The sequence below is a fragment of the Apodemus sylvaticus genome, chromosome 5, assembly GCF_947179515.1.
Source record: "Apodemus sylvaticus chromosome 5, mApoSyl1.1, whole genome shotgun sequence".
Lineage (NCBI taxonomy): Eukaryota > Metazoa > Chordata > Mammalia > Rodentia > Muridae > Apodemus > Apodemus sylvaticus.
This window is the reverse complement of record NC_067476.1, coordinates 152,135,466-152,372,845: the sequence shown is the minus strand read 5'-3', so window position 1 is coordinate 152,372,845 and position 237,380 is coordinate 152,135,466. Positions and strand designations below refer to the sequence as shown.

At 52.1% G+C, this 237,380-nt stretch overlaps 1 protein-coding gene across 1 annotated transcript; it reads left to right on the top strand.

The window, feature by feature from the left end:
- Positions 1-79,852: 79,852 nt before the first annotated feature.
- On the top strand, positions 79,853-232,574 carry Prex1 (phosphatidylinositol-3,4,5-trisphosphate dependent Rac exchange factor 1). Its single transcript, XM_052184324.1, has 40 exons — positions 79,853-80,164; positions 146,403-146,474; positions 148,796-148,918; positions 156,102-156,206; positions 161,319-161,420; positions 173,329-173,490; positions 176,575-176,708; positions 182,003-182,121; positions 183,528-183,677; positions 185,398-185,545; positions 193,854-193,954; positions 194,975-195,078; positions 195,204-195,253; positions 197,069-197,144; positions 201,103-201,175; positions 203,507-203,652; positions 204,516-204,608; positions 205,071-205,219; positions 206,782-206,867; positions 207,596-207,732; positions 208,215-208,320; positions 210,017-210,204; positions 210,553-210,714; positions 211,759-211,969; positions 212,375-212,651; positions 214,671-214,877; positions 215,968-216,056; positions 217,771-217,853; positions 217,974-218,064; positions 220,085-220,213; positions 221,534-221,575; positions 223,070-223,290; positions 224,618-224,717; positions 225,564-225,707; positions 225,801-225,915; positions 227,395-227,461; positions 228,511-228,683; positions 229,480-229,582; positions 229,806-229,873; positions 231,047-232,574. Exons 1-40 carry the CDS (start codon positions 79,961-79,963, stop codon positions 231,087-231,089), a joined length of 4,953 nt encoding a protein of 1,650 aa, XP_052040284.1. The 5' UTR covers positions 79,853-79,960; the 3' UTR covers positions 231,090-232,574.
- The last annotated feature ends 4,806 nt before the right edge of the window (positions 232,575-237,380 follow it).

Here is a 237,380-nt window from a genome sequence, read left to right as displayed (position 1 = left end):
CCTTCCAGAAGGCTGGGATTACAGGTGTGTGCCACCACCGCCCGGCTAATCCTTACTTTTTTAAAGACAGGATCTCACTGTGTGTCTCAGGTTAGTTTTGAACTCGTGATCCTCAGACACCAACCAATGGGAACATACCATGTAACCCGAGAAGGAAGGACGGACTAGGCAAAGCTTTCTACCTGGTGAACCCATCCGATGGAATTGGTATGTCAGCGGCCAGCGCCATCCCTCTGAGTTCTAGTTTCCTGGTCTTCGGAATGATGCTGCCTGGTTCTGCTGGGGTTGGGTCTTATCAGAATTAAATAAGAGCCTAATTACAAGATGCCAGTGGACAGTGGCCCTCTTCATGTGACTTCTGTGTAGGTAAATCGGTCAAAGAAAGACATTCTGACCCTAACTAGACCCCAGTCTAAAACCAGGGCCAAGAAACAGAAGGCCACCAATCGCCGAGTTTGCCACAGAAACTCATCAATTGTTGGGCCAGCTCAGGAGTTGAAATCCCAGCAATCTTCACCCTGAAACCTTTACCTGGAAAGCCCCCTCCCCCCTTTCCAAGAAACTCCATATAAACCCTGTCTTCGGCTCAGTTCCCTGCTGCTTCTGGCTTAAGCAGAGGCAGCCACCCTCCCCGGGTCTCCCCGTCCCAATAAACCTTATGTGAGGTTTGTTACGTGCATTGGGGAAAACTTCCCAGGCAGAGCAGAGCTGTAACACTTCTGTAGGGGAAGCCTTTCCCTTCAGAGCTGCGACACTCACACTCTACCCTTCCTGCTCGTGGAGCTCTGTTGAAAATACAGAAGAGAAGCCCTTTGGTCCGGTTGCTATGGCGCCAGCATCCTGGCTCTGTGGTCCCTGGGTTTCGTTGATATTCATGGCAGGTCCCTTTTCGTACTTCAGACCCTTTGTGTGCACAGAGTGCGTTCTCCAGCAAAGCGCACCCAGAACCTGTTCTGTTTCTATCCACGCCCTCCCCCCCAGTGCTTGTTTGTAGCTTCATTATCATAACTGTGTCCACACAAGCCATCTCTATGGTGATCAAACCCAACTGAACCCTTGCTTTAGAAATCTACTATGCGCCGGGACGGTGGTGGTGTATGCCTGTAATCCCAGCACTCTGGGAGGCAGAGGCAGGCGGATTTCTGAGTTCGAGGCTAGCCAGGTCTACAGAATGAGTTCCAGGACAGCCAAGGCTACACAGAGAAACCCTGTCTCGGAAAAAAAAACAAAAAAAAAACCCAACCAAACAAACAAAAAAACCCACCAAATCCAAAAAACCAAAAGCCAAAAGCCAAAAGCCAAAAAAAAAAAAAAAAAAAAAAAGAAAGAAAGAAAGAAAGAAAGAAAGAAAGAAAGAAAAAAAAAAGAAAAGAAAGAAAGAAAAAAGAAAAGAAAAGAAAAAAATAGAAGCCTGGCGGTGGTGGCGCACACCTGTAATCCCAGCACTCTGGGAGGCAGAGGCAGGCGGATTTCTGAGTTCGAGGCCAGCCTGGTCTACAAAGTGAGTTCCAGGACAGCCAGAGCTATACAGAGAAACCCTGTGGGGGTGGGAGGGAACAAACAAACAAACAAACAAAAAACCAAATCCGGAAAAAAAAAAATAGAAATCTACTGTGCAAAGGCTCTTACCAGAGCCGGGCTTGCTAAGTCAGGCTGGGTTTAGCTCTTTTAAAACAGCTTCAAACATTTCAATGACTCCCTACTGTGCTAAGGATAAAGACCTAAACATTTATCTGCCCACAGGGCCCTGCAAGGAATTCCTGAATCTATTATTATTATTATTATTATTTTGGTTTTTCGAGACAGGGTTTCTCTGTGTAGCCCTGGCTGTCCAGGAACTCTGCAGACCAGGCTGGCCTCGAACTCAGAAATCCACCTGCCTCTGCCTCCCAAGTGTTGGGATTATAGGCGTGTGCCACCACACCTGGCTCCTGCATCTCTTAAAGACCCTACCCTCACCAGACTGCTGTCTCCTACTCTCTGCAGAGCAGGGACAGAGTGTTTGAGTACTGAGTTCAGTGTAATCAGAGAGCTGGGCCAAGGGCCTAGTATTGCTGGCACAGTGATGCCCAGGGTGGGCATTTGGTAGTATTTACCACTGCAGCGGCAGCAAAGGACATACTAAAACACCAGGAGAATTATGTTAGACATGGGAGGCTCATGTAAGGCTGCCTGAATTTATATCCAGCTGCTTCTCAGTCCTTCCTCTTTGTCCGCTCTCTACCCCACAGGGGTCACCTTCTCAGGAGCTGGCGTTTGCAGTCTGCATGGGGGCGATTCTCCTGCATCCTTAGGTGCTGTGCTGGCCTGTAGATTTTGTGGGCCTCTTTTTGTGGTGCCTGTTTGTTAAGCAGCAACCTTGTGACAGAAGTTGACTATTACAAACAAGTACAAAACAAACGCAAATATGAACAAACACACAAGAATCATACATAATTACACATACAAATACACAAAACACACATAAAAATATAAATATAAAACATAGCACTTGAATGAAAATGCACAAGGTCAGTGGTTGGAGAGACGGCTTAGCGGTTAAGAGCATTGCCTAATCTTCCAGAGGACTCGGATTTGACTTCCAGCTCCTACATGGCAGCTCACAGTCGTCTGTAACTCCAATTTTAGGAAATCCAATGGGTACTGCACATGCAGGCAAAACGACCAAACACAAAAAATAAACATATTTTAATTTAAAAAGAGGCTGAGCAGTGGTGGCACACACCTTTGATCCCAACACTTGAGAGGCAGTCAGGAGGCCCTCTGTGAGTTCAAGGCCAGCCTAGTCTACAAAGCAAGTTTCAGGACAGTCAGGGCTACACAGAGAAACCCTGTCTCAAAAAAAAAAACAAAACAAAAAAAAAAAAAACAAACAGCAAAAAATAAAAATCAACAAACAAAACAAAAACAAAAAACAAGAAAACAAAAACAGGGCTGGAGAGGTGGCTCAGTGGTTAAAAGCACTGACTGCTCTTCCAGAGGTCCTGAGTTCAAACCCAGTAACCACATGGTGGCTCACAACCGTCTGTAATGGGATCTGATGCCCTCTTCTTTTACAGTGTACTTACATATAATAAATAAATAAATCTTAAAAACAAAACAAAACAAAACAAAAGCAACCAGAAAAACCTGTCTCAAAAAAGGGAAAAAAAGCACATAACATATATAAACAAGGCACACAAAATCATATATGGATACACAAATACATACAAATACACACAAACACACATACATGTCAGGAGCCATCAGGGAGAAACTAAAAACTAGCAGGTGATCTTTCTGAGATGGCTCCACCACAGACTGTCAAAGTTAATGACGAATTTGCCTCACTAGGCAAGGCCAAGAAGATGACATTTTAGGAAAGTTTCCTGCTATTACTATACTTTTCCTGTTATTACTAAATTTATGTAACAATCACTAGGCATTAGCCCACCTTTTTTTTTTTTTTTTTTTGGATTTGTTTTTTTCGAGACAGGGTTTCTCTGTGTAGCCCTGGCTGTCCTGGAACTCACTCTGTAGACCAGGCTGGACTCGAACTCAGAAATCCGCCTGCCTCTGTGTCCCAGAGTGCTGGGATTAGAGGCATGCACCACCACCGCCCGGCAATAGATGATTTCTTAATTCTTAATGCTGATCCTATACAAATTTCTAAAATTATATTAGTAAGTATTAACATCTTTTACAATATGGCTGCTATTAAGTCCTCTCTGATAATCAATACTGCAATGAGAACTCTGCCAGTCTTCAAGAGTCACGAGTTAATTGCTTCTGAGATAGCAAACAGACATCTACAACTTAAAGCACATTCCAAGAGGTTATAAAACAATTAACCAAAGGTTATAAAAAGAGAACTAATGATTTACCATAGGTGCAAGGACAGAAGATAAAATATTGATTGGGTTTATCCATATGAAACTTACTAATACTTTAGTCATAAAAAATAAGGTTTTTAACTGCCAATGAACCTATAGAGCTAGTGACAGAAGATGAATGTTAATGGATAAACATGTAAAATTTCTCTATTGTAAACTTCTTATTCGATTTATGATTTGAATTTATGTGTAAACTTGTGATGAACTTTTTACCGTGTGATCATATAGTCTGAGAAATGTATAAGTGCTGAGGACAAAGAGAAACAGGATCCCCTTTTCATAGAGAACTGAAAAATTTTTTTTGAGAGAAGAACCTTTTAGAAGGACTTTCTTAGAGAACTTTAATAGAAAACCTCTTAGAGGACTGGAGAGATGGCTCAGTGGTTAAGAGCACTGACTGCTCTTCTGAAGGTCCTGAGTTCAAATCCCAGCAACCACATGGTGGGTTAAAAACATCTGTAATGAGAGATGCTGCCTTCTTCTGGTGTGTCTGAAGACAGCTACAGTGTTCTTACATATAATAATAAATAAATCTTAAAAAGAAAAGAAAACTTTTTAGAGAGGACTTAGAAATAAAGATTAGAATCACTTTTCAAAGTGTCTCTCTTTTCTTCCTGCAATGTCATGAAGTTAGAGCCTCACAGTACCATCCTGAAAGAACAAAGATAACTTTACTTAATCCCCTGCTGCTTTAGGATAAAGTGCTAAATGCCAGAGACTGCAGTTTCTGGCCTCAGAGGAACTCTGAGGCAGGTCAGCTACAGCAGCAAAGTGACTTCGACTTAAGATAGGTAAATGTTTTATTATTAAACAGCAACCCTAAATATCTCGCAAGACTAAGTCTTGCCCCTGTTGAAGGTTTTCCGGCTCTGCTACCTCAGTGGAGAATCAGAAGAAGAACTTCCAGCCTGGTCCCTGGCACATAAAACAAAAAAGATACACAATCACACAGAAACCCAACACACACAACACAATCACAAACAAGACACACACAAACAGACAAAGGCACCACAAAAATATTCACAAACACACAACACATAGAGAACATAGAACATACAAAGTCAAAACACACACAAACAACACACTCAGAAAAGCACACAAGCACATTCATTGCACACACTAACACATACAAACACACAAAACATTCATATACTCATAAACACAAACATAGATACTCCCAAGAATATACAGAAATATATACAAGCACAAGATTTAATGACCAACACACATAAATATTCACGCAAAGAAACACACACACACCAAACATGTATATAAAAATATATTTATATACATGAATGCACACTTGGTAAGTGGAAGCTATCCAGCTCCCCATGCTGTCCCTTGTCATGGTTTTGGCTTAATGCTTGCATCAAATCACACTGAATCCTGCATGTAAGAATGTAAGACGTGGCCCGGCGGTGGTGGTGCACACCTGTAATCTCAGCACTCTGGGAGGCAGAGGCAGAGGCAGGCGGATTTCTGAGTTCGAGGCCAGCCTGATCTACAGAGTGAGTTCCAGGACAGCCAGGGCTACACAGAGAAACCCTGTCTCGGAAAAAAAAAAAATCCAAAAAAAAAAAAAAAAAAAAGAATGTAAGACACTAGGGGGTCCCTGCCCCCACTTAGCTTTGATTGGTAAATAAAGTTGCCAGTGGCCAATGGCTGGGCAGGGAGACCGAGGCAGGATTCGAAGGCAAGGGGACCGAGGAAGAAGGATAATCACCATTGCCAGGAGAGGAAGAAGATGTAGGTTTGAAAGCTGCAGAAGAGAAAGCACACAATCAGGTCAGAGCTGGGGAAGAGCGGCCCCGGCTCCCCCCGCCTCTGATTGGGTCTAGGGGAGCAAAGATGGAATATGGATTTTAGTAATAACTCAGGAGTTTCAGAGGAGAGGCATTAGCAATGTGGAAGCTGGGAAGTGGTCTAGCTAAGGTGTGTTCAATATAAGGCTGTGTGTGTGTGTGTGTGTGTGTGTGTGTGTGTGTGTCTGTCTGTCTGTCTGTCTGTCTGCCTGCCTGCCTTTCATTTAAGAACCCAGAGCTTTGAGGCAGGTAACAAGGACTGTGCACATCCGGGAGACAGACCGTGCTAACCAACTGTAGCTAGTGTCCCTAGTTCAAGTTAATTATGCAAATTAAACTCAAAGACGGCTCCTACTACTTATATCTGGTATTCCATGAACAGCACCAAAAATGGGGTGAGTGTGAAAATCCCTCCGCTCCGGTCGGTTCAGCAGACGCTTGCTCCTGTCGCTGATGGAGGGAGGAGTTCTGAAATACAACTTAACTGTTTTGTCTCCACCTGTCCTGCTGGAATATGTGTCTGTTACCTAGGTCCAAACTGATTGCTTAGAGATTTCTCTTTAGATGATTTGTCTTTTTCACACACCAAATGTATTTTAAAATTATGTTTTGACCCAGGTGTAGTGATACATGCCTTTAATATCAGCACTCGGAAGGCAGAGGCAGGTGGGTAATCTGTGAGTTTTGAGACCAGCCTGATCTATAGAGGGGGCTCCAGGATAGCTATGGATACACAAAGAGATTCTGTCTCGGAAAACAAAAATTAAGATGTATTTTATTTATATGAGTGTTTTGGCAAATGTATAATTGTTTACCTCATGTATGCCTGGTACCAGTAAAGGTCAAAACAAACAAACAAACAAAAACAAACAAGCAAACAAAAAACAGTCGTGAATTCCCTGGAACTGGAACTGGAGCTATGGACCACTGTGAACCAACATACGGGTGCTGGGAATCAAACCCTAGACCTCTGTAAGAATAGCAAACACTCTTAACCTCTAAGCCATCCATCTCTCCAGCACCTTCTATTTTTTTTTTTTTTTTTTTTGAGATAGGCTTTCTCACTGAACCTAGAGCTTGCTATCTTGGCCAGTCAGTGAGCCCCAGGGATCATGCCGACTCTGCTCACTCCGATCCCCCAGGGCTCCTCTGTGACTGCTCTTTGTGTGGTGGAGAGATCTGGACTCCGGTCCTCATGCTGGGGCAGCTTTTCCTTACCCACCACACCACCTCTCCAGCCCCTTTGCAACAGCTTTTGCTTCTCTCCCGCTCCTGCTCCCTCTCTCTCCCCCCCCCCCCCCCGTCCCTCTCCCCCTTCCCTTTCTTCTCCCCTCCCCCTTCTCTGTGGTCCACTGGATTTGGCCTATAAAGTTGTCAAAGTCTTCTAGATTTAGGCTCCAATGCCACCATTTAACTCTTCAGGTTTGTCAGTCGGGAAAGGCGGGTTACTGAGATTTCCCCAAATTCTCCCTATACCATGGCGCTCCTGCGGGGTTCTAGTATAACTCTTTTCCAACAGCAGAGACAGGAAGAACATTACCAAGGTAGCCTTCTGCTCTCTGCTTTTTATCCTGTCAGGAGACATAGGGGTGAGAGTTTGAGCCACTTCTGGCTGCACCAAGTTTAAGATGCACTTAGTTAAGGTGATGTCTCTCACTGTAATGCAAGCTGTTCTCTGATGTAAATCGCGATACCAGGAGACTGAACACCTTGTGACCCAAAACCCTTTCAAGCCAGTGATTTAGCCGGGCTCCTAACCTCGGGCCTCAGTTTGCTCGTCTAAAAAGTAAGAACGACGCCCCCTCGGCTATTGGTCTTGAGAAACGGTGCTTGGCGCACAATGAACACCCCATAGATGTCAGGAGTACAGGATGGAGACAGGCACACGGGAAAACTATGCCCGCTCCAGCTCTTGGGAAGAGGGGAGGTTCTTAGGCAGTGTGACCACGCCCCTGTCGCGCGCAGGCCTCCTGGGACCCGTAGTGCTGGGCGTGACCGCGAAACTACAAATCCCGGCGACCCCCGCGCCGCCATTCTGCTCCTCAGCGCTCGGGTGGCAGCCCCGGCGTCCGTAGCCGGGACGCAGTCGGTGTCGGTAGCCTAGAGGGAGCAGCTAGTTTCCTCTTGGCAGCCGCGGTGAGGAAGGTTTCGCGGCAAGCAGGAACAGGAGGATGCGGGGGTTTGAGATATGTGTGGGGTGGATGCGGGGTCTCCAGTGTGCAGAGGCTTAATGAGAGGTCTGCCCTCTGCGCGTGGATGCTGTGTCTGCGGTCTGTGCCACGTGAATACGGAATGTGTGGCGAGTGTGCAGTGAGCGCGCAGTGGATGCGGCGTATGGGGCATAGGCGATGTGTGTGATAGGGAGACTTTGCGGATGAAGAGTTTGACGTGTGTGCGGGGTGGAAGCGAGTCTACAGCTATGGATAGAATGAGTGCAGGGTAGATTCGGGGTCTGCCCTGCATGCACGGTGGATACAGTTTCTGCCGTCGGGTATCTCCCCTCGCCATGGTCGCTTTCATTCCCCAATCGTCAGTTTTGCTTCATTCATTGATTCTATTTATTTATTTATTTGGATGTTTTTGAGACAGGGTTTCTCTGTATAGCCCTGGCTGTCCTGGAACTCACTCTGTAGACCAGGCTGGCCTTGAACTCAGAGATTCGCCTGCCTCTGCCTCCCAGAGTGCTGGGATTACAGGTGTGCGCCGCCACCGCCCGGCGATTCTATTTTCAATAGTTTCAATGACTCGAGTCTGCACAGCCTATGAGAGAAGCACAGGCCAGAGCGGCTTCCTAGGCGGCTTGGTGGTAATTTTCTCGTTTGTCCTTTGGGTGGGAAAGCCGATCCTGTTCTGTGCCAGGGCATGCTAAGCGTTCTGGTAACTTCTCAAGGAATAAAAGGCGTCAGTGGTCACGGAAAAGAAGATGCCAGGACTTGGTGAGAGAGCTAAGCAGGTAGAGGCGCTTGCACCAAGCCTGATCACCCGAGTTCCATCGCTGACCGAAGGAGGAGAAATGACAGATGCAAGTTGTCCCTAAGTGTCGCCTCCCCAAGTAGATAAGTAAATGTAATTTAAAATATTTTAAAGTGCAAGCTAGGGGCTGGAGTGATAGCTCAATGGTGGAGAGCACATACTGTTCTTCCAGCGGACCCGAGTTTCTAGCACCCACATTGTGCCGCTCACAATGGCTTGTAAGCTCAGATCCGCAGGATTTGATGCCTCTAACCTCCACAGCCCCTGCGCTCGCATGCACATACCTACACACAATACATACTTTAAGATGACAAAAATAAGGTTTGTTTTTTTTTTTTTAAATCACAAAGCCTCTGAGACGTTCTTTTTTTTTAAAAAAAAAAAAAAGAGTTCAGGTTCACTACACAGGAGGATTGAAGTCAACTGGCGCTGGAGACTCTGTGTTGAAGAAAAAAGCAAGCCGAGTTCCAGCGTTGGTCTCTGCTTCCTGGCTGTAGATGTACTGTAACCAGCCAGCTCCCACTCTGACTGTCACAGGCAGAGCTGATCTTGCTGCTAGCTTTCCTCATTGTGATAGAGTGTACCCTCAAAATAAGCCTCGGGTGACTTTCCCACAGCGATGAAAAATATTAATACAAATTTGTGTTTTTATTCTCCCCTCTCTTTTTGTCTTAATTTATTACAGTTCTTTCTAATTACCTTTATGCATGTATGTCTGCGTGTGGGTGTATTTTTCAAGTGCCTGTGGAGGCCAGAGATGCCAGATCCTCCTTGGACTGGCGTTAGCTGGGACATGCCTGACACGAGTGTGGGGACCTGAACTTAGGTCTTCTGGAAATCAGAACACAGGCTTGACCACAGAGCCATCTCTCCTCCCTTTATAGTTCTGTCCTGAACTAAGTAAAACTTTCAGATAAATGACAGCTACGTTTGGTTAACACGAGTATGTGTTAGGGTTTGGAAATAGAATGTCCCCCGCAGGCTCACGTGTTGTAACACTTAGTCTCCAGTGGGTGGCGCTGTTCTAAGAGGTTGTGGTACTCCTAGGTCTGTGGCCCAACTAATGGAAGTCAGTGTAGTATGGCCAAGCTCTGCTTCCCAATCTTCAAGAATCAGATTGGCCCATTCCCACCATGCTGCTCCACTGCTCCACCCAACTGGGTGCTTCCCCACCATGGTAGATTGTATCCCTGAAACTATGGGCCAAAATAAATCTTTCCTCCCTTCGGTTCTGCTCAGTAATTTGGTCTTAGCCACAAAAACAACTAACACACTAGCCATGCAGTGATGGATGTGTAGTGACTCTAGAAATGGTTTGCTGTTTCCTGAAATTAAAATATAGCTGGCACTATCCCCAGACCCTTCTGTCCTGCAGCCACACTGCAGCCATGAGTCTTGTCACTGAAACACAAGTTACTGTCACAGCACAGGCACCCAGGTCTCTGGTGTTCTGGAAAACCAGGCGGATTCTGGGGAGCGCACCTCAGTTTTCACCCAATCCAGCACCTTTCAGTTTGTTTTTCTCCCTCTTGCCGCCGACCCGGAGTGGAGTTGCCCCTAGGATCTCCCGGGCCCCTGCTTTCCTGAGTAATGTCTCCCCGTGGCAAGGTCTGGTGTCTGGACGCATGCCCGACTTTCCCCCAGCACACAGACTCTCCTTATTCTGCCACGCTGGACAGCAGCCTGCCTGCCTCCCTGGGTGTCCTCCCTGCGTCCTTGCTCAGCTGCCCTCCCACACTGTGAAACGGAATTTTTAAAACATCTTTCAGACGTATTTATTTTTACGTGGTTAACTGGTTTGCCCTTAATTGCGACTGTACACCGTGTCCTAAAGAGGTCAGAAACGGGCATTGGAACTCCAGGAAATGGTCGAGAGCCGCAGGGTGGGTGCTGGGAACAGAACCCAGGTCCTCTGCAAGAACAAGTGTTCCTAACTGCCGAGCCATCTCTTCAGTCCCTGGGACCGTGCTTTTGAAAATGTGTACTTAAGGCAAACCTCAAGTGCAGCGCTGTGCCTTCCAAGGTTCAGAACGTCGTCCCACTCGGGAGCGTGAACGAGGATTTGGGGACTTTCCCCAAGGTAGACCTGTTCTCTATGTAGCCATCAATCACGCTTGTATCAATCTGTCCATTCATCCTTACAGCTCCTAATGGAGTGAGGTAAGTGTAGGCCAAGGCATAAGAGAAGATCCAGAAAAGGAGGCTCAAGACTCAGGCCCAAGGTTACACTTGCGGATATACACTGTCAGAAGCAATGTCGACCTCCGCCGGCCGCTCGCCTTTGGATTGCTAGGAAAGGAAGCTTTTATCTGCTAACTAACTCCTTTTTCTCCACTTCAACGCCATTTTCATCCTGTCCACCAGAGGGCGCAAGTGCCCCAGCAGTACCAGCCGACTTCAAATCTGGTTTTATTCTTAAGAGGGCTGAAGGTTCTGGATTTCTTTTCCATTAGACTCCACCTCAAGAGCCATCTAAGAACCAGAATGAAATCTGACTTCACATCACGTGTGAGGAGAGGTTTGATACTGACCTGTTTAGTGCGCAGAACAAAATATCCCCTGGTACCTAAGCTCGCCCACCTCACTGTCCGGGAGACTGATCCTGCTTGGTATCACTCACTGATCCTTAGGTGAGGAGCCACAAGGCACGATCCTGATACTGCTGTTTTCCCGAGGATGCCCGTCCATCACCAGTGCCCTGTTCACCCACCCTCGCCTCCCCTCCCCCCCCCCCGCCCCGATCCTTGAGATCCCTGGAGAGCAGGAGGTTAATTGCCGCATCTGCATCCCACCCCATATTTCCCAAGAGTCTTGGGGACTGGAGGGAAGGCACAAGTCCCTGGAAGTGTCAACTGTCCCAGTGGGTCTTCCTTTTGTCCTCTCATAGTAACTCCAAAGCCCCACCAATTCCCTCCTTCTCCTGCACTGCAGGTGACTTGAGTTGAAGCCATAGAAACTCCTGGGCCTGGAGTGAGGGCCACACCCCCCTACACACACACACACACACCCACACGCAGGCACACACGCACGCGCATGCACGTGCATGCATGCACGCACGCACGCACACACTGTCTTCATGGATGTCCCAAATTATTGGCAACAGACTTAACTTCCAAAGTACCAAGGCTGGAGGAGCTGCAGGTCCTCTCTGGTCTGCTAAGTTACCTCCCAGACTGTGGGCGTGGAGTTCAACTCTGTGGTGTGAGGCTTTGCTGCTGTTTTCCCGAGGATGCTCCTGCCCAGTACCCCCACAAAGAACTGTCTCCTGCCTCCTGCTCTCTCCAAGTCTTCTTGAAAGCACCTATGCTGGCTTCGGATCCTGCTCAGATCCTAAGAAGGGCCTAAGCATAAGAACTGTTCCCTGCATCTCAGATTCCTTAGATCTGGGATGTCACCCCTCCCCCCACTCTCCATAGACCGTGATCCATGAAGATGTCCCTTTGTCCTGGGTTAGTTTCCCCCCTTCATGGTACTTTGGGGAAAACAGTCATGTGGCTAAACTTTTATTAATGCCATTTCATGCTTAATTTCCCATTGGTGACCGGATACTGATGTTATGTAAAGGATCCTATTTTCAAGGCCGTAGATGTGACTCAATTGGTGGGGTCCTTGACTAGCATGCAGAAAGACCTGAGCTTGGCCCCCCAAAATGGAATAAAACTCGGCATGGCAGCACAGGCCCAGAATCCCAGCACTGGGGAAGTAGAAGCAGGAGGGTTGGCTTCAAGGTCATCCCCCAGCTCCAGAAAGCTTGAGACCAGCCTGAGATACAGGAGACTCTGTCTGGGAAAGGTTCTGTTTGAACATTTTTTTTTCCATCTTTTGAGACAGGTCTCCTGTAGTCCTGACTTTCCTCAAGATATGTGTCCAAGGCTGGCCACGAACTCCAGATCCTTTGCCTGTAGCTCCCAAATGCTGGGATTATAAGCATGGCCCCTCCACACCCCAGGCCCCACTCTTTCAAATTCATTCATTGTGAAATACTGCCAGGCAGTGGTGGTGCACGCCTGTAATCCCAGCACTCTGGGAGGCAGAGGCAGGCGGATTTCTGAGTTCCAGGCCAGCCTGGTCTACAGAGTGAATTCCAGGACAGCCAGGGCTATACAGAGGAACCTTGTCTCGAAGAAAAAAAAAAAAAACAAATCTAAAGAAAAAAAGATAGTGTAAATATTTTCTCTTCTTTCTTTCTTCCTTTCTTTCTTTCTTTCTTTCTTTCTTTCTCTCTCTCTTTTCTTTTCTTTTTTTGAGGCAGGGTCTTACTATGTCTTGGAACCCGTGATTCATGATGTTAGACCAGGCTAGCTTCTCTTGGAACTCACAATGTAGACCAGGCTAGCCTCAAGCCCACAGAGATTCACCTGACTCCGACTCCCAAGTACTGGAATTAAAGTGTGCATCGTTATGCCCAGACAGTACAAATATTTCTGCTTATTCTCCAGGTTTATTTTTCCCTAAGCCTTGACTCGCCAATATAAAAAGGGCACCATCTGTAAGTTGGCCATCCAGGCATGCATTTTATTATTAAGAATTGCTACTAAGGCCGGGCAGTGGTGGTGCACGTCTCTAATCCCAGCACTCTGGGAGGCAGAGGCAGGTGGATTTCTGAGTTCGAGGCCAGCCTGGTCTACAGAGTGAGTTCCAGGACAGCCAGGGCTATACAGAGAAACCCTGTCTTGAAAAAACAAAAACAAACAAACAAACACACAAAAAAGAATTGTTACTGACTTTGAGACATCCAAAAGGCTAGAGACTATTGCCCTTTGATGTCTGCTAGCACGAATCCCAAAGAAAAGCTGACACTAGAAAACCTGGGATTGGGGCTAGAGAGACGGCTCAGCAGTTAAGGGCACTGGCTGTTCTTCCAGAGGTTCAAATCCCAGCACCCACATGGCATCTCACAACTGTCTGTAATTCCAGTTTCAAGAGATCTGACACCCTCACACAGACACATATACATGCAGGCAACATACCAACAGAAATAAAATAAAAATAAAATCCTTATTTTAAAAAAATACCCACTGGATTGCCATATGATACAGCAGTCTTCCTCCTGACTATTTACCCAAGAGATCTGAGAGCTTGATACAGACTCAAACACAAACGCTTCATGCAGGGCTATTTATTCCAATCAGAGAAACGGTGCTAAGGCCCACATGCCCACTAGGAGATATGATAAATGGGTGATTAGAATGCAGTGCCGCTGAGAGCTGGGCCATCATCTGTCCATTAATTAGGGATGAAGAGAGGCCCGAGAGAGAGCCCAGGAGTGCTGGCCTGCAGAGGCCTATGCACTGCTCTTACAGACAACCGACCCACCTTTGGCTCCTGGCACCCACACTGGCCTGCTCCGAACCACTTGTAACTCCAGCTGCAGGGTACCAGACGCCCTCTTCTGGACTCTGTGAGCATCTGCACCCACTCATGCACTGATACTTCCCCCACATAATTTACAAATAAAACGCATCGTAACAAAAGGTGACAAGAATTATGCCACGCTGTAACAGACCAGCCTTGAGATTGCCTTGCCAAGGGAAGGGAGTGAGCCGCAGCCAGATGCTGTCTGATGGTACTGGCGTTAGATGCCCAGAGGCACAGACCGTCAGAGGTCGGAACCTGAAGGCAGTGCTTGCTGTCCAGAGCTGGGGTGGGTTTTCCTTTCAGGGGTTGCTGCTGCTGCTGTTTCTAGACCAATGTCATGAGGACAACTCTGCAACCCTGTAAATAACCGAGAGCCGTTGACTTGTATATAGTGTGTGTACCATCACACGTGTGTGTGTGTGTGTGTGTGTGTGTATGCTAGACTGCACATGTGTGGGGAGGCCAGAGGTTGATTCCAGAATCATTGAGACATCCTTTCTCAAAGGAAAGTAAGTTGAAGAGTGGCCAACAAAGACACCCAAAGTTCACTCTGTCTTTGGAGTGTGAATAGATGTATACACCCATATACATACCAGATAATAATAATAATAATAATAATAATAATAATAATAGGGGCTGGAGAGATGGCTCAGCAGTTAAGAACACTGACTGGTCTTCTAACGGTCCTGAGTTCAGTTCCCAGCAACCACACGGGGGCTCACAGCCATTTGTAATGGGATCCGATACACTCTTCTGGTGTGTGTCTGAAGACAGCTACAGTGTACAGATATAATAATAATAATAACAACAACAACAGTAACAAAGCCAAACAATCCAAAAGTCCCTAAGAGGCAAACCCTGCTGTTCGTGGGTTCTGAAATCTTTTGCCTGCTCCTGTAATGCGCCCTTACTGCCAGGCTGACCTGGCTGAGCTGACTCCCTCCCTGGGTTACTGCAAAGCCCTGGCCTACTGGCTAACGAGACCCTGGGGCCCGGCGGAGGGGAGAAGGTGGCTGCTCTTCTAAGAAGTGCCCTGGGGACCTGGAGGACTTGGGCTTTGGGGGTTGGTAAAGTGACTGTGAGAGCTGCCCTATGCGGGTGCTGGGAACAACACCAGGGTCCTCTGCAAAAGCAGTAAGTGCTCTTAATGGCTGAGCCCTCCCTCCATCCCTGGTGAGTGTTAAAAAGGCTGGGGAGAGGGCCGGGATCTTCGGCCTAACGGATGTGGAGTGTTGTGGAGATGGAGCTGTTGAAGAGATGGAGGTGTGACTAGGAAACTATCGTGGCAAGAACAGCGTGAACGCCCAGCGTGATAGAAAATACAGCGGGCTTTTCATAAAAAGAAAGTGAGCCTATCTTGCAGGACGCAGTAGTCGGCTCAGGAACAGGACCACAAGCCAAGCGGACCCTCAAGCACCCAGCCTGGGACTCCCTCTGGATTGGCCAAGACAGTTGCTGCTGCTGGCTTCATCTCTTGTTGCTGGGGGCGGGGGCGGGGGTGGTGGTGTGGTGGGTGTGTGTGGTGGGTGTGGTTGGAGGTGTGGTGGGGGTTGGAGGGGCGGGAGTGGGGGGATGGGGGAATGGAGTTGGGGGTGGGCATCGCCTTTGAGTGAAGCGCTGGTTGGTGAGCAGAGAAAGAGCTTACGGTGAAAATTTGAGGACCGAGTTTGGGTCGCTGGCAACCTGTGAAAGCTGCCATAGGGCTGCATACTTACAATCTCAGCACTGGGAGGCCGGGCTAGGGGGCTTCCGGGACTCGCCGGCCTGCCGGGCTAGCCAGCCGGTGCGCTCTGTATCCACGGAGAGACGCTGCCTGAAAGAACAAGATGGAGAGTGATAAAGGATACACACACGGGTGACCTCTGTCATACACAGGTAAATGCATGGGCGTGTGCAAGACCGTGGGGGGAGGGGAGGGGAGAGAGGGAGGGAGGGAGAGGGAGAGAGTGGGAAAGAGGGGAGAGAGGGAGGGAGAGAGGGGGGAGGGGGAAGGGGAGAAGGAGAATATAAAGTTCACACAGAGCAGAGAGCTACAGGCACACATCCTGACAGAAGATCAGATCTGGGGTCCTTGGTCAACTCAGCCCTGCTTGAACTTTAAAAATCAACAACAGCAACAAAACAACAACAACAACAAACCCCACTAATTCTTTTTTGCTTCTTACAGCATCGTGTTAGTTTCCTGTCACTTGCAGTTAGAAGTCCTGGCATTCCCGTACTGGCTGCTGTGTTCCATGTGTTGCCAAGAGCCGCGGCGTCCTAGGAAGTCAAACTCTAATTAACCGATAGTAGGTATCCAATCAGAGACGCAAAACCCCGCAGAGTGTAATTCAGGGACTGCCCCACAGATGGCAGAAGTGAGGCAATAAACCAGCCAGGTGAACGGTGGGAGGAACCGGCTGTCCTGGGGCGGGGCAGGAGGAGGTGAGGTGTGGGGCCCAAGAGAAGCAGCAAAGCAGAGTTAACCTGGAAGCCGGAACTTTCAGGAGCCCAAGGGAGGGGACAGGTAGCTGAATGTAGTGCCAGAGCTGTGACACATCATCTACTGAAGATCTCTCTCTCTCTCTCTCTCTCTCTCTCACACACACACACACACATGTTCCTATCTGGACATGTGCAGATGCACAACGCCCATATGCATATGCACGCACACACGGGACACACGTGCGTGCAATGCACACACATGGGTGCATGAAGAGGCATTTTTAAAAGGTTTATTTATTTTTACATGCGTTGTTTTTTGCCTGCGTGTATGTAGCTGTCTTTGGCTACTTTGTAGGTTCTTCTTTCTTCCAGTCTTTCAACCCCCTAACACTAGATAAGGGAGAAAAATGGATAGAGGAGAAAAAGAAAGATCCCTGAATAGAGTAAGGGGTCAGTGACATTGTCATTAGATTACTTCCTGCTGATTGGGGATGTTGAGTTCCTTGGGGTAAGTTTGATCTTTGCTAGCAGGATATCCAGTTTCTTCTTTGTACATGACTACTTGACAAACCATGACCAACAACAACCAACAATAACGAACAATAACGACAAACCCACCCTGCCTCTCCAGGCCCAAGCACTTACATTCTCTCCGAAAAGTTCCCAGAATTCCAAATGTCACCCAATCACAGAAACTGTCTGCAGCTGGCAGAATCACATCCCTGCCACAGCCCGACGCCGCCGACAGCCCGACGCCACCGACAGCTCGAATCAGCCCCGCAGCCCCACACCTTGGATTTAAATAAAAGCACATTCCTATGTCTGTTTTGTTTTATTTTAAAGAAACCAAATTTCAGGCTGGAGAGATGGCTCAGTGGTTAAGAATGCTGACTGCTCTTCCAGAGGTTCTGAGTTCAATTCCCAGCAACCACATGGTGGCTCACAACCATCTGTAATGGGATCTGATGCCCTCTTCTGGTGGGTCTGAAGACAGCTACAGTGTACTCATATAAATATAATAAATAAATTAATTAAAAAAAAGAACCAGGCAGTGGTGGCACACGCCTTTAATCCCAGCACTTGGGAGGCAGAGGCAGGCAGATTTCTGAGTTCGAGGCCAGCCTGGTCTACAGAGTGAGTTCCAGGATAGCCAGGGCTACATAGAGAAACCCTGTCTCAAAAAACAAAAAACAAAACAAAAAAAAAAAACTTAAAGAAAGAAAGAAAGAAAGAAACCAAATTTCTCACTATACATGCATGTGTGTGTGTGGGGGGGTGCCAGATCCCCTGGAACTGGAGTTATTGAAGGTAGTGAGCTTCCGTGTGGCCATATGGGTGCTGGAAATTGAACCTGGGTACTCTAGAAGAACAGCTGGGGCTCTTAACTACTGAGTTTTCCCTCTTGTCCCCCCCACTTTTTTTGTTTTGTTTTGTTTTTCTGAGACAGGGTTTCTCTGTGTAGCCCTGACTGTCCTGGAACTCTGTAGATCAGGCTAGCCTCGAACTCAGAAATCCGCCTGCCTCTGCCTCCCAAGTGCTGGGATTAAAGGCATGTGCCACCTCCTCCCGGCGTTCCCCCACTTAAAAAAAAAAGATGTGTGTATGTATTTAAGTATGTGTGTATGTAGGAATGATGTATGTGGGTGTTTTGTGTGCATGTGCATCTGCACATCATAAGAGGGAACTGGCACCCATAGGACTTCGGTTATAGATGGTGGTGAGCCACCGTGTGAGTGTTGGGACTAGAACTCAGGACTTCTGGGAGAGCAGCAGAGCTCTTAACCTCTGAGTCATCTCTCCAGCCCTGAGTTTAAGTTTTTAATGGGGTGAGAGAAGAGGTAAACACCCACATTCCCCTTTTCTCTTACTTCGTTCTACCACTGACTAAGAACCCTCAAAACCCGGGAGCTAGCTTCCACCGAAGAGGTCTCCTCTCAGTCTTCTGTAAGCTATGGGGAGCTACTGGTCAAATTCAGATCTGGAGAGGGTCTCCTCATGAGGGTAAGTATGTCGGTGTCGGCGCTGGCATTGCCCACACGGGATGGGCCATAGGGCCGGACCAGCTGATGCAGACACATCGACAGCCATTAGCACACAGTGAATGCGCAATAAATGTGCCACAAAGGAGGCCAGTCCCCACGGCTGCCATCATCGCAGCATCGCTGGCATTATGGACCCACACTGAATGTGAGGCTTAATTAGATTGAGAGCCTAAGTTTTGTTTTTAATATAAGTACACGGTCAGATCCCATTACTATTTGTAATGGGATCTGACCACCATGTGGTTGCTGGGAATTGAACTTAGGACCTCTGGAAGAGCAGCCAGTGCTCTTAACCGCTGACCCATCTCTCCAGACCTGAGCTCAAGTTCTTAACAGGGTGAGAACTTCCCTCCAGAACTGCTTTTGGTTGTCACGAATGGGGGCAGGGTGCTGCTGACATCTACAGACACCATGGATGTGGGGGCCAAATGCTTCAATCCAGGACACCCCCAGACAGCACCGGAAGGGAACTTGTCTGGCTTCTAAAGTGTCCACAGTGACATGGGGAGTGCTTTGGATACGTGCCCCAAACCTAAAAAACTTAAAGAGAGTGAGCCACCCAGGATGCCCTGTCACAGACCACATTCCCCCCAAGGCCTGTCCCCTCCACTGTTCATGCGTTTCTGAGAGTCCCCCTCCCCTGTCACAGCTGCCACTGGCCACACTCGTCACTTCCTCTTCTCTTCAAGTCCCTTTCAATTCCCCACTGATTTCTTCTGGGAAGGCTTTCTTTCTGTTTCTAGAATGGCGGGCTCATGCCAGGCCTTCAGCAGGGGGCTGAGCGTAAGTCCACATCATCCCATCGTCCCTGCAATGACCCTGCAAGGGTTTGCAGAGATGGAGACAGGTCAAGGCTCAGGGAGGCAGAATGAATTCCCAGTCACACAGCAGAGGGATGCTGAAGTTAGGACTCAAATCCAGGCTGCAGGAGGCTGTATCCCACCTTCCAGAAACCTTACCACCTCTGAAATACTTCCAGAAGATGCAGAAGCAGGAAAATGGCCGACCCCATATCCTTTACTGGCCATAGGACAAAATAACAAGACTCACACCCTAGACCAGCTCAGGTTCAGACTCTGGGACTGCTTGGGAAAAAGGGATCCCTGCTGAAGGAGGCTGTGATTGGAGCTGAGGGAGATTAGAGGAACCGCCCTGGTCTCTACATTAAGGGACGACTTGCCTGTGAGGTGCAGCTTGTGGATACTGAAGAGAGAGAAAGAGACCTTGCTGTCTGTCAGTGCTACCCTGGGATGTAGGACTTGGCATCCATGAGAAAGATGCTTACATTCTCCCAGAGGCAAGGGCAGCTTGGGAGAACACTAGCTCAGCCCCAGAGCCACTGGAACAGTAGACTGCAGGAAGGGAGCAAACTCTTACCTGGCGGGCCTGTTCTGCTCAGGCCTGCAGTGGAGGCTGTGCGTACTTCCCTCCCAGGGGATATGTGGGTGGCAGTTCCAGGATGGCTACCCAGTCTACGCAGAACAGAGTTGGCAGTAGAAGGTCCCAGAGCAAAGAGAAGTCCTCAAAGTCATTCCTCCCTTGGCCGGGGGCACAGTGCCTGCCACCCGGAGTGAGTCTGGGAGAGTTCGGGCAGAAGCAACCTGAGCTGTCGGTTCGCCAGCTTCAACGGTAAATCGTTTACACAGCACAGTGGGATTCATTATAATTGACCTTTTCCTTCTCTGGTCCAAATTCCTAGTGCAGATTTACCATAAAAAATCACAAACACATTCTGGCTGCTTGTCCTTTGTGGCTGGCTTATCTGTCAGTTCTCTCCTTGGGGGTGTCTAGGGCGTCCTCAGTTTATTGCCTTTGCAAAGTCTCTAAAAGCAGGGCATAAATGGATATGTTTCCCTAGGTGACAGGAGGTGAAATAACCCAAAGGAGGGTCAGGTGTTTGGATCCAGTCTTGGCTACATTGCAAGTTCGAGATCAACCCAATATACATGAGACCCTGCTCGTTCAGTTGTTTGGTGGGTTTTGTATTTGTATTTGTTTTTGTTTTGAGACAGGATCTGACTATGTAGCCTTGGCAGGCCGGGAACTCAATACATAGACCAGATCTCATAGAGATCTGTCTTCCTCTGCCTTCTGAATGCTGGGATTAAAAATGTGTGCTACCATGCTTGGCTGAGATCTTATCTTTAAAAAGAGACAGGGCTAGAGAGGCAGCTCAGTAGCTAAGAGCACTGGCTGCTCTTACAGAAGACCTGGATTCAGTTCCTAAGACATGGTGGCTTGAAACTGTAAACTTCAGTCCCAAGGGATCTGACACCCTCTTCCTACCTTCACAAGTATCAGACACACAAAGATGCAGATGCAGGTAAAACACCCATAGGCATAAGGTAGACCTCAAAAATTGTCTTTTAAAAAGTAGGCAAGAAAGAGAAAATGAGGTGGGGGAGGGGATATTGCAACCGAGGGGATTGCAATTTTAATTTCATAAAACCGAAAATTTCCCTCCGAACGACGGAGCGTGTGATTTTGTTTCCTGCTGCCGCTGGCGCGTGATAACGTGAACTTCCACAGTGTGGATTTCGCAACCTTTGAGGCTGAGGTGTCTCATGTGCCCTCAGCCATCTGCTTTTCCTCTCAGCGAGCTGCCTGGCTTTCTCCTCACATCCTGCCCCCATCCGGCACTTTGGGTTTTTGTTACTGGAACCCTCCCTCAGCTTTGGCTTTCAACCCAGTGGTAGCCACTGGCCCAGAATGCACCAGGCCCTTTGTTCAATCCCCACCTCCACGTCCCTTCAAAGAGTCTTCTGTAGTTCTTTATATATTTTGGGCACTAATCCTTTGTCTGTATAAGATGCTGATTATTTCTCCAGTCCTGTCACTTTGTGATGCAGTTTTCTGGGTTTTTCTCGTTGCTGTATGGGACATATTTATAAAAAATTGTTTTTTTGGATTTGGTTTTTTCGAGACAGGGTTTCTCTGTGTAGCCCTGGCTGTCCTGGAGCTCACTCTTTAGACGCGGCTGGCCTAGAACTCAGAAATCCACCTGCCTCTGCCTCCCAAGTGCTGGGATTGCAGGCGTGTGCCATCACCGCCCAGTTTATAAAACTTTTTGAGGAAGCAGCTATGGATAGAACCTGGTGCCCTGCCACCGAGCTCCTTCCCCAGCCCTATTGATAAAGCCCCAACCACTACCACCCCTGCTTCTCAGACAATATTTGATATGGCCTAGCCTGGGCTGGATATCACTAAGTAGCTGAGGTTGGCCCTGAACTCCCCATTCCCCAGCTTCCTCTCATCACTTGTTGGGAGACCACAGATGTGTGCCACTGTACCTGGTTCTGCGAGGTGTGGGGACTGGACTTAAGCTTTCTTCATGCATGCTAGGCAAAGCAATCAGTGCACTGAGCCACCCCCAAGCTCTATTAAGTCGATTCCTAACAGCAGTCACCAGCACATAGTTAGCGTTGGACTACAGCAGCAGTGACAGCGTGTGTTGAGCCTTTTGCATGCAAAGGCCTGGGTGAGCGGCCAGATTTCAGGAACTGGTACAAACTGTGAGGACCTGTCAGCAGCTCCGGGATAGATGATGTTTGTGAAGCCACGCATACCGTAGGACTTGAGATGGGTACAACGATACACCCGAGGAAAACACTAGCATTTTAAATTGAGACTGTAGAATGCTTTCCACATGTCCTGCCTCTGAGAAGAACTAAAAAAAAAATGGGATAATGGAGACATAAAAGGGCTCACTTTTCCGCACACAGGCGATCAGTAGCGGAGCTGGGACGTGAGCTCAGGACATGTGCTCTAAACTCTATGCTGTCTGTCCTGTGACTTTGGGCAAGTCACCTGCCTTCTCTCTTTGTTTTTCTAGCTCCTATTTCTTCCTTGATGTTTCTCAAGGATGGCAATTTCTGCTATACCTGTCACCAACGCTTGGGGTTTTTGTTTGTTTGTTTGTTTGTTTGTTTGTTTTGACAAAGTCTAATGTGGCCCAGTCTGGCATTTAACGCACTGTGTAACAATGGTGACACCAACCCTCCTGGTCCTCCTGCTTCGAGAGCTGATGACAGGTGAATGTTGCCACATCTGGCGTTCAGCCGTATCTCATTTCTTGTCTACTCAGAGGTTACTGTGCATCCACTTCTGGCCTCAGAGGCTCACTGTGAGGCTTCAGTGAGATCCTCCGCACCTAAAGGATTTTGTAAACTGTAGGGTGCTGTGCACAGGGAGGAAGGAAGACGCCATCATCAACTGCATGGCTCTTGGGTTACAACCCGGCCCTGACGTCTCTTAGCTGAAAAACTTCTGGGATGCTGCCATGGCCTATCTGTGCCTCAGTTCTCTCACCTATAAAATGATCTGAAGACAGATCTTCCATGAACTTCTGGAAAGTTCTGTGTTTAAAAGATGTGCCTCTTATCTCTAGCCTTTATCTGTCTGAATGTGCACTAACCTTTGTGTGGTCCAGCAAAGCCTGGGGTACGGCCCATGGGTCAGCACCCGGGTCTGGCCCGAAATCCTGACCCAAAGTCTGCTTGTCCCTTTGAGGGTTGCCTCATCTGGGCCTAGCTTCCTGGGAAGTTCTGTGGCACAGCCTGAGGAGACAGGCTATAGGTCACACAGGCATTTCTGCACATGCTTCTGGGGCCAGAGCCAGCTAAACAGCGGCTAGGTGGGGGTTGTTGACTTAAAAAAGACAGGTCCTGAGTCGGGTGAAACAGGCTTCCCTTTTCTTGTACTGAGCAAGTGGCTTGGCTTCAGAGGGAAGGAAGTGAGAGGCCCTGTCTTTGGGTGACCAGTGTCTGGAGGCAGGGCCAAGCAGAAACACTGCCACACACACTGTCACATACCTGGGCAGACTTTAGAGGTTTCTAGAACTTCATCCAGCATGCATATTTTCAGTAGCTGATTTTCTCAGGACTCATAGCAAGCCTGAGTAATCAATACAGAAGATTATACAGGAAGTGCCACTCCACTGCTGGAGTCTGAAACTCAGTGAGACCCACAGCACCACAAGGGTCCCACAATGACACAATGTAGTCACTGAAAGTCTGCGTGCAGATGCAGGGCCATTTTGCACATTGTATCCTTTTTGTTACAATGTAGGCAGCTACAGGTAGAGAGATGACACATCTGTGAAGAGCACAGGCTGCTGTTCCAGAGGACCTGGGTTCAGTTCCCAGCACCGATAAGGTGGCTTGCAACCTCCCAGAACCCCAATTCCAGGCTACCTGACATTGTCTTCTGGTCTCCTCAGGCATTGCATGCATGTGGTGCACAGATGTGCACGAAGGCCCAACACCCAGATATATAACAGCAAAATAAATGAGTATATATTTTTAAAAATGTAGGCAGCTTCCTAGATGTCCCTGCATGGGGACCATATGAATCTCCTCTGAATTGTCCCAATTTTAATGTGCATGCTGCCAAAGTGAGCACTGGGGTTGTGCCTGCGATTAGTTCCAGCAAATGTCACCACTGGGAGTGTGAGTGGCCACATGTGGTCATCTCTCCACTTCCGCATCCTCCAGACTGCCCGGCTCTCTCTTTTTTGGGAAAAGTAGTAAACATCAAGTCAAAGAAGATAATCATTAGCTGAGTGCAATGGTATAGGTATGCGTCATTTTGTAAGAAGCTTCTTGAAGGGCAGTGGTGGCTTACACCTTTAATCCCAGCACTTGGGAAGCAGAGGCAGGCAAAAAGAACTCTGCGGGTTTGGAGCCAACCTGGTCTACAGATTGAGTTCTAGGACACCCAAGACTACACAGAGAAACCCTGTGTTGAAAAAGCAAAGGCAAAATCAAAAAAAAAAAAAAAAAAAAAAAAGAAGAAGAAGAAGAAGAAGCTTCCAAAAGGGTTCCTTCAGTGGCTTTAAGGTTCTGTGTCCCACCTGCAAGGAAGAGCATTCCAGTGGCTCCAGCAGCATTCAGTGGTGTCAGATGTCATCCCATGACAAAGGCCTTCCCACACCTGTCACTTTCTTCCTGCTCACACATTCCTTAAGTGGTAAGTATTTCTTCTAGAAATATTTACCATGCACATGTGAGGAGACAGAGCTAGTGCTTCAGGGCCTGGAGAGCCAGCAATGACGTGGTGCCGTGCCTCTCTGCGAGCTGTATCCATTCCTGACACTGAGGATCTCCGGCAGCCATGATGAAGATGGATAAAGTCAGCCTCCTCACAGTGATGTCTGAGTTTTATGCTGTCATATTTTCAGGGAGCCAAAGCCAGGCTTTGTGGGTGCTACAGCCGTGCACCACCACTGAGCGCCCCTTGAGCCCCTTCTCATCTCCTTCTGTGTTATTCACTCCCCTGAAGGCGCAGCAGGTCTCTGCAGCGCACAGAGCGCCTGACCATAGGGGACCTGAAGTGGGAGGGGCTTACTCTGATCCTCCGCGGCTCCACCCACCGACAACCTGAAGGGGGCAAGGCTTTTTCTGAGCCCTGTGGCTCCACCCATGGACAACCCGAAGGGGCGGGGCTTACTCTGACCCCTGTGGCCCCACCCACAGTTGTAGGAGTATATGCTGTGTGAGGTTTTTACGTGAGCTAGACCAGAAGCGGGGTCTAGCTTCTAATCCTATAGCCCAGTTCTATTGCCTGGACCTTATGCTAAAAAAGTTCTTCGACCTCACAAAACAGTGCCACCAGCTGGGGACCAAATATTCAAACACATGAGCCTGTGTGTGTGTGTGTGTGTGTGTGTGTGTGTGTGAGAGAGAGACATGAGTGCAGGTGTCTGTGGAGGCCAAGAGAGGGCATCAGATTCCCTGGAACTGGAGTGACAGGCATTTGTGAGCTGCCCCGTGTCAGTACTGAGACCAGAACTCAGGTCCTCTGTAAGAGCAGTGACTGCTCCTAGCTGCTGAGCCATCTCTCCAGCCCCATCTCCAGGGTGTAGACGAGATAACACAGAGAGATGGACCTGAGATCCAGCTCAGGGGCGCTGACTACAGAGACCTTTTGCCTGGGTATGGCCAGGGCGGCAGGGCTTTACTTGTGCTGTTCCAGCAAAAGGATCAATGAAAAACACCCAGATCTTTGGGTGATAATTGATGTGGTCATTCCACATCTGGCTGCTCAGAATCTTTGTGCATAGGAATGTGTCACAGCTGGCTTGTGGGAAATCCCAGCATCTAAAGAGGCTTTATAACGAACAAACAAATAAAAAACCCAGCAAGTACTTTTCAAAACATTTCGCTCCCATGCAGAAACCTATGGGATTTATACACAAATGATTCTATTTAGCAAATGTTCAGGGAAGTTGTACAGTTGGTCTTTTTGTTTGTTTGTTTGGTTTTCTTTTTCAAGACGGGGTTTCTCTGTGTAGCCCTGGCTGCCCTGGAAGTCACTCTGTAGATCAGGCTGGCCTCGAATGCAGAAATCCTCCTGCCTCTGCTGAGTGATGGGATTAAAGGCGTGCACCACTGCTTCAGATGGTCAAAGTTGTGCACTTTAAAAAACAAAAATGAAGCTGTGGGTGGTGGTCCAGACCTTTAATCCCAGGACTTGAGAGGTAGAGGCAGGTGATCTCTGGGAGCTCAAGGCCAGCCTGGTCTACAGAGTGAGTTCAGGTTAACTAGGACTACGTGGAGAGACTCTGTCTTAAAAAGACACACACACCATCAATCTCTGCCCTATCATGGACTCTGCCCCCCCCCACTTTGTCTCTCTGTTTTTGTCTCTCTGTCTCTGTCTCTCTGTCTCTCTCTGTCTCTGTCTCTCTCTCTCACACACACAGGAGACTTGCCAATGAAGGTTGTGATGTCACTACTCACTGTAGCCCCCACTTAGAAACCACCCACACACCCATTACCTGCCGGCTAAACAGTAAAAATAAGTGTGATGTGGGCCACTTCGGTGTGGGCGACAGACAGGAGGCACTGACCTAAGCCAGAAGGCAATACCTTGAAGGCAAGATGTTAAGGAAGGAGGCGGCAGAACTCTACAGAGAGAAAGATGCTTGGGTGGGTTGAGATGACACAGGGGACACCAGGGTTGGGGAGGTGCCCAGCTGAGTGTGGGGGAGCGTGAGGGCCAGAGAGCTCCTGGGCACACAGGAGTACAGGAATGTTCTAAAAATGGGTTGTGGGGACGGTCGCACAGCAGCGAGGAGCCGTCGCGTGGTGCCCTTTGAAAGGCTGAACTTAATGGTATGTGTGGTATCTCAAGATAGAAGTTAAAAATACATCAATAAATAAGAAAAGCAGGTTTTTAAAAGGCCTAAACCATGAGGGCGTAATTACGACAGAAACTGCCTGTCAATTGAACTCAAAGCAGGGTTTATGAAAAGGAACATTATAAAAGCAAAGAAATGACTGCACGGTTGAACTTTTTTTATCGTAAAAAACAAATTCAATATACAGCAAACTTGAGGCAGGGACAAGGTCAGCCTGCTTCCTTCCTCCAATCTAGAGGCCGCCGCTGCCCGTCTGTGTTAGCTGCAATCCCTCCCACTCGCTCGAGCTCAATTTTTGAAGTAAATCCCAGCATAGCATCAGCCCATAATTGCAGACATCTTCGTGAATGTCTGTCGCGCAATGGTGACATGTCTTCTTTGGTGAGCCTCCTTTAAGGCGCTTTCCTTCCCAACGCCTGCTTTGGGGAAAGGATACATCTATCTTCCCCGAGTAATAGATATTCTTTTTCTTTTTCTTTCTTTTCTTTTCTTTCTTTCTCTTCCTTCCTTCCTTCCTTCCTTCCTTCCTTCCTTCCTTCCTTCCTTCCTTCCTTCCTTCCTTTCTTTCTTTCTTTCTTTCTTTCTTTCTTTCTTTCTTTCTTTCTTTCTTTCTTTCTTTCTTTCTTTCTTTTTCTGAGACAGGGTTTCTCTGTATAGCTCTGGATGTCCTGAAACTCACTCTGTAGACCAGGCTGGCCTCCAACTCAGAAATCCATCTGCCTCTGCCTCCCACGTGCTGGGATTAAAGGCATGCACCACCACTTTCTGGCCATGGATTTTCATATACAGACACACACACACACACACACACACACACACAGACACACACACACACACACACATAACTTGGCATTTTGTCCTTAAATGTCCCTAGGGCAGACAGTTTTGTGAACCAGCTGAGATCCTGGCTTCATCTCAATTTTACCTTTTGCAGATAAGACTATATTCTGAGCAATTATGCATGCACACCACACATACATGGAAGTTTGGGGCTAAAACATCCAAGAAGGTCCTTTAGAAAATCAGTATGGTGAGGAATTTTGTTTGTGTGTGTGTGTGTGTGTTTGTGTGTATGTGTGTGTGTGTGAGTGTTTGTGTGTTTGTGTGTGTGAGTGTTTGTGTGTTTGTGTGTGTGAGTGTTTGTGTGTGTGAGTGTTTGTGTGTTTGTGTGTGTGTTTGTGTGTATGTTTGTGTGTGTGTGTTTGTGTGTGAGTGTGTGTGTGTTGTGTGTTTTCCTACCTGAAAATTAGCTGCATTTGAGGACCTGTGGAATGTGAGGTAAACTTTAATGGTGGCTGTCACCTTCTGAGAACAATGGAAGGACTTAACCAGGCCCCCAGTTTTGGGGCACCGTGGGTTTCCTCCTTCTAGGCTTAATTTATTCAAGAGAAAAAGGCACATCTGTGATGTTGAAGCTGCTGTGACTTCTGGACTCTCTTAGCAACAGCTGAACACAATACCTCCCAACTTGCCTATTTTAACTTCTCCCACACATTGATTTCCTTCTCTCTCTCTCTCTCTCTCTCTCTCTCTCTCCTTCTCTCTCTCTCTCTCTTTCTCTCTCCCCCATCTCTATATAATTTATAATCCATTTAAGTCCTTTATAGACTTAGAGTTAAAATAAATAATTTATTGAACAACTACATTACACAATTGAGCCCTTGGCTTCTCCTTTCAAAGACTGACGGCAGAGTACACTTCCAGACTGAGAGTCACAGTGTGCCCCGAGAGTCTCAAAACTGAAGTTTGAAGGAGAAAGGAAATCCCTCCCTTATTACCCCAAGATGGGCACCACATGGGAATTCAATTTGCAACAGAGAGGTTTTAAAATTCGAAAAGCTGAACAAAGGCACACCACATGTCCCGTCCTGGACGAGGGCAGCCAGCCAATGGGCAGCAGAACAGACTGTCAAATCCCCGCTCAGAGTGTCTGGGTGACTGTGACTTTGACAACAGGAGCCTCGGGCGGGGCTGGACATGTGAGGACTTGGCCCCACCACCCTTGTGTGTGATCAGGACTCTGGCATCTTCAAGGGTCAGCAATGGTCACAGTGAATAGGGATTCGTGACCAGCAGGAGCAGAGGCAGGGGAGTGGTTGCTAGTTCAGCGTTTCTATGTAAATCATTCATGCTGAGGAACTAAGAGCTAGAACTAGGGACGATTTCAAACACACTCTTCCTGGGGCCGGGGACGCGGCTGAGTCAGAAACACACTGCCGTTCAGCCACATAAAGACACGTGCCTGCAGTCCCAGTGCTTGGGAGGCAGACGGGGCATCCCTGGAGCCCACTCACTGGACACAAAGTCTGTCAGAATCAGAGAGCTCCAGGTTCAGTGAGAGAGCATTCCTGCCTCAGAAGATAAGGTGGGGAGCAGCTGAGGCAGGGGGATCAGACTCTGGTTTCCACACACATTGTGCACTTAAACACACACACACACACACAGCCTCACACACACACAGCCTCACACACACACACATACACACACAGCCTCACACACATACATACACACACACACACACAGCCTCACACACACACATACACACACAGCCTCACACAAACACACATACACACACAGCCTCACACACAAACACACATACACACAACCTCACACACACAACTTCACACAAACACACATACACACACAGCCTCACATACACAGCCTCACACAAACACACATACACACATATCCTCATATACATATATACATTACATATACACACACACAGTCTCACACACATAGCCTCATACAAACACATACACATATACATCCTCATACACATACATACATACACACACAGTCTTGCACAAACACACATACACACATATACACACACAGCCTCACACACACACAGCCTCACACACACAAGCCTCATACAAACACACATACACACACACCCTCACACAAACACATACATTCTTACACACACATATCTATACACACACACATACACACATACATATCTGCACACACATATACAAACACACACACATACAAACCCACATAAACACATACAAACACACACATCTGTACAGACACACATCTGCACACACACACACACTCCTCCCCACACATCCACACACATTCTCACACACATATACATATTTGCATGCACACACATCTTCACACACACACACATACCACCATACATACACATATACAAGCACACATATACACATATCCACACACACACACACACACACATACAAACACACACATACATATCCGCACAGATACATCCACACACATACATCCATACAAATACACACACACAAATACACTCACACAAATACATACACACACACACACACACAGAGGTAATGTCGGAGGCTTCTGGTGGGACCTGTGCTAACACTTAGGCATTTCCTTGTACATCTTGACATCTTGGAGGGTAGGGAGGTAGACGGTGTTGAGAACACGGCTGAGTCAAGTGTCAGACAGAACCAGTCATCACAGAGCATTCAGTATTCAAATAACCTGCGTGGTCGCACTGTCGCCAAGTGAGAATCAGCCCCAACCACACAAAGGCCCAACCTTTTTTTGTTTTTCAAAAGTAAACATTCTAAAAGTGGAAACAGATTTGAGTCTGTGTGTGGAAGATGAAATCATAAAATATTAATAATAATGACTTCCATTTGGGGGAGTGCTTCCGGCTAAACACTTCACAGTTCGTGGTCTCACATGACCCTTGTAGCCCTGCACAGGGTTCTTCTGGTTACAGAAGACTGAAACCCATCTCAAAGTGGTTTGAGCGAAGAAGGGACCCTACCAAGACAGAGACCGGGGGGCCGTGAAATGGCTCTGTGGGCGAAGGGGCTTGCCCTCAAGCCTGGTGACTTGAGTTTGATCCCTGGGACCCACAGGGTAGGAGGAGAGAACTGACTTCTACAAGCTGTCCTCTGACTCCCTGACATGTGCACTGTGACATGTGTGTATGCACACACACACACACACACACATAAATGAATGCAATGAAAATTTAACACAGGCAAAGGTCCAGTGGGATTTAGGTACAGCTGAATCCGGGGTCCCTGAAGCTGTCCAGAGAGGTCTCTTTCTTTGTCCCTGGCTCTGGCTCTGGTCCCCCTCCCTCTCCCCTTCCCCCAGGGGTTTCTCTCCACGTGGCTCACGCCTTTCATTACCTCCCAGCACTTTCAGCACAGACACCTTTTTATTTAGTTGCTCATAGTAATTTTGAGACATGGTCTCATGTAGTCCAGGCTAGCCTCAAATCTGCCAAGGATAGCCTTGGACTTCTTTGCCCCCTGCATGATGCTCAGTCTGCATGGTGCGGAGCTGGATCCAGCCCCTCTACACACTCACACACATCCCTGGACCCCGAGCTTGTATTTTCCTAATAATCCCAGCTCAGGCCTCCCCGGAGCCACACACACACACACACACACACACACACACACACACACCATTCAGAACTCTTCTTTCTGTGTGCTCTCATTGGTCAGGCATGGTCACATGCCCATCTCGGGCTCTGAGGTGGGTTGACACTTCCTGGAGGGCTAGGTGGACAGGGAGGTTTTGCTCAGGTGTTAGAAAACCTGAGAATTCTGGGAATGTGGGCAGACAGGTGAGAGAGACATTCCCGTTTTATTAGGGAAGAAGCGGAGGCTCCAGCGTTTCCTGGTGATGTGTGGATCTGTGAGAACCACGGGCTGAGGGGAGTGAAGAGAGCGTCAGGATGTGGGAGGCCAGGTCACTCAGGCGCCACTGATAGGACGGACCCTCAAAGCCTCAGGGAGCACTTTGGCTCAAAGAGGGAGTCAAGGGGCAGAGCAGAACAGTGAAGTTGGTCTAATGTGAGCTTTAAAGAGTTCTAAACCAAGTATGGCGGACATGATTGGAAACAGCGGCAGGAGGATCAGGAGTTTGAGACCAGCTTGGGCTCCGTGGGGAGTTCAAGGGCAGATTAGATTACAGGAGACTGTCTGTCTCAAAGCGCGAGGGCTGAGGAGATGGCTTAGCAGTTAAAGCACCTGCTGCACAAGCCGGGGGACTGGAGTTCACACCCCAAGCAATGCCAGTGGGCGTGGCGGTTTCCCGTGGAAAGCAAAGATTTCCCCAGCAATCCGCCTAGCAAGACCATTGGAATCAGTGAGCTCTGTGTTCGATTGAGAGGCCCTTTCTCCATGAGTATGTCTAAAGGCTGGAGGATGACTCCCAAATCAACCTTTGGCCTCAATTTATGCACACACGTGCATGAATATGCAAACACAAAGACACGCATACACATCAAAATAAGAAAGGCAGACTGGAGGAAGGAAGGAAATAAGCCCCCAAAGGTTAGTTTAGCTCCCTGTTGCTTGATCATAAAACGCTCTACTCTGGCCTCTAAGCTTCCGTGTTTATTCTAGTAGCAAGAGAGACAACACGAACCCACTCATTGGCTGCTTTTCCCACCAGGGGTTGGTACATGGCCACATTGCTCCAACTATGACCAGGACAAGCCCTGCCCCAAAACCATGGGGGAGAAAAAGAAACTCCATCTGCTGTTCCTGCTAAAAGACCCCGCCACCAACAGCCTTTAGGAAAGAGACTCTGTCTGGGTGAGAGGCTGACATTACCAGCAGGAGGGAAGAAGTACAACTTTGACCCCTGGATGCTGTCATGTGCGAAGTCCCCCAGTCCTGCACTTCTCAGTTTTGTGAGTCAACACGCTGTATTGACTTTGTATATGAGTGTACGGTATATGCATATGCATGTTTTTGTGCATAGTCAATATGCTTTTGTGCATGCATGTGTACAAGTACATGCAGATTATCCACAGCCGCTACCTATGATTGTCTCGTGCTCTAGGAGGGGTGTGATTTTGCCAGCTGCAGATAGTTTATGTTTGGGACTCTGGAGACAGGTATAAATGGGAGAGCCCCTAGAGAGCCGGTGGTAGCTGCTGCTATCAGTTTCTGTTGGTGCATTTGCTATTGATTGCTGGATTGCTGGATTGCTGGATTGCTGGATTGCTGGATTGCTGAATTGCTGAATTGCTGAACTGCTGGATTGCTGGATTGCTGGATTGCTGGATTGCTGGATTGCTGAACTGCTGGATTGTAGCCATCCAGGAGCCATGGAGAACTGGGTCTACCTGAAAGGGGGGCTGGAAATGAAAAAGGACAGGTATGAGAGAAGGATGAAGCCAAGACAAAGTTTCTGATCAAGGCTCAAATTTTAATATTCAGCACTGCCTTTGTATAGGGAGAGCCCACAGACCCATCCTTTGTTTCAACTGGATTGTGTCGCCAAGCAAGCTCAGCTGGCAGTCTGCTCCTGTACCAAATTGCAGGTACAGCAACCCCAGGTGTGGTCCTTAGGGTCCAACTGTGGCAGGCACTTAAGGTCTGTTTAGCCTACTCAAGGCTGAAGAAAGGGCACATTGGGTGACTGGGTGGCTGGATGGCTGGGTGACTGGATGGCTGGGTGACTGGGTGTCTGGGTGTCTGGGTGTCTGGGCTGCTGGGTGTCTGGGTGACTGGGTGACTGGGTGGCTGGATGGCTGGGTGTCTGGGTGACTGGGTGACTGGGTGTCTGGGCTGCTGGGTGTCTGGGCTGCTGGGTGTCTGGGCTGCTGGGTGTCTGGGCTGCTGGGTGTCTGGGTGTCTGAGTGTCTGGGTGTCTGGGTGTCTGGGTGTCTGGGTGTCTGGGCGGCTGAGTGTCTGGGCGTCTGGGTGTCTGGGCGGCTGGGTGGCTGGGTGGCTGGATGGCTGGGTGGCTGGATGGCTGGGTGGCTGGATGGCTGGGTGTCTGGGTGTCTGGGTGTCTGAGTGTCTGAGTGTCTGGGTGTCTAGATGGAGATATTTTGACCACAAAGACTGGACTTGCCCCAGGAAACTCAATGCTCCTGGTCAGCAGGAAGTAGTCTACGCTCCCTTTCCCCTCTAACCTTCTTGCTTTCCTACCTAATGTTGGGGAGTTGGAATGGATTAGGGTAGAATAAGGGTTGAAAGGGTGGTGGATATAAGAACCCAATAAAGTAGCCCCAAAAGTAGACCAACAAAGGCAGAGAGCAGCAGGGAGGGCGACACAGAGCTCTGACCTCTGGCCTCTACATTGATGTGCACATATGTGCATCTGCACAGGTATGCACAGAAGTATATGCACCGGTAGAAGGATCTCCATGAGCCTGTAATTCCAGTGCTGCAAGGGGTGGATACAGGAAGATCCCCGGAGCTCACTGACCATTCCTGTCCACCAGTCTTACGAACCAGTAAGCTCCAGTTCAGCAAGAGACCCTGCCGCAGACATGAAGGTGTGCAGTGAGAATGTTTGTTTCCTTAAAAACGTAGTTGTGTTGTGTGAATATATTTTTACTTTAGTCCTGCTCTGCCTCCCCAAGTGCTTTGGTTAAAGGTGTGCACTACCACACCTGGCTCCTGTCACTTTACAAAGAATTCATTTTGAACTTTGTTTTTCTATACAGTGGCGAGACCTCAATAAGTTGATCTGGGCGTTGCGTCCCTTCCTCACTTTCCCTTCCCCCATGTGTAGGCCAGGCTGGCCTCACACGGTTGGCAATCCTCCCACCTTGATGGGATGGCTGAGCATAAGCCTTGCCCAGCTCGTCCAGCTGTCTCCTGCTTGGAGCTGGAGCTGGAGCGGGAGCTGGAGGCTGAGATGGTCCGACACCCCCCCTGGGGGGGGGCTACAGGTCCTTTCTGATAGTGTGTGTGTATGTATGTGTGTATATGTGTGTATACATGTATGTATACATGTGTGTTTATGTGTGTGTATGTATGTATGTGTGTATGTGTGTGCATGTGTGCATGTGTGTATACATATATGTATACATGTGTGTTTATGTATGTGTATGTATGTGTATGTGTATGTGTGTGCATGTGTATGTATGTGTGTATGTATATGTGTGTGCATGTGTTTGCACGAGTGTGTGCACAGGTGTGGCCTAAGGTTGGTATCCGGTGTCATCTTTGATCCCGTTAACATATGGACTGAGGCAGGCTGTCTGGCTGGACACAGAGCTCACTAATCAGGATCTGGCCAGTTTACAGAGTGGTTGAATCTCCGACCCCCTTGTGCTGGATTACAGGAGGATCACCACACTGACCTGGCATGTATGTACCTGGGAGCTGAGGATCCAAACTCCATTCCCCACGCTTTCCCCTGCTGGGCTATCTCCCCACCACAGAGTACAGAGTGTACTCAGTCCATTACAGAGTTGCTTGGTGAGTGCTCCCTAAGCAGTGCTCACCACTTAGCCTGAAGACAAAATAAATGCCGGACAAGATACTGTTAAAAACCCAGTTGGGGATGGTGGGGGGGGAGACCTGCCTGCTTCCCAGTCTGCCTCACACCTACCACCCCTGCTGAGCAGACCCAGGTGACAATTAGCCAGGAGGTGACAAAAGAGAAAACAAGACAGGCTCCATTCCTGTTGATTCCCAGGAGGTAATGGCTTGGTGAGATAAAGCGCCGGAGGCCATGGCCATCTTTCAAGTTGCCTTGAGTTCCAGTCTATCCCCTGCAGGGCGGATCCCACAGTCTGACCCACTGCTTCTGCCCAGCTGAGAAAATGGTTCCAACCTTAGGCTCCATAGCAACCAGTGAAGGGTATTCTGCCTCGGGGTAAGGGATAAGATTACATCGCCCCATCTGCCATTTCTACCTCCAGAAAGGTGTGTTTGTGTGGGGAGAGAAGGAAGAGTCCCTAGTGACTCATTTCAGTCCTCTGAGGTGAGAAGGCACAGGAGGTGACTAGGGCTTCTGCATCTGAACTTGCTGATGCAGTTCCCTGTCTGAAGGAGGAGCACTACCTCAGTGCTCCAGGCTCCTCCCCCATCGCCCTCTATACCTTCCTCACTCTTGCTCAGCCAGGTCTTTCCCCAAGATTTAGTTTACCCGTGGCCTGGTAATGGCTTCCAAATCCCCATCTTCCTTCCCCTTCGCTAACCTGCGTCCCGATGCGGACCTATGCAGACTGTCTGCTTTCCTCTGCTTTGTGCTGTTGTTATAGGCTCGCTGGGAAGGCAATCGCTCCAGCGCTGAACTCTATCTCCAGCCCAAACCTCGACTTCTAGTTTTTGTTGCTTCCTTTGAGACTGGTCTGGAACTTCGAGCAGGCCTCTTGCTTCAGCCTTCTGAAAGGTTTAGGATGGACATTCAAGAGGGACGCTGAGATATCTTGGATGTGTTAGCCTCAAGTCACGAGGAATTGAGGCAGGCTCCTAGCCATAGGGCATAGCTTGACCCTCCCCCGTTAATCCTCACCCCTCCCTCACGCCTGCCTTACTGGTCTATATCATCTGGAGAAACAATATACTCTCTTCCCCCCGCCCCAACCCATGTCAAAAAACAACTCATTCTGCTCCCAGTCAAACCACAAAAAAGCAGTTGTACTTCCTGGTAGCACCCTATTATATATACATACGTGGCCTCCAGCTCCACGAAATGCCACAATCCTGAAGAGAGATGGAGTCTGTCTGTCTGGTCTCATTTTTCTTCCAAAATGGATTGTTGAGGAGTAAGGAGTTTACTAGAAGAAGTGTTAATGCTGTGGACAAACAGACAGAAAGACAATAGCATGGTGGGACTCCAGAGGAGGGTTCAGGCTCCAGCACCAGAGACAGCAGCACAGCAGGCTCTAAAGAGTGGAATTGGAGGCTTTGGCAGAAGTGGGGTCTGTTCTTGTACCTTTTGGGGTGTGAGTGTGTGGGGGATCACAGCACGAGATGAAGCCAGGGTCTCTGATTCCCAGGCAGGAGTGGGGGGAGGGGCGGTGATCGTGGGGGGAGGGGCGGTGATCGTGGCAGGAGGTGGAGAGTGGGTTTGGAGCTGCTTGTGTGGTTATCAATACCTCTTTGATGTAAGTCACTCTCCAGGTGAGAGGTCCTGGCTCAGGAAAGCCTATTAGCTGGGGACTCAGAGACGGCCACTCAGCTGGGTGTCTGTGGAAGGGGAGGGGCGGCTGCACGTGCTGTGTCCCAAGCACAGCTGAATACTAACTTCACCTTCTCTATGCCTTCCAAGCTCTGGGAGGACAGAAGTGAACCACCATGCATACCCAGCTGTTGAATTCCCCAGTTGCGCACCTGAGCAGGCTCAGATGCGTCCAGAGTCTGCACATGATTGACAGCGAGGCTGCCCTGGTCCAGCCCCAGAACTGGTTGCTGCTCTGATGCATGGTTGGCCCTGGGAGCTTCAGCAAGCTGGGCTCAGGTGCTCTTCCTCAACTTGTCATCTCTCTGTGCGCACATGAATCAGAGGCCTTCTTCTCCGATCTAGTCATTAACGAGACCATCTTTGCTAAAGTAGACAGGTTGGCTGGAGTCATCGACTTCCAGAGACCCAAGGATCCAAATCATTTATTAAATGACTGGTCTGGGAAACTGAACTCGCTGATGTCTCTGGGTAACAGAATGACACGCCTCATAGCCAAAGAGATGATGCATGATCAATGATGAGGGTCTGGATGCTTTTAGAAGACACAAAATTGGAGGTCATTAAAAAAGAAAGACTGTTTTTTGTTGGTACTCTGTCTGGACTCCACCTACATAGTTACCTAGCAACAGCCAGGTAGGCCTGGCCCACTATAAAGGGGACTGCTTGCCCACTCCTCTCTCTGTCTCTCTGTCTCTCTGTCTCTCTGTCTCTGTCTCTCTCTCTCTCTCTGTCTCTCTCTCTCTCTCTCCTCCCCCTGTCTCCCCATTTCCTTCCCCAATCCTCCCAACCCCCCCACCCCCTCACCCCCTACCCCCTTCCTACCCCCCCACCCTGCCATGTGGTCATGGCCGGCCTCTACTCTCTCCCTCTCTCTGCCTCCACTACCCTCTTAACTCCCCTCCCCATGCCCTAAATAAACTCTATTCTATGCTATACCATTGTGTGGCTGGTCCCTCAGGGGAAGGGATGCCTTGACCTGGCCCTGCTGAGGCATCCCTTCCCCCACACCTCACCACACCCTATGGTACATAGTCTTATATTTCTTTATCTTTTTATAATCACAATAGTTTTCATGGTGTATGTTATTTTTTTCTTACTCCCCAACCTTTTTTCCCTAAAATTTTAAGATAGTAAATGTGTTTAAGCCCCCTCTGCCTTTTCCACGCCCAGGTTTCATGCTAACTCTGCTTTGAAATCGGTGCAAAGCATTTCTCCAGTCTGAAGACAGAGAGGTGTGTCTCAGCTTTCCTCGGGTGTGTTCGTACTAATTGTTTCTGTTCACCTGACAGCCACATGACAGTAATAAAAACAGGGTGCGTGTGTCAGTTCCCAAATTGCCCCTGCTTGGAGGGGTGGTGATTAGTAAGTGTTGATGATTGTGTCATAAAGCTATTGATGACTTACTAGTGAGAGAGAGAGAGAGAGAGAGAGAGAGAGAGAGAGAAGCAAAAAAGATGTGTATGTGTTTAATGTGGCCATGTTTGGAAAGGGAGCAAACAGAGAGGTCTAGGGACCCCACCCCCCACCCCAAGTCCCTCTTCTGGTTTGACATCAAATTTTTGGTTTAAGCCAAGAGCAGAAGGTTTCATAACAGATCATCCTGCTCAAGGCCTGGCCCCTCCCACCGCTGACCCACCATTGTCTCCTCTGCAGGGTGGTTTGACAAACTGTCAGAACTGTGTGGAATCTCTTCCTGGGAGGGAGACAAGCCCCCCTCTAGCAGACACAAACCTTCAGCCTTCCTCCCCACCCCCACGTAGGTTCCTGAGGCAACTGATATTCTTTGGGGTCCACTGTGTTCCCAGTTCCCTAGCACAAGTCCCTGTCACAGGACGGCTTCTCCCCTGTGGAGCAGGACCCGCCTTTTACCTTTCTTTCTCTTTTCTTTCTGTTTTAGAGTTTCACATAGCTCAGGCTAGCCTCAAATGTGCTATATAGCTGAGGACAACTTTGGTCTCCTAATCTTCCCGCACCCACCTCCCAGGCACTGGGATTACAGCTGTACAACCGTAACCAAACCCCGGTGACCTCGCCCTGCTGTGTACGAGTGAAGCTGCCTCCCTGTGGCCACATAAATGTGCCACGCCCCTGGGCATCAGCTGTGGTTAGCATTCTGCCTTTGCCCTCTTAACTGGCCGCCCAACAGCCCTGGAGCTCAAGCCCTGACCAGCTCCCTGGCTCCTCCCCCCTCGCCATGCTCCTCCTGGCCCTGCTGCTGTCCTGTTGTCCCGCTGTCCCGCTGTCCCTTGCTGTGATGCTCAGCTCTCTGCCCCAGCCTGGAAGGTCTCTCACAAGTGTCCCTTGTGTTGACCTCATTTGTCATCTACTTCACACTCAGCCTCAGGTTCTGTCCCCTGCTCACGAGGAGGTCCTCCCTGATGTGTCCTCCACCCCACCCCAAGTCTAGATGGAACCCCAGTTGTGACCGACCCCTGCCACAGTTCCTGGTGAGCGTGGCATTTGGCATCTTCTTCCACATCCACCACTTTCCAAGACCATGGGTTCCCCAGAGCCTGTGCAGGGGACACAGCTATGCCTGAGCCTCTCCTGGGTCCCCAGCTTCAAAAAACAGATAACGCTACTTCCTGCCGCGGGCCACACTCTAACCATCACCCCTGCTTTGTCATCGGCTGCCACAAGGGATTTCTGATTTCTTCAGCTTTTTTTGTTTTTGTTTTTGTTTTTGTTGTTTTTGTTTTTGTTTTTGTTTTTGTTTTTTTGAGACAGGGTTTCTCTGTGTAGCCCTGGCTGTCCTGGAACTCACTCTGTAGACCAGGCTGGCCTCGAACTCAGAAATCTGGATCAGAAATCCACCTGACTCTGCCTCCCAGAGTGCTAGGATTACAGGCATGTGCCACCACTGCCCGGTGACTCCTGATTTCTTTCCAAGGTTTTCTTTTCTTTTTTTTTTTTCTAAGACTTATTTATTTGTATATGTAAGTACACTGTTGCTGTCTTCAGACACAACAGAAGAGGGTGTCAGATCTCATTACGGATGGTTGTGAGCCACCATGTGGTTGCTGGGATTTGAACTCAGGACCTTCAGAAGAACAGTCAGTGCTCTTAACTGCTGAGCCATCTCACCAGCCCTTTCCAAGGTTTTCTATCTCCAGAGTTGTCTCCTTTTGTGATTTCTTCATTGTTTCTACTTCCATTTTTAGATCCTGGATGGTTTTGTTCAGTTCCTTCACTTGTTTGTTTGTATTTTCCTTAATTCTTTAAGGGATTTTTGTGTTTCCTCTTTAAGGGCTTCTACCTGTTGGCCCAGGCTCTTCTGTATTTCTTTAAGGGAGTTATTTATGTCCTTCTTGAAGTCCTCTATCAGCATCATGAGATGCGATTTTAAATCCAACTCTTGCTTTTCCAGTGTGTAGGAGAATTGGGTTCTGATGTTGCCAAGTAGCCTTGGTTTCTGTTGGTAGGGTTCTTGTGCTTGCCTTTCACCATCTGGTTATCTCTGGTGTTAGTTGGTCTTGCTGTCTCTGGCTGGAGCTTGTCCATCCTGTGGGGCTGTAAGCCTGTGTCCATACTCCTGGGAGACCAACTCTCTTCTGGCAGGGTCTGTGCACAGAAGGCTGTAGAGCCACCTGGCTCCCTGGCGAAAATGGCGGCCAGAAGACTCTGTTCCAGCAGGTCCACTGATCATATGCCCTGTGTGCTCCTAGCTGTTCCTTCTTCGGCATTGAGAATGACCAAGTGTGTCTTTCCCTCTCAGTCAGGTCTCTCAGATCACCTAGCAAAAGTCTGGCCATAGTAAACACACTCCTTCACCCCCCCTTTTCTGGGGTCCTGAAGAACGCATAGGGAGACATATGATGGTTTGAATGGGAATGTCCCTCAGCAACTCCTGTCTTTATCCCTGTGAGTAGTACTGTTTGGGGAAGCTGTAGAACCTTTTAGAGGTAAGGCCTGATTGACAGATGGACAGCCAAAGGACTTGGGGTATGGCTAGGGGATCAAAAACCAGCTGATTGTCCAGACCCCTAAGCAGGTCCTGGCCAGCCCCATACGAATAACTAGCAGCATACAACTCTGCCCCTCTGCTGTGACGCACTATATCGTCCTTAACTGTGAACGTGAATGAACACATCCTCAAGTTCTGTGCTTCTGTGCAGGGTTTGGAGGTGTTTGGTCACACTGAATAGATTAATGAATAAAGGCTGGAGACATGTTCTGTGATGCAGGAAGTCTCATTCTAACTCTAAGTATTTTTGGGAAAGGCCTGAGTTCGAATTCTGTTTAGCTACTAAAGAGGTAGGCAAATGTTTTCATTCTAGATCCTTCATGGATGAGGGAGGCGCACCACTGATAGAATGAACATTAACACCTGTTATGAAGGGCGAGCGTGTGATAGGAGCTCACCAGGTAACAGCCTCAGTGTTCAGGAAACTTTAGTAGAGCAAACCCTGAACTGTAACAGAGCCCTGGGGTGGGGCTGGGTAGTCTATCCAGTTCACCATAGTTCCCAGCATTCTTTGGGGTCCCCTGCCTCCTGGCACCCAGTGTTTGTTGCCATGACCATTTTGCTTTTGCCACATTTTTCCTGAGAGCAGAGGAACACACTGTGTCATTACCAGAGTTCTTAGGATCAGAGCCTGGGTCGCTACCTGCCCTTAACCAGTCAGTTAAAGAGGGAAGTGGTAGTGAAAGGCAGAGAAAGAAGGTTTATTCAGTGTGGCACATTAGGAAAGAAACAAATAAAGAAATCTAGTGGCCCACCCCCCACCCCCAACAAATCCAGCTTTGGGGTTCCAATGTGAGGTTTAGATTTAAGTAACGGGCAACGACTTTTGCAATTTCTTGGAGTTCAGTGTCTCCATAGACCAATAGCCAAGGCCAGTAGACACTTGTCCCATAGCACAGAGTGTCTCTTGAGGGTGTCTTCACTCCAATGAGTGTGGTTACACTGTCACATGTGCCTCTAGCCACTCAGTACAGCAATGTAGCTGAGAAGCTTCCTATCGACCCTGCACACCAGAGTGTTCACACAATGCCACAGCTTTTTGTGAAGATGTCAGACTCTGCTCGTGTGGGTAGAGACGGAGCCCCAGATCTCGTTCCCACAGGGTCCAGCTTGGCCTTGCTGACCATACTGGATGCGCTCAAATCTGAAGCAGGAGTGGGCGGGAGCTTGACACTGTCTGCCTCTAGCAGTCCTGATCAGCTTTTGCTCTAGGTGGCTGGGTTGCATCAGACAAACCCCTTTCCCTCTCTGAGGCTCTGTTTAAGGGAGTGGTTTGAAGTCCCTCGGCTCTGGGGACCACTTTTCCCTTACTCTTGCAGAGAGTTCTCTGGGCAGAGTTGCTGTGGGCAGGGGCTGGGGGTGGGGAGCAGAGCCCAGCATTCTTGGTGGGCTGCGTGGGTGTCAGTGGGAGCTCCCTTTCTTTTCTTTTCTTTTTTTTTTTAACTTTCCTTTTTCCTTATTTTTTCTTTTTTAACCAGAAGTTATTTTAAACCTAAGTAGGGGAGCTGCTGCTAAAAGCCACCGCCTCGGGTCTCACGTGTCACACCTCTTATGGAGAGAGCAGGCAGTTCTCAAATCCTGCTTTTTCCTTTCCCCAGCCCCAGGAGAGCTCCCCCCTCATCCATTCATCCATCCCTCCATCTTCCCATCCCTCCATCCCTTCTTCCCGCCTTTCCTCCTTCCTTCCCTCCCTCCTTCCTTCTTCCCTCCATCCCTCCCTCCCCTCCCTTCCCGCCCCCCCATTGCTTGCACAGGACAGACAGAGCCCCCTGTATATGTAGCTTTGGCACCTATAAGGGCTGCAGCCACACACCTGGGCATGCACTCGCCTGGGGTGCACCTGCCCGTGCTGATAGTGAGGGGTTTTAACTCTGTAGACCTGGGAGCCACCCAGTCCCTGCGTGTATGACCATCATGAGCCGTGCAGCCTTGCTCAGAAATCACAGCCAGAAAATTGCCTGGATGGGCTGGAGAGATGGCTCAGCAGTTAAGAGCACTGACTGCTCTTCCAGAGGTCCTGAGTTCAAATCCCAGCAACCACATGGTGGCTCACAGCCATCTGTAACAAGATCTGACTCCCTCTTCTGGTGTGTCTGAAGACAGCTACATGTACTCATATAAATAAAATAAATGAAATAAATCTTTAAAAAAAAGGGGGGGGGCTGGCGAGATGGCTCAGCGGTTAAGAGCACTGACTGCTCTTCCAAAGGTCCTGAGTTCAAATCCCAGCAACCACATGGTGGCTCACAACCATCTGTAATGAGATATGATGCCCTCTTCTGGACTCTCTGAAGACAGCTACAGTGTACTTACATATAATAAATAAATCTTTAAAAAAAAAAAAAAAGAAAGAAAATTGCCTCGCAACAACTCACCTGGCATATCACATTCTGGTTTCGCCCTGATCCCTTAGCATAAATAATATGCTTTTTAAGACCAGTTTTTTTTTAAGATTTATTTATTATTTAACTGTAAGTACACTGTAGCCTGGTTTCAGTTATGGATGGTTGTGAGCCCCCATGTGGTTGCTGGGATTTGAACTCAGGACCTTTAGAAGAGCAGTCAGTGCTCTTAACTGCTGAGCCATTTCACCAGTCCCTAAAAACTGGTTTTTAATTGTGTGTGTTTTGTGTGTGTGTGTGTGTGTGTGGTGGGGGTATATGTGTGTGCATATGCATATAGAGATCAAAGGTCAAAGTTGAGAGTATCTTCTAGTGCTCTCTAGCTTAGGTTTTTTTGTGTGTTAGTTTGTTTTTTGTTTTTTTGAGACAGGGTTTCTCTGTGTAGCCCTGGCTGTCCTGGAACACTCTGTAGACCAAGATGGCCTTGAACTCAGAAATCCTCCTGCCTCTGCCTCCCAAGTTCTGGGATTACAGGCGTGGGACACCACTGCCCGGCTCTAGCTTAATTTTTGAGACAGCTTTTTTCCCTGAACCAGAGCCCACTAGGTTAGACAAGCCAGCCAGCCTGTGAGTTTGGGGATCCTGGCTCAGTGTCTCTGTTGCAGGAACTCCATACTCTTACCTCACCCACAACTGTGACACTGGAGGGAGCCAAGAAGAAAATGAAACAAGGCTTCTCAGAGTCTTAGAAAGCAAAGGCCGGCCACCAGCCGGGTAAGAAGCTGTGAACTCAGGTCTGAAATGACTGTCCGACTTTACAGCAGGGCCTACGCACAGCCCAGCGATCTAGATGCAAATCCTGCTTCTTCCTCTTCCAAACTTAGCGACCTCACTTCCCAGAACTCAGTTTTTCCTCATCTGTAAAAGTAGAGTCTAAAGATGGACTCACTCCCTAGCAGCCTCAGTGGACAGAGTTCTTACAAGTAAGCCTGGTGCCACAAGCCCACAATAAACAACAGCGGTTACTTCATCCTTTGTGGGACTCAAGGAGCAACGAGGTTTTCATTTGTCCAAACTCTCCCAGGAAATAGTTCTCAGAAATGCCCGGGGCTATGCTTGAATGCAGTGGCCTCTCTGTGAGCAGTCACGGGAGAAATGTATGTGTGTATGTATATGGATGGATGTGTGTATGTATGTATGTATGTATGTATGTATGTATGGAAGGAAGGATGGAGGGAGGGATAGAGGATGAATGGATGGATGAAAGGAAGAAGTCTCACACACACCTCCTCAGCCTTAGTTGAAGCATTTGAGAAGTGGGAAATATTGATTCTGTGCTCTGTGACCATCTGTGTTTTCCTAATCTATAGTGACCTGATGTCCTTACTTCTTGTATCTAGAAGAGAAAGTGATTAAAAAAAAAAAAAGATAAATCCTAGCAGGGCGTGGCAGTACATGCCTTTAATCCCAGCACTCTGGAAGCAGAGGCAGGCAGATCTCTGAGTTTGAGGCCAGCCAAGAGCTACACGGAGAAACCTTGTTTCAAAAACACAGAAAAACAATAAGAACAAGACACCCTAATTGTAAAGGCGCAAGTTTGGAAGCACCTAAGATTCCCTGCATTAAGGCGGGAGAAACATAAATCCTGATTTAGGGCTTCAGTGAGACGGGCTGTTGAATTTCTGGACATCAATTTCTGACATCCTGTCAGTCGGGAGTCTGCGGGGAGGAAGGATGAGTAGATAAGAGGTGGGGATGTTTAGGGCAGGAAACTGTCCTGCATAACAGCTCACCGGTGACAGCCACAGGCTGTGTAAACACAAGCAAGGACAGACTGAGGTAAGAGCTCACTGGTGGTCAGAGGGACCCAGGGGCTGCCAGAAGCTCCCCCAGGGGACTGGGAGTGCTTTCAATTTTTCTGGAAATCTAAATGGACCCTGAAAATGGCCTGTGAGCTGAGAATGGAGACATGGGCTTGGCCTTGAGGCTTGTACTAACTTTTAAAAACACTCACAATAGAGAGAGTTCTCCAATTTCTTCCCTGTGTGCTTTGATTTAGGAAGAATGAGCCAGGTATGCTATAGGACTGCCTAGGACAGCATACAGAACTCTGTGTGTGTGTGTGTGTGTGTGTGTGTGTGTGTGTGTGTGTGTGTGTGTGTGTGTCCACCTTTATTCTCTCCTCTCTAAAGTGGGCTTACAACAGTGCCTGCCTTTTTGGGTTGAGGTAAACGTTAAATGAAGTAGTATGGCTGTCACATAGTAAATGCTTAGGAAAAGTCATCTACAGTGACCACCAAATTAGAGTAAAGAGGGAGAGGAGGGCACAAATGCCAGCCTTTGTCTTTCCTGTTTAGTGCTTAGGAAGCATTCTAAGGCCTGAGTAAAAACAATTTTTAAAATGAAGAAATGTTGTGTGTTCTGAGTGTGCACATGTTTCTGTGTGCAAGCACATGGAGCCCAGAGGTCAATGTTAGGTGTCATTCTTGGTCATTCTCCGCCTTATGTATCTTGAGACAAGGTCTCTCACAGAACCTGGAGCTCACCTATTGGCTACCCTAGCTGGCCAGTGAGCGCCAGGGAACATTTTGTGCTCACCTCTCCAGAGCTGGGATTACATGGGCGCTGGGCATTGAACTCGGATCTTCCTGCTGTATGCCATGACTTATCAACTGAGCCGCTTTCCCAGCCCCAGTAAATATATTTTTGGTTTTACCTTTTTCTTTTCTGTCTTGAGGTGGGGCTGAAGGGAGACCATTGTCGGGAAGTCCCCAGGACAAGACACAGGAGTCGGTCAGAGCTCCCCCTTCCCCGGGAATTCCAGTAAACTTACACAAGAGAGTCATATTGTGGGGTATTAGTGGGGAATCTCCCTGATTGGAGTAGTCTGTAAAGTCTACAAGACTGAAGCCTGAAGAAAGTGCCCTTACTAAAATCCCCAGGTGTTTCCAAAGAAATCTCCACCCAGGAGACCCTAACTGAACTGTCACTGAAGTCAGTGATGTCATTTTGTCCAACCCAGGAAAACTCAGCCACATACAAAGCCCTGGCAAGGGAGTGGTCAGGCACTGGCCTCACCCAGATCAGGGACCTTGATGCATAGTAGCGGTAGCTCAACCTTCCAATAGGATGCTCCCCGGTTTTAAGTCTAGAGGCAGCTGCCTGAGACATGCCAGAGGCTAGGTGGTGCTGACTCCTCCGCTGGCTCTAAAGATGGGGAGCTGAGGCCTATGGAGACAGTGTGACTGTGGACGGTCTCCGAAGTCTGGGTTAGTCTTAGCTCTGAGAGAGCTTAGCCATCAACAGTGCTGGCTGCTCTCTCAGAGGTTCAGTTCCAGCACCCACATGGTGGCTCTCAACTGGACGTAAACTCCAGTTCCAGGGCATCTGATGCCCTCATCCGGCCCCTGCCTCCAAGGCACTTCACGTGATGCATACACCAACAAACAGGCACATACACATAAATACGATACAAAATACATAATATAATAAAATACATAGATATAATGGAAAAAATACTCTGTTTCCAACCTCCAATCCCTTTTGAGCACATGTACACACACACACACACACACACACACACACACACACACACCTGTCATCCTCACTGAACTCTCCCAGAGGTCTGCTCTAAGTGTGGGAGTGTGAGCACAAGATGGAGCCAGGTGTGACTGCAGGGACCTCAGCCAGGTCCTGTCAGAAAGGGAGATTTGCTCTTCAGACCTGGAAGAGGCATTATGACCCCTTTTTGTTTTTTAATTTTAAACAACGCTGCTCACCCTTTTGTCAGTATTTTTATTTGTTTATATGTGGGGGCATGTGTGTGGTATGTATGTGGCATGTGTGTGCTTGTGTGAACATGCGTGTACATGCATGGAGGCCAGAGTCTACGCTGTGTGGTTTTTTTTTTTTTTTTTTTGGATTTGTTTCCCCCCCCCCCCCCCCATAGGGTTTCTCTGTGTAGCCTGGGCTGTCCTGAAACTCACTCTGTAGACCAGGCTGGCCTTGAACTCAGATATCCGCCTGCCTCTGCCTCCCAGAATGCTGGGATTACAGGCGTGCGCCACCACCCACCTTGCGTTTTGATACAGGGTCTTGCACTGAATCGAGACCTCTCTGATTCTACCAGGCTGCCTGATCAGAACCCAGCAGCCCCGCCTGCCTCTGCCTCCCCGGCACTGGGATTAAAGGCGCCCACTTCTGCCCTCACCTTTTAGGGAGCCCTGGCCCCCAGCTAGCATCCTCACGCTTGCATGACAAGCGCTTTGGCCGCTAAGCTGTCTCCCAGTCTTGCCATTTTAAAGTTAGCATCCAATGACATTAAGTGTTGGGCAGCGATGCCCAGTGCCCTCTTCCCGTCATCCACTTCTGGAATACCTCATCCAAACACAAATTCTACTTATTAACTCCAAGCCCTGGTCGATAGTCTCCAACGAGTCTGCCTGGCACCCACTGCTGTGACGGAATTCATTTAGCACTATGCTTACCAGGCTCATCCACACTGTAGCCTGTGGGAGGAGTCCCTTTCATTTTCAAGGGTGTCTAATATTCCCTCTTATGTACAATATTTTGTTGATGAACCCTTGGGTGGCTTCTACCCTTTGCCTCTGAATACTAGGTTTCAAATCTTTGCTCAGACGCCTGCTCTCAGTTCCCATGAGTATGCAAATTCCAGGGTGTGTGTGTGTGTGTGTGTGCATGTGTGTTATGTATGTGCATGTGTGTTATGTATGTGCATGTGTGAGTGTGTTGTGTGTATGCCTGCCTTGCTGAATCAGCTCTATTTTTACATTTCTGAGGCCCTCTCTTGCTGTTTGGCTCCGCAGCTGCATGGCCTTGCCCCACCCCCACCCCATCCCCCTCCAGCAGGCGCAGGAGGGTTCCTGTTCCTCCACTCTGTGCTCTCTGGGGTTTTCTTGAGGTAGTGTTCCCCTTGTGTTCTCAGAGATAGAATCCAGGGCTTCCCGGATGGCAGGCTAGTGTGATGCTGAGCCGCCCGCCCCCTGTGCTGGCTTTTGTGGCAGCTAACCTAACGGGTGGGAGTGAGGCAAGTACTTTGGGATCTTCAGGATGCAGGTCCTAGAGTTTGGGGGTGTGAGACATGGCTTGTACTGAAACCTGCCGGCAGGAAAAGTGCACATTGGTTTTGGTTTTATTTCTACCATAAGTCTGCGAAAATTCATTTAAAAAAAATCACATGTCACGTTTCCTAATTTTTATTCTGGTCTGGCCTAGAGAGTTAAGTTACAGCTGTACTTGATACTGTGGCAGGGGCACACAGTAGGTGCTCAATAAATGTGCATATCAGGGCAGCTTCAGTTGCTCGAGTCTAAGAAAGATCATACCAAGGAAGGTGATGGGAAGTGGTGGGTTCTGGGAATGGAGCCATGCATGGTTCTGGGAACAGAACCAAGGGCTTCCCAAACCCTGGCGAGCACCTACCTCCAAGCTACATCATCAGCCACGACCTCAGTGCTGTTCCCCTGAGTGTGGTGGGAGACGCAGACATAACTGCTGGTGCCCATACTGTAGAGAGTGTGAACTCTCAGAAGCCAAGGTGAAGAGGCTGCAGGGGCGTGAGGCGAGTGAGGAGGGGAACAGATTTGTGAAAGTCAGCACTGAGTCACACAATAACCCAGGCATGACAGGAAGAGTCACAAACCACCAAGCCAAAAGCAGGAATTTGGCAGAGGAAGTACCACGGTGTGCAGATGCCAGGGCAGCCATAGAGGAACAAGTTTCAGTGCTGAAGAATAATATTGGACTTTCAGCTGCGGGCCCTGGACGCGAGTGCCACCACTAGGCCTTCAGGCCTATCTGGTCTTGTAGCCTGAGGCACCCCCTGGCCTGCCGTGCTCCAGCTGTGTTCCAGGTGTGCTCCAGCCCTGCCACCCTTGGTTTTCTGTTTCTCCAGGCCCAAGCTACTCCCTACCACAGGACCTTTGCACTGAAACCATCTTGTAGCCTGGCTGTTAGTATGGCTGCCAACCATGTGTCAAGTGCGTGTCAGGGCCCTTCTCTGACCTCCTCTAAGTTCTTCCAAATCTCTGTTTTATTCACAGCTCTGAAATGGACTTGTTTGTTCTATTACCCCACACCTATGTTACCCCACATCTCTCTGTCCTTCTCTCTCTCCCTGTTTCTCTCTCTCCCTTTTTTCTTTTTTTTTTTCTTTTTTTTCAGACTGGGTCTTCTGTAGCCCAGGTTAACCTCAATTCCAACTTGCTATGTGTCCGAGACTGGCCTTGAACTGAATTCCCTTGTCTGTCTCCTATATTGAACTGAGTAGACTCAAGAAAGTTAGGTGGGTGTGGGGCCCACAGCTCCTGTTGAATTTGACCTACAACGTGTCTCCCTCACAGCCCTCTGGGCAAACAGCCTCACCTGCTTCATGCCCTAGGGAAATGGAAGGTTCTTAAGGACAGAGACTTTTTTCCACTGGAAAGGGAGTGGGTCATAGCCTGGGTCTGGTTCTGAGCTGAATTGCTTTGTGTTGCTTTTTCCAGCCCTCAAACAAGAGGGTGAAAATGCACAGGTCCTCTCAGCCTCAGGTATTTAGACTGAGATGGATTCACTTGCCAGAAGGAAGGAGAAACCACATTGTCCCAAAATGTCCCTAGCACAGGCTGGCCAGCACACCCATTACTGACACCCCTCTGGGCTGAGCCCAGTCCTCCCCCTCCCCCTCCCTCCATCCTGAGAGGGCAGAGAGCGGACAGCAAGCCTCTGTCTTCACTTCAGATTGGAAAAGAGAAAAGTGAGGAGCAAGGCCTTGTCTGTCTGTCCCTCCGTGCTTGGTTTCCCAAGTAGCTCCCTGGTTTCCATCTCAGAACCTTTACAAGACACACCCATCAACCTAGGATATTCTCTCCCAGTGTCCTCACACATCCAAGTTCTCTTCTCAAACCTCTCCAGGAGGCCTCTCCCACTCATCTGTTCCTACACACAGAGAGAAGATATACATATATATTTCTAATAATTTTGTATTATGTTTCAATTTTTAGCTTTATTTTAGTTTTTATTGGTTGGTTGATTGTTTTTTGACACAGGGTCTCTCTGTGTAGCCCTGGCTGTCCTGAAACTCACAACTCACTCTGTAGACCAGGCTGGCCTTGAACTCACAGAGACCCCTCTGCCTCTGCCTCCTAAGTGCTGGGATTAAAGGTGAGCACCATCTCTGACAAGCCTTATTTTTATTTTTTTATTTGTATGAGTGTTCTGTCTGCATGTATGTATATATGCCACATGGGTACGATGCCAACAGAAGCCAGGGAGGGCATCTGATCATTTGGAACTGGAGTCACAGACGCTTGGAAGAACAACCAGTGCTCCGAACCTCAGAGCAATCTCTCTGGAACCTATTTTTCAAACAGGGTCTTGGATAGCCCAGGCTCACTCAAACTCATTATTTAGCCAAGGATGGCCTAGAATAACTATTTATCCTCCCTGTTCCACATCCCTAAAGCAGGCTGCACACGTACTACCATGCCTAGTTTATATGATGCTAAGGATGAGCCCCCTAACCCCCTCACCTCCTCCACTCCCTACCCCACCTCTCCCCGTCCCCCTCCCCAGGTTCACATGTGCTGGGCAAACACTCTGCTGACTGCATTATTTGGGACAGGGTCTCCTGTAGCCCAGGCTGGCCTTAACTTGCTATGTAGCTGAGCGTGACCTTGAACTCCCGATTTTCTGGCTTCCGCCTCCCATGGGTTGAGGTCACAGACACTCACCACCAAGCCTGGCTCCGTAGTGACAGACTTTTCCCTGGCATTTCAGTGGCAAGCGCTCTTCCTCAGGGATCCGTCTTCCCCAGCTTCCTGCTTCTCTGCCTCCTTCCTACCGCGCCAGCTCTGGAAGATGACAACTTTGGTCTGCTGTTTTGTCATCCGTGCTGTCCCCAGTCCCCTGCAGGCACCTGGCAGTTCCCAAGGGACACAGAAGTGAAAGTGACTTTGAAACACACTTTTCCTTTATCCCTCCTGCCACTAGGTGTGCCCAGGGCCATGAGGACAGGAATGTCTCTTCTCTGAGGCTCTCAGTGGAAACCAGGTTGCTTAAAGCAGACCCGACGTGGGTTTCTTGTTAAGGGCAGCTGCAGACTGTGTCCAAAGCGCTCCCTGCCTTCTCTCGGAAACAGCAGGAAATGGATGATGGGAGCCAACCACTGAGAAGAGATGTCCGGAGGCTGAGTGGCTCAGTGGGTAGAGTGGCTGCCGTGCAAGTGAGGACCTGAACCCCAGCACCTGCGTAACGGGTCAGGCACAGCGAGCGGTACACAGCGGCACACGCCTGTACATCCCAGCAGAGACAGGAGGACTCAGGGCCTCACTGATCCGGCCAGTTCAGCAGAATTCATGAGCAGCAGGTTCAGTAAGCACCCTGTCTCAAAAAATGAGGTGGAGAGTGATAAGAGACCCTTGGGGTCAGCTTCCAGCCTCCACAAAAGCGTACGCAGTGGGATTCAAAAGGAGTGGGTCGAGGAGGAGGGGGAGGAGGAGCATCTGGGGGGGGAGAGGAGGAGGGATGAATTTTATTCCTTGTATCAAACTGGGAAATCTCATTATCCACCTCATTTAACAGAACTGGTAAGCAATGGACGCATGTAATCTTCCAAGGCCTGGGACTTCTGTGGTGGTGTCCTTTCAAAGGATGAAGCCCCTGGGGCTGAGAGGTGGGAAGGGGTTTAGGGGGTAGGGTCTGTCTAATCTTGAGCTGTGTGACCTCAGGTGAGGGGACATTGCAGCTGTCCACCTGTACAATGTTAGTATGGGGAACGGTCATGGAGCTGAGCTGCTGAGGCGGTGAAGATGGAGGTCACCGTGTGTAGTACCCAGCATATACTGCTGATGTTAGTGGAGTGTGTCTCTCTGGCACTCCTTATACACAAGCCTGCATATGCCCCGTGGGCTTCCTGGAGGAAGAGGTGTGATTGCATCTGGTGGCCTTTCCTCCCCACCTCCAACCCCCTGTTCAGCGCAGCCCCACGCCCAGGTCATGTGCCGGTGACTCAGTCTGGCAGCTGAGCAGACGGGAGCCTGGAGGAGTTTGGCATTGCTGTGCTTCTCCAAGCAGCTGCCTCAGGCAAAGGTCAAGGCGTTGGGTTTCTACCTTCTACCCTTATCCTGGGGTGTTCAGGGCCATGGGAGCCTGGGCTAGGGCCGCCCCACCTCCACTCACCCTTGTAGAGCTCTCTTATGTCCTGGGCAGATGGTGAAAGTTTCTGTCACTCAGAGCTGCGCTAGTTGGTTGAAGCGGGGCTCATGAGATTCCTGGGCTTGGGCTCGCCCTGCTGATGTGATCATGGAGGGGCTGCAGGGCCAAGCCTGTGTGCACCGCAAACACAAGCACAGGACAGACTGCCCTCGGCTTTCATGCACGGACTGTGCACAAAGGGAGACGACCTGACCTGGGCAGCGACCTTCCCAGTGACGTGGCAATGGCTAATTCTGGTCTTTTCTTTTCTTTTAAAAAAGATTTATTTATTTATTTTATGTATGTGAATACACTGTAGCTATAGAGATGGTTGTGAGCCATCATATGGTTGCTGGAAATTGAACTGAGGACCTCTGGAAGAGCTGCCAGTGCTCTTAACGGCTGAGCCATCTCTCCAGCCCTCTTTTCTTTTTTCTTTCTTTCCTTCTTTCTTTTTCTTCCATTTGTTCATTCTCTCTTTCTCTCTCCCCCCCCCCCTTTTTTGTTTTTTTTGAGACAGGGTTTCTCTGTGTAGCCCTGGCTGTCCTGAAACTCACTCTGTAGACCAGGCTGGCCTCGAACTCAGAAATCCGCCTGCCTCTGCCTCCCGAGTGCTGGGTTTACAGGTGTGCGCCACCACCGCTGGCACAATGCTTATTTCTCACCCGACCATTATTAGATGGTCCTGGTGTGGAGCTCAGTGATGAGGTGCTGGCCCGTGGTGCCAATACTTGGAAGGTGGAGGCAGGAGGATCAGGAATTCAAGGCCAGCCTCTAGGCTATTTGTATATCCTTCTAATTAAATTAATTACTCATTTTTTTTGGGGGGGGGATTTTTTGGCTTTTTCGAATCAGGGTTTCTCTGTATAGCCCTAGCTGTCCTGGAACTCACTCTGTAGACCAGGCTGGCCTTGAACTCAGAAATCTGCCTGCCTCTGCCTCCCAGAGTGCTGGGATTACAGGCGTGCGCCACCACCGCCTGGCAATAATTCATCGTTATATGTGTATGTATAGGTGTGTGTGTCTACACAAGAGAGAGAAAGAGAAAGAGAGAGGAGGGGAGAGAGAGGGGGGAGAGAGAAGAGAAAGAGAGAGGAGGGGAGAAAGAGGGGGGAGAGAGAGGAGAAAGAGAGAGGAGGAGAGAGAGAGAGAGGGAGAGAGAGGGAGAGAGAGAGAGAGAGAGAGAGAGATAGAGATAGAGAGAGAGAGAGAGAGAGAGATGTAGTGCAGCAGACTGGCCTTCAGTTTAATCTAGAGTCCTGGAGCACTGGGATTACAGGTTTGCATTACCACGCCTGGTTTGTGGTGTGCAGGGCTCTGTGACTGCTAGACAAGCACTCTGACAAAGAGCGTCATCCCAGACCCCTCAGTGGTTTTTAAATAGGTGTGTTAGAATTCAAAATCCAAATCAGGCCTGGCAGTGGTGGCGCACGCCTGTAATCCCCGCACTCTGGGAAGCAGAGGCAGGGGGATTTCTGAGTTCGAGGCCAGCCTGGTCTACAGAGTGAGTTCCAGGACAGCCAGGGCTATACAAAGAAACCCTGATTCGAAAAACCAAATAAATAAATAAATAAATAAATAAATAAATAAATAAATAAATAAATAAAATCCAAATCAGTACAGTGTCTGCCTTTCTCCTGGCCACTCACATGAGGTACTCAGTGGTCTCCGTCCTCTGTGAGGCGACTCTGTTCTCCAAGTCCATGGGACCATGACTGTCCCTCCCCTACCAATGCATAGGTAGTGACCCACACCACTCACTGCTCTCTTTCTCATTTTTGTTGTTGTGGTTTTTATTCCCCCCTCCCCCCTCCACTTAATAATATGTCTTGGAGATCATTCCATCCTGGTACAGAAACAGAGGCCTGGATGCTCTTCGAGGCTGTGTAAGATGGTGAATTTGTAGGGACACGTGTCATTTTGACTAGTCCCCCTATGAATGGACACTTAGGTTATTTCCAGTACTTGAAATTATAGACTATGGTGGAATGAATCATGGGGTGTTGTGGTGGGGGTGGAGTCTAGAACGTGGCTGCTCAGAATGGTCCAGAACTAGCATCAGGGAAAGCTACCAGAACCTCTGTGCAACGGCTGTACCCATTTCCCAGATCTGCTGGGTGGGATAGCTTTTCTCTCTTTCTCGAGGCAGGGTCTCAGGTAACTCAGACTGGCTTTCAGTGTGCTAGAGAGCTGAGGGTGCCCTTGAACTCCTGATCCTCCTCCTGCCTTTACCTCCCGAATGCTAGGCTTAGGTGTGCCCAGCAGCATGCCCAGCTTATGCAGTGCTAGGCTATGGAGTTCCAGGGCCTCATGCATGCTAGGCAAATGCTCTCCCAACCTAGAGACATTCCTGGTCCCTGGGATCCACACATTAAAACGATGGCCAGGGGGCCTGTGTGCACACTGAAGTTGAAGACGCAACTGTCTGAAAGACAAACCAAGAGCTAGGTGTGTATATGTATGATTTTGGCAGGGGAGACTGCTAGGACTCCAGAATCGCTCTGTCTCTGTCTCTCTGTCTGTCTGTCTGTCTGTCTCTCTCTCTCTCTCTCTCTCTGCTTTCTGGCTTCCACCATGTAAGCCTCTTTGTACATATACTCCTGACACTATGATCTCTGGCCTTGGGGGGGCAGCTGACAATTAGGCTGAGGTCATGCCTGCAGCGCTGGAGCCTGGGTCTTACCTGTTCTCTCTAAGATCTTTTTAGCGTTCAGAAGGGTGACCCCACACAACCTGGCGCAGTCTACAGTCAGGAGATCTTGGGGAATCAAAGCTCCCATTTCATACATGAGAAAATCATGCCCAGAGTGGATAACAGGTGGCCTTCAGCATTTAAATATTTAAAACAGTCATATCAATATTCATGACTAGTCAGCAACCTTCTCAAAGCAATTCTATGACCCTAAGGGACAGGAGGACAACTGTGGTTGCAAGGGGCAGCCAGTACCTACTCTAGGGCAATGATTTTGTGACTGGTCTAAGTTGGTTCAGGGGAAGCAGGTGATGGTCACAGTGGAGGTAGGGCCAGAAAAGATGCTGGTTTGGTTTTGGTTCAGTTCAGGCAGGGAGCAGGGATTTAGACCTGGGCTCATTCACCACATGTTTCATGTAAGGAGTCATGCGTCAGATATTTTGTATGTTGCAGGCCCATGGTCTCTGTTTCAAATGCCCACTTGGACCCTTTTAGCACAAAGACAGGCCCAGATGGTAGGTAAGCGAGAGATCATGTGCCAATAAAACTTTATTTATGGACACTGAAATTTGAATTTCATATTGTGTTCTCTTGTCACAGAACTCTTCTGAATTTTCCTCTGAGCCATCTGAAAATGCAAAAACCAGTCTTAGCTCACAAGCTGCCTAAAACGAGTAACTGGGCTGTGTTTGGCTGGTGACCAAAGTTTGGGACCCCAGAAGAAGGGGGTGTGGAGTAGACAGGCAGGGGGTGCAGTTGGGAGGTGGCAAGGCAGGATGTGGGGATCAAAACCTCGGCCTCCACTCCAGCCCCAGCCCAGTTCCTACCGACCCTGGAGATGTCTCCCTTGGAATAAGAGTTGCTCCTAACTCTGGGAAGAGCTTTTTATCCTTAAAAACAAATCGTCAGGGCTGGGGGATGGCTCTGTCAATCAAGTGCTCCCTGAGTGGTCATGAGTACAACAATGTGATCCTGGAAACCCACAAAACTCACTGGGGAGCCAGAAATAGACAGATTCATGGGGCTTAATGGCAAGATAAGGTGACAGACCTGCAAGATGGCTCTGCAGGTAAAGGTGCCTGAGGACCTGAGTTCAACCCCTGGATAGGAAGACATTTGACCTCTGGCCCCCAAACATAAACACACACACACACATGCATACACCAACACACACACACACATGCATACACTTGTATGCACTAACACACATTTGCCCCCACTATCCCCTTCACAGATACCTGCACAGTAGCACACACTCACATACACTAACACATACCTACACACGTGCATGCACAGACTAAGCTGTAGAACAGTATTGTCTAGTATTCTTTCCCAGGTGTTTGTAGGGTGGACACTGTCCCCAGCACCAGGGTTGTCACAGTGAATGGAATACACAAATTTCCTCCCTAGTCACACTAACATCAGAGGCAGGTAATGGAGGTAGGTATCATCATCATGATGAAGAGAACATGATGGGGGACAGTTTTCCATCTGTGTGAATGGCCCCTCCCAATCACACTATGTTTCTGCAGGGACCTGGGGATCCTGGGTACTGGGTGATTATGCAAAAACAGTAGTTTTTAACCTATGGGCCATGATCTCTTTGGGGTCACCTAAGACCATCAGAAAACACAGATATTTACATTACAATTCATAATATCAAAATTACAGTTATGAAGTAACAATGAAAATAATTTTATCATTGAGGGTCACCACAATGCAAGGAACTGTATTACAGGGTTGCAGCATTAGGAAGGTTAAGAACTTCACTTCTAAGGATCTGCTCAAAGGAAATGAAAATCTAGCTAGCTGTGTTGGCACATGCCTTTAATCCCAGGATTCGGGAGGCAGAGACAAAGGGCAGAGGCAGAGAGGCAAGTGGATGTCTGAGTTCAAGGCCAGCCTGGTCTACATAGTGAGTTCATAGTGAGCCACGGACCGAATAGCACAACTCTGTCTCATAACAAACAAACAATAAATAGAAATAAATAGGAAGAAAGACAAAAAATACCCTCCTTAGAAATAAAGTCACTGTCTAGAGAAAAAAAAAATACCCTCCTTGTTCTAACTCATCTGTGAATACCTGAATACTTGTAAATTATATTTTACGAGTATCTGTCCCAGCCCACAGTGGAAACAAACTAAAAGATCATCCCAGGGCAAATGGTTGACACTTTGATACAGTGGAATATAACTCAGCAGGAAAGAGTACCGAGCCCTAGAGCTTCAGAAAGACACACACATCCCTAATCGGAGTGAAAGAAACCAGATGGCAGAAAGTGAGCGCTGGGCCATGTGATTCCAATTATGTGACAGGCAGGACTAATCGACAGTGACAGATATCAGAGGATGGATGCTTGTGGGGATTTAGGCAGGGCTGGAAGGAGACCCCTGGAGAATTTCTGGGGCAGTGACCACAGTCTAATCTTGCTGGGAGGGGTGCAAACAGATCCAGAATCCCACAGTACTCTAACCACATGCTTCAGATTTGCCCCTTCTACTGCAAGTAAGCCTTACCCCAGCAATCAGCCACTGCAACCTGCAAGGCAGGCAGAGGCAGCCTGGGCAGGGGCAGCCCGGGCAGAAGCAGCTGGGGCAGAGGCAGCCCGTGCACACACAGCCCAGGCAGAGAGGCAGCCAGGGCAGAGGCAGCTGTGACAGGCTGTGCATGCTGCCGGCTTGGATCAGAAAACAGGTGATTTTCATTTTCTTCTCTCTGCCCCTCTGGGTTTTAGAAGGATTCAGAAACTGTTCACTTAAGACTCCAGAGACCAGGGAGAAAGCTTCTGATGTCACAAGGCCCATGTGTTCATGGAAAAGAACCCTCGGCTGGGCTGCTTTTCTGCATCTTTTGTTTAGTCTTTGCAGAGACAGCTTTGTCTCTGTCTCTCTGTCTCTCTGTCTCTCTCTGTCTCTCTGTCTCTGTCTCTGTCTCTCTCTCTCTCTTCTGTTTTTTGTTTGTTTTGAGACAGGGTTTTTCTGTGTAGCCCTGGCTGTCCTGGAACTTGCTCTGTAGACCAGGCTGGCTTTGAACTCAGAGATCTGCTTGCTTCTGCCTCCTGAGTGTTGGGATTAAAGGCCTGCGCCACCACTGCCCAGGTTTGGGTTCTTTTAAAGAAAGAAAGGAAGAAACTAGTGAGTGGGTGGGATCACTGGCTGCTCTTCCAGAGGACCTGAGTTTGGTTTTGGAGCCCATGCAGAGGATTCCACACCCTCCTCTGGCCTCATAGGGCATTTGCACACATGTGGCAAATGGCAAATACACACACACACACACACACACACACACACATACATTCACACATATAGATACACACATACACACATGCACACAAGTTAAAATAAAATAAGTTTTTAATGAAGGCACAAGAAGCTATGCAGGTGGTTCGTGTCTGTAGCCACAGCTCTTGAGAGCCTGAAGCAGGATTGCCATGAGTTCAAGCCAGAGTGCCCTTGAATGTCTTGGGATACAGAGAGAGACTGCCTTTAGAATTTAAAAAGGAAGACAGAAAGGAAAACAAGACCACAGTGGTTAAGAGCAGGACTTCTTCCAGAGCAGTGGTTCTCAACCTGTGGGTTGCGACCCCTTTGCCAGACCTCTATCTCCAAAAGTGTGTACATTACAATTTGTAACAGCAAAATTACAGTCATGAAGTAGCAACAGAAAGAATTCTATGATTAGGGGTCACCACAGCACGAGGAACTGGGTTAAAGGGCCACAGCATGAGGAAGGTTGAGAACCTGGCTCTACAGGATCCAAGAGCAGTTTCCAGCATTAAACACAGCAGCTCACTGCGGCCTGTAACTTCTGTTCTAGGGGATCAGACACTCTTCTCTGGACTTTACAGGCACTGCACACATTGTACACGCATGCACACACAAATAAAGTAAAAACAAAAAAACAAAAAACAGAAGGAGGAGGAGTGCTTGGTGACAGAATACTGTATTACAATATTCTGTAATACAGAATATTGGTGAATGGTCACAATTTTCATCTCACACACATACACATATACACAGAGATACACACATACATACATATACTCATACATACACGCACACATATACACACATATACACACATAAACACATACACATATACACTCATACATATGCACATATATACACACATGCATACACACATATACACACATACACACATATACAATACATATGCACACATATATACACACACATATATACACATACACACATAAACATATATACACACATACACAATACATATGCACATATATATACACACATATATATACACACATACATACATAAACATATATACACACATACACACTCATACATATACACATATATACATACATATACACATGTATACATACATATACACATACATACACACATAAACATTCACACACATACACACTCATACATATACACATATATATACATACATACATACATGTGTACACATAAACAATTACACACATAAAAACACACATATACACATACACACTCATATATATACACACATACATACATACACATACACACATATATACACACACACACACATATAGACACACATACACACACATACACACACATATAGACACACATACACACACACACACACACACAGTGAGGAAGAGGGAGGACCCTCTCACCCCTTTTGCTTGCTTGTTTTCTGCAGCTCTGGGGATCAATCCAGGGTCCTGCTAGTCAAGCCAGAGCTTCGCCCCTAAGCTGCAGCCCAGCCCTTTCCACCACTGGACAAAGCCGACTCCTTCATGAAGTCCTCCCTGATTTGTCTCTGAGACCTCTGCCAGGCTCGTCCCCAGTCCTAGAAGACAGGACACTCACTTTTCTTGGGTCCCCTACTGTCATACCGCTGCCAGGTCCCCTGGGCTGATGAGGAACTGAGAGGTGACCTCACAGCCCCTGTAGGGCAGGAAGGCACCGTGGGGACTTTCAGAAAACCCTGCCACCCTGAAAAAGGTCAGGCGCTTTGTTTTTCTCACAGGACCGTGGGGTTCTACCTGTTTGGCCCAGAACTGCACAGGAGGCCTGGAGGGCCTGCAGGGGCCTGGAGTTTCTAAGTGTGGGCTGCAGAGTGGCCCAGGGCAGGGAGCTGGCCAGTGCTGGACCCAGGCTCCAAACTGTGGGCACAGGAAGACAGAAGCCACTTTGAGAACCTTATGCCCAGAAGGAGGAATCAGAAGCGACAAAATGTCTGCCCCCAGCCCCCACCAACACCAACCACTGTGTTCATTTCCGTTTATTTGTGTGGTTTTTTGATTTTTGTTTTGGTTTTTTTCAAGACAGGGTTTCTCTGTGTAGCCCTGGCTATCCTGGAACTCACTCTGTAGACCAGGCTGGCCTCAAACTCAGAAATCTGCCTGACTCTGCCTCCCAAAGTGCTGGGAAGGATTAAAGGTGTGCACCACCACCGCCCAGCTTTGTGTGTTTGTTTTTGAGGCAATCTCACTACACAGCCTGATACACCTGCCTTTATGCCTCCCTCTACCTTCCCAGTGCTTGGATTAAGGCCATGTGCCACCACGCCCGGCTTGCTGGGATGACAGACACATGCCACCAGGTCTAGCCTTTCCTTTCTACAGCCCGCCTCCAGGTTGGAGAGATCTCACTGAAAGGCCCAGTTACTGTCCACCGCATGGAGACAGTAAGGGCACTGGGGTCCCGGGTGCCCTTTGTAGTGTGTTCCTGGCAGGGCATGAGATTGGAGAGTGGCTGGAGGAGCCTCCCTGTGTGCCTTGCTTTTACCTTGTCAATATCTGCACGAGTGTCCCCCTCCCCGCTGACCCCTGGAGGCTCACGGTCCAGTCCCTCTCCTCCAGGGAAAGGAGGGTGGGGTGGCGGGAGTTAGGTGACTTGCACATGAAACGACCCTAGCCAGACCTGCATCTACGTGGTCCTGAAGCCGGATGTTTCCTTAAGATGGGTCAATATGCCCCTCTCTGCTGGCCCTGGCTTGAGTTGCATCCAAAAGCATCTCATCCTTAGGATGTTAGACTATTACAGGCGCTAAGCAGTAAGATAGTTGAGGGCTCTGGCTATGGACTATGGACAAGGCTGACCCTGGCTGTATCTTCCAGAGGATGATGGGCAGAGGTGGGAGGCCACCATCCACTCATTCATCCGACACACATTTGTTAAACACTCCGTTGGTTGGTATCCCATTCCTGTAACAAAGTAATAGAGACAGAGAGTTTATCAGCAACAGACGTTGCTGCTGTCTAGAGAGGACTTTCCTGCCGTGTCATCCCAGGGCTCAGGAGAGCAAGAGCTGTGTGAGTTCGTGTGTGGGTTTATGTGGAGGCTTAAGGTTAGTGTTTCCTGCCTCATTTCTTTATCTGTCTGTATGTGATGGTTTGTATGTGCTTGGCCCAGGGAGTGGCACTATTAGGAGGTGTGGCCCTTGTTGGAGTAGGTGCGTCACTGTGAGTGTGGGCTTTACGACCCTACTGCTAGCTGCTTGGAAGTCAGTATTCTGTTAGCAGTTTTCAGAAGAAGATGTAGAACTCTCAGCTTCTCCTGCACCATGCCTGCCTGGATGCTGCCATGTTCCCACCTTAATGATAATGGACTGAACCTCTGAACCTGTAAGCCAGCCCCAACTAAATGTTGTTTTTATATGAGCTGCCTTGGTCATGGTGTCTGTTCACAGCAGTGAAACCCCAGCTGAGACATTATGTGTGCTTCTATCACATGTGGGTAGAAGCCAGGAGAGGTCAGAAGAGGCAATGGATCCCCTGGAGCTGGCATTGCAGGTGGGTGTGGCATTGCAGGTGGGCTGATATTGCAGGTGGGTGTGGCATTGCAGGTAGGCTGGCATTGCAGGTGGGTGTGGCATTGCAGTTGGGCTGGCATTGCTGGTGGGTGTGGCATTGCAGGTGGGCTGATATTGCAGGTGGGTGTGGCTTTGCCATTGGGCTGGCATTGCAGTTGGGCTGGCATTGCAGGTGGGTGTGGCATTGCAGATGGGTGTGTCATTGCAGGTGGGTGTGTCATTTCAGGTAGGTGTGGCATTGCAGGTGGATGTGTCATTGCAGGTGGGTGTGTCATTTCAGGTAGGTGTGGCATTGCAGGTAGGTGTGTCATTGCAGGTGGGTGTGGCCTTCCTGCCCTGGATGCTGGGATCTAAGCTCAGGTCTTCTGTAAGATCAGCAAGTGCTCTGACCCTCATAGCTGTCCCCCAGGCCCTACCACCTTATTATGTTTTGCGACAACATCTCTCCTTGCACTGGGAGCTCACTGATCCAGCCAGGTTAGCTGGTTAGCAAGCTCCAGGGGTCCCCGTGTCTCCACTCACAGAACTCTGGGGTTACAAACGTGCATGGCCACACCCGGATTTTTACATGGGCGTCAGGGATCCCATAGTCAGGGCCTCAGGCACGTCTTCCCTGAGCGTCTCTCCATCCATTTTGCTTTTATTTGTTTATTTGGTTTATTTGTATTTTGGAGACAAAGTAGCTTTGAACTCCTTATGCAGTTAAGGATGACCTTGGATGCCAGAGTCTCCTGCCTTCACTTCCTGGGTGCTGGAATTACAGGCCTGTGCTACCACAGGCCATTGAACTCTTATGACAAATCCAGTCTGTGGTCTAAGTCCCTCCCACAAGAACATCATTAGTCCCGGCATGAGCACAGAATCTTCTGGAACTGACCTCCTCTTACAGACATCGCCAACGCCCTAGGGATAAAGATTCTAGCACAAGGCCTTTGGGGGACACACACAAAGTCGACAGGTCCCTTCAGTGCAGAACAGGCCAGGTTCTGTGCTGGGGCTCCAACATAGCAGTAGCCGGAAGCCCCTGCTGCATTTACTCAGTGGAGTAAATGCCCAGGAGACATCTGCTCCATTACCATGACAATCAACGTCCCCATTTACACACCAGGAACACAGGCCCCTAGACATGAAGTCATACAGCCAGCCAGAGGCCAAGAGCTGATCTGACTTCTGATTTCATAATTTCCAAGTCAGCTGTGTCTGCCACATCAGGCTGGGGAGAGAAAACACGGCCACGTGGAAATGACCTCACATTCCTCCTGCTCCTCCTCGTAGTGAGCAAGGAGTTGGTTGAAAAGAGTCAGCTTGGATTGTGTCTGCAGAATGCTCCAGCAGTACACACCGGGACAGCTGTGTGCCCTGCAGAGGGGAGAGCTGATTCACAGGTCACAACAGTTTCCGAGCTGGCCTTCAGGATCAGATTAATGAAGGGCTTTCTGAAGGGAGGGGCCAGTGGCAGGCATTCAAAGGAAGGACACTGTGGATTTTGAAAGCGTAGTGGCTGCGTGGCTGCTTGCGTCGCTGTATATCCCCACATCCTCTGCCACACACAAACTTTCCTTCTCCTTTCTTTATTGGATGCTGGCGGCATAGAGAAGGAAGTCTGGCTAGCAATTCTTGACAGCGTTTGTAGTTGCAGCTGAAATCATTAGCCCCTGCCAGCAGCACCGGGACCTCCAGGTCCACACGCAAGAGATACACACACCCAAGGATGTAGTCAAAAACACGCTCGGCAAGAGCGGTGACTCACAAATGAAAATGCCGGGAGCTAGGGCTGGAGTCATCACTCGCAGCTTGCCTTTGGGAACTCAGCCCCCCTGTGGCTGTCCTTCTTCATTAGGTTGGGGAATTTGGAAAGCAAAGCCTTCTGCTGACGTCTGCTGGGGTTGGGGGTTGGGGTTGGGAGGAGAGCGGGTGGTCTCCACGGAGCACTGTGGCTTGTTGTTGGGGTTGTGCACAGGTTGATATCTGCTAGGATGTTCACTGGGACCACTTCTAAATGAGATCTGTTCATTCACTCTCTCATTCATTCATTCATTCATTCATTCACTCTTTGATGGATTAAAGTGTGTTGGGCTCTGTGTGGTTACTCCCTGTGTAAATAAGAAAAAACATGTTAACTAGGAGCCAAGACCAGAAAAATATGGTCTCCATAAAGATTTAGAGAGAGGGAGATCTCTCTCTCTCTCTCTCTCCCTCCCTCCCTCTCTCTCTCTCTTCCCTTCCTCCCTCCCTCCCTCCCTCCCTTCCTTCTTCCCTCCCTCTTGTCCTCCCTCTTCTCTGCTTACAGCTTAGCAACCACAGCTGGGACATTGTTTTTGTGAATAAAGCTTTATTGGAAACCTGCCATGCTCATTCATTTCCAATCGTCCTCGAGACAACAGAGCTTAGTTGTGGAGGTGAAACAGCAGATCCATGACACAAGAACTGTCTGGGGAGGGAGGAGAGGATGGGGGTCGTGGAGGGGAAACTGGGAAGGGGGATAACATTTGAAATGTAAATAAATAAATTAACAAGATAAAAAAGAGAAGAAAAAAGAATTGTCTGTTGTCTGCTGTTTATGGAAGTCAGTGACCTCCAATCCGCCATAAAAGAAATCGAACCTTTATGGGTAAGAATGCTCGCCACTAAGAGCACTGCTCTTGGAAATGGCTTCAGCGGGGTCTCTCACCAGCCACTGGTCCACACAAGACAACCTGAAAGTCAGAACCCTCTGGTCGGTCTCTGTCTCCAGAGCTTCCTGAGTATGCCAGGCTTTGGTCCATACACACAGAGGGCTATCGCCTGTGGATGGACGGAAGGTAGTTGTTCACTGATACACAGGGGAAACAGACACAAGGGGGCTGGATGGGGAAGCTGATCTGAAGACCGGGAGACATTGCTCCCAGCTCTGGGGAGTGGAAGTGCAAGCACAGCTGTCTGCTCGAGGGTGACCTGCCCTGACCCACTAAAACCAGGTAAAGCATAGTGTAAACTGGTTGGCTTGCTCTCTGCAGTGAGATCCTTTCAGACCCGTCCGTCCGTTGTAGCTCCACCCGCAGGATCCAAGGTCATCCTGGAGGTCACCAAAGGGGCTAGATGAAGAGTATATGGGAAGGCTTCAGGGCTTTAGCCTAGAGGGTCAGGCACACGGACCACCACTGGGCTTCCAGGAACTTAAAAGCCAGTCCTGTGGCTCTGTCCACCTGCCTAGCACTCTGGGAAATGTAGTCTTTTGGTGTGCTAGAAGAGAAAATGGCCTGTGGTCTGTACCTGGTGTTTCAGGCCCGGGACAGAGCCCTAAATGATGCTCACAGACAGGAACATAAGTGACAGACACACAAGAGAGAAGATACTACGGGAGAAAAAGGAAGAGACTGCGGGTGCTGCATCTTTGACATAAAAGCAGAAACACACGAAATGGTACAGCCCTAGGTCTTTCTCGCTTTTGTATTTCCCCTCATGTCTGTTTGAACACACATATATCTAAACAAATGTATGGCAGATGGGCAGAAAGAACACGCTTTAAATACACCCAAGTGGGTGTCTGAGGGGGAGTCGGGACTCTGAGGAGTGGAGACGGGAGAAGGCAAAAATAAGACGTGAAAATCAAACCAAGCCAAAGCTATACAGTCCGAGCTGCGGTGGTGGGCGGGGGCATGGCAGGGCTTCAGCAGACACCCAGCCAAAGACACGGGAGAAGCCGGGTGGCGCCCATGGCTTTAATCCGAGCACTAGGGAGGCAGAGGCAGATGGAGCTCTTGAGTTCGAGATCAGCCTGGTCTGCAGGGTGAGCTTCAGGGCAGCCAGGGCTACACAGAGAAACCCCGTCTCAAAAAAACAAATCCTGCCAGGCAGTGGTGGCACAAGCCTTTAATCCCAGCACTTGGGAGGCAGAGGCAGGCAGATTTCTGAGTTCGAGGCCATGCTGGTCTACAGACTGAGTTCTAGGACAGTCAGGGCTACACAGAGAAACCCTGTCTCAAAAAACTAAAACAAAACAAAAAAACAAAAACAAAAACAAAAAAGAAACCCAAATCCAAACAAGAGAGGCAGGGGAGAGGGCTAGCTCAGAATACAGGAAGTCCTAGGTTCAATGGGGGTGGGGGTGGGGCGGGGGTGGGGTGGTGGGGAGAGCAATAAGATGGAATCAAAGTTACATCCATCGTGGAAATTTTGAGAAATGTATAAAGAAGAAACCAATACCCATAATCCACTCTACAGATGTGACTGCTCCTTTTTTAAAACAAAACAAGTTTAGTGTGTGCGTGTGTGTGTGTGTGTGTGTGTGTGTGTTGCGTGCCCACCATAGCACACATGGAGGTCAGAGGACAAAGTGCAGGAGTCAGTTATCTCCTACCGTGTGGGACCTGGGGACAGAACGCAGATCATCAGACTTGGCAGCAAATGCCCTTCCTTGCCTGCTGGGTCCTCCCCTCCCCCCACCCCACCCTCCCACCCCCACCCCTACCCCCACCCCCGCTCTGTCTATTTTTATAGAGCCCCTCACTGTCTTTTCTGCGTGGATATATGGTGTGTACAGACCAGTCCACACATAATTTATTGATTACATACGGTTTTCATTCTCCTCCCATTTTCCCACGTCTCACAACCGTTTTTCCCATTCCACTGAGTATTCTTTGAGCAGATGGTTCAGTGGCTGAATGGTTTCCAGGCTGAGACGTACTATACTGTGTTTAACTGTTTGCAGACTTGCGGGAATTGCAGGTTCTTTCTGGGGTGGGTCAGCAGAGGTGATACCTTGGTGAATGGCTTTGGGCAGCAGTTTGCCTGGACGGACAGTTATTCCTGAAGTTTATAGATAGCCAGATTGAAAATAATTGGGTCAAAGGGCATGAATCCAAGGGTTATGCATTTATTTTTAAGGCTTTGAGGATATTTTTAAGTTGGGAGAGAAACCTTTTTACACACACACACACACACACACACAAAGAGAGAGAGAGAGGGGGAGAGAGAGGGGGGGGTTCTTAGGTTGGCCTTGAACTCACAGAGATCCCCCTGCCTCTACCTCCCAAATTCTGAGATTAAAGCATGTACTACCATACCTGGCTGAGAAACCTTCCTTGAAAGAAAAATTCTTAAATAGTAAATGTGGGGCAGGCAAAATGGCTCAGTGGGTAAAGGAGCTTGCGGCTAAACCTGACCACCTGTGCTTGATCTCTGGGTCCATGTGTGGAAGGAGAGAAGTGACTCTCCACGGCTGTCCCCTGACCTCCACACGCATGCTGCACCATCACCCTCTCCCAAATAAATGTCAACGTAGAAAACAAAAACTGTAAATATAAGAGATTATTATAAAGCGAGTTCGCATGAAGCTCGCATACACGCTCCAGTCCTAGTTCGTCTCAGAGGCTCGTCTGACTCTCAGCCCTTTCCTGGCCCAGAGGAAACCCCAGAGAAAAGGTACGGACGAGCTCTTTCTTGCCCGTTCTCATCGATGGCTTTGCCATTTGTCTTAGTCACTTAGCTCTTGCCGTGATAAAATACGGAGACCGAAGCGACTTAAAGGAGGAGTGTTTGTTCTGGCTCGCGGGTGGGTGTGTATTTCCCCACGGAGCGGAAGTCGGGCTGGCGCGAGCAGGAAGTAGCCTGTCACAGTGGGTCTGCAATCTGCTTCCAGAGATGAGCGCACGCAGGTCTCTCTCCATTTTACACAGTTCTGGATCCCGTGCCCAAGGAATGATCCCACCCGCGATCAAGTGGAGTCTTCGAAAATATGTTGACAAAAACCAAATAACCCCCCACAGTCACGCCCAGAGGCCCACCAAGTTAATTGTTAACATTGTCAACACCATCGATGTGCGTGCCCTTGACTGCTACAGTCTTACCACCTGTCCGTCTCAACTCTGTACATGAATTCACATGTCACATGTTGTTTTTTTTCTGTTTTTCTTTTTCTTTTATGCTTTATTTTGGGCCACCAGGATGGCTCATTGATTCCCTGTGACTGATTGATTGGAAAAAAAGAGAACAAACACCCACAAGCCCTCTAGTGTTAAGTATACATGTGTGCACACACACTTCATCTGGGCCCTCTCACCCCGATCAATAGCTTTTGCCATCACTTACCGTGACAGTGTCTCCCCCAGGTCTCAGAAGCGAGTTTTAAATCGACATCTGTAAACAGTCAAGCCTCACTGTCAGCATGACCGGATTCAAAGCAGCCCAGCATACTAGAGAGGTCCACATCGGACCTGTCTGTGAAGATGTTTCCACAGAGGGATGATTGGAGCTGCCCTCAGTGTGGGCGTCACTATCTTAGGGGCCAAGAAACTGGCCCAAGTACAAAGGGTTGAGAAAAGGGAGCCAGCACGAGGCAGGAAAGGAGAAAGGGGGCTCTGCCCCAGCCAGCAATCCCGTCATGGCTTCCCGATCTCCACCTGTGTGAGCAGAGCCTCCTGCGTGGTACCCCATGCCTACCCTGCTGTGAGGGACCAAATCTCTTCAGACGCAAGTAAATCCTTCCTCACCTAAATGCTTTCTGATCAGGTATTTTTGTCAAAGCAGCACAAAAGTAACTAGTACAGAAAACTGGCATCGAGGTGTAGTGCTGCTGCGGAATGTCCTGGCCAACCGCTTCCCGGGCTTTGGAACTGGTTTGGAAAAGAATGTGAAACAATTTAGAACTGTGGGCAAGAGAGATTCTGGAGTCCTGTTAGCAGTTTAATGGGCCTGCCTTTCTGTCCTGACAGCTTGACAGGAATGAGGGACGGAATAGATGGTGGTGCTCATGTGGCCTCAGAGGGAAACACACCCAGTAGGAAGCCATCTAGAGACCATCCTTATAGGTAGTCCAACAAAGAATCTGGGTATGTTCTGCTCACATCCTTAGAACCTGAGTCAGCTTTTGTTAAAATGTAACGGACCAGGGCTAGAGAGATGGCTCAGTGGTTAAGAGCACTGATTGCTCTTCTGGAGGTCCTGAGTTCAAATCCCAGCAACCACATGGTGGCTCACAACCATCCGTAATGGGATCAGATGCCCTCTTTTGGGGTGTCTGAAGACAGCTACAGTGTACTTACATATAACAAATAAATCTTAAAAAAAAAAACGTATGGTAGAGGAGAAGTCAAGACTGACAAAGCAGCCAGGGTGTGGTGTGGTTAAAGCTTACTGGCTTTTAGTCAGACTGAGGGAAAAAAGGAGAGAAGAAAGAAAGAAAGAAAGAAAGAAAGAAAGAAAGAAAGAAAGAAAGAACAGTAGCAAAGTTGAGAAAACAGGACCTGGAATTGCAGTTGTTAAAGAGTGGTGCATTTAAAGGGGGGGGGGGCTTCAAATGCTGTATGGGTGCCTCGAGGTGACACTTGGATCATCTGAAAGGCCAGGCACAGCAACACAGATTCATTTGAATGGGGAGTCCTGGAGAAGAGAGCCATGATCCAGGGAAGAAAAAGATGCTTTCCCACGTCCAGCCGCAAAAGTCACCGCAGCTCTATAAACGGGGTCAGGCTACATCTTCAGCTGACAGCAGCATCTTTGTGAAGTCTGTTGTGCACACATGCAAAATGCAAGCATTCCAGGCCCAGGGAGGTTGGCAGAAGGTTCTGGAAAGTCACCAAGGCCAAGCAGTGCATGACAGGACCAGTATTCCTGCAGGGATGTCCCCGTGGCCTTTGTATGAAGCCATGAAGATGGGAGATGTTAGAGACATGGAGGAAAACTACAGGCAGAGTAGAGCCAGCTGGAGAGAGAGAGGCTTCGTCTTCTACAGGCGGCAAAGCTGGGAAAGGCAAGCTCTTCAAGCCCAGTGATTCCCTAGTGAGCCCAAGGTGTCAGGCGTGGAGCTATAGGGCATCTGGGGTTTGTTCTCATGGGCTCCAGGCTTTGAGCCGATTTTTCCTGGGTGCGCCCCCAGCACTTCATTTTGGAATGGGGATGTTTACCCTGTGACACTGTATATTGGACATTCGTGACATGGCTTTTAATTTTTACAGGGGCTAACAGTTAAGAGTGTGTCTTGAGGAGCTGGAGAGATGGCTTAGTGGTTAAGAACACTGCTGTTCTAGAGGTCCTGAGTTCAATTCCCAACAACCACATGGTGGTGGCTCACAACCATTTGTAATGGGATCTGATGACCTCTTCTGGTGTGTCTGAAGACAGTGACAGTGTACTCATATTTATATTATATACATAATATAAATTACATAATATAAATAAATCTGAGAGAGAGGAGAGAGAGAGAGAGAGAGAGAGAGAGAGAGAGAGAGAGAGAGAGACTTGAGGCTCAGAGGTTGGGGCTGTTAAAGACCATAGGACTTTTGAAGTTGGACTGAATTTCTTTTGAATGATGAGATTCTGGCCATGACCCTGTGGGAGGATTACAGTGGAAACTTATGGTCTAAAAATTATATGCTGGGCTGATAAAATAACTCAGTGAACAAAGCACTTGCTGTGCAAATTCACTGACTTAAAGTAGGTTTACCTGAACCTACGTGGAAATAGGGAACTGACTCCTTGTTCTTTGGCTCCCACATGTATACCATGGCAAGCTTGTGCTCACACTCATCACACACACAGGTGTGCACACACGCACGCTGATAGTAAGGATGATAACAAAAGTGATGTGTGTTGAGTATTGAGTTTTCAGGGAATGGACTTGGGAAGGTTGCTCTTCACTGTCAATCTGACTGTGTCACAAATGAATGTCAGTGAGGTAAGCCTTCGGATGTGCCGTTAAGGATGTTTCCAGAGTGGGTCACTTGACAAAAGAATTCTCATGCTCAAGATATGCTGCAGCATCCCACGAGATGCGGCCCTGGACCAGAGAAAACGAGAAAGCCAGCTGAGCCCAGCCTCTGCTCTCTCTGCCTCCTTCCTAATCTGCCCAGGTGTGAGCAAGCGGCCTCGTGCTCTGCCACCCGTTCACCTCGGTGCCACCATGATGAATTGTGGCCTTAGAACTGTGAGCCAAAACTAAAACTGTCCCTCCCTACGCTGCTTCTGGTCAGGCATTTGGTCACAGCAATGCGGAAAGTTAATTTTTGTTTTGTTTTTTTGAGAGAGACAGGGTTTCTCTGTATACCTCTGACTGTACTGGAACTCTCTCTGGAGACTAGGCTAGCCTCAAATTCACAGAGATCTACTTGCCTCTCCTCCTGAGTGCTAGGGCTAAAGGCTCGTGCCACCACTGCCAGGCAAGGAAAGCTGACTATTACAACATCTAAGATGTCCAAAGCTAAATCCCCCAGCATCTTCTCCACCTAAGCTGCCCTAGCTGAGGTAAACTTCTCTATTCCCACCTTAATCCTCCTTAGAGTCGTAGTGACTCCTTCACCCCAGGTCCTCAGCCAATCCTGTCCATCCTTGGAGCACTCCGAGGATCGAACATCCTATTCTGTCCCCTCTTCGGTCACTCTGGTCCACACTGCGTCTTGCCTGGACTATCGCAGTGCCCTTCTCCCAGGTCATCCTCTCCTGTCTCAGCCTCCATTAGTCTATACCCATAGGGAGGGGGGGACACACCCTGTGAACTTTTGTCACATCTAACTCTCTGCTGTTGAGACCTTCTGTGGATTCCACCTCTCTCAGAGGAGAAGTCGATGCCTCGTTCCCTCAGTTGTAAATGCGTGTCTGCAAGTACAGTGTCTACTTGGGCATGTATGGAGGCCAAAGATGGATAGAACTATGTCTTTATTGTTCTCCACTTTACCTTTTGGGAAGGGGTCTTTCATTGAATCTGGAGCTGAGATTTCAACTGGTTGGCCTGGCCAGTCAGTCCCTGAGATCTGCCTGTCTTTACTTCCCAACATTGGGTTGCAGGTATGCACTGCCGAGTCTGGCTTTTACACGGGTGCTGGGGATATGAACTCAGGTCCTCGTATTTACTCAGCAAGCACTTCACCAACCGAGACATCTTCCCAATCCCAGGTGTCCAGATCTTTAAGATCATGCAATGCTCACACCTGGTCCCCTCTCTTTACACAGCTCCTCCTACCGTGATCCTTCCTTCAGTTCCCTGAACACAAGGACCAGCCTCCAGGCTCCATCCCTGCTGCTCCTGCAGCTGGGCCACAGGCAGCATCTGCTCCAGCTTCCCTGGCCTTTTCAGAGGTAAGGATGTAGGTGCTAGCTGGCACCTCACTTCTGATGTTCATTGTTCTTAATGCCAAATAATCAGGGTGAGGTTTCTCTCAAGCTAGAATCCAAAGTTGGTACTTCATTCATTCATTCATTCATTCACTCATTCATTCAATCAATCATCCATCATCCATCATCCATCCATTCATTCAATCATCCATTCATCCCTCCATCCATCCTTCCATTTCTCCATCCATCCATCCATTCATTTACTCAGTCATTCAGTCATTCAGCCATTCAATCAATCATCTATCCATCCATCCATCCATCCATCCACCCACCCATCCACCCATCTGGCTAATATTCACTTGCTGGTAATGTTTGTATACAGAGGTCACAGCTTCCACAAGTCCCTGGCAGCATCTAGGAGGTGAGAGGTGGCATGGTATGGATTTGGGTTCAGACATTGGCATGGCTGAGTTCTGGGCCTGGAGGGAGACACATGAGAGGCTTCTGGTTTCTTTCTTTGGGGACCATATCATCTTTTCTAGAATTTTCTTTTCTTGCCGGTTGGTTTGAGGTATTTTGTTGGCCATCTTGATACCCATGGCTACCGGAGGCTTGGGTCCTCACATCTGAGTCACCTATGTCTGTCTTAGGATGCTCATAGCAAGGCTGAAACATAAACTTCTGCTTAGTTTTATTTATTTATTTATCTTTTAGACAGGGTCTCACATTGCTTTGCACTTGTTAGGTAGTAGGGACAATGCCTGAGCTTCCTATCTCCCTTTACCAAGCACAGGCCCATACCAGCATGTCATATATATATATATATATATACTTTTTTTTTTGAGACAGTCTTACTGTATACCCAGGGTCTTGGACTCAGGGCAATTCCCTTGCTTCAGCATCCTGAACACTGGGATTAAAGGCATGTGCCATCATACCCAGAAGCAGCTTCTATTTGAAAAGAAAAAGTTATTATTTGTGACTTTGCAAGCTTGCATCCCAACTGACCCAGTGACCCAGTTCAAGTTTCTTCAGAGCCTTTTTTCTCACCTGTGTAACAGGGTGACAATAACCACAGGGCAGGGAGGCAAATCTGATGCATTCTTAGTAATGCCTGTTGCATAACCAAGAACAGAAACATTGGTGTTGGGGGCTGGGGTCCCAGCGTGAAGAAGGGGCTGGGGACAATCTTACCACAGCCAAAAAAGGAGGGGGGAAAAAGCTAATTATGTCCTTAAGGAACTCCATTTTCTTTTCAACAAAGGCTCCAGGAACAGGGTTTGCCTTTGGAAATTTGGGAGGCAGCTGCTACAGAGTAAGTGGCATTTGGAGAGGGTGTGGCTGTTTGTGTGGAGAAAATTGTTGGCCCTTGTCAAAGTTGCCACGGGGCATTGCTGGGAATCTGGGTTTGGACTTGGAAGTTCTAATTTTCAAGCTTTAGATACAGGAATCAAACTGGGGGAGGGGAGGGGGGAGGAGCCAGACTTGCAAACGTGTGCCCCTACATCTGCGGAAGCCATCGGCTGGCCCATTGCAGAATCCAAGCTGTACACAGGTCAGCCAGCTGCTGGGGAAAGTGGTGTGCTGGGGAATCACATGCCTGTGGGACGGCTGCATTCTCTAAGAGAAGGAGAGAGGTAGGCTCTGTAGACAGAGAGCCTGCTTAGCACGCTCAGAGCCTTAGGTTCTAGCCCCAGCACTGCATGAATGAGGTGTGGTCATGCCTATACTCCTAGCACCTAGGAAGTGGAGGCAGAAGGATCAGAAGTTTAAGGGTCATCCTTAGGTACATAGTGAGTTTGAGGCTAGCCTAGGGTATATGAGACCTTGTTTTGGAAACAAAAAGAGGGGGAGGGTGGAGAGGATGACGGACTGTGAGTGGCCATATGGTTCAAACTGGTGTGTTATTAATAACTGTGCTGATACAGCAGACCTGGCCTGGGGTTGACTCCTGCAAAGCCTAGACCAAGCTCATCCAGGGACAGAGGAATCGGCTTCTCTAAGGGAGCATTGATTGGGGGAGGGAACAGTCGGCAACTCAAGTGCTATACCTAGAGGCCAAGGCTACTGCACTGGATTAGCTTAAGTCATGAAGGCATTTAATTTTTTTGTTTTTGTTTTTGATAATATGAGAGCTCCAGAGACTCCACTTCTGTAGTTCGTTAACTCAGGAAGTCAGTTTAAGGGTCATCCTGAGGTACATAGTGAGTTTGAGGCTAGCCTGGGGTATGTGAGACTTATATAAGGGGGTAAGAGGTACTTTCCCATCTGTCATTTTGCATCTGACCACTGCACATTCAGCAGTGACCTTCCTCATGGTCTCCAGAGGGCTGCCAGGCCTCCAGGTATCATGGCCTCACCCAACTAGAATAGTTCAGAGTCAAGGGAGGACCAGGCAGCACACTTTGATATACTAAGCATTTTAATCTATGCAATAATTCTGTGATGTAAGAATCTCCTATTGACCCAAAATGGAACCTTGAAGCTCATTAAGACATTTGCACAAAGTCATACACTTGGGGAGTGGTAATGCTAGGGTTTGAACCCAGGTAGCTGCTGGTCTCTAGAGCAAGCATCTCCAATGGCTAGAAAGGAAGGCGGGTATGATTGGATGTGCTAAGCACCTCCTCCCCCTTCCCCGACCCGTGTTTGCACTAGCAGGATTTGACAGATCACGGAGCCCAGACTTAATCTGGTATCTATGGTTGTTGTGTGACACACCTTTTCCTGGTGAGATGCGACTTGTCTACTCACTCCAGCTGGAAAAAACAAAATCACAGATACCACTAAAGGTCAGCTCAGTGAACCAATGGGCTTCATTGGCCTTTTACAGGAATATGGGGGAGGAGTTACTTACAGGAGCAGAAATGACTCAAAGACAGCTGCATCATCAAAGCCCATCCCAACCTGAATGACAGCTCACAAAAGCTGGGAACCTGGAGCACACTGAGGAGAAACTCAGCAGCTTGGAGGGTGTCCTTTCCTGGTGTCATCTCTTCTGGGCTGCTCGTCTGGTCTCAAGACTGTAGCTTTTCTCCTCTGAGGGCTTTCTTTGAAGCTCGGCTTCTGTTACTCTCTGAGGGATTCCCAGCTTTTACTGCTTACTGTGGCAGGGAGAGTCCAGTGAATCAGGTCAGTTTCAGGGACTTCCTGAAGCTACGTTGAAGTGCTTCTTTGCAGGATAGAATGTTTCAATTTCAAGGAGACTGTTACAATGATGCTCCTTCCCTCAGAGATGTAAAGAGCTTTGGACAGACCCTGTGTTCATCAATAGCCGGCTTCTTCGGAGCAGTTTCTACCGAGACAGTGGGAGTATCCTAGCTAGGATCTGGGACAGAATCAAGCTTTAGTCAGAAGCAGCGAAGCTGAGCCTGTGTGTTCAGCACCCTCCTGAGGGCTGCAGCTATCTGTCCGGTTTCCAGGTCAGGGAAGACTCTCTTCTCTTCAGCAAACTGTTCCGTGATGAATGGGAAAGAGCCCCAACTTATTCTGCACATGGTCAGGCTTAGAAAATGACCAGCCCTAACTCAGAAACCAGTGGTTTCCTCCTCACCCATTTGGGATGGGGCAAAAGGATCAGCCCTGGCTTTGTTTTCTTCCTTAAAATTTATCATCACTATCACCATCATCACCATCATCACCATCACCAACATCCCCAATAAGATGTGTGTGTGTGTGTGTGTGTGTGAGAGAGAGAGAGAGAGAGAGAGAGAGAGAGAGAGAACATGTGCTTGTGGAGACCAGGTCAGTATTTGGTTCCTTTCCTTCTACCTTTATGTGGGTTTGGGGGATCAAACTCGGGTAGCTAGGCTTGGTGGCAAGAGCCTCTTGAGCTGTCTCCTTAGCTCTTGTTATTTTTGTTGTTTTGTTTTGTTTTTCAGGATGTTTAGTGGTTTGGATACCTTTTGGAGCTAGATTTTTCTATCCTAAGAAAGAATATCTGACGTTAAATCTTTGCCTTATTTTTATTTTTTATTTATTTTTTTATTTTTTGAGACAGGGTTTCTCTGTACAGCCCTTTTATAAACTGCCTCGGTCGTAGTATTTTTTGTTTTGTTTTGTTTTGTTTTTTTGTTTTCTGAGACAGGGTTTCTCTGTGTAGCCCTGGCTGTCCTGGAACTCACTCTGTAGACCAGGCTGGCCTCAAACTCAGAAATCTGTCTGCCTCTGTCTCTCCGTGCTGGGATTAAAGGCGAAGGCGTTCGCCACCATCACCTGGCTTTTTTGTTTTGTTTTGTTTTGACTTGAGCCAAACTGAATGTTCTTTCAGACAGCTGTGGGAGAGGGTCTGCAGACACTTGTAGTACTTGGTGAGGGAATAAGCTGCCTGCTCTCAGCACCTGCTGTCAGCATCTCCTCTGGCACAGGCAACGCGTGTGTGACAGGCACACAGTGGTACTTCCCAGACCTGGTGAGGTGCATGGCAACAGTCTAAAATTGTCCCCGACAAAGAATTTCCCTGTCAGAGTATCACCTCCCTTCTCTCTAAGCTGGGAGCTCTTTCACGCTCCTCCCCTCAGTTCTACCTTTAAGAATGCTCCCAGCCACAGCCTGCAACAGGTCCTGCCTCTTTATGAATCCTGGAGGGGAGGGTACAAGAGGTCACAGCTGAACCAGGCAGAAGTTGGCCTCTCCAGCTGACTGACAAGACTCAAGTGACATGTGACAAACTTTTCCAGGGGAGATGAAACAGACTCATGTAATCACCGCAGCCAGGGAGCCCAATGTATGGATAACACCAAGTCTAACATGATAAACCAATGTATTTTATTGATGTTACTTACAGGAATATGGGGGAGGGTTTACTCACAGGAGCATAAATGACTCAAAGATAACGACATCGTCAGGTGTCCACCCCGGTGTGGGTGACAGCTCACGAAGCTAGGAACCTAGAGCATGCTTGCACAGCTGCAGGCAGCTCGACAGGCAGGAGACTGTCCTTTCCAGGTGCCTCAGCTGGGCTAACCCTCTTCCAGCAGCTGGGCTGGCTTCTAATTCTTCTGGGTGATCGGTCTGGTCTCAGAGTTTTCTTTGTAGCTCAACTTCCTTCGGTCGGCAGGGACTCTTAGCCTTTATTGCTTACTCCAGGCAGGGCGGGGCCTAGTGCGACCGCTCAGCTTCGGGGAGTTCTTGAAGCTACTTTTTGGTTGTTTACCTCCCCGCTTAAGGAGCGTCCCTGCGGGATGGAACTTTTCGATCTCGGGATCTCGGAGGAACTGTTACACAACACTTAGCTACCTTTGGCTTAGCAAGCCGCTCTCAGCCAGTAGGAGTTAATCTGAGCGTCCCACCAGGCAGGGTACAGAGGGCGGCCCCCACTGATCCCGCCAGCCATGGACAAAGAAGTTGTCGCCATCAGGAGGTTTTGGACAGGCCTACAGGCCCTCAGCTGTGTATTCCTCGCTTGCCTCTGGGAAGCAGAAAGCGCCATGATTGTTGATTTGTGACCCTCTCCTTGCTCTGGACATCTGGCCGCTGCCAAGCCCCAGTAGATGCATACCGGGCTCTCGCTACCACTGAATGAAAGGGCAGGAACTTACTATTACTTCCATTCACCCTCCTGTCCCTGTAGCTCACTCCTGTCAATCTTCTTCAGGCTCGGCAGTTCCTCCAGGGCCAGGTGCTTAGTAGGTGCTTGTTGCATGCACCTTAGGGTCCCTTAGACTTGATAACAGAACCCCACGTGTTGGGGGGGGGGACATGAAACAGGCCTCTCCTAAGTCAATGAGCCTTGGTCTTGCTCAGGGACTACTGGGGGAGTGGCCACGTGACCCTGCTCTGACCTGCTGGGTCTTAACTTTTATCCTTTCAATAAGAGAGGCACAGAAGAGACAGGGTCCCCCTTGTCCTCTTTCTGCCACAGGACAGTTGTATGAGAGGAGGCAATGTATCTTCTCAGCAGCCATCTTGTGACTAAGAAGGCCCAGCCTCATGACAGAGACAGCAAGGTCAGAGGTGCTCTGATGACGTTACTGCATTTTAAGTCAGCCTTAGGAACCAAGCTCCAGGCCTCTTCCGTGAAAATGATGTCCTGAGTTTTTAAGCTCTTGCTGGTCTGTGTTTCCTTCTCTTTATGTCAAATCCATCCTAATAGACACAGACACCTTGATCATCAGCCTGTGAGTTCAGTGAGTAAAGGTTGGTACTTACTGGGTACTTATTGCATGCTCAAAGTCTTACAACACTCGGTTGAAGAAAGTACTACTACTCAAAGGGGAAAAGCCTGCATGGAACTAGATGTGGTGATGCACAACTGTAACCCTAGCACTCTGGGGACTGGGGCAGGAAGATCAGGAGTTCAGGGCTATCCTGGGCTACATAAATACAACAGCAACAAAAAGCCCCACAAGAAATTCAGACCTGTTGTGCTAGGCAGTGTCACTGTCCCAGGTGGGAGACACAGAGATGTTTTCCAGAAGACTGAGGGGGTGGGAGATGATGTGAGGGGGCCCATCCACAGATGTGGAAGTGCTCAGTCATTCTTTCTGATAGTGTGTGTCAGTTCTTGATTGGAGGGTGGAACCCGGGTGTAAATATGAGGTTAACCTCCGGCCTGAGAAGGAGACTGAGACTCACTGAGTACTACCTACACCAGCTAGCTGTGGTGTGTGTGTGTGTGTGTGTGTGTGTGTGAGGTTCTCTGGATACATTAGGAGGCAGTGATGGCTCACAATTGTGAAAAGGGTGCTGCTGCTCCTGGAACCCCCGGGGTACCGTGTGCTGCTATGCCCTACAGTGGAGAACCAACCTGACCCCAGACGTCACTAATTCTGGGTTTGCTCCCTCAGACTCTCATCTTACAGATTCAAAAACAATGGAGCTTCAGAAAGGTGAAGTGTCTTGGCCAAGGTCACCCAGTTAGCTGGATTTGGCTGGCACATGACTGCCACCAGCTAGTGAGTTATGATTTCAAGACAGGGTGCACTGAAGCCCGAAGAGGCTAACGGCTTTTCAGAGACACTCAGTCCATGACCGACACCTGGTGGGCTCACTCACCACTTTACATCCACAGACCCAGGATTCCTTGCTCATGCCAAAGGCCACAGCAAATGTCACAGTGCCCAAGCCACCAAAGGAACAGTGTCATGGGTAGCAGCAGGTACCACAGTCTTTCCTATCCTTGCACAAAAGACAGTTTTACTCCAAGGCCCCAGAGAACTATTCTAGGCATCTCGAAGGGAAGGAAATAGGTGATAATGCTCCTGTCCCAGAGATGATGACATCCAGAGAGGCTATTTTATGAAACAGGGACTGACTCCATAGGAGACAATAGATCTGCGGTGGGGCAGGTAGGGATTGAACATGCAGTTTAGAAACCACATCAAGAGGGCAGGTGACAAAGGCAGGAATAATTAAGAACAGAGATAAGGCTTCCTAGGGAGTTAAAATCACTTTCCAGGGACTATGGCCCAGCTTTATGCTGGTCCCTAAAAGTTAGGTGTTATTGTTCTTCCCATTGTACTGTGAGGCAAACCAAGGAGCATTAGGTGGGGTGGGGATGCCAACCAAGGTCACCAATGAGGGGCTGAACCCCGGAAGCTGACTCGGGGTCCCAGTGCCTCTTGAGGGTCCACACTCTCCTGTAAAAGGGAGGGGGTGAGCACATTAGCTGCATGTTTGCAGATCAAGGTCACACAGAGCAGCCTGCCGGCTGGTAGCATTATTTCCATTTTGGCCTTATCTCGGGTGGGTACCAGGGTTGCTTCCTGCAGCAGTGGGTTGTCCGAGTGGGCACCTTTGTTTAGGAATGGGGAGCGCTGGGACAGTAGGCTCCAACAGAAAGAGAAACAGAAGTAAGGAAAAAGAATCATCCAGAGTTCTTCCAAGGTCGCCGCAAGCCCAGAGCTTGAGCCGCCGTGTCGGTGGGGGCGTCTGGCGATGCGCGTGGTGGTCGCTGATCCGGCTCCAACAGATTACCCACGGGGCACTCCCTACGCGTGGATGGCGCGAGCTGCTCTTGCAGAACTGCTGAATGGGTCTTGGCCTACAGACTCAGCAGAGCCACGACCTGAGGGGAGTCCGGGGTGACTCGTCTTTAGCCCCGAACTCTGAGTGTGCGGCGAGCACACGAACTGTCTCTTGGCCGACGCTCCCTGGCAGCTGGGAGGAGGCTCCGCCCAATTCCCGCCCAGTCCCACCAGCCTCCGCCCCAGCTCTGTCCATTCTCCATTAGTCCCCGCCCAGTTTCCTCATGAGGTCCCGCCCCCATCCCTTCCATTTTCTACAAGGCCCCCCCTCCCACTAGCAGATTGACCCCTCCTCCTTATTCGCCCAACTCCCCGCCCTCTCCACTAAGACCCTGCCCCTCTTCTCCACGGCCCCGCCCAGGTCCCACCTCCGCTCCGCCCGCCCCGGGCCCGCTGAGCGGCGCCTGTCCGGGATGCCGAGCCCGGACGCCTGAGCGCGACCTCGGCGCGGGAAGTTCGGGCGCCGCGCGGCGATGGAGGCACCCGGCAGCGGTAGTGGCGACGGCGGCGGAGACCCAGGCGGGGACAGTGCGCATCCCGATGCTCGCGGCCCCGTCTCCGGGCCGTGCGCGGCCGCCCGCGACTCGGAGCGCCAGCTGCGCCTCCGTCTGTGCGTACTCAACGAGATCCTGGGCACCGAGCGCGACTACGTGGGCACCTTGCGTTTCCTGCAGTCGGTGAGCTCCCGCCACCTGTGGCCGGCCGGCCCGCGTTGCGCTTTTGTCTGTGGTTCCCCGCCTTGTGCATAGTTTGAAAATGGTTACATCCGCGCGGCCGCTGCCCGGGGGCCGCCCCGTTGGGGGCCGGTGTAGGGAGAAGCCCGGACAGGGGCTCCTTAGCTGCACCGGGGACCTTGGGCTCCGTAGCCTTGCCCCAGCTCGAATTGCACAGCCACAGGCTTAGAATGCAAAACAGCGTCCGAGTGCGTCCCTGTACCACGCACCTTACACTGGTATCAGCAGGCTGTGCCGTTAGCGGGCTCATCAGAACGGCGGTTACATTTTTTGATCCTTAAGTCCAGGGAAGAGTCCGTCCCAGAGAGCTTGAGTCCCTTGCTCTGGATTGTACTGTAGGCAGCGTAGGGTTGGATGCTGGGCGGTGACCCAGGGCAGCCCCGCGGGGGCTTTAAACTCCGGTGCGTAGTTGCCCTGCTGTCTCCAGTGAGAATGAGGAAGGGGCCACTTCCCTACCCTCCTAGGAAGTGAGAAAACTGGAGAGGGCGGGAAGGGCTGGTCTCGGAGACCTGAGGGCTTTAATCTCCGTGCCTCCTGCTGGGGCCGCTTTAACTCCCTTCTTGGGTTGGAGGAAGTCTTAGCCCTGCTTCAGGAAGGCGTGTGTGTGTGTGTGTGTGTGTGTGTGTGTGTTTCAGAGCCCCCCGCCCCCCCCCCCCGCCCCCCGTCCCCGAATCACACTAGCGTTCTCTCCATCTGGGAGAAGGAAACAGTCAGTGGCTTAAGGATGCAGGGGAGTCTGTATGAGGTCGGGGGTGGGGGTTCCCACTCAGGGCGGAGGGAGTACGAAGGGGGGGGGGACGCTGTGTAGAGGCATTGAAAGCCGTTTGGCCCAAGGATCTTTCTGGAAAGGCCTGTGAGAATAAGACAGGGTTGGCTTTCTTTCCCATCTCTTCCTCTCTCACAGTTGAGAAGGGAAGGGGGAGAGAAAGAGAGAGAGAGAGAGAGAGAGAGAGAGAGAGAGAGAGAGAGAGAGAGAGAGAGAATGAATATTGGTATCGGCCAGGGCTTGAAGCTGGCAGTTTCTAAGTGAAGGAGGCAGCCACTCTGGCATTGCTGAGCAGTGACAGATTCTAGGGAACTCCTCACTTCCCCCTCGCAGTGGCTGAGCTCCTCAGCCTTAAGAAGAAACAGGAAATGTAAACCAGTTTTTATATTAATTGGGGGAAAAAAACAATACCTCCCCACCTCATGTGAGCCCCTGGCTGTTGTGCTAGCTTAACTTGCGGGTTTTAAATTTTCCCCACGGAGAGTCCGGGGATGCTAGGATAATGGAAATTGATTGGAGTCCACATTCTTAGAGTTAAAGAAACAGGGGAAATAAAAGTTTTCTCTGTCTTTCAAGTCATCCCCAGGACACCTGTCGTTTGTGGGCAGCCATTGTTGTGAATGGGGCATCCTGAGATGAGCCAGACACTGAGGTGTCTTGGGACACTCCTGCTTCCTATGCTGGCCTCAGTTTCCCCACCTGTACAAGAGCAGGGAACCCCAGGTTGCTTTTCTGCGCTGACCTTATTTGTGTCCCCAAGCCTGAGCCAGAAGGAGAGGACTGATTGTGTAACTTGAGTAGTGCGCCTTGCCCTGTGAGCCCAGGAGGCCACCTCTGGCCTCTGGGGAATGGCCCTCAGGCAACCCGAGGCCACTTAGTCCTGGAAGCTTGGCGGAGAGCCGCTCGCTCATCTGACTGCTGGGCTTTCCTGCAGGCAGCAGGGTGCAGAGGGGCTGGCAGCTCTCCTGGGATTCTCCCCACCCCAACTTGTCAGCTTTTGTACACCCTGGCTTGAGGGGGTTCCCTGGTCTCCTGGCTCTCTGGGAGGAGCTACTGTAGCTTACAGTGGCAAAATGAGGTCTTTAAAAAGTCCAGAGAGCCTGGCAGTGGTGGTGCACACCTTTAATCCCAGCACTTGGGAGGCAGAGGCAGGTGGATTTCTGAGTTTGAGGCCAGCCTGGTCTACAGAGTGAGTTCCAGGACAGCCAGAGCTACACAGAGAAACCCTGTCTTGGGAAAAAAAAAGTCCAGAGCTTGAGCTGGTGAGATGTCTCAGAGTGTTCAAGGCACTTGGCACCTGACTGTGGCATACATACCCCACCGCAAATAAATAAATAATACATGAATAAGCAAACAGGTAAATAATATAGTACAAGGTCCAGAGCTCCAAATTCAGAGTTAGACTGTGTGGTGTGAGGCCTATAGCTCGCTCTGTGATTTAAGGCAAGCTGGCTTGACATCTTTGGGCCCTTATTCCCTTGTAAAGTGGGAGAGGAGACTAGATTTTGTTCTGTGGGTTTTATAGGGTTGTGTAACTTATCTAGAGAACTCTGAGCAGTGCTTGCAGGCAGCTGGCTATGCAAATATCAACTGGAGTTATGCGTTATGTGATGTGATAATTACCAGGTGAATAGGGTAGTAGGTTGAGCTTCCACAGAGGAAGCAGAGGGGCTGCCCTGAGGAAGTGAGGTCTGAGTCTTCACTAAGAGAAAGCCTGGGGACTTCCATTGACTTTCCTGTTGACCTCCAAATTCCAGCTGCAGAAACCAAAGAGTCTGTTCTGTTCCCCTCCTGGGGTTTTGGGGCTCCTTCAATGTGTCCACACTGGAAGGCGAAAAGGCGGGATGTTTTGTGGCAATGTTGGCACAGTCTTAGGTCATTGTAGAGATTATTGACCGTGCAGGGGATGGTGTAGTGTGTGTGTGTGTGTGTGTGGCAGGGTGTTGATCGGGAACCTTGGGTCTCAACTTTGAGATCCTGGGCTGTCTTGGGCAGTGCCAGTGGGGACAATAACACGGCAGGTGCCATTATGTAAGAGTCAACCTTTGTCATTTACTGTCCAGTCACTTAACCTCTCCTCAAGAAGGGTACTATTGATATCCCACTGACAGATGAAGAAACTGAGGCAGCAGGTTGGAGTGAGCTCCCCGTAACTCATGTCCTCTTTGCTTTGGGTTTATAGGTGGTGGATGTGAGGCCAGGCTTTCTCCCATAGACCAACTTGTCCCCATGCCTCAGTTTCCACAGCTGTATTGTGGGTGCAGCGTAGCATCTCTTTGACACAGGTATCATGGAACTTGAATGAGCCTGAAGTTAATGCCTACTACCTGACACACAGGGCAAGGATTGGTAGACAGGATGTCCCTTAGAGCTAGATTGACTGAGCCTTTCACCCCCTGTTCCTTGGTTGGGTTGGTTAGAATCCTGGCAAGAAAGCAGATACTGCATGGTGGGCAGAGAGCCCTGGGGTGGGGTAGGGTAGGTTGGGGTAGGGTAGGGTGGGGTGGGGCCCGTCAGCCTTGCCCTGAAGACTCCTCTTGGCTGAGGACAGAGACCTGGTCATTTCCAGGCATCCGGTGGGTCTTCTCAGAACCACCCCAGCTGGGGTCCTTAAAGGGATTGTGGGCACAAAGCTCCCAGAATGCATCTCGTGGTTCTGCTTTTGGGGGGAGGAGACTATAAAGATTTTTTCTCTGGCGCCTGCTCACCAAAACAAGAAACTGTGGTTTGCAGAGTCACTCCTTGTTTTGTTTTGTTTTTGCTTTTTTTTTTTTTTTTTTTTTTTTTAAGGCTCCTGTGTTCCTAGCCCTACCCTAGGGAGAGGGGCTTGGGCTGGGCATACAGGGCACACTTGGGGCTCTGCAGTCCTCCAGTCAGAAAGTCAGAATGAGTACCTAGCGGCTTTAGGCTTTATTTTCCTGTGTTTTTTGTTGTTTGGAAAAGCAGGGCTGGAGAAGTGTGGGCACAGCAGCTCTGCCTTGGAATGTAAACAGTAATCACCGGGGCGGGGAGGCAGCTCACTGGACAAAGCACTTGTCTTGCAAGTATGAGGACCAGAGTTCAGATCTCTGCCACCTAAAAGCTAGGGAGGTGTGGCTGTCGTCTGTCTGTTTTTTAATCTCTGCACTTGGTATGTGGAGATGGGACCCCTAGGGCAATGTGACCAGCCAGGGGGAAAGCTGGGGGTTCAGTCAGAGACCCTGCCTCAGTGTAGAAGGGGGAGGAGAGACCACGGGGGACAGCTGGCATCAACTTTGGCTCTCCTGATTCATGTGCACATATGTGTGTGCACATATACACATGTATACCTACACATGTGAACATGTGCATGCACAGCACAGAGAGCTTGGACCAGAAGCCAATGAAAACCTTCAAAAATTCATTACATCATTTGTGTGTGTGTGTGTGTATACATATATGCTTCCTGCGAGTGCATGAGGTCAGGGAACTGTACCGTGTGAATCCCAGGGATCAGACTCATGGAAGTTTATCCTTGCCCACTGAACCACCTTGCCATTTCCTCAGTTTCAATTTATTTGTTTTTGAGAGTAGATCTCTCCTGTAGCCCGAGCTGACTGTGCAGCCTAGGATGACGTTGTGTTACGTGACAACCAAACTTTTCCTGGGAAGAGGAATCTTCTCACTCAAATTAGGGATCCCACAACAGACCAAAGTACAGATACCACCACAGCCCAGCTAGGTGAACTAGTGGGCTTTACTGGGGTCCCTTATATGGGCTAGGGGTTGGCTACTCATGGGAGCAGAAATGACTCAGTGACAGCTGTGTTATCAAAGCCCACCCAGCACAGGTGACAGCTCACAAAGCTAGGATCCTGGAGCACACACCACAACCTGCAGGCAGCTCACCAGGCTGGAGAGTGTCCCTTCCAGGTAGCTCATCGGGCATGAAGGGATCTGGTGAGGCTGCTCAGCTTCAGGGAGCTCTGTGAAGCTCCCTGCAGGATGGAGAGTTTTAATCTTGGAGGAGACTGTTACACAACACCCTACCACTTCCTCCTGCTCTTACATACTTCCTGCCCCCTCCTCCCCGGTGATCCCTAAGCCTTGGAAGGAGTGACTATAGATGTCCACCTATGACTAAGAAATAGGCCACCGTGCAACAGTGACAGTCACTCATTCTCAGAAGCTTCACCTGTGGTTATGAATTGAGGCTGACAAATGATTTATGGGCGTAAACACATAACGTTTGATGGGCATGACACATCCGTCTAGTGACTTAGCACCTCCCCAGCTGCAGGGTTTCGTCCTGGCTTACCGGACCAGATGTAAACTCTTTCTGGTGGCGTAGGCTTTAAATCCAACTGGTGAGCCACTGAACCACTACTGCACAAGCCGGCTCAGCTTACCTCGCATGTCAGGATTTCAGCATGTAAGGTCCATAACCTGGCAGGAATATTGGTGACAGTTTTCCACCAGCACCCTGCAGGCCATCTCTGGTATCATAAAGGTCAGGCTGGCAGTTTCCAGTTCAGCCTAGTTTCTCCATGCCCCACAGCCACAGCATGTATGCACACATGCATGCACAAGTAGTGTCTTCAGCAATAGGGTCTTACCGTGTAATTGGCATATGACCAGCGACAGTGGCAATAGCCTTCACGGTTTGTGGAGCCTCTGGGGCTTCCCTGGCCAACAATTCACAGGGAGGTAGCACCCTCCCAACCCCCCACTAGGTTTGCACTCAGCAGCCTTTTGGCCTTTCAATTCACCCAGCTCCAGGAGGGTTGCAGGGTAGGCGGAAGTGCCATTGGCTTTCCAAATCTGCAAAGCACTCAGCATTATGTCATCTCTATGACAAGAACCTCTTGCAGGTAATGGATGGGGACAAGGTGACATCCCAAGCCACTGTCGCATAACAAATCATGGCGTTACATAGCCTGCACGAATCCCCCAGAATCTGTTGTGGTCTGTTCTCAGGAGGCATCAGGTCATCCTAGAGGTTCACAATGGAGGTAATACAACCTAACATTAGCAAGGCCTAAGATAGCTCAGGAAGGGCCCGTTAATTTGCATCAGTTGCTTCCTGCACAGATCAAGATTGGTTACAAAGCATGGAGAGGAGGCGCTAACTTCATTAGCTCCCAGTGATCCTTAGTCATTCTCTCTGCCATATCCTGGCGCTCTCCCACAGAGCCTCCTTCATTTCTCCACACCTGAGGAACTCAGTGGGCCTGACTTAATTTGCTGAGACCTACTCAGGGCCAAGGGAGGGGAATGAGGCTCTGCTCTCTCCAGCTGCACCCGCTGGGTTCTGGGATCAGAGTGTCCCGTCCCCCCGCCAGTTGACAGTGTGGATGTAGCTGTATCTGTTGCTACTCCATCCACCGTACCTGATTGTTGGCAGGAATTCCTGACTGGGGAAGCCATCTCCACCCCTAGTATAACCTTTTGCTGGAGGTAAACACACCCCCCTTAGTGTTGGAATAATGACCCACGCAGGGTGAGGTGAGACTGACTCTCTTCACCTGATTTGTTCTGGAACAGCTTCTGTGAAGTGCTCCCAGGCTTTAACGCCGTCCAGAAACCCTTTAGCACACAGTTTGCCTTTCTGTCAGCTCTTCCTTAGAATGCCAGCTTGATACACACAGATCTCACCACAGTTACCCAGCAAGCCAGACAGACCTTTTTACTGTCTCCCCCAGGATGCTCTCTCTCTCTCTTTCTCTCTTGACAGACTCTTTGCACTCTGGTCTGAGTCACTGAGATTTGCTCAAGCCTTTCCTACTTTATAAAGATCTTGTCCCACCTACCGACTCAGCAGACACCAAAGGTCCAAAGCAACTTTGAAGTCCCTGTTAGATCAGCTACAAACAAACAAACAAGCAAATAAGCAAGCAAACAAACAAACAACAAAAACCTCTTTGGCAAACATAGTTCTATTTGGCCCAGTGAACTCCGGTTCAAACACAGTTCCTCTTATTCCTTTCCTAGTTCCCCTAATAGTGCCTGCCCTGCCCCCCCCCCCCCCCCACGGTCCTCCAGCTCCTGATCTCTGTGGGGACCGCAGATGGAGATAACCACGTGCTCCTAATGGCTCTGATAAGCCAGTCTGTGAGAGACTGGTTTCCCTCACACTGTCTCAGACTATGCAGCCCTTGTCTTAAGGAGCGATGGCAAGTCACATTACTCAGGTTTTTTGCTGCCTCCACAGCAGCCAGACTTGGTCCCATCTGCTCCCACGTCCCACAGCCTCACAAGCCTGAGCCCTAACAAGCTCTTTCACTGATGGTTTAAAAGGCTTCCCTAATTCTGGCAGTTTAAACGCTGAATATCGTCTGATCACACTAGTTTCTTCCATCGCACCGTGGTTAATGTCCCTATGTGCATGCTGTATTGCAGATTTTTCCTCCTTTTCTACTGGAGGTTGGACTTGAGGGATATCTTTTACCATCTCTCTCATCCACTGGTTTACCTAATAGTTGCCAAATCAGGCTAACTTGGCTAGCCTCGTCTCCCTCCCTCTCTTGTTGCGGTTGCCCCTTTACACAAACCAGCTCCTTCTAGGAGCCATCTCAGCTTCCCCATGTCTAACCACACACAACAGAGGCCAGGCAACCTCCACTACCGCTTGCTGACTGCCTCGACTTGTGTGCACCCATTTCAAAGATGGCAAGACTCTTCCAAACCCTTAACTGTGTTCAGTTCCTGTTTACACAGTGGATCCTGCTCATCAAGCGGGCATGCCATCCTCTACCACACAGACCAAGACTGCCGTCCTGGGGTTCCTCCCACAGACACTCCTAATCCTGATGGCTCAGCCTCAGTTGCGTGTCTTACTACCAAACCACGCAACTGCCGCTGTAGCCCAGAGGCACACTAACACACTCCATACAGGGAAGGACAACTCTGTTGTGGAGTTCCCTCTGTGGATGCTCTCTCCTCGGGCTTCTCAGCCTCGGTTGCATTCCTTGATATCCATAGCCAGGACCACGCACTCACGCCTCCCCGTCTCATCTTTGCTTCTGCTGTGTCCCTGTTTGGGTGCCAATCATGTTGTATGGCAAAACCTTTTCCTGGGGAGACAGAATACATTCATCTACTTGTTCCAGATAGGAGACCCAAGTAGACCAAAGTACAGACACCAACAAAGTCCATCTTAGTGAACCATGAGTTTTATTGGGTTATTGACAGGAATATGGGTGAGGGGTGACTCACAGGAGCAGAAATGACTCAATGACAGCTGCATCACTAAAGCACCCACCCAGCACGGGTGACAGCTCACAAAGCTGTAAACCTGGAGCTCGCTGCACAGCCTGCAGGCAGCTCAACAGGTTGGAGAGTGTCCTTTCCAGATGACTCAGTTGGTCTAAACTTCTTCCAGGCAGCTTCCATGGTCGCTGCTTCTTGTAGGCAGCTGGTCTGCTCTGAGTCCTCTTTGTGGCTAGGCTCTGCTAACTCCGGCAGGGCGGGGCCTAGTGAGTCTGCTTAGCTTCAGGGAGTTCTTGAACTGCTTTGTTGTTGTTTACTTACCTGATTAAGGAGCTCCCTGCAGGATGGAGTGTCTTCATCTTGGAGGAGAGTGTTAAACAGTTTCTGGTCCTTCATCTCCTCTTCTCAGTGCTGAGATTACAGACACGTGCAATCACAACCCATTTATATATTGCTGGGAATTGAACTTGGGACTTCTTGTATGTCAGGTGAGTATTGTACCAGCTGAGATACTGACTAGCTTATGGTGTTGAGGATGGGACCCAAGGCCTTGCACATGCTAAGCAAGCTTTCTACCACTAAATCATATCCTTGACCCCGGTGAGAACCTCTTGGTGATGACATCTCAGATGTCTGGGGTTTGGTGGCCCCATTATTGTGTTTGTGGCAAGCAGAACCCCGGACAGATGGGAACGTGGGCACTGATTTCATTTCTCCGCGCGCAGGTATTTATGGGACGCCTGCTTCCCCTTCTAGACTGGGAGCCAGGCCCTGGGAACGCAGCCACCGAGAGAGCACACGCGGCTCTTGTCCTGTGAATGAACGGCTTTTCCTCAGACACAGGAAGGTCATTCACCAGTATTTTCCCACTCGTCCTGACAGCCATGGATCCTGTCACTCCAAGAGAGATGGATGGTGCGGTGTCCCTGGCCTGGGAGACCTCAGGGCAGGAGTACTAGAGAGTACTCCCTTGATTAGGCCAAGGAGCCAGGTTCTGCTGGCTGTTCCTCTCTCAGACTCTTCCCTCAAAAGGATGTCTTTGTAGCAGGCAGCTCCAGCCATCATCAAATTGCTTTCCTGGAAAATAGCTCTCTGGGTAGAATCCAGACAGAGCGGTGTTACCCTAATATAGTATGTGTATTACAGAATGTGTCCCCTGACCTCCCTACCTAACTACTGAGACAGGGTACAGCGGGCCCTCACCCTTGTCTTCAGATGGTTCTGACGGCTAGAGAGCGAGCCATGGGTCACGGGCTGAGTCTTTTGTTTCTAGGTGAGAAGCTGTGATCCCCGTGAAGGGCACTGGCCCTGCAATTAGACGGGGTCCTGTCCCCAGAGCCCTGGGGACTGTCACCCTAGAATCCAAGGTCCCAGAGGTGGGTCCTGGAGGAGCCAGCTGCTGTCAGGGCAGCCTGAGCTGCAGTTTTACACCGTGGGGTTACTCTCTGCAGTGTGGGGTAATTGTCACCGTCATCTGTTGCCAGCGAGATGCCAGGAACAGCCTCTGCCCAGTGAGCCTGACTATCAGGAAAGTCTCAGAAGTCGCCAGATGTCCCGTGAGGGGTGGTGCAAGGGAGCAGAGCCTTCTGATAAGAACCCCTGGGCTGGGCCCTCTCTGGCCTCCAGCTTTGGGTTCCAACTTTTGGGTGTTCACACACACGAGTAGCAGTATGGGAACCCACTACACATGTCTAAGCGTGTTCCAGGAAGGACCCGGGGTGTTGTGTTTCCCACCCAGCAGTATGGCCCCTGTGTTCTCTCTTCCCTTATGGGTAAAAGCACCAACTCAGCAAGGTTCTGCTGGCTGTTCCTCTCTCAGACTCTTCCCTCAAAAGGATGTCTTTGTAGGCTGTTTGGAGCCACCCGGGATCCCTCCCTGTAGCGCCCACGGTGGTCTGATCTGGGAAAGGCTCTTTTCACTGGTGGCTGCAGGTCACTGTTGTCCCTGGGAGTTGGGGAGGAGGGACCTTTAGCCTCCCCGTGCCTGAGCATGGGAAGTTTCATGAGCTTTCGTTATTCTTTCAGAGGGCTCCTCCTTCGACCTGTGGTCAGGCGCTCAATCCGTGTTCTTCCGTGGTCTGGTTCCTTCCCCAGTGTGGACCTGACAGTGCTCTCTTGACTCTGGGCGGAGGAGGCCAGGGTGTTGTAGACCGGTGGCTGTCAGCCTCTGGGGCCTGGGTGTCTTCTGTCTGGAGAACAGAGCAGAGTGCTTCCACCGAGAGCTTTTATTCATGAATCCACTTCCCGTTTGGACGGTGGACACAAGTACATTCTAGGTCCTAAGTGCCATGCTGTGCCTTGGTGTGTGTCTGGGTGTGAACAGGCCATTATGTCACAGAGTCCTCAAATACCACAGAAAGAGCCCTTGAAAATGACAAGTTGTTGTAGTAATGACACGAGGCCCTACTGTGTGCTGGCCATTACACAGTTATCTCTGATCCTTTGCAGAGTCCTGTAGATATCACCATATATTATTATTATTATTATTATTATTATTATTATTATTAATTTTCTCCCATGACAGTGTTTCTCTGTATAGCCCTGGCCAACCTGAGCCAGGCTGGCCTTGAGCTCAGAGACCCACCAGCCTCTGCCTCTCCAGTGCTGGGATTAAAGGCATGGGCCACCATCACCTGACTCAACCATACCTCTTTTGCATATAGGGAAAGTAAGGACCAGAGAGGTCTAGGAATGTGCTCAAGTCTGCAGCAGGGATGATGACACATGGAATGAATGTAGGTAACAGGTTTGGTGACAGCTGCTCAAGTGGAGTGGCCAAGGGAGCGTCTGTGGAGGTGGGAAAGCGTCAAGACAGGCAGTGACCCTGGTTCTGGAAAGACTCAGTGAAACAGTATTTGGCAAAACCAGAACGGGGAAGTGGGAAGGGGTGGGTGGGAGGACAGGGGAAGAGAAGGGGGCTTATGGGACTTTCGGGGAGTGGGGGGGCTAGAAAAGGGAAATCATTTGAAATGTAAATAAATTATATCGAATAAAAAAAAAAAAAGAAAGAAAAAAAAAGACAGGCAGTGAGAGGTGCGTGTGCAAAGGCCCTGGGGCAGGATGGTACCTGGCTGGTTGAACAGATAGATGCTAGAGTGTTTAGAGGGGAGAAGATAGGATGAGGTTGCTGTGGTTGGCTGGGGCCAGGTGGCTCAGGCTTCTCCCCATCCCCTACCCCAACCCCCACCCCGTGTGTGTGTGTGTGTGTGTGTGTGTGTGAGAGAGAGAGAGAGAGAGAGAGAGAGAGAGAGAGAGAGACAGACTTCGGGTCCACGGGGGATGTGGAGAGCCAGTGATAATGTTCAGCAGGACAGGTGGAAGGTGGTTTGTGTAGAGATCGCTGAGGCCTCCTGCCCCCTTTGTAGGTAGGTGTCTATCTAGGAGGCAGGTGACCCACCTCAGCTCCTCCGGGCTGACCCCTGCTGCTCTGTGCTCCAGGGTGGTTCTCCAGGCAAGGTCCCAGCTTCCTTGTGGGTCTGGCTAGGTCACAGGGAGGGGTAGTTTGGAGGCAGGGAGGGGAGGAGTTTGGACTGTTTGTAGCCCGGGTGTAGGTGTAGATGAGGTTTCCTGGTGGCTCGCCTTCTGAGCCTCTAAGCCAGAGGCTGATACACTTGAGGTGAGGGCCCAGGCTTTCCTGTGACAGAGGAAGAAGAAGACAGCCTTGTTTTCTGCTCAGGAAGTTCATTGCCTGATTAAAACCAAACCAAACCAACAACAACAAGAACAACAACAACAAAGAAAACGGTCTAATGGCACCTCAGCCCCACCCTGAGCTCAGTCTTCCTGCCGTCAGAGCTGAGCCCTTTATGTGTGTTCTGAACACTGACACACACCCACCTGTGCTGGTGTTCAGATCCACTGCAGAGGGAGGGGCTCTGGGGACAGGAGGCTCCGCCAGGGCCTCAGCCATCTTCTCAGCATCCACACCGAGATCTCTCTCATCCTCCTGCAGGGGCTGCTGCGTGGCCTCAGCATGCCCCGCCCTTCTCAAGCAGTTCTCTTTAATTGAGATGTGATTTATGCGTCATTGACCCTCACCCTTCCCAAGTGTGCAGCGCGTGGCTTTGAGTTTATTGGTGATGTTGGGCCATTTCCGTCTTAGCCCTGACACCCCTCATTTGTCCTTTCTCTAACGCACCGAGTGTGCACCACCTTCGGAGCCTTTCTGCTTGCTCTCTGTGGAATACTCTCCTCCTAGGTACTCCTCCCCCTTCCCCTCCCCCTCCCCCTCCCCCCAGCTCACTTGCTCAAGCTATTTCTTCCCCTAGTCTTGTCTGATCTCTCGCCATCCTACCTCACCACTTCCTGTTTCTTCTTTCCCCAGTGTGATTTTCCCAGTAGCTGACACTGCTGGTGTTTTACTTAAGGAGTGATGTCTTTACCTTCCCCCAGGATGTCAGCTGGACCAGGGCGGGAGTATTCCTGCTTCAATCACTCCCTTCTCTGGCTTCAAGACCGCCACCTGGCGCAGAGTAGATGCTCATTAAAGATTTGTTGAATGGACAGCCTAGCCGTTGTGTATACGTGCCCTCACCGTTACGTAATATGACGGGTTTGGATTATGTAACTGCTAGTATTTTTGTGTAGACTTTGGGAACCTGAGATTAGAACAATCTAGTGTTTTCTAATGTAGCTGAAGTTATGTTGGGCGGGTGTGGGCATGAGGGGATTTGGTGCAGCAGAAATTCTACTGTATAGCATCCTACGTAAGAACCCAGGGTTTGGGCCCGTCTGTCATAGTCAGGATATCAGGGTAAACGTTCATCTCTGCCTCTGGGGCTGTGTGGACTAGGGCAAGGAGCCATCCTTTTCTGGGCCTTGGTTTTCTTGCCTGTCAAATAGTTTGGGATGCTTAGTTCTCTGTCTCGAGGTGGCTCTTTTCTCTGGATTGTTTTCTGTCCCCCTTCTCTTTGCACAAAGACAGAGGCTTGAGGACAGCAGGACCCATCCTAAGCAGGTGGGCTCTGCACTCTGGGCACGGAGAGCAGGCACCTGTCTGGCATGGCTGCCAATAAAATGAAAAGCTATTCCTCAGTTGCTGCTGCAAGGGAACCCCAAGACTGAAAGGAGGAGTCTTTTTCTCAAGCATGCAGCAAAACTGTTCCCCTTCCCACGCTGTGCCACCCAAAGTGTCAAAGAAATAAGAGGCTGCTATTGTGGGCGGGGCCTCTGTTGTGGGCGGGACCTCTGTTGTGGGCGGGGCCTCTGTTGTGGGCGGGGCGGGTGCCCTGCTTCTTGCTTCCTGCAGCTGAGGTCACTGGTCAGGTCCCACAGATGTACTGTTAATGAGTTATAGTAAAGTTCAGTGGTTTTAAGCCACACCTGTGTATTTCCTAGGGTTTCCGTGGATCGTAGGTCCCGTGCAGCATACTGAAGCTGCAGTACAGGTCACAACCAGGGTTGGCATGCCACCTGAGGGCGGGGAAGGAGGGGCTTAGCTCCGTCCTCCTTCCTTTGCTACTTTGTGAGGGGATGGGGTGAACGCAGGGTTTGCAGGTGACAGGCAAGTGTTCTACTATTGAACTCAGCCATACCCCTACTGGCAGAATCTAGGCCCATGGTCTACCACTGACTTATATTTCCAGCTCTAGCACTGAGTCACACATGCATGTGTGCACGCATGCACCTATGTGCAAATGCCTGCAGGAACCCTAGTGGACTCTAGTCAAGGGCTTTACCAGTGAGCCAGTCCCCAGCTCCTCACTGAGGGATTTTGGGCAAGTACTGTACTGCTGAGCCACACCCCTAGGCTATTACTGGAGGATTCTAGGCTAGATCTCTACTGCTATGCCATACCCCCAGGCTGTGCTCTGTGGTAGACTTCTGTGGGAAGAATTCATGTTCCTATTTTATAGGCCTGAGCTTCCCCTTTCAATGCTGGATGCAGTGAACATTATAGCACTTTCTTCCTCTGAATAGCCTGGTGTCTCTGCCATGGCACAAAATATTCAGTATCTTAAATATTGGCTGATTGGGTTGTAGGATTATAGAGATGAGCCTGTAGCCCAGCCCATGGTACCCTTCCCCTGGGGACTTTAGGATCAGCCTAGAGGGTGGTAGGATGGCTGTCTGATTGTCCTCTCATCCCCAGATGCCCATCTGTTCTCCTCTGTGGATTGACAGGAGCTGAGGACGTCATTCGGGTCACATTGGTGTCTCAATGTTGGGGTTTTCCAGACAAGTTGTCCTGTTGTGACCGCTGATTGAATCCTGAAGTGCTCAGAGAGAACGCTGGGGACTCTCCACCTTTTTGCACTGGCTTGAAACTTGTACTGTGACCCAGCGTAGGCTCGGAATGATTGACCAACCCTTCCAGGTGCATCCGAAAAGAACGCCTGTCCCACCATGTTAGGCTGATGGTCTGAGGAGGTCATAAGGGTGAGGTGGCATTCTGGGCTACTATAGCCTTCCTGGATTCGGTACCTCCTGCTCCGTTGATCACCCAGAAGGCTGTGGTCGCCACTGCAGGTGGACATGTGCCCTTCAGTTTTCACCATGTGCATTTTGTGGCGTTACAGCTCTGCCTTCCCGAGGAAGCAATGACCCCTCTGTCATCGGGGAACACATCTCTGACCCCTTCTCTGACCCCATCTGCCTGTTTCCATTTCCCTTTGCTTTCTACCCCTTGTTCCAGCATCTCTGTGTCTTTTTATCTCCAGTACATCCCTAACCGGCACCGTACAGGTGGGCCTGCTTTTTCAAATCCATTCCGCAACCTCTGCTTTTTAATCCTACGGTTTAGCTCACGTATGTTCATTTCAATGATTGGCAAAGTCAGTTTTAGATTCAGTGTCTTGCTACATCCTTCTGACTTGGAAAAGAGGCCTCTTCCCCTCCCATACCCACTCTTCTGGAGGTAAGTGGAGGAGGTCGGTTGAATCTTATCTCCTCAGAGTGGCTAAAGCATTATTTGACTCCCCGCCCCCCTCACCCTGCGTCGGCCCCATTAACTTTCTTTCTACTGAAGATCTTGCTCCACCCTGCCTAGCCTGAGTCTTTTTTGGGGTCCCTTCTGCACGGAGCAATGCCACCTGCTCTGCCTCAAGTGTCCCCACCTTGGCTCGAGCAGCTTCAGGTCTCGTCTTGATGTCCTCTTGTCATTTTCTCCACGTGACTGCACTCCAAGGAACCCACAGAGCCAGGAGCCACCTGTCTGCTTGCTCCTCAGAATCTCCAACAAGCCCCTGTCTGCTGTGGCAGGCCATTGGCACACCCCTGGTGTCTGGAACAAAGCAGGCACCCTGTTAGTGTAAGAGGAAGGCGGGTGCAAGGGAATGATTGGGAATGGAACACAGTGAGATAGAGCCTTCCTGCCCCTGCTGTGTGGGGGGTGTGCACCCTGGGTGAGGAGTCACCCTGCCCCTGCTGTGTGGGGTGTGCACCCTGGGTGAGGAGTCACCCTGCCCCTGCTGTGTGGGGGGTGTGCACCCTGGGTGAGGAGTCACCCTGCCCCTGCTGTGTGGGGTGTGCACCCTGGGTGAGGAGTCACCCTGCCCCTGCTGTGTGGGGGGTGTGCACCCCTGGGTGAGGAGTCACCCTGCCCCTGCTGTGTGGGGTGGGCACCCCTGGGTGAGGAGTCACCCTGCCCCTGCTGTGTGGGGGGTGTGCACCCCTGGGTGAGGAGTCACCCATTGGGCTCCTCAGCCCTCACTTTACCACACGCAGGTTTCAGAAGGGTCAAGAGCTCTGTGTGGTCCTGGCCCCCGGCTGAGGTTGGCATCTGTTGTCGGGGTGGCACATAGAGTCAGTCACAAGGGAGTACCACAGCAAAGGGATGCATGGCAGAGGCCTGCTCCCCACACCTGCCCAGCTCGGCTGGCGCACGCGTTATTGTCTATGCACACAGTTATTAGGACTTGAGCCGCGTCCATGGGTCTCCACACAGGGTCTCAGGTTAAGCTTTCGAGTCATTTGCTTCCCTGTTCTCCCCCACCCCAGGCACGCACATCCTTATTCCTGCTTGGGCCCATTTACGAGTGGCTGAGGACTCCATGCTTACGCCAAAGCCCCACAAGCAGGGATATTCATTCCCAGGTCACTGCAGCTTGGTGCACAAAGCCAGGAAGTTTAATCCTGATACTGAGCTGCAGTTAGAACCCTAAATTCCCCCCACTTCCCCGAGTCACCCCTTTCCCCCCGTTTCCCCTGTTCTGGCAGCTTTAATGGCAGCCTGACCCAACCTAGAGCAGATTTCTCAATTGAGGAATTGGCTAGAACAGATTGGCCTGTGGGTGTGTCTGCGGGTACTATGTTGATTGGTAATTGACATAAGGGGGCACAGCCCACTGTGGGCGGCACCATGCCCTAGGCAGGCGCTTCTGAGCTGTGTAGGAAAGGGAGCTGAGGATAACCCTGTCTGCCAGCAGCTAGCAGCATTACCCCCTGCCCCCTCCACCCCATGGTTCCGACTCTGCTTCCTTGGCTGTGAAGTGCACTCCCTGATCAGAGGTGATGGGATAGCAAGCTGGCCTGAATTCAACTTCCTGTCCTTGGTGACAGATGGTGACCTGGAACGTAAGTCACATAAATCCCTTCTCCCCAAAGTTGCTTTTGTCAGTAGGAAAGATGACGCTAGGACCCCTCCCTGCTGCACCCCACTGCACCATCCAGGATGCTCTTTCTCTCTCTCCCTTTGGTGAGGTTTCTCACATTTGCTCTGCTGCTGTCCCTGACTGCCTCTGTGCTCTGGGGACCATTAGCTCCTGTACCTCAGTATCTTCCGCTGTAAAATGGGTCCACTGGTTCTACCTCTTAGGGTCCTTCATATTAGCCACACTGTTTTTTCTTTTTGAGTTTGCCTGTTGATGTCTTAGACGCTGGCTGTATCAGTGGCCCCTGGGGTTTCTCCTCCTGGCCTTGCTAGGGTGACATGGGGACAGCAGCCTGTAACCGAGTGCCAGACCTGGAGCCCGCTCCTTGAATGACCCTCCTGCTCTTAGTCACTGTACTCAGGACTGCCAGGCCTGTCGTAGAATGTTTGGTGAATGAATGTGGGTAGGAGGTCACCGCATTCCCACAGCCAGGGCCCTGGCTCCTCTCCTTTTCTTCTTTCTCTTCCTATGCCTGGTTGGTCATCTATACGCATTGGTGGATCTGCCTCTTCTGTCCTGGGCAAAATTCTGTGTGCTGCCACGAAGCACTCTTTGTCCCCAGGGCCGTTGGTGTCACCTAGTGAAGGACAGGGGACTCTGGATCCTCACCATCCAGTTCAGGTCCTGGCCATTTACTGGCTGTGTGACCAGTGTCAGTTGCTGCTTTACCTGACTCTAATGATGTCTTGGACTGATGGGGGTGGGGCAGGCCAGGGAGGTTCTGCAAGTCTGCCACATAATAAGCATTCTGCATATTAGCTATAAATTATCATAGTAATAAGATCAGATGGCTAACAAAACACTTAATTATGCTAGCATATAATACCATGCTAATCAAGTTTCTATTATTTAGTCAGCCATTCCTTTTATACTGGGCGTGTAGGCAGTTTTCAGCTATTCAAAGTTAGAGGCTATGTGTATCTTTGTTTCAGTGTGCATGCATGTGTGTATGTCTGTGCACATGTGTGCATGTGTAGGCCAGAGGACAACGTTGCTGGGTATCTCAGGTATTTTCCACTTTTTTTTTTTAAAATACAGAGTATCTCCCCTGACCTGGAACTTGCCAGGGTAGGCTAGGCAGACTGTCCAGCCAGTAAGCTCTAGGGGTCCTCCTCTCTGGCTCACAGTACTGGGAGGCAAACTTGGCTACTGCACCTAGGTATCTGTCTGTCTGTCAATCTGTCTGTCTGCCTGCCTACCTGTCCATCCATCTATCCGCCCACCCACCACACCCAGATAGGTATGTATGTTTGTATATATGTTTGTTTATTTGAGACAGGGTCTTTCTATGTAGCCCTGGCTGTCCTGGAAGTCATTATGTAGACCAGGCTGGCCTGGAACTCAGATATCTGCCGGCCTCTGTCTCCCGAGTGCTGGGATTCGTGGTCTGTGCTACTGCCACCTGGCCCCACATTTACCTTTTAAAACATAGCTTTTGGGGACTGAATTCAGGCCCCGGAGAAGGCAAGACAAGCTTGTGACCACTGGGCCACCTCCCCAGCCCATGCCCGCACTTTGTCCCTTTGATAGGACATTCTGGCATAAAGCACGTTGGTGCTAGAACGTAGAATCTTAGAATGAGGCCAGGGCCAGCCAAGGCGGAGGCAGCACGTTATCCATGATCTCAGGAAGGGAAACTGAGGAACAGAGCCGCTCAGTGACTGCCTTGGGATTTCATGGCTGTGAAGAGACAACATGACCAAGGCAACTCTTACAAAGGAGAGCGCTTCCTTGGGGCTGGCTTACAGGTTCAGAGGTTCAGTCCCTTACCACCATGGCGGGGGAGCGTGCTGGCAGACATGGTGCCGGAAAAGGAGTCAAGAGCTCTCCATCTTGAGCCAAAGGCAGCAGAAGGAGACTGTATCACACTGGGCATAGCTTGAGGATAGGAACCTCAAAGCCTGTCCCCACAGTGACTTACTTCCTCGAACAAGGCCACGCCCACTCCAAGAAGGAGTAGTCAAACCCATGAGTCAGTGGAGACCCTTCCTATTCAAATCACCACAGTGACCCAGGGTTACCACAAGAGTTGGTGGCTGAGATGGAACCGGAACTCGTGTTTCCACATGGTGACAGCCAGCTTTAACCCTACTGCCAAGGAGAAGGGGGAAAACCAGGATCGAGTCCTCTCTGGACACAGTAGATGAGCTGTGTGCTGGGGAGGGTAGGCTGTGTTTCTTGTAGGAAGTCACTGTTGGGTTGACACTGTGGGTCAGGTCTCAGTGTTACTGAGGAGCTGTGATCAAGGTAGCATACCCTCCCTCTCCCTCATGCTTGGAACAGAGGCTACAAATTGGTGCTCTTCCGGCCAGATCAGGCCCATAAGTGGGTTCTGTTGGCCTGCACAGTGTTTTAGATTTTCCTTGTTAGTTGTCAACATTGAGTAAGAATCTTTTGGGCCTGACAGTTGGCGGTACAGGCCTTTAATCCAAACACTTAGGAGGCAGAGGCAGGCTGATCTCTGAGTTTGAGGCCAGCCTGGTCTACAGAGTGAGTTCCAGGACAGCCAGGGCTTCACAGAAAAACCCTGTCTCAAAAAGACCTCCCCCCCCCAAAAAAATAAACTTTTGATTAAAAAAATTATTTCTTGCACAAAAATCTGTTTTTATAACTTACATGTCCAGCCGAAGTTCCTACAGGCAGACCTGGCTCAGGCTGTAGTTTGCCGTAGCCCTCCCCTTTCCCTAATGCTTTCCCGACACCAACAACTACATGTCTTTTGGTTGTCAATGCCCTTACCCTGCTTTTGTTTCTAATTGACTAGTTAAGAGGATAAAGGAATATTCCTTCTAACTTGTTTTTGTCTTTTTGTCAGACATATAAGGAATGCACATTCCCGTTATAGGAGAGAGAGGCTGTTTGGAAGGGCCATCCTTTGGTCTCCTCTGCTCCTGCCGGGGCACGGGTGTTTGAAGTGGAGGTGCCTGCCGGCTCTTGGGTGGTCCTTCTGGTCTCTGTGTGGAGAAGAGGGAGAAGGTTGTCTCCAGGGCCCGATTCTGTGGCCCAGCCTCTACTTCCTGAGGTCTGTGGGCAGTCTCTTTTGCAATGTCAGCTGTGATACAGGATACTCTCAGGTCCATCTGTCCGACAGACTGCTCCATGTCCCTTTGGGAGGTCCCGATAGTGAGGAGGCAAGGGGCTCCCCCAGTGTGAGGACAGCTCAGTCAGGTCTTCCTGCCCTTCCGTGTAAGGCTGATGTCCTTGGCTCACCCTAGTCCATGGTTTTGAAACGGTAGTCACCAGCAAGAGCTGTCTGTCTCTCTGTCAGGATTCTGTTGAGGCGAGTGACAGAAAAACCCATCCCAACAGCCTTGGGTAAGAACAAGAACTGGCGGCTATCAAGAAGGCTAAGCAGGGAAAGGCGCTCGCCACCAAGCCTGATGGCTGGTGCTTGATTTCTTGGACCTACATGTTGGAAGGAGAGAATTGATGTACAAGTGTGTACACATGTACACACACACACACACACACACACACACACTTTAAATCCAACTAGAAATATTAAAAACAGGGTGTAGCTGGGTGGTGGTGGTGGTACACACCTTTAATCCCAGCACTTGGGAAGGAGAGTCAGGCAGATTTCTGAGTTCGAGGCCAGCCTGGTCTACAGAGTGAGTTCCAGGACAGCCAGGGCTACACAGAGAAACCCTGTCTTGAAAAACCAAAAAAAAAAAAAAAAAAAAAAAAAACCCAAAAACAAAAAACACAGGGTATAGTGGCTAGCCTGGTGTACATAGTGAGTTCCAGGATAGCCAGGGCTATATAGAACCTGTCTCAACAAACAAACAAACAAACAAACAAACAAACAAACACATACAGCAGCAACAACAATCAGGAACTGATAGGCTTGGGTTACAAAGAGTCTGTCATGTCCTGGGTGGGCTCCGATTGGCTACCACAGGTCCTGTGCCCATGGCTGATCCTTCACTGAAACTCAGGGCAAGACTTCCCTGCACCCATTGGAGATGGGGGCGGGGAGGAGTGGTTCCTAGAAAGAAGTCCCAGAGCATTGGGACCACAGTGGATCGATGCTGGGTGGGTTGTTTCTTCTCTCTGCTGGGGCTTCTTCCCCAGCCTGGAAGTCCTTGCCTCTCCATTGCTTTCTTTTTTTCTTTTTGGTTTTTTCGAGACAGGGTTTCTCTGTGTAGCCCCGGCTGTCCTGGAACTCACTCTGTAGATCAGGCTGGCCTCGAACTCAGAAATCCGCCTGCCTCTGCCTCCCAAGTGCTAGGATTAAAGGCGTGCGCCACCACTGCCCGGCTTCTCTGTTGCTTTCTTGACACCTTCCTGCTTGCTTTAAAAGCCATAGTCACGTTATCTCTTCCCCAACTGTTCCGACTCTTTCCACAGATCTCATAAGAGCACCAGTGGTCACAGATCTGAAGTGCGGTGCTCCAAGCACAGCCCCCCAATCCCCGCCCCAGGAACTAAGTGGGAAGGTGTTTCCGTGTCACCTTATTGTAAGAGAACCTGTCTAGGCTCCCACCAGCTGTGTGACCCAGAGCCCATGCAGCCCGTTTGCATCCAGTGTTACATTCCTGCGTTGGAGGATGAAGTGCGAAGCGGCTTCTAGTGCCCTGGCCCAGCCTGAGCTCACAGCCAGTGTTTGTGGAGTGAACCAGCAAAACCAGCAGGGGCTTGGAGCCCGCCCCAGGTCTGCTGAGGAGTCTGGGCCCTGAGGTCAGCCCCAGTGGGAAGCATCCTGTCCTGCTCTGCCCTCCCTCCCCACACAGGGAGATCTGAATGAACAGAACCCAGAATGTTCCGGCCGTGCTGGCTCCCTTGCCAAGTGACAAAGGCAGCTTTGTCTGGCCCGGGTGTGAAATCATTCCACAGGGGGGGATAGTGCAGGCTCTGGAGTCAGCTTGCCAGGGTGGGTGGGGCTGGGCTAAGGTGTCCCCATCCCATACCGGCTCCTGTAATGGGGTAGCGTGTTCCCCACCCATTTCCGCTTTCATCTGGGCCGGGATGCCTTTTTGCCCCCTTTCCGGGGTGAGGGGAGAGGATAGAACCTAAGTCTTTGAACATGGTAGGCAAGTGCTCACGCACTGAACAATCCCCTCCGAGCAGTGCCCCCTCCCTTTATTTCTTGAGAGAGTCTTTCAGTGTAGCCCAGGCTGGCCTCAAACGAACAGACTCACTGTCTTAGCTTCTTGGGGTTGGGGTTTGCGAGCCAGTACTCCAGACTCCGCTTCTCTTGTGGGCTGCCATTCTGCTGAGGAGACGCGTGTCAACGTCAGCCTTCTGTCCTTTATACTACAGTGTGCACAGCAGCTGTGAAGCCAGGCTGGCATGGCTGCAGGGGACAGGCAGGGGACAGGCGGAGCAGCAGAGTGTTAAAATAGCTTGGCGGTTGTCTTTAAAACATCGCGGCACCCTTGGCTCTGTTCCCTTGGGAATCTCTCGAATAAAATCAAGGGGGAAGAAAGAAGCCTTTGGGTGCGCTGGGGAGATGCTCACCCGGTAAGAGCTGCTTGCTTTGAAAGCACAAGGCCCTGAATTTGAATCCTCTGAATTCATGGAAAAAGCTTCACAGGATTGGAGGTGGGGGCCAGAGCACTGAGGTAGAGGAGAATGATGGAAGATACCAGTGGCCCTGATCTGTCTTCTGCATGCACACTTATTGGTGCACACACACAAATACACACACACACACACACACACACACACACACACACGAAAGATTTTTTCTCAGCTGCTTTTCTAATGACACAGTAAAATAATAAAGAACCAACAGGCAGACCACAGAAGTGGGCATTAGCAAATAACTTGTTTGATCATCAAGCAGTCTTTGCAAAGAATAATCCTGACCTCTGATCTCTCTGTGGATATGACGGCAGCTAGAGCAAGTCAGAAAGGTAGTCCCAGTGTTTAGGGGGAAAACAGCAACAACAACAACAACCACAACAACTAGACAATAATAGACAGAAACTGGGCTTAATGTAATCCCGGCAGGGGAGGCTGAGGCAGGAGGATCAGGCAGACTTTCAAAGTCATTCTCAGCTACATAGCATATTTGAGGCCAGCCTGGGCTACATGGGATTCTATCTTAAATAGAGGAAGAAGAAGGAAAAAAATAGCACAAAAAGGCTCTTTGGGTGGACATGTCAGTCAGCTTTCTGTTGCTGTGACAAAGCATCCGAAAACATCAGTTTTAAAGAAAGATACACTTTGGGTCATAGGTTTTGAGGTCTCATCCAGTCGCCTTTGGTCCTGTGACAAGGCAGTACGTCCACGGCTGTGGGGACTGGTCCCTGAGGCCTGCTCACCTCAGGGCAGAGAGGGAGGGAGGGGCTTGGGCCCCATTATCCTTGAAGTAGTAAGTCTCTGGAGAGCTGGCTTCCTTTCTACAGGCCACACCTCCCAAAGGTTCTGCTACCTCTGAGTAGCACTTAGGATGGCCACCCAGGCTTTTGGCCAGGGGGTGGGGTGGGGTTGGGGGGGGAGGACACTTGAGATCTAACCTACTGTCTGTGATGGCACTGGCTGGTCATTCAGGAGCTGGCGCTTTGGGTATGTGAGCTCAAGGACATGAGACTGTTCTTAGAAAAGAACACTCTAAACAGTAACAGTGTGGAGAAAGTTACTGCAGGGTGCGCACCAGGATGCCGCCACAGGGGGCCTCAGACTGAGAATGAGGAGAGATACTTTGTATACTTTGGTTCATTGCTGTTGGTTATAATTAACAGAGTTTCAAATGAATGTAGAATACATTAATAATAACTCAAGTTGTATCAGTACATGGTGGCACCGCACACAGCCACAGTATATACAATGAGGCAGACTGGGATCCCCCCTCCCCCCCACACTGCTTTTTGCTACACATGCTATGGTAGGTAGTGTGCAGGATGTCCTCTGGGCCCTCTGCGAGCCTCTAGTCTTGTGAGGGTCAGTGACATAGAAGACAATTGCATTATAATTGTTGTGTGCCAAGATGGAGGCTGTCCTCGCCCATTGTTGCCTCTGCCTGGTGCCTTCCGTTGCTCTATGCCAACCCTTCCCTGTGCCTGTCGGATCTCAACACAGCTCAACTCCCTCTTTGGCTCCACTCTGATGGGGTGTTGCTGCCAGGGAAGGTGCCTTCCCTGCCGGTCCTACCTGTGTGTTGATGGGGATTGGTCCATCGGGTTCTCGCATGCGCTCTGAATGTTTCCAAGGAGCTGTTCTGTTCCGACACCTTGCACATGTGTCGGCCCCTGCCACAGCACTCCTTTTCTGTGGAATCTTTGCAAGGTACACTTTGGCCTTGGCATTGCAGATGGTGAGCCCGTGGCCTGGTTGAGAGTGGGTCTTGAGGACCATGGTCCCTTGTCAGAGAACTTTCCAGACTGAAGGCCCAAAGTATGGAAACTCGTTTTTATCTTTCTCCTCATACCCGGCTATGTGACCTGGGAGCAAGGTACATCTGTGTATCTGCCTGCTTGCCTACCTATTTGTCTGTCTGTCCTTCCGTCCCTCTGTCTGTGTATCTGTCATCTATCTTTCTATGTATCTGTCATCTATGTACCCATCTATCAATCTTCTATCTTTCAGATTCTCATGGTAATTGCTGACCGAGCCATCTCTTCAACCCCCGTTTCTCATTTTGAACCTTAACTTTATTCTTCGTAAAGTGGGAACCCCTGTAGCTCCCCGCTCCTCTGATCCTTGACCCACCCGAATCAAGGCAGGTTGTAGCAGCTGTTTAGTGTGCTGCTGGGCGTGTGGTAGGCGACTCAGTAACGATAGGTCTTACTAAGGATAACGGGCCCGGCTTGGAGTTGAGAATAAACAGGACAAATAAGCTAAAAATAACCAGGAAAAAAGAGAGAGAGCCTTTACAGAACCCCCAAAATATAGCCCTGGGATCCATAACATTCTGATGGGCCTTGGTAACCATGGTGATGATGCACAGCTGTGGTTCTTGAGGGAGACCCCCTTTTGCCTGCCAGGGGACCACTGCATTGCCCCACTTTGATGGTGGGGCACCTGGGGACCTCTGACAAGCTTCTGTCAGCTGGACTGGAGTTGAGGAGTTGAACCTGGGGTCCAGTTCTCGTGTCAGATCCGGTGTCAGAAGTGCAGTAGCTGGGGGCTTGCGTGTGTGGAGGAGGAGGATGGAGACAGCCTGTTATGTACAGAGGGAGGGCCTGAGGCTGAGAGGATGTGGAAGCCCCTGGCCTGTGTTTGTCATAGCACTTTATTTTGGATGCACAGCTGCCTCTGGTTACCACAGCACTCCTGTAGAGACACCTTCCCATCCTGCACCGTGTGTCCGGTCTTTGGTAACCCTGGGAAGGGTCTCAGTGGCTCCAGGCAGATAGCAGCTTCTGCCACCTCTGCTGGGGCTAGCGGCTCACTGGTCTCCATGAGCCGCTGTTAGGATTGGGGGAGAGTCACCCTATTGCTTCTCTCTCTGGGGCTGAGTAGGGATGGCTGCAAACCCATTGTCTGTAGAAAGTCACCCTGTGGGAGCAGGGTCCTTGGTACTGCTCTTCCCCAGTGCAGGAGGCTGGGAGTTCTGAAGGTCCACTGACTGGAACTACGGTGACTGCTCCCTCAGGTTCTCCTCGCTGTTGCGTTGTGTGGCTGACGATGTCCTTGGTTGACCTTTGGTCACATTTCATTCCCACGCTGACTTCTGTGCAGACCTGGGCGGCTCTGTCTAGACGACACCAGACTTCTCTGTTTGTCTCTTCAGCGGACCCGAGAGCTCACCATCTCGGCTTGACTGCCTTTCCAGATCATTGCCTGGTGTCCTCTGTCTAATCTTCCTCTCCAGCCTGCCCCAGTCACCAGGATATCCTGCTGTTCCATCTCCACGGCAGCAAGAGTCTGGCCTCTCCTCCACTCCTTTCCTCCTGCCTCAGCCACACCCCATGGTGATGGTCTGAGCCTCTGTTGTCCCCACCAGGAAGATCACCTTCTCCTGGCCTCCTGCTTCCACTCCTGGCCCCAGCACTTGGCTCTCCCCAGGGACCTTCTTAGTTAGCTCACTCCTCTCTGCTCTGAATATAAGCCCCGGCAGCCCCGTAGTGTCACCTCCACTTTGTTTCCACGGCTCTGACTTCATCTGCACACATCTAAACGCTTCCTGCCTCAGGACCTTAGCACATGCTAGGTCTGAAATGCTCCCCAAGTGTCTGCACAGTCTTCACCTTCAGGTCTCTGCCAGGCATCTTACCTGTGGATACCCCACTTCCTGACCTGGGGGTACCCTGCTCCCTGACCTGTCTGACGTGTCAGCTTTTCTGTGTTCTCTCTGTCTGCATTTTCAGTCGCTCCTGGTGGGTGTGTCAGTAGAACGAAAGCTCCTGAAGTTCAGAGGTCTTGTCCTTTCTGTTTCCTGGCTGAGGGAGGAAGATCTTCCTGGTCATTGTCACCTGTCCCCTTCCAAGGTCAGAGGCAACCAAACCATAGGGTGTGTATCTCATCTAGAGGAGAGGCAGTGAACACGCAGGTTATGACATTTGGGGTGTCTAAGGACACCCCAGTGCTTGAACGGGTATCTGAGCAAGGACTGCTTGCAGAAATCCCAACTCAGTCTTTAAATAAAAGAAGGCTTTGTGTGTCTGCTTGACTCACACTTGGGCTTCAGGCACAGCTGGATCAAGGAGCTTCTTTGCCTGCTTCCTGAGTTCCTCCGCGATAGAACCCTTGTGGGGAGGAGCACTGCTCTGACTGGGCCATGGACTTCCTCCCCAAACTCCTCCCAAACAGCTTGTACCAGGAAAGACCTTAAGGGTCAACTTTGAGAAACTGGAAACTGTAGGAGCCGGGGAAGGAGCTTGGAATGGGTAGAGTTGCTGATGGGGGTGGGGCCTGTGGGCTCTGATGACAGGCGCGTTGCCTGTCTCCCACACCTGCCTCATTCTTATAAACACCCCAGTCTTGTTGGGTCCCCTTCCTTTATCACAATGGGGCTCCAGATGGCTTGTCTGTCGCTCCTGTAAGTGTCAGTGCACGTCTCCCTCTCTCTCCCCTTCTGCATATGTTGCCCCTGGGCCTCTTGGATCTCCTTTCAGGGCTCTGAGAGGATGCTCAGGGGCCGCTGGCCAATCCCCTCTCTTTCTGTCAGGTAAAGGAACTGTTGTGTGCAAGTGTGGACTCTTAGGCTTGCTGAGCCTTTCGGTTCCCTGGGATGCTCTGAACCAGCCTGTCCTTCTTAACTTGGGGTCCAGGCTGGGACACCTCAGTTTTACTGTGTGCACTAGTGAGGGTTCTTGACCACCTGTGTGTCTAACAGGCTTTAGGAGATAAGGCAAGACAGGGTGCCACTGGTCTGTGACACACTCCTGTTCTCAGGGAACGCCCTCCATGGTTCTCTCTCTTTCCTCCTCAGCCTGTCAGAGCCTGGGTGACATCTCAGGATGCCTGTCTTCTCTCAGGGCCCTGTCACAAAGAGACCCGGTGATTCAGACACCTGCTCTAAGTGTTTTAACTGCAGCAACCTTCTCTGTCCTGATTTTAAAACTCAAGAGTTCCACACGTTGGGTGGCGGACATAGCTCAGTGGGGTAAGAGTGCTTGCCATGCTAGCCTGGGGACCTGCATATGAATCTCCCTACATCCACATAAAAGCCAGGCATAGCTGCACAAGTCCCCGAAACCCTAGTGCTGTGAGGGGTAGAGACGGAGTCCCTGGAACTCGTCGGCTGGCAGCCTAACTTCAGGTTCAGTGAGAGACCCTGTCTTGACAAGTTTGGATTTGGGTCCAGCCCTAGAAAGCTGTGTGACCCAGAGCAGATTACTTAGCCTCTCTGTGCCTTGGTTTCTCTACCCATAAATGGGGGAGTGACAGGTGTTCTCAGCTCCAGGGGTCACTGTGTGGTTTCTATGAGGGTTTGTGGGATAGTTCTATTCTAGTTGCCCTGGTGACATCCTTTAGTCTTTACTTCCGTTCCTCTGTTGGCTAGATCCCTGAGTCAGGCCGGTTCCTCCACTGCCACATCAAAGTAGCTCCTTCCAGACTCATTTTGTGGCACTTGGCCCCGCCCATGCAGATTAGAGGGAGCTGTCTTGGCTGAAGCTGACTAGCCAGAGCGAGGCCTCAGCAAGTGCGGCTTAGGGCAAGCCCCCACCTCCCCAGAAGGGTTAGAGAAAGCCCCCCTTCCCCACCCCTTTCCACCTCTCTGTAGCTGTTTGGAAGCGCTCCACCCAAGGGAGCCAGGGTCCCCTCTGTACTTGGGTACGTACAGGGAAAGTGTGTCCCTTAGACCAAACAGCTTTTGTTTGAAGCGGGCTGTGTGCAGACACCCAGGCAGGAGAATGTCAGAGCGGCTTCTGCGGTCTGCAGGAGTACAGGGCTCAGGCTTACAGGGCAGAGGAACTCACATCTCTCTGTCATCGCTGTGTGAGATGAGGAGGCTTCCATGCAGCCAGCCCCTGGACTCCTAACTGGGGTACAGGGCTCTTGAGAAATACGGGACATACTATATATGGAACAGAAGTCTCTTTCCACAGGGATGCACCTATTCACTACAGAAGCCGGTCAGGGTCCTGTAAGGAGCTGAGGAGGTTTCCTAGTCAGTCTGAAAACTGAGAGTTCCCATCTCCCTAATCCTGGCAAATGTTTATGCATCACCTGCTGGGAGCCCAAGGACTTTCTGCCCCTGCTGTCCCCAAGTGTGCCTGGGAATCTGTTCTGACCCCTCACTCTCTGCAGGCATCCCCGCCCTCCCTCCGTAGGCCCCTCTTCCGGGCACACGTGGTCAGGCCAGAAAGGCTTGACCCTGAGATGAGACAAGTGACTTGGCCAGCAGCTCAGGGCGAGCAGGACTTCTGGCAGGGTGGGTGGGGGTGGGGAGTAGGGGTGAGGACAGATGCTTATGAGGGCTTTAAGCGGGCAGAAGATGTGCGCGGCAGAAGGGGGGGTCTATCTTGTGCTTCTCTGGGTTCCTTGGGTCAATTAAGGAGGCTGAGTTAGAAAAGCAACAAGAGGCCTAGCATAGGCTAGACCAGGAGGTGTCCTAGTGTCCCAGTGACCAGGAGACCAAGCAGAGCTGGTTGCCTGGGATTGGATGGGAGAGGAAAGGGCGGGGCTGAGGCATCTCAGTGGAGGGGGGGGGGTCACCCAGTGGACTTCCTGAAGAAGATGGAGGGTGTGTGCAGAGGGCGTGAACATCCCAGAGATGGGAAACCCAGGAATCGGGGTGGAGGAGCATCCCTGAAGGTTGGGAGGACGGCTTGGGTGACGTCTCTTCAATCCTGCTAGGCACTGCTCTAAGTGCTGCTTTGAGCTGAACAAGAGGTCGTCCAAGGCTTTGGCTACCTGCAAAGGGAGCCAGGCATTGGCCTGGGGAAGGTGAAGCTGATGGCTGAGCCCTGCTCCTGCTGCCAGGCAGGCTGTAGTTTCTCCCTGGGAGTCACTAGGGTAGCGGCCAGGCATGGGAGGTCAGACCCGAGGCTGCCATCCAGTCACCTTTGAGCAGGGGTGGGGAGGGCAGGGGCCGCCTGCCTGGCTAGGTGAGAGACTGTCTGGGGAAGGCGGCCTCGGGATGCCTGCTTTCTCATCTAGGCAGAGACCCCTGGGAAGGCCACAGAGGGGCTGGGGACAGAGGCCATGCTGTGCTGCTCTCTTTGGGGGGATGGGGCCGGGAGAGGGAGCTAGGTCAGATGTGTGAGCTACTTAATACCCATGAACTTGCAATTAAATGCGGAAGTAGGAGACAAGAAGGGTGGTAAAAGGGAATATTGTCCCCAGCTCCCCGGGGAAATGGCCAGCCTCCAGCATGAATGGGTTTCAGTGTCTTGGGGGGCTGGGGTCCCCCTCCGCCCCACCATTTGGCTCTTTGTCCTGCTGTGTTGGATCCAACCACAAAGGCGGGCTTGACTCTCACTGGTTGCTTTCTTGGGGAGCAGGAGGGGGCTTCACCCCCAGCAGAGAACTCTCTCTGGGAAAGGGAGGTGTGATGGAATGTGGGGACTCCCACATATACAGTCCACCATGGCTGTGATCAACTCGCCAGCTCCCTTTCCATCCACAGCGTTTAAACGTTTGGCTCCTTTAGTTAAGTCTTCTGGGCAAAGCATACAGTGTTCAGTCAGGCTTGTGGGCTCGTGTGCAATATGATGTCTGCGTAACTGGTTCCCATTTCCAGGAAGGAGGGTCACTAGCACCTGCAGGCTGGCCCTTCTCTTTGTTTCTACCCCGTACCCACAATTCTGATTGGTTGTTTCAAGACAGCATCTCATGTAGCCTAGGTTGGCCTTGGGTTCACTAGGTAGCCAGGGATAACCTTGAACACTTGATTCTCCTGCTGGACATTAGTGTCGCCTGGCTTTGGATGTTAAGCTAGGATCCCGTTGCTTATGACCTTTTGCTTCTTGAGAACTTGGCTGCAGGTTCTGGCCGGGGAAGCTACCTATGAACCCTTGACCAAAGACCCGTCCTCTGTCTGGGCAGGTTATCCTTCCTGGTGAGTAGATAGCTTTGGGAGGGATGCACATGGATGTTGAGAAAGGAAGGAGGCCTAGCGGACTGACATTATCAGCCAAATTAACCCCTGGTGATCAGTGGGGTGACAGATGTCTCCAGCAGATCACCACACATCCCATTGTGTCTTTTAAATTAACTTCAAAAGCATCATAGCCATTTTTTTTATGTAAGATATGCGTATATAAAACTAGATAGTGTAGCCAGGCATCTAGCACACCCAGCTAGTCTGGGAGATAGCCCAGAAAAATAAAAGGTGTGTAAATCTGAAGCCCTGAGTTTAGTTCATTAGAAGGGATACACACACACACACACACACACACACTCCCTCAAAAACAAACAAACAAAAACCAACCAAAATCACCCCTAGGTGATATGTATGCTAAGCATGACCCATGTGTAAAAGTTACATAGGTGATTCATATGTGGCAGAGGTAGCCATGTGTCCCTTTATGTGAGTTTAGGTGGCACGTGTATTGCCACTTTGCTATGGAAGATGTCACACAGTGGCCTCTTCTACCAGCAGCACCTGCATGGGTCTCTGCCAGGTCTCAGATGGATGTCCTGTGCATTGTGTAGACTAATCCCCTGTTGTTGGACATTGAGGCTGTGCCCACCAGCGCCATTTAAAGCCATGGTGGGACAGAGATAGGTCAGGTCCCAGCTCTGGGTTGGTCCTGCCGAACCTGTTCCTTTCCTGAGATTCAAAAGTTTCCCCCTTGGATCAGAAAGTTCCCGGCTGGGACCGTCCATGACAGGTTGGCGACTTTCCAGGGTTGGGATTTCTATTTGACAACAATTCATGCTTGCTTTGTTTGTTTATTCTAGCTATGTATGTATGTATGTATGTATGTATGTATGTATGTATGTATGTATGTATCTATCTATCTATCTATCTATCTATCTATCTATTTTTACAGCAGGGTCTCACTAAGTATCCTGGAGCTCAACTATGTAGACCAGGCTGGACCTGAGTTCACAGAGATCCTCCTGCCTCTGCCTCTCAAGTGCTGGGATTAAAGGTGTGCACCACCACGCTCAGCCACATTTCATTGCTTTCACTGACAGACGTGCATGTGTTCTGATAGAAAATGGACTGCAGGTGAGTACCTCCCTAGCCTTCAGACTCTTCCAGTGTGTTCATGGTGCTGACAGTTAAACCAGACGCCTTTCGTGGGCATGCATCTGAGTCAAGGCCACAGACCAGCAGTGACTCAGAGAGTCCCAGAGTCTAGCTCTTCCGTGGGATTTAAGTCTCTAAGGGCTGTGAGTGCCTAGCGTCAGTGCCGGTCGGCTTCCAGGACCGTGTGTGGGATGGTTTTACATTGCTCTGTATAACGCCAGCACACTTCTGTCTTCTGCCTGCCGTCACTCAGTGTGGTCTCTGGAGTTCATTGGCTGGTCCCCTCTTTCTGGACACCCCTTGTGTCAGGGACTGTTCTGACCTTGATTTTACCCACTAGCTGGGACCAACCCCCTCTCTAGTTGTGACAGTCCAAAATATCATGTGTCCTCTGGGGATGCCACCTGTCCCAGGCGGAAGTCTCTTGGTCTGGACTGAGCCACTCTGCAGGTGGCCTTCTTCTCTTCGCCTCTCCACACATGGACAAGCCTGGCAGGACTGTATTCTTATTCTGTAGGTAAGGAGATGGAGGTTCAGGGAGGTTGAGTCATTTTCTCGAGGTCACACAGCAAGTATGTCGTAGAACTGGGTTCTAGCTCTCACTCCCTCTTACTTGTTAGGCACCCACCTAGAACCTAGTTGTAGGTGAGCCGGGCATTTGAGGGTGGTAGGATAGACTCTTACCCGGCTGTCACAGGCCTAACATTCTAGGTGGAGTTGAGGCGGGACACCAGACACCAGATGTTCATTCACATGATGCATCAGATGGCGTGAGGGTCAGGGCATGGGAACATCATAGCTGTGGTGCCACCTGACATTTGATGGTGTTTGACAATGACAGTGGGCGTGGGGGGGTTTCAGTGTGTCAGGGGTGGCACTAAAGAGCTGCCACTGAAATACCCGCGAGGTGCTGCTCATGTTATTTTTCCGTTGCTCATAGGGAAACCGAGGCACAGAGATGTTTATTTATTTGCCAGGAGATCACAGAGCCCAGCGGTTTGAGAGTCCTCTGTCAGGCTGCCTCTAGGCTGGTGGCTCTCAGCCTGTGATCTGGAACCCTTTGGGGGGGTGGGGTGGTCACATCTCAGATCTCCTGCATATCAGGTATTTGCACCACGACTCATAACAGTAGCGGAATGAACAGTTATAGAGGAGCGACGGAATAATGTTATAGTTGAGGTCACTTCAACACGAGGAACTGCATTAAGGGGTCGCAGCATTAGGAAGGTTGAGAACCGCCACTCTAGGCCCCTTGTCCTGTCCTGGGACACTCTGAGAGTCCCCTGCTCAGGCGACTGCTGCGGATTGTTGGCAGCAAGAAGTCAGAGCCAGTGTTTAAATTCTTGTGCCAGTTGCATCCAAGGCTTAGAAACCATTAGGCTTGTAGTCTGTCTTTTAACTGTGTCTTTTAACTCTGGTAATTCATGCTTATTGCATTTTACAAAAGTACCAGTCCCAAACGGATGCGGTATGAAAGAGAGAAGGCTGTTCTCAGGGGAGACGGAGCACACCTGTCTCAGGAGGGGGCGTGTACCTGCGACAGACTGTTGCTAAGTCCTCCCTTTGTGATCTCATGTTGGTCTGAGGATGGTTGTCCTGTCCCCCCTTCCCCCGTCCCCCACTCTATGCTCCTTGCCCCGCCCCCCCCCCCCCCCCCGTCCCCCAGGAGCTGGGACAGCTGAGGAGCTCCACCCACTGAACAGATGGAGAAGTTGAGGCTCAGGCAGGTGAGCAGCATAGGCGGTCCTGGCACCTGGATAGAACTTAACCTGCAGGCCTCCTGAAAGGTTGCAGTCCGGCAACGACCCTGAGCTCCAGTCCGGTAGGGCGAGCCGAGGACCACCGGGACCACCAGCAGCTGGGGCCCCTCTGCCTGGGGCCTCTGCCCCAGCCTCTTCTCAGCCCTTCTCTTTGTCTCTGTGGCCATGGCAACCTGGCTGGCTGCTTGGCACTTCCAGCCCCAGCCCCCAGTCTGGAATGGCTTCCTCCTCCCATGGAGCTGTCCCAGCAGCTCTGGCCTGGGAGCAGCCTCCATCCTCACTGCTGGGGGCTGCCGCTGCCGGGTGGGGTCTCCAGGGAAGGCGGCTGCAGGACTTCCACCCTTCTGGTCTCTTCCTTCCCTCTGAGGTTGCATCTCGGTTTCAGTCTCTGACTTGTCTGTTCCCGTTCCCTTCTCTCCCTCAGCCTCTGGAGCTCTGAGGCTCTGCCAGCCCACACTGGTCTTCCTTACCTGCCTCCCCTCTCTGGGCCTCCCCATCTCTGGCTGGATCCCAATACTTCACATAGGGTCCCTTCGTCTGTGGATGGCCCGGCTGGCTCAGAGACTTGCCTTCAGGACATGCAGGTCCCTTTCTCAGCTCAGAGGCAGGCCCTGTGCCAGAGGGGTCATCTACAGCCCTACACCAGAGCAGGGATCCCCAGCTGCCTTTAAGAGAAGGGGGGGGTCTCTTCTTGCCCCATGGAGTCTTCTGGTGAGTGAGGGGCACTCTGAGCTTTGAAAGGATCCTCTAGTCCAGAAGGATACTTAGCGGGAGAGAATTACCTCCTGGGAATGCCCTGGGCAGACCCTTCTGGGGGAGGTGGGCTGTAGATTCTATGTTCTGACATCTGACCAGGTCACGTGAAAAGCTTAATCTCTTAGGAAAACCTACATGCTTTCTTCCTGTCCTCCACGACAAGGACAGCCCCCACTGTGGGATGCTTAGGTCAATTATGAGTGGCCACAGCTGTTCTGTAGCTACAAATAAGTAATTCGTCCACCTAGGAGGCCACACTTGGAGGGTCTCTGGAGACCTTGGTGGGACGGAGGTTAAGAGGTGCCCCATTGTGGCCTTTGACCCAAGCCTGAGAGAAAGTGACCCGCTGAGCAAAAGTCACGGCCCCAATGCCCGCAGCTGGGCAGGTCAGCTAGCCAGCTGCGGGAAGAAAAATCATAGCTTGGTCTTTTTGAGACAGGGTTTCTCTGTGTAAGCCCTGGAACTCACTCTGTAGACTAGGCTGGCCTTGAACTCACAGAGACCTGCCTGCCTCTGTCTCCCAAGGTGCACCACCACCGCCTGGCTCAAAGCTAGGAAATTTTAATCACTTTGGAAATACATCTAAAACCGTTAGTGGTCCCTCCCATTCTTCTCTTCACTTATGGAAACTATAGAACTATTTTTTTCCTCTATCTGGTTTGAGCATCACATGTTAATGGTATCTCACAAGATGTGGTCCTTGTGTCTGGCTTCTGTCACTTAGCGTAGTATGTTCAGAGGTCATTACCGCAACCATTAGAATTTCATTCCTTTTTCCTGGCTGAGTCATATTCTAGCGAATGGACGTACCACATTTTGTTCATCCATTCACCTGTTGATACTTGGGTCCTACTGTTGGGCTGCTATGAGTGTGTATGGTGTTTTTCGTTGTTCTGAGTACAGGCTTGGGTGAGGTTTGAGGTTTCTTAGGTGGACTGAGTTTGGCCAGTGTATTTGTCAAATGAGACATACTAGCTGTTGATATTACAGAAGAATTGAGCCTTGGGCTGGGCATGGGGAGACCAGGGCTCTCTTTAACTCGGAGTGTTTACTGGATACAGCCACCAGGCCTGTGGGCTGGCCACTGTTATGTAGAAGAGCAAACTGAGGTTTGGAAGCACGCAGAGTCACATGGCCAGGAGGCAGCAGAGGTTAGACCCAAGTGAGGCTTACTGCAAAGCTCACATTCCCGACGGACATGCATCTGAGGCTGCTGTAGAACCAGTGAGTACAATGCAAGGGAATGAGCAGCTGCTTCCTAAGACAGAGCCACAGTGCCCAGCCACGGGGCCCAGCCATGGGGCCCAGCTACTGCTCCCAACACACTTCCCAGCCATGGTTCCGGCCTCAGTTCACAAATCTAGCATTGCAAGAGATTTCCAACAGCCGGACACGTGGACTTTTTTGGTATGAAATCACCCGTTTTGTAAAAAGCTGGCAAATCAGTCACATTTGCAACAAACAATTCAGGAGCCAAACACAACACATCTGTGGTCCACACAGGCTGCCAGCTCATACTCTGCCCTCTGGCGACTTGCTGGCAGGAGGGAGGTGCCCTGCTGCATGAGGCCTTGACTGATCCAGGGACTCCTCTCCTCTGTGGTGCGGCATGGTTCCGGACTGAGCTTGTTCCGGTTCTGTTTTAATGTGAGCCCTCACTGAGGGGGAGAGGTCAGAAGTTATTTTGGGGTTCCCCATCACCTCTTCGGGCCCTAAAATCATGAATGCTTCCTGACGACTTAGCAGCAGTATGATCCTGGGCTACTGACTGCTTGGTGCCTCAGTGTCCCCATCTGTTGTTGGTACCCCTCTGGAGATGCCTGGCATGCAGACATGGTTATCAGTACGCACGTGTACACAGGCCGGGCTCTACCCTCGGGCAGAACCGGTGCCAGGGCGGCCACTCTCCTATGTGCACCGTCGTCATTGTGTTTTCTGCAGAAGTGCGGTTCCCGCGTGCACGTGGTTCTGCACAGTTACAGCCTGCTTGACGGAGGCTGTTGGCTGCACGCGAGTGTGTGATTTATTCATGTGGGTGTTCCTGCTTCACGCCCACTCCCCGTCTCCCCCAGCCCCCCTTCCCCAGTTTCCTTTCCCACATCTCCAGAAATAAACGCAGGGTGGGGTTCTTGGGCTGAGACTGCAGCATCAGGGATGTCCCAGCTGCCGGTGAAGGGACAGGGCAGGCGGTGTGAGGAGGAACTGGGTCCCTGAGCTGGACCGGTGGGGCAGTGTCTGTGTGACCCCACGGTTTGGGTGTGAATCTCAGGTGTGACCCCTGCTTACAGAGTGACTGTAGGACATGCTGGCCCTCCCTCCATCACTGTCTTGACACCAGGCTCCCATTGGATGGAAGGTAATCAGGTCTCCAGGTCCTGCCCAACAGGCCCTGGGGAAGCTTTTCTCTGCTACCCCTGCCTCCATTTTTGGCTGCAGGGCGTGTGGTGGGGATTGAATCCAGGCCCTCACCACACTCCCGTCTCCCTTTTACTTTTTATTTTGAGATAGGATCTCACTAAGTTGCCCAGAACTGGCCCGGAATTCACTCACCCTGGAGTCTGAACTTAGTTTCCTCCTGCCTCAGCATTTGGAGTAGCTGAGGTGACAGGCCCAAGTCTGTGGGCTTGCCTTTGTGTTGCTTCTGAGGAGGTGTGTCTAGCCGAGGAGGCGTGTCTAGCTGAGGGGGCGTGTCTGGCCGAGGGGCGTGTCTAGCCTGGGGCTTTCTCCTGTCCCAGTCTGGCCTCTGCAGTCTGCAGACCTTCTGACCCGTGTTGGTTGTGAGGGCTGTGCTATGTCCTAGCACTGTGTATTTCAGTGCTTATATTTTTCCTCCTGCCTTCTGGCCTTAGGCTTTGTGTCCTGCACACAGGGTCTCTCAGTGAGGAAAAGGCGGAGCTAGGTAGAAGCCCACCCAGATCCCAGGGCCTGTGCTTGTGACCGCAGTCCTGTGCCGCCCTCTTTGCTGTTGGGCTCATTCCGTATGCTTGTGTGCTGGGCCCGTTTCCTCCTCTTTCCCCCACCTTCTTTATTTTGCTGCTTAGCTGCCATCTGATACCCATTCAGCCATCCATCTGTCCACTTGTATGTCCATCTGCCCTCCCACCCATCTATTCACCCACCCACCCATCTATTCACCCACCCACCCACCCATCTATTCACCCACCCACCTACCCACCCACCCACCCATCTATTCACCCACCCTCCCACCCATTTGTATGTCTATCCACTCACCCACCCATGGGCTACTTGTATGTGCGTGTGGAGGTGTGGGGGTGTAAGAGATGTGGGTGACCGGTGGTTGAGAGCAGAGGAGGAGCGCGTGGGGAGTTGAAAAGACTCGCGGTGCTGTGTAGAGGGGGCAGGTAGGTTGTCAGGAGGGGCTGCGCAAAGCCAGGCGGGAGACACAGTTGTGGTTGGGAGGGCACAGTTAGTAAACCTGGTAAGTAAGATTCCCTGGGGTCTGGAATCCAAGCTGAGTGGCTGTTGGATGTCAAGGAGGGACAGGAGTTAAGGGAATGACTCCTACAACCGACCGGTTACACTTGTCCCAGTCTGAGGTTGAGCCCTCTCCTTTCCACCCTGTCCCCACCCTCAGGTTACTGCTTCTTGATCTGAGCCCAGGGCAATAACTCTGAGGTGGAGCCACTGTGCTGCAACAGCTCCAGGCAGGAGGATTCCCCAGTGGCCCCGCCCCCTGCCTGCTGTCCCCGCCCCTGCCTGCTGTCCCCGCCCCTGCCTGCTGGCCTCGCCCCTGCCTTCCTGGAGCTGTGCACTCATGGTGGGTCAACAGATCTGCTTCTGAGCGCTGAGCTTGCTGTGGTCCTGTTTCTCCTGAGCGTCAGAGTTATCTTCTGAGACAGATCCCTGAATGAAGGAGACTGAGTTTAGAATAGCCTTGAGTGGATTAAGAAACCACAGCACTCCCTCTCACTCATTCATTTGTTCATTCATTCATTCACCACTCAGATTTGCTCACTCTTACTTGCTAATCATTCATTCTCACATTCACTCATTTATGCATCTAGGCAGTAATTTGCCCATTCATTCATGCACTCACGCATTGCAGTAATTTGCCCATTCATGCATTTGTTCATTCACTTACCTACTTTTCATTCATTCATTCACCTACTCATTCACGTTCATGCTCACACATTCATTCATGCATTTGCATACTTACTTGCTTACTTATTCATTCTTGAATATGTTTTGAGCACCTGCCTTGAGGGGCTGTGGTCACTAGGTGCTGGGACAGTGACCAAGCTCGAAGGTCCTGAGTGAGAACAGACAACCGACAAGAAGATATACAACAAGGCGATTGCTGGGGAAGAGAGCAGGAGCACAGAGCCGAGTGAGCTGCGCCCTGTGTGGCTGTACAAAGTGATGTTGGAAGAGAGTCTTTAGGAAGACTGAGGCTGTGCAGGGGCCAGGCTGACGTCTGGGGAGGAGAGCATTACAGGAAGCGGGAAGGGATAAAGAAAGACTGGTGTTAGCCATGCTGTGTGACTGAGGGACCATGTGGAGCCTGGTGCTGCTGTGTGGCCAGGGCGATTGTGAAGTCTGAGGGCGCGAACACCGTGTTTCAGACCCAGAGGGCTACACAGAGAAACCCTGTCTCGAAAAAAACCAAAAAAAAAAGGGGGGGGGATTGAAGCATCTGGAGTAGGCAGTGGAGAGGGACGTGGTGTGACAGAGGCTACTCCTGAACTTGACCCTGTCACCATTCTGGCAGGAGAGGTGACATTCTAGACTGAGACACCTCAGTCTCGTGCCAGGATATTTAAACACAAACCCTGAACAATTAAGATCTCCCCAGGACTCTGACACTGGGAGAAGAGACAGGCTGAAGACTGATACTGGCCAGAGGAGACACTTGCCTCTCAGGAGAGTGTTTCTAAGTTGGGACAAAGAAGGGTCAGTGACGGGCAGGGCCACTCCTCTTCCAGCACGGCTGCATTCTGTAGGCCTCTTTCTTGTCCTTTAAACCCAAACCGAATCGACTCTTTCTCATGTTTTCACTCTTTCTTGTATCCTCGGAACGGGTGCCTGAGCCTGCTAGGACGGGTGGAGGCCAGGTTTAGGCCTCATTCTGACAACAGCAGATGGCAGAGAAGCGGTTGGTGAGCAAGAGTTGGGCTATCGAGGTTGAAGCAGGTTGAACAGGGAACAGGGTGTAGGAAGGGATGTCTGGGTTTGAGGCCCCACAAATACCAGCATTGTGGGTGACTGGGGGGGGGGGGCTCATTGGCAGACTAGCCAGGTGAGGTTGTGTGATCCCGGGCAGGCCACTTTACTTCATGGCCTGGAAGCTCTCGATGGCCCTGTGAACATAGGCAGAATCATCATTGTCATCATCAGCATGAGCACCACCATCATCAGCATCAGCGTCAGCATCACTGTTCACAGTATCAGCATCAGCATCATCACCAATATCACCATCACCACCACCACCACCACCACCAGTATGAGCCACGCCATCATCTACACAGCCCTGCTGAGTGGGGCAGAGTGGGTGGAGGGCTGAAGGTGCAGTTCCAGGAAATATGTAGGTGTGGACCCTTACCCATGCTGAATGGGAGGGTGATTGAAGGGTGGGCACAGCTGGACCTCACTTCCTAAAGTCCCCATGGAGTCCTTGACTGGCGACTTTCTGTGTAAGGGACAGATGACAGTCCAGACCAGACAGGCTAAAACAGAGGGGACATGCTATTCCTGAAGCCGGAACTTGAGCCGCAGGTGCCGTTGATCTGGGGCTGCTGCGTGGTTCCAGTGGCAGCATTAGGCATCTCACCTGGAAGAAGGATAGAAGCGGGGGATGAAAGGTGGGGTGGCTTCTGTCATAGCCGGGCTGGGGCTTCTGGGACCTCGGAGTTCTTTGGGTTCAGGCCCTGGGGAAACAGCTGAGAATCCAAAGGACATTTGACGGTAGCTTTCATGATGTTTCTGTGGGTGAACTTGCGTCATAGCCTGACGTGTGTCGTGTGCCTTGAAGAATGCTCTTTGGGCTCAGGGGTTGGGTTCTTGGCTCCCAGACACTTTCCCACGACGACTCAGATACAGGAGGCTGATTGACAGTTCTGTTTGGGCTCTTCTCCTTTGGTGCTGGCTTCAGGTGTGTCTGCCATCAAGCCGTGGAGGTCTGTGAGCCCCCTCCCCCCACAATAAAAACCCTATGGTTTCTACTTTTCTCTGCCTGGATTTTTAAAAAATGGCATCACTAATTTTTGAAAACAAAGAAAACAAACCACAGCCGTATTTCCTGTCCCCAGCATCTGGTGGCCATTTGTCATCTGTGATGTTTGGGGAAAAGATGTGTTTTGATCATTCTTCGAATTTGGACTGTAGAAATGTAGAAATATACCATTAGGGGATGCCCTTGCTGGGCCTTTCTCATTTTTGTTTCTGTTTTTGTTTTTTTGAGACAGGGTTTCTCTGTGTAGCCCTGGCTGTCCTGGACTCACTCTGTAGACCAGGCTGGCCTCGAACTCAGAAATCCGCCTGCCTCTGCCTCCCAAGTGCTGGGATTACAGGCGTGCGCCACCACCGCCCAGCTTGGTCTTTCTCATTTTTAAAGCATTTTGCAAGTAGCTCTCCCCGGGAGCCTCTTGAGGTCTCCGCCCCAGATCCCAGATCTGCCTATAAGATTCCTTCTAATTCCAGAGTTTACAGTTTGTTTTCCTTTGAGATAGTCTCTAGCCCAGGCTGCCTTCAGGCTTGCTCTGTGTGGACCTTGAACCCCAACATTTCAGTTGCATCTGCCTGCTTTAGGCAAGCACTCTTTCTTCTGAGGCAAATCCTCAGCCCCAGCCCCTTCATGAGAAGGTTAGCTTCTCTCAGTCTCCCTCTCAAGGTTTCCCTGTGTAGTCCTGGGTGGCCTGGAACTTGCTTTGTAGACCAGGCTGGCCTCGAACTCACCCTCCTGCCTTTGTCTCCCAAGTGCTGGGATTAAAGGAGTGCCCGCCTGCACCCCTTCCCTCCCCCCACCCCAGACGCCACAGTTTGTTCTCTTGCATAAATTTGTAATCTGGAGCAGCAGGAAGAGGAAGTAGCTGGGGGTGGCAAGGCCTGAGGAGCACAGCGCTGGCCAGCCACCCTCAGGCTCCCTCGCCTCCTCAGTACTTGCCCCCTTTGCATCCCCTGCTTTATTTTCAGACTTTCTTCATGCGTGTGTATGTGTGTGCACAAGCATGAGGGTGAACATACTTGTGTGTGCGTGCACACAGAGGCCAGAGGGTGAAGTTGGTGCCTTCTTCAGCTGTTTTTATTTTATGCTTTGGAGATAGGGTTTTCTCCCTCAACCTTGAGTTTACCAGTTCAGTTGGGCTGGCCCACCAGGGAGCCCCAGGGGTCCCCCTGCTTCTACTTCCCTAGGCTGGGATTACAGGTGTGTACCACATATACGATGCTTGTCTTTTTAACACCGTCTTGAGGATCTGAACTCAGGTTCTGATGCTTGTCTCTCCTTCACTACCAGAGCTGTGAGCTGTTTCCCTAGCATGAGCGCCTTCTCTTTTGGGAAAAAAAAATGTGTGTGTGTGTTAATGTGTGTATTTGTGTGTTTGTGTGTGTATTTGCATGTGTGTGTGTGTTTGCATGTGTGTGTGTGTTTACATGTGTGTGTGTGGTGGTATGTGTGTAAGTGTGTGTGTATTTGTGTGTTTGTGTGTGTGGTGGTGGTGGGTGTGGGTGTGTATTTGTGTGGTGATGTGTAGTGTGGTGTGTGTGGTGTGTGTGTGTGTGTGTGTGTGTGTGTGTGTGTGATGTGCACATGCGCGTGCACAGGCATGTGTACGTCAGAAACCGTTGCAGGGAGTCAGTTCTCTCCTTCCATTCTGTGGGATGGGGTTTGGGTGGGATAGAACTCAGGTTGTCAGGCTTGGCAGCAAGTACCTTTACCTGCTGAGCCATCTTGCCGGCCCTTCAAAAACTTGTGAAATAAAAATCATTACAAAGTGTGGACCAAAATCCCTGGACATACAGACTGGTTTTCACTGGTAATGTTCACAAGGTTCCGAATGGCAGGGGGTGGGGTTTAGGAGCGGGTAGGAATGAGGGGGTCTGTCTCCAGGGTGAACGGGAAGGAAGAATGTGCTCAGACTTCTCAAATGGTGGCACTGCCATCCGTCACCATGGTGAGGAAGGAGGCCATGGGAATGGCCTTCTGCCAGCCCTGTGAAGCTTTTCCTGGGCGTTTCTGGCCCCAGTGAGGCCTCAAAGGTCTTCTGCATCCAGGACTCAGTTACCTGCTGAGCTTTAAGAAGTCTGTGTGGGAGAGGGGTTAGGAAGGGCCGGGGTCAGTGACCTGCTTTCTGCCCCTCACCTGTCCGTCTCCCTGCCTCATCTTCCTCTTCTCTTCTCCTTCACGCCCCAGTCCCTTCCTCCCCAGCCCCTCCTCTCTGCCAGACCTCCATTGTTTGCCACACCCTGGGCCCCAGGTACTGAGAGCTCTGCAGGCGGACTCTGCTTCCAGGGCACTTAGAGCATAGCTTTGGGTGGTCGTTGCTCACTGGTCCTTGCAAAGTGACCCTGACACCTCTAGTGTGGCCCCTGGCCCCTCCCACAGGGAATTTCTTTCAAGGCTCTGTGCCTGGGTCCCCACACGGTCCCTCCCCTTCCTCTGATGGGAGCAGTCCTGTCCCCAGGGCCCCCTAGTCTCAGCTGCCACAGCTCCCACCACCTGCCCTCTCCGGCCTCTCTTCTCTCCTCACAGCCTTCTCTGTCCTCCGAAAGCTTAGAAGTCTTTCCCCTTCTAACCCTTGACCTTTCCCCTTCTAATCCTTGACTCCCGCCTTTTCTGCTGATGCACTAGATGATCTAAAAACTCCGAGGATGAGCCGGGGAGATGGCACACGGGTCAAAGCACTTGCCGTGCAAGTGTGAGGACCTTCGTTCAGAACCCAAGGACCCAATGCCATCTGCATCAGCACTGCCGCTGGGAGATGGGAGGCAGAGGCAGGAGACTCTCTGGAAGCTGCGGGGAGGGCAGCAAACCTGGCATACCTCAAATAGAGTGGCGAGTGAGGACTCACACTCGAGGTTGTGTGCACGCATGCACGCATGAGGTTCACGGTGAGGAGAAGGAGTTGGTTGGTGAACTTGAAAATCAGCAATAAAAGCTGAGGAAAACCAGCCAGCAAGAAAATGAGTTCTTGGCTGAAGAGAGGGAGGCTCAAAAGTCTGTGCCAAATGACCTGGCCTGTGCTCCCTGAAGGACTGGGCGATCGATGGTGGCGAGCTTGGTGCCTGGAGCCAAGCCTTGCAGCACCAAGTGGGCCACCTCGAAGCCAGGTTCTTGGGCAGAGTAGACAGCAGTGCAGTTTTTATGATTGAGTCTAGTGGAGTTTTGCCTGGTGTCGTCCCCCGGACACAGGGATAAGGACAGGGCCAGCATGCTCCTGCCGCCTGCCTTCAGCTGGCCGGTTGCAGGAGACCCTGGGCAAGGAGTTGATTGACAGGCAAAGCAGTCACCACTTTTTAGAAGTATGAACCCTGCTGAGATGGATTTATATATCTTAACATCTAAGTGTAGACTGAGTGGCTTTTGCCAGCACCGCGGTGGCTGCAGGCAGAGAGCTGAGAGCCAACCCCACTCAGCCAAGACTGCTGGGGACAGGTGGCTGAGGGGCCAGGCAGTGAAGAAATAATGCTTCCCGGCTCCGTCCATCCACAGTCAGACTCCTGGCGGATTCCCACTGCCCAAGGCAAGTCAGGGCTTTGTCCTCAGTGGAGGGGCTTCTAGGGAGGGAGGGCTTGAGGTCTGGGTGGAGAGGGTGCAGTGATGCCTTCACCTTGAGGAAGGCTGAGGGCTTAAGTGCAGCCTGCTCTCTGACTGTCATCAGCGGTGTTTAGGAGATTCAGTGCTGATTAGTGTCCCTTGGGGATGCACGATCTCTCCGATAACATTGCATGAGTGCTGGAGGCACCGTAATGTGAAATTGCCCTTCACCGTGCCTTGATAAGAGTTATTTCATAAAGGCTTCTTTTTATCACATCTGTCCATCTGTCCGTCATCTGTCTATCCCTCCATGCCACCATGCCTCCACCCATCCACCCATCCATCCATCCAATCCATTTCTGTCTATCTAGGTGTGTGTGTGTATCGCACATCTTTGGCTTGTGTGTGGGGAGGTCAGAGAATAGCTTCTACCACTGGGTCCAGGGATCAAACTCAGGTTGTGGGTTTGGCACAAGCATCTTTCTCCTCTGGGCCGTCTCACTGGCCCCTAGTGAGGGCTCTGATGGTCACCTCTTCAAGGGCTTTTTATTTTCGTCTTTATTTCTTCCTTGTCAAGAGCAGCAAATGCTCTGAACTGCTGAGCCATCTGTTCGGCCGTCCCAACTGCTTCTGGAAGCGGTGTATAGAGGGTTGGAAAGCCAGGCACATGGGATGAAGCGTTCTCAGCTGGGTACATCATGGCTACCCACTCTTCAGTCCCACACCACCACTCCCCCTGGGTTCTTTCCACCCGTGCCAAGCACCTGCCCGGATTCTGCGCTCATGTGTGGAGGACACGGGTTTGCAAAAGGCAGGGGCAGTGGCTAGCAATCTTGCTTCCTTCCTGCTGTGGTATCTTTAAGGTAACCAGGCTCAGCTGGCTTCTCCAGCAGATGTGATTTTGATTCACCGAAAGCTCTTGGAGTTCTGTCAGCTGGAAGGGGTGGTGCAGGCCGGCGACGCGACGTGTTCTCAGGCTGGCGTTTTTTTCCGTCACCACGATTCGTGGGCAGTCCATTCATGCGGATGTTTTCCACAGACCTGCTGGGAACGTGGACGTGATTTTATTGGCAACGCCTTCCAGAGGCTCTATCCTCAGCTCTGCTGAAGGGATCTGCGAATTCAGCTGCCACTTGTATTCCATGCGAGCCATGGGCTCCTAAAGCGGTTTTACAGCACGTCCCCGTCACCCTTATTAACACAGGAACAAGCTGATAAGTTCTGGTATTTGAGAGCCACCAGGGTAGGTGTGGCTTATGTTTGATAAAGTGTGGGCAGTTTTCACAGGGATACCCGGAGCTCTTACAGAGCCCGAGCTGGTGCCTGTGAGTTGGACTCCGTGGTGAGTGCCAAGAATTGTCTTTCCAGTCACATGCCTGCCCCAGACAGCTCACTGAGAACTGGGTTTGTCACTCTGGGGGAAGGTCTGAGTCAGCCAGAGCCTTTGCTCCAGAGAGAGGCTGAGCCCCTGGAGTTTCTTTTATTCCTGGATGAAGGGTGTTTTTCAAAGTGAGGCAGTGTGGGGAAGGGATGGACTGGTGCATAGAAGAACAGCATGGCAGCCATGTTGCAACAGCCCCGAACATACTAAGGGCCTCCCTAACGCCCTTTCCCCTCTCTCCCTCACTCTGCCTTGTTTTGACACAAGGTCTTGGGTAGGTCCTATGATGGCCTCAGACCTGCCTTTTAGCCAGTCCTCAGAATCCCTTCCTCCCTGGCCTGCCCCTCCCTGCACAGGTAACGCCTTCCCTGCCCTTGCTCACACCAGGGATTTGAAGTCACTCTGGCTGCTTTCTCCCCAGCATCTAGCCATGCACCCACTAGATCCCACTAGATCCCACTAGATCCCGTCAGATTCCACTAGACCCCACTCTCGTCACCAACACCTTTCCTAGACCTCATTTAACAGGGATGCATCGGCCTTGTGTGCTCTTCTGTGCCTTTGGCACTCCCCACCCCCATGAGCCCGCTGCTGGTTTTTGGTCCTGACCCCAGGGCTCTTGGGGTTGCTCCTCTCACCTCCCTCCTGTGATTGGCAGGTACTCCTTCAGGTTTCCCTGCCCCAGTGTGGTACCAGCTCATCCCCAAGGTCCTTAGCAACCAAGGTCAAGGCGACCTGTGCTTGTGGCTTGCTGGATGCCCCTGCATAGAGGGCCCCGCGTGCTCACTTCCCCTAAAGCTGCGTCTCTATATTCGGAAAAGCCCAGAGTGGGGCATTTTAAACAGATTTAACATGTAGACCTCACAAATAGCAAAGATGGCTTTTTTTGGGCTTATGTTTTATGTGTGTGTGTGTGTACGTTATGTCACAGGTGTGGAGTTACTTCCCATAGCAGCTCATGTACAGAGCAACTCTGTCCTCCACAGAGCTTCTGTTGCCTCTGAGGAGCCACGCCCCCAGGTCTGTTACTACTTCCACAGCCTCTCACTCATCTATTTCTTGTGGTCCATAGTTTTGACTTTTCTAGAACATGTCTGCTTCACTGTAGACAGTGTTGTGGGGACACAGAGGAGGCTGTACGGCTCACACGGGGGACTCACATGGTACACAGCCTCCTGACCCTGAGTGGGAAGCACTTGGGCTTCAGGGGTCTGAGAGACTGGTGGTTCACATCCTCGACAACACTTGTATTGTCGGTTTAAGCCATTCTGGCGGACATGTGGAAGTGGCAGGTTGTGGTTTTCCTCAGCCTCTCCCTCACTGATAGTGTTGGATAGCTTTCTGTGGGCCTTCCTTCCACTCACATATCTTCTTTCCAGAGCCGTGTGTTTGAGGCTTTGCGATTTTCTTTATGATTCTCATGTTTCTGTTCATGTACTAGAACCCTGACCTCTAGGCCTGATATGCACAGCCAGCACCGTCTTGAGACCAGAATAGTTGAGGCTGGTGAGCTAGCTCAGCGGACAAAGGTGCTTGTCTTTAAGCCTCGTGACTTGAGTTCTAGCCTCCAACTTCTGCAAGCTCTCCCCTGACCCCCACAGGTGCACTGTTGCCCGCAGCTGTGTCCAAATAAAACTAATCAGTAAGATAAAAAAAGTTACACTAGCAGTGACCCCCCTGCATAAGGCCATCATGAGATCGGAGAGGGTCCTCAGACCCACCCCCAAGATTCTCGCTGCGGTTCCCTCCTCCTCCTCTGCTGCACATGATCTTGGGGTGCTACAATGAACAGAGATGAGAGAGTGGTTGGGATATGGACTCCTGGACTCCAGTTTCTGTGAGTCGCCGTGCAGGCTGGGGTGGGGTTTTTGTATCATGTGGCCGCTCAGGGGGGTCACCTGTGCTCTTGGAAGGGATCCTGATAAGGTCATCGGTTCACCAAGCCGGGCTTGGGACGGGAGGGGTTTCTTTGGTCTGTGGCTGCCTATCTGGAGCGATAGACATTTTTGTGTGAATCCCCAGGAGGAGTCACATGAGAAACTAGTTTAAAGGTTGGTTTGCTCGGTTTCTTTGTTGGGGTTAGGGTGACAGTCTAGGCACAAGCCCCTTGCCAGAATGTCATTTATGCATATTCCCCAAGCTCTGGTCTGTTTGTCCATTGTCTTCTAGGCCTTTTGCAGAACAGAACACAGTTTCTGTGTTGATTTAGTGCTCTGTGCTTTTGAGCGTCACTTATAAGTGATGTTGATGTCACTTTGCTTAACCTCAAGCCACAAAGATATTTTCCCTTTGTTTTCTCCCTCAAGTTTTGTGGTTTTGAAATTTGCATTTAAATGTGTGATTTTGTGTGTGTGTGTGTATGTGTATGTATTGTGTGCTCTATGTGTGTGTGTTCCTGTGTGTATGTATTGAGTGCCGTGTGTTTGTTTGTTGGTGGTGTGGGGTATGTATGCACGTGTGTGCTTTATGTACATGTATTTGGGGGCGTGCCTGCTTGTGTGACACCTAGCGAGGCCAGAGGTCAACTTTGACTATCTTAGTTTATTTCTCTCTACCTTATTTTTTGTTTTTCAGAGAGAATCGCTCACTGAATGTGAACCTTGCCATTTCGGCTAGCTGGTTTGGTCCCGGAGACCCCGGAACCTAACTGTCTGCACAGCACAGTGCTGGGGCAAGGCGTGTGCTCCCAGGCCTGGCTTTTTACCTGAGTGCTGTGCGTCTGAACTCGGGTCCTCACGCTTGTGTAGGGATTGCTTTACTCACTGAGTCACGCCCCTCGCCTGCGTGATCCATCTAGAGTTCTCTGTTTCGTGTGAAGCGTGTCTTTGCAGGAGGCTCACTGCTCTGCACTCCGTGTCTGTTTTCTGGGGTGCTGTTGGCTGACGACTGCCTTTCTCTGCTGACTTCTCTTTGCATCGTTTGCTTTTAGCTGCATCCTGCCCTCGTGCGAGGCTGCTGCCACGTCTGCTCACGTTCACAGACCCACACCCTTCCCCTCCCTCGCACCGGGCGCCGGCGTAATTATTATGACTTCGCAGTCATTCTGAAGATTGGGCCGTGGGAGTCCCAATGTTCTTTCTCCAAATCATTTCAGCTCTTCCGGTATATTTGCCTTCTTCTCTTAGGCATTTTTATAATATCAAGCAGCAAGGGGCTTTGTAGTTGGAAAATCCTCTAAAGAAGCTGCATGTTTGACTTTTCCGATGGAAGCCCAGCTGCCTGCCTGCACTTTTGCCCGGTGATGGACTGGACATGGGTGGCTTCCCTTTATCAGTGCCTGCTGTCCCCACTGGGCCTCCTTCTTGTCCTTAGCATGGCTGGCCTCTTTCTGTCCCCTAATACATGGCTTCCACAGCATTGGCGTCTAAGTCCTGGGACTCTCCGGGTGCCTGGCTGTGGGGTCTGGAATGCAGACAGCCAAGAGGAAGAAGAAGGGGGAGAGGAGCATGATGGGAGATGCCAATGTCAGCCAGGGCTCATCTGTGGTCGTGCTCAGCCCTTGGTAGATGGCCTCTCTGAGAGCACTGAAGTTCCCGTGTCTGTAATTTGGAGGATGTGTGGTGTAAGAATCCAGTCTGAGGCGTGTTTCAGTCTGGTGGTGGAGACAGGCACAAAATCAATTTGATTGCTTGGAAGAGGTCTGAGCAAGGGGACACTGGCAGCTCCTACCCTCCTTTTCCTCCTCTTCTTCCTCTTGGCGGACTGCATTCTAGACCTCGCAGCCAGAGACACTCAGAATCTCAGGACCTCTGGAAGTTGTGTGTGTGTGTTGGGGGGCGGGGGGAGTTAAACCCACGGCCCAATCTTCAGAATGACTGAGCTCTGGACTCTCAGAATCCACAGTCTGCTTGCCAGTGTTATTTTTATACACTACTAGGGAGACTGCACACTGTGTCGGAGGCGTTGTCTCCATTCCAGAGAGGAGGTGTCAGGTGGCCCATGCAGGCCTGTGGCGCACAGCTCTGAGATGAGACCCGCAACTCAGGCAGGTCCCACGCTCTCTCTGTGCCTGGCAGTTCAGGCCCCGCTAGGCTTGTAAGGCCCCTTGTGGGTGATTTTGCCTTGGAATTGAGTCTGTGATCCCCCTTCCCGCACCCTCCAAAAGCCACGTGTGGCCTCTGGGGGCCTCAGCTGCCGTTGCCATGGAGTCCAGCGTCATCCCATCACACCGTTGCTAGGCAGGTGTCTGGTTGCCAGGTGCCACCTCCTCGGACCCCTTGACTGCCAGAAAGCCCGTATGGGGCTGCTGTGGAGTGGGGCCCACACGGGACTCTTAGTAGATGCTGTAGCCAGGGAGACTTTTGAGTGGTGGCGTCTGAGCAGCCCCAAGCCTGGGGTCTAAATGAGTCAGCTCCAGCATTCCTCATTGGACGCCCTGACCAAGGCTGGACAGGTCTCAGGTCTTCATTACATGGATGGAGACAGGGAAGTCTTGTGATGTGAGAGAGGGAGGACTGTGTCCCTGGTTACTGCCAGGGGGCCAGTGGCGCAGCCCACGGTGTGTGTGTGTGTGTGTGTGCTTGCCTTGAACACCAAGGGCTCTGAGGAGGTCTGGGAGCATCTTCCCATGCTCCTTGGTGCAGAGCCCTCCTTCCTTAGGGCTGTCCTGTCCTGCTTAGACTAGACTTCTCTTTCCTTCCCACGTGGTCAGGTGTCTGTCCATCTCTGGCTGCATCCCCGATGCCATCTGCTGCCTCTTAGTTCTGCTTTTGAGCCTTGCTCACGCATGCATACATGCACGCACCATGCACGCGCGCACGCACGCACGCACGCATGCATGGAGCTGGCCCTTGTCACAGAGCTTCTGTCCCTGCTCTCTTGGCCTAACAGCTTGGCCTGGGCTCCCCACTGCTACCCCGGGGTTTCTTCCCTCCTTTGGTCTCTCTGTCTGAGGTCCTTCCTTCCTTCCTGGCCACTGCACTGAAAGCAGCCCCCCTCCCCCTTCCGCTCTTGCCTCTCTTCTGCTCTGTACCAGTCTGTAGAGTGGAGGTTTTTCTGTTCCGCTCAAGTTCCGTTCTCAGGGCTGAGACTACAGTACCACCTTCATAGGTGGTAGCAGGAGGCTGCATACTTGCCTTGAGTCCTACTCTGAGCCCATGGAAAATACCAGCAGGGCAGCCTAGACTGGGACCTAGGCTGGCCTGTCGTGTGAGCTGTTGGCTAAACCACTCCTGGCTCTCCAGCTCTGTGTGAAGCTGGCATGGGAAGAGGTGACACTGGCTTAAATACCCTTTGTCTTGGGCAGGAGCTAAGGCAGAGAGCTAGCAGTTCAGGGTCCCGTAGCATAGAAGAGATTGCTCTGGGATTCGAACCTAGTTCTGTGCTGTTCAGAGCTGTGAACCCTGGAAGCCACCTGCCCTTATCTGAGGGCCTCATCCATAGTGGATAGAGCATGAGAAGTGTCCCGGCAGGGAAGGCAGAGGACACCCCCAAATAGCAGCTATCACCCCGCCCCGCACATGCCCAGCATACCTCTTGGTTTCTTGGCTTCAGCTGCTGGCTGGTTCTTCCACCTTCAGATGCCTGCCTTGAGGGTACCTGTTGGGTCCCCTTGCTCAGACCTCTTCCAAGCATGCTTGCAGCCAAATCGATCTTGTGCAAGCATTTGCTGACAGGGGCCCTGTCTCCACCGCCAGACTGAACATACCTCAGACTGGACTCTCATACCACACGCCCTCCAAACCACAGCCTGCCCTGTTTTTGTAAAAGGGACTCTGGCCTAGCCATGCTGGAGACCAGAGGCCAGCCCTTGTCTTCCTGTCCTCCTGAGTAAATCGCAGGGACTCTGTCTTCAGAATACTAGAACCTGTTTTTCTACCATTGCCTCTCGCTTCCTCTCAGTCTCTTCTCCACACTCAGCCGGGTCCCTCGCCTGCCTAGAACTTCTCTGTGATTCTCCTGGAGGAGAATCAGAGACCCTTGGCTGGCCCCCAGGGTGCTGCACACTGGACTCCTGCTGGGTCTCTGGGTTTATTTCCTCTTCCCAGTGTTCTTGCTCCTGTGATTTAGCCTCACTGTACTTGGAACACGGGTGGGTTGAGGCTGCCTGGCGCCTTTGCACACGCAGCTTGTTCTGTGTCAGGAACACTCTCCCTGGATGTCCACAGTGAATTCTTCAGCTTCATTTAGGTATCAGCATGGACATTCCTGGTTTTGTCTCTCATTGTCCCTGCTTAGCCACATCAGCCTACTTGTTAAGGTTACATTTAGAGTCTCTCTCTCTCAAGTCCTCTGTGGCTTCCACACAGGACTTCTCAAGTCCACTCTAGGTTTCCACACAGTCTCTCACTGATCCTGGAGCTTGCCTCTTCCATTAGCCTGGTTGACCAGCACTGGGGCTACTCAGACTATGACTGAATCCAGCCCTTTGAGTGGGTCCTGGGGATTTGAACTCAGGTCCTTACATTTGCATGGCAGACACTTTACCTACTGAGCCATCAAGCCAGCCTTTAATTATGCTTTTTAAATGGAACAGAGAATGCTGGGCCACGATGGTACACAAATACACATGCATTCACGCCCATGCGCGCACACACAAAGGAATAAAGGAAGGAAGGAAGGAAGGAAAGAAAATATATCTTTCATATAAAGTTGAAATGATTCCAGAATGAGAGCCAGTGTTATGATAAGCCTTAGGTTTATCCTAATGGTATAACAGCAGCACCCACCATTAATTCCAGGACTCAGATGGAAGAGGCAGGGGGATTTCTGTGAGTTCAAGGCCAGCTTGGTCTACATAGTTAGCTCAGGGCCAGCCAGGGCTGCCTGGTGACCCTGTCTGAAAACAAACTAGAAGCAGTAACAACAGCAAACTTAAATCAAAGCAGGGCTCCTGGGGTTCACCTCCCTGGGCCTGCTGTGTGGAGGGCACAAATGATGGGTGCCCGGCAGACAGAGCAGGGCCTTGTGGTGAGCCGATCCCTGAGCTGGCACTAAGATGAGTTGTGTGGGTGACTAGAGTCGGACGGAGAGACCCTGTGATGTGTGCCTGCCGGGCTATGGTTCTGGGTGTGCTCACATAGGGTGGGGGAGGGGGGAGAGAGAGAGAGAGCATGAAGGCTTCAGAGGCATTGGTACACATTGTTGGAGGGAAGCAAGCTGTGGGGTTTGTTTTATGCAACAACAGAGGATCCTGGTTATACCCATTAACTGTGAAGCAAAGGTTTGTGGATATGTGTTGTAAGTGGGAGACTTATAACCAGAGAAACCCCAGCAATCGCCAACACTGGTCTCTCTCTGCAGAGTCCCTGTGTCTGCCTTTACCTCTCTGGCACCCCAACCTTTTCCTTGTTTGCTTCAGACTTCGAGAGCAGATAGACTTCCTATTCCCCTTTTCACAGAGGTGACCCATGAGGAGGGTGGCTTGTCTCTCAACAAAGGGCTCTGAGTCAGAGTCCCCATGGGGGCTGGCTCCAGGCATGGCCTCGGCCTACAGCACTGTATGGGAGTAGGCTGGTGATGCAGGAACCAGGCCCTTCTCTTGAAGCCTCTTCAAGCGGGTGAGTGCTTACGCCTAGTTGCTCAGTGCTGCATGGTATTCATGAACCTCAGTGAGGATCAAGAATCTCTCCAGTGGTGAAAGGCCAGGAGCAGCTCCCCAGGCCCATGGAGAGGCTTTGGCTACTCCACGTTCAGGAACCGGGGCAACAGGTCTTGAATAAAGATTGTAACAGTGTCCGTGTTGTGCAGATGGGGAAACCAAGTCTCAGAGAGAAAGGGTGGGTCACTCCAAATCACTAGCCCTCTATGGGTCTTGGAATTGAGGCTGTGTGTGAGGGAGGCAGGCTCTGGCCTTCTTTCCCTCACTCCTTTCTTCCTCCCTTCATCTCATTCATGTACCTACCCTTTACCTATCTACCTACCCATCCATCAATTTGATCACTTGTCCTTATAGTCAGTCATCCATCTGTCCATCTTTTAATCCATTCATCTGTCCATCCTTCCATTCATCCATCCATCATCCATCCATCCATCCATCATCCATCCATCCATCCACCCATCCATCCTCCATCCATCCATCTATCCCATCCATCCATCATCCATCCATCCACCCATTTACCCATCTACCCATCCATCCATCTACCCATCTACCCATCCATCCGTCTATCCCATCCATCCATCCATCCATCCATCCATCCATCCATCTATCATCTATCTCATCCATCTCATCCATCCATCTGTCCATCCATCCTTCTGTTCATCCCACCCACCCACCCACCCACCCACCCATCAGCTCATCGAATGTATTATGCCAAGTGCTGACTGCCAATTGTAATCAAAATGTGAATGAGGAGCCGGGCAGTGGTGGCACACGCCTGTAGTCCCAGCACTTGGGAGGCAGAGGCAGGTGGATTTCTGAGTTCAAGGCCAGCCTGGTCTACAGAGTGAGTTCCAGGACAGCCAGGGCTACACAGAGAAACCCTGTCTCGAAACAAACAAACAAACAAACAAACAAACAAACAAACAAAAAATGTGAATGAGGAGAGAGTGAACCTGGGCCTTCCTGTGGCTCCTGAAGGGCTGGGCTTGAGGAGCGACCCTTTACTGATCAAGGGACAGTTTCAGCTGTGTGTTAAGCATGTGTTCAGGATGTGGGAGTTGAGGAGGCCATCCCTGTCCAGAGCTGCACTAGGAGTAGGTGACCTACTCAGGGAGACCAGGGGTGCTGCAGGCAGAGAGGGTGTGCTGCGGGCCTTGGAGCACACTGGGCCTGCAGCTGCAAGCAAAGAACGGGGCCATGCACTGTGCATCTCGTGGGAGGGTGGTGAGAGTGGGTTCCTTGGCCTTGCTGCCCACTGTTTGTTTGTTTATTTTTTGAGACAGGTTTTTTTCTGTATAGCCTTGACTGTCCTGGAACTGGCTCTGTAAACCAGCCTGGACTTGGAACTCACAGAGATCTGCTTGCCTCTACCTCCTGAGCACTGGGATTAAAGGCTGCTTGTCCTTATAGTTAGTCATCCATCTGTCCATCTTTCAATCCATTCATCTATCCATCCTTCCATTCATCTATCCATCCATCCGTCTATCCATCATCCATTCATCCATCTATCCCATCCATCCATCTATCCCATCCATCCTCCATCCATCCATCCATCATCCATCCATCCATCCATCCATCCATCTATCCCATCCATCCATCCATCCATCCATCCATCCATCCATCTATCCATCCATCCATCCATCATCCATCCATCCATCCATCCATCTATCCCATCCATCTATCCCATCCATCCATCCATTCCATCCATCCATCCATCCATCCATCTATCCCATCCATCCGTCCGTCCGTCCATCCATCCATCCATCCATCATCCATCCATCCATCCATCCATCCATCTATCCCATCCATCCATCCATCCATCCACCCACCCATCCATCTATCCCATCCATCCATACATCCATCCTCCATCCATACATCCATCCTCCATCTATCCATCCATCCTCCATCCATCTATCCCAACCATCCATCCATCCATCCATCCATCCATCCATCCATCCATCTATCCCATCCATCTATCCCATCCATCCATCCATCCATCCATCCATCCATCTATCCCATCCATCTATCCCATCCATCCATCCATCCATCCATCCATCCATCCATCCATCCCATCCATCCATCTATCCATCATCCATCCATCCATCCATCCTTCCACCCATTTCCCAGCAGCCTCCTTGCTTTTCCTTCCCTGTGACTGGAAGAAGTCACCATCAAGGTCAGGCTTAAAATACGGCGAAGACTTACCATACAGGTCTAGAGGTCAGAAGTCTGAACTGTGCCCTGGGAGCTAAAAGACGAGTTGTCAGGGAGCTGCTTTCCCTGGAGCCTCTGGGGTAGGAGGGGTCCCTGGCCTGCCTTTCCAGCTTTTAGAAGCTTACAGTCCACATCAGCATCTGACCCTTGATCCCAGGCCTGCCTCACTCCTTCAGGTCCTTGAATGACCTTGGGCCCACAGATAGTCCAGGGGCACTCCTATTTCAAGGTCATTTCCTCCATCCCTTAGCTTGGGAGCTCACCATCAGTGTCCCAAGGCGGGTCTCCCCGAGAGCCCCATGCTCCGTTCAGTCTCTGAGCCCCTTGATCTTCCCTGAAAGGTGGCTTTCTCTTCACCTGGTTGAGGAAAGTGAGGCTGGTGTAAACCCTGGGGACAAAGAACCTGTTATAGAGCCTGGGAGGGGGTGTGTGGGGAAGGATGGCTTTTCTGTCACCACCATCAGGAGTCGGGGTGACCGAGACAGGGCCGGAGGGGATGCTGTAGAATGTCACTGCCTGGATGCTGGAGAGCCCAGGGGTTGGAGCTCAGCCTCAGGTTGAAGTCCACTTGTCAGGATGCTTCAGCCCATGGAAACCTCAGTCTTCTTTTCTATACAGTGGGCTGAGGCTGTGACAGGAAGCTGTGGCAGCTTGGCTCACACCCTGAGCTGCAGCAGAGCAATCCATCCATCGCCCACCTGTTCTAGAGGCGGGCTCTGCACCCGGGAGCTTCTGCTGCCTGGGAATCCCTTCCCCAGGGTCACAGCTGCTGCAGTAAAAAGCGAACAGGGGAAACCTCCAGCGTGGGCATGGGCACCACCCCCTCCTGTCCTGTTTGGAGCCACAGTGTTGTCATCCTCTGTCTTGAGCACTGTTTCCTGGTTCTCCACAGTCCCCTGTAGATAAAGTCGGGGCTGGACTAAAGCCTGTCCGGGGACAATTGTTCGGAGAGATGGGGGAAAAAAAAAAGCTAACCCTTGGACCTGGGTGTGGGGGGCTCCCGGAGCAATTGTCTCAGATGTCAAGTGTCAGCACCATTGAGAGCAGCAGCTCCATTGTCCCAAAGTGCAGAAGGAGTGGAACCCAGGAGGCCACCCGCCCTGCCCTGGGCTCTGGGGCCTTGAAGTGGCTGGCGTTGCTTTGTCTTCGCATTCCGGCAGGAAATGCCACCTAAATCAGGCCTGTTCCCAGACATGGCTGGCTGTGAGCTTGCCGCTTTTGCTCCCAGCCACCTGCCACACGGGCTGCTGTGGTGAGCTGGAGGCTGTCAGGGTGCTTTTGTCTGCTCTTGTCTCTATAGACGTCGGGCCTTGGTTTTGTTTTTGACAGCGTGTCGCTGTATTCTGCGTGTTACAGTCCCCTGGACTCAAGGGAAATGTGCTGCTCGTGGGTTTGAGCAGTCAGAGTTTGGTCGTCACCACCTCTGCCAGATGCAAGGATATTTCGTCACCGGAAAAGAAGTCACAGGAACCATTCTATGCCCCTACTTCCCAGAGGAGGGAGCGGAGACAGAGAGAGGGTATTGTTCCTTGTTCCAATTCCTCACAGAAGGAACGCAAGGTCCACAAAGGCTGCTGGGACACACAGCAGGCTGGGGCACAGTTAGTTCTTGAACCCCAGATGTCCACTCCAGTGGCAGTTTTGTTAGCTCCGTCAGCTGGCTGTGGCTGACCCTAGGCAAATACTTAGGCAATATCTGGAGGCAGAGCTGGTTGTCTGGCTAGAGGGAGGAAGCCAGGGAAACTATCAGATGTCCTCCGTAGCCGAGATCTGTCCACCTACATATCACGTCCCACACATGGGTTCCGTCATGTCTCTGCAGAAACTCCAGGCAATCACATGTCAAAGACCTGTGGTGGAGAGCCCCAGTCTTAATCTAACTGGGGCGACCCCTATTATTCACAGGAAAAAGAAACCAAAGGGCTCACAGTAGCTGAAAAAGGGAGGAGCTGGGGTCTGAGTAGGAGGGGCTCCAGAGGAGGTTATAGATCTAGGGGATAACAATGAGGAGACTCCGACAAGAAAAGGTCTGCGCTCCATTAGTGATGTCTATGCTGGTGTGTGGCTTTCTATTAGCTGTGTCTTTGTGTAGGAGCGGTTCTCACACTCAAACCTACACCTGCAGTCAGGCAAGGGAAGGCAGCAGTGAAGGTGTCAGATGGGAAAACTAAGGATGCTCGCCCTGGGGGAGGGTGGTAACCGCCCAGGCCCCAGCTACTTAAAGCCTGTGTGCCCACTATCCCAAAAGAAGCTAGGGTTGGGGCATTCATATTCAAAGGTAGGCACAAAGCCTTCTGCAGGTTCAACTAAAGAGGGTGTGAGTCACCTAGGATGGCTGGGTATCTGTGAGTGGGCCTTGACAGGGGAGGGGTGGGTGGGGCTCTGTGGGGAGAGGTTGCTTCCCCTCTGCGGCCTCCCCTCCCCCTGTTTCCGTGGCTCACAGCAGGTTGTAGCAACTTAGGTTTTGCTTCAAGTTCCTCTTTGGTGGGTCCCAGGGTGGGTGTCTCCCCCATCAGGGTCTGGAAGGGAGATGGGGTGTAGGTATGGGGGTTCAATGATCATACTGAGGGCTTCACCCTAGGCTTTGGTGCTCCCCAATACCCTAAATGGACAAGTCAATAAATTGATAGGCAAACGCAAGTAGCAAGTAGAGTCCCTGGGTGTAACTGCCCACCAGCATGGGTGTGAAGGAGGTGGAGGGGCAGCTGCTTTAGACCGGACGGGCTAGGAAAGCCTAGGGCCTGTGCCCCAGAGTGTTTCCCCCCCAGATACTCGCAGAGCTCCCTATCTGGTACCTGCTCAAGCTCCAGCCCCTCAGACAGCCTGTCTCTCATCTGAGCGGCTCCCGCAGCCAGCCCACTGATTCCAGGAAGTCTTGGTAGTGAGCGGGTCACCTTTACTAAAAGGGCAGCGTTGAGTCAGAGGTGCTGGGTGCTTCCCAAGGTTGGGGGTGGGGACAGTCTGCTCGGCATAGGCGGGGGTGGGGTGGGGGTGGGGGCTGGGGGTGTGTGCCTGGGGTGGCAGGTGGCTTTGTTGATAGTGACAGGCCACACTGTCCTCTGTCACTGTAGAAGACTCGGGTAGCTAAGTTCAGACTAAAAAACACAGACTTCAAAAGGTACTACTATTCCAGGCCTAGCGGTATGGGTGGTTCATCCTGGCTATTTGAGAGGCTGAGGCAGGAGAACTATAATTTCTAAGCCTGTGTGGCCTGTACACAGTAAGTCCGAGGCTAGCCTGGGCAACCTGATGAAACCTTGCTGTATCAGTTACTGTTGCTATAACAGCATACCTTGGTAACAGCATCTTTAAGGAAGGGGCGGTTTACTCTGGCCCATGATTCCAGGGTACAGTCAGTCATGGCGGAGAGGGCGTGGCAGGAGAGGCACCAGGCAGCTGCTCACATTGTATCTGTGATCAGGACACCAACCTCAGCACGCTCTCTCCTTTTCAAGCACTCCGAGACCCCCGCCCGTGGAGTGGTGCCTGCCCCCCAACATTCAGGACGGGTCTTCTTACCCTAACCTAACCTAATCCCTCACTGGGCGTGCTTAGTGACTTGTCTCCTGAGGTGACTCCAGATCTTGTCAAGTTGACAGTGATAGTGTAATGGTCGTTACATGGCCACAGGACAAGAACCGAATGGACAGCCTGGGAAGTAGTTCAGGGGTAGAGCGCTTGTCTAGCCCGGTGATGCCCCTGCTCAGTCTCCAGAACTGCAAAGAGCCTAAGCCCAGACAAGTACCAACAGGATTGGGTGGGTGTGGTCATGCTGGAGGTGTGGCCACGTGGAGGTGTGGCCACGCTGGAGGTGTGGCCATGCTGGGTGTCTAGCTCCTTAATGGCTGCTGACCAATGTCCAAAGCTTTCTCAGGAAGCACGGTGCCTGGAGCCTGTGGACACCCAGCTCCCACTTCCCATAGACCCCTGTCATCTGCAGTTGGGGGTGCGATGGGGCTAGATGCTCTCCGATGGGTCTCAAGTGTTGTATGTGCCTCCACTATGTGTGTCATGTGTGTCACGTGACAGTCTGCGACGTGCTCCCTGCAGGCAGAGCCCTCACTCCTTCCCTGATTCAGGAGGAAACTGAGGCCCGGGGTGGAGGTGAGTCACTCCTCACCCGTCTTCCCCCTCGCCTCAGTGGCAGAGCTAGACCCTTGTGGCCCGCCCTGCACTGCTAGCGATCGTTCCTGGCCCAGCCAGGCCTCTTTCACGCATGCGTGAGGTCCAGGCAGTTTATTGAGCCAAAATACTAGCTGCAACCCCGTGTGTGCTCCCTTGTCCCTGGTCCTTGTCCTGGATAAGGGATTGCCAGTGGCTCTTCTCCAGGTCGTTAAATGGCCTTCTGTGTCATGAACTTGTCATTGCATGGCAGTCCTGGGCTGGGGTGGGGAAGGAGGTGTCACTCTCCCATGACTCACGGGACAGATGGCATGTCATTGGTGGAAGCAAGATTTTTGTGCCATACTTATTTATTTATTTATTTTTATTTTTTATTTTTTTGGTTTTTCGAGACAGGGTTTCTCTGTATAGCCCTGGCTGTCCTGGAACTCACTCTGTAGGCTGTAGACCAGGCTGGTCTCGAACTCAGAAACCTCCCTGCCTCTTGTGCCATGCTTGAGGTTCCTGATCCTCCTGGGATTCAAACCAGGTTTGTGAGCCAGTGGAATATAGCACTGGGGTCTTTGCAGGGCTTACTGGGTGCTCAGGGGGGCCTCCCCATGTCTGGCTGGGGGGGGGGGTTCTGCTGGGAGCAGGCAGTGCAGCCTGTCTGCTGTCTTATAGGGCTGGTTTACTATTGTCAAAGGCATGGTTTATTCTGACTTTGTTGCCAGGGCGCTATTGGCCCATGATCCTCTGCTTCCTCGGGCCCTTGACCAGCAGATCACAGTGGGGATTGAGCCCCACGGGCATCTCACTTCCTTTGTACTTGGTGTGATCTGGGGGTCCCCCCACCTTCCCTCTCAGGTTTCACCATATGTCGAGTGAGGTCACCCCAGCTGAGGTGTGGGTGTCCTTGGGGACAGCAGTCCCTATCCCCCAGCGGTTCAAATTGCCATTGTCTCTCTCCAGGAATGAGTGCAGGGCTCTGCTCTGTTCTGCACCTCCAGGGAGAGCTGTATCGTCCGCGGGCTGTGACTGTGGTTCCAGACAGATGGCGTGGGTCCCCAGGCAGCTGCTGGCTGCTTTGAAAGCCAGGGCCATCTGTGTCCCACAGTTACTCACTTGAGATGCACATTTGGGCAGGGTTCTCCATGTCAGGCCAGACCACCACATCCTAGCCCCGTGGCTCTAAGTGAACGCTTTGCAGCTGGGTACCCTCCGTTCCCCTGTTCTGTAAAATGGGTGCACAGGAGAGGGCCTCTGAGGCCGTGGGGTTCAGAGACATGTTGCTCTTGATGGCACACCCCTGCAGTTCCAGCTTCTTAGGAGGCTGAGGCAGGAGGATCACTTGAGCCCAGGGGTTTGAAGTCAACCCATGTGACAAAGAGAGACCCAAGACCTGCTCTCAAAAAGAAAAGCAAAAGTAAAATCAGAACAAACCAAAACCACACTGGCCTGCCATAGGGTTTCATTTGTGATACTCAGTAGAGCTCCCATCTCTCTCCCTCCCAGGCCTCCTCCTCGCCTAGAGTTTCCTCAGGCCACGCCTTAGGCTAGCACAGTGCAGGCAGAGACAGCCATGAGTGAGCCTGTGCCCTGTGCCTCCCTCAGGTGAGGGAGGAGCTGTGGAGCACAGCCGTGGAGCAAAGCCATGGAGCACCAGTGCTCTGTGCACAGCCTCAGGGTCCAGCAGCCCTGTTGCGGGGCTTGTCACAGAATACGCCCAGCAGGGCGGGAGTGACTGCACTCTTCACTGTGTGTTCAGGGAAGACAGCTCTGAGAGGTGCCCCATGGAGGGCCGGCCGTGCACATCTTAGAGGCCGGACACTTCAGACAGTGAGTGCCACGCCCTGGGGAAGATGGGCTTGAAGGGAACTATGAAGCTGGGGATGAGTGCATGGGGCAGAGGAATCTCATTTTCCCAGGGTCACATGGCCAGGTTAGGCTTCTGTCTGGATTGTGATGGATGCCTCCTCTGAGAAAGCCTCTTTAGGCCCTGCAGCTGTGGCAGACATCTGTCTGTTGGGAACAGATCTAGGGAACCTGAAGACACATGCATGCACTGTGTGTCCCAACAGTCCTTTGGTGGGGGGGCCCTGTCCCTGTCCCTGTTCAGGTGTTTGCTCTGTGGTTTTGGGTTGGGTGACGTGCCGGCTCTTTGTCCCTGGGACTCAGTCTACCTCATTTGTAGAATGGACAGACAGGAAGGCCTCTCTTGTAGTCTGAGGCTTGGTGTGTGAACCATTGAGAGCCTCCTCCTCCTCCTCTTCCCCCTCCTCCTCTGTGTGAAGTCAGGAAGCCTTCTCCCACTGCTTGAGCTTGTCTTAGTCAAGATGTATATTTACCTGATCGCCATTAGTCAGGATTCTGTGTCCCTAATCTCTGTCTAGCCAATTCACCCTGGAGCAGGTCACACACCTGCGTCAGGCAGCCTCTCTGTCCCTAAGGGGACTCACACCGGAGCCTGGCAGATGGAACCACTCTCCCAGAAGAACCTTGGGGATATACTCCCCGAGGCCTCGGTGACAGGTGGACACTTGACCTTGGTACCATGTTGCTGGTGTGGCAGTCAGCCATGCTTGTGATTAGACCAGGAAAGGAGCAGTGGGGGTCCCCAATAAGCTCACAGGACTCATTCAGAAGGAGCAGCGGGGGTCCCCAGTAAGCACCCAGGACTCACTCAGAGAAGTGGCCTTGTGAGGAGTGGGCACACCAGAACTCTTGGGAGTGTGGGGAGAGACAGCCATTTGCACTGTGGAGCAAGTCACCTTGTGGAGCCACCTACACCTCGTGCCATGTGGGGAGGTGGCCCCTTACCTTCTAGGCAATAGGACAAGAGGTGGAGGCTCTAGGAAGCTGGGTCCGGAGCTATGGCGGAGCAGGAGAAATAGGTGTGGCTGGTTAGTGATGTTTGCTGCCGCCGCAGGAGGGCAGGAGATAGACCGCGGGCTTGCTGTCTTGAGCGACCTATTCCACCACCTCCCGCTTCCTTGGAGTGTGGCCTTCTCAGGTCCTTCATCTGTCTGAGGGCCAGCTCCTGCCAGTGATGGCTGACACCTGTTCCCTGTCACATCAAGGAGGCCTCTGGGCCCAGAGATGTCACCTGGCATTGCTTACAGGTGCATATGAGCATGGGCGGGGTAGAAGCCTGCGTGGAATTGAAGAGTGTGGTGTCTGTGTGACAGGTGCTCACTTCTGCAGCAGGTCCATGGAGTTTGTGTTCACACAGTAACGTGGCTAGCACAGGCTCTTCCCTGTGCATGCTGCTGGGACCTCGTGTCTCAGTCACCTGGGACTGTGGTTTAGACCAGGATGTGTATTCCCAGTGCTCCAGGTCCCTGAGCGCAGCTGGTCGGCCTGTTCCACCACTCGTGGCTCCGTGGTTGGCCTTTCAAGAGCCCTTGCCTGGCTAGAGTTTGCCCAAGCTGTGTAGCGATGAGCCTACCATTCCCTGCATCTGTGGTGTATGCCTTAGTTGCTGTTATTACTGGGATGAGGAGGCAGATGGATGCTGAGGGACCGGGTGCTTCAGCCATGGACAGGGCCCCGGGGAGCCAAAGGGAGCATCGTAGGATGGTATTTCGTTTCAGGGACATCTCTAAGGTGCGAACTGCAGTCATCGTGAGTGTTCTGCTGCCAGCAGGCCTTGGGCAGAGTCCCTTAGAGGGTCCCTCAGCAGCCCCTCCAGTACAGAGGATAGATACCGGCACCGCCCACAGGTTGGCAGCCAAGGGGCTGCCTGTGCCTGCGCCCAGAACCCCTGCTGGCCCATTCTTTCCGGGTCACGAGCTGTTCTTGGTGCCCATGCTTGTAGTGTTGGCTTGCGTGCACGTCCTCTGTGGGTGGCCTGAGCCTCTCATTGTCCGTGCACAATAGCAGTAGCCCAGCTCGTGTGAAGAAACCAGGACAGGAAGCTGCATCTAGGTCAGACCAGTGGGACTCAAGCTTCCCGCCTGCTCGGGCGCCTGTGCTGGGTGGGGCTACCTTTGTCTGCCTGTCTGGGTGGCTGGAGACCGACGGACGGATGGACGGACGGACGGGCACCCAGGCCTAGCTGCTGCATCCTCTAGGAAACTTTGCCCCCAACCGTTCCTACCGTGTCCTTTCAAGTCCAACTGTTCCCGGGCTTGAGTTGAGGCTCCTGCCTTCATGCCTCTGTTTGACTGACGGGTGTCTATGGTGGACCAGCTCTGCCCTCCAGCCATGAGAGCACAGGGTCCAACTGTGAGAAGAGATGTGACGTCCCTCCTTACTGACTTGCTGTCACGTTATCCTGTTCCATCGACAAGACACACACACACACACACACACACACACACACGTATACAAATGCATGCACACACACACCAACACACACATACACACTGATATGTGTACACACACACTGACACATACACACTGACACATACCGATATACAGCACATAGGGATATTACACACACACACATACACACACATATATACATACACACACACACCACACACAAAATACCCACTACTTATATACTCACACACATACACAAAGACATGTCCACATACGTACACAAATGCATGCACACACACCAACACACACATATATGCTGATACTAACACACATGCACGCACACACACTGACACAGATATACACACATGTATACATGCGCATATATATATATATGTATATATATATACACACACACCACACCCAAAAATACCCACTACCCCTCCCCCACACTGACAAATACATACTGATGCACACACACTTTCACATATAGACACACACTGATACATCGCACACACACATCCACACATATACACATGGATACATACATACTAAAACACACTCTGATGTCCATATTTGGGGAGAGTAAACTAAGATTCAGAGAAACTGGTTCACTTTCCTGAGGTCACACAGCGGGATAGAGGAAGAGCTGTGGTTTAAACCAATGCCCAGTGGTTTCCAAACCTGACCTCTGTAGAGATTAAGATTACTAGCCTCACTCCTGTTGTACTGTTTAACTCTTAAAAGCTGGTGTATCTTGTTTGAGCTCATTTTTTTTTTAAAATAATTCAAAATGAGGAGGTAATGACCTCAGGGGGCAGGAAGGGCTTCTTGGAAGAGGTGAGTATTGCTTAAGGCCTGACAAAGAAGATGGAGCTGCTTCAGGGCAGAACCGGAGGGGAAGCTTGTCAGCAGGAAGAGCATATGCAAAGGTCCTGGGGCAGGCTTGAGAGTGTGACTCCAGTGTGGAAGGATGGAGTGCCAAACAAACTGACAAACGCCAAGGGTATGCTTGCTGAGACATAAGACTGGTCTAGAGGAGGAGTTTGCTGTGGTTCACAGTTCAAGGGTGTGTGTGTGTGTGTGTGTGTGTGATGGCAGGAGGAGTCTGAGCAGCCCATCGTTGGGGGTAGGTGGGGGGTTGGGCGTGAGAGGAGTGTGAGGACCTGTCACGCTGCCCTTGAGGGGAGGAAGCAGAGAGAGATAAGGCTGGTGCTCAGCTGGCCTCTGCTCGTTACCCAGTCTGGCACCCCAGCCCATGGAGGCGTCCCCCACACCGTGTCAATGTGGTTCCGTGGTGATTTTGAGTCGAGATATATATTTTAAAGCAATATTTTATTAATGTCGGTGTTTTGCTTCCATGCATGTCTATGTGAGGGTGTCAGATCCTCTAGCACTGGAATTACAGACTCTGATCTCTAGGTGGTTGCTGGGAATTGAACTCAGAACCTCTGGAAGAGCAGCCAGTGCTTTTAACCACTGAGCCATCCCTCCAGCCCCTCAAGTCAAGATCTTAAGCTTCAGAGCAGGGAGTCATGAAGAATTAAGCTGAGCCTTGACCTGTCTGTGCATCTTAAGGGATCTTGAGGGGTGAAGAGGCTAAAGCCCCAGGAGGCAGAGGTGTCATTGACCAGGCCGGCTGGGACTCTGAGGGACCGCGGGGAGCTAGGACTGAGAACACCATGGTTGGGGTGCATGCAGGCCTGGTAGATGGGGGGTAATTGATGTCTGTACTCCCTGGAAGCCAGGTGGACCAGTAAACCAAACCAAACCAGGCTCACCAGTAAAGTGATAGCATTGAAAGTCCATCACGACCCATGGTCACAGAGGGACTTGTAGGTGGAAATGAGGGGGCCTGGCTGTGTGCACCAGCCTTGCTGCTGCATGAAGGCCCTGCTTATTTGGGGACACTGTGGGTGTCAGTCCAGGTGACAGAAAAGGATCCGATAGCAGAGTTGAAGGACCAGCAACCCCTCTGCCGTCCGCTTCTGCCTCCCCCACACTAGCCCTCTCCCTGAGACATCTCCTTAGACGAGGGTGGTAGGATGGGGCACACTCAGTCCCCTTGAGGTCCTGGCTGTAACCACATGCGGGAGAAGTTGTTAGCTGATGGCTCCCCTGGGCTGGGACAAGCCCATAGACTCATCTTTTCAAGGGTCTCTATGTGACCACTGCCCAGTTAACCTGGGCCAGGCTTCACGTCCTGAGCCGGAAGTCTTTGTGGGAGACTAGCCTCAGTTTCCCTTAGGTGCTGGCTCAGGTCCCTCTCTTTCCTTCTATGCCCTTTGTGTCCTTAGCCACGTCTACAGCTTCCACAGTAGCTCTCCCTCTGTCCTGATGCCCACTCTGCCCACTCGGTCCCACCCAAGCTCTCCAGCCACCATCATGTCTCCTCAGTGCGTTACACGCCCTCCAGTCTTACACTGGACCCCTGTCATCTGCTCTCTCCTAATAACAGGGTCTCTCTCTAGCACTCTGAAGGACACATCTATGATCCCAGCACCAGGGATGCGGAGGCAGGACTGAGTTTTAGGCTGGCCAAAATATAAGGGAGGATGGAAGGGAGGAAGGAAGGAAAAGTGGACTGGGAGACACGTGAATACTCCCAATTTTGATTTCAAAAGGAGGGGTGGTCTAGAGATCAGCCCAGTGGTAGGGTCTAGCATGCACAAGAGCCTGGAATTTCATCCCAGCACCCCGCAAAACCCATCATCCCACCTGGTGACATTGGCTGGCCATCTTCTCCCCTGGCCCCATATGCAAGGGGACAGGAGAGTGTCTTTGCACTCTGCACCCTTGTGGGTAGGTTTGGAGTGTCCCTGGTGCTGCTGTTCTAATGTGTGAAGGGGAGGGACAGTGAGAACAGCTGTGTGGGCACGTGAATGCACAGATGGCGTGTGGCCATCTGTGGTGCCGGGAGCTGAGGTTCCTGTGAGGGACAGCGCGGGTCAGTGGGCAGGGCTGGGGTATAAAGGAGATGCGTCACGTTCTTGACATTTTATGCTTTTTTTTCTTTTGAGTGATATAAATGCCTTAAAGCTTAAAAGGAAAACCTGGAAAGATGATCATTGTTGCATGGTCTGCGAGGTATTTGGGTGAGGAAGCAGGTCTGAGTGTCTCTTTGGGCTGTAGATTCTTGGGGGACTGGGGCTCCGTGTTGTTAGCGCCACACAGGGTCAGGCATTGTCCATCCTCTGTGGAAGCCTTTAGCTGAGCAGGCTGTTGGGGGGCGGGCAGCCCAGGACAGTAGCCTGTCCGCAGGGGAGCCTTTACATCTTTGCCCTGACTGTGCAACCTCTCAGGTCCTGGCCAGCATTTGAACCCGTGTCCCGCAGGCAGTGTGTCCAGGATGGTAGATATGACTGCTCATCTCTGCTTTCTGTTCTTTCCGTAGGCCTTCCTGCAGCGGATCCGGCAGAATTTGGCCGTCTCTGTGGAGAAGGGCCTCACGGAAGAGAATGTCAAGGTGAGGACTCCTGCTGCCACTGCTGCTGCTGCTGCTGCTGCTGCTGCTGCTGCTGCTGGCCCTACATCTTCTAGGTGGCTCTGAGCTCACTCCTCAGCACTGCCCGCCTCTGGTCCCCAGCCTGCCCTCAGCAGCCCTTGGCACTGCCTGCCTCCCCTAGAAGGGAAGGAGGGTGGGAAGGAGGGAGGGAGGGTTGGAGGGAGGGAGGGAAGCTGTGCCCCAGCCCCATTCTCCAGTTCAGACTCCATGTGGCTATTTGGCCTTCCCTCCTCCTCCCCCGCAGCTTGGTGTCTCTGTCCTGGGAGCCTGATGTCTCCTGCTGCCCGCCTACTCCTCCCATGGGCGTGGGCTATCAAGACAGGCCCACGAGTCACTGGGCCAGCTTCATTCTGGCTGTGGCGCTGGGGAGTCTGGGCGGTATCAATGGGCCGTCTGTGTGCCTCTGAGGCCCATGCTGGCTAGCACTCTGACCTCCTGTTTCTAAAAGCCTTTTACTTTGTGCTCTGATTGGCCCGGTTCAGGGGGAAGTAGATACGAGGGGATAATGTGTATCTGAAGAACCCAGCATTTACCATATATGTGGCCAAGGATGACCCCCTGCCTAATGTCCTGGCTTGTGCCAGTCATGTGCATGTTGACAATTCTAAGCCCTCTCTTTGGCTCTCTTGGAAGGCAGTGCTGCTGCACAGCAGACCCTGGGGGATGGGATGGCCAGGATGGTGAAAGTATGCCTGTTTGCTGGGACCTATGTGCTTCATCATTCATTCATTCATTCATTCACTCGACAGATAATCACTGAACACCTACAGTTTGTTATATTGATTTATTACACACTGTTAGAGCTTAGACGCCCTTATTATCACTTAAGGTTAAGCCTTGTTAGTTTTTAAGAAGTCGCCTATATGTCAGGTCTTAATCTCCATCCAACAAGGCATTGGAGTCCTGAGGGCGTGGTTGTACCACACCTGGGTTCACCCTGAAGACAGGGAGTATCTGTGGCCTGCTCACTGCCCCTCCCAACCAACACCCCCTCCCCTCCCACCTCACCCCTCTAGCTGTGAAACTTCCACTGCTGTGATGGTTTTTGTTTAGTCTTATCTTTTTTTTGTTTGTTTGTTTTTGTTTTTTTTTTTGGTTTTTTCAAGACAGGGTTTCTCTGTATATAGCCCTGGCTGTCCTGGAACTTACTCTGTAGACCAGGCTGGCCTCGAACTCAGAAATCCGCCTGCCTCTGCCTCCCAGAGTGCTGGGATTACAGGCGTGCACTGCTACCGACCGACCCGACCGGCCCACAGTCTTATCTTTTTTAAAGACAGAATTTCTCTGTGTAGCCCTGGCTGTCCTGGAACTCATTCTGTAGACCAGGCTGGCCTCGAACTCAGAGATCCATCTGCCTCTGCCTCCCAAGCACAGGGCGTAAAGGTGTGCGCTGCCTCTCCCAGCCCTGTTTCTGCCTGTTCTTACACTTTATGACAATGAGCTCTTGTGTGTCTGGTGTCTTTTGTCATCCTACATCTGTGGGATTTGTTTGTATTACAGTGTGCAGCCCTGGCCTGTGCTTCTCCCCGACTCTGTAATATTCCACACAGGGACCGCGCCACAGTCTATTCTCCTATGAAGGAATATTCGAGCCATTCCCACTTTGGCCCTGTTGCCATTTTTGAGTATGCTTTTTGAGTGGGCCTTTCTTGTTTCTTTTGAGTGTCCACTCAAGGGACAGACAACATGGCAGCCCTTCCTTAAAATCAGTACAGTGGCCTGGTCTAGAATGTTACCTTCAATATAACCAGGCTCAACCACGCAAGCTGAAGGGCAGAAGGGAAGGAGAACATGGGTGACAAGCAGCCCCCGATGGGGTGGAGGAGGGAGTGGGCTTCTGGGTGTGCTAGGCCTGGCAGGAACTGGGGAGTGGGTTCTGGCCCCCGGCCCTCCCCTTTGACCACTCACCATTGCAGGAGCACGGGCCATGTGAACACTCGTTGGTGTGCATCGCCCTGTGGCTTTATACACCTGAAGCTTCTGGGCGTGGCAGAGTGATGCTCTGCTCTGCAGCTGTCTGGGGTGTCCAACCTTGCTCTTTGAGCCTCCGGTTCTCGGGTAAATCGGGGCCAGGCCTGGCTTCTTCCTTGTGAAGATTGGATCCAGCCCCGGTCTGCCATTGGCCTGCACACCTGCTGCTGATGGGAACGCAGCCAACAGCAGCTGCCTGGCCCAGGGGAACCTCACCCTTGATGCCTGCTCCTGCACCCTGGGGTGCAGCTATTCTGGGCACGGCCCTGCTCCGTGCTCCTGACTGACTCTGGCCTTTTGGTCCACTCTAGATCCTCTTCTCCAACATCGAGGACATCTTGGAAGTCCATAAGGACTTTTTGGCCGCCCTGGAGTACTGCTTACACCCAGAGCCTCAGTCTCAGCACGAACTTGGGAATGTTTTCTTGAAATTTGTAAGTATGGGGCCCGGAGAGATGGGTCTGTGGGTGAGAGTAAGGACCAGGGTTTGAGTATTCAGTCAGCTCTGCCTCTGCCGTGGCCTTTGCGTGGCCCTTCCCGTGGTCTGGTTCTCCCAACCACCTCCCAAGAGTTTGTGGGGCGTGGTCTTGTACACTGATCCCTGGCCACAGTCTGCTAGGCCTCATTCTAGGCTCTTGGTGACTTACTGTGAGCCCCTGAGCCTCGGTAGCCTCTGTTTTTTCCCCCTCGGTGAAGAGTTTGGAAACCTCAGTGAAGAGCTTAGGGCCTCCTCTAAGCTGCTAGAGACCCCCTGGAAACACAGACATGCTTGCTTCTCCCATCTAGAACTCTCATGGCTCCACACATCCCTGCCACTTCCTGGATGTAGCCCCTCATCCAGCCACACCAGTCCCTTTGTTGGTCTAGAAAAGCAGTTCTCAACAGGTAGGTTGTAACCCAAAGAACGACCCTTTCACAGGAGTCACTTAAGACCATCAGGAAACTCAGATTATTTACTTACGATTCATAACAGTAGTAAAATATAAAGTAGCAGCACAAGTTGCCTGGGGGTCACTGCAACATGGGACACTGTAAAGGGTCACGTCCTGTCCTCTTGGCAGGCCTCCCTTTATAATACTGGCCACACCACGGGAGTAGAGAACTGTATGGCTTGATGGTCTGCCCCTAGGCCACAGGTGAGATGGCTTAGCAGATTAAAACACTTGCTGCAGGGCGTGGCCCCTGTCATTTGGTCCCCAGGACCCATGGAGTGGAAGGAGGGACCTGACTTCAGTAAATTGTTTTCTGAGCTCCACATACATGCCGTGGTATTCTCATGCCCAGACAGAGTGACACACATATACGAAGACATAAGAATGTACTTCATATTATTTTCTTTTTTGAGACAGAGTCTCACCGTGTAGCTCTGCCTGGCTGGAATGCACTATGAAGCTCAGGCTGGGTTTGAACTCAGTGATCTGTCCACCTCAGCCTCTTGAGTGCTGGGATTAAAGGTATGGGCCACCACATCCAGCTATAACTACAATTAAAAAAAAATGGAGAAAAGAGATATGAGACTATCCCACTTTCACCTGCCCACTCCGTGGGCAAACAAATGACAGGACATGACAGTATGATACCACGGTTGTCACCACATGTGACATCAGATCTGGAACTAGAAAAATCTATCCAGAGCTTTCCAGGTTACAGATTTATGACGCTCTGAGGCTGAGGCCTCTGCTGCATCTGCCTGCTGGGGTTATTGTGAAATCCTTTAAAATTATTTCATTTCAATACTTGAGTAAACATACTTAGCAAGGTGCATGAGTGTCCTTGCTGGAGGGGACGGTGGACAGCTGCCACTGCAGACAGAAGGTGCTCGGGTGACAGCGTGTGTATCGGGAAAGCTCCCTTTCACGAATCCTACCGGAGAGTCACCTACCTGCCTCAGGCCAAGGCCGCCTGAAGATTCTGTGTGAGGTGCAGGGTCTGTAACCTCAGTGTCTAGGAAGCTGAGGCAGGGGGAATGGGAAGTTCTCGGCCAGCCTGGGCTGCTTAGACTGTGTCTCAGGAGAGAGAGGAGGCAGGATGGAGGAGACACCAGCGTTACCCACACACCTGGCTGAACCCCTTCCTCAGGAGGTGCCAGCAGCCGAGAAAGCAGCCCCCGGGCTGCTCGGGATGAGTCAGTGTTTTTAATTTCAAATCATGTTTTAATTTAAAATGTAGCTCCTTCACCCTCTCTGCCCCCATGCTCAGGGAGGGAGGGGGTGAGTCACCATGGCTTGGGATTTTTACAGTTGCTGGAGGCAGGTGTGCAGGTGGCTTCGGTGGGGGTGGGGCAATCTGAAGAGGTTGATCTAGTGCCACACACCCGTCTAGACCTAAGCTGGTGGCAGCTGGGAGGATGCCAGAATTGGGGTGGCCTTGGGGGCTGTGCACTTGGCAGTGAAGGGGTCCCACTTTGGTGCAGGCCAGGAGCTCTTAGCAGGGATTTGGTTGCCGGTGGGAGGAAACTGCACAGTGTAATTCCTGGTGGTCCCACAGGATCAACACGGTGTCCACTCTAGCCCCAAAGGCCAAATCCTGCTTTGTTCCTTATCCTTACGTCCCTGGGGACCCCAAGCAGCATCGAGGCTGAGGAAGTAGGAATTGACCAGACCAGTCATCCCCTGCCACCTACTCAGTCTTTAGAAGGAGCCCACATCCTCAAGTTAACCACTGTTGATTGAATTTACATAGACAAGCTCCAGGTGGCCCCCTTTTCTGTTCAGGGTGCTGTTTTTCCACACATACCCGCTCCACATATACTAAAACTGCAGGATGGCAAGGGAGGTGCCACACACCTGTCTCCCCAGCGCTGGGAGAGCTGAGGTAGGTGGATTACCTCAAGTGTGAGGCCAGCCTGGACTATGGAGTGAGTGTAAGGCTAGCCTGGGCTAAAGAGTAGGTCCCTGTGTCTCAAAACTTGACAGCGGCCTTTGAAGGTAGTTACTGTCACCGCCTATTTTACAGATGGGGAAACTGAGACCCAGAGAGACTAAGTTATAGTTTGAGTTTGGGTAACTAGTTAGTGTCACAACTGGGATTAGGCCTGAGACATTCTGCCATTGGAATCTGCCATTATCGAAAGTGACAAGGACTCCTGAAATACAGGTAGAAGTCTGAGCTTCAGGCACGGTGCCAGGCCTCATTCAGATGTCCATGCCGATGATATGATGGTGGATATAAGATGTTGGAGTCATCAAGTGACTAGGACCCCTCTGGGGGGCTACTCAGGGTCAGGCTTGGTGGATGTGGCAAACAGGAACCCAGGACGTAAGGGTGGCTTTTCAGGTAAGGGTCATAGTGACTCATGCAGTATTAGGGATGTGCACTGTATCGTGGCCAGCTGTGCATGTGAAGCTGGAGTTTACACGGGCACCCTGAGTGGCCCTCTTCCAGGGTGGAGGTAGGGTTGCCTTGAAGGAAGGTGTTCTGGTTGGGGAAAGGCAGAGTGTACTGGCTGGTTTTGTGTGTCAACGTGACACAGGCTGGAGTTATCACAGAGAAAGGAGCTTCAGTTGAGAAAGTGCCTCCATGAGATCCAGCTGTGGGGCATTTTCTCAATGAGTGATCAAGTAGGGAGGGTCCCATGTGGGTGGTGCCATCTCTGGGCTGGTAGTCCTGGGTTCTATAAGAGAGCAGGCTGAGCAAGCCAGGGGAAGCAAGCCAGTGAGAAACATCTCTCCATGGCCTCTGCATTAGCTCCTGACCTGCTTGAGTTCCAGTCCTGACTTCCTTTGGTGATGAACAGCAATGTGGAAGTGTAAGCTCAATAAACCCTTTCCTCCCCAACTTGCTTCTTGGTCATGATGTTTGTACAGGAATAAAAACCCTGACTAAGACACAGAGGGAAGCCCTTATGCTGCCAAATAGCAAGCTGTGGGGGAGAGATGGAACGACATGGAACCAGGTCCCGTGGGACTTTTAGCCAAGACCAGGACCTTGGGTTTTGTTCTGAGAGTTGTGGCAGCCAAGGGGTGGTAAACCTGAATCATGTGGATGCTTTCTGCTTACAGAATGTGTGAACAGGTGACAGGTTGTGGACCTTTGCGGGTGTAGCTGGCCGTTCCCTATCTTTATGGTCCAGCTGCTTCCTGCCCTTCTCCAGGCCTAGGTCTTCCTGGCTGTGGTTTGGAGCTGATGGTGCCTTCTCTTGGGCATTCTCGTAGCTGTGACAATGTGCACGGCTCCCGCAGTGGCTGGGTCTTTCTCCCAGCTGCTGTATGTCCCCACCTGTGTGGGGAACTCGGTACTTAGAGGCTTCCGAATCTGCAGACCAAGGCACAGGCTGAGGCTGAACATCCTGCTGTGAGGACAGTGGGTGACTGATCTGCTGGGTTTGTGGAGGGGAGCATGGCTGCTGTCTTAGTCAGGGTTCTATTGCTCGAAGAGACCTGTGACCATGGCAACTCTCACAGAGAAAAGCATTCAATTGGGGCTGGCTTACAGTTTCAGATTTAATCTATTCCCATCATGGCGGCAAGCATGGTGGCGTGCAGGCAGACATGGCACTGGAGAAGATGCTGAGAGTTCTACATCCAGATCCCCAGCCTGCAGGAAGAGAGCAACAGATGCTTTTGAAACCTCAGAGTCCATCCCTGGCAACACACTTCCTCCAATAAGGCCACACCTCCTAACCCTTTCAAGTAGTGCCACTCAGTGGTGACTAAATATTTAAATCTTGTGAGCCTGTGGGAGCCACCACAGAGCTACTGGCTACTCCTAGCTGCTCCAGGCAGCAAGTTTTAGGCCTCCCCTTCTGGAAGACTGAGGCAGGGGTGACCTTGTAGACTGTCAGAGGTAGAGTATCCTGCCCTTCCCTCTCTGCACCCGTGGCAGACATTACTAATCAATCACAGTATTCTATCTCTTGAGTCCCTAGGGGTGCCAGCAAGCTCCAGTTTCATTGCCATTGGCTGGGGTTGGCATGTGGGAACCTTGTCTTCTGGACTGGCTCCTTGTGGTATAGGTGGAGGTCGACAGGGAGGTGACACGTCATTATATTTGAGCCTTGTGCTTTGCATTTTCTTCTTAGAATATGACTGGTTGCACCCAGTCAGTGGCTCACAGCCACCTGTAGTTTGAGCTTTAGGGGATCTGGTGCTGTTGTCTGGCCTCTCTGGACACAGTGTGGCTCTCATGTACTACACAGGGAATGAATCACCACACACACTTAAAAATAAGAAATTAAGGCTGGAGAGATGGCTCAGTGGTTAAAAGCACCGACTGCTCTTCCATAGGTCCTGAGATCAAATCCCAGCAACCACATGGTGGCTCACAACTATCTGTAATGGGATCTAATACCCACTTCTGGTGTGTCTGAAGACAGCTACTTACATATAATAAACAAACAAACAAACAAGATTCTCTTAAGAAATAAGAAATTAAAAACAAAGATCAGAGCTGGTCTAGAGGATCTTTATTGTCATGACAAAAGCCGCAATTCAGCTTCTGTAAAGAAAGCACCTTTTTTGGTGCCCGTGAGCGACCTGCCAGGATGTGTGTTGGATTCATGTGTGGCTAGATCCAGGGGCCCTTATGACATTTTTAGGACTGTTTTTCTCTGTCTTTGGTCTTTTTCTCAAATGTTGATTTCATCCTTAAGCAGCAGTGGTGGTAGTGCATAGGTATATTTCGAACAATGGCTGAGGTAGCCTGCATCTCTCGCCCAGAACACCAGGCCTTCTTCAGGGCTCCCGTTGGCCACCGTTGCTAGGACAGGGAGCTCTCTGATTGGCTGCCTACTGGCAACTTTACACAGTGCTGAGAGAATCCCAGATGAAAGCAATTTAAGGGGAAACTTCTGCTTTGGTTCATTGTCAGGGGGCTAGGCCCACCATTGGTAGGAAGTGCATGGTAGATAGGAAACAGAGCTCTGCCTAGGAGGTTATAGGTAGCAAGGCCCACCCCTGGCTACTTGATTCCTCTGGCCAGGCCCTGCCTTTTAAAGGTTCCACAGTCTCCACAAACAGCAGCCGGAGACCAAGCATTTGAACACATGATCCTGTGGGGGACATGACGCATTAAGCCTTCCTGACCCTTGCTTCACAGTGGGCTGCACAGGTTGCAGGTGGAGGCTGGGTCCTGAAATCCATGTGGTTCTGTGCACAGTAGCTGCTTCTAGTGTGTCACTTGACTGTTGTAATGTCCAGAGGGTCGGGGTTCACTTCATGGTATATGGACATGTGCATGCTGTTGGGTAAGTGGGGTGGTTTTTATGTTGGTACTTTCCCAGCAGTGTGTGTGTGTGTGTTGCTTGTTTGGAGGGTACTCAAGTGCCCTGAAGTCATTACCATGTACCAGGCTGTTCTCTCGTCACACAGTTGTCAGGAACCTGTTATGCAAAGAAACCAAAGTTTAGGGGGGCAGAGCTCCCTGGCCAGGGCCACTGCTGCTCAGGCAGTGTGTGCTGGGTGAGACTCCTGGTAATTTTCCAGGGTCCCTCAGAGCTTAGTCTGTGACTTTCTACCCTGGGCATTGATTGCCCCCAGCTGCCATCCTTTGTCCTACGCCATGACCTTGAGAGGGCACTGGGAAGGGGGTACTACAAGATTTTAGGTCCTGGTGAGATGAGGTGTTTTTTTTTCCCCTCTCTGCTTTTTGGGCGCTTGGGTCAGTATGGACCTTGTGAGGTTCTGGTGAAGAGTGACTGTCTACACTCATGAGAGAGCAGTGGCCTTAACCCTGTGCTCGGCCCATACCTGATGTGGCCGTTAGCGCTCGCTGGCCGCGGGCGCTGTTCCTCAGGGTGTGCACTCAGATCCGTGGAGCGGAGCATGAGGGTAGCAGGCTAGGGCTCCTGATGGTTGGAAACCCCGTCCTTCCTTCATTTCCCTTTTCTGTTTCCCTCCCAGGCGCCTGTGGAGGAAATGCTCCCCCTCGTGCTCCTTCTTTTGTTTCCCTCCCCCACCTTCCTCTCTGGCTTCCTCTTTCCTGGACCCTCTGTAGGAAGCATGGGCTGCGGAGCTGCTTTAGACACAGGATGAGAGGCATGCCCTGCAGACCCACCTCTTCCTTCCTTAGTTTCTTGGGGTCTCTGCTCCATCCTCCTTCGGAGGTGTAAGCTCTGCAGGCCTCTGTCCCCAAGGGACCTCCTCAGGACATCCTGGTTTGGGGTTTGGCCGATTCTGGGACCCTTTGGAGTGGGGGAATGCTTAGCTGAGAACTTCCTGCTGAGAGGGCTCTGTTTTGTCCAAGTCTGAAATGTGACTGATGAATAGCGACCTGGTGACCTTCAGGTGGCCTCTGGGCTGGAAGGAATCCAATTTGGGGCTCAGAGTCACCTAGAGGTCAACAGAGGTAGCCTCCTATTGCAACAAGTTCCTGACATTTATTAGCACCATCTTCCTGTGGAGGACACTGTGGTGTGGGGTTCCTGTGGGGACCTCAGAGTCACAGCAGGTGCCCAGGTCCGGGTCCCCTCGCTCAGTGCTTCTCCCCGATCTCAGAAGATCACACAGGCTGCCAGAAACAATGGACCTAGTACTGAAGCCAATTGGAGCTCCTTCTGGACCACTTCATCTTGAGGCCTGAGCCCGTATCCTGTGCATGACCCCTGGGGAGCCCCGCCCGCCTGTGTCGGCCTGCCTCAGCCCGTGTCCTGCATCTCACAGCTCTGCCCTTGTCTTGCAGAAGGACAAGTTCTGTGTGTATGAAGAGTACTGCAGCAATCACGAGAAGGCCCTGCGCCTGCTGGTGGAGCTCAACAAGGTGCCTGCTGTGCGTGCCTTCCTCCTGGTGAGTGCCCGCCTCTGCTCTGCCCACCTCCAGCCCACCTGAGCCGCCCACAGTTCCCATCTGGGGAATCTCCCTGGGCTAGTTACGAAAACGGGCAGTGGGCAGGTTAGAGTCAGTTTCCAATTTCTGGTCTAAAGTACAGGTAAGGGACCAAAGTGCATTCTGGGGAATCGAACGCAGGTTCTCAGGCTGATACCCAAGTCCTTCACCTGCTGAGCCGTCTCGCTTGCCCCGCTTCCCACTTACAGATACAGATCTTATTCTGTAGCCCACACTGTGATAAGTCCCGCCTCAGCGTCCATGGTGTTGGGGTAGCAGATACGTGCCACAATGCTTGGTAGAATGTAGGCTTTATTCCGGTCGGCCTGTGACCAGCTAAAATGTCTAAGAAGACATTAGGGTACTGCCCCATCCTATGTCACCAGTAGATCTGAGGCCTCAGTGATGCCAAATGTCTCTCAGGATCTGTGCTTGAAGAGAGAGCTTGTTGGGGCACCAGTCCTGTACTCTGACCTTTGAGAGTCCCCACACATTTAGCCGGGGATACCCCACTCCGTGCTCCATGCTGCCGGTTTCCCATGGGAATAGAGCTCGGCTCTTGGAGTCGACCAGTTCTGTGGTATGGCTGGGGAGCTTCTAGGCTCTCGGGCATCTAACCTGCACCACGGGGCTCCTCCCACCCTCTGCTTCCTGAGCCATCATCTCCTTCCCGCACAGCCTCCTACCAAGCCTCCTCAGGCCTTTGATGCCAGTGTCACACGGGATTCCCTCACAGGCATGTTCATGCTGCCTCCAGGGCCAGTGAGCATCCGAGGGAGGCGAATCCCAACTCTTTTTCCATTTTTGTCTCCACTCCAGCAGGCTTTCGTGGCCATTCCTCCTTTACTCCTGCCGTCTGGACCTTTGAACTTTGCTCTTTGTTCTTGTGCTAATAAAATAGTTTGGGCAGAACATGGAGACAGGAAGGTTACTCTGCCCTGGCCTCTGTCTGTCAGCAGCAGTCTGTCCGTCTCTAGTTCTCTAGCCCCGGCTGCTCTGGGCCCAACCCTAGACTCTGCAGGGGTCCTGGGGGCCGGAAGAAGCCAGGGAAATGAAGGGGGCATTGTAAGGAAGATTCCCCCACTTCCTTCTCACACAGCCTTTCCGGTGGGCCAGGCTGCCACACTCCGGCAGCAGCTGCTCGGGGGCTGTGTAGACAGGGAGGCACGTGGGGTGTCGTACGTGTACCATCTGTCTCCCTCCTGGCTGGCATCTCACAGCTTCTGGCCACCTGCAAAAGAGCTGTCACGGATGCCGTGGGAGGTGTTATTAGTTTGGGTTCTTTAGAGTCACAGAATGTATGGATAATCTTTATATAGTTAGGGAATTGGTCAATGACTTACAGTCTGTAGTCCAACTCCCCAACAATGGTCAGCAGCAGCTGTGGATGGAAGTCCAAGAATCTAGCAGTTTCTCAGTCCCACGAGGCAAGCAGGCAAGGAAGAGTGAGAGAGAATCTTCCTTCTTCCAGTGTCCTTAGATATCTCCAACAGAGGGTGTGGCCCAGATTATTGGCGTGTGGGTCTCTAGCTGAGGGTGTGGCCCAGATTAAAGGTGTGTGCATCCATGCCTTTAATCCCAAATGATCTTGAACTCAGAGATCTCCTTGCCTTAGCCACTATGCTTCAAGGTCTCCATGCCAAGATCCAGGTCAGAAACTTATATCTCTGAGCCTCCAAATTAGGATCATAGATGAGCCTTCCAATTCTAGACTGTAGTTCATTCCAGATATAGTCAAGTTGACGACCAGGAATAGCCACCACAGTGGTGGGTGACTGTGCTGGGAACAGACAGGCTGGCTCTCCTTTTGAGATGGCTGTTCACTAGTGGAAGGTCTTGGGGACTTTGGCTTTCTGTGTTTCTGTGTCTGTGAAATGGTCGAATTGTGAATCCAGTTGGTGGCTTTGTGTGGAGAGGCTGCCATCTTGAGAGGATCAGTATTGAGTAGGGACAGTAGTGGACACGGCAGATGTCTCTGTCCTCATGGAGGCGGTCCAGGGATCCCTGAAAGGTATCTTATGCAGCCTTAAGTTCCCTGAGTGAGACATGGTGCTGAGGGTAGCAGGGTGCATGCATACCCCTCATCTCATAGCCACTCGTACACAATCCGGGGCACCAGACAGAGTGGTGCTGCCCGCTATGGGCTGGGTCTTTCCACATCAATTAGCATAGCCAAGACAACCCCTCCACAGACATGCCCACAGGCTGTTCTGAGCTAGACAGTCTCCACAGGTGACTGCAGGCTATGCCAAGCTGACAATTAACAGTGTCACAGGACCTCACCGATTGGCCAACTGGAGTAGTTTGTTCTCAGATGGTGAGGGAGGCAGGCCAGCCAAGGGAGTAGGAATGCCCCTTCAGGTGAAAGGCAGGGCGTGCAGGGGAGCCTGGAGGTCAGGGAAGGAGCTTTCCTTTCAAATGAAAGTAAAAAGAGGGCAGGGTAGGGTGGGGGTGGGGGTGGAGGGTGTAGATCAGTTGGCAGAGTGCTTCCCCAGAGTGCATTCACCCCCAGCTCCCTACCTAGCACCACAGAAACAGGACATACTGTTGCATGCCTGCAATCCCAGGACTCAGGAGGTGGAGGCAGGAAGATTAGAAAGTTCAAAGTCATCCTGAGTTCACAGCTTGCCTGCAGTACAAGAGACCCTGTCTCAAAGAAGAAAAGAAGAGCAAGGCAAAGTGTGGGTTTCGGAGCATTGGGCCCGGTGGTGGCCGTGGCCGTCCCGTTTGAATCTGAGGGGCTTCTGGAAAGTCCTCTCGTCCTCAGCTCTCTGTTCTCCTTTGCCTGGAGCTGACATCACCCAGGCAGCTTGTGGTGAGGACAAAGGCCCGAGTGTGCGCAGTGTGGGGTCTGGCATCACCCAGCTGCCGAAGCCAGGACCCCTCGCCTGTGCCAGGGACAGATGCAGAGACTGAGGATGTGAGGGCAGCGACAGCCAGGATCCAGGGTGCAGAATTGTACTTCCCGGAGAACGGAGCCTGTGAGGATGCCCAGAGGGCAGTCGGGCATCCCTGGTCCTAAGACCAACTCTGGGAAACAGGAGTCAGCCGGCACACTCGTTTCTGAGGCTGTGTGCTTGTGTCTTTACCCATGCCGGGATCACGGTAAACCATGCCGGGGATCACGGTAAACCATAGGAGGAAGTCCTATTTCCTGGGGGGCCAGGTTCATTTCATTCTGCAGAGGGGGGAGGCTGAGGGGTTGGTGATGCTGTCTCTGTTCTCGGTACCAAGCCCTCCAACCTCAGAGATGAAATTCCTGCTTCCTGCATCTGCAAGATGAGTCCTCATGTCTGAGTCCCTCAAAAGGGGAGGACATTGCCTGTGACATGTTGCCTACTGTGTTGGCACTGGGTGGACAAGTCTTGAGAGGGACTGGGGAGATGATAAAGGAAGTTAGGACCAGAGTTTGACCCCTGAACCTGTGTGAAAAGCCAGGCGTGGTGGTTCACACCTGCAACCTCAGTGCTGGAAGGTAGAGCAGGCAGATCCCAGAGGGTCTTTGCCAGCCTCGCCTAATTAGTGAGCTCTAGGCTCAGTCAGGTGTGATGGCAGAGGCCCTTAATACTAGCACTTGGGAGGCAGAGGCAGAAGCAGGCAGATCTCTGTAAGTTCAAGGCCAGCCTGGTCTACATAGAATACATGTCCAGAATAGCACATAGTGAGATTCTGTCTCAAAAATAAATAAGTAAATACAACAGAAGACAACAACTTGGCTTTGACCTCTGGCTTCCAGACACATGTGCATGAGCATGCACTCCTGTAACTCTCCCTCCCCCATCTGTGACTTACTAGTTCTGGACACCCCAAACTCCAGTGCCTGAGCCGTGCATTGAAATAGTAACAGTTTCCAGTTCTTTGCTGGTTGGAGGTCAGGCTCTAGCTGTTGTCACATGCTGGGGCAGGAGAAGGCTTTGTGGGGGCCCGGGAAGTGGAGGCAGGGCAGCCTCTGCTGGAGGTTGTGGTTCTGGGTAGATCAGGTTAGCCTGAGTTGGGTGATTATGGCAGCTTGCTAACCACCATAGAGTCCTGGTTCTGGACTTACCGCTTATAGGCATTCCCAGGCCGCCTCCGTAACCTCGTTTTAGAAGTAAGATTCTTAATTCCTAGCCTGTTGGAAACTGGGGTGTCTCTGCTTCATGTTTGTTTTTCCTTCCTACATTGCCATTTTGGGGTGGAGGCACAGCTGAGAGTTCATCCTGGTGCCAGAGGACCAGAGTTTGGGACTCTCAGCTGTGTGTGCTTCTAGGTCCAGGGGATCTTAGGTTCTCTTCTGGCCTCCATGGCATCCACATGGAGTATAGTAATGCAGACAAACATGTATACACACAAAAACAAAACAAATGAAGACAACAACAAAAGCCAGACAACTCTTGGGTTTCTTTTTCACGCCTTTAAAAAGGCTTATGAATGGGGTTGTCCTGTCCATAACTTTCTGTTTTTCTTTCTTGTTCCAGTGGGTTTGGGGATTTATCTGGGTTGCTGTGCATGGCCCTGGTCCTCCAATGCTCCCTGATGTTTGGGATGCTGTTGTATGAATCTGTTGCAAAGCAGTTTAAGCAAAAATACGGATGCTTTCCTTCTCTAGCAGGTGGTTACTTAGGTCTTCTCAGGTTTAGTCAGCCTAAATAAGGTAGTTTGACTGTGCTTCTCTCTCTCTCTCTTCCTCCCCCTCCCCCTCCTCTCCCCCCCTCTGTGTGTGTGTGTGTGAGAGAGAGATTGTGTGTGTGTGTGTGTGTGTCTGTGTGTGTGTGTCTGTGTGTGTGTGTCAGATTTCCCGAGCCAGAATAGTGAAATTGTCTGTAAAATCATCATAGTCAGGGTTTTTGGATCTGCAGTTCTATGGTCCGTCTTAATTGCTGAGGTGCTGTGTGTGTGTGTGTGAGCGTGGGGCTCTCAGAACACAGTGCTCTCAGATAAGTGCTCAGGAGCACTAAGCGACCCTAGGATAGGGGCAGATTCTGGAACTCTGCAGAAGTCTATATGGGGCCGTATGGGTGAGACCAGGCCCCAGGCCCACGCTCCTGTGTCGCTCTTCAATTCTATTAATGCTGGTCTTACGTCCCTTTGCAGAGCTGTATGCTTCTGGGAGGCCGGAAGACCACTGACATCCCTCTGGAGGGCTACCTGCTGTCCCCGATCCAGAGGATCTGCAAGTACCCGCTCCTGCTCAAGGTGAGACTCCCTTGGACCTGCCCCCAGGCAGAAGTGGCGGGCTCCACCAGGCTGCCACTGACAAGAGAAGTGGTTAGTTTTTAGGAGCTATGGTGTCTAGTGGCAGAGCTGGCCCTAGGCCAGGCTGGACCAGCTTCTGCCTCTTTCTCTGCTGTTCTTTCGGCTTCCATAACCAACTTCATCTCTAGCGAGGCAGCAGATGGCTGTAGGCATCTGGACTCACACCTTGTCAAGTTTAAAGTCAGCAGGAGACGATGAGTCTCTCTCTTGGAGTTCTGATGGACAGCCGGAGAGTCACTCCGGCTGTGGCCAGCCATCTGTGGCTAAGGGAATGGTGTATTCCAAATGGTTTGGATTTGAGTCATGTGGTTTGACATTAGCCAGTCACGGGAATCTTTGGCTTAATCCTCTGATCATCTTCCAACCTCCTTAGACCATTGCTTTTCCCTTGAGTTGGTCATCAGCCACTGGGTAATGCTATGCTCTGATTGGCTGAGATGGGCCCCCACATTCTGTTCTACTCCAATGACAGTGTGCAGAGCAGGATGGGGTTCTGATTGGCTGAGATCCGGGTCAGGTGCTCTGCTCCTGAACCAATTACTTTTTACTCAGAGTTGAACCTTAAGCCAGTTACTGAAACCCATATGCCACAGGCCCAAGGAGGGACAGACAGGCTGGCACCAAGACTTGGGCTATTTGGGGAGGGCATGGAATGACTTGGCAAGGCACCCATGCACCTGCTGTCACCTTCTCTGCTAGCCACCTTGGCCTGGCCTTGCCTGAGCAGTCCAGGGCAGAGCTGACCCTTGACAACTTCATCCTCAGCTTCAGAATCGACAGTTGGGCAGGTCCCAAGCATCGTGGATGGCCCTGTCCCCATCTGCTGCTTGGTCCTGCTTTCCCAGCCTTTACAAATGATGGGTGTTGGCTGGTGCCAACCCTGACTCTGTCCCGAGGCCTGTTTGATAGCTGACTCTTGGGCTTCCTGCTGCTAGCCTAAGCCACCTAACCGTTCATGCCTCATTCGCGAACCTGCTCATGGGGACCGCCTCTGTCTTTGTTTCCATGAACTGCAGGGAGGGTAAGGAAGATGCTGGGGGAAATCTTGACTTGTAGTTTGTGCTGGAGAAGGTGAATGACCTTGAGTATCTGAGCTGACAGGATCCTGGAGCTGTCAGTGCTGCTGGGGTCATGATTCTTGTGTGTGTGTTGGGTCATGTATGTGTTGATACCAGAGGCTAACCTTGGGTGTATTCTTTAGGAGCCATTTACCTGTTAGAGCTCTACCTGAGATAGAGCATCTTAGTGGGACCTGGGGCCCTCTCTTGTGCTAGACTGGCTGGCTGTTGAGCTCCAGGAAGCTGGCTTCCTGTCTCTGTTTCTCCAGCATGGCGATGACAACCATGTGTCACCATACCTGGCTTTTATGTGAGTGCTGAGGAGCGAGTTCAGTTCCTTTTGCTTTCGCAGCAGAACTGAGCCATCTCTCCAGCACACCCAGGACACTGTCCTCCCAGAAGAAGTTGTGGGAGTGGGGCTCAGCTCACCCTGTGCCTCCTGCAGCCATGGCCACTTGGACCTCTGAGGGAATCCACAGCAAGCTGGGCTGCATCCTCCTGTGGCTTCAGTGAGTGCCCGGGCCAGGGACAGTCTGGGCTCAGAAGCAGCAGGTTAATCTGGCTGGGGAGCGTGAGCTATCCCTTGGAGGGGGCGCCCCTCAGTCCGCCTTCCCCCCTCCTTTTGTTTTGTGTTCACACTAGTTCCTAGTTCACACTAGTTCCTAGTTCACACTAATTCCTAGTTGGGGAAGAAACCCCAACTCCCCACCCCCAAGGTAAACCAAAGTGAGCAGGAGGATCAGGCACTGCTCGAAAGCCTGGGTGTGCCCTCTCTGGCCCTGTCAAGCACCTCAGCGGGCCTGCGTTAGTGCTGGGCTTGTAGTCCACGGCTGCCTGTGTCAGAGTTGCCTGGGCAGTTTATTAGCTCCAGCTCTTGAGTAAGTTGTGCCGCTCCTTATGCCTCAGTTTCTCCAGCCCTTCTAGGTTTGTTATGAAGTGAGTGCACACTACCTGCGCCACAGTCAGGAGGACAGACAAGGCCTTTGGGACGCAGAGAAGGAAAGTAAATGACTGCCCCCCAGCACATGAGCTGCGGCTGCTGCTCCTGGCCAGTCTCATTCTAGAGACCTTCCCCCGCTTCCCAAGTCGTACATCCATTAAAGAAGCGTGCTCGGGAGTCCAGTTGTCCCCATGCTTGGGGGTGAGGTCTGTAGGCCTTGTCAAGTTCCCTAAATGAGGCCTGAGAACTCCGATGGTTTCATGGCTCAGTGACTAGTCTTACTTTTCTGGGTTCCGAGCCTTGAACATCTGACCCTTGAGGAAAAACCCTTATTTGCAGCCCCAGAGCTGAGCCAAACTGCTAACCCTTTGGTTTCTGGGTCTCGACCAAGCCTGGGGTCATGGGAGCTTGCAGAGAAGCAGGTTCAATGATCTGTGTCAGTGACCCCGGGTGAGAGGACCTGTGTGGTGGCTTCAGAGCTTGGTGGACCTGAGGCCTGCTCCTTTTTCTCTAGAGCTTGGGGTTTTTAGTCCCACAGGGCTCTTGCCCCAGGAAGATGGAGGCAGCTGGGGCCAACCCCTGGCTACCTCTGCAGTAAGCACCCACAGGAAGTGGTGGAGGTCTGGCCTTGCCCTCTTGACAGCTGTGCACACTGCTGCGCTCTCCTCCCGATGCATGCATCGGGAGCCTGGAGACCGCCGGGGACTGAGATTCCTGTGGGGACATGCATGCTCCTTGACAGACAACTGCTCGGTGTCCCCCGCCTTGGCTCCTGCCACTGGAACATTTGTATCAGCAAGCGGCAGGGCTGAGGACCTTTTACACCCTCCTGGGGGGCCTCCTCTGCTCCCAGTTTCCAGGGCATTCTAAAAGATGACCCCATGAGTGCAGTAGCTGACTCCAACCCCAGCCTGTCCCCTCAGCTGTGCAGACGCGTCCCCCACAGATGTCCTCCGTTCTCTGAGGCTCCTTGTTCCCGCTGAACTCCCAGTGGTACAGGCTGCAGGGTTGGGGAGCCTCGGGTGGGGGAGGAGTAGGCACGAGTGAAAGCCTTTTGGGAACAGCCCCAAAAGCTGAACTTGAACACTGCCTAAGAATAGCCGGAACATTCTATTTTGGCTCCTCAGCCCGGGCTCAGGATAGACAGTTGGCATTTTCCAGCTTTATTGAGTTTTCCGTCAATGTTTCCAGGGAGATGATTCAGAGTTGGGGTGACGCCTTGAGATGTAGCAAGCAGGTCCCTAATGGGAACCCGGGGATGATTCTGGACCTTTTGATTGTCTGCTGATAGTACCTGGCCCTTGCTGTGGCACTGTCCTGTCCTGGCTGCTGATAGAGCCTTGGATCGACAGCTGGATTCACAGACTCCAACCTGGGCCTTGAGTCTCCCCCTGGTAGGTCTCTAAGGATCTTGGGGTCACAGATCTTATCCCTACGTGTCTGGCTTTTTTTACTCGGTAAGATGTACTTCGCACAGTGGCCTGGGTTCATACTTCCTTCCCTTTTCATGACTGAGTAGTACTCCCCTGTGAGCTGGACTATGCCCTACTGTCCCCTCATTGGCTGGTGGACATTTAGAAGCAACACTGCTATGACCATCCACAGCTCATAACCCCCTGGACCCCCTATATGCTGGCTCTCATTTCCCCCAGAATGGCTCCCCTCCTATCCTACCTCCTGTCTCCATTCCAAGAATCAACCACTTCATACTGGTGGTTTCTGGGATGAAAACTTGGGTTATCTATGTCCCCCAACTCTCCCTCCTCCATTACAGTTGGGGAAGAAGCCCTGTTGGCTCCTCTGTGGAGTCTGCCCAAGGCTGGCCGCTTGCTATCCTGCCCTCTGCCTTGCTGGAGTCTGCCTCAGCTCCAGCCTCTGCTGTCTGCCTTAGCCCCTGGCCCTCCTACCCTGAAAGCATCTCCCGTGTCCTCACACAGCACCCTCCCTGGGGTGTGCCCAGATCACCCCTTCCGGGGTCCTGCTTCATTCTGCGTCTGTCTTCTCTTAGCCTCGTGACCAGGGAGTCTGCTGTGTTTGCTTCCCCAGTGGGTGCTTGCCGCCCTGATTCTCTGTGTGGATTGGACAGTTTTGGGGGAACGTGCGTTGACAACCAAATGTGCCTGGATTGGAGAGTGCAGAGGGGACTTGTGCAGACACCTGCGTGTGCCACGGGCACACCGGAGGAGTATTCTCTGATGCTGTCATGGTGGAGGCTAGTGTGGGATTTTTATTTCCTTTCAGATCCTGCTAGGTGCCTCTTCGAGACGTGACTGAAGCTCTGTGCCTCAGTTTCCTAGAGTTGATGATGCATTAGTTTTGTTACTGTAAGTGACTGCTGGATAAAGAGTGAAGGGTGGAACCTCTAAGATCCTTCGGTGAACGAGAGCTGTTCTGATTGACACAGGTCTGCTTCAGCCCTGACTAGCCACACACTTGGTTTGGCCTGTGTTTCACTCTCTTTCAGTTGAGTTGTCATTGTCCTTAGGTTTAAGAAGCTTCAAGAAGCACTAGAAAGGCCATGTTTGCAGTCTGACATGATAGCATTACCCCAGCTCAGCTCCTTCTGTTTATTGTGCATATTGATGTGAACTCTGTCCATCTGTCTGTCTGTATATATGTCTCTCTCTACCTCTCTGTCTTTTGTGGGGACGGAACCCAGGGCCTTCCATATCCTAGGTAAGCGTCCGTCATTGAGCTGCACCTCAGCCACTTTGATTTTGACACAGGGTCTCAGTAAAGCTGCCCAGGTTAGCCTTGCTCTCCACTCTCCTCCTTCCTCAGCCTCCTGAGGAGCTGGGCGCTGTCCTGTCCTGTCCTGCCTTCTGTCCATCCCCTTGCTGCTGTTTCTTCCCATCTCTCTCTAGGATGGCTTGCTTGCTGGTGTTGGGGGTCAGTCCCTCGTGTTTCCTGCCCTCCCTTTTTCCTGCTGTAGCTGTCCAAGGAGTGTCCCAAGTATCTGCAGTCTTCTTGTTGTCTCTGGAGCATCATCTCTGTAGAGCCTGGGGTGTCACCCTTGTGGTGGCTTCCTTGGGAGGCTGGCCCTCCAGTCCTCTGACTGGTGGAATGTAGAGGGTTGTGAAGATCTCCTGACCGTGCATTGCAGACCTGGGCCACATATACAGCAGCCCCCACCCCACAACAAATGAGTTAGGGCAGCCTGGATCTTGACACAGTTGGTCCTGCTAAGGGGTAGCTTCCCTGTAGCCCACCAGTGGTCACTGTCAGGTGACAGCCCAGGCCTGCATGGGCAAAGCCAGAGCTAGCCAGAGCTAGCCAGAGCTAGCCACAAGAGGATGGCTCAGGAGGAAACTGGGTAAGGTGAGCTGTGCCTGCACTGAGCAGAGTGTCCCCACTGGACCTGAACAGCCGCACCCCTTGCTCCTGCACCAGTAGGCCTAGGAGTTGCGAGTCTGTCTGATATCCCTCTTTCTGTCTCCTCTTGGAGGCTTGGGTCCCTGGATCCCCACAGGCTAGAATTGCTCAAGATATTTGCATGGAGTTTGCATAGAGTATCTGTGTCAAGGTTTTTTCTGCTGTGGTAGACATATTTTCAAGTTCTTTTAGAAGTTTTCACTTCCTGTTTTCTTGCTTCATTTTTCTTTCTTTGGCATGTGTGTATGATATATGGGTGTGTGTGTGTGTGTGTATGTGTGTTATGTATTTGTGATGTGGATGTATACATGTATGTATTCATGTGCATGTGCATGGAGGCCAGAGGTTAGTATCGAATGTCTTCATCTATTGATTTCCATTTTTATTTTGTAGACCAGGCTGGCCTTGAACTCGGAGATTTGCCTGCCTCTGCCTCCCAAGTGCTAGAAATACAGAATTGCATCACCACGCTGTCTCTGCTTTTGTTACACAAGCGCTGAGGACCTGAGCTTACGTAGGTCCTCACGTTTATAATTGAGCCACTTCCCCAGCCTCTCCTTTTCTTTGGCTAATCCCCCTTGTCTCAGTCACTGTTCTATTGCTGTGAACAGACATCATAGCCAAGGCAAACTGTAAAAGAAAGCATTTAGTCGGGGGCTTGCTCTCAGCTTCTGAGGGTCAGTCAGTTCATCGTCATGGTGGAGAGTGTGGTGGCAAACATGGAGAAGTAGCTGAGAGCTTCACATCCTGATTCAGGGTCGGAGGCAGAGAGGGAAGGGTGAGGGGGCAGGGAAGAGCCTGCAGTGGGCTTTTATAACCTCAAAGCCTGCCCCACTCGGACACATCTCCCCCAGGGCCACACCTCCTAATCCTTCCCAAACAGTTCTGCTCCCTGGCGACTTAAGCATTCAGACACATGAGTCAAATGGGGGCCGTTCTCATTCAAACCACACACCTTTAAGTGCTCTCCACTGCTATCCTAAGCATTATTAGAGGGGACACCGGAACACTGGGCTGCGCCCTCTGAGCTAGGTAGAGGAGCCTGGTGCAGGGGCCTTTGTGAGCAGAGCTTACATAGGAAGGCCCAATCTACACTCAGCCCCAGAAAGTAGGGGTGTTGCTCTGTTTGGTCTAGCCTGCAGTTGGTACCCCTTCCTTTCTAGGCCCCCCTTTTCTCTGTGGAGATGCTGGCACAGCCTCCTGGCCTTGTGCTGACTTCCAGGCATCTGACAAGGCAGTACAAGCAGTGATGGGTTTCGTCTCCCAGTAACGCATCCAGCGTTGTTTTTATGAAACAGTTTAGTGAATACGTCTCACTGGTGACTAAAAACCTATCATCTTATCATTCTTTGTTGTTAGCCATCTCCACACCTGGAAAATCTAACTTATACTTGCTTTTTTCAGAAAAGAGTGGAAAACTGCCAGGACTCCCCTCAGGGCCTGTTTTAGCCCTCCGCCCCACCCCCAAATTATCCACTCCCTGCCCAGGCCAATGTCTCCAGCTGTTCTTCCTGGAAGTTTCCAGTTCAGTGGGCCCTTCCTTCAGGTGGCTTCTCCTGTTAGGCATCAGCAGCCTCAGGATTACATCTTCAGAGAAAAGAGGGCTTATCCCTCTGAACCCCCCAACGTGAGTCCTGGCTGGAGCGCTTGCTGAGTATCTCGGCCTCCCTTCCTGAGGTGGAGGCTGGAAGACCCCGGCTTTGATGTGAACCTACACTGGAAGCCTGGCTGTAGTGGCGTCTCTGGGACCCGTAGCCCAGGAGAGGGTCAGGAATGCGGATTTGGATGGCACGTCTGCCCTCCAGTCTTTCTCTTCATGTTTTCCCATAAGCCCTTGTCGGGCCCCAGGGAGGCTGAGCAGGTCAGCCGTTGCAGACCACACCTGACCTGTCCTTGTTGCCTGGCTAGATCTGGTGTCAGAAGCTCATGTTCCTGCTTATACTCTGTGGCTGTTCTGTGCAGGACCATCCCTACTTTGGGGACAGGATGGAGTCACTCAGAGTTGTACCTGTGGGCACCACCTTGGTACAAGTGATTGCAAGATGTAGAGGCATGAGGTGGCTTGCAGAAGCCCGGGCCCACTGCCCTGTTTCCTTCCTTCCTGGAGCTCCAGGCCACCTGCGAAACCACACGAGCTAGAACGACGCTGGGGAGGTTCACACCCCGGCTTGTGTGGTGGCCCGCTGTCCCCCCCTCACCCAGAGCTGGCCTCATCCAAACAGTTTTTACAAGAGCATAACAGGAGGAGACCTGTAACTAGCATCTACCATGCCCCACTTCCTGTCCGTGGTCTTGGACTAGAGCCTCTATTGATCGTGCCTCAGTTTCCTCATTGGGGTGGCAATGCTTGGCTGTGCTGGTTTCGGTGCTGGTGTGCAGCCAGTGCTCCTAGCTGCTGCTGCTGCTGTTGTGTGATCCCCACCTGAACAACCCTTGTCGTTACTCTGACTGTATAGAGACAGCAAGGACCGAGTTACTGTTACCACGGAAACGAGGTAACCGTGATAAACACTGTGCACGCTCTGCCGAGAAGCTTCTGTTCACTTCTGCTTCTGTTGGTGGGCGTCAGGGGATGCTACCTGGTTTCGCTGTGAGCACATTTTGCCCCAGAGAGGTCAATTCACTTGCAGCAAAGGGTGGATGTGGGCTGTGTCTGTTTCTTGGCAGCAGGGTCTGGGAAGTTGTTTGATAGCTCGATGCACATGAGACCTGAATCTCTTATGGATGCCCCTAGTGATGGGGTGCCCACTGCTTTATAAGTCAGACCTCTCCTCATGGAAAACTCTGGCCATCATAAGGGTGTAATTAACTCCACCCAGCTGCTGTCCCCCCATCTGCTTACTGGACCCTCTGAACTCCAGTGAGGCCCAGTGACCTTTCTGATCATCATTTTCTCAAAGTGTTTAACAAACAGCTCAGAGTTCCTTTCAGAAATACCTCTTGGGGCTCATAAGTTCATACACAACCATGTCATTTTGGATGTGGGTCCCTGAGTTTTCAGGGATGGCAGTCTGTCTCCTTGGTGCCTGGTTCTGTTCTGACTTTACCCAGAGAAACCTGAGTTCAGCTGAGTTCTGAATTGAAAGGGGAATTCTCACCTCTCACCACATAGGTCATAGGCCCCAGGGATCAAACAGGGGTTTGGGTGCAGAAGCAGCCTTCAGTGATGAACCATCCCTCTGCCTGGCTCTCTTCACCAATTTTATTTTTAAAGAAACTATTTTATTTTTTACCTGTGAGTGTGGTTGCCAGAGGGGGCCAGATTCCTGGGGGCTGGAGTCAGAGGTAGTTGAGCCACCTGGTGTGGGGGCTGGGAAGTGAACTCTTGTTCTTTGGAAGAGCAGCAAGTGTTAACTGGCCATCTGGACCCCTCCTCCCTACATCACGCATTTAAAATTACTTATTTACTTATTTACTTATTTACTTATTTACTTATTTACTTATTTACTTATTTACTTATTTACTTATTTACTTATTTATTTATTTATTTATTTATTTATTTATTTGAGTGTGCAACCGCACCCACACCCATGTATGCATGATGTATGTATGGAGGTCAAAAGATGACCCCGGGTGCCTATCATCAGGTAACTTCTGTTTTTTGTTTGAGACATGTCTCTCATTGGTCCTCACCATGTAGATCAGGCTAGCTGGTCTACCCTCTTCTAGGGATCTACCTGTCTCCCCCTCTCGTCTCACCATTTCTGGGCTTATAGGTGAATACCATTATGCCTGGCTTTTTGGGTGGGCTCTGGGGCTCCAAATTCAGGTTCTCACACTTGCAAGGCAAGTACTTTACCGACTGAGGGTCGTCCCTCACCTCCCCACCCCCGGCCCTGGATTGTCTTTTTGTCCTTTGGTTATGGGGTTTTTTGTTTGTTTGTTTTTTGTTTTGTCTAGTTTAGACATGGTTCCACAGTCTCTTCTTCCCACCTTTTGGATGTGTTCTTGGGGACACAACGGCTTTGAATTTCACAAGGTAGTGTCACGATCGTGAGGTTGCTTTACGCGTGAGTGTGTCTGAGAACACATGGCCCGACCTAGGTCACAAGGGCTCCCTTCTCTGTTCCCCTCCCTCAGTTGTACGGTGATGGTTCTTCCATTTGGAATTCAGCCCACAGAGTCAGCTCTTGGTGAGGAAGTGGCCTGGTTTGATGCCGCACTCGAATGCGGGCCGAGGTTTCCCTTTCCCAGGAGTGACCTGCAAGGTTGAAAGTGAGCAAGTCTGTGCGTTGTGGGGTTCTGTCCTCTGCTCAGTTCTCCTCCACCCCCCTCCTCTCTCTGTAAGAGCCTGACTGGAGGGCCCAGAGGAAGCAGCCTGCACGAACGAATGCTGCACCCCTGCTCAGGGGCAGGGGTGGCTCTTGCTTCTTGGAACTTCCTGGAGTGGCGCCAACACCCTTTGTGGCCCGAGACACCCAAGTCTGCACTTCCCCCTGCGCTTGGGCCAGTGGCCAGCCTGGCTGCCCTTTATGCCTAGTTTCTGTTCCCACCTTCGTTGCTGACCTCAGGCAGAAATAGGGGTAGGGGCAGTCAGCTGGGAACGGAACTGAGTCTTTCCTCTGTTTGACTGGCTGCCTGTGGGGGATCCTCTGAGGAGTGGCTGGACTTCCAGCTCAGGCTGCAACGAGGGAGACAGCTGCTGCTGTGAGCAAGCTGCCGGCCATTCTGGCCTCCTGGGACTCTTGCGGGGCTGACTGAAGTGTGCCTGGTGGATCCCTTGCTGTCTGTCCTGAGCAAGCTGGTGGCCCTGAGTTTAGCTCCCAGCCCCTCCTCCCCAGTGGCTTTGGCTGCCACAGTTCCCTTTGTTAGACAGTCTGGGACCTGGGGCCCAGCCAGGGGTCTCAGGGTGATGCTGAGGCTGAGGAGGATGGGCCTGTGTTTATCCCGTTAGCGGCCAGAGCCACCCTGGTACCCAGTGCAGGAGAGGCAGGGGACATTGATTGAACACAGGAAATAGAGAAGTGCACTGTAGCAGGGCCTGGGCTGTCTGGTGGGTGGGGTGTCTGGTTCAGGAAACTTCTCTAATGCTGTCCTGATGCCCTGACTGAGGAAGGCGAGGGCCTGGCACAGGCCCCGCCACCTCGGCATCGTCGCCACCACTGCTGGCCCTTAAGTCTCTTCCACGTCTCACTTACCACACCTAGTGCGTGGCTGGAATCTTTGGGTTGAGCTCAGTCAGTCGTGAGGTGAGTTGGTACAGTGCTTAATTAGCACGCAGGAAGCCCTGACTTCTGCCCTCAGCACTGTATAAACTGATCGCGGTGGCACACGCCTTTAATCCTAGCCTTCGGGACACAGAGGCTGGAGGATCAGGAGTTTAGGGTTCTTCAACTACAGAGTAAGCTTGAGGCTAGCCTGGTCTACACAAGGCCATGTCTCTGGAAAACACTGTCCAGCCTTGATAATGTCCCTGCCTATGTCTGAGATAAGGGTCAGCCGACGGCAGCGCGGCTGGATGCTTTATGCGCTCTGTCCTGTGTCCTCTGAGTGAGAGACCTGTTCGTTTATTTGCCTGTCAGTCAAGGGTGAGCCTTGAACACACACACACAAGGCAAGTGGTTACCACTGAGCCACGCATGAGCCCCGGAGGCAGTCCCCCCTCCATTTCACTAAGAGAACTTGGGCAACCAGTGTCTGTGGCCACCCCTGTGACCTGCCCATCTCCATGTTGTGAGAGCCCTCACTCCAGTCACCTGCCATCCCTTGTCATGCCCTTTGCACCTACCCTTCCGGCTGCCTGCCATGTTGCCCCGCTCCCCCGCCCCCACACATCCCCAGTCTCCCTGATTGATGCTCGTATGTTATCTATTCTGCCTTCTCAGAGCGTTTCTTACTGTTGGCCACCGAGTTTTCTTTGCTTTCTGGCCTCTGTCTGTCTTCTGTATTAGGCCATGATACTCATCAGGCAGAGTGTTTTTGTCTGTGTTCTTGTATATTGACGCTACCTTTAAGGACAGTCAGATGGCACCCACAGAACGAATTAATGACTGAGTGAGGGAACGAATGAATGTCTTAGTTACCTTTTCAGTCGATGGCATGAAACATGTGACAAAATCATCATAAGGGAGGCATAAGGGAGGCAGGGCTTATTGCGGTTCGTGGTTTTCAGGTACCGTCCACCAGGATCAGAGAGGGGCGTGGCTGGTCTCTGTGTCTGTCCTCAGGGAGCAGACAGAAGTAGACGCTGGTGCCCTGCTACCGTTCTCTGTGTTCATTCTTGAAGCCCTGTCTTTGGGATTTCGCTACTCATATTCAAGGCTGGCCTACCCTGTTAGACCTCTCTAGAAGCGCCCTCATAGACACCCAGAGATGTATCTTCTAGGTGACCCCAAATCTAGTTAGTTCTCTGTGAAGACTGACAACTCGTATGAATTGCTTCTTGGCCCTTAAGCACACTGGTTTGGCATGACTCTACCTGTGCCGGGGCCTATGGCCCTGGACTGATCACCCTCCTTTCTGCCCCTTCTCATACTAGGAGTTGGCCAAGAGGACCCCTGGCAAGCACCCCGACCACACCGCGGTTCAGAGTGCCCTGCAGGCCATGAAGACCGTCTGCTCCAACATCAATGAGACCAAGAGGCAGATGGAGAAGCTGGAGGCCCTGGAGCAGCTGCAGTCTCACATTGAAGGCTGGGAGGTGCGTGGTCAGGGCCCTCAGCTGAGGGGGCTGGGCCCCCAGTTGGAGCTGTAGTTCACAGGCTGGTTCCTTCGCTTGGCCTGCCACGTGACTGCTTACGCATGGTTTAGTTGATTTTCAGTGAAACATAAAATCCCAGATTTCACCTTTCTGCTGTCTCACAGTAGCTGCCGCTGAGACTCCTGTTTCCTTTGCTTGTCACTGTGGGCCATGCTAACTCCCCTCAGTAACTGTGTGGTCTCACCCTCCTGCTGCCCACAAGCCTTTGCTGCTTCTTGTGCCAGCATCGAGGGGCAACATTTACATATCTCTCTGTATTAGTTTATTTTCCTGTCACTGTGACAAAATGCCAGATGAAAACCACTGGAAGGAAGGAAGGAAGAATTTGTTGTGGCTTACAGCGGGGGTAGGGTGGGTGCCCCATCTCGGTGGAGAAGAGCAGTAGCTTCACACAACTGGTCCCAGCACACCCACAGGAAGCCGGCAGATAGCTCTCTTCTCCTTTGTACTCAGATGATGATACCACCCGAGTTTAAGGTGATCTTCCCTCTTTGGTAAACACAAGAAACTTAGAAACTTCCTTACAGCCAGAAGTCTAGAAGCTGATTCTAGGTCCTGGCAGGTCGACAGGCTCACGGCTTTCACACCATCCGAGGTATATGTAACTAGCACAGTGTATGCCACTAGCTTTTCTTTATCACACATGTGTGTACGTGTATGCCTGCGTGTGAGCTCGGTGTGCCACGGCAAGTGTGTAGAGGTCGGAGGACGACCGGTAGGAGCCATCTCTTTCCTTCCACTGGTCCACTGGATGTGACCTAGGTGTTGAACCCATGTCATCCGGGTTGGTGGCAAGCCCCCTTACCCACTGAGCCATCTCTTTAGCCTGTGTCCGACTCCCTTTCCTAACCTTCACCTCCTACACTGTTGAAAGTTTCCTGTGTGTCTCTAGAAAGACGACAGAAAATACAGCAGGTAGGAAAGGCCGGCTCAGCTGGAGCGAGATGTTAACAGATGAGATAGAAGGTTCTGGGGACAGACGCTGCTGTCTGACACCCCCACTCCCACCCCACCCACCAGGACCTGGGTGATCCTGGATTTAATGTTCCTTTCTTGTACCCATCCCCTACCTCTGGCTAGAGAGCCCAGCTGCAGAGAAGACTTGGGCTTTGCTCAGAGAGTAGGGGGTGACATGTCCCCTGAACTCTCCCTCACTGGCCATCTTCCCGAGGAGAGCCCTCCAGCTCCCAGAGTCCCTTGCAGGTGGACTTTGGAAGGGGCATTGAGGTTTGGCTTCAGTCAAGGTGGAAGGTGGGAGAGATGAGGTACCCACTTGTGTGAGAGACGGGCTACCACAGGAGGGCCTGGTTTTCTGTGGGTCAGCAGTACAGTCCTCCCCCTCCCCCCCAGATTCCTGAGCTGCTGGCTTCCTCCCTCCAGCTTCCATTAACTGGCCTGAGGAAGGTGGGATGGTATGTTCATCAGGCAAGATGGCCGCTGAGGCAGCCGACCTCGCATCTGGCTTCTTTGGCTGTAGGGGCCACTTGTGGCTTTACCCTACGTGAGTGCCATGTAGCCTGCCTTCCTATTGTGTCACAGGCCGCTGTCCCTAGACACACACTGGCATGTCCTGGTTGCTGTGGGACTGAGGGGGTGACTTTGAGGAGCTCATGGTGTAGTGCAGACCAGGAGGTGTGGCCAGCCAAGCTGGCCTTGCTCCAACGGGGCTGTTTCCTTCCTGTGCCTTGGACATGTCTGTCACCAGCACCCTTCCTTAACCCCGATGCTATCTTGCATCTTTGGAAAGAGATAGGGAGTGGGGAGAGTGGCTAGAGACCTACCTCAAGGTAGTGACTTATCACCGGCTCCTTGGTGTGATTTGGTCATTTGGACCGTGCTTGGTGCCAAAGAAGCCGGGAAATGTAGGTCATCGGCCAGGCAGCCAGTGCCTGTGAAACTCGTTCCCCAAGATGAACTGAGGGGAGCGAGGATCTGGGCTGCTGGAATGAGGGGTTCTGAGATTGCCAGGACTCCACTCAATCCCTGCTCTTCAGCTCTTGCAATCTGTATGACCTTGTCTGACCGGCCTACCTAGGACTCCACACAGACACACTATGTGCTGACCCACTGTGTGCTGACTCTGAGGACTCCTGAGGGCTACTTTCGTGGTCCCTGTCTGTGCTCCTCCTTAACACCTCTCCTGGTCCTCGGCCCCATCTTGTCATCGCTGCCCAGCATACGCGGTCATTAGCCTGTGTGACCCCCATTCCACAGCCCTTCATGATGCCTGAAGCTGTTCCCCGCTGCACCCTCACTGGATCGAGCACTCCCAGAGTCCTGCCCTAACATTCCACACGGCATCTGTCGAGCCCCTCCTGCATCCCGGGGAAGGTTGTTAGGTGCTAGAAATCTGCCCTTCCCGAAGTGCTTATCTTGTGGGGAAGGCTTAATAGGCCAGATTGAAAATAGATCACAGGGCAAGACAGGCCACAGGGCACCCAAATGAAACCCAGTCCCCCACCAGACCAGGCTCAGACCCCTAGGGCCTGCTGTCAGCCACATGAATTGGAGTATCAGCTCCCTGCACTTCTGAGTGTCTCCTGTAAAGGGCACGCAGCCCCTGACGGCTCTGGCCCACACAGCCTTCTGTCACATCACACTGGCTTTCTGTCTGCTGAGAGCTTTGCCTGTGGAGGCCGGTAGGGATTTAGGGGTATGGAGGGCAAGGTGCTGGATGGCTAGTGTTGCCAGTCTGACAGGGTCTAGAATCACCTTGGAGATTCTTGGAATCACAGGTATATCTGTGAGGAATTATTTAGCATCTGGTCTCTAAGGGTTGACTTAGATTCATTCATGTGGAGAGATCCAGTTTAGTTGTGGCGGGGCCACTCCCTGGCTGGGATCTGGACCGTGCAGATGCAGAGAGAGCTAAGAAGCAGTGGACATCCTTGGCTCTGCTTCCTGGTTGTGGATGTGACGCAGCTGGCTGCTTCAGGCCCCTGACTCCCCAGCCGTGATGGACTGGGACCTTGAACTGGGGGCTGAAGTAAAACCCTCATTGCTGCCCATCCATTGCCTCCCCAGGGCTCGAACCTCACAGACATCTGCACCCAGCTCCTCCTTCAGGGCCCTCTGCTGAAGATCTCTGCGGGCAACATCCAAGAGAGAGTCTTCTTCCTCTTCGACAACCTGCTCGTCTACTGCAAGCGGAAATCAAGGTGAGCTGCTGGGACGGGACCCGGCTGTCCAGGAGGCTGGGGAAGGGTCTGGCTGCCCAGGTGATCTGCTGCGCTGGCCCTGGTTACCGTGGTGATAGAAAATGCGAAATGCCCCTTTAGTCAGTGTCCCCCTCTGGGCTTTGCTTTCCCTTCCGAGTATTCATGGAGATATTCTAAGTCAGGTTTTGAAAAGCAGCAAGGAGGTATTTTTGCCGTATATGTTTTAATATTCAGCCCTTGAAGTGGTTCATGTATTAGCATTATGCTTCTGTGGGTTCCAGTCATGTTTTCCTTGTACCCCGGAACACTGCGTCATGCGGGGCAGCTCTCGAAGTTCACCAGCATCCTGAGATCCTAAGGTCCGCAGGGTGCAGTGGGAGGGGGGAAGGCTCTCCGCATTGGGCAAGAGGAGGAACGACCAGCCGGTCAGCATCTTCACATCTCTCGCTGAGCCGCTTGCCCGCCGTGGGGACCAGGAGTGAGGGACAGGTGGCAGGCACCTTGCGTGTGGATGGAAGTGTCGAGTGGGCTGTGGAGCAGGGGGAAGAGGGATGGAGAGATCGCTAGAGGCTTGGATGGTGAATGGATAGTGGGTGCCGAAGGGAGAGGGACCAATCTGGCGCTTGCGGGTATGAAGGAGGAGGGAGGGAGCGGGTGATGAGGAATCCGTTGAGCCTGGGGATGAAGGAGCAGAAGGGATGATTGAATAAAGGAGGGGATGGATGAGGGAGGTGAGGGAGTGGGTGAGTGGCCTCTTGAGCCTGGTTATGTGTGAGTGACGGTGGGAACGGATAGACACGGGAGGCTGGGAAGGATGAAGCGATGGAGTTTGTTGAGCCTTGGGTATGGGAAGGAGTAGAAGGTGTCGACGGGCTGGAGGTGGAGAGGGAATGGGAGGAGGGGGGTGCAGGGATGGCTTGAGGTTAGGAGGTGGTTGACTGGAGTTGGCTGGGGGGTGGGTTGGTGGGTTGGGGGCAGGTATGGCTGTTGAGAGGAACGGGGCCTGAGTATCAGGCGTGTTGGAGGCTGGGTGGATGGCCGGGTGGTCTGCTAATAGGGAGGGTGTGGGGCAGTCAAGGCTTGGTGGAGAGTGGGCAGCTGGACAACATCGGGTTGATGGCTGCCAAGTTCACTGGCTGGTTCTCTAAATGCACAGCTATTGGGAAGAGGGAGTGAGGACATCAGGGAGAGGGGTAATGGGCAGAGGACACTTGTCCTGAGAGAGAAAACAGTCACCTCCCAGAGGCTCCTCCACGACCTTATCTGGCCGAGACTGCGCCCAGAGCATCGTGGCCTCACGGACTAGAGCCTCCCGTTTCACTTCCCATGTCTGCCCCCAGCTTCAAGGCTGGGTAAGAATGCAGGCCACAAGGCATGGGTGGCCATTCCACACGCTCTGCGCAGACTCAGTTTCCCCTTCTGCAACAGGGGTCACATCTGCCCCTCTGTGTTTGGTTCAGAGTTCGGCCACTTCTCAAGGTCTATAACTTCTCCTGCCTGTGCCTCAGTTTCCTTTCTTGTCAAACAGGGGATGCAACTGAATGTACCTCATAGGGTCGTTGTGAAGGAGAAGGTAGTAAAGGCCTGGTGTGTGAGGCCGGGCTGGCTGCTGGGGCCATGCCCAGGGACCCCGCACTCACCCCTGGGTTCTTAGTGCCTCCTGTGGGCAGCCCTAGGGCACAGAGCCCCTGCTACAGTCCCTCCTCCCTGCTCTGGGGGTTGGTCCTTCTTGCTACAGGCTTTAGTTTCCCTTCTTTTCCAGGTGGTCTCCTGCTTATTCTGTGCGGATCTCCACTGCTGTCTTATGTCTCTTGTCCTGCTGAGGACACCCCTAGAGGCCTCCTTTGACAGTCCTAAGACTAATGAAATGTCACCCCCCCCCCCCAGCCCTTCCCGGCCCTGGCTGCTAGAGGCAGGCACTTTGCCCAGAGCTTCCTAGGGTTTGGGAAACAGAATGTCCCTTTAGAACTCTGTGGACAGCTCCCAGCTGCTGGCTGGGCTTGCCCGGCCCCTGGCTTCCGTGCCAGGCCTCTCTTTCTCTGTGTCACCTGCCTTGGGAGGAATAGCAAGGACTTCCACCATCTTGGCTTCTGTGGGGACTCTCTCTAGCCTTCCTGTGGACAGGCTATGCTCTCTAAATGCCACTCCCTTAGTAGTGACACAGGGAGCTGGCCCGAGGGAAAGGGTACACTTGTCTTCCCAGAGGGCCAGGCATGAGGCCAGCGTCCTGCCTCTAGATTAACAGCCAGAAGGTTGAGTGCCCTGTGGGCAGGGTCAGATGTTGGTGGATGGTGCCTGACTGACTGGAGTGGTCACAGGAAGTACCTGATGGGATTAGGCAGCCGCTGGCTCTCTTGGTCCATGTCTGGGATGTGGGTGGAACAGTCACCATCAACAGTGGCACAGAGTCTTTCTTGTTGATTTAGAAGCTGAGGCTTTGGCCACCAAAGGAGGAGGGGGTGTTCTAAAAGTCGACCTTCTCAGTTACAGTAGGGGAAACTGAGTCCCGGAAAGGCTAAGCTTCATACCCTGTTGCTGCCCACTCTGTTCTGAGAGGCCAGAGTTAGCACCAGGCCCTCCCGCTGCTGTGTGACTCTGGGCGAATGCTGTTTTCGTGTCTGTTACTTGGGGCTGAAGCCCTGCTGTCCTGGAAGGCCTGCTTTACAGAGTGGACCAGAGCCATGTCCAGGCACCACTGTGGAGTGGCCGGGACGGTGACGGCTCGCAAGTGAGGCTGTTGCGTTTCCCTTGGATGTTTTGCACACAGATCACGTACGTCTGAGCTCATCTTGTCCTGTCCCAGACTTTTATTCCTCAGTCCGTCCTCATTCCCAGTAGGAGACATTAAAGTCTCTGTCAGTTAGGTTCCTCTGGGAACAGACTTGCTTCTACTGGGTAATTGGATGGTGAGCTGGTAGACTGTGGGTATGTGGGGCACAGTGTGTAGCGAGAGGAACTCTTGGTTCCCCACTGGAGAGATGGCTAACAGAGGGACGGCAGAGTGAAATGGCCCAGCAGAGGCCCCATGGCCCTGCAGGGATGGAGAGTTTGTGGGCCTAGAGACCAGCAGCTCCAGAGAGTTGGCGGCGGGGGCAGCAGTGTGGGAGCATGGTCTGTCACCGCCGCAGTGTGGAGTTCTTTTTTAATATTCGCCACAACACAGTAGGATGTATGTGTATGTACACAGGCACCTGCATGCTCACAGGCAGAAACACACACTGGCGCACACAAGCAGATAACCATGTATAAACTGACACCTATCCATACACACACACACACACACCCATGTGTTCCCACGCACATTTGTCCTGCATATGGATATATACACACGCAGGTGTATCCAACATCTACGTGCTCCTACATATAGGTACACACACACACGTGTTTCCAGAGATCAATGTACCTGCATACACTGGTGTGCGCTCAGATACACACACACAGACACACATGTACATGCAGGCATGCCTGTTCACATATGGAAGCAGGAGGGAGAACTTTGGTGTATATGCTTGTAACTTTATAATGAAGCAGGGTTCAGCCAGTAAGTGTCCGAGGAAGCACAGGGTCCCTTTAGCTCTGACAGTGTGGCCCTCACTCATCACAGCCCACGGAACCCGAGTCTGGAAGTCACTCTCATCCCCCACTGTTCCAACCTCCACCACTTGACACGCACCTGCATCAGGAGCCAGGGTCTCCCCAATACAGCTGCGTTCTCAGGGGCGTCTGGCCACATTTCGGTTCAGCGGTCCTCAGCCTACTCTGCGCATACCCTGTTTGATTTACCCAGCTGCAGTGAGTTTGTCTCAGGTAGGGAAGAGAGGTCTGGTCACAGTCCTAGCTGGCTGTGGGTAAAGAAGGCCCACCCAGTGGCTCAAGGAGGCGCAGAGGGCCCTTGCTCTGACTGGTGCCCTATAACGCCTCTCCCACAGAAGACAAGTTCCCCAAGATTTCCTGTGTTTCCCTGTGGGCCAGCACTGAACAGAGTGCCTGGCACCCACCAACCATTTACCAGCACTTACCGAATATGTGGTCCCTCACATAGGAAGCCCTGGCCAGGTGCTTTTTGTTTGATATCTTAATTTGTTTGGGTGACCATAACAAAATAACATTAACCAGCTATCTTAAGGGACACATTTCTTCAAGTTCTACAACGTGAGAAGCCTAAGGGTATAAGACACCAGGAGACCAGTGCCCAGCAAGGCTTTTTCCATTGAGTCCTGGCATGGTGGAAAGGGTCGAGGTGTCTCTTTGAGGCCTCTTTTGTAAAAGTCTCTAATCCTCTGCATGAGATGCCACCAACCTCTGCTGTCTACCCACCTCTGCTCTCAAGCCTCCTCTCCCTGACTCTTCATATCAGAGTTTAGAGGTCGGCAGATGGTTGTGAAGGACACCACATCCAGGCTGTAGTTGTAACTAAACATGTGGGCAACAGGGTTCCCCCAAAGTGAAGCATGAGGTGGGGTAGGCGTGTGACGGATGTGTGAGTGGATGGATAACACGGATGGGTAGATGGCCGGATGGCCGGGTTAGTTTGGATAGGTGGTTAATGAAATGGGAAGATAGATGAGTGAGTTTGTGGGTAGATGGGTAGAGGAACTGTTTGGATGGGTGGGTAGGTTATAGATAGATATCAGTAGATGGTTGGAGATGGTGGGTGGTTGGGTGAGTCATTGGTGGATGATGGATTATGGATAAATGGAGGGAGGGAGAGAGGGAGAGAGAGAGAGAAACACAGAGAGAGAGAGAAACAGAGACAGAGAGGGAATATGTATGTGTGCATGTGCACGCACGTGATGGTTATGTGATGGTGGATGTATGGATAGTATAGATAGATGGTAGGTAAGTGGATGGCATGTAAGTGGATGGCATGGTGGTGGATGGGATATAGATGGATGGTAAGTGGATTAATGGATGTCAGTACATGGGTAGATGGATGGATGAGTGGGTGGATGAACAATTACCTTCTCCTACTCTGGTTTCAATTTTGGAGGTACCATCTGATAGAAATCCCTCTTGCTAGCCCAGAGGACTAGGTTTCTGTTCTTCCTGTTGGTCTTCCACAAGGTCCCCATTAACTGAAGAATTGATCTGCAAGGTCAACAGAGCTATTAATTTATTTCCAGATGAGGAACTATGACCAGCATAGAAAAGATAGAAAAGACTCACCCAAGTCGCCTGCCTACCAGCAAACACCCATGTGCTTCACCCTAGCCCAGAGCTCCTCCCTGCCCCAGGCTCTCCCCTTTGTGATGCCGTCCTTTGTAGGGGATACTGACTTAACTGTTGTCTTTCAGGGTCACTGGGAGCAAGAAATCTACCAAAAGGACCAAGTCCATCAACGGCTCCCTGTACATCTTCAGGGGTCGGATCAACACTGAGGTCATGGAGGTGGAAAACGTGGAGGACGGGACAGGTGGGCCCCACCCCTCTCCACTAAACCCCTCCCTGCCCGCCCTGGCGCTCTCGGCCATGTGTGTCTCATGTGTTGTTGACTGTAAACTTACCCAAAGCAAAGCACTGGAACTTAGCAAAGTACGGTCCTGGGGCTGAGACCTCAGCACAGTGCAACCCAGCCCTGCGCCCCTGCAGGTGACTTCTGTCCACGTTGGTTTTCCCCCCATTTTATTCTCTTACATGGACGGATGTTTTGCCCACCTTTATGTCTATGTGCGCCATGCATGTGTGTGCGGTGCCTGTGGAGGCCAGAGGAGGGCATTGGATCCCCTGGAACCGGAGCTACAGATGGTTGTGAGCTGCCATGTGGGTGCTGGGAATTGAACCCCAGTCCTTTGGAAGGGCAGCCAGTGCTCTTAACTGCTAAGCCACCTCTCTAGCCCTACTCTGTCTGCGGTAATACGGCCCCTCCCCCCCTGCTTAACTATTAAATATTAAATATTTTTACAGTGTTTGCTATGGTGGTGCAAACCTTTAATCCTCAGCACATGAGGTAGAAGCAGGTTGGTTTCTGTGAGTTTGAGACCAGTCTGGTTTACACAGTGAGTTCTAGGACAGCCAGGGCCATATATAACGAGACACTGACTAAAATCAGTCGTTATCCCCTTAGCTTCCCTTACCAGATAATTTTCTTTAAAATTCTCTGGGTTTTAAACATATGTATTTGAAATGGTTTTAGATGGATGTGCTATATGAACATCCTTTTTTATGCATATAGTTATACGGTCTCATGTCTTGTACCTGGCTCTTGCGCTCAGGGTACTGGCTCTGGGATGCATCGGCCTCAGGTTCAGGGCGTGGCAGGATCCCATATTCCTAGGTACTGTTTGCTTTCAGAGAGGGCTACTTTCCTGAGCTCTGGGCATGCATCTCCTTTGCCACTGTGCTTGTGCCTGTATAAGAGGTCAGGACACCTGTGTCACTGTGCTGTTGGAAGGGGTCTGGGCAGGTCTTCTTTGCCTGTGAGAGAGAAGGCAGGAGGGAGCACTTGTTGGTGGAAGGCAGGAGGGAGCACTTGTTGGGGAAAGACAGGAGGGAGCACTTGTTGGGAGAAGGCAAGAGGGAGCACTTGTTGGGGAAAGGCAAGAGGGAGCACTTGTTGGGGAAAGGCAGGAGGGAGCACTTGTTGGGGGAAGGCAGGAGGGAGCACTTGTTGGGGAAAGGTAGGAGGGAGCACTTGTTGGGGGAAGGGAGGAGGGAGCACTTGTTGGGAAGGCAGGAGGAAGCATTTGTTGGGGGAAGGCAGGAGGGAGCACTTGTTTAGCTCCCCAAGCCTGGTCATGTAGGCAGCCATCATTCTGTGGGTTGTTGAGCATTGCAAGCCTGTCTGTGAACTGATCGCCGTTTGCCTCCTGCCCCTACCAGCCGATTACCACAGCAATGGCTACACTGTCACCAACGGCTGGAAGATCCACAACACAGCCAAAAACAAGTGGTTCGTGTGCATGGCCAAGACGGCAGAGGAGAAACAGAAGTGGCTGGACGCCCTGATCCGAGAGCGGGAGCAGCGAGAGAGTGGGTGCCTACACCGGGCCTGGGCTGCCGCGGAGGGTGGGGGGGGAGGACTGCGGAGGGTGGGGGTGGGAGGACTGTGTATGTCGGGGACTAGGTCCCTTGCAGAAGAGGGTTTTGTTGGGTGGGGACCTCTGTGACTATGTTGAGATCTGGTGTTAGCAGGCCTCAGGTCACCCTGAGCATCTGGAAACAGCTTGTCCTTCCCCCACCCCACCCCACCCACCCCACCCTACCCTGGCTGCTCAGGTGCTTGCCGGAGCTTTTGTTTCCTGTCCCTGAATGGGAATCTGGGACGGTCCTTGGGGTGCCCATTTGGGCATAGCAGAGAGCCCCTTAGGACATGGTTACCAAGGTGGTTCATGGGAAGACAGTGCAGGGGTTGAGGTGGGAGACCAGGGTTGGATGGCCTGTGAGCTGCGTCTGTGCCTTGAGCTACTGTACAGAGCCCCCCAGGCTGGGCACTTGAGGGCCTGGGTGTCCTTGGGACAAGTTACTTCAGTGACCTGAGCCGAGGTAGACTTGCTGTAGATACTGTGACTTCTGCCCCCCAAGGCTGTATGTAGGGCCATCCTTGCAGACTCAATGTGCTGCTACCCCACAGTCACGCCCCTAGTTTGACACAGGAGCAAACTTTGCCTCAGGTTCCCCCATGTACATCTGGCAGGCCTGAAATCCTGGCTGGCCTATGTGTCACAGACGCCTCACATCTGCCATGGTTCTATCGCCCTCTGGGCCTGTGTCGCAGGCTGTCCACCAACCAGTGCTGAGGCACACCCTCGGAGCCACCCCTGAACCCCTCAATGCTGCTCTGTGTTCAGGAAGTCACGGTCCAGGCCACCTGCCTCTCTCCCTGATCCACACTTCCCAAGTCACGGTCCCCAGCTCTGCCTCTGCCTGTTTTCTAGAAAAAGTGGGTCCTTTAGGTAGTAAATATAAGCCAGAATGTATTAGAATGCTAGGAGGCCAGATAGGATCCTAACTTTGGCCTTTCGATGGGCAAGGGCTGAACCTCTGAAACTGCTCAGGGCTGGGGTGGGGTCAGTCCTGGGGGAGGGGCAGGGAGTTGTCCGGACTGGGTGGGACCAAGCTGAACTTTTGTGGTTAGAATCTGGAGCTGTGGTTAGCACAGGGCCTGTGTCATTAAGAGGTGTGTGTGGTCCGAGGAGGCCTTGTCCTTAGAAGTGAGTGCTGTCTAAAGTTCAGCCTCAGGGCTAGGCACCCAGGGCTGGGCTCACACTGTGGTCTGTGGTCGGAGTTTCAGATCAGAATCTGGAGCAGAACATCTTGGGGCAAAATTTTGGTCCCATGTCTTGGATCCAGACAGCATACTTGTTTGTAACATGGGAGTGATTGTGTCTCTTTTCTCAGGAGCATGGGATCTGTGTCGGGGCTGTGAAGCACTCATTTGCTGTTAATTGTCTAGATGGGGCGGGGTTCAGGAAGAGCATGAGTCAGGGTGGGGACCAGCTCATGGCATGGGGGCAGAGCTATGTGTGTGCCCTGTGGATAGGACACGGCTTCGGAGTTCAGCTCTGAATTAAGGTACCACCGGTCTGTGGGTCCCCACTCAGTCTTTCTAAGCAGTCCCTGACAGGTGTGTGTGGCATTGAGGAAGTGCTTCGTGACTATGGTAGGGTGACAGCAGGGGGGGGGCATGAATGCTAGACCCCCCCCCCCCCACTGCCTCCTGTGCCCCCACGGCAATCATGTCTCCACGCAGGCCTGAAGCTGGGGATGGAGCGTGACGCGTATGTCATGATCGCAGAGAAGGGGGAGAAGCTGTATCACATGATGATGAGCAGGAAGGTGAACTTGATCAAGGATCGCCGGCGGAAGCTGAGCACCGTCCCCAAGTGCTTCCTCGGCAAGTGAGTGGCTTCTACGTCCTGGTCCCTGCTGGCCATCTTCCCATCCTGCCCTGCGCCTGCTTTGCCCTGCCCTGCCCCACTCCCTCCTTCTCTTGCTTGGGACCTCCTTACACAGCCTCCTCATGCCTCTCAGGTCTGGGGATCAGGCTCAGCTGAGGGTCGGGGCTGGCAGGGTTCTGCTATAGATCTGCCTGCTGCATTTGCTCCTGACCCACTGTGTCATCTGATTCCCGAAATAAAGTACATAGTAGAAGCTGAGATCGTCCTGACTCAGTGGGCTGGCCACGCCCTGCCCGTGTCTGTTCTGCTCTGCCATGGCCAAGGCAGAGGTGGCTGGGGCTATGTTTAGAAGAAGGTAAGGGAGATGAGATAGGGTCTGAGGCAGGCTGGAGCTCTGTGGCCAGACACTAAGGAGGAAGCTGAGAATAATGTCCGATTGTCCTGGGAGGAGAGGCAAGATTGGTGACCCGTGTAGGGGACAGGTCAGCAGACTGCCCTGCGGAGCACCATGTACACCGAAGAGTCTGAGCCAATAGTGTTGGGGAAGGGACAAGCTGAGGCCTCTGTGGCCTGTGGCCAGCAAAGTGGGGGTCCCTGGGTAGGGAGCAGTTCTCAGAAGCAAGATGACGTGATGGAACCTGTGGAGGGCAGGGGCCAGCATGTCAGGGACTTGAGTTTAGATATATGGAGATAGAAAGCCCTGCTGGGTGTCCGTGTTGCTCATTGAAACCTTTGGAGTTAGGAGATAGCCCAGGCTAGGCCTTGAGGCCTGGCGTTAAACAAGCCAGGGCTGGGTGTTGGGGGAACCAGCATTTTTGGACTCTTTCATCCATTGTCCTTGGGGGCCCTGACAGTCCTGGCTCTGCCTCTCCGGGGCTCTGTGAAAAGGAGAAAGCTGGGCCCAGGAGCCTCGTGGGAGCTGGAGCAGTTGGGAAGGCCCCGGATGTTTCCCTTGTTAATCCTGATTCCACTGTGAAGGCTCCTTTTCTCTCGCAGTGGCCCACCCCACTTTTGCCTAGGGGGATATCGGAGAGCCTTCCTGCCAGCCCTGCTGCCGGATGGGATAACCTGTCTGTGATGAAGGCTTCTGAGGCCTAACTCCTCAGGAAGGATTAGAGGAGATTTCTCTTGCTGCCCATTTGAACCCCAGCCAGCAGCCCAGCTCATGTAACCATGGGGCCCAGAGGAGCCGACTCCCCACTAAGAGGAAGCTTCTTCTTCCCTCTGCTTCCCTCTGCACCTGCCCCGGCTTCCACACCCCTTCCCAGCCAGTGTGCAGCTCCAGGGGCCCCTGGTCCCCTCTGGAAGGAGAATGAATAGGTAGCTGCCCCACAGGTCCTTTAATCTGATCTACGGCATTCACATTTGACTGTGGCTGTTAATCTCACACAACACCATGAAGCAGGCCACTGCTGGTGTCCCCATTTTAAGGGTAAAGGCAGTGGCACAGAGAAGGGAAAGCAGCCACACTGTTGCAGTGAGGTGGGATTCGAACTCAGGACAGGGTGACTCCAGAGCTGGCGTTCTTGCTCACCACCTCAGTCTTGGTTCATTTTAATCTCTCTTCAGCATCTTCAGTTTTCCTCAGTCATTGCTTTCTCCTCCTCTGTCAGCTACTGGATGGTGACAGCCTGGGCTTTGAGTCGCACTGTGGACTGGGCCTTACTCCCCGTACCTTCTTGCTGGATGACTTTGGGCACTGGGTTAATGTCTCTGGGTCTCAATGAATGATGATAAAGGAAGGAGAAAGGCTGGAGGATGCAGTGGGCATGCAGTGGGAGCACAGTGGGGATGCAGTGGGAACACAGTGGGGATGCAGTGAGGATGCAGTGGGAACACAGTGGGGATGCAGTGAGGATGTAGTGGGAGCACAGTGGGGATGCAGTGGGGAAGCAGTGAGGATGCAGTGGGAGCACAGTGGGGATGCAGTGGGAGCACAGTGGGGATGCAGTGGGAACACAGTGGGGATGCAGTGGGAGCACAGTGGGGATGCAGTGGGAGCACAGTGGGGATGAAGTGGGGAAGCAGTGAGGATGCAGTGGGAACACAGTGGGGATGCAGTGGGAGCACAGTGGGGATGCAGTGGGAACACAGTGGGGATGCAGTGGGAACACAGTGGGGATGCAGTGGGAACACAGTGGGGATGCAGTGGCACATAGTACCATGCTGTCCAGAGCACTGAGAACACATGCTGAGGCCTCCATACATGTCATCATGTTATAGGGACAGGTGTGAAGAAGTGGCCAGTTTGTGCCTCACTCAGAAATGAATAGACTTCACATTTCAATGGTAAAATCTGTGTACTGTGAGAGAACATACTCTGTGTGTGTGTGTGTGTGTGTGTGTGTGCGTGCACCTGCCTTCCAGCAGCCTCAGATTAGCTAGACAGAAATTCCTTCCTTCCTTCCTTCCTTCCTTCCTTCCTTCCTTCCTTCCTTCCTTCCTTCCTTCCTTCCTTCCTTCCTTCCTTCCCTCCCTCCCTCCCTCCCTCCCTCCCTCCCTCCCTTCCTCCCTTCCTCCCTCCCTCTCTTCCTCTCTCCCTCCCTCCCTGTTGCCAGCCACCAGCAGGGAACTGAACAGACAGACTTCCTGCCCACAGGGAGATGACTCTTCCTCCGGGCATTGGTCAGTAGACAAGTGCACATATTAATAAAGGACGCCGCTGGGCCTGTGAGCCCCACCAGGCAGTTGTGCCTAGATAAAGGGGAGAGCTGTGGAGCTGCCTCGGCCAGGGCGGGTAAGATAGGCCTCCTATCAGAGGTTACATTTCAACCAAGATCTGAGTGACAAGCAAGTATCGGCCACAAGAAGTCCAGAGGAACAGCACTCCTGGGCATGGCGCGGCAGATGCAAGAGTCTGGTGGCTTCCGTGAGCCATGACACTGAGTGGCAGGAGTCCTCAGTTGGCAGCTGTTGGCACGAGGCCCAGGAGTCAGCTGGACTGCATCTGGCGGCACTGTGTCAGGGGTCGGGTTTAGTACAGGTGTTGAGGGAGGCTCAGTAGGGGACAAGGACGAATTGAGAGAGCTTGGGGCCACTCGGGACAAGGTGTGCCAGTAGGCAAGTTTGGGAAGGTTTCCTGGAAGGCAGAAGCATTTGCTGCTTCCCTTGATAGCAATTATTTAACATCCACACACTGGGGACTCTGAGGGAGAAGGCTTTGCTGCGGCAGCTGTGGGCACAGCTGGGTGAGGCGGCACACACCTGCACTCTTGGCACTCGTGAGGCTGAGGGGTGAGCTGTAAGTAATTGGCCAAGGTAGGCCCAGGCATCATAGCAAGATCCCGTCTCAAAAACTGACTGGTCAACCACCGACGATCCTTAAAGACTTGTCAGGGACTGGGAGATGATGGCTCAGTGGGTAAATAAATGCTTGCTCTGCAAGAAGCAGGATCTGGGCTCAGATCCCCAGCGCCCGTGTGAAAATCTGTAAGCCCAGTCAGTGCTGGGAAGGGGGTGGAGACAGGTTGCCGACCAGCCAGTGTAGCAGCAGTGGCAGCCTTGTGTCACAAAATAAGATGGGGATTAATAGAGGAAGACACCCCAGCATTCACCTTTGGCCTACACACACACACACACACACACACACAGGGCCTGACAGACATCACTAGGGACCTTGGCAGGGACTTGTGCATGGAACTGCCAGGTTGCATCTCAACCCCAGGCCCCAGGCAGGAAACAAGTGGAGAGATGTTCATTCTGGGGAGTGGTCCACGGAGCCTCCGATCAGGTGGCACTCATGAAAGAATGGCAGAGATGTGCCCACATGTCCTCTGTGCCCAGCCTTGGCCTCTTCCTGCAGCAGGCTGAACAGTGTCCATCCAGCAGGCCTGGCGGGAAACAGAAGTCGGCACAGCTTAGCCGTCAGTGGACTCTGCCATTTGATCCCACCCCACCTTGACCCCCAACCTGGCTCAGTGCCTCCCACTGCTGTGGGGACCCAGAGCTACGGTCAGATCCCAGCTCCCTCCCCCACCTGTCACTCAGAGCTGCTGTTCGTGCTCGTGTCCAGCCCGGGACACTCCCTGCTGGCCCTGGAAGCCTGAGGACAGTCTTTAACAACTGGGAGCTTCCCAGGAAGTAGCCCGTGCCCCTCTCTATCTCTTGAAGAGCTGGGCCCACTGGGTTGTGGTGGGCTCTTGGAGCAATGGCTTCCGCTTTGACTGGCGTGGTGCAGTCTCCACCTGGCCAGCATGCCCTGACCAGAGTTTGAGGTTCCCGAGTAAGAGATTAACTTTATCTGGTTTCCCTCCTGGGTTCCAGCTTAAAGTTTCACAGGATTAAAAAGTCCACCCACTAGTTCCAGATGTCCCTAAGCAAACCATTTGCCAGCCACGTCCCGTTGAGCGGTGGCCAGCTGTTTCTCGTTCCCTAGATGAGGACAGCTTTGCTTTAATTGGCCCAACAAGCTGAAGACAGACCCAGCTTGGTTTCCCAGAGGGTAGCAAGTCCCAGTGTGGACACAGTCGCCCCTCAGTTACTCTCCTGAGTCTGTATCCCGCCCCCTGCAGTCACTCTGGGGTACTTCCTGTTCCCTGCTGTGACCACAGGGCCTTGATCCCTACCAGAGGTGGCCCCGGATGGGACCACTGTGATCAGCCTTGCTCTGGTTCTCCAGCCTCGGAGAGTGGTCACACCAACATCTGTTTGCCTTCTGGGGTTGCTGGCAGTTTTTGCCTTGTCGCAAGAGCTGGGACTTGGAGAACAATGGAGCGGGGTGCAGAGGGGCTGGTGAGCGTGTGTGGGGTGGTTAGAGGGACACAACTTGGAATGTTCCAACCCAGGGTGCCAGAAATGTACCTGTTTCCCACATCCCTGGTGGGGGGGTCTCCTGGGCTTTCTGAATGACTCCTAATGCTGCTACCAACATAAGGCCAGGTCCTTCCTCTGCCAGCACTAAAAATAGCGTCCCCTGTTGTAACCGGAGGTGGCACAGCTGGTTCCCATAAAGGGGGCTGGGCACTGCTGCCCACGCTTCTGGGTGCTGCTTGCTCTAGGCTTGCCCTCTTCCGTTGGCTCCAGTGGGCTGAAATCTGGGCTGAGCCCAAGAGGCCCCAGGGGCTGGGACCTCAGAGGCCTGGGACCCTGAGCCAGAACAGCTACCTGTCTCATCTGTGCCCCCAACCTTCCTGCCGACACCAGGACATTCCTTCTTGCCCGGTCCTCGTTTGTTGTGTAGAGGACTCTTGAGTCTCTGTGTCAGGGAAAGGTCAATGAACAAGGTCAACACTATCAGCAAGGGCTCACGTGCTGGCTGGCTGTGTGCTCAGGGATGGGGGCTGATGCACATGCACACACACACACACACACACACACACACACGTACGCGCGCACTGTAAAGCCGTTGCTGCAGAGAGTGCTTGGTACTAAAAGGACGCAGAGTCGGGTGGGCAGGCTGTGTAGAGCCCTCCGTGGCGGTGGTGTGGATCGTTGCCCCTTGGAAGAGATGGCGTGGAAGGGGCCAGGAAAGGACATTTCTAGGAAGGGGGAGCAGCAGTTTCAAGGTCCAGAGGCATGACGGGGTCTAGGGTATTTTTTAAAAAGAAGGGAACAAGGGTGAGTGAGCCAAGGCCGGGAGGGTGGGGCACAGGAGAGAAGACTGTCTAGGAACGACGTTCTAGGCGTGCCGTTGGTAGCTGATGTTGGTACACATTTCTGGGCAGAGGTGTGAGACAGTGGAGACAGAGCTGCACTGCTCTCTGAGTAAGGCCAACGCCTGTTGGAGCACTGTGAGGATGGAGAGGATGTGATGGGAGCACTGTGAGGACGGAGAGGATGTGATGGGAGCATTGTGAGGGTGGAGAGGATGTGATGGGAGCACTGTGAGGATGGAGAGGATGTGATGGGAGCACTGTGAGGATGGAGAGGGTGTGATGGGAGCACTGTGAGGATGGAGAGGGTGTGATGGGAGCAGTGTGAAGGTGGAGAGGGTGTGATGGGAGCAGTGTGAAGGTGGAGAGGGTGTGATGGGAGCAGTGTGAAGGTGGAGAGGGTGTGATGGGAGCAGTGTGAAGGTGGAGAGGGTGTGATGGGAGCAGTGTGAAGGTGGAGAGGATTGTGAGGGCAGAGAGGATGTCATGGGAGCACTGTGAGGACGGAGAGGATGTGATGGGAGCACTGTGAGGATGGAGAGGATGTGATGGGAGCACTGTGAGGATGGAGAGGATGTGATGGGAGCACTGTGAGGATGGAGAGGGTGTGATGGGAGCACTGTGAGGATGGAGAGGGTGTGATGGGAGCACTGTGAGGATGGAGAGGGTGTGATGGGAGCAGTGTGAAGGTGGAGAGGGTGTGATGGGAGCAGTGTGAAGGTGGAGAGGGTGTGATGGGAGCAGTGTGAAGGTGGAGAGGGTGTGATGGGAGCAGTGTGAAGGTGGAGAGGGTGTGATGGGAGCAGTGTGAAGGTGGAGAGGGTGTGATGGGAGCAGTGTGAAGGTGGAGAGGGTGTGATGGGAGCAGTGTGAAGGTGGAGAGGATTGTGAGGGCAGAGAGGATGTCATGGGAGCACTGTGAGGACGGAGAGGATGTGATGGGAGAACTAACTGTGAAGGTGGAGAGGATGTGATGGGAGCACTGTGAGGATAGAGGGTGTGATGGGAGCACTGTGAGGTCAGAGAGGGTGTGATGGGAGCATTGTGAACCGAGGGTGTGATGGGAGCATTGTGAGGACAGAGAGGATGTTGTGGGAGCACTGTGATGTCAGAGAGAGTGTGATGGGAGCACTGTGAACAGAAGGTGTGATGGGAGCACTGTGAGGACAGAGAGGGTATGATGGGAGCATTGTGAACCGAGGGTGTGATGGGAGCATTGTGAGGACAGAGAGGATGTTGTGGGAGCACTGTGAGGACAGAGAGGGTATGGTGGGAGCACTGTGAGAAGAGGATGTGATGGGAGCACTGTGAGGTCAGAGAGGGTGTGATGGGAGCATTGTGAACAGATGGTGTGATGGGATCACTGTGAGGAAAGAGAGGATGTTGTGGGAGCACTGTGATGTCAGAGAGGGTGTGATGGAGCACTGTGAACAGAAGGTGTGATGGGAGCATTGTGAGGACAGAGAGGGTGTGATGGGAGCACTGTGAGGACAGAGAGGGTGTGATGAGAGCACTGTGAGGACAGAGAGGGTATGGTGGGAGCACTGTGAGGACAGAGAGGGTGTGATGGGAGCACTGTGAGGACAGAGAGGGTGTGATGGGAGCACTGTGAGGATGGAGAGGGTATGGTGGGAGCACTTTGAGGACAAACAGACAAGGTGTGATGGAGCACTCTGAGAATGAAAAGGATGTGATTTGAAATACCTGAGCCTTCCTGACTTTCCAGTCAGCTTTCTGAGCTTGGTATGGCCTCCTCCTTATATTGTGAATTCCATTTATACTGCCAGCATACGCGTATACATACATACATACATACATACATACATACATACATATAAACAGACATGCGCACTTAGTATCCACGCATTTAGCAACCCCCCAGCTATCCATGGTGTACCTCCACCATCTACCCAGCATCCCCACTTTAACCTCCGTATCTGCCCATCTCTCCAGTGTTGATCTCCATTATCCACCTGTCTGTTCTTAGTTACCTATGTCCCACATGACCTAGTATGTACCTAGTATGTACCTAGTATGTACCTATCGGCTTATCCCTCCATCCATAGGTCCCATCTACCATCTATTCTCTCTATCCATCATTCATATCCTACCTATTCTTCTGTCCACCTACCCACTTGTCATCCCTGTCTGTCTGTCCATCGTCTATCCATCCATCCATCCATCCATCTATCCATCTGTCCATCCATCCCTCCACCCATCTACCCATCACCTCCCCACTATCTGTTCTTCCATCCATCCCTCCCTCTATCCATCCACCCATCACCTTCCCACTATCTATTCTTTCACCCATCCATCCATCCACCATTCATTTATCTACTAACCATGAACCACTTTTTCACTTTCTATCTATACATCTACCTACCCACTAAGCATCTCCAGCCACCCACCTTCCTGTCGGAGTATCTGTCAATCATTCATCCACACACCTATTCCTCTCTCTTGCAAACGTCCACTGTCCATCTAATCATGCACCTGCCTGCCCACTCATTCATCTGCCTACCATCCACCCACTCCTGGGTGGATGAGGCCATCCAGGAATTGTTAGGCACCAACAAGCCTTATCTTGGTTTCTTGGGCTGTAACTGCTGGTTTTGTGTGCTATGGGAAGACATGCCTGCCATTCCTGGGGTGGGCGGGGCCAGGCCAGCTTGGTTCTGGGGCTGGGGACCATCTCCCTGATCTTCTGTTTCTGGCAGTGAGTTCGTCGCCTGGCTCCTGGAAATTGGTGAGATCAGCAAGACAGAAGAAGGGGTCAACTTGGGCCAAGCCCTGTTGGAGAACGGTATCATCCACCATGGTGAGTGGCAGTGGGTGTGGCGAGGTAGGCGGAATGTCAGGACGCTGCCCTTCCCCCAGAGATCTGCTCCTGCGCTTCCCAGCTGCTGGCCCGGTCCCTCTCACACACACTCAGGACCATGGCTGCCGTATGACACTTCTCTGGGGCGGCAGAACCAGCAAGCGAGGACTCCTCAGAAAAGCGGGTGGCCAGGGAGTGGAATTTTCCATTTGCCCCTTCAGGAAGAGCTAATTTGAGGATGTTTGTCGGATATTTCTTGCAGTGGGGCACTTGCTTGCACAGCCGTGAGTGGGACAGGTGAGGAGTCCTGTCCTCACGGAGCTGACCTTGTGCTTGGAGGGGATGACGGTGGCACAGGGTGCCAGAACTGCACGATCAGCGCTGGCGAGAGGAGGGGTGGCAGTCAGTGTCGTAGGGGGTCAGTTCTGAACAGGGGCTTGGGGAGCTCTCCCCTGGGAGTGAAGGAGGCAGGTGGGCGCTATGGCTTAAGGCAGGGGCAACAACCAAAGCCAAGTGCCCTGGGGCGGGGGAGGATGCTGAGTGCTCTTTAGGGAGCACCAGAGAAGGCGGTGAGCCTGCCTCCTGAGTGGACCAGAGCTTGCTAGGAAGTGAGGTCAGAAGTCTTGGCGCTCAGGAAAGGACTTGGCTGTGGAGCCTGTGTGAGCCCACGAAGCCAGCCAGGAGCCACTGACGTCCAGGTGGGAGGGAAGCGTCTTAGTTTTTAGAGCTTCGGGCTTTGGGCTGTACAGGGTCTGCTTTGGGGTCTGAGTCTCCGGCAGAGTTGAGAGGTGGCTGCCACGATGCCAGCAGTGTGGTCCTTACCCCAGAGCACTCGCTGCTTCCTGTTCTTTCCAAGGACAGGCCAAATCACAGTTCCCACAGATGCCTAGCTAGGTCTCCAGTCTCTGCAGACCAGGCCTGTACAAGCCGTGAGCTTCACATCCCTTGATGTTCTGGGGGACCAAAGGGTATAGACGGAGGGTGGGGCTCCCGGCCTTACCTGCCCCTGGGTCCTTCCAGTCTCTGACAAGCACCAGTTCAAGAATGAGCAGGTGATGTATCGCTTCCGCTACGATGACGGCACCTACAAAGCCCGCAGTGAGCTGGAGGACATCATGTCCAAGGTAGGAAGCCATCTCTCAGCTTGTGGCCCCCATCCAGCCTATGTCCCTGCAGCCTGCCCCGCCCACCCGCCTCTTCCCAGCAGTCCAGAGGGTATGGCTGATTCAGACCCTGCTCTTGCTTGTAGGGCGTGAGACTCTACTGCCGGCTGCACAGCCTGTACGCCCCCGTGATCAAGTAAGTCCCCATGGCCTCCTCCCCTGACAGTAGCAGACCGGCCCCACCCATATCCTGTCCTCTCTGAGCCTCTGTCCCCTTCTCCATCAGACATGGTTAATAACTGGCCTCTTCCATCAGACTGTCAGGAGGAAGTGAGTGAATTTGTGGGAAGTGCCAAAAGAAGTGCTTCTTAAGGGACAGGAGAGCCAGGCTGAGGAGTGGATCTGCCCGCTGGTCCCCAGCTGTGACCCCGGACAGTCACTCAGCCTTTCTGTTCCTCACCAAGTCTTTCTGAGGCAGGTTATAAAGCAGGATGTGCCTCAGGACCTTTGCACTTGCTGCTGCTATGGAATGCTCTCCCTCACATACCTGCTCCCGCTTCCTCCTTCCTTATTTTTCCTGAGATGAGACAAGAGTTCTACCACTGAGTTCCATCCTGCCCTGACCAACCACCTTCCCAAGGAGTTCACCATGCCTCCTGTCAGGGCCGTGCTTTTATCTATCCTGTGTCTGTATTGTCCCTTGCAGAAACCACCTGACCTAAGGTTTTTCAAATGCTCCAACTTATAGAGTCTGCTTACTTACTTATTTTTAATTTAACAAATTTCTACATTTTAATTTCATTGGCTGTTTGAATCTAAATTCAAATGGCTTCCACACACAAATTTGTCCTTGAGCAGAGCAACCCTGGGCCAGTGTTTGTTGAGTGAATATCCTCCTCCAGCCAAATGGGCCTAGCAGCAGGTCAGACCTCCTGGTGCCCCGAGGGTTAAAGTCACAGAAAGCTTGCTCATAGGCTTCTAGAGTCAAAAAACCGAACGGCTTGGTGTCTGCTACGAAGCTTGTGGTTGTGGGTGGAGGAACAGGGACAGGGCGACGTGACGTGTTCTGGGGACTTCATCCAGTCTGTCTGTGGTCTGTGAAGTCAGGCCCTGGGAACCCTTCACCCACAGCACCCACAGCCCTGCCTCCTCAGTCACCCTCCTTCGCTGCCATGCGCCAGTTCTAGGAGGTAGTGACAAAGGACCCAGCCTCCTCCTGGGGCTCTATGGCCTCTGCCTGGGCGCAGCCTCCTCCCGGACCCCTCTGGCTCCTGCCTGTTTCCTAGTGGCCTTCCCTGGGCCTTCCGGCCTGCTGGTATGACTTTTTTTTTTGTGGGTGGTGGCGGGGATATATGCCTAGGGTCCTTGCTTAGGAGAGACAAGTTCTCACAGCCAACCACTCCCAATCCTGAGCGTCCCTCAGCGGCTCCACCCAGGGCCATAGACCTCAGTGACCATCAGACTAAGGCTGAGCTCTTTGCAGTTTGGCTCTTCAGGTCCCACAACCCCTCAGGCCAGCGAGGTGGACCTCACTGAGACCCCCGCTGCACCCTCTGGGCTCTGGCTTTGCTCTGTGCTCAGGGCCCATCCTGCACACAGCTCCGTGTCTTTGAAATGTGCGTGTCAGCACCAAAATAAGGCAGGAGGATGGGCGCCCCTCTCTCACCCCTCCTTAGAGACTCAGGGCTCCTTTGCTGTGGACTGTGGATGCCTGGCCAGGGGAGGTTCTTGCTGTGGGGATGTTTGGCTCTGTGGGGTGCCCATGGTCTCCCCAAGTGTGACACTCCGCCCCGAGACACTGTACATGCAGGCAGAGCTGCCTTTGGAGGCGTGGCTGCGCAGAGGTCCCCTGGGCTGGAGAACTTGCCCGTATGTCAGGAGAGGATCAGCCTCTTCCCCATGTCTGTTAAGGCTCTTCTGGCTGGAACAGGCTCCAGAAACCAACGTGCTCCCCCCTCCCCCGTGTTCCCCCTTTCCCCCCAAAGCTGCTCATTGTCCACCTCTTCCCCAGGGACCGTGACTACCACCTGAAGACCTACAAGTCCGTGGTCCCCGGGAGCAAGCTGGTAGACTGGCTACTGGCACAGGTGAGCATGTGTGTGCATGGCCCAGGCTCTAGCCAGGGCGGCGGCAGGAGGGGTGGGGGCGGCAGCAGCAGCAGCGTAGCTAGGGACAGACCTGGCTCCGTTCCGCTCTCTGCATCTACAGAGTGACAACACAGGGAGCCCCGCAGAAAGGGAATTGCAGTAGCTGCACCTGCACAGCCGCTTTCTGTCACGGAGTGTGGCATCCTTGGATGCTTCCGATGCTCAGTTTCCTACCCAGCCTTCTCCCTTTCTGCCATTCCGCTGTGCAATCTTCTGATTGGTTGCTTCATGGTCCCACCATGGCAGCCACAGCTCCGGCCATTGCACTTGTAACCACAGTTAAAGCAAGCAGTGGGGAGAGCTGAGCCTTTTCCTTTCATGTAAGTCAAGGGAGGGGTTGCCACTCATTTTCTCCTATCCGAGTGGGTCTCCCCAGAGGTGCCATTGATTGGGTGAGCCCTGCCTACATGCTTAAGCCTGTCTGTGTGGAGCAGGCCAGGGGTGCTGAGAGGGACGCCGAGTGTCTCAGGATCCACCCCTGGGTACTTGGAGACAAACTCACATGCTTGGCCGATGAGCGACTCCGAAGGTCAGATGTATCTAGGCTTAGAGAAACCAACCAGCCTTGCTGTGTGAGATCTCAGATCCTGGCGGGTGTGTCATCTTATTTGACCCTCAGGACAAGCTGGGGTGGGGTGGGGGCTATCCCAGTGTTACAGATAGAAGGATGAAGCTTAGGTCTTGTGACTTGTTCAGAGTGTAGGGCCAGGTAGGGAGTGCAGGGAGGGAGTGCGGTGGGGTGGGGGGTGGGGGGACACCACCTTTATGATAACTCAGCTGTGGGATAATGGTGAGCAGAGGTGACACGTGCTCTGACCTTCCTCCTCGCTGCCTCCTGGACCCCAGGGGCAGCACCAGCAACTGGGCCAGAGAAGATGGATGGTTGGGGTTCCCTGAGAGCCCCTTTGCAACAGCTACCAGGGCCCAGCAGATGGTGCTGCTGGGGGCCTGGGCACACAAGTCACAGGGAGAGGCCATATGTACCCTGCAGGGAGGGGCTGTGTATAAATACACCGACTCAGAACCACAGCCCGGGGCCGGTGACCGACTACCCCTAGGAATCTCGGTTTTCCTGTCTGTGATGTGGTATCTGAGGAAAGCCCAACTCAGAAGGCCTCCTGTCATCAGGAAGCCTGGGTCAGCCCTCCTGCCTATGCCTCATTTTCTCCTGCCGTCAAGGAGCCAGTCAGTGGAGAGATGGGGCATGGTAGGTATGGGGGACAGAGGTGTCCCATGTTGTGTATGTGGCCTTCAGTCAGTCACACTCTCCCTGTGAGTTTCCACTGGTCCCCCAGGAAGTCAGGGAGCGAGATGGTGGCAGCTCTCCTGTGCCCCTTTGTGTCAGGCAGAGGGTGGGGGAAGGGGTGCACACATATCCCTCCCAGGGACTTGTGGGGGACACCATGACTTTTGACTGAGAGACAGAAGCAACCAGAGAGGAGTTGGAGAGCTCTGCGCAAACTGCTCCCCTCCCCCTCCTGACCTGTCCTCTGGGTTGCTCAGTCTGTCACCGTGACCTGGGCTTGTGTCCTCAGGAGCCTCCCTGGCCTCTGCCTCTGGGGATAGAACAGACAGGCTTGGCCGGTTCTGAGCTCTTTGCAAACCAAGTAGACTCCAGAGGCTGGCTGGGGTTCTTAGACCAAGCACCCAGCCAAGGCCACTTGGGCTGTCTGTCACCATCTTCCGGCTCTGTGGCTAGAGGCAGCAGCTCTGGATGTGTGGAGTGTCCCTCCCTGTTGCCTCCTCTGTCCTAGCTCCAATCTTGCATTCCCCTGCCTCTAGACTAAGGGTCCTAGGAGTTGTTTTCTTTGTGATCCTCATCTAGTAATGCTTTGAGTGCTGAGGCTCCCCCGTCTCTCCCTAGAGTCCTCAGCCCTCCCTACAGCCCCTGCTAGAATCTTCATCCTACCCCGCAGCCCCTGCTAGTCCTCATCCCAACCTACAGACTCTGCTAGAGTCCTCAGTCCACCCTGCAGCCCCTGCTAGAGTCCTCATCCCAACCTACAGCCCCTGCTAGAGTCCTCAGCCCACCCCACAGCCCCTGCTAGAGTCCTCGGGCCGCCCCACAGCCCCTGCTAGAGTCCTCAGTACACCCGGCAGCCCCTGCTAGAGTCCTCAGTCCACCCCGCAGCCCCTGCTAGAGTCCTCGGGCCGCCCCACAGCCCCTGCTAGAGTCCTCAGCCCAACCTACAGACCCTGCTAGAGTCCTCAGCCCACCCCACAGCCCCTGCTAGAGTCTTCGGGCCGCCCCACAGCCCCTGCTAGAGTCCTCGGGCCGCCCCACAGCCCCTGCTAGAGTCCTCATCCCAACCTACAGACCCTGCTAGAGTCCTCAGCCCACCCCACAGCCCCTGCTAGAGTCCTCGGGCCGCCCCACAGCCCCTGCTAGAGTCCTCATGCCACCCCACAGCCCCTGCTAGAGTCCTCAGTCCACCCCACAGCCCCTGCTAGAGTCCTCGGGCCGCCCCACAGCCCCTGCTAGAGTCCTCTGACTGCCCCACAGCTCCTGCTAAAGTCCCTACACCTGGTCCTCACAGCCACTGGAAAAGCAATCATGTCTCCTTGGCTGGGAGCACCCTCCTCCACCCTCCAGGAAGAGGGCCAGGCCTGGCTGGCCAGGTGTCCAGCAGCCTTTTCCCTTGTGTACTGTCACAGTTGTGTGCAGGGCTGGCTACCTGTGTGTCTGGAAGCCCAGGAGCCTGGCCCTAGCTGCCGTGAGGTGTCTGCCCCCGATTGCAGCCCTTGATCTAGTCAGCAGCTGGGACTGAGTTCGCCAGTCCCACTCTGAGGTCCTAGACTCTCTCTACCTGGCTAGCAGCGAGATTTTTGGGTTCCAAGACGATTGTGGTGGCATACACTGTCCTAGCAGGCTGAGTCAGGGGGATTCCAAAGCTAAAGCCAGCCTCAGCTGCAGATGACTTGGGTTACAAGCTACACAAACATACTGCTTTGGACAAGGGGGAAAGAGGGCAAGGGGACAAGGTGGGAGCCCTACAGCCAGGCCACTAAGAGAGAGCAGACACCAGAAGTCAGCTGCGGTCCCCATCCCTTGAGATCAGCCAGGTCCCTAGTTCTGCTGATAATGTCGTAAAGGCAGAAAAACCAAAGTGAAAGAGGACTGGGCCAGAGCCACATGTCCAGACTTGTGGAACCAGGTGGCCTTCAGGACAGTCAGGCCATCATCTTCTCTTGGGTCAGACCACCACAGCCGCACCGTCACCTCCTCACGTGGCTTTGAACCTGTGGAAGGGGCAGTGGTGTCCTCTTTCCTGAGGTTCGCAGAAGCCCCTGCAGCCTTTCCAATTATTGTGGACTTCACTTCTAACATCAGGGACATGTCTGCAGATAAACAGAGCCAGAGCGATTTGGGATTTGTGAGAGCAGCACAGGGGTTGGTGGCCCAGAGCAACTAGTGCCATCGCCCAAGAGTCTCTGAGGATCCCACTCTGTGCTTTCGACCCTGCCACCATTATCGTGTTGTACCCTGCGGCCGTGCTGTGATTGCAGAAGCACTGGGCATCGCACCTTAGTTCCAGGCAGGGAATCAGGACAAAAGGGACAGTCTGTGGGCACAGGAGGTTTGCCACAGCACTCTCATGGCGGAGGGTTCTGCAGTGTCTCATTGTCCACCTTAACTGCCTCGGTGGTTGTAAAATGGGGGGAGAGTTTCCTTACTAGGGAGGGAACAGGGAAGGGCTGTTGCTAGGCAGCCAGCATGCTCTAATAGAGTCACTCTCTTGTTCGGAGTTTAACCCGAGTGGTCCCTAACCTGTTTGGGGACCTTGGTTCGCAGTATGACAACGCTCTGCCCTCATGAACTTGTGTCCCTCGGTGGTGGCCTGTCTTAGCTGATTCAGTGCTGGCTCTCCTCAGAGCGGCCTCTTCTGTTCCATTGCAGGGGGACTGCCAGACACGGGAGGAGGCGGTGGCGCTCGGCGTGGGCCTGTGCAACAACGGTTTCATGCACCATGGTAAGTGCGGGGCCTCAGGATCTCAAGCCGGCTTTGCGCACATGGTGTCTCCGCACTGAAGGCTTGTGCTTTGGTCTCCCCTGCTCCCAGGAAACATGGTGTCCTCCCATGCTCCCCTCCACTTCCTTTGCGGGTCCCTCTCTCAGAGAAACTATGTGCCTCCATTGAGTGTCTCCTCCCACCCCGTGGGTGGCCACTGTGTGCCCAGCATGGCACCGCATTGTAGCACAGAGGGCTGAATGCAATGGGGGGCTTGGGGCTCAGGGTCTGACATATGTGCATGTGTGATAAGACAGACACAAGACATCTCGTGTGTGCTGACGAGATGGTACTGTGGTAGAAATGCTGAGGCTTGGATCCAGGTACAGGCTGCAGAAGTGTGAGCTGGTGGCAGGGGACTGGTCCTGGTTGTCCCCAGGTCCTCTCCCTGCCCATGTCTCTGCTTTGTTCTAACTTAGATTTAGTGAACTTGCTCTGCATAGAGCCAAACAGCTACCACAACACTGGAACAAAAGGGGCGTGGCTAGGTGCCAATAAAACTTTATTTAGAAAAACTGCCTGGGGGCCATAGCATTCAGAAGTTCCTTTGCTTGTCTGTGTCCATGGCCCAGCTCTGTGCTCCTTCTAGGCTTAACTCCCCTGTGGCCTCCGTTTCTCTGGTTTCTCCAGAGACCTTGCGGTCTTGTCCTCTTTACTGCTCTTCTCAGCTGAAGGGACCGAGCTTGACCACTCATTGGGCCTGTCTCCTTCCCAGAAGCCGTTTGCACCCTCCTGTTACGCGGGCCCTGCTGCCCATCCTCGGCAGGAGCCTCTCATTTGTGGGTGAGGATAATTGTGGTCCATTCAGCCTTGTTCCAGGAAGGCAGCTATCTGGGGAGACTGCACAAGGAGGGGTACTTGGGGGGTCTGATGCCCTCAGGGCCCTTCAGGGGGAGGGGAAATTGCAGGCTGTGTAGCTCCCTCCCCACCTTACCACAAACTCAAATATCTGCTAAAATAGGAAAGGGCCAAACCTTGGGGAGTGGCTGCAGCAAAGAGCAGTGTCGGCGCAGAGTAGAGAAGGGGGTGGCACCTTCTGCCACGTCTGAACCGAGCCTCAGCGTCCTGGGTGCCTTCTGGGAGGGGCTTAGGCAGACAGGGAAACTGAGGCTTGCCGCAGCAGCCCTGGAACCATTCCAGGGACTCAGTGCTCTTGGTCTTCTACTAGAAGGGAAAGCCAAGTGCAAAGGGTTAAAGTATCTATGGAGGGATTTGAACTCAGGTCTGTGTGTACCTCTCAAAGGTGGGCTAGCAGGAGGGGAGGTAGGGCCTCACCTGGCTGGGCTTAGAGTGTCAGTCTGTGTCTCCTTGGACGTCACTGCTCAGAGACAACACCGTGACTCTCTCCAGCTCTGGAGTCTCCTAACCCCATGTTTACAGTGGAGGCTAAATTAGCAGGATGCTCGGAGTCCGGCTGTGCTCTGCTCTGAGGAAGTAGCAGTTGGTGCGTCTGTTTGTTCCAAAGCGGGAATAGCGGTTGCCCAGCTACACGCTCACACACAGGAAGGAAGTTCCCCTGCAGGAGGAAGGATGCCCCCCTTGAATAGAGTGGGGTCTGGAGGAATCTGGACTGGCTTTCTTGTCACAGGCCCTCTCAAGCCTTAGACAGCTGCTAACTCTGGGCATTGATGTTCCTTCCTTCTTCCTTCCTTCCTTCATTTTTTCTTTCTTTCCGTAAGATTTCTTGGTTTTGTGTGTGTGTATGTGTATGTGTGTGAGATCTATGGAGGGCAGAAAGGGCATCAGACCCCTTGGAGCTGGAGTTATAAGTGGTTTCGAACTGCCCAATATAGGTTCTGGGAACGGACCTAGGTGTGTGTGTGTGTGACATGTGAATACGTATGCTCACCCATGCACACATGTGGAGGCCAGAGGTGGACACTGAGTATCTTCCTCAGCCACTTTCCCAGAGCAACTCTCCCCCCCTCCCCAACTGGATAGATCCATCAACCAGCAAGCTCTGAAGATCTGCTGGTCTCTGTCTCCCCAGAGCTGGGGTTGGAGTCACGTGCTGTGCCTGGCATTTATATGGAAGCTGTGGCTTTGAGCGCAGGCCTGCACGGTAGGCGCTGTACGCACCAAGCCTTGTTAGGTTCTGAAAGGAGTCCGATAGCCAGGCTTGCGTGGTGTTCCCACATGTTAGCATCGGCTCACAATTCCGCTTCCTCTGATGCTCTCCCCGCCAAGCTATGCTTGTCCGGGAGCCGCTTCTAGCCTGTGGCTACCGGTTGGCCAAGGCAGCTGAACCGCTGCCATCTGACCACGGCTGTGTGTCTGTGGTGTGGCTTGCAGTTCTGGAGAAGAGCGAATTCAAGGATGAGTCCCAGTACTTCCGCTTCCATGCTGATGAGGAGATGGAGGGCACCGGCGGCGGCAAGAACAAACAGCTTCGCAACGACTTCAAGCTGCTGGAGAACATTCTGGCAAAGCGGCTGCTGGTAGGAGCACAGCAGGGCTGCTCTGCCTCTCTTCCCTGACTCTCCTGTGGCCTGGGAGCTGGGCAGCTTCAGACAGCGGCCAGAGCAGGGCATGCAGCTCTGAGCATGAGTCTTGGGACGGAGTGAGAAGCCATGTCCCTGTGCCAGCCAGGACTACATTCCTCATGAATCACTGGGGTTGCAGGAGCTCCTAACCTTTCATCTACCCTACAGCCATTGCTTCCCTCTGCCTCCAGAGTCACCTTGTACAGCACTGTAGGTCTCAGGAGTTTGTGTCCTCCTCACATCCAGGACCCTTGAGTTTCTGGAGTTGGGGACATTTACAAGCTAGGTCAGGAATGTTGGCATCCTAGCCCACCTAGCCTGACTTCTTAGGTTGGGCTTCTGGTGAGTTGGCTGGAAGAGGTCTGTCTGTAGTCACTCTAACAGCTCTGATCTATGGTAATCTTGGGGACGGACTCTAAAGCCGTCCAGTGTATACCCCACCACACGTGGGTAAGATGCAGCATCTGTCCTGAGCTCTTCCTGCCTGCCCAACTTTGTCTCCTGGGTAATGCTTTCCTCACCGCTGAGCCAGGCTAGTCTCTCACCCTGGGGCTGCCTCAGGGCCTTCCCGCCTCTGCCTGCTGCCTGGAGCTTGGTCCCCATCTATGTGGTTCTCAGAGGTCACCTGCTCTGCTCTTTTACTTTAGCCTGAGCACATTCTTAGTCGAGCTGTAGACTGCCCTCTTCAGTCAGCGGTACACGTGGGGGCAGCTCAGTAGCCTTGTAGATTTGGGGCCCCCGCTGCAGGATCCTACTTGTTGGAGAACAGGGTGGTGTTGCTCCCATCTGGTTGCCATAAGTGCACCTTGGGCTTTCAGATCCCGCCGCAGGAGGATGACTATGGCTTCGATCTTGAGGAGAAGAACAAGGCTGTGGTGGTGAAGTCTGTGCAAAGGGGCTCGCTGGCTGAGGTGAGACCCACCGGTGGACACTCAGGTGGCTTGATACTCCAGCTGGGGGTGTCTCTGTGTCTCTTGAGGTGGGCCAGCTCTGTAGGTTCTGCAGGGTAGCTGGGAATGACTGCCTTCATGGCATGCTCCACCAGCGCCACCTGCTGGGCTTCCGGGGATGTGCAGGGAAAGCAGAAGGCTCCCTGAAGGGTTTCTTGATGTCTCCCAAACCCCAATTTATGGCATCTCATTCCACAATCTTGTTCACATTCTTGTGGTTACGAAGTGGCCACCACACTGACCTCTGTGCTGTCACAACACAGGCTGGCGCTGGCCATTTCTTCCCAAGGGAACTGCCACCCACCCTTGCCTCCTTGGGCTTTCATTTACAGTGCAGAGCCCAGCCTCCTGGTGCTTCTAGAATGTCCCAGCTTCCTTGGTGAAGAGGGAGGAGGCCGGTGACACCTGTGCTTGTCCCTCCAGATGGCTGGCCTGCAGGCGGGGAGGAAGATTTACTCCATCAACGAGGACCTGGTGTTCCTGCGGCCCTTCTCTGAGGTGGAGACCATCCTTAACCAGTCCTTCTGCTCACGCCGCCCGCTGCGCCTCCTGGTGGCCACCAAGGCCAAAGAGTGAGTGTGAGCCTCAGACTGGCCAGGCCGGTCTCCCTGGGCCTGACCCTCCTGGGTGGGCCTGTTACCTTTGTTAGTCTAATGGGCTGTCCCAAGTTCAAGTGACCAGCTCAGGCTTGGGAACACAGTCCCGTCAGGGTGGATTCAGTTCCCACCGTCCATGGATTCTCATGAAGTCCTGGAGGGAACGGGGACAGATATACACTGGGCAGGTGAGCAGTGTGTGCTGAGATGTGTGTGCTGGTCATCAGTCAGGCGGAACCTGAGGTTGGAGAAGGAAGCCAAGGTGTGCAGAGAGACAGTGGCCAGAGGGATGTCACTGGGGATGGAGTGATGGCCCTCAGAGGCAACTTCTAGAGGACGGGGGCTCTAGAGAGATGAAGTATTCACTGCAAAGACCCTGAGGTTGCATTGCTGACGGCATGTCAGAGGGAAGGAGGCAGTGAGGGGTTGGGGCTGAGTTGGAAGAGGAGACATGGGAAAGTCCCCATGAATGAGGAAGACTTCCCTGGGACTGCAGGTGGACACAGATGTGGTTCCGCAGCTGCCCAGCCTGCAGGGTCAGGGTGGGCCGTGTCCAGACATAGGTGCAGTGGACAGACTTCTAGTTTACTTATTATTTATTTATTTTATGTATGAGTGCTCTATCTGCATATATACCTGCATGCCAGATGAGGGCATCAGATACCATTATAGATGGACCTGAGCCACCATGTGGCTCCTGGGAATTGAACTCAGGACCTCTGGAAGAGCATTCGGTGCTCTTAACCGCTGAGCCATCTCTCCAGCCCTGGTATACTTCTATTTTAAGATTAAGTATTTGGTATCATGCTTCCCAGAGACTTGAGGCAAATGTTGGCGGCAAGCTGTGGAGAGTTTTCAGTGATTCTCAACCTGTGGGCGTCGACCCCTTTGGTGGGGGTCAAATGACCCTTTCACAGGATTGGAAAACACAGATATTTGCGTTATGGCCCATACATTACAGTTATGAAGTAGCTTTGAAAATAATCTTATGGTTGGAGGTCACCAGAACATAAGGAGCTGTATTAAAGGGTCACGGCATTGCGGAGGTTGAGAGCCACTGGTTTAGACTCAGTGTCTGTAAGGACAGGAGATTTAGGGACAAGGTCACAGGCAAGGCTTAGCTGCTCGATGCCAGACAGAAGTCACCGGGGTTTATTCTCTGAGGAAAGGCTCTCAGGGTGGCTCTGCCTGCCCGTAGACATGGAAGGGGTCATGCTGTGTGTTGGGGACAAAAGCTTGCCTAGCAGCTCCAGATGAATGACATCTGCCACTCTCTGCAGCTGGCACCCACAACCCCCAAGCCATGCCCCACCCCACCGTGGGATCCGCCCTTCTCTCGGCCCCTGTCTGCTTTGGTGAAGGGCTTGGCTTCTTTACCACATACTTTGGAGACCTGGTTGACCTTTGGAGACCTGTGTTTCCTTTCAGGGCTGATTTCCAAGAAGCCTTGGAGACAGGGCAGGGTGGTGGCAGGAAGGGACTCCTTGAGGACGCACACACCTTTCCTCATGGCCTGTCTCTGCCCCTCTGCCTGCTAGGACCATCAAAGTCCCTGACCACCCAGAGGCCCTGTCCTTCCAGATTCGAGGAACGGCCCCGCCGTGTGTCTTTGCCGTGGGCAGAGGTGAGCTGCAGTCTGGTGTGCGGAGCCTCTTGGGGCGGCATCGCGGGCATGGCGAGCCACATGCCCAGTGCAAGTTTCCATGGCTTCCCAGCGGCCTGTGTGTGAGACTTTGACTAGAGCCTTAGGCAGACCACCTAAAACTAAGAGGGCCAAAATCTGCTGAACACTTTACTAAGGACCAGCCATTCCCCATGCCTAAACTTCCAGGTCTCTCCAGAGTCCTTTGAAGAGATGCACGGTTTCCACACTTCACGGATGAGAACATTAAGGCCCAGAGAGGTGAAGTCGCGTGTTGTAGACTGCAGGGCAGAGATGTAGTTGGAGGCCCCAGAGACTGGGGCCTGCACAGGCCAAGGTCCTCAAGGCCTGCACATCTCTTAGGCTGGAGGCAGCTGGCCATATGTTTCTATTTCTAGACCTGTCCGTCAGCCTCAAGACCCACTGCTTGGGCCTTGTGGTAGAACTGACAGGGATGGACCTGAGCTAGGCAGCTGTATTGTGCCCTGGGTTTTCTGAGTCTGTGCCCTGAGGGTAGCGTTGGTGTCTCTGCCGCCTGGCTTCAGTCCATCACTATGCAGGATAGGGGTCCGAGCCTTTGCCGTGACAGCAGCAGCTCTCTGGTTGGCAGCTGGGAGGGGACACACTCTGGATTCAGCTGTTGGCAGGGGCAGCTGGAACCTGGCTCCTCTGCCTGGCTCTGGCCGTGATCAAGGGCTCCTGTCCCCCAGGCTCTGAAGCCGTGGCTGCCGGGCTCTGCGCGGGCCAATGCATCCTGAAAGTCAACGGCCACAGCGTGGCGAATGATGGCGCCCTGGAGGTCCTTGAGCACTTCCAGGCTTTCCGCAACCACAGGGAGGAGGCCCTGGTGAGCACTTATCAGAAGGTGGGAGGCTGGGCGCCATCTTGGAGGTCCCTTTGGGGCGCTGAGCTGAGCTGGGTGTGAAGGACCCTTTAACAAATGAGAGCATCTTAACTTAAGCGAACACCGTATGCCACGTGCAACAAGTCACCTTGACCATAGAAATCACTTGCAGGGTTGGGGACCTGGGTTCTGGTGGAGGTTACAGTTACCCTTCTGTCCACATCCCGTCTCTTGGCCAGTGTTTTTTTACTGAGTGCCTGTCACACACCGGGCATGTTTCTTGACTTTGGAGATTCAGAGATGAGGATGCTCCTTGTACCTCGGTGTTTTCAAAGCCCCGCTTCAGAGTTGATGTTCCACACTCAGCCCTCAGATCCCAGGGTGACCCTTTGGAGGTCTCTCATGGACAGGCGTCAGGGGACCACCTGTCTTGGCTTATCCCTTCCTCTCTAAGCACTGCGGACTCTGACAGCGGTTCTTTGCAGGGTCTTTACCAGTGGGTCTACCACAGTCCTGAGGATGCCCAACAGGCCCGAGCCAGCCAGGGTGCCCCTGATGAAGACCCCCAGGAAGATGACCAGCCTGACTCAGGTAAGGGACAGGGGGTGGGAGGAGCTTCAGTTTGGGGCGACCGTGAGGTCCTAGGTCTCCATCCCAGCTGGTCCAGCTGTGTTGGCCCCTTGGTGCCTCGACAGCTCAGAGCAGCTTACACTGTAAGAAATGAATCTCACACAGCCCAGAAATGAATCTCGCTGGGCCGTGGTTCTTTCTGGGACTCTAGGCAGAGTCCACTGACTTGGTTGTTTCAGCTTCTAGAAGCTTCTAGAAGCCCTGGCTCCTGGTTTTCTGGCTGGCTGGTGGCTTAGCACAGTTCACCCAAGATCTAGCTCATTATCTCTGTGACTCCGCCTCAGTCTGCCTGCTGTGGTTCCCAGTTACTTTTCCTTATTTTTTTTTTTAAAACAAACTATTTTTATTTCATGTGCATTTGTGTTTTGTCTGTCTGCCTGTCTGTCTGTGTAGGGGTGTCAGATACAGACAGTTGTGAGCTGCCATGTGGTTGCTGGGAATTGAACCCAGGTCCTCTGGAAGAGCAGTCAGTGAGTGCTCTTAACCACTGAGCCATCTCTCCAGCCCCTCCTACTTAATTTTCATTGGCTCAACAAGAGTTGGTTGCTTAGTTACAGCCCAGCTTCACCCAGGAGTGTGACAAACTCCTGGGTTATGGATCAGAAGTGCATGTCTTCTATCAGGACATGCCAGAGACCTTTGGCCTCTCACCAGTCAGCTCACTCCCTCCGCTGGCTGTTGATGGGCACCAGAGCTTAACCTGAGCCTGCCCCAGGTCCACCTTGGATTCTCAGGCCTCTTTAGTCCTTGCTTCCGCCCACGTGACTCCTACCACACACTGTCTACTCAGCGATATTTTTTTCCACAGTCAGAGTCTGACCAGTTCCCACCACCTTAACTGGTACTGGTTTGCTCTCCAACTGGGTTTTTACCAGGATTCTTGCAGCCATGTGCTAACTGTCCTCTCCCTGGTTGATCACCACTCCAAGTCCCACACAGTGTTTCCAGAGCCATCTGGTGGCCTCCTCCCTGCTCAGGGAGAAAAAGAAAACATAACCACAGCCTTCAACGCTGGGGTCCGGCCAGCCCGGCTCCCAGGACCACCTCCCTCCTCCCTGCCCCTTCCCTCGGCTCTGTGTCTGGCTGCTTGTGTCTCTGCCCCAGCTTCACACTTGTGTGCTCTGCCTGGACCACCGCTCTCCTCCCTTCACCCAGATGTCACCTCCTCAGAGGTCACCCTGTGTGCCCTGACTTCAGAATCCTTCCTGGAGATTCTGGCTCCACACAGAAAGGTGTGGGCTCAGCCTACTGAGATCCGAGTAGGGCCGGGCAAGCTGCAGGGCCGGCTCAGTCCGGTTCCTCTCACTTCTCAGCCGCTCAGTTGGTTTTTTACGTGGTGGCCCTGGCAACCTTGAATCCACGGAAGAGAATGTCTCCTCCCCTCTGTGACTCCAATGGGGTCCGGACTGGCAGTTTCCTGCTGTCTGTATAACAGAAGGGGGCAGGTGGGGTCAGCACCTAGTGGGTGAACTCCATCCAGGAGGGGCTCCCCAGTGGGTGGGACCATGGAGCAGCAAACCACGGATGCACACTCTGTTGGTGAGGCCCGCCGTGGCCCTGCCGTGGCCCTGCCGTGACCCACTCAGGGATGCCGACAGCAGCCTAGGCTCAGGGGGACAGTGCTGTTCTCAGTGTGGCTTGCCCTTCTGGCTTCTAGCCCTGCCCCTGCTGTCCCTGGGTCCCCAGCTGAGCCTGCACGAGGACAGCTCTGTGGTCAGCCTGACGCTGGACAACGTGCACTTGGAACATGGGGTGGTTTACGAATACGTGAGCACGGCGGGAGCCAAGTGTCACGTGCTGGAGAAGATCGTGGAGCCCCGAGGCTGCTTCCGCCTGGCTGCCAAGGTCTCACCGCCCCCTCTCTCATCCTTCCCCAGTCACCCCACTCCACCCTGCTCCACACCCAGTCCCGCCCCCAGCCCTGCCCCCTCACACCCTGACCTGCTCCTTCTGCCTCAAGGTCAGGGAATGGATTCCTTTACCCTGGAGCCCTAGCATCTAGTCTTTATGACAGGACTCATCAGCAGCGGAACCAGGGAAGATAGTTAGGGTTCTTTTAGTCTCACTTTACCCTTCTCCAAAATGGGTGTGTCCCAGTCCCAGTCTCTTAGGGTATCTTGGTGTAAAAAGGCTCCCCACAGTCTGTCGCCATGGTACACATGCTCAGAGGTGGTCCTCCCTCCCTCCCCGCAGATCCTTGAGGCCTTTGCTGCAGATGACAACATCTTCGTGCAGAACTGTGGGCGGCTCATGGCCATGAGCAGCGCCATTGTCACCATGTCCCACTACGAGTTTCATAACATCTGTGACACCAAGCTGGAGAGCATCGGCCAGAGGATCGCCTGCTACCAGGAGGTAGGTTCTCGGCGCCCACACTCTGCTTACAGCTCCTCAGCTAAGTTCCCCCTGAGGCCTCCGGGGACTTCAGGCATGGCTGTATCCAGGTGCCTGATCAGACCACGTAGGAATCTGCTTCCCTCTGAGGCTGTGACTTCGCCTGTGGTGACCAGGTGGCCTGTGGATCTATCTCTAGCATCGCTGTCAAGGTGTTAAATAGCACCTAGGGTGACTTTGGCTAAAGCCAGGGACAGGCACTTCTGTATAGCACGTAACAGATGTCCAGGCTGTGGATGCAGGGAAGAAGAGGAGGAGGAGAGGAGAGGAGGAGGAGGAGGGGCAGAGGGAGGAGGAGCAGAAGGAGATAGAGGAAGAGGGTCAGGAGGAGGAGCAGAAGCCATTGTAGATCAAGAGGCCTAGAAAGTACACTAGGCAGAAATGGTGTCTGGACCGTGTGGGGACCTGCTTTCTCACAGGCTCTGCTTACGTCCCTTGCCTTGCCCTGTCCCAAGCATTGTAGAATAAGGAAGTGACCATGTCTAAGCCTCACAACTGAGGGCCAGGAGACATGGTTTTTAAGACATTACTGCAGCTAAAAGAGAGAAAAGACATCCGGGCAGTGGTGACGCGCACCTTTAATCCCAGCACTCGGGAGGCAGAGGCGGGAGGATTTCTGAGTTCGAGGCTAGCCTGGTCTACAGAGTGAGTTCCAAGACAGCCAGGGCTACACAGAGAAACTCTGTCTCAGGAGAGAGAGAGAGAAAGAGAGAGAGAGAGAGAGAGAGAGAGAGAGAGAGAGAGAGAGAGAGAGAGAGAGAGAGAGAGGGAGGAGAGAGAGAGAGAGAGAAGACTCCATATCATTGTTGCTCGGCCCCACAGGCTCTGGTGGGCTGTCCTGGCTAGATGGCTAGAGACACTCAGGGTAACAGCTTTATGTTCAGCCATTACTGTTTTTCTCCGATTTGGGAACGTCGCCGTCGGGTCTACAAAGTGGTTCCAGGGTATTCAAGGACCCGCTGAAGCTAACCCATCCTCCCTTGTCCCCTCCCCGTCCCCTCTCAGTTTGCAGCCCAGCTGAGGAACAGGGTCAGCCCCCCCTTCAAGCAGGCACCCCTGGAGCCCCACCCACTGTGTGGCCTGGACTTCTGCCCCACCAACTGTCACGTCAACCTCATGGAAGTGTCCTACCCCAAGACGACCCCTTCGGTGGGCAGGTCCTTCAGCATCCGCTTCGGACGCAAACCCTCCCTCATCGGCCTTGACCCAGAACAAGGTACCCGCGTGTGTCTGTTAGAACTGGTGTTAGGGCTCACCTTACAGAGGAGGAAACAGAGAAATGCCCCCGAAGGCCACTGTCAAGGCGGGGCTGGTGGCTGCATGGTCATCAGGGACCCAGGACATCTTTAGTTTGAGTCTTGCATCTTCACGGTGCCTTTCGTGGTAGAGTATGGCTGCCAACGTACCTGCTATCACATCTGCACTCTAGGTAGGGGGAAAATACCTCAGTAGTTAAAATGTATTTTTGTCAAATGGCAGCTACCTTCTCGGGTGGCCTGGTGCTCTGCGATGATAGAAAGTCAAGTTGCTGCTTGTATTTCCCTGTCCAGAGGTTCAGGCAGGGTCCCCTCTGTGTGGGTCTGGGCCTGTTTCTGAGTAAAACTCCCATCCTTTGCTTCAGGCCACCTGAACCCCATGGCCTACACCCAGCACTGTATTACCACCATGGCCGCCCCATCCTGGAAGTGCGAACCTGCGGCAGACGGGGACTCCCAAGGCCAGGGTCTCAATGACAGCAGCTACGGGTCAGCCAGCGGTGCCCCAAGCCAGCAAGACCGGGGCCTGAGCTTTCTGCTCAAACAGGAGGACCGTGAGATCCAGGACGCATACCTGCAGCTCTTTACGAAGCTGGATGTGGCCCTCAAGGAGATGAAGCAATATGTCACCCAGATCAACAGGTGAGGCCTGGCCCCACGGCCCTCTCCACTGTCTGGACGCCACTGGTCATAGCGGCCATCCTGAGCGCCTCAGGTCCTGTGCGGCATGCCTGGGCTGTCCCTACCAGGTGCCCGGAGCATCTGCAGCCACAGAAAGTCCCTAATTCTCCAGGGAGGGCCAGCTCTAAGGAAGTGAGGCAGGGAGGCAGTGTCCTCATGAGGCTAAAGCCCGTGAGACTCTCTGTGTTAACGCTAGAGCCAAATGGGCTGCTGACAAGGTGTCCCTGTGACCACAGGGCATTGTGGTGCACGTGGCAGCTGCCAGCTCTGGGCAGAGATAGCGCACTCGCTGCTCAGCCTCAGGAGGGGGGCAGAGGTTTGTTAAACAGCACCTGGGGTGACTTTGGCTAAAGCCAGGGACAGGCAGTTCTGTACAGCACGTAACAGATAAATGTCCAGGCTGTGGATGCAGGGAAGAAAAGGAGGAGGAGGAGAGGAGAGGAGAGGAGGAGGAGGAGCAGGAGGAGCAGGGGCAGAGGGAGGAGGAGCAGAAGGAGATAGAGGAAGAGGGTCAGGAGGAGGAGCAGAAGCCATTGTAGATCAAGAGGCCTGGGAAGTACACTAGCCAGAAATGGTGTCTGGACCGTGTGGGGACCTGCTATCTGAATGCTATCTGGAAAGAACATTTTATAGCCAGTCAGTCAGGACTTGTTCATAGCTTGGTACCATATAATGCTAAAGGGAATGATAATGATATTATTATTATTGTTGTTGTTGTTACTATTACTGTTGTTGTTACTATTGTTGCTGTTGTTGTTACTATTACTGTTGTTGTTGTTGTCCCTTGGTCCAGTGAGAGCCAGGCAGTCACGTTTAAGGAAGGCCCCTACTTTGGCCTGGCGATTCAGGTGGTTGGTCTGTGCTGTGGGGCTCCTGGGCAGACGGGTAGGACGTTTGCAGAGTGCTTGGCCTCTGCTTGCTCAGAGCCATGGCCTCCTCTTCCAGCTGACAGCCCAGGTTGTCTCCAGCCGCTGCCCAGTGTCCCCTAGTGGGCACGTTTATTAAACGTCTTACAGACTTAATGTCCTGTCTGTCACTTACAGGGACAGGTGCTGCCCTGTGTCCTTATGTTTCAGCTCTGTCTTCACAGCTGCCTTCCATGGGGATCCTGGTGTTACCCCATTTTCCAAAGGAGGAATAGAGGCACCAAAGGGAATAACTTGCCTCTAACCTAGGAAATGTCAGTGTGAGAGGGCAAGCAGGGCCCGGTGCAGCCGCCAGGCCGGTGCTGTTAACTGATGCCCGCTGTGCTGTCCACCGGAGGCTGGAATCTGTCCACCACCAGCTTTCCTTTCTAATTAAAGTTTTATTGTAGACATACCTGCTAATGGCGTGCTCCAGAGGCAGAGTTGGTGCCTATAGCTGAGACGCTCTGTCTGCAGACTCTGGGTTTCTTGTTTATAGTTACTTTTTTCATTTTGCTATTTTGAGACAAAGTCTCAAGTAGCTGAGGCTGGCCTAGAACTTGCTATGTAGCTGAGGCTGGCCTTGAACTCTTGATCCTACGCTCCAGTCTCCAGAATGCTTTGACAACAGGTGTGAGCTCCCATGCCTGGTTCGTCTAAGGCAGTGATTCTGCAACCTTTTAATACAGCTCCTCATTTTGTGGTGACGCCAACAATAAAGTTTATAGATATCTGATATGTAGGCTATCTGATGTGTGACCCCAGTGAGAGGGCAGTTTGGTGCATCCAGAAGTCATGACCCACAGGTTAAAAACAGTGGTGTAAGCGTTTATCCTCTGGGCTGACACACATCCCCAGCCTGTGTGAAGTGCTTATAGCTGGCTCCAGCAGGAGGCAGCACTGGGCAGCCGTGGTGTTGCTAGTGGGACTTCCAAGGGGGAAAGACTGCTGGGAAGCTTCCCTTCTCCCTCACTGTGGAGTAAGACGTGAGGAGAAGCCTGCACTTTGGTGAGCCTGTGTGGCGGCGCCCTGCTGGCCTGTGTCCTCACCTAAGGCCTTTGTCTGGCTCTGGCAGGCTGCTGTCCACCATCACAGAGCCCATGTCAGCTGCACCCTGTGACCCGCCCTTGGTGGAGGGGACCTCATCTTCCCCACCGGTCAGTGAGGAGAGCGAAGTGGACAGGGCCGACCACGGCGGCATCAAGAAGGTGTGCTTCAAGGTGTCGGAGGACGAGCAGGAAGACTCAGGTCACGACACCATGAGCTACCGTGACTCCTACAGGTGCGTGCGTGCGTGCGTGCGTGCGTGCGTGCGTGCGTGCGTGCGTGCGTGCGGCCCACAGGAGGCCACCAGACAATTTCTGACCCGTGGGAAAGTCAAGACTGCGGCATTTCCCAAGATGAAGGGCATCAGTCTCTGGGGCTAACAATGTGTGTTTGGTGGGATAATGCTCTTGGAGAACATTCCAGAATGCCTGCTCAGCTCCCTTGCCTGAGCTGAGGCCTTTGAGCCCGGCAGACGGATACCGTTCATTCCATGTTACCCCATATGCTCGCAGACTGGACGAGAGTCTGGGTTCTGTGGCAGAATTCTGTGTGTGGCAGATCCAAGAGTCCGACATTTTCTTGTTTTCCTGCCTTTGAGGATGGGAGTAGTATTTCTGAGATTGTTAAATTTATTTTGAAAAATACCAGCGGGGTGTTAATTAGTAACCAGACAAAACCAGGACTTTCTGTGCCGTGACAGGTCACCCTTATTACCACAGAAAAGTGGGGGTCCCCAGTGGAAAATCACGGGGTCTGACTCAGAGTCTGTCTCAGTCTGTAGTGTGGGCAAAGTCTGAAGCCACAGGATTGGGGGGGTGGCATTGTCAGCCTACCTGGCTTCAGTGACCTCCCTGTGTCCCCAGATCTGCTAGTCCCCATGGCTACCTTCCACAGTGTCTCTACGGCAGGATTTTCTGGCTGCTTCTCACTCTGAGTTCTTGGAACGTTGTCCCAGATCCTCCCTCTCCCTTACATCTTTGGCTCTCTGATTTTTCCTTGTTCAAAAAGCTGTTGGCAAGGAGCTTCCTGTTCCTCATCCTGTTGAGTTCCTTTTGGCCAAGTGCGGTGTGGGCAGGTGTGTTGGAGTTCACAGGAGCTGTGAACGGCTCAGAAACCTGGGTGACAGACACTAGGACACCCAAGTGAAGAAAGTCCCGCCTGTGCTTCTGCGCTGGAGCCCCAGCGGGTTTCCCCAATCAGACACCAAGCCTTGTGCCGCCTCTGGCTGGGTGTCTGCCCAAGGCTAGGAGTTTTGTCTATACCACAGATGCTGGATTCCAGGGCTGGGATAATGGTGACTCAGGGTGTCTTTTGTCCTGTTGCAGCGAGTGTAACAGCAATCGGGACTCTGTCCTGTCCTACACCAGTGTGAGAAGCAACAGTTCGTACCTGGGCAGTGATGAGATGGGCTCAGGTGAGCTCAGGGAGAGGCTGTGGGGGACACGGGGTGGAGAGGCTGTGGGGGGACACGGGGTGGAGAGGCTGTGGGGGACACGGGGTGGAGAGGCTATGGGGGACACGGGGTGGAGAGGCTGTGGGGGACACGGGGTGGAGAGGCTGTGGGGGACACGGGGTGGAGAGGCTGCAATAGGAAGACTGTGACTGTTCTCCTGGAGGTTTTGTTTGTTTGTTTTGGTCTTGTTTTTTGTTTGTTTGGTTTTTTTCTGAGACAGTTTCTCTGTGTAACAGAACCCTGGCTGCCACTTTGTAGACCAAGCTGTCCTTGAACTCACAGGGGTCCCCTGCCTCTGCTTCCTGAGTGCTGCGATTAAGGGTGTGCGCCAACACATCAGTCTCTGTTCTGCTGTATCTTATCATGTTCCTCAGCGTCATGGAATGGGACAAGTTTCCCAGAAAATATTTACTATATATCGAAGACCAGCCAGGTGCTAGGGACACAGCAGCCAGTGAAAGGAAGAGGAGAACCAGCCATTATCACGTATCAGAAACGTGTGCACACGCATGCGCATGCGCACAGACCACACACACACACACACACACACACACACTCACACACACATATGCATGCTTCAGACTAAAATAATAATAACAATAATGATAATGATGACAACAACAACAACAACAACAACAACGACAACGTGCACCATGGGTGTTTCTCAGCGATGCAGCGCTTGCTCACCATGTGCAGGGCACTGGGCCTGCCCCCAGCCCTGCCCCCATCATCACTAAGAATAGGAAACTTCACTTTGTGACCACACAGTACATTACTGAAAACTCCCTCGGTTGTTTGAGGCATCCTGTCCCCCGTGAGTTCCCAGCCTCCGAGGTCTCAAGCTGTTGTGTCTGTTCTCTCTCTTCTGTGTGTTTGTCCAGTAGCGTCTACACTTAAAAAAGTAATCTTTAATTCTACATCCATTAAATGGGAGGGAAATGGAGGTCAGGGCAGGCTTTACAGACTTGTGTAGCCCGTGAGCTGCTTGATGGATGGGAAGGCTGTCTTGGGAGTACTGCGGAGGATGCTTGCCCTGGGAGCACTGTAGAGGGTGCTCACGTGAGGGAGCTGGTGTAGGGAGTAGGCTTGCTGACTCTTGCCCGTAGTCCTGGCACTTGGGAGGATGAGGTAGAAGCATTGCTGAAAATTTGAGGCTATCCTGGGCTACATGCTGAGTTAAGAGGCCAGCCTGGGTGTGCAGAGTGAGATCATCTTGAAACTCAAGAGAGGCCAGCGCAGTGCCTCGGTGTGAGGAGGTGTCCAGGCCGATGACCTGAGGTTGATTTCTTGGATGTTCACGCTGGAGGAGAAAGCAGGCTCCCACAAGCTGTCCTCTGACCCCCACCTGAGCACTGCAGCCACCCCCAGCAAAATAAATAGATGTCATTAAATATTTTTTGAAAGAGAAAGAAAATCCAGGGAAGGAAGGAGTAGCTGGTCAGTGGATCTGTCCCTCTCCCTGGCTGTCACCTGCTGCCCATCCTAAGACTTTGATGCCCGTGTCAAAGCTGAGGTTCACGAGGGTTGAGGGCTCTCTCCAGGGCCTTGGCTAGGGCCTGAGCTCACCACATCCGCATCCCCTGTGGGTCCACGTCTTGGTAGCCATGGCGCTTCCTCCAGAAGGTGTGAGGTGGGGCAGCTGTGGTTGACGGCTGTGGTTCCCTCTTCGTGCTAGGAGATGAGCTTCCCTGTGACATGCGCATCCCATCCGACAAGCAGGACAAACTGCACGGCTGCCTGGAACACCTCTTTAACCAGGTAGGACCTTCCCCGCCCCCACTGTGCCCTGGATCACTCTGACCACGCTGGGGTGTGGGGTGTGGGGTGCGCTGTGGCTGGCGGGCCCTCCCTGCGCTCACGGGAGCTTCTTGTCCGTAGGTGGATTCTATCCACGCCCTGCTCAAGGGGCCTGTGATGAGCAGGGCGTTTGAGGAGACCAGGCATTTCCCCATGGAGCACAGCTGGCAAGGTGAGGGGACTTTGAAGGGCATGGCCACATGCAGGACTCTTCTGCAGGACAGCTCTGGAAGGCCGTGGTTCTGCCAGTTCCAGCCTGTGAGCTGGAGCAGACACTCTTGTGTTTGCTCAGACTGAGTGTGGGATTTCCCCCACACACACACACACACACACACACCCGCCTTGTGGGGTGAGGCAGGAGGACAGCCTGGAACATGATCTCAGTCCTCGTGTTGTCCTCCCTGAGCCTGACACACAGTCTGCACACATTGCCGCATCAATCATTTTAACTTACGGTCAGTTTTATGGCCAATGTAACTTAAAAACTAAACTCTCCCCATCAGAGACTCAGTTTCGTGAGCACACATTAAGCTCTGTGGAGTTGAGAAACCAGCACATGACACCCAGTAATGATAGATCAAAGCCGCAGATATGTCGGAGACGACACCAGGACGTCTCAGGCACATGCGGCTCCGGTGCCTGCTCAGAGCGTCTGTCCGTGAGAGGGCATCCCGAGGGAAGGGCGTGCTAAGGCCTCCCTGGCATCGGACTGAGCGGAGAGGGGAAGATTAGCATCCCCGAGCCTCCCACTCACACATCCGAGCCGTGTAGCTGTGTCCCTCCCGACCCATTCACCCCGCGTCCACCCACCCCCTCCACCCCATTCAGTCACGCACCATCTGTCCTCTTGCTTACCCAGCATTCCCTCACATCCTGCTCATCTGCCCTGCATCCATCTATACATAGACATCTGTCTGTGCATTCACCAGCCCTCCTCCTTCATCATCCGCCCTCCACCCGCCTGCCTACTCGCATATCCACCTATCCATCTACCTGGACGCATGCACCTACCGTCCATCTGTCCGTCCATCTGTCCATCCATCCACCCACCCACCTATCATCCTCTGTCCTCCCTCCATCTCCCCTCCCTCCATCTGTCATCATCTGACCACCTACCTATCTTCTATCCATCCCTACACATTACCTACCCCCTCACCATCCATCTGTCCCTCACCCACCCTCCATCCACCTCTCCCCCCTCCCTGCCTCCCTCCCTCCCTGCACTTGTCTCTGCCCTTCACCCACCTACACACACCCTCCCGCCTATTCATTCTCCACCTACACACCTGCCGTCCATCCACCATTCACCTACCCTCTCACGCCCACATCCACCGTCTACCCACAACTCACAGCTGCTTATCCACCCAACCACCCACCCAACCACCCACCCAACCACCCACCCAACCACCCACCCAACCCCCCACCCAACCACCCATTTGTTCATTTCTGTATCAAGGCACCAGTAAAGTGAAACCAGCTTACTCCAGGCCTGCTCTGGACACTGTGGCCTTGAGATGAGTCTTCTCCAGATCTCTGCGGTCACCCATTGTGTAGAGGAGACCGGGTTCAGATAGGCAGCCATCTTCCCATAGAATGAGACATAGCAGAGAATCAGGAACCCTTGGACAGTCTCAGGGGCGCCACCCAGTGATGGGCCTCTGAAGTCACAGGTGACACGGAAGGCACACCCACGGGAGGTTTCAGAAAGCCAAACAGGGTCCAATGCCTACCTGACCTTTGACCGGTCCTGTCCAGGGCAGATTCATTGACCGACCTTAGATAAATCCCATCTCTTTCCTGCTCCAAGTCCGGGCTGCTGCTTCTGTGTAGGGAAAGGCTAGCGGTCTACCACTCATCTGCTGGCTCAGTTGGTTATGGCTATGAGGAGCCTGTGGCTTCCTTCAGCTTCTAGGAGAACCCGCTGTGATTGATTTGTAATGTCTGCACTGGGCTGGCTGTAGCTATGGGAGACAGGGGTGGAGTGCTGAGGCTGATTAAGGGTGTCTGTTGCGGATGCAGTGCTATGATGCCTCCCTTAGTTTTGCCTTGTACGACCTGCAAATATCCATGAGTCCCGACAGTTACCTTGATATGGGGTTGTGACCTTTGTGGTCTGGTGATGGTGTCTGTTCTTCAGAGCTACCTGCAGCCCTCTCCTCCTCTCACACCCTCTTGCTACTTTGCTGCCCCAGAGTTCAAACAGAAAGAGGAATGCACAGTCCGAGGGCGGAACTTGATCCAAATCAGCATCCAGGAGGACCCTTGGAACCTGCCCACCTCCATCAGGACCCTGGTGGACAACATCCAGCGATATGTGGAAGGTCCGTCCGTGGGTGTCACGCATGTCGGTGGCCTTCGGCTCTGAGTATAGGCCTGCAACAGGCCTAGCGATGTGGCCCTGTCTTCATGTCTAGGGAGGGACAGCAGCGGGGCCATTTCCCAGTGGATGCCCTGACCTGCTGAGGCTCAGGGCTATCTATGTGGCCGGAGGAACCTGGAAGTGGGAGCCATTCCTACTGCGGCTTCCTGTAGTCAGGAGACTGTCACTCTGGCTTCATTCCTTCTCCGCTTCTAAAACTGGATTCCATCCGGGTCTCTGCTTGTCATTGATTGTCACAGATTGGAGCCACTGGTCTGAGTGGTTTGTAATTGATTTGTAATGTCTGCACTGGGCTGGCTGTAGCTATGGGAGACCTGATACCTTAGTGGCGAGCTGCCCCGTGGCCACACTTGTGTGAGGACAGTAGGTTGATACTCATGTCTGCTCGACATATGTCGTTTACTTATTTGAGCCTTTGGGCATCTGAGTCAGGCTCCTGAGGCGGGGGGGGGGGGGGTGCTGGAAGAGGAGGGAGGAATTACAGAGGCGTGGCTATCTCAAGCCAAGCCACCTGGTTCCTAAACAGAAGGAGGTTACAGGAAGGAGTCCGGGACCTGACTGCCATCAAGAAATTCCTTCTTATCTGTTTTCTGCTTCGTATCGGGACTTTCTCGTACCCGCCAGTGGTTAAATGGCACAGAGACTTATTAATACTTATTAAAGCTGAAGGGTATAGCAGGGCAGCCTCTCAGCTACCTCATCTAAATTATCCTGACCCTTGTAGTACCAGGTCCTGCCACAGGGCTAGCTCTCTCCCTCCCCCTTGACCCTGGCACCACTCACGACTCCTCCTCCCAGAGACCTTCCCTCTCACCCTCCTTCCCTTTCCTGCTCAGCTATTGGCTGTCAGTTTTTTTATTAAGCCAATCAGCAAGTGAGGAAGGTGAGTGTTTACAAAATAGAAAAGCCATAGCTCTCTGCGGGTATAGAGCTGACTGTTGAATATACAGAGACACACCTTTACACCAAGAGGAGCCAGGGATACTGGCAAGAGGGCCTCCATCTCTGACGTCCAGGGGCTCTGGAACTTACCCAGCATGCACTGAGCGCAGCTCAAGTACCCCGGCCTCTGAGGGGCAGACCCCGTGTGCCGTGTGCCCGTGTGTGCTGCGTGCCCGTGTGCCGTGTGCCCGTGTGTGCTGCGTGCCCGTGTGCCGTGCGCCCGTGTGTGCTGCGTGCCCGTGTGTGCTGCAGGCACTGGCTCGCTGCAGCTTCTGCCAGCCCTGCTCAGCTGCTTCCTCCTCTCTCCCTCTCCTTTCAGATGGAAAGAACCAGCTGCTGCTGGCTCTGCTGAAATGCACAGGTAGGAATGGGGCTTTGAAGCCCCCCCTCCCCCGGGAGACACAGTGGGTGCCTGGCCACAGGCTGGGGTGGTGCCCCTCTGCTGGCCACCAGCACCTCAGCGGGGCCCTCAGCACCTGCATGGAGGGCGGGGTGGGGGGGCAGACAGCCTTTTCTCCCAGTCTCACCGGGAACTGCTCACGCTTTCCTCTGCGCCCGGGCAGGGGACTCAGGTCCTGGGGACCGTGAGCCCTGCCTGCCTGTTAGGCCTGGTGGGCGTTGGCAGGGAGACGGGCGGAAGCGGAGGGTGAGGAACATGGGCTGTGAGTAAGTGGAGCCTAGCACTGGAATAATAGAGGGTGGAACCGCAGGATGCCTTTATGTGTGTGTATAGGTGTGTGTGTATATGTGTATGCGCCTGGGTAGGTGTGTGTGGGTCTGTGTAGGTGTGTGTAGGTGTGTGTGTATGTGTAGGTGTGTGTGTGTGTAGGTGTGTATATGTGTGTATGTTTATGTGTGTGTGCGATAGGTGTGTGTGTAGGTGTGTGTGTGTATGTTTGTGTATGTGTGTATGTGTGTGCATGTGTGTATATGTGTGTATGCATATATGTATGTGTGTGTGTATGTGTGGGTGTGTGTATGTGTGTGTAGATGTGTGTGTATGTATGTAGGTATATGTGTGTATATGTGTGTGTATGTTTGCGTATGTATGTGCATGTGTGTATATGTGTGTATGCGTATATGTATGTATGTGTGTGTAGATGTGTGTATATGTATGTGTAGATGTGTGTGTATGTGTGTGTAGGTGTATGTGTGTATATGTGTGTATATGTGCATGTATATGTGTGTATGCATATATGTATGTGTGAGTGTAGATGTGTGTGTGTATGTGTAGATGTATGTAGGTGTATGTGTTTGTAGGTGTGTGTAGTTGTATGTGTGTATGTGTGTGTGTAGGTGTATGTGTGTGTAGGTGTATGTGTGTATATGTGTGTAGGTGTATGTGTGTATATGTGTGTGTATGTGTGTATATGCGCATGCACATATACTGTGAGTATGCACATGTGTGTGTGTGGATGTGCCTACTCTTATACAGATTTCCTACTGCCTGGCGTTGGCCAGTCAGGGGCAGAACATGGGGAGGTGAGGCAGGGGGAGAGCATTCTTGGGACTAACCTTGAATATGCAGCTTAGTACTGCTAGTGTTTATGTGTCCAAGGCTGTGAGGTCCCACAGCTCATTGCTGGACACGCGTTGGCCTTGGGGAAAACCACACACTTGTTTCTCCAGGAAGCAGGCACTTGGGCAGCGGGAGAGTGAGAACTGGGGCGGATCTGTCTTCTTTTGAAGAATTTATTATTTTTTTGGAACTGGCTTTTAGCACGTCCAGTCAGAATTCTCCATGGGCCCCGGTGGCGTGCCGGGTCCTGGGTTCGGGCGTTGAGGGTGGAGATGCTGTCAGCACAGCATGACTCACGCAGGGGTTCCCCCCCCCCCCGCCCCGCACCTCCCACAGACACGGAGCTGCAGCTGCGCAGGGACGCTGTCTTCTGTCAGGCCCTGGTGGCCGCCGTGTGCACCTTCTCAGAGCAGCTGCTGGCCGCCCTTGACTACCGCTACAACAACAACGGAGAATACGAGGAGAGCAGCAGAGACGCCAGCCGCAAGTGGCTGGAGCAGGTGGCTGCCACGGGTGTCCTGCTGCACTGGCAGTCTCTGTTGGCACCGTCCACCGTGGTAAGTGGCTGAGGTCATTGGCAGCACAGAGAGACACCGTTGTGGGCACTGTCGGCTCCCGCTCACCCAGGGGTTCACGTGCCTGTGATTCGCTGAGCATTTACTGTTACGTTTTGGAGTTTGTGGATGAACAATAAATAGTCCCTATGCTCAGTGGCATCCCGGGAAAGAGAGACAGACAGACAGACAGAAAAGACCCGTGGTTCTGAGCCGCAAGCAGGTGTCTCGTGACAGTCTGGGCTGGCATCTGAGGAGTCCAGGGAGGGGGAGAATCTCCTTGCATCTCGTGCATGTGCAGAGGGCAGGGGTGCTGGCTCACTGCCCAGCAGCAGCTCCAGTACATCCGGTTCCACGGGCAGCACAGCCCCAGGTCGCCCCCTGCTGGCCACTGATGGGCACTGCTGCCCCTGCCCAGAGATCTGCCTCTGGCCCCATCAGACCTCTCTAATCTCTCAGGATGGACCACCAGATCCAGCTCATTCCCTGATGTCACCGGCACTGAGCTGGCTGCTGGGTCCCAGCTTATTTCCTAGAGACATAGACTGGGAGGAGAGAAAGGCCAAAAGGCCTTGGAGTGTCTCTGGAGGGAGTGGCCAGACTTTCTGAGGAGGTGACTTTTGATCTATGACCTCTGCCAGCCAATATGGAGGCTTGTGCAAAGGCCCTGGGCAGAGGCCTGTGTGGCCAGTGGGGACAGGCAGGGAAAACAAGGTTTGTGGGGTGGTCTGCAAGTAGAAGGTGACTCAGACACAGGACAGGGGACTCACGTAATCTGGGCTTAAGTTTTTTTTTTTTAAGATTTATTTATTATTATATGTAATATGTAGCTGTCTTCAGACACACCAGAAGAGAGCTTCAGATCTCATTATGGATGGTTGTGGGCCACCATGTGGTTGCTGGGATTTGAACTCATGACCTTAGGAAGAGCAGTCAGTGCTCTTAACCGCTGAGCCATTTCTCCAGTCAGTTGGGTGTTGGCCAGGAGGCTGGACGGAGGCAGACCAAGTGTGTCCAGGCAGTCATGGATGGGCCGACCCGAATCTGGACGGCCTTGGGAAAGGGGTACAGAACAGGAGTGGGGGCTAAAGAAAGGAAGTGCGGAGCTCATGGAGTTGGTACTGAGTGTGGCTTTCCTGGGGCCACACAGCAAGGCAGAGCAGAACTGGCATCTCAGGGCAGGTGTGGGATGAACCATGATGTCACGTGTAGGGCCACACCCAAGACATCCCCAGGCCTCCCAGCCTTGTAGGTGAGGAGTGTGGCATCCCCAGGGCAGCCCAGGACAGGGTGGCATCTGAGTCTCCCTCACCACCGCCTCTCCCTGCAGAAGGAGGAACGGACCATGCTGGAGGACATCTGGGTGACGCTGTCGGAACTGGACAATGTCACCTTCTCCTTTAAGCAGCTGGATGAGAATTCTGTGGCCAGTGAGTGAGCCCTCCCTTCCTGCCCTGAGTCGGGCTGCTCCGAGCCACGCTGACTCCCCTCCGCCGCCAGGCTAGCAGCCCAAGTGGACCAATCTCCAGTCTTTCAGGCCTCACAGCCCAACCCAAGTGTCAGAGTCGGCCTTTGGGGAGCACATGGAAAAGGGAGAGGGGTGTATTAGCTACTGCTCTTGTTGCTACAACAAACTACTTGGCGAAACTTCAGCTGACAGCAGCTACCTATGTACAGACTGAGCTGTACTCAGTGAGAACAGTGATCGATTAGTGATGCCTGCCTGGTAGAGGTATGGGCTCTGAGTTACGTTTGTCAGCCATAACTCTTCCTTATGGGTACAGATAAGCTACTGAGCCTGGCTTTTTTTTTTTTTTTTTAACAGCTTTTGCTCTGAGCTGCCAGGCAAGGGAGTCGCAGGACAGGGTCGGGGAGGTTGAAGACACTACGGCCAGCTCTCCTCAGGGGCCAGGGGCGCTGTCAGGGCAAAGAGTAAAGCAGTGGGGTGCCGGGGCCTATGGGAACCAGTGAAAGGGGAGACCATCACAGGCAGGTCTGGAGAACTTGAGGACAGGGGCTTGATGCTGCCCCTCTGAGATATTAGGGTAGGGAAGCCTCAGATGTCAAACATAGAAGTCCCAGCATGCCACCTCGAGGCTGGGAAGACAAGAGGGTCTGAGGCTACCCCTGTGAGTCAGGAGGGCTGGAGGTATAAGGTTAGCCCTCTGGAGTGCCGCTCTGGCCCTTGAGGGAGGTGGCCCTGTGCAGTTTTTGGCACAGCTGTGCCGGGACTGCCCCTGGCCTCCTCGGTGACCCATGCTGCTTTGCTTCCACAGACACCAACGTCTTCTACCACATCGAGGGCAGCAGGCAGGCCCTGAAGGTAGTCTTCTACCTCGATGGCTTCCACTTCTCCAGGCTGCCCTCTCGCCTGGAAGGTGGGGCCAGCCTCAGGCTGCACACCGTGCTGTTCACGAAAGGTGAGCAAGCGGGGCTGAGGGACCTGGGCAGAGGCTAGACCACCGAGCACCCTAGGGCCAGGCACCCACCCTCCCGTGCGCCTCCCCTCACAGCCCTGGAGAATGTGGAAGGGCCGACGCCCCCAGGAAGCCAGGCGGTGGAAGAGCTGCAGCAGGAGATCAACGCACAATCCCTGGAGAAGGCGCAGCAGTACTATAGAAAGCTCAGGTAGCTGCCGTGGGCAGGGTCAGGGCGGGATGAGGGCTCTGGGGTGGGGGTGGGAGCCCACAGGGTGTGAACGCATCATGCAAAGCCACCGACAAGCCAGCACTGCACATGCGGGCCACTGCTAACCCATTGTACAACTGCGTATACTGAGGCCCAAACAGCCTGTCCCAGGCACACAGCCAGATGTGTGGCCCATTCCCCCAGTGCAGGGAAAAACTAGTAGGGAGGGTTGCTTCTGGGTTCTTGGGCCCCTAGCACTTGGTCCTGCTCTGAGGAGAACTTCCAGAGAGAGAGGTGAAGAGGGCAGCGGACAGAACATTGTCCGGAGGGTGAACAGCCAGACCCAGGAAAACAGCTAAGATCTGACACTCCTACTACAGCTACCTACAGCCACACCCTGACCACGCCCGCCAACATGTGGAGGGGGCCGGCCCTCTCTCCCCAGGTCCCCTCTGACCACCATTTTGCAAATTGAAAAAAGAAGCTTTTTGCACATTTCATAGGCTGTACAAGCCGGCACACAACTTACAACTTAATTGTTGTCCTTTGTCTCTCCGGAGTCTGTCTGATTAGCTGCTAATTCAGTCTGCTCAGAGTGCTCATGGAGACTTTCTGTGGGCCCTGCGCTGCCCTGGGGCCCGAGAAGCCATCCTGTTCTTCATGAACACTTATTCTGTCAAGGCTGGGCCGCCAAATCTGGTTTGTTTGTTTGTTTGTTTGTTTGTTTTTCTTTTCCTTTTCCTTTTTCTTTTTCTTTTTTCTTTTTTCTTTTTTTTTTCCTTTTTTTCTTTTTTTTTTGGGGGGGGATTTTTCAATACAGGGTTTCTCTGTGTAGTCCTGGCTGTCCTGGAACTCACTCTGTAGACCAGGCTGGCCTCGAACTCAGAAATCCACCTGCCTCTTGCCTCCCAGAATGCTGGGATTACAGGCGTGCGCCACCACCACCACCCAGCTGGGCCACCAAATCCTTATGTATAAATAAAGTTTTATTCACACTCAGCCAAGACAGTTTCTTTCTGAATTGTTGGTGGGTTTTTTTTTTTTTTTTTCCCTTCTGTGTTTAGAGAACAAGGACTCTCTGGTTAAAAGGGCCAGTGTTTTCTGGTTGGCCCTGTATAGAAGGATTTAGAGGGTGAGAAAGACCACAAGCTGGTAAACCCAGAACAGTTTTATGCCAATTGTTTAATGTTCAGAGAAGAGAAAGCAGGAATGGGGGCTGGAGGGACAGGGCGCTGGGCTCTTGTCCAGGGCGGGAAGGCAGAGGTGGCGGTGAAGCTCAGACAGCCTTTCTCGCTTCCCTGGGGTCACTGGAAGAGCAGGTGACTCAGTGACCTCCTTCTGAGAGTCTGGGGGGGATATAGCGGGGTCGCTGTAGGGGTTGGGACCTGGGGCAGGGGAGGGCCCGCCCAGAGCATGTGTGTGTGTGTGTGTGTGTGTGTGTGTAGAGGTGGGATCCTCAGCCTTGTCTGTTTCCTTCAGGGCGTTCTACCTGGAGCGGTCCAACCTCCCCACAGATGGCGGCACCACAGCCGTGAAGATCGACCAGGTGCACTGCTCTTCCTGGAGCCTTGGGCAGGGTGGGGTCACCACAGGCCGAGTCGACTCCAACCAGAGTGAGGCCCAGAGGCCCCTGCCAACCTGCCAGCTTGTCGTCTCCTTCTAGGACTTCCTGGGTGACACGCTCATGCTGGCCTCTTTTGCTTGGGGCTTTCTGATGAACACTTTCTTTGTCACCTTTCTTGAGCTGAGGCCTCTAAGGATCAGCGTGGTGGATGCTATGATAAGTGTGGCTTCCCGTGGTATCCCGTTGCTTCAGGTTCTTGCTCGGCATTTGGAAATCAGAATTTCTCCATCAGAACTAGAGGAGGCATTGCCATTTTTTGGCCTTTTGGCTAAGAGCAAGTGTCATGTCTCTTCTTGCCAGTTCAGTGCCCCATCGGTCCCCTGAGGATGACAAAACAGAGGCTTCCAGATGCTTGTGAGAGATGGATGCTCTGAGATCTAGTTGTAGCTCCGTTCTTTGTGCCATGGTGACCCTGGGTGGTTTCTGTCCCTCCGCCTCTCACCCACAATGCATCTCTTTGGGTCTCCTGGTTCCCCGGGCCCAGGCAGGCCTTGACCTTGGAATGGGTTGTGAGGAACTGGCCATGGGCCTCAGAGGCTGTGAGCTCTGAGGAGTGTGGGCGCCAGCCATCTTTGGAGATTTTGTAGTGTGTTGGATACAGACCAGAGGATCATAATGGCGCATGGTTGAGGGAGATGGTGTAAGGAATGGCTTGTCACTTTGGTCAAGCCCTTGGACAATGACCACTTGAACTAGTTGTGACAGGTTTAGAGAGGATAAAAGAGGTTACCCACTTAGATCTAGGTGGGGCAGCGCTTGGCAGGGGAAGAGCCAGGTTGGAAGGTCAGAAAATTGAGACGGTAAACATTAAATGCCAATGTACAGGGCAGTGGGGGCTGCTAATGGTTCTTGAGGTCTGCAAAGGATGCTGGGAAGACAGCTGTGTAACAGCTGGATTAGGGTGTTGGAGAAGGCCAGCAGAGGTGTCAGGGCTGCAGGCCCCTCCTGGACATCTGTCACGTTCCTTACAGCTGATACGTCCCATCAACGCCCTGGATGAGCTCTGCCGCCTCATGAAGTCCTTCGTGCACCCCAAAGCCGGCACTGCTGGGGGCTTGGGTGCCGGTCTCATCCCCGTCTCCTCTGAGCTCTGCTATCGCCTGGGGGCGTGTCAGATCACCGTGTGTGGCACCGGCATGCAGCGGTGAGCCTGAGCCGAGGCTGGGTGGGGCAAAGCGGGGCTGCGCAGGCTCTGGGAAGTTAGGGCTCATGCACAGAGATGGGAGGGTCAGGTTCAAATCTGGGTGCCCGTGTTCTGGGCCTTGGTTTACCTGTCTCTGAAATGGAGTGACCAGGGCCAGGGCCAGAGAGCAGGCAGGTCATCTCGCTAGTGTCTACCCAGGGGAACTGCTGTCTCCTTATAACTGTCAGACATTGTGATGCTATCCTGGAGACAGCGTGAAGCTATCCTGGAGTTTTTAGCTGGTGAGAGAGTCCTCTTCTGGGGATACCCAGCCATGTCTGGATACAGGTGTGGTCCTCATGACTGTCGGAGGGAGGGAGGGAGGCTAAAGAGCGGGTGGAGGTCAGAGAAACTGCTGAGTGTCTTACAGCGCAGGCGTGGTAGGGGAGGCCTGGTGCATTACAATTAGGGAAACTGAGGTACAGAGCTCAGGGTGACTGGATGGAGCTGTCGATTTGGTCCATCTTCCAATCTGGTCTCAGGAACTGAAGTAAAGCACACACCTCTGTGCCCTTCTCTGACCCCCTGAGTCATCCCTCAGTCAAGTGTTTGCCACAGCCTCTGCCTGGGGCTGTGGGCTCTCACAGAAAGCGCCAGGCAGCTCCTGGTTCGGGTGCTGCCTTAGGGGTGTGGGTGGTGCACTGAGGAGGCGAGGACCGAATGGGAGGGTCCAGGAGCTTCCCTAACAGACAGTGGGCACCTGGAGAGAGTGGAGGAAGGGAGGCTCTTGTCTCACCTCCCCCTTCACCCACTGCAGGAGCACCCTGAGTGTGTCCTTGGAACAAGCGGCCATCTTGGCACGGAGTCACGGGCTGCTGCCCAAGTGCGTCATGCAGGCCACAGACATCATGCGCAAACAGGTGAGGCCACCCGCAGTGGACAGCATGGCCAGGGACCCTGAGCGTAGCCCCGTAGGATGTGGTTCATCTTAGGCCCGGTGCTCCTCAGCCCCAGACGCCTCCTCAGCCCCAGACGCCTCGCTCAGTCAGTCCCAGCTGTTCACATTTGCTACCCAACCTGGCTCCCTGCTCCCCCCTGTACCCTGAGTTCCAGACCCAGGCCTGACATTGGTTTTCATTCTAGGGCCCCCGAGTGGAGATTCTGGCTAAAAACCTTCGCATCAAGGACCCCATGCCCCAAGGTGCACCACGGTAAGTGGCCACCCACCTTCTCCCAACCCAGTGCTCTCTCCGGGCAGACCCAGGCCTGCTTGGCATCACTTCAAACAGAAGCCTAGTGTCCTGTGGGACTAGGGAGCTTGGCTTGCTACCTGACCGCTGCCCAGCCCCTGAGTGGCGGTTGGACTCCCTCCCGGACCCTGATGGTGACTTTTGTCAGTGCAACCTTTCTGCTACCAGCTTCTGCATCTCCTCAGGGAGTCATGACTCCTCAGTCCCTGCCCACTCTGCTACCGATGGCTGCCCAGGAGTTCTGGGTGGCAGCATTTCTCAGTGACAGTATCCCCTAGCACCTCAGTATATTCCTAATCAGTGCCCTAGTGTCCACGCCTCACATGGCGCTCAGGTCCTTTGGTCTGCCATGTTCTCTCGCTCTCAGCTTGTCTTCACGCTTTTATGGTGCCTGGCCTCTTCAGGAACCGTGTCATCCACCCTCTTGTAAACCCAGTTGACCCCCTCCCCACCCCCCGGAGCATCCCTGTGAGCGAGGCTCTTCTGAGATTCTCATTGGCAGGTGGGTACATAGAGGCCCAGAGATGTTCAGTATCCTGCCCAGGCCACCAGGCTGAGAGAAGAGCTGGCCCCAGACAGGCTAGGCTTAGACATCTTACTCGGAACCATGTCACAGTGTGGCTTTGGTCACCACTTGTGCCCCCCCCCTCCCCTAAAGTCATCCCTCTCCATGGCCGCCTCTCCTTGAAGCCCAACACGCACTCACTCCTTCATGGACAACATTCTGCAGGGCTCCAAGCAGACAGGCGCACAATGCCCTGTGTGCACCCAAATGCACATACCATTTGGAGACACTCTGTCGGCCTCTTGAGGTTCTCAGCCTTCCTAATGCTGCCACCCTGTATTGCTGCTTTGTAACTGTAACTTTGCTACTGTTAGGAATTACAATGTAAATATCCGATATGCAGAATAGCAGATAGTCCTTCCACCAAAGGGGTTGCGACCCTCAGGTTGAGAACCACGGCTCTAGCGGAGCAGGATCTGCCTTTGAGAGGGGACAAGGTGCTAAGGGCAGGTTCAGGGCTTACTACTCTGCATATTCTGGGTGTGAATTACTTGTCCCAGTAAAAGGGGAACTAGCCACGTGGGGTGGCCACACAGTCCCTCCTCATGGTCTCTGTCTCTGCCTGCCAGCCTCTACCGCCTCTGCCAGCCTCCGGTGGATGGAGACCTCTGAATACCGACATGCTCCCTGCTCGGTCGCTGCGATGTGAGAGGATATGGAGAGGCCGCAAGGGCACCGGAGGCTCCTGCCACAGCTGTATCAAGACCTACCCAGCTGACCCTGCCGCCTGGCCACCACCGTCCAGGACAAGCCTCTGTGTGTATTCTCTCTCTGGACTGGCTGATCACCGGCGGCGGGCTGGCAGGTTCTCCATACTTATGCCTAAGGCCTGAGGGCTGCTCTGGCCCCCCCGGAGCTTGTGGATGTAGCTGGAGCCTGGATGCCCGCACTCACCCAGGTCCCCTACACAGGGAAAGGTCACAGGGTCCCAGACCCTGATCCTTACTTGGTCAAGCTGCACTTTGAACCTGGGTTCCTCCCAGACCACATTCCAGGAGACTCTGCCTGCTTCCTGTCCTGGCTGAAGCTTCCGACATGCCTCCCACCCGCTACTAACCGGCTCAGCTGACTCGGGACAGCCAGGCCTCTGCCGGGAGAGGACACGGGGCTGGACATTCGTGGACACTTGTGGCCCTGCTGGCTTCCAATACCCACCACTATTGGAATTTGAGCTGCCGGTCCTGGGCACCAGATTGGCTCTGATGTTAATTTATATGACACAACATCTCTGTGGTTTATGTTTTGTATTTTTTCTTACTGTTTATTGTTAGTGTTGTCGAGAGTTTTCCCCTCCCCCTAAGGTTTGTGTGATTATGTCTTTGACACTTTAAATTTCAGAGAAAAGTATATTGCCTAATGGGACCAACCTAAAGTAGTAACAACAACTTTATTCAGTTCTACTAAAAACAAAACAAAACAAAAAAGGAACTAAATTATTGAAAAAGTTTAAGACATCATCGTTTCCATGTTCAGATCTAAAGTCGTGAGATGTGGCTCACGGGCTCCACCGCTTCCTTCCCCTGCCTCAGCACCCAAGAGTCCGGCCCATGTTGGACTTTGTTGTTTCAATGACTGGACCAGGAAGGTACACTATCTAGTTAGACTTAGGGCTGGGCTGTGAGTCCTTTATTTTGATGTTGTCATCTCAGAACAGGGTGTTTGGGATTTATCAGAGAACCAGAGAGAGAGAGAGAGATAGGAACCTGTTATCCCACCTTCTGAGTAGGGGGGCTGCTCGTGGGGACCGCTGGGCTGTTTGTCTGCTCTCTGACTTCTGGACATCTACAGGGAAGTGCTAGCACGGAGGAGGGAGGGGATGCCATCTCACCGTGGCTGTCTGCCAGGCTGGGGTCAGGGAGTATGGTCTCCTCGGTCCCCTGGGGCCACCTTTCTCTTGGTACCCGGGTCGTCTTTGTTGATGTGCTTTGTTCTTCAAGAGAACCAGGGCCCCTGTTAACCCTGCTGAGGGGAACAGGGAAGCCCCCCCTCCCAGGGCCAGGGCATCATGCCTGGTTTATTTTAAATGTACAGATTCTTTTCATCAAATCCATGATAGATTTTTTTATTATTATTAAAGTCAGTATATAATTCAAATAAGGTGTGGTCTGCTTGTATGGTGGTGAGTGTCACTGTTGCATGGGTTCCAGCTCAGATAATTACGTGGGCGTGGCTTAGATTCTGGCTGTCAGTGTCCCTGAGCCTACAACGCTAACCACTGTGCCTCAGTTCCCTCCTGAGGGATGAGGACCAGCTCCCATGTAACAACTAACAAGTCTTATATTGAATTTCAACCTAGCTGGGCAGTGGTGACGCACGCCTTTAATCCCATCACTTGGGAGGCAGAGGCAGGCGGATTTCTGAGTTCAAGGCCAGCCTGGTCTACAGAGTGAGTTCCAGGACAGCCAGGGCTATATAGAGAAACCCTGTCTCCAAAAACCGGGGAAAAAAAAAAAAGAAAAGAAAAAGAAAAAAAGAAATTCAATCTTATTTTGGATTCTAAGCAATATGGCAACAGGTCTATGCTGTAGGCAAGAGACTCACATACACCAAAATAGATAAGTCTTTTAAAATGCAGTGAGGCCTGGAATCCAGGGTGGCCACAGGCGTGCCCATCGTAACAGTTTCCGTACAGCCAATCAGAGCACTGTGCTGCTCACAGACTGGGCCCAGGCGGGTCCCACGCTGCCTGTGGGCGTTTCATCTGCTTAGACCGAGGTAGACTTCATGAATTGCCAAGATTTGTAGGTCCAGTCCAGCCGTTGCTTCTTGGGCTAAATTTGATATGCAGGCATTGGCCAGCCCTGAGTGACCGACCACCTTCCGTCTCTCCTTTTTCTCTCCCTCTTCTCCTCTTTCTTCCCTCATTCCCCACATACTGGAAAACACCAACACTCCTGTCCGTTTCTCACGAGTCCCTCATAGTCCCCACCTGTCCCTCATCTATTCTAAACGCCATTGGGTCTCTGTGGAAAGGTAGCCTTGCCTCTCAATCCGGTTTCAAACGACTCCATACTGAGTGGAGTCTTCTGGATCATCTGGATTCAAGGTGTGCACCCCTGGAGTTGCCAGGGAGGCTCTGAGGCACCCACAGGAATCTCCTGCAGGGAGAACATCCCCAGAAGTGACGCAGGGAGACCAGAGGCAGGGTGTCTGTGACTTCGAGCCAGTCCTACCTGTTCCTGGATCTGGTGAGAAGGAAGAGCTGGGTCCATAAATCGCACACCTGACCCTCCAGGGGGCAGCTGCCTGTGCTTCCGTCTGACTGAGGGGGAGGGCTTGCCTTATGACTTTTGAGGCTGATGTTCTTGCCTGTCTCCCATCCTGCAGCTCTTTGCTTGCCCAGAGGGCTGTCGCCACCTCTCTCGGAGGCTCAGTTTCCTCCAGAACAGCCTGCCCCCTGAAAGTAACTTTCTGAGGGTATGTAGAGCCCATCTTGTCCAGCAGGGGGCACTAGGGACCGCGGAATGCCCAGAGGTTGCGGTTGTCTGGTAGGGCCCTTCCTAAGGGCTTCAGACACACAGTATGGCCGCAGGTGCCCGCTTTGAGGACAGTGCTTGCCTGGAGAGGTGGCTGGGGATGTTTGGATAAGAACAGCAGCAGCCAGGCTGAAAGGCTGAACTCTAGATAAAGTGTGTTTTCGTTAGTTTCTCGACAGCTTTTCTTAGGTCTCTCTCTCTCTCTCTCTCTCTCTCTCTCTCTCTCTCTCTCTCTCTCTCTCTCTCTCTCTCTCTCTCTCTCTCTCTCTCTCTCTCTCTCTCTCTCTCTTGTCATTTTTGTTTCTGTCCCTCCCTCTCCAGTCCCCCGCCCCGCCCCGCCCCCGAGCACCCCTTCTGGTGCTGGGTCTTTGGGCGTGATTCTGTTTTTTCTGTTCTTTCCTCTTCCGTTTCCTTCTCTCCTTTGCCTTTCGTCTTTCTCCCATTTGGATCCAGGAAAACCCAAGAGACCCTTGTCACCTACAGAGGCGCTTGTGTGTGTGTGTGGGGGGGGACATGGCTGCTAACCCACAATTATTGCCTCCCCCAATCCCCCACTTACTACTGGAACCATTTAGAACTATGGCCACCAGGTGGCGCTGTGGGCAAGGCTGTCTTGAGAGGAGTCCCCTGCCGGTTCCAGAGTTAGAGGCAAGGCAGAGAGAGGGGTAGTTGGGGGAGGGGGTGTTCAGGAGTGACTTGAGGTAGAGATTCCCCACGTGTGTCCTTGTCTCTCTGCACTGTCCCACGCAGCCAGACCCTCGAAGGGAACTTCTCTCCAGTCAGCCCAGCTGTCCCGACGTCTTTGAAGAGCCAGCTGTGACATTCAGACCTGACACTGTGTCAGGGATCCACCTCAGTGGCTTGAAGACACTACTACCACTCTACAGAAGAAGAAGAAGAAAAATAGCTCAGTTGGCTTAAGGGCAGACAGTCACATGAACCTGAACAGTACATTGAGAAATTCCTGGTGCAGCTCCCAGTCAGGCAGGGGCATTGCACATGACAAACGGAAGCCGCCAAAGCCATTGGGTTGTGTGGACTCTCAGATATGCCATAGGAGGGCCTGGTTTTATTCTGGGAACCCAATCAGCAGAGAGGAGCTTGGGAGACAAAAGAACGGAATGGGCCCAAGCTCATCAGTGGGAACAGAAAGTGGCTTGGCTACTGTGAGCGCTGCCTCTCCACGTCCCAGGGTGATTGTTAATCTTAGTATCAACTTGATTGGATCTGGGATCAACTGAGAGATGCGTGTGGGTAGATGGGGGAGGGTGTTTCCCTGAAGGACTGACAGATGGGGGAGGAGGAGGCCATCCCCCAGAACAGATGGTACCTTCCAGGATGGCCCAGATAGAGAGTTCTGAAGGAAAAGCAATACTGATTATTTTAGTTAAGGTTTCTGTGGCTGTGCTGAAACACCAGAACCAAAAAGCACACTGGGGAGGAAAGGGTTTATTTGGCTTACACTTCCACATTGCTGTTTATCACCAAAGGAAGTCAGGGCAGGAACTCACACAGGGCAGGAGGTGATGCAGAGGCCATGGAGGGGTGCTGCTTACCGGCTTGATTTTCTTGGCTTGTTCAACCTGCTTTCTTATAGAACCTAGGACCACCAGCCCAGGGATGGCACCACCCACAGCGGACTGGGCCCTCCCCCATTGATCTCTGATTGAGAACATGCCTTACAGCTGGATCTCAAGGAGGCATTTCCTCAATGGAGGCCCCTAACTCTTTGTTGACTATAGCTTTTGTCAAGTTAGCACATAAAAGCAGCCGGGACAGTGCTTTTGCCTACTCACCTTTGCTCTTCGCTGATAAGTGCATCTATCCAGACGCTGCTTCTGCCGCCGCCGCCACCATCCTTCATTGACATGAACCTAAGTTCTTTGACCTTCCAATCAGTTCCAGATTGATGACCAGCTTCTCTCTAGGAATCCTCCAGGCCTTTGACAGCAGGCTGAGGTCTCCAGCCTCACTACTGAGCAACTAGCAGACTCTGAGCCTCTCCCAAAAGCTGTGGTTGGATACAATCCTAACTGTGTAAGCCAAGCCAATGGATAAACCCCGCTGTGACACATATCCATTCTGTTGCTGGCGTTTCACTGGAGAACCTGATGGACAGTGTGGAACACCCTTTCCATATGGCTTCTTGTTCTGACTTCATTTTCTTTACATTTATTCGTGTGTGTGTGTGTGTGTGTGTGTGTGTGTGTGTGAGACGCACATGTGCATATACACATGTGGAGTCAGTTCCTTCCTCTTACACGTGAGTCCTGGGAGATTGGACCCCGATTGTCAGCCTTGGAGGCAAGGGCCTTTACCCACTGAGCTGTCTTGCCTGTCTGAGTATCTACATTTTTAGTTTGCTCTGGGACCCACAAAGTCCTGCATTGGTCTCAGACAGAGGCAGAAGCGGGTCACGGTGCCTCTTTGGGGATGGCTGGCAGCCATCAAGTCACTTTGACCAATGAGATGCAAGGGTCCTGTGCTGGAGAAACTCTGGAAGGTTCTTTGCTCTGTAGAGGCTACTGAGGAGCCTGTCGTCTTCCTCCGGGTCCCTTCCTTCCTGCTCTGACCGTCGATTGGCCACTCGTTCCCACCTCTGCTGCCTCTGCCCTATCATGGCTTGCCTAGAACATTCTGGACTCCTGACTGGTCTTCCAGCCCACTGTCCCCTGTGTGGGGCCAGTGACTGAGTCATTGTGGCCCTTTCTACCCCAGAGACTTCTAGAACTTTCACTGTAGTGATGGTTAGTTACTCTTCCCACAATGCCCAGCAGGCCCTCACCCCATGGGCCTCACACCCCCTCCGACCCTGCCCTCAGGACTGGTCTTGGAACTTGGTGCAGGGCCTTTGCACAAGCTGTTCTCTGCAGACAGTTCCCAAGAATCCTAAGGTTCCTCCCTATGGGTCTGTCTCAGTCCCCTATCAGTGAGGATCACAGAGCTGTGTGGCCAGGCCTCTCTGTCCTCACCAAGAATTTGTCTTTCTCTGTCTCCCTCGGGGCCTTCCTTACACAGTGACTGAGTGCAGAGTCAGCAGGGCACTTCCCCCAGGCCCTTCCCTCTCCAGCTCATCTGTCCCCGGGGCTGAGGCCCGGAAGGATGAGCTGAAGTGGATACCTACACCCAGTAAGCAGGTAAGGTAGATCCATGGTCCTTCTGAGGCCTAAGAGACACCAGAGTGTGAGCATTAGCTGAACACCTACTGTGTGCTGGGCATGGGTGGGGCACATTCCCTCAGCAAATGCTCATGGTCCCCCTACAGGTCCCTGTAGGGAGGAAGATAGGAACCATGACAGAAGTCAGCCCACACCTCCTCTGCTAAGGAGCCTCAATGGCTAAGAGCTGGGCCCCTGGTATCGGAGTCCGGGGCCTCGATCCTATCCCGTGGCTGCCAGCTGGAGCAGAATGGATAGTACAAGGTGAC

Bases quoted from the DNA above. Each gene is read 5' to 3' on its own strand.
- Prex1 (XM_052184324.1), top strand. From the start codon at position 79,961: ATGGAGGCACCCGGCAGCGGTAGTGGCGACGGCGGCGGAGACCCAGGC. The intron at 173,491-176,574 runs GTGCGTGGTCAG...TTGCCTCCCCAG, and splicing joins CTCACATTGAAGGCTGGGAG to GGCTCGAACCTCACAGACAT. The intron at 225,916-227,394 runs GTAGCTGCCGTG...TGTTTCCTTCAG, and splicing joins CAGTACTATAGAAAGCTCAG to GGCGTTCTACCTGGAGCGGT.